At 40.7% G+C, this 247,833-nt stretch overlaps 2 protein-coding genes across 29 annotated transcripts; one reads left to right on the top strand and one right to left on the bottom strand.

Annotated features, from left to right (window-relative positions):
- Window positions 1–5,589: 5,589 nt before the first annotated feature.
- DENND6A (DENN domain containing 6A) lies at window positions 5,590–51,037 on the bottom strand. Of its 6 annotated transcripts, none has more exons than XM_048857713.2 (21): window positions 50,769–51,036; window positions 43,800–43,838; window positions 43,662–43,704; window positions 37,124–37,236; window positions 34,906–34,986; window positions 33,336–33,441; window positions 31,901–31,980; window positions 30,029–30,091; window positions 25,150–25,205; window positions 24,639–24,761; window positions 24,374–24,469; window positions 16,751–16,845; window positions 14,618–14,683; window positions 14,453–14,517; window positions 13,688–13,777; window positions 12,931–12,984; window positions 12,731–12,840; window positions 9,292–9,394; window positions 8,775–8,849; window positions 7,488–7,608; window positions 5,590–6,432 (listed from the first exon to the last, which is right to left on the bottom strand). In XM_048857713.2, the coding sequence occupies exons 1-21, from the start codon at window positions 50,946–50,948 to the stop codon at window positions 6,314–6,316; spliced, it is 1,878 nt and encodes a 625-aa protein (XP_048713670.1). In that variant the 5' UTR covers window positions 50,949–51,036; the 3' UTR covers window positions 5,590–6,313. The 6 variants fall into 6 exon arrangements, 4 of the variants coding, with proteins under 4 accessions (XP_048713670.1, XP_048713671.1, XP_048713672.1 ...); XM_048857714.2 differs by having other exon boundaries at window positions 34,906–34,983; XR_007357628.2 differs by having other exon boundaries at window positions 6,320–6,432; window positions 7,385–7,608; window positions 50,769–51,035.
- A 9,935-nt stretch (window positions 51,038–60,972) lies between these two features.
- Window positions 60,973–219,356, top strand: SLMAP (sarcolemma associated protein). Of its 23 annotated transcripts, XM_048856639.2 has the most exons (26): window positions 60,978–61,115; window positions 61,241–62,709; window positions 131,043–131,196; window positions 141,026–141,098; window positions 147,913–147,949; window positions 149,938–150,000; window positions 156,771–156,866; window positions 157,208–157,279; window positions 159,428–159,568; window positions 163,053–163,190; window positions 163,826–163,994; window positions 164,081–164,131; window positions 164,696–164,746; window positions 174,108–174,170; window positions 179,046–179,129; window positions 181,751–181,807; window positions 185,316–185,396; window positions 185,681–185,740; window positions 194,083–194,205; window positions 195,060–195,134; window positions 197,896–198,216; window positions 200,892–201,009; window positions 208,980–209,151; window positions 212,442–212,576; window positions 217,296–217,385; window positions 218,427–219,356. In XM_048856639.2, the coding sequence occupies exons 2-25, from the start codon at window positions 62,512–62,514 to the stop codon at window positions 217,377–217,379; spliced, it is 2,616 nt and encodes an 871-aa protein (XP_048712596.1). In that variant the 5' UTR covers window positions 60,978–61,115; window positions 61,241–62,511; the 3' UTR covers window positions 217,380–217,385; window positions 218,427–219,356. The 23 variants fall into 23 exon arrangements, with proteins under 23 accessions (XP_048712606.1, XP_048712595.1, XP_048712597.1 ...); XM_048856638.2 differs by lacking the exon at window positions 217,296–217,385 and having other exon boundaries at window positions 60,975–61,115; XM_048856640.2 differs by lacking the exon at window positions 217,296–217,385 and having other exon boundaries at window positions 60,976–61,115; window positions 131,043–131,190.
- Window positions 219,357–247,833: the final 28,477 nt, after the last annotated feature.

Raw genomic sequence — 247,833 nt, 5'->3', positions numbered from 1 at the left:
GCTGCCAATAGTCTCTAAGAGTCATTGAGGCAATACCACACCTGAGAGCTTTTACACTGGCTTTTTGGCACCCCAAGAACACTCCTCCAGCTGAGGTATTCCCCAGCAGCCAGGTCCATGTCTTTAGAGCTCCCTTTACATGTTGTAAAAAGACCATAACATAACAAAGACATTTACTCAGCAGGTATATGAAACACATCTGACTCTTCAGTAATGATTAAATCAAATTCAAAATGAACAAAATTTTAAAAGTAAGTTTGTATAGCACATTATTTTGTTTCTTTTTCTCTTCCTAAACTCAGCGCCGGTGTTAGGGGGTTAGCAAGCAGGGCAATCACCTCAGGCCCCACACCACAGGGCTCAGCCTTCGGCTTCAGTCCCGGATAGCAGGGCTCGGGCTTCGGCTTCAGCCCCAGGTGGCAGGGCTTGGGCTTCAGAAACATTGCAGATATGTGAGCAGGTTAAGGAGGCAGGGTAGGGAGTCCCCCTCCTTAGTTTCTGCTCTGGGTCCTAGCAAGTCTAATGTAAGCCCTGTCTATTCTGCACTTTTCCTACTGTCTTGATGAATCTCTCCCCCGCACACGTCTTTCTCCCCTGCTCCATTTTGTGTCTACATTGCTCCTCTCCTCCAGTCTCGTAATCTCTTTTCCTCTGAGCTTTTATTCTCAGACTACCCCCATGCCCACAGAGTCCTGCGATCTCCCAGACTCTTTCCCCGCCTTCAGGGTCTTGCTCCACCAGTTGCCACTTAATTGTGTTAGGTCCTCTTATCTCCAATCAGGTTCCTCCAATGTTCCTGAGTTGTTGATGCTCTTTCCACATACAAAGAGGACTACAGGGAACAGGCTCTCTCTTTCCACATTTTTCACCTTTTCCAGGTTCTCTGTGCTTTACACTCAGATTTTCTACGTTGTTTGTCCTGCCATTTTGCCAACTGCATGTGGCCGGTCCCCCACATTTTCTTCTCATGCATCTCTGCTCAACTTTACTTCGCCTGTCTCTTTGGTGACCACATTCCCACTTCTAAAGTGCAATTCCAGGACAACTATGCAGATGCTTATCCCCAACACTTCCTTGCTGAATCCCAGATGCAGCCTCGCACCTTGGGCCTTTTAAAGGTACAAGGGAGAAATCATGGGGAAACGCTTTTGTTTTTGAATCCTGAATTGCCCATGCCCTGGAACTCCCTTGCTTCCCACCTCTTCTCCCCAACCTCTGAGCAACATCACTGCCCCACCACCCTCAATTCCCTCATCTCTTTAAGCATCCTCACTTTCCCATACTCTGACCCCCTTCCCTCACCACCTGCTGCATCTGTGCTGGCCAGCCATTCTTCTGGCTGCTTTAGCTCTTGGAGAAGACTTCACTTCTAGGAATCCTTGAAACCTAAAACTCATAACTCAACTGGGAGCTCGATTTACTCACACTAGTGGCTTTCAGAGACATTTGGTGTCCTCCACCCCCCACAAGCTCATTCACTTGAGCCCATTCAGTTTTCCACTAGCTCCATACCCACACAGAAAGGCAGAGAGAGTTGGTTGGGAGAAGGTACCGGCCTGGTGGGGGGGGAAGGGGGGAAGAGAGTCACACATGCACCCACAGCAGGGTAGGGAGTTGGGTCACAGCAGAAGGGTACCCAGGCCTAAAGGGCAGAGATAGACAGATAGTGCTTCAACTGAAGTTTCACCAGTACTGAACAGACCAGAACAATTACCTCCTGTGTCTTTCATATGACACTCCTGTTAATACACTGCAAAACTACATTAGCTATGTTTAAACATTAGTTTATATATATTTAAAATTGCAGGATGAAAATCTAGAATGAAATACTGGTCTCACTGAAGTCAACGGCAAAACTTGCATGGACTTCAGTTGGGCCAGGATTTCACCCTTTACGTTTTAGAGCTCATCTTCCAGGAATTTCCTCCATTATGAAACATTTTAAAGCTACCATTTTTGAATATTTAAATAGTTTACAGCTGCCTTGTGGGGTAAAAGAATTTTGTAAAAAATCACAGATGAAATCAAGAACCTCAGTCTCCGATGACAGGCTCATATAATGGGTAACTACAGTAAATATTCCCTAATGAAAACAGTATAGGGTAGTTGCACATTTTTTACCTTTGAAGAATAATCAAGCTTTATTGAGCTTTTAAGTAGCAGCAAGAAATTACTAAATGAAGAAAGTTTATTTTAAAATTATTCTAATACATACATTTCACTTCGCAGGTTAATGCAAATATTGCCTAAGAAGGAACATGGTCCAGCAGTAGTGATTCAAGGTACTAATCGCAGACATGGCTTAAAGTTCAAATATAAAGGGCAAAAATCTAAAATCATGCTGCTCTGAATAACAAAGGTAAAATATTTTTTTTAAAGTTAAAACAATTAAAATTTGTTTAAAATTTAAAATTGTAACTAAAAAAATCTATTTTAATTTATTGCTGTGGGCTTCTGTCTGTACTGTGGGTGCTTTGGTTCAAGGTAGAGATAGTAACCAATGAAGTCCAGGTCCAGATTTCCTCAGAGTTTTACAGTACACAGATCTGAGGCTTTAGTCCATGCCTATCTCTTGTTCAAATCACTCAGTCTTTAATCTCATGAAAGCTGTATGCTCAGCTAAATTTAGGGGAGTTAAATGCCCTGCACAGTAACAAAGAAACACTAAAATTACTTCCCTTCAGACCCCAAGGCTCTCATGTTCTTGCACTAGTTGGGGTGCTCCTAGGTTCTGCAGAGAAGTCAGAGACTTGCCCATTCCCAAACAAACACTGGAATTCAAGGAAATAATCTCCATGGTCAGTTACCAAAATAAAGTGTGGGGTGGGTGGAAACTAACGTCAAAGGGAGAAGTGTCAAGCAAGCTTCTGTGTTTGTACTGGACAGTAAATATTAATCCTTTATTATTATTTTTGTGTTAAACTCGATTTCTTGACCAGAAATCCCAAAAACTTGTGTTAGCCAAAGGTGCTGGCTACACTGTTAAAGAGGGTTTTCTTTCAAATAAATGAACATCTTCGTCCTAGTAGGCCTGTACTCTATTGTCTACTGTTTTACTTAGAACATTAGCTGCCCCTAGCGCATTATCAATAATACTAAATTTTAGCTAGACCTTAGTGTGTTGTTAAATAATGGATTGTGTGTCTTTTTTACTCTAAACTCTTGACCCTTAAAGAATGTCCAGGAAGGAACCACTTGTAACCTACACAAGGCAGATGTTTTCAGCAATTAATAAGATCATCATCGAAAGAGGCTTTAAGGTTATCAGGAATTACTGTAACAGATGATTTCTATCATAATGACTTGATTATAGATATATATTGTAATTGATAAAATAGTGACTGGTTGAACAGATGTCTTTAGCTTATCTATTATGTAAATCATATACCATGAAATTTAGAAGTCTACCATCAATAGTTCATTTTCTTTCTCTTTTCTGTGAATACAGTCTATAAAGACATACCTGTTATAGATATATGTTGTAATGGACAAAACAGTGCAATTGATAAGTGATGCTCATAAATGCTCTGTAATTGTTTTACAAAATGGATAAGGGACACGTGGTATGTATGGATTAATATCCAAGTATTAAGAGCTAATTATGGTCACACATGGTCCCAATAGTGATAAACTGGTTACAAATATTACTGGATTATTGAATCAAAATAAGATCAAGCATAATAAAGGATTTTTCTTTGTTTTGAGCAGTATATAAGGGGTGAGTTTTGGGGAGTTAGTCATAAGTGAACTCAAGTACATTACCTCACTTCTCCACTCTCAGATTTGGTATACGTTTCCTTTTCTGTATTCTGCATAGTGCTGTAGTAAGTATTGTTTGATTGTTTTACTTAAATAAAACTTCAACTGAGTTAGTTATTTGACTTCATGACTTATTAAATCTGAATATACATCATCATCAATGGTCAGGGTCTCAAAATTGGTAGAAATTTGGTTGCACAGCAGAACCATACGGAACTGTTACACTCACACCTTTCTTTATCCATTGTTTTCTGATCAGACCATAGCTGCTGTCATGGTTCAAAAGCTAGTTGCACCTCTGTCTCCTTTCAGGTCTGAGTGCACGCCTGCAGGCATTAAGCCTTGTATTTTTACCTATCACAAGGTGGGATTGCACAACTCTCCCACTCTTAAACTGGGCCCTGGGGTACAGTATCCTGTATATCAACTGTTATTATCCTACAGGCCCAACTGAGTTCAGGGACCTGTGGTTCTTCCCTTAAGGAGTTTGTGACCAGTGACATATAGTGACAAAACAGCCTTAAAATCAAAGTTTTGTTTATTTTAGCAGTAAGAACAAAGCTTTTAGGGAAAAAGATTTTAAGATAGACATACATGTAGAGTGTATATCTTATCTAAAATCTTACCATCTCCTGCTGGTAACCCAGGCAGGTGTAACTTCTTTGTACATCCCCAGTGTGGATTGTGTATCTCTGTTTCCCCTAAACTGCTGCAGCCTCTCTCTTGAGGGTGCCCCTTTTAATCCTCCCAGAGTTGCTTTATTCTTTTGTATTTGTGGGCCTTTTTCTGTCCAGGTCAAAACCACTGTTATAGGTTGGCTGGAGATAGAGGCAAAATCATCAAAACTAATAGTTCTTGTATTGTCCCTTAATTGTCTTGTTTGCTGAGAGGTGACTATATTTGGCCATTCTTTTCTTTCCTGCTCGTTTTTCCAGACAGTCCCCTATTACACTAAAAGCAATACATTCATACTTTAAGCATCCCAGGAACCAGGCCAACATACAGTATTTATAAATTGTCACAGGGCACCTCCATATCTGTCACTGATGCCTCTATTTGTTAGCTTGCAGAAGGCCCAAGCAAGATTGTCTCCTCAATTCCCCCAGGCATTTTCAGAGGGCAAAAAGTAGGCAGAAGCATCTGGCATCATCTCACCTTCCTACTCTGAGGTCATTACCGTTCTTTTCTGCTCCTTAGGACTTCTTCCCTTGTCTGTCCCTCCAAAATGTCTTACCCCCCCGCCCCCATTATTTCACCACTTATTTGCTTATACTGCATCACCTTCCTTCCTTTCTCTGCTTCCCTTGTCCAGAATTTTCCCCTTCCTTTCTCATCTACTCCCCATCCCTCTGGAGTCTTCTCCCAATCACACACCATCACATGCTCCTTTTGGGGGTGGGTGTGTGTGTAAGGGTCTGTCTTCCCTGCTGTTGCAGTGAGACAAATGATGAGGGTTCCGGCAGAGGGGCAAATAAGGAACAGTCTCTGTGGGCTGCTGAACAGCTTCAACAATTCCTCAATGCAGGAGATAATTTGGACATGTGATTTGCTGAACAAGAAACCTAAATAAACATTCCAAAAAATTGACATTTATTTCCTTTTACAAAAATACATATTTTCAGTCAAGTGGTAATAGGCTGACATAATTGGTGCCAGTTTACACGGTTCTAAGATAGCATAGAGTGCTTCAGTTAAATATTTAAAGATAAAAAGAAAAGGAGTACTTGTGGCACCGTAGAGACTAACAAATTTATTTGAGCATAAGCTTTCGTGAGCTACAGCTCACTTCATCGGATGCTGCATCCGATGAAGTGAGCTGTAGCTCACGAAAGCTTATGCTCAAATAAATTGGTTAGTCTCTAAGGTGCCACAAGTACTCCTTTTCTTTTTGCGAATACAGACTAACACGGCTGCTACTCTGAAACCTGTCATATTTAAAAGATAATTTACCAGAGTAATGGCCACTTTTCAGTTTCAGGGTTAGAAATGCTAGTCATCAGTTGTGCAAAACAAATTGCAAGTTAGAGATTAATTAATGCCATAGTGGTATAATTTAAATGACAGTCTTGATACAATTTGTTAAACTACCTTCTGATCACGAATAATTTTATATAAACTGTAAGAATATTAAAATACATATTTTCTTAAAAATAACAATGTGACCGTTTATACCTAAAGACATTTTTAGAAAGATAGTATGAAATATTTATCATACAAAGGCATTTTTTCCATAGCAGGATTACAATGTCACAAGACTTCTTATTCGACTTATTCAAAGTACGTAAAGCAGAATGTTTTGATAATTGTGAACCACTTGTCATTTAAGAGTGTACAGTATGTACTGTATTTATTTGTACATCATGGCTTCATCTTATCCTGCTTGGAATAGATCCTCAAAGTCACTCTTTGCATGCAGAGCAAATGTGCACTTTTTATACCAGTCTTAGTTTTCTTGGTTTAAAGTGATCTAGTGGCAACATATTCTTGTTGCTTAATATAGAATGAAAAATGGTTATTTATGCATATTTACTGTATGCATGTATTTTAAGTAGCTTCACTGTGCTGCAACCCCTTCTGGATATAGTCTCAACAATCCATAAGATTCCTTCAGCTGAAAGTAATATAGTCTCCTCTCTCCTGCCCCATTTCCTCCTCCTAAAAAAGAATCATTTCCTGGCAGGAGAGAGAAGCACACCATAAGATTACTACTACAAAAATCCTCAACTACAGTGGATTCTGTGCCAGCTAGCACTACTGACATCTATTACAGGATGAGCAACAGTAACATTAAACTTGGTATATTTAGTAAGCAACACTGTATATTTTGTGATGAAGACTATATAGTTAAGACTGATTAATGGAAACTTAAATCCTGAATTTCAGGAGTTCAGCTTTAAAATCATTTTAATTGTTCAATGATAAAAATACAGCTAATCTGAGGTTAGCATTAATTAAGGCCTGTGAAGACAATCACCCATTATCTCACTTAAATGGACAAAGTTAAAGGAAAATATACCAGTTTCCTCTTTCTTAGGATATATTTAACAGATGCCTTCTTTTCTGTGCAGAGACAGACGTAATATAATAATTGAAAAAAAGAGTAAAAAAATAAAACAAGATTAATGGCCAATTTAATGCTTTCAATTGTCTCTGCTAATAGCAGTTCTATAAATCATAAAATTGTAAACAATGATTTACCAACAAAATTCCTCAACTATTATGTACTTCATCCAAGCCAAAAACTAACTGCCAGGCTATTGTAACATCAGATGAAAAATATCTAAAGAAAGAAGGCATTAAAAGCAATTAGATATTACCTTAAATGGGACAGTCTCTTTACAAAGCCAAGGTGAACGTTGCTTCCCCCTGAGTTAACAGGAATGTGCACAGCAGCACCAATTTAAAAAAACATTCTGCAATGCCAGCATTGCACTGTGGTCCTGCATGTTTCATAATTTCACATACCCACAGGTTTTTCATAAGAGCACTTGGTTTTAAACATAATGAACACAAATTCTTTAGTGCCATCAGGATTTAAGTGGAACCCTGTAGGTTTCTATTTTAAAAGAAAAGCTAAAAATTGTTTTTCCACTATTACTACTGTCAATTACAGGTGTTAATATACCATTCACAGCTCCATTCCATTGATCTCTGCCAGTCTCTTCTGTGAAGCTTTGAAATATGTTGTGTGTTTGTGACATAAAATCCTAATAGAAATCATGTTGTACCAGTTTTGAGCAGAATATCCTGTAAATCATCTGGAAGTGCGAGTATAATTGCATCAATGTGCATCTGTAGCTTTTCCATAGTGTCAGGTTTCATGGGTAGATGTTCTCTGTCAGCCTGGAACTACAGGAGGCACAATTAAACACTTTTTTCAATAAAAAACCTGCAAGTGAATTTAATCTTCATAAAAGAAATCAGACTAATGGATCTGAAGTCCTCCATCTAATGAACAGGTACGTGGACAGTGGGAATGCAAGCTTCCCCTCATACCACCAGCTTTTTTCAACCTTGATTTGGACAGACTTCCAGGAATCAAGGGAAGTTTGGTTTCCGGGTTCATTTAGGACTCAGTCTTGCTCCTATTGGAGTCAATGGCAAAACACCCTTTGGCTTCAATGGGAGCAGGACTGAGCCCTTAATTTTTGGCATCTCTACTTAGATTGCCAACATCAGTAAGTCTAACTGGGTGCTTTGTCCCTCAAGGCATTGAGGGTCTGAGGCTAGCCAACCCTGATTACTGAATGAGCCACAAACGAGATCAGATGATTTTCCTACAAAGAGCAGCAGGAAGCCCAGGCCACTGCAGAGCGTGAGAAAAACTCCTGCTGGAAAGATGCTGACATCAGGAGAGTTTGGAGGCTAGAGACCAGTGAGTCGGAGGCTCCAATGGGAAACCCCTAATTGGGTATGGGCTTAGAGATCAGAGCCAGAAGGCTGAGCTCCAGCTTGGAAGAGATGGGACAACATATTCGGACAGAAGAAGAGCTCTGGCTGTGACAGAAGATGCCAGAGCTAAGTATTAACTTTTGGGTTGTCCTGATGGACTTTATTTTGGGACCCTGAGGATTGTTTTGAAATGTTTCTGTTATTAAACCAGCACTAGGCAGGGGTGGTGTAAACCCAGAGAAAAGCCTGTGTGCAGTTATTTCAGGGTCCCTGAAGAGAGGGAAACAGAGGCAAGTCACTGGAGAGCAAACTCTGGCCATGAGTGGGACACTTAGGAAGCCGTGGGTCCTGTTAAAGTGAGTTTTGAGCTGTCAGCTAGGCAGAGGACTGAAACAATCAATTAAACCATCTGAGTTCTGTTCACCCACCAGCCTTTTGGTTACTGCTGAACTGGGCCATCCACATTTGAATCAGTGACCTGGATGATCACCATAAATTTTCTGAGCTATCAAAATCTTGTGAGGAACATACAGTTCAATTTGAAGTAGATGTAAAACACACAAACACACTCACGCTATAATATGAAATGACAAATTTCATCTGTACTTACTATAGTTACATACCAGTTTATTCTTTAGCTTTAAGACAAGATCCACTGTTTCTACTTCAGTATGTTTCTGACTCCAGAGAAGCAAGTCCTTTCAGATAAAAATTCATAATTCTGAAATATTTACATATATAAACACACAGTACTTTCAACAATACCATTAATTTACTTTTGAAAAACTTCTATTATATTTAGAACATTACTGCAATATACTACTTCTCACTATTTATTCATTTGTCATCTTAGAGAAACACAGGCTGGTCAATTTCATTTTCCAGCTCTCCAGCATTAGCACACACTTTAGGTTCCAAATGCTGCAGAGATTTTTTATTTTTTTCAAGTGTTTCAAACTGGAATTTAACTTTTGTTTTTGTTTTTAGTTGAAATAAATGGTTCTGACAAGTGTCTCAATCTTTTTAAAGATTACAGTTGACAGGTGGCGAGGACAGAACACTTCTGAAACATGGAGCAAAGTTTTGATATCAAAAAAAATTTTATAAATCACTAAAAGCAAAAAATCGTACTTTTCTTACCTCATTACAGAGCGCTTCTAAATGGAGGACCTCCAACTTCTGTGTCATTTCCTTCCGCCGGGTCCTGAACCAGCCATTGAAGTTTGGAGATTTCAAGAAGTGTCTTTAATAAAAGAGTGCAAACAAATTTATATTTTAAATTGCATTCTCAATTCAATTCTTTCATTTTCCCCCACCATCAAGTCTCTTACACAACTTCACAAGATTGTACAGTAGTTTTGTTGTGGGGACGAGGAGGAGGATATAAATATCAATTAGGAGGTTTTCATCTTTCAGAAAAATTATTGATTCTGCTTGCGAAGGAAAGTTATGTAGTGGAACACTGATTAAAAAGCGTCACTACAGGTTTCTGTGTCCCTTCAAAAAAAACACCAAGAAGCCTTATGCTCTGAAGTCCTTATGAAGTCTTCAGGCACAAAGATACTTGTATTTAAAGGACTTGTCATTTTATTTGAAATGTTGATTATCGAAAACAATTTGATGTCCCCTGCCATTGTGCTTTGGCTAACAGTTTCCATTCTAATGAAAAGACAGGTGATTGAGAACTAAAGGGTTTAATTAGGATTATTGTTCTTGCTAGTTCTTCATGAGTTTAGGGGTTAATATAACAGCTTCTTTGACCTTGGGATTCTTACTTCACATATGGATAGGTATAGGAGTACTGTATAGCCATCTATTCCTGTTTATACAGATTATTCTTAATGATTTATATTATGATATTACCCAAAGGCCACCATCAGGACGAGAGCCTGATTATGCTGGGTGCTGTGCAAACATATGTTAGAGAGAAAACCTGTCCTGGAGGACCTCCCATCCAAAAGATAGAAAAATGGAGATATAACATACAAGGAAAATAAACATGGAGAAGGGTTAATACATTTTGGTTAGTTCCTTTTTTTAAAAAATTAGGGTAAAGGTACAGTGAGGACTGGCCACGTCTAAATGTGCGGGAGTAGGAAAAACAGACAAAGGGAGGGGCACTGGCCACGGCTCATCTGCCTATCCATGATCCGCAAGCAGGGTTTTGGAGGCATCACAGCAGAGGTGAGTGTTAAAGGGGCATGTGAAAGAAGATAAAGGTACTAGCTGTAATGATTATAGTAGGGATTTTTAAAAAAATGTATAAGGGGTGGTGTGGCAAAGATGCTTAAGGAAAAAGTTGTCAGATGGGCAGTAAAAGCTAAGAATTTCGGCAGTGCGAAGGCAGGGGGTTGGCTTATGAATGGGTCGTAAACATTTTCCATTTTTATGTATTCATCCTCTATCATATCCCCCCTTAGTCGTCTCTTTTCCAAGCTGAAAAATCCCAGTATTAATCTCTCCTCATATGGCAGCCGTTCCATACCCCTAATCATTTTTGTTGCCCGTTTCTGAATCTTTTCAAAATTCCAATATATCTTTTTTTGAGATTGGGCGACCACATCTGCACACAGCATTCAAGATGTGGGCATACCATGGATTTATATAGAGGCAATAGGATATTTTCTGTCTTATTATCTATTCCTTTCTTAATGATTCCTAACATTCTGTTCACTTTTTTGACTGCTGCTGCACACTGAGTGGATGTTTTCAGAGAACTATCCACAATGACTCCAAGATCTCTTTCTTGAGTGGTAACAGCTAATTTAGACCTCATCATTGTATATGTATAGTTGGGATTACGTTTTCCAACGTGCATTACTTTGCATTTATCAGCACTGAATTTCATCTGCCATTTTGTTGCCAAGTCACCAAGTTTTGTGAGATCCTTTTATAGCTCTTCACAGTCTGCTTCGGACTTTACTGTCTTGAGTAGTTTTGTATCATTTGCAAATTTTGCCACCTCACTGTTTACCCCTTTTTCCAGATCATTTATGAATATGTTGAAGAGAACTGGTCCCAGATCAAACCCCTGGGGGACACCACTATTTACCTCTCTCCATTCTGAAAACTAACCATTTATTCCTATCCATTGTTTCCTATCTTTTAACCAGTTACCAATCCATGAGAGGACCTTCCTTTTTACCCCATGACAGCTTACTTTGCTTAAGAGCCTTTGGTGAGGGACCTTGTCAAAGGCTTTCTGAAAATCCAAGTACGCTTATCCACTGGATCCCCCTGTAGTATCAAAGCACTTATGATGTAAAAAAGATGGAGTGAAAGAGGTGCTTTACCGAGCACCTCTTGCTGGCCATTCCATCAGGAAAACTGTGCATCTTAACCTCCCATTTGAGAAGGTACTACAATTGCAGCCAAATTGATGGAAGAGATGTTCTGTGTACAAAATACATCCAGAATAAAAGACTGACCAGCATGAAACTACGAGATCCCACATTCAGCTATTTAGAGTTCCCTACTGAAAAGCTTTTCTTCCCATTTATCTAGTAATTTTTTAAATACTAGAATATAGTGCTCTATAACACTTTGCACTGTCATATGAAAACCATTAACAGGTGTCATAAACATACAACTAAGGGTAGCATAAAATCCCTCCTTTATCTGTAAAGGGTTAAGAAGCTCAGATAACCTGGTTGGCACCTGACCAAAGAGGAGAAGATACTTTCAAATCTGTGGGGGGAAGGTTTTTGTTTTGTGTTTCTTTGTGTTCTCTCTGGGTCAACAAGGAACCAGGACAGGGAAAATACATTTCCTAAAGCCATACCCGAACTAAGCATTTAAGATTACAAATTGTAAGTAATAGGAAGGAAATGTGTTAGATTATCTTTTGTTTTAGCTTGTGAATTTTCCCTGTGCTAAGAGGGAGGTTTATCCCTGTTTTCTGTAACTTTGAAGTTTTGCCTAGATGGGAATCCTCTATGTTTTAAATCTTATTACCCTGTAGAATTACCTTCCATCCTGATTTTACAGAGGTGTTTATTATAAAGAAAAAAAGGAAAAGAAAGTTCTGTTTAAGAATCTGATTGGTTTTTAGTGTCCTAAAAACCCAAGGGTCTGGTCTGTGCTCACCTTGTTTACCTATCTGGTTGGTAGATTCTCAAGCCTCCTCAGGAAAGGGGGTGAAGGGGCTTGGGGGAATATTTTGGGGAAATAGGAACTCCAGGTGGTCCTTTTCCTGAATCTTTGTCTAACTAACTTGGTGGTGGCAGCATACTCATCCAAGGACAGGGAAGGATTTGTGCCTTGGGGAAGTTTTTAACCTAAGCTAGTAGAAATAAACTTAGGGGGTCTTTCATGAAGGTCCCCACATCTGTACCCCAGAGTTCAGAGTGGGGAGGGAACCCTGACAACAGGTTACCCAGAGGGGCATATCTAAATGGATATTTAAAGTTTGCTAGACATTATGAATTTGTTTGATTAGACACGAAGAACTATGAAAATAAATCTGCATAATATTCAGTTATAACAACAATTAGATTTGCCCCCCAAATAAAAAGGGCATGTAACGTGTTATGCATCACTGTATTTACATACAAATTGGTGTCTTATTTTAAAAAGTGACCTGTAAAGTCCAATCCAGTCTCCCTTTAACCCAGAGGTGAGCTGTGGTCCTGCTTTCTCAAGTGTTTTCATAAATTCTTCTTGGCTGAATTGTCTCAACTGTGGTGGACTCTACAAAAGAAACCAAATTTTTGGCAGCTTACAGTATGAGTTTTCTTTAGTCACAAACATTTTCAGCTCATTTGAGGATTATTTCCTTACCTTCCATGGAGATATGCTTTTTTGCAGAGGCATCAGGCTTGCCACATAACGTTCCTGAGATGGAAGAAAAATAGTTTAAGAAAAAAAATCCTGATCTTGGAGCCACTGTATTTTTAATCAATTTGCAGTAATATGCCACTTGGTTGAAACAGGCTGCCTAGAACAGTCTTCTCAGCTATCATAACAAACTATAATAATATACATTTATATAGCTCTTCTCATCACAAAGTGATATATAAACTATGTACAGTCAACACCACTGAAATCCAGCCAGCTCTGGGATTAAAGGAGACAACTAAGCAGTTGACAGCATGTTCAACAGTGTGGGGAGAGAAAATTTATTCAAAGAATATGAAGAATTAGAGGAAGTACTCAAAGTAAAAAGAGCTATGGAATCATTAGTGTCCATTCAGAACAGACAGGATCTCTACTGCTGAGGTCTCATCTGAAAGACTACCTCACAGTATCTGCCTTTACAGATATACAGATAAATGTTCCCTGCTGGGATCTGAACCTTTGGTTTCAGGGAGTTTAAAATGCTTCAAATCTGATGCTTAGACTACTAAACCGTCATCATCTTCCTAGTGCACCTGAGAAAATTTAAAACTGCAGGACCAACTATATGTTTAAAAAATAAAGTCACAAAAGTAGTCCTGAAACTCTAGTTATTTGAAAGAAATTATGACAATAGCTTTTATAATGAAAACATATTTTTATCATAGGTGTTGGCCAACAAATATTACATATGTCATCTTACTAATGGAATGATGAAGCTTTGTGTCAGTTCCAAGAAATAACGTCTAAGAATTACACTTTGGGCTTCTGCGGGACGTTTCTGTTGTACACCCTGTAAGAAGCAACCACAGTAATAATCTATTATTCCAACATAAATCACTCAAAATTAGGAGACACACCAAAGACCAGGTTCACACTCCACTGATGTACACCTATTTAAAAGACTTAATGCATTGCTGTAGAGAAATCACTAACACTATCAATTGTGTTGAATTTTAATAATCTTAATATAGATCACAGTGATTTCTGTTTCTTTTTATGTTTTTTAAATGGTCTCTATATTTCAAATTCATCTAGGAAAAGAAACCAAAACATTAGGAGAAAAAAATATTCCGAGAATAACCTTAAACCAGGCAAAGCTAGGAAATTTTGAGTTGAGAAAACTCACACAAGAGATTTCTCGGCCAAACAGGTTTGGAAAAGCATGGACAGACATTGATTAATCAACTCTCTGGATTCTTACCCTAATTTTTTTAAATTCCACCATTCAATTTTTATTTTTATTTTTTTAAAAGCACATGACTACAACTGCTGACAGGAAGACAAACGCTCCCAGAAGACAATGTTTGAATCAGCTCAGGCAGGGAAAAGACATAAGTGTCAAAGTTCATATTTTCAGAGTTTCTTGTTTTAGTCTCTGTGAATTCTGTCTACATACTTGACAACCTTGAAGAAAAAGATCTACCAGCATACAAAATAGTTTCAATAAACAGATCTGCAAGTTTACCTTTTGTAACTGTTTTATAATTTCTTCATCTCTGTTCAAGTATGGCTTGTAAGATGTATAAACACCTGGAAGAAAAAAAGAATACAGCCAAAAAACAACTAGGGTATGCATTTTTAGTAAAGAAAATTGTAAGGATTATGTTTTTATGATGATCAAGCTTATTACCAGGTTTAGAATCCAAAGTCTTTAGGTTCTTCAGCTTTTTCACTTTTACTTGTTTTGGAACTTCACCTGCCAAAATATTTTAAAACATCACCACCTTAAAAATCTTTTCTTTGGGTGCATGCACCACAATTAATACATTGTATAATACAAAATGACACATGTATTTACAAATCCTTATTTTTATTTAGTACATTGCCTGATGACACATAAGATATCAGGTAGGTAAGCATCCCAACTAAAATATATACATGAAAATGTAATAGATAAACTAAGTCTTGCAGACTTGCCATTGAACAAAAGTGCATTAAAATAAAAAATATTAAAAATCCTCTATATTGGAGAAAATTAGAAACGGTAGCCATTTGATTCAGAATGATACACATGGTTAAAAAAAATTATTACCCCTATAGCAAGAGGATTGCGTTCTCCATTCATCTCCCTTTGATTCCTATAGGGTGCATACCTTCAGTAATAGTGCTTCACAATTTGGTCGATATAGTATTTAGGGTTGTCAACTGTACAGAAATATTATTAGGGAGAGATCCAAGGCCAGTCCATCCTCCCTAGGCGACCACTACTATTTTGTGGAAGATGTTCTCTCCCTTTCTCCTCCACACCGTGTTGGTGCTCCACGCATAGCACGTAGCAGCCTAGTGCTGCTCTGTAGAACCAAAAAATAAAGTCTGACAATGTTGCTATTAGGTTTCGGAGCTTGACACTAGATTTCTAAATGGGCCAGCTAGTGCAGTACTGTAAGTTATATATGGACACTCTTCACAGACTAACTCTTTTTCTGGGCAAAGACAGGGGAAAGTTGAAGTTTTAAAAAAAAAGTCAGGGGCAGCTGTTTCTCAGGAACTGCTTGATCAAATGATTACACATCTACACCACCAATTGTATACCTGGTCCCTGAAATGATATACTAGTTTTCAAGCTAATCTGACTGTGCACATGGATTTTGAAGAGGTCTGAAAATTTGACTTTAAACAAATCTTTTTGCTACTTTCACTATGAGGTGTCTATTCATGGCCATAGGATACTTTAAAACTCTCTATCAAAGTAATCTTTCCTCTCTCATTTCAAAAAACTTCCCTAGTTCTGGGGAAGACAGTTCCTAGGCCAATAATGACAGTTATACTCCAGAAGGTGGAATACTCCGAAATATTTTTCCATGAAGAATGGATTTCATGCTGAAATACTCTGCCTGAAGTTATTCCTGCATTCTTGGCCCAGAACAAAATAACGTATCAGAGCAAAGGAGGACTGAGTTCAGATACTTAATATCACAATCACACACACAGAGCACTTTATGATCTTATTACTGGTTGGCTGAAAATTTCTTTGTTATCCAAAAGGTAAGTGGACAGAAATTTCCATTTGTATAAAAAGAGTCATACAATTTTAAGTACTATAATGACTTAAAGAGCATATTACAAAAATCTAAGTAGTTTAAAAAAAATCACATCAGCAAATGCATCTTTTCCTAAAACAGTGGCACCATCAGCTAGTTTTATGCAGGTAGTATTCTGTGCACTTTTTAAATGACTGTTATTCTTCGGGGTTGTCCACACAGAACATTAGCATGCAGTAAACCCAGCTGTGACTACAGCACACTAGCCTGCTCAGCAGTTATGCTCTGGGTGGACACTGCTACAGTGCTTTACTGGTTTTGCCGTATGCGTCGAGGTACTCCTGTTTGAAATAGACAAGCTCTTACTGCGTTCTACTGATTCTAAAAGAAATCAACATCAGAAATTTCATGAGTGACACATTAGCAAAAGTTTAATTTCTTGGCAGAAATATGAAAACAGACTGAGTTTTTAAAGATAAAAACACAGACGCTAATAAGTATCATTACCTCCTACCTTGAAGACAGAAAAATAGAATGCTAGATGGACTTTACACTAAGTACCAGCCCTCCAATATTTTCGAGAGTTTGAGTTCATTTAACATCCTTAAATTTCATGAGAAACATGGTTAACACTGTTTTGCATAATAAACTCAATTCTGGAAACTGGCTCACAAAGCATTTAGATTGTTTATTAGAGTTCAAGACTTCACTAAAGGAAAAAATGAAAAGTCAATATTTTTTACACTTTGAAGCAGAGTTCTGTTGTAGAGCTTATGTTTTACCTGGAAGTTTAATCTCTCCTATTCGGACAATGTGTGGCCAGTGCTGGAGTGTTTTTGCAAAAAAAGGGTTTGTCACTCCTAAAATGACAGAGGGCCTAGAAAAAGAAGAAATTCTTCAATCAAGGGAGCAACAGTTTTTGCCACTGAAATTTAGATATCAAATATTATTCTAACTTGAACTTATTCTTAAGAGTGAGAAATTAATACCAACACAAAGAAATAATTAACCACATGAAAAACTTAATTTTTTTAAACAGCATTTCCCGAAGTCTCAGCTTTCAGAGGACTGCAGAACAGATACATCATAAGCTATATATACACTAGTGATGCAATTTCCCTGCAAACATACATGTACTTGTGCTAGCTTGAGTATGTGTACGCAAGCATGGGACTCACCCCCACCAGCTTATAGTGTAGATGTAGGATAATTATGAAATTAAAGAATTAACGTTACCTTAAGTTTGGTTAAGGAAATATATGTTATATATATTTGTAAAGAAAGGCCCAGACTAGCAAGTAGAAGGAAGGCCTTGAAAATAACGAGTGATAGAGGAATGAAGTAGGGAGAATGTCTGGTTCAAATCATTAATGAAATAAGGGGAAATTTCTAAAAAGAAGGCCTCTGACTGGTACAGGTGACTGCAGATGTCTTAAAATGAGCCAACATGGCCCTTCCCCAACCCACACTCCAACATTAAAACCTACGTGAACCCAGATGCAATGGGAAAACTGTTGAACAGCATGAAGGAGTCGAGGAAAGGCTTTAGGACAGAGGTCCCCAGAGCGTGGGGAGTGCCCCTGTAGAGAGGCAACGAGGGACTGCCACCCAACCCTCCCCGCCCCCAGCTCTGCTCCCGTCCCACCCCAGCCATATCCCCAGCTCCTCCCATCCCCTCACCTGGCCCTGTCTCCAGCCTTGGTGTGGCTCCACACCCAGCTGGGGGCCCAGCACCAACCCCCACCATGGCCCAGCTGCAACTCCACTCCCGGCCCTGCACCAGCCCCCAGCTTTGGCCAATGGCCGTGGCTCCATTCCTGAACCGGGGCCGAGACTGGAGCAAGGCTAAAAGTGGAGGTGCACCTGGCCACGGGCCTGGCTCCCAGCCCCCATGTAGGGAACCAGGGTGGCTCCCCTCCAAACCAGAGGGTAAAGAGCCACCCTCTGAGCCTGAGTGGGCTGGGCCAGGCCAAGCTTCCACCAATCCCCGGAAGGGGAAGGGTGGGACAGGAAGTTCAAAGGGCGGGGCCCTCTGCCCTTTGAGGAGAGCACCAGAGAGGGAGACAAACACAGGCTGCTCCCTCGCGATCCTGCTGCTGACCCAGGCAAAGCCCTGGGCAAGGAGGAGCCTGACCGGGGGGAAGGCCTGTGGCAACCAGGGCTGCTGGCCGCTGAATACCCAGAGGACCTGGAGGGGCCTGACTGCAGCCTGGGCCAGCGTGAGTCCGATACCAAGGGGGAGCGGGGGTGGCCCGCAGCGGAATACCCGGAGCTGCCCGCAGCAGAATACCCGGAGGAGATGGAGGGACCGGAGCGGCCTGCCTGAGAGAGACCGGTTAGGAAGTAGCCCAGGGGCCCAACTACACCGTGGGGTGGGTGTGTTTGGTCAGCGGGTGCGGATTGCCCCGCTGACCCAGCGGCGGGACCTTCGCCTCCTGCCACTGTCAGGGTCCTGGGCTGGAACGCAGTGGAGTTGGGTGGGCCTGCGTTCCCCTACCCCGGCGCTCTCCTGCCTGAGGGGCGCGCTACTGACTCTGGCCGGCGCTCTCCTGCCTGAGGGGTGCGCTACTGACTCTGGCCGGCACCCCTTCCTGCTAATTCCCCAATGCCCGGGAGGTGGGGCTGAGGCCTGTCATGGAGACCATTGCTCTCCATCACCCCTAGGGGCTCGGAGGACTGACCGACACCTGTCACACCCCACCTGTGGCTCTGCTCCCACCCCAACCTCGGCCCCAGTCCGCGGTCCCACCCCTGGCCCGAGTGGGAGGAGGAGGGGGTGTGTGGACAAGGGTAAGTGGGGGGTGCAACTCTCAAAAGTTTGAGGATGGTTGCCTTTAGGAAGAAAGGAGATTGTAAATCTTATCTGGATTAAGCCTGGAAATAAGAGTGAACTGTCTCAAATTGGTTGTTAACTGAAGCCAGTAATTGGCAATGATATCACTTGTTTGTTAAAGGGTATAAAAAGTAAACTCTTAAAGGGCTCATTGCTAATACCTGCCTGATGATGTTAGAGCCCACTAATACGGAGCTAAGCACCCCTGAGTTTAGCCAGTTTGTAAGTATCTTGATCAAATGCTTATAAATGTTTTCAGAGTAGCAGCCATGTTAGTCTGTATTTGCAAAAAGAAAAGGAGTACTTGTGGCACCTTAGAGACTAACAAATTACCAGTACCAGTACTGTACCAGTCAGAGGCCTTCTTTTTATAAACGTTTTGTTACTGTTGGGATGTAGTGAACTGCTTATTATTTACCTTTTTAGTCATGTTAAGAGCAATTGTATAAATATCATTTGGCCTTTGGACTTAATAAAGGAACGTATGGTTAAATTAGTATTTGATGATTTCCCATAGCAATATTAATTTCAAATATTAATAATTCTAAAAGTAGACAACCTTATTTAAAGTCTATACTGTAATAAGACAGCACTCCTGCCACGTCTCACGTTGTACCAATTCTAGGTTAAGTTCTCCTCAGTTGCACTGGTACAACCCTGGAATAACTATGCAAATCTATGGAATTTATCTGGATTTACATAGATATAACAGCAGTTTGATCTTGTGTGTAGCTAAAAGCCAAATGGCTACTTCAAGTTTTTACTATGACAAGCCGTTATTACTTTAAAACTTGTCAGTCCATGTCCTTTGTCAAATGACCTATTGCTCCTCCAGATGACCAGGAGTTTAAGAGGGGAGAAACTTATTAGATCTAGCTTAGTTCCCTGCTGATGTATGATTGTTTGCTATTAGAAAACACTGCTTTCTAAAACTAGACTGAAGAAGTCCCAGGTGTTGGGAGACCATTTCATAATTCAATGTATTTCAAGGTTGTTAATTTTTTCCCTTTTTGTTTACACTGTTGTTGTAGCCCTGTTGGTCCCAGTATATAAGAGAGAAGATAAGTGAGGTAATATCTTTTATCAGACCGACTTTTGTTGGTGAAAGAAGTTTTCAAGCTACACAGAGTTCTTCTTCACGTCTGGTAAAGGTAATTAGAGTGTCACAACTAAATACAATATGGAACAGACTGTTAAGCATAAGGAATTAACACATGAGAAAGTGGGCAACTGACTACTGCAGTCATAGGGCAAAGGTGGATTAGTGGGTTACAGATTATTGTAGTGAAACGAAACAAGTGGCTCTATTAAGTCGATTATTTTCAGTGTCTAGCCAAGTTATGAATTTAAGCTCCCAGGCTTGTCTTTTGAAGGTGTTTGTGCAGGTTTCCTTTGAGGACTAAGAGATCAGAGGTGGAGTGATCGTTCTGTGATAGGATATTTTTGTCTTTTTAATCATAATTTTTCAAATGAACTCTCACAGAAAAATGGTAAGACAAAAACACCCTATCACTCTTTTTACCCTGGATGCTGAAGTACAGCATGGAAACTGTATTGTCAGAATTCACCATCTTTAGAACAAGAGACTCTCAGAAATAAAGGCCTCTTCCAGTCTCTAAATTTTTTAATGAAAAAAATCAGAAGGATGCATTTCTCTCTTTTGCTGTTACTTTTAAACATGGGTCACTAAAGTTTAGACAAACACAACTTTGGATTCCATGTGACTGGTTATTCAGTTTGCAATCCATTTGCTAAAAATAAATGGACCACAAATATAGTGTCCAAGTTTGGATGCTTTTCCATTACTGTGTTTTCTGAGGATTTTTTTTTTTTTTTGAAAAAAAAAAAAAATTTTTTCAGCAGAACAGTCACGAGTTGCTCATGCTTTAAAGGAACCTTGTTCAGAATATGATCAGTAAATCTAATGCAAACAATCAGTGATTAAGTTGTAATATTTCAATAAAATACATATTTTGAATATAAGTATATGATCTGGTTACCAACATTTGAATATGGATCTGAAGTGCCACAATTTGGTCTAAGAGCATTTATGAAAATTCAAGATTTCAAATCCTATTTCCCAAATTCACAAATATGACTGATACATTCACACAGGTTCACTGAGAAAAGCACAAACTTTCTTAAATTTTGTCTACACATGGAAATTTAATGGAATAGCTGTTGTGAAATAAGCTGTTGTGCAATAGCTATTCCAGGATAGACCCCTTGTATGGAGGCTCTATTCCAAAATTAGTCATTTTATGTAGTAATTATTTTGAAATAAAGTGACTTTTATTCCAGAATATACCATCTCCATGAGGAACTATTCTGGAATGACTATTACAGAATAATTTGTTCTGCTGTACCTATTCTTGTCAGTTTCCCCATGCAGACAAGCCCTTACTGAAGGGGAAGGCATCTTTTCTCATTCAGGATTCAACTCTTTCACCAATCAGGTACACAGACATCCCACTGACTTCAAGTATGATCCTAAATAAGAGATGACTAACATTATACCTCAGGTTTCAGCTCTTCTTTGACTCCCTCAGGGAACTGATGGGCAGGATCCCCTGGGAGAATAACAGGAGGGGGAAAGGAGTCCAGGACAGCTGGCTGTATTTTAACGAATCCTTATTGAGGTTGCAGGAACAAACCATCCCGATGGGTAGAAAGAATAATAAATATGGCAGATGACCAGCTTGGCTTAACAGTGAAATCCTTGCTAATCTTAAACCCACACACACACAAAAAAGAAGCTTACAAGAAGTGGAAGATTGGACAAACGACCAGGGAGGAGTATAAAAATATTGCTCAGGCATGCAGGAGTGAAATCAGGAAGATCAAATAACACTTGGAGTTGCAGCTAGCAAAAGATATTAAGAGTAACAAGAAGGGTTTCTTCAGGTATGTTAGCAACAAGAAGAAAGTCAAGGAAAGTGTGGGCCCCCTACTGAATGAGGGAAGCAACCTAGTGACAGAGGATGTGGAAAAAGCAAATGTAGTCAATGCTTTTTTTGCCTCTGTCTTCACGAACAAGGTCAGCTCCCAGGCTGCTGCACTGGGTGGCCCACCATGGGGAGGAGGTGACCTGCCCTCTTTGGAGAAAGAAGTGGCTCAGGGCTATTTAGAAAAGCTGGAAGAGCACAAGTCCATGGGACCGGATGCGCTGCATCCGAGGTTGCTAAAGGAGCTGGCGGATGTGATTGCAGAGCCATTGGCCATTATCTTTGAAAATTCATGGCAATCGGGGGAGGTCCTGGAAGACCAGAAAAAGGCTAATGTAGTGCCCATCTTTAAGAAAAGGGAAGAAGGAAGATCTGGGGAACTACAGGCCAGTCAGCCTCACCTCAGTCCCTGGAAAAATCATGGAGCAGGTCCTCAAGGAATTCATTTTGAAGCACTTGGAGAGGAAAGTGATCAGGAACAGTCAGCATGGATTCACCAAGGGCAAGTCAGGCCTGAATAACTTAACTGCCTTCTATGAGGAGATAACTGGCTCTGTGGATGAGGGGAAAGCAGTGGACGTGTTATGCCTTGACTTTAGCAAAGCTTTTGATATGGTCTCCCACAGTATCCTTGCCAGGAAGTAAAAGTAGTATTGGCTGCATGAATGAACTCTAAGGTGGATAGAAAGCTGGCTAGATTGTCAGGCTTAACGGGTTGTGATCAATGGTTCCATGTCTAGTTGGCAGCCGGTATCAAACCAAGTGCCCTAAGGGTCAGTCCTGGGGCTGGTTTTGTTCAATATCTTAATAATCTGGAGGATGGTGTGGACTGCACCCTCAGCAAGTTTGCAGAGGACACTAAACTGGGAGGAGAGGTAGATACGCTGGAGGGTAGGAATAGGATACAGAGGGCCCTAAACAAATTAGAGGATGGGGCCAAAAGAAATCTGATGAGGTTCAGCAAGGACAAGTGCAGAGTCCTGCACTGAGGACAGAAGAATCCCATGCACCGCTACAGACTAGGGACTGAATGGCTAGGCAGCAGTTCTGCAGAAAAGAAATTAGGGGTTACAGTGGTCGAGAAGCTGGATATGAGTCAACAGTGGGCTCTTGTTGCCAAGAAGGCCAATGGCATTTTGGGATATATAAGTAGGGGCATTGCCAGCAGATTGAGGGATGTAATCGTTCCCCTCTATTCAACATTGGTGAGGCCTCATCTGGAGTACTGTGCCCAGTTTTGGGCCCCACACTACAAGAAGGATGTGGAAAAATTGGAAGGAGTCCAGCGGAGGGCCACAAAAATAATTAGGGAGCTGGAGCACATGATTTATGAGAAGAGGATGAGGGAACTGGGATTATTTAGTCTGCAGAAGAGAAGAATGAGGGGGATTTGGTAGCTGCTTTCAGGTACCTGAAAGGGGGTTCCAAAGAGGATGGATCTAGACTGTTCTTAATGGTAGCAGATGACAGAACAAGGGGTAATGGTCTCAAGTTGCAGTGGGGGAGGTTTAGGTTGGATATTAGGAAACACTTTTTCACTAGGAGGGTAGTGAAGCACTGGAATGGGTTACCTAGGGAGGTGGTGGAATCTTCTTCCTTTGGAGGTTTTTAAGGTCAGGCTTGACAAAACCCTGGTTGGGATGATTTAATTGGGGATTGGTCCTGCTTTGAGCAGGGGGTTGGACTAGATGACCTCCTGAGGTCCCTTCCAACCCTGATATTCTATGATTCTTTCTCTCAAATAGCAGCATTAACCAAAATTAAAATAGAATCATATAAATGAAGGGATGGAAAGGACCTCGAGAGACAGAATCAAGTATACTTAAACCATCCCTGACCAGCATTTGTCTAGCCTGTTCTTAAAAACCTGCATGATGAGGATTCCACAACCTCCCTTGTAAGCCTGTTCCAGAACTTAATTACCCTTACAGTTAGGAAGTTTCTCTTAATATCTAATCTAAATCTCTCTTGCTGCAGACTAAGCTCATTATATCTTGTCCTTCCTTCAATGGACATGAAGAACAATTGATCACCATCCTCTTTTTAACAGCCCTTAACATATCTGAAGACTGATCAGGTCCCCCCTCAGTTGTCTTTTCTCAAGACTAAGCATGCTCAGTTTTGTTTTAATTTTTTAACTCTTCTTCATAGGTTATGTTTTCTAAACCCTTTATCATATTCCTTGGTCTCCTCAGGACTCTGTCCAATCTGGACATCTTTCTTTCTTAGAGAGCAGAGCCTAAAACTGAACAAAATACTTCAGCTCAGGCCCCACCACTACAGAGCTGAGTGGAACAGATAGTCCTGTTAATAAACCCAGAAGTATATCTGCCTTTTTCACAACTGCATCACCTTAACTCATATTCAATTTGTGATCCAACATAACTGCCAGATCCTTTTCAGAAGCACTAATGCCTAGCGAGTTCATTCCCCATTTTGTATAAAATAGTTAACTATAGCCTGCTGTGTCACAACACCAAAAAAGGAGGAGTTTTCTTTCCAAAATGTCCAGAATCAAAGTCTCAAAAAATTAGATTTATTCTTTTTCGGTTTCCACTTTAAGCCATGGTTGTGGTGCAAGAATGACCTGAATATCAACTTTTACACCTGTAATCAATCTTACTTACGGGGCCTGTGTACGAGTGGTATATTCTTTGAATTCACTGTCATGTATAGTGAAGTAGGGCCTAAAATCACTGCAGTACTTCAAAGGTGAAATACAACTGTGGAACAGAAATATAGAAGGTTGAATTAAGTATATACATAAAGATACAGTATTTCACTTAAATTTACACTAATAAATGTCAAATTTCTAGAGCTTCATTAGATGGTATTCAATATTCTTCTTAAATCAATAGAACTTGAACTGTAAGGATGCTCTATCATAGTTACCTAACAAGTGCTAGAACAGTTTCTGACGATTCGGAAGGTGATGGTGCCATAACAACAACTGGTTCTCCTAATAACACTAGTTCCCAAAGCATCTGAATGTGAAAGAATACTGGACAGAAACATCTGCAAACAGATATATAGAAAGAGCATATAGACACTTTCAATATACTTATCACCAAAATGAATACAAATTCCAGTTAAAAGGACAGAACTAGATAAAGGACATTTTAAAACTATAGTAAATATTTTACCTGCTTTAAGTTATTAGAACAGTTTCCCCATAAATAAATATTCAATTATATAGACCTTGCTACTTATTGTAGTTACTTTCAACTAGTGTTAGATGTACTTTCCTTTAGTCATCTTAATGCAAAAAATGCCTTAACTATTTGCAAAGATGCTGTTAAAATTAGTTGGTTAACTAGACAGTCATGTTTTATGAAACTCTTATTGACCTGAGTGTGATTTGTGAGTATTCAATACTACTGGAAAAATAAGGCCAAATTCTTACCTGAAAAGATCCACTTCATGAACAGTAGGTAAAGCAATGGAGATTTGTGTGTCTTCCTGAAAGGCAGAAAATTAACTTTTTGGTCAGTATAAAACACATAGAAGTATGGAATAAGAGTCGCCCTGAAATGTTTACAGACAGTGGGCCAAAAATGAAAAGCAGGACATGTACTAGGTCATATCCATATTCATTATTTACCTGTGCTAAGGATGAAGTAAGGATATCCATTAAGTTTGTTGCAATTGTCAGTCTTAGCCCAGGGACAATACCAAATGTTTAAGACATTTCACCCCAAGATTTAGGAGAAAATATAAGCCAGAGGGGGGTTTATCATATCCATGGCTTCTGTGACAAAATATGGAACTTTTAGGGGTTTGTCCCCTAAACGGGGATTTTTGAGTCAGCTCCCCAATAGCCAAATGCTGAGGAAGCTGCACTCCACCTACCCTCATCCTGAAATCAATGTGAAGAAATTCGACTTATTTAAAGGAACCTTGCTCCAGAGCCTGCAGTTGCTTTTCAGTCATTTCCAGGGGAAGTTTAAGATGATGGTTTTGTCTTTTAGCCTTAAATGGTTTTTCACTTGGTAACCTCTCTATGGGTCTCAACTGTAATGGTATCAACTAAGCTGCTTGAACTAACAGCCCCCAGCCTCGAGGGTTCAACCCAGACCAGTAAGGGGTTGTGCCACCACCTGCGCAGCAACTCTGGGTGCCTTAAATGCTCCACTGCTGTGGCTCTCAGCGCCCCCGTGATGCCAACAGCCAGCATACAAGCATCCAGATCACACCCTGACTTCCACTGCCTTGTTCTTTTTGAAAAGTAACCCCACCACTCTTCCAATCCCAAATTTTCCCAAAATCCTCTGCCAATGAGACAGTCTGCTGGGACTCCCAGAATTGTGAGTTACCGTGTTACCCCTCTTAGCCTGAGCAAATGAGAGTTTTGCTACTGCTAAACTGCGTGACAATTCCCTGACACACCAGCTTGTATGCCTTGCCAGCAAAATCTTCAGGACTCTTCCTGTCCTTGCAGGTCACAATTAGTGAACAGCCATCTCCTGGAACACCCACAGAAGTAATTAAATTAATTGCTCCTTTAAAAGAGACAATACACTGCATCTCATTAATTTAACCAGGGTTTGACAAATACTCTTATTTCAATCATAACACTGACTTGTTTTATAGCAAAAATAAAACAAGTTTATTAAAAAAGAAGTCATAGGTTTAAGTCATGCCAAGTATAAGGAGTAAAGATAGCAATGGTTACAGACAGTAGTAAAAGTATGCTTTTACGAGTACATAAGAACTGCCACATTAGGTCAAACCAAAAGGTCCATCTAGCCCAGTATCCCGTCTTCCGACAGTGCCCAATGCCAGGTGCTTCATAGGGAATGAACAGAACAGGTGATCATCAAGTGATTCATCCCCTGCTGCCCAGCCTCTGGCAAACAGAGGCTAGGGACACCAACCCTGCCCATCCTGGCTAACAGCCATTGATGGACCTATCCTCCATGAACTTATCTAGTTCTTTTTTGAACCGTTATAGTCTTGGCCTTCACAACATCCTCTAGCAAAGCATTCCACAGGTTGACTGTGTAACTTAAGCAAGTGATAATCCTTGTCTAAGTATGTTTTTCACCTATATTCAGTCCCAGTCACTTCAGCTTGGAATCCCCCAAGTGATGGGTAACTCAAATGACTTTTTTGCCCCTCTTATATCAGCCCAAAGTTTCTCTCTGTTTCAAGAGCCAGGAGGGCTTCTTGCTATTCTTCCCCTTCCTGTTCTTCCCATCTCCCTGCTGATTTGTATGTAAATAGAGCTTCCATATTGCTTAATTTACACTGGAGACAGGTAGATAGCTGCCTTCCCTCCTGTCTGGGAGAAAACCTGTCTCTCCCTTTGTTTGGTTACAGACTTTAAAGCACAATATCAGTTAGCATCCATAGTTCCTCATAGTGTTATACATACACCCCAGAATGATATTAATCATCAGTGTGTTACAGGCTTTCATAGAGAAGACCTTACTCACTACACTTTGTATACTGTGTTACTATATTATAAAATCAGTTGATCAACTGCTTACCATTTGATGTTCTGACAATAAACCTTTTAAATATATTATTTGAAGAGTAAGTCCACACCAAGCTTCTCTTTCCTGCTTGCGAGTAGAGCCATGCTGTCTTCTCCCCTACTTCTTAGATTGATAGCTTTGTTTACCTTATATATAAATGTGCTTTCATTGTATCTACCTGACAACCAGGCTGGTCATACAAGCAAATACACATTTCTTTGTCTAAGGCAGACTGAGCTTATGCACTGCTTGCCAAACACATTAAGAACATAATTCTAGCACATATTTAGAACACTCTGTACATGCCCCTATATACATCACACAAGAATATTAATGATCAGTGAGTTATTAGTCTTCCAGTAATATATTATATGCCACCTTTTAGGTATCTATCATGACACAGGTGTAATGAGTATGTCAGGCCTGACAGGAGATGCTGACACAGAGTAGTGAACCACCAGTGGGCCTCTGTATCATAAACCCCTCGATCAAAAAGGGGGCCGCTGGCAGGATATTTTCTGGAAGGAGTTTTCAACCCTAGAACTTGCTGCTTGGTCTAAGGGAGCCTGCACTCGGATTGCCATCAGGACACAATTAGAAAAGGGGCGCAGAAAGAAAAGACGCTCCTGAGTTTTTAATGGAGGGGTTTAAAGTAGTAGAATTACAGATTATTTTGTTGGGAATTGAATTCACAAACTGTTAGATAAAACACTGAATATGGCTACTTGTTTATTGCAATTGCCATAAGCACCTAGAATTGAGAAAGGGTTATCTAATTTATTAATTAATAAATACCTATATTTTATATAGAGCTTATGAGCAGCAGATCGCAGAGTGCTTCACAATCTTTACAGGAGTGTTATGAGGGTAAATACGGTAAAGTAGGGAAGTATTATTAGTTCCAATTTTTACAGATAAGGAACTGAGGCACAGAGAGGCTAACTGACTTGCCCAAGGTCACACAGGAAGTCTCTGGCAGAGCAGAAAACTGAATCCAGGTCTCTCAAATCCCAGGGTAGTGCCCTAACCATTAGCCCATCCACAACAAATTCCATGATTCCTCTGTGACCTTTTACAAATTGGTGCTTACTAATCTGATTTTACCACTGTGACAAAACCACCACTCCCTTTATAAGCCACTTAAAATGAAAACAGTTTATAGGGAAAGTATCCTGACTTCTTGGTTCATGGCACTGTCACTGAGTCACAGGGTCTGGTCTATGCCCCAGCTGGTTATCAGCCTCCTAGGAGTGACTCATTCATGTGCCGGACCCCAAGGGCCCACACAGTTCCACAGGGGCAGGCCTGTGGCCTCCAAGAGTGGGCCTTCAGCACCAGCATCCCCATCTCTCACTCAAGGCTCACTGCAGCAAATCCAGCCACACCAGAGTCTTGCAGGAGGCTTGTACTGTGTCCCTTCAGAGCATCATGTTCTCAATGAGACAGTCAGCCTTTTAAAAACAAGGTAACCATTTATTCATTACCTGGCACACAGCATCGCAAGTCCTTAGGTTAGCACAGAGAAATGCAGGTTAAAGTAAAGTATAGTCCATTCTGGTTAGCCCAGAGTCCCAGCCACACTGTAGTGAACCCCTTGTTCAGGTTCTGTGTTTCTCTCAAAGTCTGACCTCCTTTGCCAGTTTCCAGGTGAGAGCCCAGACTCATTCCAGAAGCCAATCCTTTATCCCCCAACCTTACACCGCCAAGTCCTTTGTTCTCGAGCTGGGGTCTGTGCCCAGCTTCCCTGCTGAGAGTCAGGTGTCTTCTTGAATTTTTCACTGATATGGAGTTGGCCTTGGCCAGTCATTTTTTAATAACCCATTCAGGCTCCAGACAACTAGGTGACATACCTCCACCTCTCTCTCTCTAAGCCCACCCTGAGAGCAGACTTAGTCCTCCCCACCTTCAGGGGAAACTGAGGCAAACACAGGACTCACAAAAATACTACAGAAAATTCCCTTTCCATCACAGGCCCACTCTAAAATTGTTGCATAACCCATCCAGAAATGGTTTGTATAGACATTTCTCAAACTATTCAGGCAAACAATGCTTCATGGAAACATCTCTTAAGCCACCATATCACATTTAAGTAGTATGTTCTCTCAAGTACAGCTGCCTTTTTGCTAGGCCCCAGCACCACAAAATTAAATGGCCTGTGTGGCTATGCAACCCAGAGCATGAGATGTGAAATACAGTGTCAGAAGTCGTTAAGGAAAATAGACTTGTTGAACTCCTTCAGATAGGTTTCTTCAAGGTGCAAAATATACAAGAGCATAAGAAATCAGGAGACTGCAGTGAAAGGATGGTCTGCAAAGATACTGAAAGGGACGTACTAAAGCATTCCTTTGTGCTTCTCATAGGGAACATATTACACTGTGCTCCAATATCTGCATGAACTTTCAATTTGTTATCCAGATGCAAGTCAATGTGTTCAGCCTTCAGTAACCTGGGGCCTAACTGTAATCGATACTGCCTCTTTTTGTGTGACAGCATAGTACTACTGATTTTTCATCATTTATTTTAAGATTGTTTCTACATGTACCCCTTTTAGAAATCAAAAATAAATAATTTAGAATGGACAGTTCTTTAAGATCATGCTCATTAAAATTTGTACAGACAAAGAAGCCATCTCAAACTGCTTTCACTTATTCATCCAAAAAAGCAAGAAAACTGGTATGTTGGTATATCAGCATCAAAAATGCTATAATTCACACATCTAGAATACACCAAGATAGTAATAATTTAAAACCAAAAGATACATGCTCTCTTTCAGTGGTCTGTATTATAGCAATATCTGATATCTACCTGGTGTGTGAACTGTACTATGTGGGTTGTTCCAGGCTTGTCATGACATGTTGGAATCCGCACCTTAGGAGGGGGGAAAAGAAAAAAGAAGTAATTAGGTTTCCTATCCAACTAATTTACGCTTAGAATACTAAGTATGGGACATTTTAGGCAGTGCTCACAGCACTGCCTATTATTAAGGTTGCCTGACATTTCCCATTACAAGACCCTGTTTTCAGTTGCTTATAACTGCAAATTTTAACTCTTTGGGCTGAACTTTTCCATGCAGGCTGTCTACCTCAGGCTGAACTTTTTGGAAAATAATAAATAAGACGGTTCTACTTTAAAGAGTGATACTTAACTCCCCCGACAATATTGAAAATCTAGCTAGAGACCACAGCTACAAGAACTATATTAATGTTGAAGAATCCTACACAATATTACATGACTAAACATTTTTAAAAATAAGAGTATGATTGGTTTCTGTTTGTTTTACTAGAGGCAAGCTGAAAGTTCCTTTAATAGAAAAAATCCTAATGAAAACAGAGAGCTCAGAACCTGTGGCATTTTAGAAGTTAGGAAAGAAATACCCTACATAGGTTTTACACTTCTCAGTTTAAAATGGTAGTTACCAGTGAGAATTTATCTCCCAAAACCTCAGACTTCTTTCTAAATACTGGTTGAAACCAAAACCAACTGAAAAATGTTTATGTAGTTCCCGACCTCACAACCTGCAGCTGTTAGTACTGCAACCCTAAATCATATCATATTGGAAATCAGTGAGGAGTGGAGGCTCAGGAGTGCAGACTGAAACAGAGCTAGTACTTGCCTAAGCATAGTGGGGAGAAAAAAGCCATGATGCAGCTGAAAGTGTCAGCAGCAGCCTCCCACACTTTCCAAGTAACTAAATGCTAAAAAAAATAAAGCCATTATAAAAGAGCATTCTGTTTTCTTGTATCCGAGAATTAAATATTCAGAATTTAGAAAAACAGAAGATATCCCAAAATAAGGCAGATCCAATTCTTGCCAATTAGAAGTTATAATAAAAACAGAACACTGCTTTACTAGTAAGAACAGTTCTTCCAAAATTGTCTCATGCAGATCTCCATCTTTGGGAATGCACAGGCCTCTGGCCACAAGCCTGGAACCATTTGATAACAGCAACTCTGCAGTCACAAACTCTGCATGGATGAAATCTATTCAAGGCTATGAAGGAATGTGGCTCCCAAATGCTTCAGTTCCTATCCCTATCCAACCACTGCAGTTGCTATGGTTTAGTTTAGTGTGTACTAGCTTAAGCTTTTAAAATTTATTTTTAAAAAAATGTTTGTATTCAATATTAGGGGTAGGGATAGTTTTTAAGTTGCTTAATTTCTTGGACTGCCAGGACCCATATATCGACTGACTTGCAGATTTGTAAAATATTGAAAAACTACTAGGACAAGCCAGATTTTCCTCCAATTTCCATCAGTTTATCTCCACTGACTTGAATGGTCTTACATTCATATAGTGGAAAATTTAGCCCTAAATATTTTAAAGTTTTCTCCAATGTGCCAGTATATTTTGGCACATCAATGAAATCACTATGAAAACCTCTTGGAAAGTATATTCTGGAGGAAAGGTACTGAAACAGCAATTAGCTAGCTGCTGAGGACTGGAAATTTTGTTTTGGAAACATTTGTTTTGAACCTCTACGTAAAATATTAGTGATTAAAATTATAAATAAAAATATATATTTATATATATATATTTTTTTTTAAAATATGTTTTCAAAGGGCTCCAGGACATTTACTCTGAATCCTCCCAATCTTAACTAAGAAAACAAGGCAGAACACACTGAATATATATAGTAAATGGGGGAGGGGAGAACCCGGTAAAAAGCCATACATTTACCTTCATTATAATGCCCATAATAGGCAAATTTAGTGTTTTCCCTGGGACTGGTGGTGGCCAATGATCAACATCACTACAAACTGAAAAACAGAGTCAAATAGGTAAGTATACTGTATATCTAATTTATATATCCTATACTCCTAGAAATTCAAATTACTTGTACACATACTGAACAATTTAAGTCCTAAATTAACATTTGTCCCCAACAGCATCACTCTCCTGAGACCTTTTCACTTAGTCATCTATTTTGTATGCCTCACATTCTGAAGACATCTTATTGCATACCATAGACAAGGTCAATGGTGCATGTTATTCTAATATAAAGGTATTGTAAATTATTCATTTGTCCAATAAGAAGTATCACTTTGTCTTCTTTTTCTTTTATTTATATTACGGTAGCAGCCAGAGGTCACCATTAGGATCAGGACTCCATTGTATTAGGTAAGTACAACTACATACCAAGAGAGAGTAAAAGGAACACACAGTTATACAGATTAGCCCAGTTTGCTACTAAATTTTTTAAAGATAAACAATAAATATTAGTGATATGCCAATGATAAAGCCATCTGGCTAGAAAGCTTACAGGCTTTCTAGAATTTGTAGTTGTGAATACTGTTCACTAGTTCAGCAGGTGCGAGCTTTAAGCACAGAAGAAAAAGTTGTTTTTTGGTCAAAGGTTGTGATACAATACAGTAAAACCCTGCTAATATACACTTCAGTAAATTACAAATCCCCAATGAAAGTTGATTCCAAAATTGCTGTTCACTGAAGCACAAAGCAGCACGACACTGCTCAGGGCAGAACCAGCTGGGACAAAAAGGAGAACGTATCTCACACCTGGACCATTTATGGCACTTAGTGAAACTCTGAGATAGTTATGAGTCACTTATTATTGGTAGTCTCCTATTGCTGTGCCTGCTGGGAGATGAAGGCAAACCCAGACTCTTAGTGACCCCATATCAGTAGCTCCAGAAGTTCAGAGGATCCAATGGGCATAAGGAAGCCATTAAAATGCCACTGCCTCCTCCGCCTACTCTCCCTTCTCATCAGCAAAAGCTCGAGAGCTATTATACCTTTCTCTGTGACAGTGAATCCAAATTGCAAGGAGAGCAAATTACGGCGGCTGCCAACAACCTGTGTTAAGCAGGTGGGTCCCCAGACTGAGAGGACAGAGGGTCTTCAATGCGGAGCATTGTGCTACCCTTGGAAGGAGTCAGGTTCTACCATATTATAATCTTCTAGCTAATAAGTCTTCAACCCAATTTTTAAGAGTTTAACTAACAGCCCACCCAAATGGAAAATACATGCAAGCTACAATCTTTTTTTCCTATTATTAACAAGCTAGAAAATGCCATCAGTATTTAGCTCATGTGTTGCATGGAATTTCTAGAATTTTTATGAGCTTTTCCAAACCAATAGAATAGTATTAACTAACCTGCTTCCAGAAAAGGTTCATTCTTTTCAAAATATTCTGGTGCTATATGCCTAAGCACAGTGTGGAAAAGATGGATATAAGGTAGTTTGCTGATGAGAACCAAGGACTGGAATAAAGAAAGCAGCAAAATAATCCAAGATTAAATCATTTTAATTGAGTCCCTTCCAAAAGTAGTAATAGGTGTTTTTACAAGAAATCTGATCATTTTGCAACAAGTGTGTAACTACAAGTAACAACAAACAGACCTATAAATGCCAGCAGCTATCAATTTATTGTTTCAATATTAGTGTAGTTTGGCTTTGAAAAACAAATGGCATGGTGTGATTGTGTGCAATACAAAGGCTTCTGTGTTAGGCTTGCTCAGTTTGCTATAATTAAACAGGTGGCTTTAATAACAGCCTAACCTGCAGCTCAGCTAGGAAACTTAAGGACAAACAGAGTTCTTTCTGGCTTGTGCATCGTCACCAGTAATTTATACTCTGCAAGCCAAATTCTGCCCTCAGTTATACTTATGCAAGCTTCTAGTGAGAGTAAAGTTTAGCCCTACAACTGGAATTTGGTTAACAATTCTGTTGATTAGATAAAAGCCAGAATAAAATTCAGCTAATTCTGCTGTAGTTTTGTTGGATTTGAAGGGCTAACAAGAGTGAAAAGTAGTTAAAATTATTTGTCACTGAAGTACACAAACATTACTTCAGACACAGAAGATGTGTTGAGTAAGGGGTTTTAAAAAATAAACAAAAATTTGAGCATTTTTCAGAGTAGAGCCACAACAGCACTGGTTCACACGTACACACCTTTCCACCTTCCAGATATGGGAACCTATAAAAGGTCTAGATCAGAGAGGATCACCAGCTAAGAGATGTAAATATCAGAAGAAACTTAGAAAGGACTGAATTCAACAACAGAGTTGATGTTTTTCCTCCTATAAAAATGAATGCTATTTAAAGCTTGGCTAACACTATAGCTTGAAAATGTGCGATAACAGTTCCAAAGCCATTAAGCACAGTTTTCTCAGAACAATATTCTCCAACCATTTACTAACATGGTTACTTAATTTCATGAGTGTGGACAGAAATTTTATTTACAACATTTCTATAAACCACCTAGTCTGAGTTACTTTCTAGCATGGCTTCTTCACATCGTAATGTTCATCAGCTCAATATTATAAGTGTTTTCACCCTCGCAGAGTATCAGGAATCTATTTCTCTGTTCCTATAAACTAAAACATACAAAAAAAACAAACCTGCTATTGGAGTTTTTCTTCTGTTCGATAAACTACTCTTACTAAAAGGTATGGTGGATAGAATTATTTTGGAGATATACATGCAGACTATACATAATAATGACTTATGAATAATATTTATAGTGAAGAACACAATGCATGCCCTACAATTTTTTTTGCAGCTACAGTTCAATGGTAGATAAGTCATATTTCATTTCTTGAGCACCAATATGCTCACAGCTGTAAAGAAAAGCATGAGACACTGCTTCCGCCTTATTGAGCTTCAAGTCTAATGGCCTCTGGAATTGATGTTGTACATGTTTTTCTAGTAAGACATTTGATTACCTTCTGGAAGTAGCCTCTTTTTAATGTTTTGTCTCGAACTTGTCTAAAATATACATAGCCATAGTAATATGCAGGGTCCTTCTGTTAAAAAAAAAAAAATCAGTAATTTGAAAGTAAAGACAGCTCCCTATTTTTGAACATTCTATGTGTTATTTAAAACATCATGTTTTCTTACATACTCTAAATTTAATATATTTGGTAAAGTGAAAGGATACTTTGCTTCACCCTCTTTACAGGAACTAAAAATTCTACAACTGCTTGAACAGAAAAGCTCAAGATGGACTTATTGTAGCACTAGGTGGACTTATTGTTTGTTCAGTGTGCTTGCTGTTTCTATTCTCCCTGTACCCGTCCCCCTGAAATTTTCTGCAACCAGACTTAGTTTCCCCTGGAAAACACTATCAGAAAGTCTAATATAATGCTATACATTGGCTCATCAACAGTTTGGCATGGATTATCACTAAGAAAAAAAAACAACAACATGTCAATTCTGAAATTTGTTTTAAAAAAAAAAGAGAGAGAGAGAGAGAGCGCTATGCTACATAGTGTAAGGTTTAATGGTGAACTAAAGAGCTTCTACCGACCTAAGAAAAAATTGTTTAAAATTTGTCACTTGACAATATATATTATCTTAATCAACTAACAGGCATATACCATATACTTCGATTACAGTTCATATGTTACAACTGAGGCGATTTAGTCAGAGTTCACAAATTCTGTGACTTTACTGGACCTCCGTGACTTCTGGGGCTCCAGGAGGAGGCGGCGAAACTCTGCGCCCCTGTCCTACACCTGGGGCTGGCTGGAATCAGGACCCTGCAGCACCAGCCCGGCTGCTTCTGCCAGGGGTCGCAGCCGCAGCCACACGCCCCTGCTCAACTGCTTTTGCCGGGGGCAGCAGCTGGAACCGGGGCCACATGACCCTGCCCGGTGGCTAGAGCAGGGGCCATGCACCCTGCTGGCAGCTTCTCAGGTCCATGTGCCCCCCCCCCCCCCGATGCGGCTTGGCAGGGCTGCAGTCAGGGGTCCACACCCATCCTGCGGCTGCAGCCAGGTCTGGAGCAGGGTCTGTGTACCCCCCGTGGCTGCGCCTGCCGCTGCAACCACTAGAACCAAGGGTGGGGGCTCAGCCTGTCAATTCCCCCCTCCCCCACAATGGGACTCCATTCCTTGCTCCCTACCTAGCCCTCCCCATTATTTTTAGTAAAGTAAGGGACGGGTCACAAGCAATAAACAAAAATTCACGGAGCCCGTGACCTGTTTGTGACTTTTACTAAAAATAAACATGATAAAATCTTAGCCTTAGTTAAAACCTGTCTCTGACAAACAAGGAATCCTTCGTTCTAGTCTGATTGTGGACATTTTCAGTAAGTATTCAAGATGTTTTTCCTTTCCTTTTCATATTTTTACTAATTTAAATCTTGGTCTCCTGATTTTGGTTTGTACTGAAATCATATGACTATGAACTAATGTTTAAAAGCACACGTTAAAAAGTTAATCTAAAAAACATTCCCAAAGCATTAAGAAAAAGAATGCAGACTTAAAACAAACCTATTTTAGCACAAAGTATTTAAACCATTTCCATCCACCCTAAACCTAAGAATTCACAACCTTTTCCACCTATATTTATCAATCAAGGCTTGAGTTCAGGGTTCTGTATTTTCCCAGAAGTAGATGAAGATAATTAGTTTTGTAAAGGAATTCAGAAAGTGCAGCTTTGATTTAGGTGATGCCATCAATAGCTGAAAGAAAAACAGAACTCTGAATTCAGATCTTGGAAAGTAAAAAGTTCTTATTTTTCATTAAGAAACCAAATCAATTATTTATTCAGGACCAAGGATCTGATTACTTTCTAGCTTTAGTTTTCAGGGCAACCCATGGAGTGGATCTGGTTATCAGTGGAATTCCCCTGTACCACACCACTTATCTAGCCATGAATAGCATATATACAGAAAAAGCACTTAATAAAAGTGATAACTACTAGAATACTTTACAGTTCAAATACCATCTGGTAATGGCATGCAGCAAAAGAAGGAATTTGATGAATATTTCTCTTTGAAAATGTTTCTTAATCAACTTCTCTAAATTAAATTTGGTCATTATGACACCAACACCAAAAATTCAGATCAGAGTTAGGGTACCTGTGCTAAATTTTAAATGTACTTCTGAACTTTCTGTTTTTAAATTGGGATATGTTTCCTTTTAGTGTATTTCCAACCTTTAAGGAAACTGGTAAGTCTCCATCCAGCTGGTCCAGCATACAGTGCAGTGAGAGCCTCCTACCAGAAGATCGGCGAAATCTAAAACAAAACTGCGTGTCTCCAAGACAACCTATGCCAAAACAAAAACAGAAAAGAAAAAAGGAAATAATGGTATCTTGATTTCAACAGACTTTAATTGAGGGCTTGTCTACACAGGGGTGACGCATCAGAGTAACTTCAGTTTGTTTGCCTTACAGTGCTTTGAATCCACATGCAACTTTTTTTTTTAAAAAGTGAACTATTTGATGTTTTGGGCCACAGAAAATAACCCTCCTTATAATATACCTTCTCCAGCTGTTCATAACATTCAGAAAGTCTCCCTGCCATCTGCTCCCGTCCCTCGTGCAGGGTGTCTTCCCTTGCTCTCACAGATGTTGTGAACTATATGCCAAGCACTTATCACTCAAGGCACATAATGATGAAAAACATCCAGCCTTGATGGAAAGCACCATCACCTTTTTTTCAGTCTTCCAAATGCATGCTCCACTGTCATTCTGCGACTACTCAGGGTATAGTTAAATCACTCCTTTCTCTTATTCAAGTGTTCAGTAAAAGCAACATAAGCCAGGGAAGCAACGGGTATGGGTTGGTCTCCCAAAATGACAGGAGAAATCCTAACTCCTTTAGTGACCATAGTGGTTTGGGGAGCAAAAATTCCCTTGTTCATTCCAGCAAGTAGACCTGAATTTCTAAATATTTTAGCCTCATGGACCTTTCCCAACCACCATACATTAAAAATGTGATCTTCACAGTAATCAAGTAGACCTCTCAGCACCTTGGAGAAATACCCTTTCCTCTTGATACAGTCTTTGGCCTCGTATGGCAGCGGTGGCTCAAAGAATAGGAACACAGACCCCATCTATAGCCCAATGCAGTTCAGGAGCCCCATCCATACAAAGCCACATGCATTGTGATGCTGATGACCTGGCACAACAGCGCTACCTTAACAGCATTAAACATCTCCTGACAACACCAAAGTGATTAGGCTGCTGACCAGTAGCAATCAGGCGTGGCACGCTTCCACATGGCGATGGAAACATGCATCCCCAAGCTGAGGAAAGCTCTCATGTTGGTATTCTGCCACTGCAGCTCTAGGATGAGCACCGCACAGATATCTAGGAAAGCAGCATTCCACATCCGGAAGTTCGGTAGCCTCTTGGTCCTCCCAGTTCTGCATCACTATCCTTTTCCACCAGTCAGTGGTGCTCAACTGAATGAAACTGCTCCAGAAAAATGCCCTGAAAAGGTAACTGCTCCATTTTATGTCCACTTGTAGCCATACTGCTGTGGCATCCAAAGCTGTTCACAGATGCCCAGCCAAATCCATCTAACTGCACAAATGCCAATGCATGTGAATCATCCTATTCTTATTAATGACTGTTATGATTGCAGCAGTGTGCCCTCCATGTTGCCTGACAGCAGTTCAAAAGTGTTGCTGGCAAAATACAGATGAATTATGGGAAAGCAGGAGAGGAATCATGCATTTGGTTAGTTTGACCTCAAGTCCCAGAATTCCTGTAGGTTTCAGTAAGCATCCCACAATGCACTGAGAAAAATCCCAGAGCATACAGCTGAGCAGCAGAACACTGTACCATGGGATATCTGCCCAGACTGCTGTGCAGTTAATTCAACCAAACAGTGAAGCATGGATATGATCAATGAGGAAAGTACCTTAAGCCAGTATAACAAAGCAGTGTGGGCACACTTTATTTCAATACAATTAATGTGCTGCATTCAGAACTAACAAACTAAACCGATGTAAGGTACCCATGTAGACAAGCCCTGAAGGTAAGTTATCCTTAGAATTATTAACACCAAATGACTACACACATGGTCATATTGTTCAGGACTCAACAGCTATTTAATTAACAGCTTCTTTCTACTTGTAAAAAGAAAAGGAGTACTTGTGGCACCTTAGAGACTAACCAATTTATTTGAGCATGAGCTTTCGTGAGCTACAGCTCACTTCATCGGATGCATACCGTGGAAACTGCAGTAGACATTATATACACACAGAGACCATGAAACAATACCCCCTCCCACCCCACTGTCCTGCTGGTAATAGCTTATCTAAAGTGACCACTCTCCCTACAATGTGCATGATAATCAAGGTGGGCCATTTCCAGCACAAATCCAGGTTTTCTCACCCCCCCACCCCCATACACACACAAACTCACTCTCCTGCTGGTAATAGCCCATCCAAAGTGACCACTCTCTTCACAATGTGTATGATAATCAAGGTGGGTCATTTCCAGCACAAATCCAGGTTCTCTCACTCCCTCACCCCCCCCCCCAAAAAACCACACACACAAACTCACTCTCCTGCTGGTAATAGCTTATCCAAAGTGATCACTCTCCCTACAATGGCCCACCTTGATTATCATACACATTGTGAAGAGAGTGGTCACTTTGGATGGGCTATTACCAGCAGGAGAGTGAGTTTGGGGGGGGGGGGGGGCGCGGAGGGTGACAAAACCTGGATTTGTGCTGGAAATGGCCCAACTTGATGATCACTTTAGATAAGCTATTACCAGCAGGACAGTGGGGTGGGAGGGGGTATTGTTTCATGGTCTCTGTGTATATAATGTCTACTGCAGTTTCCACGGTATGCATCCGATGAAGTGAGCTGTAGCTCACGAAAGCTCATGCTCAAATAAATTGGTTAGTCTCTAAGGTGCCACAAGTACTCCTTTTCTTTTTGCAAAGACAGACTAACACGGCTGTTACTCTGAAACCTTTCTACTTGTGTAATTTAACTGAGAAGATAGGTGAATGCTCTTTCTACAACCATCTATGCAGCATCAAACACAAGACGATGGTTTGTTTTTTAACTGTAGTTACTTCAGTCTAAACTGTGCTTTTCTATTTCTCAGGCAGATTAGAACTAAAGGAAAAAAAAGCAGTTATGTCACTATTGTTTTATTAAACCAACTCTTACTTTTATGGCCATTGCAGTACATTTAGTGACTTCAATAATGTCTTAAACCGATTTCTGATCATGCTTGTTGAAAGAAAAATAGGCAAGTTAAATTAATTGGTACGGAAATGACCAAATAATAGAAATGCTGTACAAAAGTAAGAAAGTGGACAGCAGAGGTATGTTTCGCCTCCAAGTCTCACCAGCATCTGCTTCAATTATTTTGAAAGACAAAATACGAGGCAGGTCTGTATAACAAACTAAGGAAAAATAACGTTCATATTTTGCTTTGAAAATAATCTATTACCACTACAAAGTCTACTCACACTATATTCTAGAAACAAAAGAAACTTGTCTTAATACACTGCATATATCAACTGATAACAACTTCTCAACAAAATTCATTGTCTCGCAGCCTGATACATTCTATGTCATGAAAGGCCTGATAGACTGTGGCTCTTGATTCAGCAGCAAGCTAACAACCTCCTTCAAAATTTGTTCTTATGTTGTATTAAGCTTTCCTGCTCAGATTTAAAGCCTAAAAAAAGAAAATCAAATCTTCAAGTTGTATAGCTTTTGTTTTAATTGTTAACATAAACAATTTTCCAGGCTAACCTCTGGAATTGTGTTTTCTTCCGAGAAGGACTCTCATGATTTATATCTTTTTTCATCCACGACCATGATGATAGGAATGCGAAAGTAAGTCACACTATCAGTAACAAACAATGGTCTCTCTCCTCAAATTAATCCAGTTTTATACACTATACTCCTAGAATAATTTAATGTAGTCTTTCTAAAAGTACATTAGTACTATTTTTGAGTTTCAAGTTAGGTTTTATTCTTGATACATTATACTTTCCAGTATGATTTTTAAGTGTTGGATAAATTTGCAACCATTAAAATTTATAGTAATCTCAGGTGAGGGTAATACATTTCATGGTTCAGAATGTAAGCCAATTATATGCAGAACTCAGGAAGGAACTGCTCCTCTCCTGCAGGTATAAAAACAAAAAAAATATATTTTCTCACTTTTAGCCACAAGTCAATAGGCAAAAATAACTGGGAATTGGTCCTGCTTCGAGCAGGGGGTTGGACTAGATGACCTTCTAGGGTCCCTTCCAACCCTTATATTCTATGATTCTATGATTCTAATAAGGCTAAGCAAATTGTAAAAGTTACATAACAGCTAAAAAATGTTGGCAGAGCATACTACCAGCAAACCTGTTTTCCCCCAACCTTCCTCTTAAAAATTACAGAATCCGAACTTTGCAGCGGGCCCAAGTTGCTAATCACAAGTCTTCAACTCCCTTTGGAAGTTGAGAAGGGAGAGGATAAGTGAAAGAAGAGTTCAGCAAGCAGGACCACACACTAATAGAGGCAAGGATTAGAGAAACAGAAGACAGAGAGCCTAGCATTCTACTTCTAGACATGCTTTTATAATAATGAAATACAGACCTTTAACAAGTTAGAAGCAGTTAATTCTTTCAATCCAATATTCCCACCTCCTACTAACTTTAAATATTTAACCTCCGTGCCTTGGTTTCCCCATCTGTATAACCCACCAATTTCATAGTTATATTGGGAGGTTTAGTCACTGTTTGTAAAATGCTTTGAGACCATCAGGTGGAAAAAACTAGAGAAAAGCACACATTTCACAAGCTAACATTCCTAATATTTCACTTACACATAATAAACTGGGGTTCCCACAGATTACCGCAGTAGAAATAACTAGATTTTAATATTTTAAATTAGGGCTGTCAATTAATTGCAACTAACTCATGCAATTAACTAAAAAAAATAAATTGCGATTAAAAAAATTAATTGCAATTAATCACAGTTTTAATCACACTCTTAAATACCACCAATTGAAATTTATTAAATTTTTTTGATGTTTTTCTACAATTTCATATAGTATTCTGTGTTGTAACTGAAATCAAAGTGTATCTTGTTTATTACAAATATTTCCACTGTAAAAATGATAAAAGAAATACTATTTTTCAATTCACTTCATACAAGTCCTGTAGTGCAATCTGTCATGAAAGTGCAATTTTCAAATGTACATTTTTTTTTGTTACATAACTGCACTCAAAAACAAAACAATGTAAAACTTCAACGCCTACAAGTCCACTCAGTGCTACTTCTTGTTCAGCCAATTGCTAAGACAAACAAGTCTGTTTACATTTACAGGAGATAATGCTGCCAACTTCTTATTTACAATTTCATCAGAAAGGGAGAACAGGCATTTGCATGGCAAGGTCTTTACATGCCAGATATGCTAGACATTCGTAGGCCCCTTCACACTTCGGCCACCACTCCAGAGGACATGTTTCCATGTTGATGACACTTGTTAAAAAAATAATGCGTTAATTAAATTTGTGACTGAACTCCTTGGCGGAGAATTGTATGCCCCCTGTTCTATTTTACCTGCACTCTGTCACATATTTCATGTTCTAGCAGTCTCGGATGATGACCCAACACACATTGTTCATTTTAAGTTGTTCACTGCAGATTTGACAAAATGCAAAGAAGGTACCAATGTGATATTTCTAACGATAGCTACAGCACTCAACCCAAGGTTTAAGAATCTGAAGTGCCTTCCAAAATCTGAGAGGGATGAGGTGTGGAGCATGCTTTCAGTAGTCTTAAAAGAGCAACACTCTGATGCAAAAACTACAGAACCCGAACCACCAAAAAAGAAAATGAACCTTCTGCTGTTGGCATCTGACTCAGATAATGAAAATGAACATGCGTCGGTCCACACTGCTTTGGATTGTTATTGAGCAGAACCGGTCATCAGCATGGACGCATGTCCCTTGGAATGATGGTTGAAGCATGAAGGACGTATGACTCTTTAGCGCATCTGGCACATCAATATCTTGCGATGCCGACTACAACAGTGCTATGAGAACGCCTGTTCTCACTTTTAGGTGACATTGTAAACAAGAAGCAAACAGAATTATCTTCTGCAAATGTAAACAAACTTGTTTGTCTGAGCAATTGGCTGAACAAAAAAATCGGACTGAGTGGACTTGCAGGCTCTAAAATTTTAGATTTGTTTTATTTTTGAATGCAGATTTTTTTGTACATAATTCTACATTTGTAAATTAAACTTTCATGATAAAGAGATTGCTCCAGAGAACTTGTATTAAGTGAACTGAAAAACACTTTCTTTTGGTTTTATACAGTGCAAATACTTGTAATCAAAAATAAACAAAGTGAGCACTGTACACTTTGTGTTCTGTGTTGTAATTGAAATCAATATATTTGAAAATGTAGAAAACATCCAAAAATATTTAAATAAATGGTATTCTATTGTTGTTTAACAGCGCAATTAATCATGCGATTAATTTTTTTAATTGCTTGACAGCCCTATTTGAAATTAAGGTTAAACTGTGAATTTCCTGGGTTTGTAATGCTTAGGGGTGGGGGCGAGGGTGGATAATCACAACATTCCCTGTAATACAGGTTTACCCTAAATTACTGAGAAGTACAGTCAAACTTAACTCTGTCTCAGTATAGTTTGGTCTGGAAATAGAACACACACAGATTTCAGATGACAAAGTAAAGGAAGCATTTACCTGAATTGGAATCTGGAAAAGACAAATAGCAAATACTGGTTTTCTGGAAAGAAAAAACACAACAGAGTAGTTATATTATCTGAAACACACAATTTTAAAGTGACATACTGAACTATATATGTAATAGCTCTTACTCACCTCTTTATCTGTAAGTTTTGAATGCTGAGGATATATTACCTACCAAAAAAAAAGTTATTTTGTTTGAAAACAGAATGGATAACTTTAAACTGTAATAAGTTCATCTTTTAAATAGCTGCTATGATGCAGTACTCACTGACCTGTCCATGTCTATCCTAGTTTCAGTACATGGCAGTGAAATCACATTCCATAACACTATCCTTTTTCCATCTGCTAGAGTTTGACTTTCACACTCCTCAAAAATCAGTGCTCTTTCCTACTCAGATAGTCTTCATTATCACAGCTGCTAGTTATATCATAACTTGTCTTCTCAACGAGTCACTGTAAAAACCTTACTGGTGCAAAAAATGTAAGCTTACTGTCTCTCCCCCACACCTGGGGGAGGGGAAAAAAAGGTAGAAATTGACTGAATAAGGATGGTAACTAGTTAGAGTATGTTTGTTGAGAATCAGTAATTCCTCCAGGCTACATCATCCCTTAACTAGAGTTAACATAATTGCTACTGCAGCCACTTGAGGTGATAAAAAACATTAAAATTGTGTGCAGGAAGCAACTGAAGAGAGACAAAATACAGAGTTGGCTTTTGAAATAAACGCACAGCTTACTCCTCATATGCCCTTTCACCAACATCCTGTCTATTGCTTCTTTGAAAACCACCTGGAGAAATAGGGCAGGTATGTTCCAAAGTTTAAAACACTTTGGATGGAATCATGGCCCCACTGAACTCAATGGAAAGACTCCCATAAATTTAATGGAGATCAAGATTTTACCCTTTAACTTTAAACTCAAATTGTATTTACAGAGATCATAGAATCATAGAATATCAGGGTTGGAAGGGACCCCTGAAGGTCATCTAGTCCAACCTCCTGCTCGAAGCAGGACCAATTCCCAGTTAAATCATCCCAGCCAGGGCTTTGTCAAGCCTGACCTTAAAAACCTCTAAGGAAGGAGATTCTACCACCTCCCTAGGTAACGCATTCCAGTGTTTCACCACCCTCTTAGTGAAAAAGTTTTTCCTAATATCCAATCTAAACCTCCCCCACTGCAACTTGAGACCATTACTCCTCGTTCTGTCATCTGCTACCATTGAGAACAGTCTAGAGCCATCCTCTTTGGAACCCCCTTTCAGGTAGTTGAAAGCAGCTATCAAATCCCCCCTCATTCTTCTCTTCTGCAGGCTAAACAATCCCAGCTCCCTCAGCCCCTCCTCATAAGTCATGTGTTCTAGACCCCTAATCATTTTTGTTGCCCTTAACTGGACTCTCTCCAATTTATCCACATCCTTCTTGTAGTGTGGGGCCCAAAACTGGACACAGTACTCCAGATGAGGCCTCACCAATGTCGAATAGAGGGGAACAATCACGTCCCTCGATCTGCTCGCTATGCCCCTACTTATACATCCCAAAATGCCATTGGCCTTCTTGGCAACAAGGGCACACTGCTGACTCATATCCAGCTTCTCGTCCACTGTCACCCCTAGGTCCTTTTCCGCAGAACTGCGGCCTAGCCATTCGGTCCCTAGTCTGTAGCGGTGCATTGGATTCTTCCATCCTAAATGCAGGACCCTGCACTTATCCTTATTGAACCTCATCAGATTTCTTTTGGCCCAATCCTCCAATTTGTCTAGGTCCCTCTGAATCCTATCCCTCCCCTCCAGCGTATCTACCACTCCTCCCAGTTTAGTATCATCCGCAAATTTGCTGAGAGTGCAATCCACACCATCCTCCAGATCATTTATGAAGATATTGAACAAAACCGGCCCCAGGACCGACCCTTGGGGCACTCCACTTGATACCGGCTGCCAACTAGACATGGAGCCATTGATCACTACCCGTTGAGCCCGACAATCTAGCCAGCTTTCTACCCACCTTGTAGTGCATTCATCCAGCCCATACTTCCTTAATGAAGGAAGATGAGCCAAATGTTACAACAGCAAGAGGGCAAAATATTTTATATTTAGACAGATGAGTACACTGAAGATTTTTTCTTGAGGTAATTAGAAGTACCTACAAAAACTGCTTTAAAAGAATGTTAAGTTTGCAAAGACTTCCCTTTCCTTCATGGGTCATATAGAGAACAGAATTGCTTGCACGGCCCTCATCATGCTCATTACGTTTACAGGCCTGTATTAAGATAATGACTGTAATCAAATTTCATTCTTCAGGGCTTCAGCCAGTTGCCTACAACGGTCAGGAAAGAATTTCCCCTGCGATGTACAGCCATTCCCGTTTGTATTCCTCTGAAACATTATAAATCAGCACTCTGAGGTGGTTCCAAGAATCCTCTTCATAGATGTCTGGTTGGTGAGTCTTGCTCACATGCTCAGGGTCATACAGATAGTCAAATATAGGGTCAAGAAGGAGTTCTTCCCCAGGTCAGATTGGCAGGGATCTCACGGGTTTTTTGCCTTCCTCTGTAGCATGACACATGGTTCATATACTGGGAACATATCCTCAATATCTCACCTAATCAATTCCTGCTACTGTATGGGCCTCAGACTATATGGGCCTCAGACAAAGACCTTAGTCTTTCCTATTCTCTGCCCATTGGACACAGTTTAGTCTCCTGAGGACTGAAGTGCTTTGGTCTAACTAAAGACTTTGCTTTTAGGGTATCTGGGTGAAATTTAATTGCCTGTGATATACTGGAGGTCAGACTAAATGATAGGATGGTTCCTTCTGGCCTTAAGTTCTATGAAACTATGAGACAAGCTCTTAAAAATCAGGAAGTATCATAATCAAGGTCAACTTTAATTTTACAGTCCTTAAGTACATGATTGTGTACTAATTTTTCCACAAAGGAAGCTTGCCTCCATCCTAGGATGGCAGTATGAGACCTGGTTTAATAGTAAGGGTTATAAAGTCCATATCATTAATACTAGTCAGTGATAAAAGTGAAGACATGAATTCTTCATCTCCTGACACCCAGCCCAGTGTACCCTCTTCTAGGCCAAAGAATATTTTGATGAGGGAGAGCAGCAAAAGCTGCTGCTACCATTTTGTCATATCTTACAGAGTTTGTGTGGCCATTTCAGAATGATGCAGGAGGCTCAGTGAGCTTGGAGGATGTGCAACGCAGATGGATGCATCAGTAAATAAAGGGACCAGTGCTGAACAAGCTCCACTGCACATATACAAATGGCAAATTTCTGAAGCTTGTAAAGTGACAAAATCTTAATGGATTTTCAGTGACATCAGAAGATACTTCTCCAACCTAACATCAGCCTCCTGCCAAATTTCAAATTCCTAGCACCCCCTGGTTTGGAACAGCACTGTTTCAGATAAAACTACAAAACAACTTAACTTTGGCAAACCAATCCGTTTTTCCCTAACTTTGTTTTCAAAAACAGCTAAACTTGTATTGCACAATTTTTTTCCAAACATTTCTACAGAAGGCTCTAGAGAATAAGTATGAAAAAGTTCAACCAAGCAGTTAACCTTTCGGAAGAGCTCAATTCAGTTGGAAACAGTGGCTATATAATGGGAGTAATAAGCAACCTTAATATAATTGCTGCTACAAACTCCATCTTTAACAACTTAAGTCCTAAAAATCTGTTACTAAAAATCTGACAAAAACACACACACACACACACACACTATCTTCTCTTTCACACACAAGAGAATAACTTAATGCCCCACTGCAATCCAGTTTGTTTTTTTATTAAATTTTAGCACTCGAATAGTTTAGGATAGGAAGTTTATGCTGTCTCCAACTGAAAATGCAGGGGAAATATAAGTAGGATTAATGTAATTACCAACAGTGAAATATGGCCAGGATACAGGAATTTCATTCTACCTATGCAAAAAGTGCCAAATTAATCACAAATAGACTGCACCTCATTTCTCTCAGAAGGAAAACTGCCATATACCAAGTCACCAACACCACCTGTAGCAGTAGAAGTCTGGGTTTTCATTGGTCTCCCTTTCTATTACTAAATGAGCCTCATCCTTTTCAGATCCCAAACAGGGCACATCACAGACAGAAGTAGCATGGATGTTAGCAGCACAGAAATTAGGCCTTATCTACAGAGAAAATGCACCAGTTTAAACTAATATTTAAAATATCAGTTTAGTTAAACTGGTGCAACACTTAATACAGACACATTCTTATTTAGATCAGTTTACATCTGACTATAGGCAGCACAGGTAGCAACATCTCTAGTTAAGGCTGCCTGAAACTTTCCATTATAAGATTGTTTGTTGGGGGTCAGTTGCCTATACCTTTACCAAACTGTTTGGTTGGAAATTCTCCATGCTTGGTGCCTGCCTCAGACTGATTTTGGGGGGACGTGTTCAGCTAAAACAATTCAGACATTTCTCAGAATGAGACATGAGTAAAACATGTTGTTTTTTCCATATTAAATTTTTTTTTTACCACTATTATGTTGAAAAGCTTTGGTGCCTCCATGCTTTAGAAAAAATACTTGAAATCTGTCAGGAGGTGGGGGGGTCACCAAGGTGTCAGGGATGTGCCTTTTGGGGCCACCATGAAAGTCAGCCAAAATTTGGCCACATTATAATCCTCTGAAAAATCTGTTTGAATATGCTCTTAGGCAGCTTAATTCTCTGAAGATTCCATCTGTACTGAGCATGCTCCAGTACTTCACACCTAACAGATGTCAACTTGACTGTGCATGCACTATCCCAACAGAGCAACTAAGCATGGTCCATTCCAGGACTGCAGGGATGAAGGGAACACTTTCCCTGCATTTGACCCTCCTGGTGACTTGTGTAGTGCCAAGTACCAGAACTGGGGACAAATGTTCCCAATTCTCCCATTGTTCGTGCCTAGGCAGCGAGGAGGAGGAGGAGGAAACTCCCTGATTTGAAGGCAGAGGCGTGAGAAATTGGTGGGGGGAGGAATGCAACGAGGGGACAAAGGGGCAGGATCAGAGGGGAACAAAACCGAGGGGACGACAGGGTAAAGGAGCCAGGGACAGTCAAAGAACTGGGAGGGGGGAGACAAAGACAAGAACAGGGGACACAGGCAGAAGCACAGAAAGGGGCTGAGGACAGGGGAATAGCAGCAGTGGAGGAGAGAGGCTGGAGATGACAGGGACAAAAAGGTCTATAACCACTATAGATCATTGTGGAAAGTTTTGGTTTACATTACTTGCCTCATATCACATAGGAACTGTGGCAGAGGCAGGGATAGAATCTAATTTGCTATAATGGCATTCAAATGCCTTAACCATGAACACCAGAGTTTCAGCAAACCAGCGTTAAGAAAACCCCATTTAATGGTGAGAGCCTAAGCCACGATTCATAAATAAAGGCAATGCAAAGTGATTTGAAAATAGTGGGCATTGGAGACAACCAAATTTTACAAGCTATTTGAAAAGAAAAAATATATCTATAAGACAGCCTTCCTGAATACTTCGCAGACTTGCAGTTTTGTAAACACGTAAGGTACTGTATTGCTCCCTCTTTCCTTTGAAAGGGTTTCAAGACAGAAGACCAGATGTGTGTTCATTAATTCCAGTTAAGAGGAAAAAAAGTGTTCACTTTGTAACTTCCATATCTTTTGGTATCTCATATGGTTGAGAAAGTTACCTGTACTTTGTTACTCAAGGTGAAAATCTTGCTGCTGATTAAAGACAGTTTAAATGATAGAGAAGTCTTAGACCCTAAGCCTGCAAATACTTAATTTTAAAAAGAGCTTCCCACAGAAAAGTATGGGATTGCTTCTGTGGCAAAAGTTAAGCATGTGGATAAGCACTTGCCGAATATGGGCCACTGTGAGCTCTCCTCACTGCTGAGAAAAGCTAAAAGGGCAGTAAGAAAAGGAGTACTAGTGGCACCTTAGAGACTAACCAATTTATTTGAGCATAAGCTTTCGTGTAGCTCACGAAAGCCTATGCTCAAATAAATTGGTCAGTCTCTAAGGTGCCACTAGTACTCCTTTTCTTTTTGCGAATACAGACTAACATGGCTGCTACTCTGAAACCTGTAAAAGGGCAGTGTTTACTTAAGTCATGTGTTGCAAACAAATTAATTTCTTTGTTGTTAGTAATACATTATAACATTAACCGAATCAAATTTTTAACTCTAATTTACTTATCACTATTCTATTTACTTTTCTCTTGGATATAACAAAGAAACGCCATTAAGTCTGTTTCAACTTTGTTAAGAGCTGCAATGTCTGGGTTTCAGAAACTTAAGAATATATACTTACTAGTGATCTGGAGAAGATTGAGAAGATGATCTACACTCAGACTGCTACAATACAACTTTTAAACCTTTAACACCTGGATACTATGAAAATGATACTATTAGAGAAATGTGAAAAACACACTCATTTTGGATCAAGATGACAACAGTTCAGAAAAATGCACTGAGAGGTGATGGGAGTAGGCTAAACAATTATTTGAAGTTAATTAATTCTATTACTTTTCTTGGTGTTTGCCTGCTTTTTATTTTCAAATGTAGAGGAACCCAGTCAATTTAAAATCTAGTTGTTTTAAGACCATGTGTCGAAAGTAGTTCAAGATACTGCCCTTACCTCTGAGTCAAGTCTTCTGATTTCGTGCAATCAAATCTCTCTCCCTTTATTTATTTATTTATTTTTTTAATTTTCTCTGTTGCTGTGTAACACAAACAATAGGGGAAGTGCCTCACTCCGGGAACGCGATAGTGAAACTGACTCTACACAAAGTGCTGTCAAAAGCCCAAACTAAAAACACCGCAGAGCAGGGGCCCAAACGCCCCCCGCCAGTGACGCCGACCTGCAGGGTCACGCCGGACGGAGCCGGGCAGGTGCGGCGCCTTCGTGCAGAGCGAGAGAGAGGAAGAGAGTCAGTCTCGGGCGGATGGCGGCCCCCCGGCTCGGACCCTTCCCCTCCTCAATGCTAAGGGTCGGGCGAGCTTGGGCGCAGCGCGGCAGAGTCTCCCTGCGGCAAAGGAGCCAGGGTGGGATACCGCCCCCCCCCGCGACTGACGGTCAGGGCCTCTTCCCGCCCGTGTCGCTCACCTCCACGGCCTGGCCCAGCTCCAAGTCGAAACCCACCACGCACACGCAGTGCAGCCAGGCCGAGAAACGGTCCCAGGGCAGCAGCGACAGGCACCGGCCCAGCGCAGCCTCCTCCGCCTCACAGGGGCTCCGCGAGGCCGCGCTGAGGGCGCCGCTCTGGCTCTGCTCCCGCACGGCCATGGCACTAGCGCGGCTCGGCCGCGGCAGGAGCAGCCGAGCCGGCTCCAGCCCGCAAACCAACGGGGAGAGGGCGGCAGGGTAGAAAGAGAATCACGTGACACGCTGCGCGCTTCGTCGTGTTCGGGGATGGGAGCGTCCAAACTACTTCGGGGGGGAGCGGGAGAGTCTAAAGCGTCCCCAAGCGAGCGAGGAGGCGAAAGCGAAAGAAGCCGCCCGCCGCCGCGGGAGAGTTGCCGCAGCTCTTCCCGTTGTATGAGGCGAGAGGGTCCGTCCAGCCACTGGGGCTGGAGGTTCAGGGCAGGCCCTGAACTTCGACCACTGTCGCCCTACAGAGGTGGGGAGACCTGCCTGACCCCGTCCCTCTTTAACAGTCGTGATCCCACCTTTGGCCCTTTCATGGTACCTGACCCCTGGCCTCACAATTGTCACGGGGCCAGTTCCTCTGTCTTGCTGGTTGCCACAGCCCACGCTGTGCCCTCTTGCTTGTTGGCTGACACGGCTCATGCTATGTCGCTTGTCACAGAGTTTAAGGCAAGAAGGGACTGCCAGGTCCCTGTTCATCAGGACACTAGACACCACCCCTCACCTGTGCACCAAGCCCAAACAACCAGAATTAGACCCAAGTGTTACTGCCCTCAGGGGGATTCAACTAGTGTGTCACAAGTAGAGAAGAGAAGGAACTGAGGTGAAGCAACGCTTGAGAGCCCTGCAGTGGCAGGGGCTTGATTATTTGAGACATACTGTTGTTCCTGGTTAAGACATTAGACTGAGATTTAAAAGATCTGGGTCCTATTCCTGGCTCTTGCCCTTCTCTGTACAAGTCATTAGATTACTCTGTGCTCCATTCCCTATCTGTGAAATGGGGAAGTCATTAAAAGCCATTTCTGCATATATTTTGAGCTCTGTGATGTTCTCAGCACCCCCATACTAGCTGTTTTTTGCTTTAGGATGTATTTATTGGGTCATATCAATGCCACCCAAGCCACTAGAGGGTCCTTTGTATTTTCAGGCTAATATTTGTTTTCTGAGAAACAATGTTTTCTCAGGGTTTTATGTTTCTTCCCTGAAGTGATAGTTTTTTTCAACCATAATTCCAGGGTAACAAAGATTTGTCGGGGTTATTATTAAAAAGTCTTAGAGTAACAGCCGTGTTAGTCTGAAAACCTGGATTTGTGCTGGAAATGGCCCACCTTGATTATCATACACATTGTAAAGAGAGTGGTCACTTTGGATGGGCTATTACCAGCAGGAGAGTGAGTTTGTGGGGCGGAGGGGCGGGGCGGAGGGTGAGAAAACCTGGATTTGTGCTGGAAATGGCCCAACTTGATTATCATACACATTGTAAGGAGAGTGATCACTTTAGATAAGCTATTACCAGCAGGAGAGTGGGGTGGGAGGAGGTATTGTTTCATGGTCTCTGTGTATATAATGTCTTCTGCAGTTTCCACAGTATGCATCTGATGAAGTGAGCTGTAGCTCACGAAAGCTTATGCTCAAATAAATTGGTTAGTCTCTAAGGTGCCACAAGTACTCCTTTTCTTTTTATTAAAAAGTCCTTTTCCAGGTGCAGTAAGTGGGTTTTACTTTCCATTAAGGAAAGGAAAGTGTGGGGCCTTAACAGGTTGACAGTGGATCTTTAAAGGAATGAAAAAAAGCAACGAACATATTAATATTTTAAACTGTACTTTCTTTTTTGAATAAGTAACATTATTTTTTCTAAATACAATAGTTTCCTCTAATTACACTTGTACATATCATTACAGACATTTCACACATAATAGATGCCCTGCTTTTATCATTTTGCTTAGTTGTCTTGTACAGCAGATGGGACGGGACTTCCTCAGATCTATACAACTTTAGACTTCAAACCTACACTGGTTATTTCTCAGATAGCAGATACTCTCTCACCCTGTGCTGGCAGGCCATGTGCCCTTAAGCCTCAGCTTCAGTGAGGCGTGAAAGTGTGAAAGTCCACTTCTCAGCAGAGTAATGCCAAACACTGATTAGAGACTGTTGCAGCAGCAACTTCTTCTTCAGTCATTGCTAAGAGGATTTTCAGACCAGTCATGCTGGTTTTAAATTACTGTGTGGAAACCAATTAAACATAATGCAATCCGCAGTGTGGATGCAGTTATATCAGTATAAAGGTGTTTATATTAGTATAGATTGTTTCAGTAAATAGATATAGTTATAATTTCTAAACTGATATAGTTAAATTGATACAACAAAGGTATGCAGACATGCCCTAAGGACCTAAATTTTGCTGCTTTAACTATGCCAATATACTTAAAGTGGGAAAAGTCCCCTAGGGTAGATGCAGTTATACCAGTTAAACTTGTTGAGTTTCAGGAAATGGAATAAGTCATACCAGTATAAGGCATTTTTATACTGGTATAATTGCATCCACAGACACTAGGGCTTTTACTGGCATAATTATGTTGGTAAAAATTACACTCCTAACCAATAACTGTGCTAGTGAAACTTTTAAGTATAGACCAGTCCTTCGATGTACTGCATTTGTGACAGGCTTCTTGCCTTCCCCAACACATACTTATCCACACAAAGGCCAAGTACAATCTGGCCCTTTATCTGTCAACACCAACCATTAAAACAGAAAATAACCCATTAGTGAATACTTCTCTGTCACTGCAATCAACCAAAGATTAGCATTCTGGGGACGTGCTCTTTCATTATATGTTTCCAATGCATCAGCAAAGAAAGTGACAGCCTACTACAGAACATATTTGTAGGCCATACATCTGTGTTGTACAGCTCTCAGACAAAAAGCTCTTCAGGGATTCAGACTGGATCATTGCACAATTCAGAACTGATATGCTCTGCTGCTACATCATTTGCACCCATGGACACTCTGGAGGCTTGAATTACCATGCATTCAAATAATACTCGCTACTCTACTAAGTATTGCAACAGGACCATTTCAACAAATGACAGAGTGTGTGACCAAAATGTCACAATGCTGTTTCCCCTTGATTAATTAAATTTGTGAAAGCACTTCTGCTACCTAAGAAAAGATTTATTACATTTCCAATCACTGCATCATAGCAGCAAAAAGGAGACTTTTTACAATAAAGATAGTATACTTTCCACACATATTAAATATTTTCGATTGCACACATCTCTGTCCAACCCTCTAGTGAATCAAATAAGGAGTTAGGGACAGGGAAGTCAAATCTAAGGTGAAAAACAAGAGGGCATGATTTTGGAAATAAAAGGGTAATGGGTATGTCATAGTAGAAGCAAGATGGATCTACACAAATGAATCTCAAACTTCAAGACCTTGCTTATCACTTCCAAGACTCAAAAGTATTTGGCATACCGCCTTTATAATTGTCATCAACAATTTTTAGTAGATTGTTATTCTTACCCTATACCTCAAATTTACCCATATACCATGTGACTGAGGCCCACATACCACAAGTTGAAAATCAGTTCTCTAGCGAGTTTTTATTATCTAGGCTACTGTGTTAAGGTATGCTGTATGAAAGTAGGAAGAAAATAAAGGAGATCAGGGAGAGGGAGGAAGTGGTAGAAAGTGCAGCAGAATTTAGATTCATTTGAGGAAAGAGATTTAGAGACGAGAAGCAGATATAAGAACATTTTAAAGTTAGCAAGTGTAGTGAAAAAGGAGATAAGGGAGCATAGCTGTCCAATTCTCAGCCTGGGCTCTGCCAAAATCTCTTTGTCTCTTGCCCCTGGGTCTCTTATGAGCGCCCCCACTTCTGAATCCAATTACTTCTAGTCACTGGCGGCACTCCCTGGGTTCTCACACAGGTTATTGGCTGGGAGCAGCCCTCCTGGGTCCCTCACTGTATCAGGCTTGTAGTGTTAGTCTGTACCTCAAAGTGAGGGGGAGGGGTAAAGAGGAATGGAGAGAGGAAAGGCTAGCCACTGCTTCAGGCTGGGCTCCCTTTAGTACTTGAGCTCCAGAGCAGCCTCTCCTTCTGGGCAATGTCCTCGTTGTTGAAGGAGGAGAGGGAGAATGTCACCTCTGCCTTTTCCAAGTGGCACATGTTCTGCAGGTGCACGTAACTGGCACTACCTGAGTACAGGAATACTTGCTAGCCTATCACTGGGATGTGGATGTGTCCCATCACAGTGAGAAAGTTCTGATGATGAAAAGTAGAGAAGGGTGTAAGCAGAGAATTCCTGCCAAATAGCATTTTTTCTTTGAATTTTTTAGAAAGATCTTACTTAGAAAGGAAAGAGGGTTTGAGGAAGGAATCAAAGGAAGAGAAAAATCAATGGTGATTGTAGGCATTTGAGTCAATCAAGATGAAGAAATAAAGTTCGTTGTAAAGGAAGATGGCAGAATGGAATGGAGAATGCACATGTAGTGGAGAAATTCCATTAATTATCATATTTAAGTTCAATGTATATATTCAGAGGTGAAAGTAAGCCGGTACGCTCCTGTACGGCATACCGGCAAGCAGCATAGGCGAATTATATGGGCTCGCGGCTCCACTAATGTTCAGGGCTGGGTTACCCACCTGGTCCCACCTGCTCTCTCTCCCCCCCCCACCCCCACTCCGTCTCCCTAGGTCCCTGTCTCTCCCCTGCAGCACCATGCTGCCTCCCTGCATCAACTGCCGCCACAGGGTTCTAATGCCCCCTATTCAAAAGTGGCAGGGCAGGCTGCCCTTCCCGTGCCCTTCCCCCTCAGATCCTTTCATTTTCCAGTGGGACCCTCCACCAGTACAGTCGCCCTCCCTGCCCGCAGTCACCGCTCCTGCCCCATGCTGGGCAAGGGGCATCCCCATCCCCCACCCCCAGTGAGGCTACAGTGAGGGGCAGCAGCAGTGGATGAGGTGCACATGTGATGGCAGCCCCCCTGCTCACGGCACCCACCACAGGGGAGGTGAGGGAGATTCCTGGACCTGAGAGGGGCCCTAGGAGCACACGCAGTGACAGTGGTGGGGGGTGAGTGTGCTGCTGAAGGGGAGAGGAGATTCCCTCTCCCAGAGCTCGTTTCTGCCGGGGGGAAGAGGGCTGGGGGGAGTCGCGCTCCAGGCGTGGGGCAGCCTCCCTGCACCCCAAACTCATCCCCAGCCCTGCCCCACCCCAGAGCCCATACCCCCAGCCAGAGCCCTCATCCCCCCACACCCCAACCCTCTGCCCTAGCCCTGAGCCTCTCCAACACCCCAAACCCCTCATCTCCAGCCCCAGCCAGAGCCCTCATCCCCCCCGCACCCTCTGCCTCAGCCCTGAGCCCCCTCCCACACCCCTCATTCCAAGCCACACCCCAAACCCATCCCCAGCCTCACCCCTGCACCCCCTCCCATCCCCAAACCCCCCTCCCAGAACCTGCACCTCCTCCCTCCGCACCCCCTCCCATCCCCAAACTCCCTCCCAGAGTTTGCACCCTGCACCCCTTCTGCACCCCAATCCCCTGCCCCAACCCAGGGCCTGCATTCCAGACCTCCTCTCCCCCCACCCAAACTCCCTCCCAGAGACTTGGGCAGGTGGGGGGGAAGGACTCTGGGGGGGGGGGGGCAGAGCTTGGGCAGGGGCAGGTTCTGGGCACCACCAAAATTTCTACAAACCTGCCACCCCTGCTGGCAAGAGCCAGTGAGCCGTACCAGGGCAGACCGGCTTCCCCAGGTAGCAATTTAAAGGGCCTGTGGCTCCCAGCAGCAGCTGGACCCCGGGCCCTTTAAACTGACACCAGAGCCCCACTGCCAGAGCCCTGGGGTAGCAGCGGCAGGGCTCGCGTGGCGATTTAAAGGGCCCAGGGCTCCTGCTGCTGCTACCGCCCTGGGCCCTTTAAATCACCACTGTAGTCTCGCTGCCGCTACCCCAGGGCTCTGGAGACAATTTAAAGGGCCCGGGCGGTAGAGGCAGCGGGAGCCCCAGGCCCTTTAAATAGCCCCCGGAGCCTGCCGGAGTCCTAGGAGAGTGGCAGCGGGGCTCCCGGGACTACTTAAAGGGTTTGGGGCTCCCGCTGCCTCTACTACCCCGGGCCCTTTAAATAGCTGCTGGAGCTGATTTAAAGGGCCCTGGAGGGTAATGGTAGACAGAGCCCCGGGCCCTGCTGCTGGACCCCCGGGGCTCCGTCGGCAATTTAAAGGGCCCAGGGCTCTGCTGCACTAGCAGCAGCTCGAGCCCCGGCCCTTTAAATCGTCCCCAAACCCCAGGGCTCCCAACCACCTCTGTAGATGGGAGCTCAGGGAGTGATTTAAAGGGCCCGGGGATTTAAAGGCCTTGCCTCTTCCGGTAGAGGCCACACCTCTTCCGGTTGTGGCCCCGCGCCCTCCTCAAGACTCCAGAGTACTGGCGATTCGTTTAAGTTACTTTCACCCCATATATATTTATAATTTTACAGTTGTAGCTAATTTAAATATCCAGTGCTATGGTATTCTTCAGATAGCAGTCTTTTTACTTAAAAAACAAACACAGAAAAATAAATGAATAAAAATAAATGTTTTCAGTAAAAGCAGAATGAGGGAGACCACACAAAGAAAACCAGCATGTGGGTATTTTTTGAGGTGTTCAGTACCTCTCAGAAAGTGTCCCTCTCTAGGTCCAGGGTAGAAATAGGTGGATGGGTATTTTTACCCATCAGAATGTGCAGTTGTAGATTGCTTGCCAGGAATAAAGATGACTGACTGGCTGGCACATGCTCAATTTAGGCAAACCACCCTTTGCCACACGTGGCATAAAAGGCAGTAACATTTGGCAGCCATATTAGGTATTGACAAAAGTGGCCATTTTAGTGGCCATCTTAGTTAAAGTCAGGAAGCCCATAAAATTTTATGGATGACAGTCATCATAGCTAATGGCAATAAGGCCACACTGTATAACCATATTGCATGAGGGAAATGGAAAGGAGGGCACAATCACATTTCTCTTTCTAGGCAGTTGGTGTTTATGTGAGGCCAATGGAACGAAGAGGCAGTTAAGTCATATCCACACCTGCCTAGGAATTTGGCCTAAGTGTCTCAGGATAGCATGGAGTTTCTCAGGTCCTAAGGACTGCCTCAAAATCTCAGCATCTTTTGCTGCAGTGGCCCCCATGAATTCCAAATTAACTGTAACCATTCAAGGAAAAGATCTGGGTGTTATGTGCAACTCAGTGGAAAGATCTGATTATTGTGCAGTGGTGATCAAAAAGGAAAACAAATTATTTGGCTGTATAAAGAAGAGGTATTCACACTGGAAGTTGTGAGCATTTGTCTGGGGGTCATGACCACCCTGCCTTTTCAAACTGCAAAATGGGAAGGGGCTACCAGATAGATCCTAGCTAAATGGGTAGGGTGCTGCTGATATACAGGTCTTAATACGGAAAATTGGCTTGCAGTATAGAAAAGGTTCAGAACTCCTGGTATAAGAATGATATCGAAAATAATATGATAGTGCAATTATATAAACCAGTATATACCTGGAACAATGGTCAGCCAATGTCAAGTAGGACACAGCAGAAACAGAGGGGTCCAGAGACTGGCAATGAAATTAAATAGCAGCATGGACAGACTTCCATATGGAAAGAGATGAAAAGAATAGGATTTAAATTTAGAGAGGAGATGGATAAGGCCCCAATCTCTCAAATACTTAACACGTGTTTATTTTACATCAGTGGGGAGATTTTGGCAGAGCCCAGGCTGAGAATTGGACAGCTATGCTCCCTTATCTCCTTTTTTACTATTCTTGCTAACTTTAAAATGTCCTTATATCTGCTTCTCGTCTCTAAATCTCTTTCCTCAAATGAATCTAAATTCTGCTGCACTTTCTACCACTTCCTCCCTCTCCCTGATCTCCTTTATTTTCTTCCTACTTTCATACAGCATACCTTAACACAGTAGCCTAGATAATAAAAACTCGCTAGAGAACTGATTTTCAACTTGTGGTTTGTGGGCCTCAGTCACATGGTATATGGGTAAATTTGAGGTATAGAGTAAGAATAACAATCCACTAAAAATCGTTGATGACAATTATGAAGGTGGTATGCCAAATACTTTTGAGTCTTGGAAGTGATAAGCAAGGTCTTGAAGTTTGAGATTCATTTGTGTAGATCCATCTTGCTTCTACTATGACATACCCATTACCCTTTTATTTCCAAAATCATGCCCTCTTGTTTTTCACCTTAGATTTGACTTCCCTGTCCCTAACTCCTTATTTGATTCACTGTCACCTGGCTTCTACACCCTCCACTCCCCTAAGATCACTTTTCTTGCCAAGCACAAAGACCTTAGCTTTATTTTTTTTTTTTTGGGTTTGACCTTTCCGTTACTGTCAATCACCCCCTCATCTGCTTGGGCTTTTGATTCATCCAGTTCCTCCCAGCCTCACTGACTGTTCACTATGTCTTTTTCAAATGGTTGTGTATCATTCTCCTCACCTCTCTCCAATGGCATCCTTCAAAGCTATGTCGTTGGTTCTCTCTTCTTTCTATATATCCTGCCATGGAATGATCTTGTCTGCTACCATGGCTTCAATTTCTAGTTCTTTAACCATCTTCTGCTAGATTGCTTTAGAGAGGCAGCATAGCCAAGTGAATAAACCACTCAACTAGGACTTGGGAAACCTGGGTTCTCTTCTTGACTCTGTCGTGTTCCTTGCTCTGTGCCTATCTGTAAAATGGGGATAATAATGTTGACTTCCTTTCTAAAATGCTTTCAGACAGGCTTATGAAAAGCACTATATAAGAGCTAGGTGTTATTATATTGCTGATTAAGGTTATGAGTTTGGTATGGAAATTTTTAGTAAATTTCACAGCAGAGGTGTGGGGAAAAATACATAAGTCACTAAATAATGTAGGTTTTGCTACATCAACATACACAAGAATATAGCGTAGGTACTGAAAGGTGAGTCTGGAATGTGTTGGAGAAAGAGCCAACTTCACACTAATCCTGCAGCAGAGGCTCCTTTCCCATGCGACTAGGCCTCGATTTCTGCTCTGGGAAATGCAACCTGGTGCATGGGATCACATCACAGCATCACTCAGGTTTGGCTTGCCTGTGCCTATGGAAATGTGAACGAGCCAAACCTGAGTGGTGTTGTGACTTCGTGCCAGGTTTCCATGCCACTCAGTTTGATTGGGGGGCCTAATCAAATGTGTTTTTTACAGTCATTTCCAATATTTCACAGACAATTCAAATTAATGATTTCTGTGACCACCATGACCTGTGACAAAATTACAGCTGTATTTGATGACTCACCAATCTCTGTTCTCTCCTGGCCTTTCCTCTTCAATTCAGTCATGCTAATGTCTTTTCCAATCTTATTCTGTAGCCATCAGAAGCTGTGATTGCACTGAGACACTCCAAAATATAGACTTATTGCACAACATTTAGCAAGTAAGTGCTGTAGGTTTCATGTCATGGTGGTAAGAATGTAAAAGTTGAGGCTAAGGCAAGAAGATATAGAGGGAACACAGGGGGCTGTGAAGGGAACTAAATTTTTATGTGCATGAAAAGTACACTTAGGTTTGTAAGTGAAGTCCTGCCTTGGAGCTTTATTTAAACTAAGATGAAATGCAGCCCCATGAAACGGGTGAGTTTTTAGCAACTTCCCCACTGTGTGTGTGGAGAAAGGGCATTGGGGCCCTGCTCAGCCAGGCTCACTTTCAGGGGCAGCGTCTCCGAGTCCTGACTGCTCTACCTTCTAACCTTTCCTCAGTGGAACCTCCCCCTCCAGCCTTGGGGCGATGGCTTTTCCCCTCCTCCTCCTCCTCTTCCATCAGCCCCAGAGCAACAACCCCTCTTCTCCGGGAAACGCCCCTCCACCGGCTCTTCACAGAGCACAACATTCCCCTTTGCCAGCCCCTCGGGAAAGCCTCTCTCGGCCCCGCCCCACGCCACACCCTCAAAGCGCCGTCCCGGTTCCCCTCTCTTCTCCTCGCCCCCCACCCCGGAAGCGGAGCCCACAGGAGACATCGGGGTCAGGGCCGGGGAACAAAGTTCCGCCGCGGCTTCATTCGCCACAGCACGCAGGTGCGCGCGCCCCACATCGGCGCACTGCTGTGCGAGCGAGCCCGGCGCTTGCGCAGGAGAGGGTAGGCGGTCGCTGGCGTATGCTTCGGTCAGGCTCAGTTCACAGCGGCTCCTCCCTCTCCCGGGTGCCAGCCCTCCCTCCCCCCTTCCTCTCCCCGGCAGCGCGGCTGCTACACCGGGTAGGTTTCCAGTCACTATGGCGGCGGCTGCTGCTGGGAAGGTAAGAAGGGAGGGAGAGGAGCGCTCGCGTGCCCCTCTGCCGTTCGCTGGGCCGGGGAGCTCCGGGCCGGGGAGGGGGCCGCCAGGCCGGGGCTCAGCCTGATCGGGTTTGTTTTGGTTTTGCAGGTCAGAAGAAAGTTTTCGTTGTCGGCGGCCGCCTGAGAACGACACTGAGCGGGAGGCATCCGGGCCCGGCTTCCAGGCCTCCCCCGCAGCCGGAGCAGGGCCAGCCCCGCTGGGCCAGCGGAGACCCTGCTCCTCAGGAGAGAGCGGCAAACGGCATCCCGATGCGCAGCCACCTGCGGAGACCCTGAGCGGAACAGATCCCTCCCCCTTTGGCCGGGCGGCGGGAGACCTCCGGGAGATTCCTCCCTGAGACTTATTGTAGCTAGCCCCCGTGAGAGACATCCCTCCGCCCTCCTAAGGCGGCCCACCTCACTGAGACATCCACCCCTGCCCCTCGTCTGAGGGGCGATCCCTTCTTCTGTCAGCCCAACCTTCGTGAGCGCCTGCAAGTCCCCTGGCTGCCACTCCCCTCCCAGTTGAGGAGGCCCTCACCCCTTCAGTTCGTCCTGGAAGACCCTTCCTCTTAGTTTCTCCGGGGGTGGAGAAGAGTTTGAAGCCCCTCTCCACCCTTTATCAAATTCCATACCTGAGTGGCCAATTGCAACTCTAGCCTCAGGTCAGCTTTTTCTGGTGTAGGGGAAGAGAACAGTGCAGCTTTGCTACCTCTAGTCGAGGACCACCCACGCTACTTTATCTTAATGTCTGAAGAAAATGAAATGTGGACTGCCATGTGGATCAACTAAACTGACTGTCTTTTGTGGAGCGAATGCTTCATACGCATTCTCCATCTCTTGATCTGGGCTGTGAGGCTGGCTGGATGCTAAATGTTTTTTATCCCCTGGCTCCCGACCCCTAAATCTTTCCTTGCTTTCATGCTGCATTGGTCAAATTTTTGGTAAGTGCTGTTTACAGAAGAAGGAAAAAAAAGAAGGCAGTCTGAATCCCCAACACAAGTATTTGTGTGTGACTCATCTACTTGGATTTAAAGACATCTCCACCTTTGGGGAGTCTTGCTTCTCTTCTGTGAAGTCAGATGTTTGTTCCTGTTCTTCCTGATGAGCATGGATTGAAAGTTGCGCCTTCTAGATTTTTTCCAGGGTGCTGCTGATACTGTTAAAGGACATAATGGGGCTTTTTCACTGGATTATTGCCAGGATCAGTTTACACACTGCAACAATGAGTTGTTAGGCATCTCATGTATAGGTAACATTTGTCCTGCTTTAATGTAAAATTGTGGGGGAGATTAGGGATAAAAATTTTTGGAAGGCAGTCTGGATCAGGAAGAGTTTCTCTTCATCCCTGTTTGGCGTGACATCCCCAATCTGTCCTCGATGCCTTCAGCCTTGGCTATCTTCACTTGCCGCCCGAACTCTCACCCATTTCAGGAGCGTCATGTCTACCTGGATGAGCCTGTCAAAATCGGCCGTTCGGTGGCTCGCTGCCGGCCAGCTCAGAATAATGCTACTTTTGACTGTAAAGTGTTGTCCAGGAACCATGCCCTTGTCTGGTTCGACCACAAGACAGGCAAGGTAAGTCCGTTTGTGTTGGAAAGGGGGAGAATAATTAATGAAATGCTAGATTATTTTAATCAAGGGTCGGGTTTCTGCAAGTTCCTGTAAACTGCAACTGGCTTGAAGTTTCCCTCTAAATAGTCAGTATGGTCACATTTGAAGCAAGTAAGGTGTATGTTGTCATCAGGAATTCTGATTTTCAGTTAAATTGATAAAGCCCTGCTAAAGGAAAAGCTTGAGAACAGGATTTATTAAACATTATAAAAACATAAAATTGTTAGCAGAGGGAACTGGTGAATCCTGAAGAGTGCCCATGTTCATTGTTCATTCCTGTGAAAGCATGATGTCAGAAGTCTTATTCTATGTAATACAAAAACTGAAATTATAAAACCTGAAAAAGTTACTGTAAGCAAATGTTTATTTTGGAAACTACTTACCTTAAATTTAGATTGCATTTTTCTAAGAGAATTGTTGTTTTTCCTAAAGCACAGTTCATTGTGTATAAACAAATGTTTAGTCTTTCTAATATGTACAGTGTATTTTATATTCGGTAAAAGGCTTACAATTTTAGTGGTGAACATGTCATTTTGAGCAACTGTCCCAAAAACAAAGCATTATAAATGGCTAAAATCTGTTTTATATGGTATTCTATGTACTTGCATTTTTGAATGTTGGACAAAATATTTTACTCTTAACTTATGTGCAATCAGGATAACATTAGCTGCAATGATTATAATGAATGGCCTATGAAATCTGCTCTCATTGCTAGTGAGATGGAGTTAAAACATGCAGTGTGTTATCTTAACCTGGGCCTAGCCTTCTCAAATAAGGATGACGGCGGTCATAAAATGTTTAGGGGCTTTGTAATACTTGTTTTGTCCACTAGGGACTGAACTGGGTTAACCAAAGCTATTTTGCTTAAGCTGTCATGTTAAATTTCAATTGCTAACTAATAGCAAAAGCTGTGCTTTGTGCACAAGCTTCAGTCAGTCAAAAAGCAGTGTGCTTTAAAAATATGTATTAAAAATTCCCTGGCCTAGTGCTTCCTTATTTGCTGCTGTTCAGTTTTGCACTCTGATGCTTCTCTTTGGAGTACTTTTCAATAATTCAGTTAATTCTAATAGAATAGTCAGGTAACCAACTGTTGTTTAAAATTGTGACCCAGCATAAGGAACCACATGGTGCAGTAAGAGTTCTTAAATCTTCTAATAATTACTGTATGTTATTCAATACTTAGGCATGATGGGACAAGCCAAGAGTTTAATTTCTTAAGGCTGGGTTGTGTCATGACTTTGAAGTTGCTTACACATAATTATCACAAACTGCTATTTATGTGAATTAATATTTTACTGGATTTTTTTATATTCTGCATAATGCAGTATATGAAATCCATTTTGGATCCTAACATGAGTCTATAAAATTTAATGTTTTCAATTTGAGATTATATATGCGGTCTTTCCTGTTTTACGTAGTGGGTTGGACTCAGTCACCTAAAATGTCTGTTCCAATCTAGTCTAGCATTTCTGATGACATTTTTTGCATATAATGCCTTCCATCCAAGTTTCTCGGAGCTTTACAAACATAATTAAGCCTCACAACAACCTTGTAAGGTCAGTGAATATTTTTACAGATAGTTAAACTGATGCACAGAGCGACTTTGATGTTGGGCAAATCAACTAAATGGATGGCAGAACTTACAACATAGGCAACTGAATTATTTTTAATCCAGAGTTGTTAGTGTTAGACATACTAACAGAAATCAAATAAACGAGTTTTTAAATTGCTTTATTTTCTTTGCATGACTCTGGATTTGTAGTGGTTTACTTAATCTTTCATATTTAAATTACAGGTCTGGATTTGCCCAAATTGGTAGTGAATAAAAGATGTAGGGATTTGATGGTGGATGGCCTGTAACATATGAGGAGCTGGCCTTGGTTAAGTACTTCTGGACAGATGTCCACATAATAAACCCATAACTGTAACTGGTAATCTTGTTGGTAGTTTTGGCAGATACCCAGGAATGAATGGAGAATCCACTACATTTTCTTTCTTGAAGGTGGTCCTTCTGAAACAGGGTTGAAGCATGCAGGTGTAACAATGTGGGGCAACTTGAATTGTATACTTGTTGTGTGGATAAATGGGGGAGTTCAGTCTCAGGGTCTGCTTGAAGTCCTATATGAGCAATAAATTGCAACAAGTTAAGGTGGCTTTTGGGGGTGGAGGGAGAATGTAGTTTTAATGATATCACAACATGATTGCCTACACCCCAGTCCCTTACAATCTGGCCTAGCAGCTATGACTGGGCTGGTGTCCCCAAGTCAAGGACAGTCATGAGGTGGTAGTCAATGAACAAGGAATTGGAGTAATTCCTAGAGGTGGGAAGGACAGGCAGGAGTCAGGATCAGCATCAGGCTGGAGTTGGAGACTGGAGAACAGAAAGTGGGGTGAGCTCTGGAGTTAGACTTCTGGCCTACTGCATAGTTGTTTAGGCAACATTCTGGGACACCATCCAGGGTTAAAGAGTGAGAATGGGCCACTTAGAAGGCTACAGGATGCTGTCACTCTGGACCTTTTGGGTGACACTTCTTGCGGTGCCTAGTCTTCACAGTGCTCCTTGGCTTTATAGGACCTCTCGGTGGCGATGTGATTACATTAGCTATCCTAAACTCTGCAGACTTGGGTTCTAGTCCCAAGGATTCTTACAATAATAAATAAAAACATTGTAGTGAAAAGGCAGCTGAAGACAGATGCATATGGTCCTTGAATTTTCCTTTATGATCAATCACAAATATTCAGCTATATTGCTTATAATTCCTTACTCTTACAGAATCTGCAGTGCTTGCACAGTGCAAACAAAAAACACAATAATTACATAATTAAACATGCTAGTAACATTTGCACACAAACACTGAAATAACAAATGGTTAGCAGAGCCAGCCATTATAATAACCACTCTTACCCAGGAATGTCATTAGCCCACCAGTGATCTAATGTCTTTGTCATACTGATTAACGTAATATGTAATCATTTCTCAGAAGCTTGCAGATGGAACAGAATACCTTATTAAGTCGACCTTTTGTGACAGTTTAGGCAGTAATTTTAAAAATATTTTATAATGGGGAGAAATTTTCATAGAAGTGCATCGCAAGTGGCATAATGATTTGAGGTACCAATAAATTAGACTGATTTTTAAACAGGAAACCATAATTTCAATCATCAACTTTAATTTTATTTTGCATTTGTGCTTTTGCTGTTTTTATTTTAAAAAAAAGTTGATTTTCGATTGGTAACCAGTAAAACATATTGATGTGCAAGTAAATATAGTCTTCACAGCAAATTTGGTGCTTTTTGGTAACCGGGAATCTAAATTATATTTATACACATTTATTTAAGCAATTATATACCTCAATAGACGTTTATTCAGATTTTTAATTTTTAGTTATTTTAGAAATGCATCATTCATCATTTTCTAACTAAGATTAATTTTGTACTTGTATAGTGTCAAGTATCATGGGGTAGTCGTGTTAGTCTGTATCCACAAAAACAACAAGGAGTCCGGTGGCACCTTAAAGACTAACAGATTTATTTGGGCATAAGCTTTCGTGGGCTAGAACCCACACCCCATCATCTCAGGCATAGGCACTCTTACAGCAGGGTTATCTGGCTATTTGGACTCTCTCCTCAGACCCTACGCTACCAGCACTCCTAGCTATCTTTGAGACACCACTGACTTCCTGAGGAAACTACAATGCATTGGTGATCTTCCTGAAAACACCATCCTGGCCACCATGGATGTAGAAGCTCTTTATACCAATATTCCACATGAGGATGGACTACAAGCTGTCAAGAACAGTATCCCTGATGAGGCCCATGGCACATCTGGTGGCTGAGCTTTGTGACTTTGTCCTCACCCACAACCATTTCAGATTTAGAGACAACTTATACCTTTAAGTTAGTGGCACTGCTATGGGTAGCCGCATGAACCCACAGTATGCCAACATTTTTATGGCTGACTTAGAACAGCGCTTCCTCAGCTCTCGTACCCTAGCGCCCCTCCTCTACTTGCCCTACATTGATGACCCCTTCATCATATGGACCCATAGAAAAGAAGCCCTTGATGAATTCCACCATGATTTCAACAACTTCCGTCCCACTGTCAACCTCAGCCTGGACAGTCCACACAAGAGATCGATTGCCTGGACCAGTCCCCACAAGAGAGCCACTTCCTGGACACTACAAGGCAAATAAGTGATGGTCACATAAACACCACCCTTTTCCGGAAACCTACTGACTGCTGTACTTACCTACATGCCTCCAGCTTCCATCCAGGACACATCACACGATCCATTGTCTACAGCCAAGCCCTGAGGTACAACCGAATTTGCTCCAATCCCTCAGACAGAGACAAACACCTACAAGATCTTTATCAAGCATTCTTAAAACTACAATACCCACCTGGGAAAGTGAAGAAACAGATTGACAGAGCAAGATGGGTACCCAGAAATCACCAACAAGGAAAATAACAGAACGCCACTGGCCATCACATACAGCCCCCAGCTAATACCTCTCCAGCACATTATCAACTATCTACAACCTATTCTGGAAAACGATCCCTCACTCTCACAGACCTTTGGAGGCAGGCCAGTCCTCGCTTACAGACAGCTCCCCAACCTTAAGCAAATACTCACCAGCAACTACATACCACACCACAGAAACACTAACCCAGGAACCAATCCCTGTAGCAACCCTCGTTGCCTACTCTGTCCCCATATCTACTCTAGCGACGCCATCAGAGGACCCAACCACATCAGCAACACCATCAGTGGCTCATTCACCTCCACATCTACTAATGTTATATATGCCCTCATGTGCCAGCAATGCCCCTCTGCCATGTACATTGGCCAAACCGGACAGTCCCTACATAAAAGAATAAATGGACACAAATCGGACATCAGGAATGGTAACATACAAAAGCCAGTAGGAGAGCACTTCAGTTTTCCTGGACCTTCTATAACAGATTTAAAAGTAGCTATACCTGAACAAAAAAAGTCAGAAACAGACTTCAAAGAGAAACTGTAGAACTAAAATTCATTTGCAAATTTAACACCATTAATATGGGTTTTATTAGGGACTGGGAGTGGCTGGCTCATTACAAAAGCAGCTTTGCCTCTCCTGGCATTGACACCTCCTCATCTATTATTGGGAGTGGACTACATCCACCCTGATGGAATTGGCCCTGTCAGCACTAGTTCTTAACTTGTGAGGTAACTCTCTTCTCTTCATGTGTCAGTATAATAATGCCTGCAACTGTAATTTTCACTCCATGCATCCAATGAAGTGGGTTCTAGCCCACGAAAGCTTATGCCCAAATAAATCTGTTAGACTTTAAGGTGCCACTGGACTCCTTGTTGTTTTTACTTGTAATTTGTGTCAACTCTCTTCGGATGGAAATTGGCATTCAGTGAAAAGTGGACAAAAGCCAGCATTTAATTTTTTTATTAGAAAATGACTTTATGTGCTGGACACACAAGAAAAAAGTTTACCAAAACATGTTTTACATTTAAAACTGACTTACCTTTTAAAAACCATTTGTAGTTAGTGAATTGATGTCACCATGTCCTTCAGGATTTTACTACAGGGCAAATTCCTTCTCTCACCAGTTTTTATTCATAGATTGGAAGAGGGAGAACCAGCTTTCCTGCTTTTTCAATCCTAATTGGTTTCTTGGTTTGTGCTCTCTGTACCTGCAGAAGAGGTGACTGCTGGTTTAGCACTTCAGCAAGCTCTGATTCCAGGAGCTTAGTCAATGGCTTGACTTTCTTTTGAAACTTGGTGGCAAACATACTGCTTGCATATTTTTTTAATTTAATTTAAATACTGTTAATTGTGTTTAGGCCTTTAATTTAAATTTTCAATTTCAAATTAATTTAAATAGCTTTATTTTTTTAAGAAAACTTACTTTTATCCACCCTGGATACCAAGCTTATTTGAGAATGACTGGTTGCCATACTGGTTTTGAGGCTGCGACATATGCTACACTAAATCACTGTCTAAAAATGTCATGGAACTTTTTGTTGAAAGATTTCAGTACCATACGCTGTATAGTGTGCTTTACATATGTGTGAAAAAGCTCCCTGCTCAAAGAAGCTTACATCTATGTAAGACTAAAATGATACTAACAGTTAAAAAGTGATGTGTGAAAGTGGGGACAGGTTTTGTGGGAAATGAGTAATAGAAAGCCAAGTGAAAATAGGGTTTAAAGCACTGGTTCTCAAACTTTTGTACTGGCGACCCCTTTCATATAGCAAGCTTCTGAGTGCAACCCCCTCCTCCTTATAAATTAAAAACACTTTTTAAAATATATTTAACACCATTATAAATACAGGAGGCAAAGCAGGGTTTGGGGTGGAGGCTGACAGCTTATGGACACCGACCTCTCTCTTTCTCCCTCCCCCCTCCCCCATGTAATAACCTTGCGATGAGAACCCCTGGTTTAAAGGGTCACGTGTAACTAAAATCTGCACTTCTGTCTGAAAAAAATTGCTGTTAGAAGTAACACTGAAAAAAAAATTACTGTTAGAGGTTGCACTGAAGATCACTGTGACTAAAAGGGGATGGGGAAAAATCTTTTTAAAAGTTTCTTTTTGTATTTGGCAGCACTCTAAGAATAGTCAGTTTTACTGTTTTCCTTGTGTAGACAGTCATGCCCTGCTTTGCTTGTGGGCTTTTCACTCAAAGGTAGAGAGGAAAGAGAAACAAAGTTTTTAAATCATAAAAACTGGTCTCAAGCTTTTGGGGACAAGTTCTACCCGAAACTATTTCTAACTTGTTTTTTAAATATTCTATTAAAGATTGAGTCATCACTTTAAGGAGGGATTGGAAAGAGAGAGTGGGTTACTTGACACATGGGAAGTGAGAGAGAGAGAGACTAAGTCTCTCTGAAATTTTTAATAAAATAATTGTTCAGCATCCCTTTACTTCCGCTCCTAAAACATACCCATAATATATGAGCTGTTCACATGTAAAAACTTTTTAAAAAACCTATTTAATTTTAATACAGTCTCAAACCCTGAACAACTTTTGCCTTGAAAAATTGCCAGAGAACTAATACCGTAATTTTTGGGGCTGATCGATTGCAATCATGGAATATCAGTCCTGAGCTAGGAATACCAACATGTTGATTAAATTTTTTTTTTTTTTAAATTTGTGTACTTGAATGAGATTTTACAAGGGCTGTAAACCCTTATGTTTCAGGCTTAGGAAGAAAACCTCCCCTATGGACAGGTTTTTCCTATACCTGCAGGTGACAGCTATTTTTTTGCACGTTCTTTGAAGCATCTGGTACTGTTCTGATCTGGCATGGAAATTCTTGTGTTCCTAAGTCGTGCCTTTGTATAGTGCTGCTTTTTCTTAATTTTGAGTGAGCAATTATTCACAAATGGATTTAATGCAATGTAATTATTCACATATACCTGTGGGAGGTGTGTATTAATGTATTCAGAATATTTTTGCAAAAAAAAATATTGAAAATGTTGACTGCTATGCATCATATTGCCTTTGCATTCTTGAACTGGTTTTCTCATAACGGTAAATGCTTGCTGTAGGGTACGTGGGCTCTTTCAGTGTATTTGCTGCATATTCAAAGCTTCAAAAATGGCTTGAGTTAATGCTGTGAAAATGGAAAGAAAAAGCTCTGCCCCATGTAATTGACTGTAACAAGTAGTATACATATAATTTTAAAAACTGATTGTACTACAATAACACTTCAGAGTATTAAAACTGAATAATTTAAAATAGGCTTGTTTCACTATGTTTGCAGTTAACTCTGGTTTTCTGTAAGAATAACCTATGTGAAAAGGTTGTCGTTTTGGTTTCAAATCAGTTATACTTCCTGGTTAATGTGTGGTTTTTGGGTTGTTTATATTGGGATTACAAACACTACAGGTGGATGTTCATTTGCAGGAATTGTCAGCCCACTCTCATTGGGCAAAAGATGCCCACATATTGAGCTTTTCACCCAGAGCATCTCCGTCACCAGTCTTAGTGTAGGGAAAAAAAGACAGTGCTGACTGTTCCTTGCTGACAGCTCCTTTCCCTTATGCAGCTCTTCCTGTTTTCGGTGGAAGAACTTATTGTCTAAAAATGTTTCCAGCAGTGCATTTTCAGCAACTGTCGTGAACAGGTGGCCCTGTAGGAATGATAAACAAGTAATGGTGATGCAGTAACTGTTCAACTACATTAGACACTAAACTAGATTTTCTGCAGGTATTGTCAGTTTTGTACATATGTTCTGTGAATGGGCTTTCATAAGGCTGCAGAATCACTGAGGGTATGTCTGTTTTGCAATTAGGCACAGCAGCTGGCCCATGCCAGCCAACTTGGGCTTGCGGGGCTCAGGCTGTGGGACAGTTTCATTGCAGTATAGGCTTCTGGGCTTGGGCTAGAGCCCAGGCCCCAGCTCCAGTCCAGAAGTTACACTACAATGAAACAACCCTGCAGCCTGAGCCCTGTGAGTCTGAGTTGGCTCTCACAGGCCAGCTGCAGGTTTTTTATTGCAATGTAGACACACTCTTGGTGTCTGGTAGCTAATCCAAACATCTTGTACTAGGTGTTGTGGGGGAAAAAAAACCAAAACAATCTTGAGCACCAGGCAGATCTCCTGGTTTTGTAAGATCGGGCTTCTGGCCCTCATACTTGTTTATAATAACCACTTATTGAAATTTTGTGAGACACACCTCAGTAGCACTTCTCACAGGCTTTCTTCAGTTCAACTTTTTGCTTTTCCTTATTTTGCAGATTTTAGCTGTGATAGTTGACTGAACTGCATTCCAGGTGTTTATGGGTTTTTGGTGTTTTTTTTTTTATTTTTTTTTGTGGGTGTGTGTTTTTTTTGTTAAATGCACTGCATGTCAGTCACAAGTGGTCCTAGCAGTGCTATTCTCTGTTCAGCTAAGTTTTTTTTTCTGCTACTTCCTGGTGTTTTGAGGAAATTGCAGCCTTGCAGCAAAAAGTGGGAATGGCATGTAGATTATCTGTAAGGCAAGTTTTCTAAATGTCAACAATATTTTGTGGTACATGTGACTCAGTTTACATTTTAAAACTTTGTTTCTGTAAATATTAATCTTTAAGAACCAATTATTTGAGATATTTAGTGTTTTGAGTTGTGTTTTATTGCACCTGGGACCAGATATAGTGGTCTTGTTAGGGGAAAAAACTAGTAAAAGTACTCCAAATTTTTGAAGATGTTAACACATGAACATTTCGCAAGGATACATGCCTTATCACAGTGACTCTTAAGCTGTGGTTCATGGGCCAGCAGTGTGGGTGAGTGATGGGAAATCCCTTTCTGAACACATGACACAAAGCTGAAATGAGCCTCAGGGCTGTTGAGCCCTCCCCCTTACTATCATAAGCACCTCTGTTGTACAATCACATTAATACACTTGTCCAGCTCTCTGTCTCTAGCAGAAATCTCCTTCTGATTTCCAGCCTGAATTTGTTCATGCCCGGTTTATACCCATTTGTTCTTGTCAACGTTGTCCTTTAGCTTAAATGGCTTTTTCACCCTTCTTGGTGTGTGTTACCCTGATGTATTTATAGAGAGCAATCCTATCCCCTTCTGTAATCTTGTTGCTAGGTTAAACAAGTGAAGCTCTTCTAGTTTCCTCTCATACTATAGACTCTCCATTCCCCCTGATCATTCTGCTAGCTCTTTTCTGCGCCTGTTCCAGTTTGAATTCATCTTTCTGAACATGGATGAGGAGAATTGTACACAGTATTCCAAATGAGACTTTACCATTGCTTTGTGCAATGGCATTAATACTTCTCAATCTCTACTGGAAATGTCTCGCCTGATGCATCCTAGGATCACATTGGCCTCATTCACAGCTGAATCACATTGGCGGCTCATAGTTGTACAGTGATCGAGCAACACACCCAGGTCTCTCTCTTTCTCCTTTGTCATTTCCAACTGATGAGTGCCCGGCTTGTAGATGACATTTCTTCTTATTAGACTCTAAGTGCATGACTTTGCCCTTCCTACTGTAAAATTTAATCTCATTTCTGTTAGTCCAGTCTTCAAGGTCATCCAGATCTTCCTTTCTAATTTTCTGCTCCTCTGTATTGATGAGGCCTCCCAACGGTTATATCATCAGCAAATTTCATGAGCATATTTCTACTCTGTATGCCACGGTCATTAATTAAAAATATTGAATAAAATTGGTCCCAAGACCAGTTGTTGAAGAACTCCCCTACTAACCTTCCTCGAGTCTGATAGTTCATGTTTCAGCACAATTCATTGCATTCTGCCCTCTGGATAGTTCTTTATCCACAGTATCATTCTTATACAAATTCCCAACTTTGCTAATTTAAATGATAATAGTACCATGTGAAATGCTTTACTGAAGTCAAAGTATATTAGACCTACAACAGAAGCTCTGAATTATGAACACCTCGGGAATGGAGATTGTTCGTAACTTTGAAATGTTTGGAACTCTGAACGAAAGGTTATGGTGGTTGTTCTTTCAAAAGTTTACAACTGAACATTGACTTAATATAGCTTTGAAACTTTACTATGCAGAAGAAAAATGCTGCTTTCCCTTTGGTTTTTTTTAAGTAACACAGTACTATACTGTATTTCGTTCTGGGTTTTTTATGTCTCTGCAGCTTCCTGATTATGTACTTCCGGTTCCAAATGAGGGTGTGTGGTTGACTGGTCAGTTCATAACTCTGGTGTTGGTAACTCTCAGGTTCTACTGTACTTCATTACCCTTATCTAAAAATTGGTGGTTTTCTCAAAGAAGGAAATCAGGTTTGTTCAGCATGATCTACTTTGGCAAATCAGTGTTGCATTATATTCCCTTTAATTAATTAATTAATTAATTAAATTTAATTAATTTAATTAAATTCATGGACATATTCTTTCCTTCACAATTTGTTTTAAAACCTTGCATGCTACTGAGGTCAAACTAATAGGATTGTAGTTGCCCAGATCATTTTTTCCCCCCTTTCTTAAATATACGACATTAGATGTTTCTCAGCAATATGCTGCTACCTCTGAATAGATAGATGTATTAAAAATCCTTGCTACTGGACTAGAGATCTTATGTGTCAGTTCAGTCAGTATTCTGGGATGGAAATTATCGGGTCCTTCCCTTCTTTTCCCCCCCCCCCAAAACCCCCGATTTGAGCTCTTTAAGCTTTCCTTCCACTTCAGATATGTTAGTTTCCAGCAGCTGTCCTGCCTTCATGCCTATGGTCCATATCATCATCCTTAGGGACAACCGAAGCAAAGTATTCATTTAATTTTTGGGCCATACCTATATTATCTTTAACCTCCGTCACATCCACTGCATAGTGGCCCAGCCTCATCCTTCCTTATTCTCTTTTTATTTATATAATTTTAAAAAACTTGTAATTTATTTTAGTTTCCTTGGCAAGAGCTAATTCACCTTGACTTTTAGCAATTCTCACTCTGTTCCTACATTTTCTAACCTCCAATAGGTGGCTTTTTGTGCTGATGAATCTCTTTTTCCATTCCTTGAAGCACTCTAATACTCACCTGGTGAATAGCCACCTCCAAGAGGGTCTGGAGTGTTCCCCTCCTAGTTTTGTGGTTGACTGGTCAGTTCGTAACTCTGGTGTTCATAACTTTCAGGTTATACGGACCTAAAAATATCCATTTGTCATTTTAAAAAACACAATATGTGTATCGAATTTTATCACTCTTCAACTTTTTGTATGTTGTTTGTCTTACCATTTAAGCTCTTTGGGGTAAGGACTGTGCCTTTGTCAGTCTTTATAGAGAATGTAGAATAGGCGCTCCAATCCTGATTGTGAGGACTCTGGGTGCTACTTAATAGAAATATTAAATACACAACCTTGTCTTACACTTTCAAAACTACTGAGGCAGATGCAGATGGTGTACATCATCTTGTTAAGGTAATCTCCCAAAGACATAATGATTGCTAAAATTTATGCATCTTTTTGGAAAGCAATAATATCCAAATACTACTCTTCAAATATAGTGTTACTGTGATGGGTTATCTTATTTGAAACTCCTTCAAGGAACAGAAAAGATTTATAAAGGCAGAAGTCTCATCTTTTCTCTTAAGGCAGATTTAAATTGTGACTCGTTTGCCTCCTGATACTGATGTGCATTTCTTCGTAACGCAAGCTGAGATGACTAGACAAAATATGCTGTTATTATAGAATCATAGGTCTATTCTGAATGTCTTAACTGTAAAAGATCAGTGCAGTCAGTCAGTCAACTGTATTTTTGTAAAACTACCTGCTACTATTTAAGCTGCTGTAGCGCTTCAGTGTAGACACTACCTATGCTGATGGGAAGGACTCTCCGATGGATGTAGGTAATACACCTCTGTGAGAGGCGGTAGCTAGGTTGATAGAAGAATTCTTCTGATGACTTAGCACTGTCCGCAGCGGGGATTAGGTCAGCTTAATAATGCTGCTCAGGGCTGTGGATTTTTCATCAAGACGACTTAATTTTCTAGTGTAGAGAAGGCCTTATGTAACTAACTGACTTTTTTTTTCCTTTTAAACTACAGTCCTTTTCAAAAGAAGAGTAAATAAGCTCTTTGGAAAGGCAACTAGAAGTGCTGTTGACATTAGGCTTCTTCCTGCTGTATGAACTTGTGATGGATTCTTTATTTTGGTATCTGAGTTGTATATCCTCCATTTTACTGTAAAATCATTTGTATTCAGTATTTAAGATCTAATTATCTACATAATGTAATGTGAACTGTGAATAGAAACCAGTGAAAAGTTCTTAATCTCAATTGGCATTTAAACCGCCTTAAATTTCTGTACAGACATTACTGAAGCATTGTCAGATTCTGTTTGTATAAAGTGTACTTTATTAAGCACAACATATCAGTAAAGTATTTTAAAACTCTTTTGTTGAAACTGAATTAATGAACTCGCATATGCGAAGTGCAATGCTGTTTATTTTTTGAAATGTGAGAAGAATAGTATTTGGTTATGAAAGCCTGTTGTGTAGACAAAACTTTTTAAAAAAATCATTGACCATGGAAGGCATCTCTAACTAATGGTTAATTTAAAATGTCATTTCTTAGAGCTGTTTAACTCTTACTACAGTTATAGGAATTTTTCTCAGTTAAATGTGAAATGGCTTTGAGGATAAATAGTTTTGATATTTATGTTATTAAGCTTTAGAATATATATTCAGCGTGGCTTGAGGGTCTTCCATTTTTGGAACTTTTCAGGTTATTTGTTCATTAAAAGCTTAGTCACAGTCACCCCCCCCCCCTTTTTTTTTTTTTTAAGAAGTGCTGTGTCCACATTGCAACTTACCACTGCAACTGACTTCTTCGCTAGTCTTGTCAGAGAGGTCAAACGTTGAATGAAAATGGAGACAGTCACCCTAAGCACTAAAAGATTCATCCAATGCAGACTCAGACATGCTAATACGGAAGGGTAGAGAAGCTTTTTATGCTTTTTCCAAGGATATAGGACTTTAGGCCTATAGCTGTTTGCCTGGTGGGAGCGCCCCGACAGTTAGCCGGTTAAACAATATCATTTTCATCATTTAACTGGTTAACTTTTTAAAACAATATTTAAATCCTTAGTTTCTGCTAAAATGTACTTGATGGAAGAAAATGAAACATCAAATGAAAATACATGATTAGTTCTGTAAGAGTGGAAATAAGAGTACTTTCGCTTGATGGCTGTCAACCACTACTTCCTTTTTAAATACTCAAGGGGAAACTCATATTTTTTGTGTTCTTCTTCATTTGAACATTTTTTTTCCTAGACTACACATACTAGAGAGAGAGAGCATGAAAGCCAGGAATACACATCTACACCAAAAGGAGACCCATACCTTCACAATCTCTGAAGCAACAGAAGAAACTTAAATGTAAGGATAGCAAGTTGGCATTAGATACAGCCACAGTAATTGTTGAGCAGGGCATTTCACAGAAATACAAATCCTATCTGACCGTAAACCAGCTGTTTAGAATGTGGGTAGGGATCTTAGTGCTTTATGAAAGGGAGACTTAGTAGACCTGTGTTTCTATTGACTGTATTAAATCTAATGGTACAGAATTATACTGCATGTGACATAGAAACACATGTTCTCTGTTATCAATATTTCTGAACATTTGAAGGCATACTTCTTTCCCCATGTATTCATCCTAACGTTCAATTAAATTTATCTTCTAGACAGTTGATTGGAACTCTTAAAAGTATCTGTATGGTATACTGACACCCTCTGACTTCCAAATTTGAACACAAAAAGGATGAAAGTGGAAAACTCAATATTTTGTACCTGAACAAAATGTACTGCACTGATGCATTAACCAACAGCTCTCTTTCAAAACTTGAATTCTGCTCTCGGATATATATGCAACATTTTCACTGATATAAATGTAGACTTCCCATTGAAATGTGAGAGCAGAATTTTGTCATTAATATCTATTGTCACAAATTGGTGGACTTGTTTTACCCGTATGTTTGTTTCCACAAGGCTAGTCAACTGTAATATGCTCCACTCAGGGCCAGCTCTATTAATGGACTATATCACTTGGAAGTTTTTGTTAGTGCAGAATATGTTTGCCTCCCTGCTTTCTGAATAAGATAGTCCGGGGGTCGGCAACTTTTCAGAAGTGGTGTGCCGAGTCTTCATATATTCACTCTAATTTAAGGTTTCGCATGCCAGTAATACATTTTTAACATTTTAGAAGGTCTCTTTCTATAATATCTAACTAAAATATTGTTGTATGCAAAGTAAATAAGCTTTTTAAAATGTTTAAGAAGCTTCATTTAAAATTTAAATTAAAATGCAGAGCCCCCGGACTGGTGGCCAGGACCCGGGCAGTGTGAGTGCCACTGAAAATCATGTCGAATGCCACTTTTGGCACGCGTGCCATAGGTTGCCTACCCCTGAGATAGTCCAACAAGAACATAAAATATCCACATAGTGCACAGGGTGCCGTTTACCATATAAATTAAATCCAGGTTGTTGTCTACAAACCCAGGAATGGTATGAGTACTTCAAGCTGTCTTACTTCTAACACACCTTAGTATCTGCATTCATCTGAAATGTTTAAGCTCTCTTTCTCTGGAATAAGTGTGAAAGGAGAATGAAGCAGTGTATTTCAGTAACAAGCCCTTGAAATACATCTAGGTATCTGGAATACATCTAGAGTGTAGTCTGAGTGCATTTTGGAAATGCTGTCAAATGTCTTTTGAACTAGACTCTTTTTCCTAGCTCTCAGCTTCACTTCTCTTACTTTTCTGCCCTGTTAACCATGTGCAAGGGCTCGTCTACACAGGGAAATAGATCAAAATAGCTAGTTATTCCTCAATAGCTGTCTCAGAATAGCTCTATATTTGGACACTCCATTTCAGAATAAAAGTCATTTTACTGCAGAATAATTTGTGTGCTTCCAAAGTCACTCTATTCCGTAAGTGTCCACACAAGAATCTATTGCAAAATAGCTTATTCCACAATAGCTACTGGTCAGTTTCTTTATGTAGACAAGACTTAGGCTGATGAGCTGAGCCACTGGCCAGGGACAGTAAAATCATGCCCCAAAGCTATTGCTCCAGTTTGTTTCACAACTTTGTTATTGTCAAAGTTCAACACGACACAGATGCCGCACAGCTCCTTAGGGTCTTGTCTTCCAGGCTTTGCAGCCCTTACAGGCTTGCTTTCAGGGTTTCACACTCTTCCTGGCTGAGAGTTCTCCCCACAGGCAGCTGCTGATTTCTGCAAATGTCCCTTTCCCATCCTTCAGCCTGCCAGCTGCAGCTCAGAGGTCACCCTCTCAGCTGCTGTACCTAAAAGACAGGAAGTCCTATATATGACTTCCTGTACAGTACATAACTGGGAGGAAGCATGTGACCTGCAACTCCAGCTCCCAGTTTTAAAGAGCCTAAATGTTAGTACTTTGTGATTGAAGAGAAATATTTTATCAGTTTCTTGCAGAAGCATAGTCTATTTAAGGTAACTGTTTGCTGTGATTTTGCTGACATGAATGCTTGTTAGCCATGAAATATTCCTACTTCCATCTAATGATGAATGAAGTTAAAACCAACTTCAGCTATTCTGGCATAGTTTTGTGATTTATTATTCAGCCAACCAGTATCCTATGTTGTGTGTGACATAGTAAATGCTGATAAGAGGAGAAGAGTTCTGATGGACTTTTAATACAAAAGTGATTGGGCTTTTTTATTTTGCTCAGCTGACCAAATGAAGGTACTCGTCATGTATCAACTTGACTCCCTCGTCCCCCTTTCCCACCCAAACACAGCTTTATTTTGGATCATCTTGAGATGTTTGTAGTTGTACAACTAGTTGTCTTACATTCAATATAAATATGGCAGTTGTGCCACTTAAAGTTTTTCCTGGGGTGTAAAAGAGAACTGTGATTTGAAAAGCAGGCCCTATCCTATATTTTATTATTGCCACTGGAATCTTTCCAGTATTTTAAAGATGTATCTTGCATTTTATGTATTAGAGTTAGATAAGTTTATACTTGAAGGTTCTTATAGCCTGGAGATCTCAGTAACAGGAATTTTGGGGTAAGAACTTAGTTTAGCTGCTAATGTAACTGCAGAAATCGACTCTTATTTAAGACTCAAGTTTGAGTCCAAACCCTCCTTCCATCCACATGCAGATCAGTGTGATTGAGGTCAGCAAGCACTCAAGACTTGGGTCCTAGGACCCTGCTGGCAGGGTGGGTCAGAGCCTGAGTTCTTCTGTGACTTGACCAAGTCTGGTGGTGGTTCATATGGTGTAGCTGAAGCTGCAGACTGGAGTCAGAAGTCTGCATATTCTAGTATGGACATGTTTGAGACCTGGGTCTGGCAATTTTAAACCCAGATTTAGAATCCAGTGTAGACATTCAGGCACGGGCTTGGAAGCACCAGGTCTGCAAGCCTGGGTCCTACAGACTGGGGTTTACCGTCTAGTGTCGGTATATGCTGTAGTCATGGACTGGGACTCCAGGTCCCTTTGTAGCCTTTAGGTCAAGGTCCACCATCTGTATCTGGGTCTGGGACACGCCCTGGCTACCTAAGTGATATTTGTACCTCCTCATTGCTGCTGGTAGATTTTTTTACTGATATTACTGGGATTGAAGCAACTGCCAGATTTTCTCTTTGCACAGAATCAGCGTCAGAATATTATGCCACCACACTGTTTGCAGCAGTGCTACATCTACAAGCCATTTTGCAACAATATGATGATCTAATTGACTTGCAACATATCAGTGCTGTGTCTTAACCTTCAGTAACACCTGAAAAATTGTACTGTAGGTGTCTGTCTGTGAGGCAACAGTCAAGATGTCTTTTTTTTAAAACATAAATTGAAATATTTTTAATATCCACTTCAGGAATTGTAATTTACACAGTAGTTCTCTCTGATCTTCCTATTTAAAAAAAATCAGAATATTGTTACTAGTTAATACTTTGTTTCATGATGTGCTTCTGACTTATTGTCTATTTCAGAAATGCATAGTTTTAGAATCATGGGCTATGTAGAAACTAGTTGATTTCATTAGATGGGAAAGATTTTTTTTTTTCATAAAGAAGGTGCAGATTTGGTGACATGAGTGCAATGTTGTCAGAATTTCAAATAAAGCATAAAACAGTGCACTTTCTGTGACATGGCTCTTAACCATTATTTGTCCTATTATTTTTACTTGGAGTGAAGAGCTTTTTATAAGCTTATGTAGGTTTTGAATGTTTCAGTTCTAGTTTTTTAAAAAATATTTGGCAACATGTGATAGTCTTTATATTCTATATATTTCACAAATACGAATTACTCCCTTTGTTGTGGCATATTGTTCTTCCAAATTTTTTCAGCAAATCTTGCAGTCGTTTCATTGTGAACAATAGAAACTTTTTATAAAAGTTCTTGAAGTTTCTGATCCATGTATATTGTATACTGTGTGTTCGTTTACTCTTAGAGAAGTGAAAGTGCCTAGAAAACATACTTTAAAAATTCCTCAAGAGTTTTTGCTTAATGAATTATTGTATTTCGCGTTTACCAGACAGATTTTTTTTTTCCTATGGTCTGGACATGCCTGTTCGCTAGAAGATTTTTTTATCATCATCATCGGATCATTGTAGAAATAATTTTTAATAAAAATAGCATTTTCTGCTGCTTAGTGAAAGATAACAGAATTAGGACTACCTAAAGAAAAATCTTCTTACAGACATTGAAAGCTTGACTACAGTGCTAATAACACATGCACATACATGCTCTGAAGTGGCAGAACTAAAGGGAAAGATTTATGAATTTATGTATGTATGTACGTATGCATTCAATGGTTAGTTCATCTTTCAGAATGACTACCCAAGAGCGTAGGTTTTCAAACAGCATTACTCCTATTGGAGAACTTGATTCCCTGTATTATGCAGTATTTTACTAGGTGTTCTTACACTACATCAGATGACATCATGCTAAGATTCTCTTCTGTTCAGGTTGTTTATACTGAACTCCTCACTGTTTATCAGCTGAGCAATGTACAGGTCAATATCTCCATATTCAAATAAGTCAATCATTCCTTTTTAGGTAACTAAAATTACTTCAATTAGATTAAAACAACCATAGGACTTCCTCTTCTCCCCCCCCCCCCCCAAAAAAAAAAAAAAAAAAAGAGAAATCAGATTAGCACAATGAAGGGATTCTTTATTTCATTGGGGAGTTCAGTCTCTAACTCAGCTGCAACTGTCGGCCAACTTACAAGATGGGTGTGATGATATCTTTTATTTGACCAACTTCTTTTGATGAGAGACAAGTTTTCAAGCTTTGAGTCCTCTGACTGGAGCTCGGGTGCTGAGCCTAGGGAAGGAGTGGGCTTCAGAGCTCAAGCCCCAACTTCAAAGCACTGCCTACACAGCTACAGTATTTTTAGAGCACTAATACAAACCACGCAAGTCTGAGTCTGTCGATTCAGGCTGAGAGGCTTGCTGCCGCGATACTGGTTAAATCAGTTCATAAAATGTTACTGTTCTGTCCAGTGGAACAGTAGAGCGACTCCTCGCTATTGTATAGTGATTTCAAGGTAACCCCCACTCTTATAGAATACATTTCTGTTATTTAATGTCTACAGATACAATTTTTGAGGTCTAGTCTTGTCTCGAAATGTTCACATAATTTATGTTCCATACAGTTTATTATTTTTCTTGAAGACCTGAGCCAACCTTGTCTATATTTGAACCTGTAGCTTTCAAGGAAATAAAGTAATTCAAACTGGATGTTTATTTCTTTAGGCAAATCATCTCTTGAAGTCTAAAAGCCCAGATGCACTGTCTGTTAATTTTCTCACTTTCTTCATAAATCTGCATCTTGCTTCTGTTCACTCAATTTATTCTCTAAGCATCTCCCTTATTTGGATTTTATAATAGGTGTTAAAACTAGTAGACACAAAGTTCTGTTCCTCTCTGTGCAGTGCTAATCTGTTTCTTCAAACTGCAAGAGTTAATATTTGCTTTCAAAATATAAACGGCATATACTGTACAAACCCTAATTCTCCTGGCCTCTTCTGTACCATACTCTTTCCATAGGACGGATAAAACTCTAGCACAGAAAAGCTATGTGATTTGCCTTGGAGGCACCATGTAGACCAGTGGATTAGTCTTAAAAACCTGGGTTCTAATTCAGCTTTTATGCTAATTTGCAGAGTGAATTTGGGCAAGCTACTAAAGTAACTATGAACCTCAGTTTCCAAATCTGCAAAATAGGGATAATGTTTACCTGTTTCATGGGGATATAGTGAGACTTAATGAGTCTCTGTAAAATGTTGTGTAATTGCAGAGCTGTACTAAGACCAATCAGTAGTATAGGTGAGAATGAAAGTAGATCTGTTTACTCTCTTTGCTGTGCTTAATTTAGTAGGCCTATGGCTTTTGAGGAAAGAAGGGGGCAGAGTGAGGGTTTTTATATCATGTCGGGGTTTAAGGCATTTAACTATGCGTTGAACAACTTGTTAGGTGTATCAGCTCCTATTTGCACTCCTTAGTGTAACTGAACATTCTTCTGTATATACACAGGTCTAATTTTTCCAATATTTAACACTCAGAAAAGCTCCTATTACTCAGGGGCTGTTTACAAGCCAAATGTCATGTTTTGAGATATGGGCTCTATCTTGTATATTTCAAGTAAATTTTTCAGTGTAAATACACATTCCTTGTTCATTCCACTTAATACATTTAAAACTTTTTTCTTTTGAAAGAAAACTGCATTTGAGAACTTGAATTCTGTGTCTTAAAATTAAAAATGCAGTTAGGGAAACAATGAATTAAAGTCTGGCTGGGCTAGGGTGGCTTTAAACTAGCTTAAGCAAAAGGTGGGTTTCATAGCTTCATTTTGCCCCCCACCCCAACAAAAATCAACAACCCCACAATGAAATAAAAAATCTAGTAGAAGGAAACCGCTAAATTATCAAGAAAAAATAATTTTCTGAAGTGGTTGTGTATAAAATTGCTTGTGAAGTGAATAGGATGATATATAGCTGCTGCTGCAAGGGGAAACTGACTTGATTATTTATTTTGCCATATTTGTTATATCAAGGGATTTTAAAAAGCATTCCCCTTTCCAATCTTTCTGGAAAGGAAGGTAGATTTGTCCCATAAACTAAAAACATAGTCCTGAAATACAGATGGCTATAAATTATTAGTTAGGGAGGATGAAGGAGAATTTTATTTAACGGTTGACATGTATGGTATCTGACAGCCTCAAATGTCTCTGCTAATATTGTAATTTTTAGTGATGGATGTTTGGTTTTTTTTACATAGCTGAATTGAAACTCCCATTTTCATAGTCTATCTAAAATGGAGTACTTTTTTTAAAAGCTGAGAGAGTGGGAGAAGGGCAAAAGGGAGTAGAAAAAAGGTCATGCCACAAGAGAGGACAAAGGAGGTGGCGAAGGGGTCAGAAAGGGGGAATACACCTCTTACTCCCAAAACAAGAAATTCAGGTCTCAGAAGTGCTGGGAGAAGGATGAATCAAAAGGCAAAATATTTTTAAAAAATTATCCTTGGAGCATAGTGGTGGTCTAACTTTTTTTTTACCGTTTTTAATCTTCGTAACAGTGGCATACTGCCATTTTTTGATAAAACGTTGACATGAACCATGAGCAGTGAAATGTGCTGAATTTGTGTGAAAACTCAGACCGATTTGTTCTTCTTTTTATTATTTTGGATAGTTTACAACTCATGTTCTTAAGTTTGTTTCCAAGGAAGCTGGGGCTGTGGTAGTGAGTGGGAAGAAACTAACCTTCTATTGTACTTTTTCACCACTTCTTCCTTTACAGTCCCCCTCTCTCTCACTCGTTAGACATGATCTCTAATTCTAATAGCACTTCTCACTAGTAGTGTTGTTTGTGATTTGCTGATGGGACATCATGTTTCCCTGAGACAAAAAGGTGGTGATAAACTCTCCTGATGTTAGATAAGGAGGATTACAAGCACTGTATAAGATCCTGCATCCTGAAATGAACCTGTTTGCTTTAAATTTACCAAGTAAATGGTCTGAGATTTTCTGTCCCAGTTAGTCATCTGTACTATACTATGCATATATATGCAACCTATACACAATGTGGTGTGACTTAAGGTGATGGAGTGAGGCTCCTATCTTTCCCCTATTGAATGTGTTTGGGTGGTTTAAGTTCTGGTGTAGTAAGAACTCCTTCCTATCTTTTCTTAATAACTTGGCTATAATTTGTAGATCTTGTAAGCATAAAGGACTTGAGAGCATGGTGGTGCTGTCAGCAGTGACCAAGAATGGTGGAATGTAGAGAGTATGGGGGGGGGGGAAAATCAGGAGTTCAGCTTTGATCATGTAAAGTTTAAGCTGCATGTAGGTGGAGATGCAGGTTTTGACAGAGGGCAAGAAGTCAGGAGTGGAGTGATAAATTTGCAGTTCAGCTGTGTAAAGATGGTAGTTGAAACAGTGTGAGTGGATAAGAGAACTCAGAGGGCGTGAAAAAAATAAGGGAGGACAAAGGATATACAGTAGAACCTCAAAGATATGAACACCTTGGAAGTGGAGTTGGTTCATAACCCTGAAATGTTCATAACTGAACACAATGTTACGGTAGTTCTTTCAAAAGTTTACAACTGAACATTGACTTAATACAGCTTTGAAACTTCATTATGAAGAAGAAAAATGCTGCTTTAAACCATCTTAATGTAAATGAAACAAGCACAGAAACAGTTTCCTTACCTTGTCAAATCTTTTATTTTAAACTGTCCCTTTATTTTTTTAGTAGTTTACTATACAGTTACTTTACAGTACTATATTTAATTTTAAGTAATTTCTCTTGCTGCTTTTTTTTTTTTAGTGTTTTGTTGTGCATGGGGGAGGAGGGGGCGGGCTCAGGGGAAGCCAACACAAAAATCCACTGATTTAAATGTCCGTTCAAATAGCACTTTAAAAAAAATGCTGCAGCAAAACATACTGGCACTAGTCTTTATAATGACAATTTAAAAAAAAATTATCCAAACTTAACTTCTCTGCTTAAGTACTGCAGGATAAACTATGTAGACTTGAAAAAAATCTTTGCTTGAGGTTGCTAACACACTTTTTTGCTGCCAAAGTGTGTGGCTCTTGAAGCATCATTAGGTTAATTGGTGTAGCTTCAGGCTGTTGTTCAAGCCATTGAAGACAGGCAGCAAAGCACTCTTCTGCTTGTGTGTGTGGGATCTTTCCTATTTCCCCTTGTTTTTTCCTACCCCCCCCCACCCCCTTCCTCAGACATTCTTGTTAAACCCTGGATTTGTGCTGGAAATGGCCCACCTTGATTATCATACACATTGTAAGGAGAGTGATCACTTTACATACGCTATTACCAGCAGGAGAGTGGTGTGGGGGGAGAGAGAACCTTTTGTAATGGTAAACACCCATTTTTTCATGGTTTGTGTGTATAAAAACATCTTCTATACTTTCCACAGTATACATTCGAAGAAGTGAGCTGTAGCTCACGAAAGCTTATGCTCAAATAAATTGGTTCGTCTCTAAGGTGCCACAAGTACTCCTTTTTCTTTTTGGGATCTTCCTGGCATTCTCCCCCTCCTTGTCACTGTCTGGTTGTGCTGTTTCTTGTACCAGTTCAATTATCTTATGGTTGCTAAGAATAGAGGGTCCATTCTCATGTTTATCCGCTTGTAACCATTCCTTCTGTTCCTTCGTGGTGATATCCAAAAGCTGTTGCTCTTCAGAGAAATTGAGTTGATTTATTTCTACCATGGTTTTCTGAATTATCTGGTTCAGTGTTATCAATACATGGCCAAAGTGTATTCCACAAATGTTTCAAAGACTGAGAGCCAGTCTCACTTCTGGACTCAACACATATATAGACAGCATCTTGATTGTCAGCTGTTTACAAAAATCTGTGTGCGATTCAAATTGCATTGATCCCAGTAATCGCCATAAGAATTTTCACTTTTGTTGCCATTTCATGTTTTCCAGAACACTTCATTCTGGCAGAATGAGGCTGATGACGTTTGGTGGCAAAAACAAACACTGAATGCTTCCATCAATAGCATTTCAGTGGCAGGGTGAGATGGCACATTACCTTTCTGAGCTGTGTTACTGATAAAGATTTTGACGTAGGGTAGTCTTTCCCAAGTGGATCAAAGTGTTTTTAAAAAAAAACAACCCACAGTTGGAAAAAATACCTGTATCTATCCAAGCACTACACTGGCTGTAGTAAGTAGAGTTGACATAGTGATGTTTGCAAAGGAGCAAGGTTTCACACTTTTGTGAATGAACATCAGTGGGAGACTGAAATCTCCACTTTCTTTAGCAGTGGCCATCAGGGTGACCTGATCTTAACTGGATTTGAAATTCTTCACCTGTTTTTCTGATCTGTCTGCCAGAGTCTTGTTTGGAAGCAGGCGCCAGTACAGGCCCATCTCATTGCAGTTAAACATTTGGTTCCGGGTAAGTTCATGCTGCTTCAACACATGATTTGAAAGTGTTTTAAAATTCACCAGTGGCATTCAAGTCAGCTGTCAGAGACACTCGTTCTATCCCCAACTGCTGTATCCCATGCCGATTTATTTATTTTATTTTATTATTATTATTATTATTATTTTTTAAACCGACAGAGCCACCCTGTACTTGCTTTTAAAATGGTCCTCACCTTTGTCTGGATACGTTTCTCAGTAGAAAGAAAAGGAGTACTTGTAGCACCTTAGAGACTAACCAATTTATTTGAACATAAGCTTTCGTGAGCTACAGCTCACTTCATCGGATGCATACTGTGGAAAGTGTAGAAGATCAGTAGAGTAACTTTTCCTTTTTTTCCATCACACCGCTTATAGGAGTGCCTTTAGATCTCTCTTGTGCAAACCACAGGTGCATTGCCTTATCAAAATCAGCAGCAGCTTTGCATATAATATACCTACTTTTAACTGCTCCATTGTCTTTGGCTTCTTTTGGAAATTGCTTTATTTTTTCCTGGATTTTCTGAATGTCGCCGATGGTTGATTTCCTGATACCATATTCTGCTGCTATGTTGCTGAGGCAAACACCATCATCGAGGTTTTTTTTTAATATTTATGTCCATTGAAAGTATGACATGTTTGTTCTTCTCACTGCTTGTCATTTTGCTTAGTCGTACAGTACTTGAAATCACTTCAGAGGCCAGTGAAACTGCCCTCAGATATGCTTGTACTGCAAGGCCAATAACATGTTACATTAAACTTCTCAACACACTTCCTTGTGTGATCACATCTAAATACAGCATAAGAACTATGGGTAAAACTTTCAAAGGAACCAAAGAGGCTGATCACTTGGGGAAATGTTCTTCCAATACTACCCCTGTGCTCTTTTATATACTCTGCAGTCAGTGCCTTCCAGCTGTGCCTACCTTTAAGATTTAATACTGGTGGCACTGCTTGGGTTGCAAGGATCTCCGTGCCCTATTCCTGTTTCTTGCCTTTGGGCTGAGCTGGGCGGGCCCTTGGCTGCCTCTCCCCAGGTGTGCACTACCCACACTCCAGAGGCAACACGCAGCAGGGAGTGGCCACCAGCCCGCTGCCAGTGCCTCTTCCTCCCCTGCCCCTTGCACTCCCAGAGGTGCTGGCAGGACCTAGGAGTGCAGCCGCGGGCTAAGCTTGGGCCTCATCAATGGGTGTGTGGTGCAGGCTGCGGCCCTTTATAACTGAGATGCTTCTCCAGAGTGCAACGGGCTGACAGTGGCTCCAGCAGGTCACGCTCCAGACCAAGCTTCAGCTGCAAAAGCAGGAGCTCCCATCCCAGCAGCTTCCTTCCAGCATCAGCAGCTCGGGCTGTGACACAGTTTCTTTCCCAGGCTCAGTCTGAGCTTGCAAACTTGTCCCCCTTCTGACTGAAGGGGTGAGAGGTGAAAACTGGAAAGTGGTACAGACCCCAGCGCTGTTCTTGCTCTGCCCGCTTGGGCTGCGGAGGCTTAGCAACCCCCTTTGCAGCCCCCTCTCCCCCGCAAAGTGGCAGAAGTCTGCCCAGCCCTGTGCCAGTGTGAGCAAGATGGGATACTCATCAGGGTGGACTGCTCAGACCAGGGGCTCACAGCAGTGCCTGCAAACCTCCATTTCTTCACCTCCTACCTGTAAGTAGTTGCCTCGCGCATGGTGAGTGGGGGTGGGGACAGGCAGCTGGTTCTAGCCTCCTGACTGCAAGGGTGATGAGCAAGGCACCCTGTGAGGTATGTGCTCAGCTTCCCCAAGGCCAGTCGTGCACCTGGAGAGACTTCAGACAGCAAGTTCAGATCCATCTCCTTAAGGAGAGCACTGTGAAAGCCCAGACGTGCCTGCCTTTAAAATGCAACAGGCACAATACAGTACTTGCTTTTTTTGTCTCCGATGCTACCTGATTGTTTACTTCCAGTGCCACATGGTGTCCAGTTGACTGGTGAGTCTGTAACTCTGGTGGTTGTTTCTCTTGAGGTTCTACTGTAATACTTTGTGAACTCCACAGTGCAGAGTTGGACAAGAATCTTCTGAAAGTGTGACTCTAGAGGAAGAATTAGAGAGTTGGGAGGTAGAACTAGTTGACCTAGTCATGAAAACCAAGGGAAGATTAGATATTTTGAGAAGGAATATGTAATCAAAAGCAGCAGAGAAGTGAGTGAGGAAAAGGATAGAGCACAAGCTCTTGAATGTGCCTGAGAAGATGAGCAGATCTTCTGAAAGCAATTTTGGTGAATGGGGAGAAGGAAGCCAGACTACAGGAGATCCACGATGGAAGTGGAATAAAGGAGCATGAGACGTTGGTTGCAAATATCAAGTTTTGAATTTAGAGGCAAAGAAAAGAAGGGAAATGAAGTCACGAGTGTCTTTTGAAGATTGTGGGGGGCAACTCTAAGGCATGCCTTATGGGGAACTGCCCAAGAGAGAAGAAAAGGTGGAGAAGGAAGAGGGTGAAAGTGGAGGCAAGGGCGTTAGAAACCTGGTGGAGAGCAGTTGGGAGAAGTAGTCATTGATGCTGATGGGCAAGAGGAGGGATGACAGCTAAGAGAGAGGAAGATCACAACAGATGCTACTGATATTTTTCAGAAAAAATATCTACAAGATGTTTAGCAAAGTGCAGGAGGGGAAGGGATGTGGGAGATTACTGCAGATCTGTCTGGCTTCCCCTTGCTGGTGGTTTGCGAGATTGCAATGAGAAGATCCAAACACTGAATCCCCCATATGCTTTAAGCTTCTTTGGGTCTCAGTAGACTGTAGCACTGGACCTCTCTGGTACGCTGTAGTTACTGACTCTTACCTCTTCACAGAAATGGGGCTCTTTAGACCACTTGCTTAAGGTGGACTAAGTAGCCAGTGCTTAACCCTAACCCAGTAGCTTAAACACACCCTTTCCCAGTACTCTACCCAAAAGAAAAGGAGTACTAGTGGCACCTTAGAGACTAACCAATTTATTTGAGCATAAGCTTTCGTGAGCTACAGCTCACTGTAGCTCACGAAAGCTTATGCTCAAATAAATTGGTTAGTCTCTAAGGTGCCACTAGTACTCCTTTTCTTTTTGCGAATGCAGACCAACACGGCTGCTACTCTGAAATCTACCCAAAAGTGTGAGCCTTCTGGCTTACCTCAAATGGATGGGGGAAGAGGGCACATGGTAGCTGTAGCATATACTATGGGCTTCTGATTTTAGGTTTTAATCAATAAAATGCTGAAAAAACGTAGAAAAAGGGGAGAAGTTGGTGTTTATTGGATAAATACCGGAAAAATACCAGAAATGGTTACTTGTCTAAGGGCTTGTCTACACTGATAAGTAATGTGGATTATAGGGGTGTGATTTCTAAAACACTAACATATTGCCCATTAATTGGTCTGTGTAGACCCTAATGGTAAGTATTAAAGGTTCCCTAGTACACTTTAACATAATGCTGCTTGAAACAGAACTCTGTTAAAGGTCACTAGGGAACATTACAAAGATTACTCAGGACAGTATATACTAAACATTACTCATTTCAGTATCTTAAAAAAAGAGCCTCAAAGCACCCTAATATTTGGACAGTTACATAAAACTTAAATGGCTACAAAATGAACCTGGAAAAATGAAATTAATAACCCCACCCACCCAAAAAGCTATACAGGTAACACACACTTTGCACAGAAGTCTAACACATTATTACTCTTTAATTAATCACAAAAGATACAAAGTACAGATCATTTAGAAAACAACAAACAAACTAAGTGCAGTGCCCCTCATTACCTCACCCTTTTCTTAGGAGTCCTGGGCAGTCCATCTGTGTTCAGGACGGAAGGGTTCCTCTCAAGCTGCAGCCTGAGCCAAATTGTCTACGTGGCAATTAAACAGCCTGAGTCAGCTGGCAAGCCTGAGTCAGCTGGCGCAGGTCAGCCACTGGTGTCTAACTGCAGTGTAGACATACCCTTAGTTTGAGCTGGTGAAAATGGCTGAAGAGGGCTAAAAGATTAGCTCCTGTCCTCCTCTTTAAACCTTCTAGAACCTCAGGTGATCTCCTGGTCCGCCCCAAACAGGTGACCTTGTTACTAGGTGACCACTTAACTGCTAAACCAGTTCCTCTGGGCAGTGGTAAAGCTTTTGTCTAGTGACTACATTTCAGTGAACTAGCACTTAATTCAGTGACCCTCTTTTGTTAGCCCTTTGCCACTCACCTTTGGAATTCCAGTCCAACATGAAGGCAAAAAAAACCAGAAGACATCTAGCTCCCATTCAACATGGAGTTCGCAGCTTGGTAAGGATACATACTAAGAGTTGATAATCTGACACAGAATTAATAAATTAGGCAGAAAGATTCTCCAAATCATCGCAGAGCAGGGGTGTGTGCAAGGGGGGCAAGGAGGGGCATGGGCCCCCCAATCAGTGGGAGCACAGAACTCCTCCTGGGCCAGGCTGGGAGATCCAGCTGACGGGAGAGCAGGTTCTGTTGGCTGCAGGGCCGCAGTGGGAGAACTATCTCCTCCAGCTGCTGGGGGAGAGTGAGTTCCTCCGGCCTCCAGGGGATGGGAGGAGCAGCAGGGGGCACAGAAACTGCCCCTCCAAAAGCAGCCATATTTTTATTCCTGTGCACGCCCCTGTCCCATAGGGTGTCAAAGGTAGCAAATCAAATGAGGTTGTCAATGTGAACATATCCCAACATCTGCTCCGTCCACTCTGTAATGCGCTTAACGCCTTTGGAAAAAGAGAAGGACGTGTGGTCACAGGGCTACTACAGGTTTGTTCTATCATCATCCTTGCCAGATGATAGAACAAACCTGTAGTAACCCTGTGACCACACATCCTTCTCTTTTTCCAAAGGCGTTAAGCGTGTTACTGGAGTGGAGGGAGCAGATGTTGGGATATGAGCCAGATTGGAGAGTTGAAAAGAGGGGTTTTGTTGTGGGGGAGAGTGTCAAAGGATTCTGGAGTGGTGATGATCAACAACTGAGTTGGGAGTGGAGGGTACTGAGCAATATAGCTATCCTGCACTGTAATTGACCAGGTGGAGGCAAGTGGACAATGTTGAAGGAGGTGAAAAGAAAAGGAGGACGTGTGGCACCACAGAGACTAATAAATGTATTAGCGCATAAGCTTTTGTGAGCTACAGCTCACTTCATCCAATGCATACAGTGGAAAATATAGTGGGGAGATTTTATATACACAGAGAACATGAAACAATGGATGTTACCATACAGACTGTAACAAGAGTGATCAGGAAAGGGGAGCTTTGTTCAGCAGGAGAGTAGGGCGGGGACCTTTTTGAAGTGATGATCAAGGTGGGCCATTTCCAGCAGTTTACAAGAACAGTAGGAGGGGAAATAAACAAGGGGAAATAGTTTTACTTTTGTGTAATGACACATCCACTCCTAGTCTTTATTCAAGCCTAAGTTAATTGAATCCAGTTTGCAAATTAATTCCAATTCAGCAGTCTCTCGCTGGAGTCTGTTTTTGAAGTCTTTTTGTTGTAATATTGCCACTTTTAGGTCTGTAAAATCGAGTGACCAGAGAGATTGAAGTGTCCTCCAACTGGTTTTTGAATGTTATAATTCTTGACGTCTGATTTGTGTCCATTTATTCTTTTACATAGAGACGGTCCAGTTTGGCCAGTGTACATGGCAGAGGGACATTGCTGGCACATGATGGCATATATCACATTGGTAGATGTGCAGGTGAACGAGCCTCTGATAGTGTGGCTGATGCGATTAGGCCCTATGATGGTGTCCCCTGAATAGATATGTGGACACAGTAGGCAATGGGCTTCGTTGCAAGGATAGGTTCCTGGGTGAGTGGTTCTGTTGTGTGGTGTGTGGTTGCTGGTGAGTATTTGCTTCAGGTTGCGGAGCTGTCTGTAAGCAAGGACTGGCCTGTCTCCCAAGATCTGTGAGAGTGATGGGTTGTAGATCCTTGATGATGCGTTGGAGAGGTTTTAGTTGGGGGCTGAAGGTGATGGCGATTGGCGTTCTGTTATTTTCTTTGTTGGGCCTGTCCTGTCGTAGGTGACTTCTGGGTACTCTTCTGGCTCTGTCAATCTGTTTCTTCACTTCAGCAGGTGGGTATTGTAGTTGTAAGAACAGTTGATAGAGATCTTGTAGGTTTTTTTCTCTGTCTGAGGGGTTGGAGCAAATGCGGTTGTATCGTAGAGCTTGGCTACAGACAATGGATCATGTGTTGTGGTCTGGATGAAAGCCGAAGGCATGTAGGTAGGCATAGCCGTCAGTAGGTTTCCGGTATAGGGTGGTGTTTATGTGACCATCGCTTATTAGCACCGTAGTGTCCAGGAAATGGATCTCTTGTGTGGACTGGTCCAGGCTGAGATTGATGGTGGGATGGAAATTGTTGAAATCATGGTGGAATTCCTCAAGGGCTTCTTTTCCATGGGTCCAGATGATGATGATTATGATGATGATGTCCGCAACGTAGCGCAAGTAGAGTAGGGGCATTAGGGGAGGAGAGCTGAGGAAGCGTTGTTCTAAGTCCGCCATAAAAATGTTGGCATACTGTGGAGCCATGCAGGTACCCATAGCAGTGCTGCTGATTTGAAGGTATACATTGTCCCCAAATGTGAAATAGTTACGGGTGAGGACAAAGTCACAAAGTTCAGCCTCCAGGTTTGCCGTGACATCATCAGGGATACTATTCCTGACAGCTTGTAGTCCATCTTTGTGTGGAATGTTGGTGTAGAGGGCTTCTACATCCATAGTGGCTAGGAAGGTGTTTTGTTACTCTAAGGTGCCACAAGTACTCCTTTTCTTTTTACGGATACAGACTAACATGGCTGCTACTCTGAAGGAGGTGAAGTGGTGTTGAGAGGAATAATGAAGATTTTAAAAAATTAGTTATGATTGCACATTCTAGATTGCACAGCTGCTTAAACACACAAACAATCTGCACTGTCACTTCCTCATTTTAAAAACACGTCTGCCATTAAGGTTTGGTGCTTGAAGAGCAGAATTGCTTCTTGTTAGGGAGGGTCTCAAGAAAAATGGTAATCTAAGATCAAAGTTACCATATGAAGGTAATGGGATTTTTAACTGAAAAAAATGCTTAATTTACTCAGTTAGTTGTCTACATATCTTGTTTAAGAATGTATATTTCATTTCACTTTATTTTACTTGGCTTAGTTGTGTGTAAAAGTAGGGCTAATATGGGAAATAGATTTATCACTAAGAGATTCACAAGCAGCATTTGTAATATGCCTTTTTACAGAAGAACAGGAATTTTGTCAAATCAAAAAAATTATTCATGGAACTGCTTGTGCACCAGAGTAATTGATCTCCAATGAAGGATGTTAGAATTAACAGTTTTATGGTATTTCTAAAATGAAATCATGGCTAAATTCAAAAAGAAATAAGGAATGCAGATTCTTTGACTGTATTTTAATCATTTGAACGTGGACTGAATAATATATTTTGGGTCAGATTTGGACTGTCACACTCCATGGAGACTATCATGTAGTAAACTTAACCTGTTTTAAATCCCACTTTAGCAGATTAAGATACAAATCTTTACAAATTAAAAAATTGGGTTTGATAGTTGCTGCTGTTTTGCATTTTAACTACACATACAGAACTACTTCTGTTCACTTGCATACTATTCCATTTCAACTAAAAAAAAATGTATCCATGTACACTTGATGTGTTTTTTGGATTCTGTAGTTTATGCAAAAATATACCAGGCCATTTTACAGCATGGTTCAAAATAATTATTTAGGAAAAAAATGTGAGACTTTTAATGTTTGTTCTAAGTTTAAGTCATTTTTAAATTGTGTTTTGGTATGAGACATGCTTTATTATCTAAAAATAAATTGTAGTGTGTTATAATTCAGTGTGTTCTGAGCCTGTCTCCACCTTTCCATGTGTTCTGATTTGCTAACTATCTGAGCTCCAGTATTTAGTGGCAATGAAAGGTAAATGAAGTAATCGAGAAATTTCAGTTTAAATACAGTAAATAAAATTGTCTGTGCTTTAAGAAATGCTTGGAATATCCTATATGTCTCTATTAGTTATTACTAGTATTTGTATTACCATCCTGCGTAGGAGCTCTAGTCCTGGACCAGGACCCCACCATGCTAGACAGTGTACAAACACAGAATAAAAAGACAGACCTTTCCCCAAATAGCTTACAATCTGTTACTTTAGGGATACCCTTTAGATTGGTTTTTAAAACACTGAGGACAAATCTACACTACAAAATTGAGTCGACCCAAATTACATCGACATGCAGCCACCACAGTAATTAAATCGCTTTTGCATGTCCACATTGCGTTCCTTGTGTCTGTGATGCACGTCTTCACCAGGAGCACTTGTACCGATTTAACTGTCAGTGTGGGGCATTGTGGGACAGCTTCTGAAAGGCAGAAATAGTTGACGTAGATACTGCTTTGCTTACAGTGTTTTAGTATGTTTAGTATTACTTGTTTTCTAATGTTTAAGGAGCTATGTGAACCAAAAAAAACAACCAAAAAAACCCTATGCTTAAGGATGCTGCATTTATACAAATGCTTAAGGGTGCTGGAAATTTACAGTTACATGGAAGAAAAAATTGTTGCAACCTTAACATGTTAGCAGCATCTATTCTTAAAGCTATAATTAACCATAAAGGTATCTGTTAATATTTCTTATTTCTAAACAGGTTTTGTAGTTTTCCACTTTCTATGCCACTTTGAAGTGTGCTTAATCTGCAGATGCAAGAAAAAATGAATGTTGTATGTATTGTTGACAACTCTGAGTAGAAATACAACATGTATACTGCTTCTTTTTTCTAAGTACATTCATGTTCAAAATTTTAAACATTTACAAATACCAGCAAAAAGTGTTTTGTTTTGTTTTTTGTTATTTCATACCTGATACAGATGGCTGAAGTGTCTAGGAACCACTGACTTTTTATGGATTAATTATCTAGCTTTTTTGTTGTCTGTCTGGTTACTGGAATAAATCCTGTTGTCTGGATTGGTACAGGAGGAATTAACAAACCTCTCACTTATATTAAAACAAACATGCTTTTAATAGAGAGTAACTCTTATGCTATGGAACAAACTAGATTTGTTTAGAAGTATTTTGAATACTAGAATTCTGTAATATGGGCCTTGCTCATCCATTTATTACTAATGACAATAAAATGCAAATATATTTTTCAGATTAAGCATTGCTTTGAACAATTGTTTTCACCACTGGTATGTATTATGTAAAATTCTAATAGATTAATCTAAATTTAAAAAAAGATATATCACTTGTTAATCTTTTCAGGGGAAATATTAAAAGGTAGCTTGTCAGAATTCTTGGTTTATTTGATGTACTGGCAAAAACCTTCCTAAATCCACTTATTGAACAAAGGTGAATATGTATAAATTACTCAACTTTTGCTTCTAATCCAGGGTTAGGTCATCTTTTATTTTACAGTGAAAAAGATTATACTCTACCCTTCTTCCTCACTGTTGATTATCCCCAGGCATTGCAGACTCAAATATATTTCGTGTTAAGATTCCCTCTGAGTCCTTGACTCATTGGGTGCAGCTCCTACTGTGAGGGTGGGGCAAAATATTTGTAAATCACTCCCAGCAAATCGAGTTTTAAGAAGAAGAAATAGCACAGGTGGCAATGATCATTGACTCCACTTAATTCCTGCTGGAACAAGTAGTAAAATGACAAGTACCTAACCCAAGGAGTCAGTTATGTTGGGTCACAGGCCTGGTGCAGCTATACCACAAAAGCTAATGAAAACATACTGCAGTGTCTGATAACTGTTGTTTCTCTTAGATGTTTACTATAGTGTCTCTTCTTGATATTATCTCCCTTAGGAGAGTAACTCGTGAAAACTGGGCAAGAAATGTATTCTATGCTTGGTGTGTGTATTTAGAAGAAAAAAAAAACAACAACCTGGATGATGATTAGGAAAGTCCTTAAATGTTTCCTAAATTGTGGCATATTCAAAGTGTTGATGAAACTGTCTGCAAATGCTTGTACTGACAAGTGAATTTAAACTAAATGCACATGAGTAAATATTTAAGAAAAGAGAGAATTCTGCTGAAGTTGTGAAAAGCCCCTTTTTTTCTGCCAGAAAAGAGTTTTTTAGGGTTTTTCACTCTTAGAATTAGTCACCATTAGTATTTATGGGAATATTTAAAATGAAGTTTCAACTGTTAGAGCTTAATGTTTCTAGTGTTAAATGTGCAAGGAAAAACTTCAAAGGGGAAGTGAAGAGAACATCAAGGTTCCTCATATGCCTATTAGGAAACAAGTTTTAGAAAAAGTGGGGGAGGGAAATGGGTGAGGCTCTTGATAATGAATGAGGTGTGTGCTTTGTGGGTGAAATCAACTGTCACTCGCTGAAGAGAGGTGAATAAGTGGAGTTATGAACTCTAGGGAGCGTAGGCTTGCTAGAATCTAGCTACACTTAGAAGCTGGACACTATTTCTAATAACTTGGTCCTATATAAGACTAGCTAGTTGAATTTAATTTTTCAGTTTTGAATTCTAAGTATTACTCATTCTAATTGTGATATATGTAAAAGCTGCATATCAAGACTGCTAATGAGATTCATGGTTACTAAGCAGGATTCATTTATCTGACTCATGACTAAACTTGAAGAAAAACGGTAGGAAACAAGTAATGGAATGCAATGAAGTAAGAAAAACAGAATTATTTTAAAATGAAAATATTTTCAATAATTAGGTTACAGGATTTTCACTCATCTGAAAAAGTGCAGAAATTGTTGCTTGATAGTCTACAAGATCCAACTCTACTGAATTGGAAGAGCAGAATATAGAGTTGGATCCTGCAAGTAAGATGTTTCCTACACTATTGTGATATACCAATGATGATTTAGGTCCTTGTTCCAGGGCTTCCAGCGGCTGATTCATTCAGGAACAGTCTATTAATCTGTCAATCCAAAGGTAAAGATGAACAATTATGTCATTAAAAAGCTGAAAGGCAAAGACTTGAACTAGAGAAGCTCAGTATAACACTGTATCAGCAGTTTAAAGAAATTATAGAAGCACTTTACACTGTGTATATTCTTCCAGATTAATTTTAGATCCACTACTAGATGTTGTAAGTAAACAAAAAAAAAAGTGGGGGGGGGGGGGAGGAAGGTATGGTAGGATGACAGATGGTTAATCAAGGACGAGCAATGTTAAAGGTTAAATATTATAAAGGTTAGAAACATGTATACAGAAGTAAAATGTATTCTTTTTCTGTCTGAAAAAGAAATTGCAAATTAGTATGTGAGTTGGTGTAGATACCATAAAAATGCAGAGAAAAAATATGGCAAGAAGTTTTTTTTTTTTTGTCACTCAATGAAAACAAAACTTGAACTTTAGCACACTATTTAAACCTCAGTGAGAGAAATAATTCCTAATATATTCCTAAGTTACTTGTGAAAGTCCACCGGGGGCGGAGGGTGGGAAACCCACCAAAAAACCCTCAAAAACAGTTGTCCATCTTTGATTGGTTGGCTGGAAAAAAAGCATGATTGATTTCCCAGACTCATAATTACGCTTGGTAGAATGCAAGATTTTGGGTTTGATTGTCCTTTCACTTTTACAGCTGTAACTGCAGTAGAGTTCTCAAATACCAGTGGGCCAGTTAGGGTAGACACAGACATGTTTAATTTTTGGACTGATGGCTGCAACTTTAACACTTTAGACAAGGTATCAGACAGTAACTAGAGGCAACCCATCCAGGCATCAGCACAAGGAGAGGCAAGCAGAAGACAGCCTCTACAAACCTCCCTAGAAAATGAAACGCAGAGCCTCTCAATCTCTCTAAAGTATGTCCAACTCCCCTAAAGAAGCCTTATGTGAGCCTTCTTATTTAGGGACCTGCCAGGGTTGAGATCCTGGGCATGCTACTACCAAGGAATTATCAGAGTCTTCGAACATTGCTCGAGAATCCCTGCAAATCCACACTCCTTCCCCCAGTACTCCGGCAGGTGAGGGGTTTGATGCCTAACTTGCAGTGGGGGTGGATGTGCTTTCCCTCTAGTCCCATGTCTTACCTCCTTTACTAGCCACATTTTAAGAAGCGGAATTCTTCATCCTAACTGCCAGGACCTACTGCCCACCGTTCAGCTTGTGAGAATCAAATGCATAACAGTGTCAAAGACCTGTGTCACACTCCTAGCCTTGACACCAACTCTTAGCCCAATGCATAGGCGCCGACTTACCCTCTGCCCGGTGGGTGCTTGACCCTCCCCTCCCCCCCGTCCCACCCCTATTCCACCCCCTTCCCTCAAGTCCCCGTCCCTTCCTTGCCTCTTCTCTGCCTCCTCCCCCAGCATGCTGCGTCCCCACTCCTCCCCCTCCCTCCGGGAAAGTCTTAAGCGCTGCCAAACAGTTGTTGTTGGGTGGGTGGGGGCATGAAGTGCTGGGAGGGAGGAGGAGGATCAGGGACGTGGCACGCTCTGGGGCGGGAGGGAGGAGGAGGCGAGGATGCAGAAGCTTGGCCTCCGGTGGGTGCAGAGCACCCGCTAATTTTTCCCCATGGGTGCTCCAGCGCTTATGGCCCAACTGAATCTATAGATAACATTGCAGTTTCACCACAGTATGTCAGGAAGTTAGCTAACAAGTCTCACCTGTGCAGTTAACCAACACATTGTAGTTCTGCCAGCACAAACTGAGAAGTGTCTTGAAGTCCAGAATACCCAAAAAGAGTCCTTGAATCCAGAATCTGAACCATGCCATGGTACCAGTAATTCAAACCTATTAAACAGCCCCTTTCAGAAGTTGTAACAGGTGAGGAAGGATAAGATTTGAGATGATGCAAAATGAAGCGGGAGAATGAATTATTGCTTCTTTGCATGGACTCCCTGCATCTGAACAAGTGGGTTTTTTACCCATGAAAGCTTATGCCAAATAAATCTGTTAGTCTTTAAGGTGTCTGGACTCCTTGTTGTTTTTGTGGATACAGACTAACATGGCTACCCCTCTGATACTTGCTTTTTTGCAAAACCCATTATAGATAGACCAATCTTGGTGCTTGTTACAGTTGATGGAATTGTCCAATGAGGAGTTTTCTTGTAAGAGAGCCCACCTGCCTGGCCACTGTGGACTATGGCCCGTAAGCTGTGCGGTCTGTTTTCCCGAGTGCTGGCTGCAGTGGCTGGTGTTTCTTTACTGGTGTAAGCAATAGAAATATTTAGGTAGTCCTAAAGGCCCCAACCTTCGTTGGGGCTCTGTGTTGTTCTAGGTATTGTACAAAAACAGAACAAGAATGCTGTCCTTCATTTGTATCCAACTACTGTCTTATACTGAAATTTGTACTGAGTGTGAGGAGGACTTTGATCAAAACATAGTCCACATTTTACACAAGGGTCACTAAAAGCACTAAACTTATTAAAGCAGTTGAAGTACGTTTCAATAGGGAATTTACAGATTACAGGCTGACACTATAGTCAGAATTTCATTGGAAATCTGGATTGCTATGGCTAACAAGAAAGAACTGGAATCACACAAACACAAAATAAGAGGATTTGAGAAGCTATGGAAGCTTTCTGATACTTGGCCACAATGATTGGTCCCTAATAAAACATCACAAAGTGAGTCCAAACCAGGCAGAAGAGGCAGAAATGTGGCTGATGGAACATGTTTGTTCCTTTTATTCCAGCATTCCAAATTGAAAAAATGGATTTCTGTCCTATTCAGTGAAGGCGCTTGTATCCAAGATCATTGTGAGAATTGAGGAGACTTTTCTAAGTAAAATCATGGAAGACGAGCAATTTCAGAATTTTCGTAATTATTTTAAAAAGACATGCTTTCTTTTGAACAAGCTCTAACAATTCAAACATATTTTTAGCACACTGAAGCTGATTTTATCAAAATGTCATCATAGATACATGCAGCAAAAGCAAATAAGTTGGGAATTGATATCTAGTGCAAATACAAAAGTATAGGCCTAACTAGTTAATATGCCAGGAATTCAAGACATGAGGACAGAATTACTTGGACAATGAAGACTTTTCATTTCAGAAAATATGCACATATCTTTATGGCTTGAGGAATAAATATGTTTATGAAGTGATTAAATGTAGTATGTTCAATTTCATAAAACTTTTGGGGTTTTTTAAAAAAAAGTTTCCCTAAGGTGGGGACAACTGGGTTCTTCTGGATTGAGGGGGAAAAAACTTGGAATCCACCGAAGCCCAAACTTGTGAGTCATGGGTTACTGAAGTTTTAATGCTGACGTTTTACGCTGAGGAAACCCTGATGCCCAGCATCAAGGGGTTAATCCTGTATGTGTCATAGAACAGGCTTTCAGTTGAATTAAGTGCTAAAACAAAGGCTTAGGTGCTTGTCTTGTATCCTTTATCGCATACAGATTTATCTATTTATAGTAGTGCTTATGTGGAATGGGGTAACGGAGAACTATTATAAAGACCAATACTGCATGTAGCAGAGTTTTGCTGTTACTGGTCTATTTATAAATCTGTACCAAAGTTAGCAATTAGAATATATTTTAACCAATCAAAATATCTTAATTTCTGCATCATATGATGTAAGTATACCTATTATGCTCACAAATGTGAGAGCTGCTAAATGCATGTATGCATTGTGAAGTTTTGTCTACAGTTGACCTAGTTAATGCATTTTTATCAAATGCAGTCACTTTTTGCTTGAATTTTGTTTTTAATCAGGAAAGCATTACATTAAATGGAAAAATATACCTAATATTGATTACTTGAATTGATAGCACCTAGGGGCTCCAGTCTAGTTTAGGAACCCATCTCAGTAGGCACTGTACAAATGCATACTAGGAGACAGTTCCTGACCTGAAGAGCTTACAATGTAAGTTAACCAGACAAAAGGTATGAGGGAAAACTGAGGCACAGAGAAATGAAGTGACTTACCCAAGGTTTTTGAGGGTTTGTGTGTGTAGGGATGATGAGATGTCAGTGATTTATCGCTTTTGCATCTTTAATTTTTATAATATAAAAGGATTAAATAACTCGTTATAGGTATGGCTGGTAGCACCACCTCTTAAGATCTCCAGACTCTTTTCACTGTAATGCTGTGTTCAGTTCTTTATAATTTTGCCAAACTTATTTTAAAAAGTAATTGTGATTAATCCCATTGTTAAGCAATAATAGAATACCATTTATTTAAATATTTTTGAATGTTTTCTACATTTTCAAATATATTGATTTCAATTACAACCCAATACAAAGCGTACAGTGCTCACTTATATTTTTCATTACAAATATTTGCACTGTAAAAAACAGAAGAAATAGTATTTTTCAACTCACCTAATACAAGCACTGTAGCGCTATCTCTTTATCGTGAAAATTGAACTTTATAAATGTAGAGTTATGTGCAGTCAATTGCTCAAACAATTGGTTTACATTTGTAGGAGATAATGCTGCCCGCTTCTTGTTTACAATGTAACCTGAAAGTGAGAACAGGCGTTCACATGACAATGTTGTAGCTGATGTCACAATATATTTATGTTCCGGATGCACTAAAGATTCATATGTCCCTTCATGCTTCAACCACAATTCCAGAGGGCATATGTCCATGCTGCTGATGGATTCTGCTTGATAACGATCCAAAGCAGTGCGGACCAACGCGTGTTCATTTTCATCATGTGAATCAGATGCCACCAGCAAAAGATTGATTTTCTTTTTTTGGTGGTTCAGGTTCTGTAGTTTCCACATTGGAGTGTTGCTATTTTAAGAGTTCTGAAAGCATGTGCCACACCTTGTCCCTCTCAGATTTTGGAAGGCACTTCAGATTCTTAAACCTTGGGTCGAGTGTCTAGCTATCTTAAGAAATTTCACATTGGTACCTTCTTTGTATTTTGTCAAATCTGCAGTGAAAGTGTTCTTAAAACACATGCTGGATCATCATTCAAGACTACTAAAACATGAAATATATGGCAGAATGCTGGTAAAACACATAGCAGGAGACATACAATTCCCCCCTCCCCCACCAAGAGTTCAGTCAAAAATTTTAATTAACACTTTTTTTAAACGAGTGTCATCACCATGGAAGCAAGTCCTGTGGGATGGTGGCTGAAGCATGAAGGGGCATATGAATGTTTAGCATATCTGGCACGTAAATACCTTGCAACGCTAGCTACAAAAGTGCCATGCGAACACCTGTTCTCACTTTCAGGTAACATTGTAAATAAGAAGGTAGCAGCATTATCTCCCGTAAATGTAAACAAACTTGTTTGTCTTAGCGATTGGCTGAACAAGAATTAGGACTTAGTGGACTTGTGGCCTCTGAAGCTTTACAGGGTGTCGTTTTTGAGTGCAGTTATGTAATGAAAAAAATCCACATATTGTAAGTTGCACTTTCACAGTAAAGAGAGTGCACTACAGTGCTTTTATAAGGTAAATAGAGATACTTTCTTTTGTTTATCATTTATACAGTGCAAATATTTATCAAATAATATAAAGTGAGCACCATACACTTTGTATTCTGTGTTGTAATTGAAATAAATATATTTGAAAATGTAGAAAAACATCCAAAAATATTTTAGTACATTTCAGTTGGTATTCTATTGTTTAACAGTGCAATTTAAACTGCAATTAATCGTGATTACTTTTTTAAATTGTGATTAATTTTTTGAGTTACTTATGTGAGTTAACTGCAATAAATTGACAGCCCTACTTTTAACAGTTTTGGGTTGAAATTTTCTGGCTGTTTTTGGTTGAGTCCTTTGAGTAAATTTCCGTTGAAACAATTCAGCTGTTTCTGAAAATTAGGCTAGGAAAAAATATGGCGTTTTGCCCATGTTAAATTCTGTTGACCTTTTCTTTGGAGCAGGGATGTGAACTTTGGTAAGGGGGTGGCCTTTGTTGCAGAAAAGGGCCTTTTGCCATTCTTGTAAAAATCTATGTAACTTTGGTCTTTGAAAAATTGACAGGTCGCACATGCACAGTAGTAGACTTGATAGTTTTTTTGTTTTTTAAGCTGCTAAATTTCCTGAAGATTCCTTTCACACAGGGCATGCCGCAGCTATGGGCTGAGCAGAACTTTGCAGTTCCAACTCTGGGTTGCTTTGGACTGTGCTGGGTCCAGGCACCTGAACTGAGAGCAGTGACTCTTTCTATGCTGTGCTCTCAGTGGTCTACTGTTGAACCCAAGTAATGTGCAAAAGAAAGGTGCATGAATTGATTGCAGAAGGGATGAGAGCTGGATCTATGGAAGGCAGTGGGGGAGTAGATTGGGACAAGGAGCTCAGTTGGGACAAGGAGCTCAATTGAGGGGTTCAGAGAAGACCATTGCCAGCTCAGAAGGAAGAAGTATGTGTAGGGAGGCCATTTACATGTTCCTGGAATACCTGACATTCCAGCACTTCCAGGAACAGTGTAGGCTCATCCCTGCCAATGTAGCTTTGTATGCATGGTGCATGCAAGATCATTCCCACACCATACCACTCTTTTCCACACCATAACCACTCTTCTAGTCTTACCTCACACGCACCATATGTACAAGGTCATATTGGTGGGGCCAAAGCATTGGCTGTTCAAAATGGCATCCTCCATCTGATACTGGACAAAACCATGTCCAGTCCTGGACAGGGGCAAACCAGCCAAAAAGAGGACTGTCTGGTGTAAAACTCTACAAAGATGTGCTGATGGTGGGGTTATAACTGGAGGCCAAGTTGCGGGTGAGGGAGAAACAGGTTGGCTGAGAAGTTGGGATGGGGGAACTAGGTAGACAGGAATTTGGCCTTGGATGAGAAGCCTAAAGAATGGAGACTCTCACTGGCTAGGTGAGAATGGGACTGGGGCAGGGAGACTGGTAGGGAAGAGAAGACTGGGACAGGTAGGAGGCAACTGGGCAGAAGGGATTACTGTTGGGGCAAAAGTCTCTATACCCACTAATCTTCAAAGAGTGGAATGGCACCCAAGATTCCTAATTTTAGCCATTCCTCTGCTGAGAGCACATACCTATGAAATACACTGGCGAAGTGAACAGGAGTACTTGTGGCACCTTAGAGACTAACAGATTTATTAGAGCATAAGCTTTTGTGGGCCACAGCCCACTTCATCGGATGCATAGAATGGAACATATAGTAAGACACAGAGTTGGAAGTTACCATACAAACTGTGAGAGGCTAATTAGTAATCAGCAGGAGAAAAAAACTTTTGTAGTGATAATCAAGATGGCCCATTTAGACAGTTGACAAGAAGGTGTGAGGCTACTTAACTTAAAGAAATAGATTCAATATGTGTAATGACCCAGCCACTCCTAGTCTCTGTTCAAACCCAAGTTAATGGTATCTAGTTTGCATATTAATTCAAGCTCAGCAGTTTCTCGTTGGAGTCTGTTTTTGAAGCTTTTCTGTTGCAAAATTGCCACCTTTAAATCTTTTACTGAGTGGCCAGAGAGGTTGAAGTGTTCTCCTACAAGTTTTTGAATGTTATGATTCCTGATGTCAGATTTGTGTCCATTTATTCTTTTGCGTAGAGACTGTCCGGTTTGGCCAATGTACATGGCAGAGGGGCATTGCTGGCACAGGATGGCATATATCACATTGGTAGATGTGCAGGTGAACGAGCCCCTGATGGTGTGGCTAATGTGATTAGGTCCTATGATGGTGTCACTTGAATAAATATGTGGACAGACACTGGCAAAGCGTCTTCCTCTAGTGTTGGTCCATGTGGAGAATGACAAGATTGCCTGTGCAACCTTAATTTTCACCCCCATATGCATACACTGTTACATTCTTGAATTACATGATCACATACTATTTTTTCCATAGGTCCCCTGCCTCATTCAGTACATAGGGTGGCACCTGCAGGGTTGTGAAGTCAAGGAAACTGTTATCTGCAGAAAGAAAAGGAATACTTGTGGCACCTTAGAGACTAACCAATTTATTTGAGCATAAGCTTTCGTGAGCTACAGCTCACTTCATTGTAGCTCACGAAAGCTTATGCTCAAATAAATTGGTTAGTCTCTAAGGTGCCACAAGTACTCCTTTTCTTTTTGCGAATACAGACTAACACGGCTGTTACTCTGAAACCTGTTATCTGTAGGGCCCCTGCTTCATTTGTTGCTGATGTGGCAATTTCTTGCAAGATCACTGAAAAAACCTTGTTGAATTAAGTTTAAGTAGCTTTGGAGACCATTGTGTTAAAAATGCAAATTATATGTATTACCATGGCATTGTATGTAACTTCTTTATGGGGGAGATGTGACCAGTATAAATGCTGGCAAGCATTATGAGCGTCAAAGGACTAATTGAGACAAGGTGCCAGACAAGAAGAAACATGTGGAATAAACAAAGTTATGTGGGTTTCCCAGGAAATCTCTAGAGGGAGGTATATGCAAATGTACCACCTGCAGTTATGCAATAATTGAGTAGTTTGAAGCTTTGCCCTGAGGAGACCTTTGTTCACTGATCAGCGGTCACATGAGTACCAAATCAAAGGCCCAAACTGTATAAAGGAAAGAGTGAACTAATCACAAGTGTTCTTGTTCTGAGCTGAAAGCCGTTATGAACTTGTAACCACAGAAAAACCCCTTGGTGTAATGTGAAGGACTGACCACCTACCAGAGTCCTTGCTGGAGTTGAGGGTGATCTCTGGTAAGCTTTTTAGAGTACACGTAGGTTATTTTGTTGTTTTTCATTTGCTTTCTCTGTAATACTTACACCTTAAGAATAAATGTGTTTGCTTAGAAAGAGCTGTATGCTAACTTATAACTGGGCAATTACACTGTAGCCTCTGGGGAGAAAGTAAAGCACAGAGGCAAGCCTGTAATGAGGTCCACAGATCCAACCCACCATGAATGGGCTATTCATTGGGTAAAGATATGAGGCTAAAATTGGCTTTCAATGTTTCAGTTTTTTACAGGATTGTTCTATTTAGTTGTAGTGTTTTAATTTTCCTTATTAATATATTTGTCAGGATTTTCTTAGGCTGTGGAAGTGACAGTTTCTTAGAAATGGAGGTTTAGTCTGTCTCTAAGGCTGCATAGGGCAGAGACCCAGTGTCATGGATTAATGAGGTCCACAAATCCAAGAAAGGAATTTTTCAGGTAAGGCATGGATAAATTACTCAGTTCTGTGTTTGAAAAGAAGCAGAATGGTGTCCTTGTATCACATGAGGCTGATAAAGTACTTTCAAGTCAGTTAGTAACTAAAGCTCAATGCAATGCAATATAATGGTTTGTAATATCCAGGAGGTCAGACTAGATGATCTAATGGTCCCTTCTTACTTTCAACTCTGAATCTGTGAATGAGGAAGGCAAATGAATAGCTGTTCACTAAGTAACACAGCCCATTTTGTGTACAGAATGATGCAGGGGTGCTCTGGATAAGGGTGCAGAAGGGTGAACTATATGATCATGTAATTAAAGACAGTATCAGAATGCATAATACACAGAATTTGAATTAAAATTGAACAGGCAACCTTAATTCTGGCATTTCTGAACTTTTGAGTGCTTGAGTTTGCAACCTTAATGTTCTTTCAGTGTAATCTTTTTGTATAATATATAACATACCCAACAAACTTCATTCTGAAACGGGGTTGCTACACACAAGACATACTTGACAAACACTGCAAAAGCAAGAAAATGAAAAGTTAAGCCACTTAACAGCATATACCCTCTATTTTCTCCACCCACAGGCGCATACCTTACCTATAACTACATATACCACAGACAAGACACTGCAACCTCAACTCTGGGCACCTTTTTGCCCTTCTTCATGCTCCCCTTTACTGGATTATGTTCCCCTCAATATTAATAATGTGCATATTCATATAAATTTTTATTGGGAGTGGGTAGTTTGGTAAAGGATTGTGGGTAGTAGGGCTGTTAATTGGGGTGATGGAAGGCTGACCTCTGTAAGGGGGCAGAGTTACAGTTGTGATGTCTTCTGTGATGTGTGGTAGTTGTGGTGATGGTAAGGTGTGTCCCTGTGTGTGCAAGGGTTGAAGATATGTACTGCTAAATGGCTTAACAGTTGGTTTTCTTGCCTTTGTGGGTTGTTGTCAGGTGTTTTGTGCATTCATTTGCTGATTTTATTTTTAATGCTTAATTGAGAGTAAGGACTGGATGGGGGCATTGGAGTCAGACGTATAGGAGGGGTAGGAGTGCATCTGCTGAGGGAGATGGTGTATGAGCTGTGTTGTAGCGTTAAAGATGACAAAAATTTACTTCCTGATAGTGACGGTTTTCAGGGCCCCTGGCTACTATCAGTGTTTCAGGCTTGCATGGACAGTGCATAAACTTAGTTATAATGTAAGTATGGGCTAGAAACAATTCTAAATCCAACTTTTATAAAGTCCAAAGCTGCCTATTGCATCAGACTTAAGACTGACTTCTCTCTAAATTTTGAGTACATCAGTCAGCAGTGAAAAGTAGGACTGCTAAGGAAAAAATTTCAGTACAAATTCAAGGGTTTCCTAATAAAATTTTATGAAGAGAAAACAAAAACTACAGAAAGCATTCAAAGGTCACAAAAATTAAAACTGAAAATTTTCACCAGTTGGCCATTCACTTTAAGAGAAGAAACAGATTTGTGTCTAATTTCAAGCCCATCTGAGAATCCAATTGTAACTATGGAGTTACTGTCAGGTATCTCCATAGTACATATATACATACGCACAAAATTGTTGAACATTATTTAGTTGGTAAAGTCAAGGAATCAAAACTAGGAAATGTCAGACTGACTATTGCCTGTGCAACCTTAATTCTCCCCTTCGTGTGTGCAGCCTGTGCACTGATGAGATAGGAGTCCTGTTGAAAAAAATAGTGTAATCATTTAATTACGACTATCATTAATGCCTGTACCCACAAGGGAGGAGAATTAAGTTTGCACTGACTATCGTAAATCTGGTATTTTCTAACTTTTAGTTGATTGACTTTGCAATCTAAATGTTCTTTTTAACATCATTTTTATATGAAATGTAACAGGACTTTTAAAGGGAAAAAGCTAAAAAAAGCCTTCGATTTACAACTGTAACAACCCCCTCAGTCATCACCCGTAGGGTTTGAAACCTGAACGTACCGTGCACTTTGAGCTACAGGTGTTAATTACATTAGCTTGCAGCAGAAGAAGGCTGTTATTCTGGAGGGTAGCATGTATTTCTATCTAGGGCAGGTAGAGAGCCCAACCCATCTAAGCTTGGCTTGGCTTCCAGCCCTCCCATTTCACTTACCTACAACTCCCAGGTGTTCCCATTATGGTAGCAATAGTAGTATTGCTGCTGCTCTTATTTTGGTGGTCACAGGAACCCAGTTCAAACCGTATGTTTGTGTTCAGCTACTAATTTTGGTGAGCTGAAAATTTTTCCTAAGGAATGCAAATGGGAGCGGATGACTTTTTAACAGTTTAATTCAACTAAACCTGAATGGAATTTCATGGGACAAAGAAAAGATACTTCTCTAGCCTGAGGGATTTCTCCCTTCTGAATTTCAAAGGTCATCTGCAAACCGTGGAGGTACTGGAGCTTTTCAAAAATTGCATGAATCTTTTATAATGTAAATTTAGGCAACCTGAATATAGGCATCACCACCCACTCTCCCCCTATGAATATATACACATGCATATTCTGAACAAACAAAATTTTAGTTAATGTATGTATTTTCAGTAATTACATCTATAGCTGTAATTAATGAACAACCTACTGGTTGTCACTTTAACATTATTATTATTTTGGCTTTGTTCCAAGACAAGCTATTTTCCTGTAATAATAAAGAAGAAAATCAGAGTCTCCAGCTTTAAAAGTCCAAAGCTAACTAAAGCTTATTAAGACTGTGTAAATACTAATTTAATTATAGGGAGTATAAAGGATTAGCAGACTTTCTTTGATCAAAGTATAAACAGTGTCCAGTGCAACTGTTAAATTTAGGAGGCAGTGAGTAACCAACGTGTTGAAGTGTTGAAAAATACTTATAGTCAAATATACGACTTTATGGAGGTATTGTCTGAATTGTTGAGGGAAATTTTAATTTTGAGGACTCTGATATTGTGGTGTCCGGAACCATATAGTACCTAATTTTTTGTCAATTAAGCAAACATGTTAAATCACAACAGAATGAATCACCTTTAATACATATTAGTTGATACAGCACTGTCAACTATGTGTGGTAATTTTGAGTGAAAGGTTCTGCTCTTTCCTTAGCAAGTGAGAGGCACTTCATCCACATGCAGTTAATGCTTTCTTTTTTGGAAATGTATTAATCCTTACAACCAAAATATATTTTTTATCATGGCTTCATTGGGAGCCCACCTCTCTCAGAATCTCTCGGAGCCTGGGCTCCAGTCCAAGCCTAAACATCTACACTGTAGTTTTATCGCCCAGCAGCCCAAGCCCTGTGAACCAGAGTCTGCTGCAGATCTTTTATTGCAGCACAGATATACCCATAGTTACCATGTGCCTGACTTCCTCCTCACTCACAGTAGTGAAAATCATGAGTCACTACATTTGAAGTCAGTGGTGCTGCACCAGTGTAGAACAGTATAAGCGGTGGGAGAATTCGGCCCTTTGGTTCCAGGTCTAGGAGAAAAAGAATAACTAAGGCCTTGTCTACAACTGGGGATTTCAGCCATAATTCACCAGTCCTAGCTGTGTCAGGTTAGATTCAAAATAGAAAGCATCTTCGAGATTCAGAATGTGAGAAGCAATGCAATCAGAGACAGATCAGTGGACAGTTAAATGGTCAAAGGTATATTATAATTTCAGTCTTCTCACATGACTACCATCGCCACATATATAAGGTGTATATACTATATAGAATTTCATCCTTAGTCAGGTTTCAAAATATTTAGTCATGTGCTTGTCTTGAAGTACTTCATAGAATCATAGAATATCAGGGTTGGAAGGGACCTCAGGAGGTCATCTAGTCCAACCCCCTGCTCAAAGCAGGACCAATCCCCAATTAAATCATCCCAGCCAGGGCTTTGTCAAGCCTGACCTTAAAAACTTCTAAGGAAGGAGATTCTACCACCTCCCTAGGTAACGCATTCCAGTGTTTCACCACCCTCCTAGTGAAAAAGTTTTTCCTAATATCCAACCTAAACCTCCCCCACTGCAACTTGAGACCATTACTCCTTGTCCTGTCCTCTTCTACCACTGAGAATAGTCTAGAACCATCCTCTGTGGAACCACCTCTCAGGTAGTTGAAAGCAGCTATCAAATCCCCCCTCATTCTTCTCTTCTGCAGACTAAACAATCCCAGTTCCCTCAGCCTCTCCTCATAAGTCATGTGTTCCAGACCCCTAATCATTTTTGTTGCCCTTCGCTGGACTCTCTCCAATTTATCCACATCCTTCTTGTAGTGTGGGGCCCAAAACTGGACACAGTACTCCAGATGAGGCCTCACCAATGTTGAATAGAGGGGGACGATCACATCCCTCGATCTGCTCGCTATGCCCCTACTTATACATCCCAAAATGCCATTGGCCTTCTTGGCAACAAGGGCACACTGCTGACTCATATCCAGCTTCTCGTCCACTGTCACCCCTAGGTCCTTTTCCACAGAACTGCTGCCTAGCCATTCGGTCCCTAGTCTGTAGCTGTGCATTGGGGTCTTCCGTCCTAAGTGCAGGACCCTGCACTTATCCTTATTGAACCTCATCAGATTTCTTTTGGCCCAATCCTCCAATTTGTCTAGGTCCCTCTGAATCCTATCCCTGCCCTCCAGCGTATCTACCACTCTTCCTAGTTAGTATCATCCGCAAATTTGCTGAGAGTGCAATCCACACCATCCTCCAGATCATTTATGAAGATATTGAACAAAACCAGCCCCAGGACCGACCCTTGGGGCACTCCACTTGACACCGGCTGCCAACTAGACATGGAGCCATTGATCACTACCCGTTGAGCCCGACAATCTAGCCAGCTTTCTACCCACCTTATAGTGCATTCATCCAGCCCGTACTTCTTTAACTTGCTGACAAGAATACTGTGGGAGACCGTGTCAAAAGCTTTGCTAAAGTCAAGAAACAATACATCCACTGCTTTCCCTTCATCCACAGAACCAGTAATCTCATCATAGAAGGCGATTAGATTAGTCAGGCATGACCTTCCCTTGGTGAATCCATGCTGTCTGTTCCTGATCACTTTCCTCCCATGTAAGTGCTTCAGGATTGATTCCTTGAGGACCTGCTCCATGATTTTTCCGGGGACTGAGGTGAGGCTGACTGGCCTGTAGTTCCCAGGATCCTCCTTCTTCCCTTTTTTAAAGATGGGCACTACATTAGCCTTTTTCCAGTCATCTGGGACTTCCCCCGTTCGCCACGAGTTTTCAAAGATAATGGCCAATGTCTCTGCAATCACAGCCGCCAATTCCTTTAGCACTCTCTGATGCAACGCGTCCAGCCCCATGGACTTGTGCATGTCCAGCTTTTCTAAATAGTCCCTAACCACCTCTTTCTCCACAGAGGGCTGGCCATCTACTCCCCATGCTGTGATGCACAGTGCAGCAGTCTGGGAGCTGACCTTGTTCGTGAAAACAGAGGCAAAAGAAGCATTGAGTACATTAGCTTTTTCCACATCCTCTGTCCCTAAGTTGCCTCCCTCATTCAGTAAGGGGCCCACACTTTCCTTGTTGATCTCAAAGGAAGTCCCAGTATAATTCCCTTTGTCCAGGGACGCTGGGCTCCTTTTATTGCTTATTTGAAGATCAGCTGTCTTGATCAGGAGTTGGTTCATCAAATCTAACCTCCTAGCAGACTCTTTTCATCTTTGCTTTGTTGGAGTTATGGGAGGAAACGTTAAACTTCCAAATATCAAATTTATCTTCTGTGCTGGAAAATCAGTTCTACATATTTGTAGCCACACCCTTCTATGACTGAGGTCTCTTTCCAATTAATTATGTTAGTCTGTTCTATGGAATGCTGAACTTCCAGAATACTGGATGGAAAGCAGTTTCTTGAAGAAAGTGTTGTTGTTTATGGCAAATCTCCTTTCCAGTAATAATCATTTACATGGTACTATTTTTTTTAATTAGTAGGCTTAATATCAAAACACCTATATAGATGTTTAGATTTAACATAAAACTTTGCCACTATCCTCCTTTGTTTATAACCCTAATGGGGTGCTAACTCTCCCAAGAGAGTACATTTACTTTTGACTGAAGGTGCTGTATAGACTTGGATCTTATCTGCGTTAGGGAAACTTCTGAAAAAATTGCCACAGTTGCTAATACTGGCTATCCCTGCTTTCAGCATCATGACTCTTAGGCCTTACCTTCAGTGGATTTCAGCCACTGTCATAGCTGTATTGGGATTGTCCTGGCAACACAGAAAGAAAGACAAGATGCAAGCAGTGTGGTTTAATTAGGCTGCAGATTTATTAACTCACCTAGGAAATACCTGACAATAAATCATACAGTGTAGGTTATCACACTTCCTTAATTGATCCCACCTCTTTGGGGGCTGCTGTCAGCTTGTTCCTGCCCATTGCTGGGACCCCACTGGGAAAAAGGGGATTGACTCCCTCCTCTACCAGATGTTAAGAGTCCCCACCCTTTTTCTGGCTTCCTTAAGAAATGCCTTCCCCCAAGTCTACTTCCAGCTCTGGTTCAGTTTATCATGGAACGAGTACCTGCACTGGACACAAAGAGGCACTAGCAACTAGCTTGACTGCCTCCCCCCCTTTCCCCATCCTGAGGCAGGTACACAGATCTTTCCCTCCCTAATACTGGCCCAAAAATATCTGCTCCCCATTCAGATAAGAGTACCTCATTGTCTGTAGATTTAGGTTCCCGTTATGACATTTCTTGATTGCTAATTACTGGTCTTCCTCATTCAGGTATAAACTTAATCACCTCATGATTCACACAGCTTCTGCTTTTGTCAACCTGTGGAGGCTTGGCAGCTTCCTGCTGTATTCTTCACTGTAACGTTTTGGACCAAATTATGATCCGCTCCAGGAAAATTATCCTGGATCTGCTTCAAGTCCCTCGAAGATCAAGTCAACCCCTATACAAATTTCCAGAAGATTTTCATGAAGGTGGATGATGATCACATTGGTGGCTGCTTCCTGGGGCTTCCAAAGAATGTGCAAGGGGCATCAGCATGTTCCAAGAACATGCACTTCCTTCCCTGTTAACTCAGGATTGCTTTGCCACTGAGCCCCAGCTACGAACTTGAGTTGAACTGGCCCACCCACTGTTGTGCCTAGTGTACAATACTGTGTCTGTAGATCCCACACTAGCTCATGTTACCTGTTCTCTTGTTCCTGAATTTGGATATAGTAAAATTAGCTGGTCACACTACTGGACTCTGATTTTCCACCTGGGACTTCACATTTGTCCTCGACATATTTTCAGTGTTTATCTGCCTGAGCCCCTAGACAAGAGTTGGGCAGCTTTTGCTGCCCTGATCCTGAATGAGTGGAAATAGAATTCAAATGTGTGTTGCCATGATGGGGTTCCCTAACTGCAGGAGGGCAATAGATGGCACACATATCCCTATCTTGGCACCAGACCACCTTGCCAAAGAATACATAAACTGAAAGGGATACTTTTCAATGGTGTTGCAAGCAAGCTCTGGTGGCTCATAGGAGGCATTTCACCGACATCAATGTGGGATGGTCAGGAAAGGTGCATGATGTGCACATCTTTAGGAACACAGGTTTGTTCAGTCAATCAGGGACTTTCTTTCCAGGCTGCGATATAACCATTTATGTCGAAATGCCAATCATGATCTTAGGAGACCCAGTCTACCCCTTGCTTCCATGGCTCATGAAGCCATACACCGGCCATCTGGAGAGCAGTAAGAAGCGGTTCAAAAATAGGTTGAGCAAGTGCAAAATGGTGGTAAAATGTGTTTAAAAGTTTGTTGGTGAAGTTAGCTTACTAGAGTAGACCTCAGTGAAAGCAATCTCCCAATTGTTATCGCTGCCTGCTGTGTGCTGCATAATATCTGTGAGGCAAAGGGAGAGATGTTTCCACAGGAGTGGAGCTTGGAGGCGGATAGGCTGGCGGGTAATTTTGAGCAGCCAGATATCAGGGCAATAAGAGCCCAGTGAGGAGATCGGCATCTCTGGGAGGCTTTGAAAACCTGTTTCAGTAATGAGCTACAGTAATGTGTGCCATTTATCTGCACTGTGCCTTCCCTTACCATCCCTTCCATTGCGTCCGTTTCCCTGTACCTCCCCTTCTCCTCCTCCCCCGCAAAGTCCCCATGCGTGGAATAAATTTAGTATTTCATTCTCGAAATGCTGACTTTTATTACACAATCATAAAGAAACTGAAAGAACAGGAAAATAACTTAACCTTGGGCAAACAGTGGGATAAAATTTGGAGGGGAGAAACCAAGTCAACTTGTCTGTGAGAGCACAGAAGTTTTGCCCATCAAACTTCCCCATCGAATGATCCTTTTGTTCTTAGTACCCTCTCCCACTGTTGAGTGGAAGAGATACTGCACCTTCCTCCATGCCCCCTCTCCTCCTGCCTCCTGTACATTTTGGGGAGGGGGACGGGAACAGGTCAGAATTTGCAGACTATTGCACAGGGGCTTCAGAGGGAGTCTAGTCTCAAGCTGGTTTTCTTGGAAACTCAACCAGATGTCTCAACATGTCTGATTGGCCCTTTGTAATCTGCAGCATCTCATCCTGCATGGCATGCTCATGCTGCTGGGATGGTCTCTTGCTCTCCATGTCTATGTCCAGTTTTTCAGACAATGAAATCCTCCAGGCTCTGAGCTCTGAATCAGCTGTCTTGGAAACATTCATTATCTTATTGAACATGTCACCATGTGTTCTCTTTTGCCCTCTTCTAATTTGCTGTAGCCTCTCCGCTGATGTGGAGGATGTGCTGAAGGCCAAGCTTTCCACTGTACGGCATGCAAAGCACAAGGCAACCACTGTCAGTACATATCCTGGGTCTGGTACATGGTCGTTGTTTAAAAGTCACTCCCCTTATTACACTTAAGTGAAAGCCAGAACATAATCAAAATCCCTAGGTATTCAATGAACTGGTTTGCTGTTTCAGCCCTGGTGAGTATGGTCCAGCATTGGCGACAGGTCTTGTGCTGCAACTTGTGGGAATGCAGGTAGGGAGCATAGGCAGGCAGATGGACCATTCCCCCTCCCCTTAGGAACTTGGAGGTTGCTTTGAGATCAGGGACCAGCATTAAGCCTCCCAAATTGCGGGCTTTGTCCAAGGTGGCTCCAGGAGGGGGAATTGTGCACAAGAGAGAACACAGGAAGCCCCTCTCCCTTCCCCCTGCCCTTCCCTTAACTCTGCTGGTAGCAGATGCCCTGGGCTTGCAGATTCTGAGGTCAATGACCAAAACCACCAGCAAGTTGACTGTGGTTAAGGGACCCGGAAATCACCATGGGTTGGGGATCACATGCTCTATTGTTTGTAGTATGAGCACTTTTAATGAAAACTTCCACTGTCTCCCCTAAGTCACCCTGTGTGATATCAGTCTTCTGAGGGTAACAGAGGCGGCAAGGGAGCAGATGCTGCAAGCATCTGGGTACAGACCTGCTCCTTATGCTGCTATGCCAGCAGAGTTAATACTGGAGTGGCATGGGAAAGTGTCCTACTGTGGTGGAAGAAATAAGGCAGCTCTCTGCAAAGGATTGCAGAGATCTCCATGGAGGATTTCCAGGCCATCCCTGTGCACATAAACAGTCTTTTCTGGGAGGCACCTTCTGTGAAACTGGAGTGGCCACTGGGAAGCAGATACCCACTGCACCTCACTTTTTCTTCAGATTCAACATAAAATATAAGAGCATGTAACCCCTACAGTTTGAATGGAATTGCATACTCACCGGAGGTGCCTTCCCTGGCATCACGCTTGGTCACCATGCTGTCCAGCGACTGGCTGGACTGCTCTGGGGTTAAAAATAGCTCCTGGCTCTCAGGGAGAGTAGATTTCCCACTTGCCTGTCACCCATTCTCCTCCTCTTCCTTAGCCAGAATGTCTTTCTTGTTGTTTCCTGAGGTGGCCTGGGACTCAGATTCCTGAGAGGTATTCACACTGCATTTGGGGGTAGTGGTGGGGTCACCACCGAGAATCGCATGCAGCTCATTGTAGAAGCAGCATGTCTGTGGTGTAGAAGCAGCATGTCTTGTCTTGTGATGCAGAACCAGAACGACTGTTCCCTCCCTTGTCTTCTGTTACGCCTGCTGAAGTTCTTCGATTTTTCACGCAGCACTGCTGTGTGTCCCTAGTGTAGCCCTTCTCCTACATGCTCTGCGCTATCTTTTCATAATGTTTGCTTTTTTCAGCTGGATTGGAGCTGTGCCTGCACAGACTCTTCTCCCCACAGACCAATAAGATCCACCACCTCCCATGTACTCCAGGCTAGAGCGCGTTTGTGGTGTTGAATCACTATGATCAGCTGGGCTGGCAAGCTCACCACGCTGATCAAACAGGAAATGGGAATGCAAAAGTTCCCGGGGCTTTAACAGGGGATGGGCTGTTTCCTGTGTACCTAGCTGCTCTGCAACAGAGTTGAAAACCATCTCCAGAGCGGTCGCAGTGAAGCATTGTGGGACACCTCCTGGAGGCCAATTCCATCAACTTACACAATACTGTGTCTAAAGTGCCTCTCTGTCGACCTGTCAACAACGAATTAAGCACTACGCCTCTCATGGAGGTGGAGTAATTAAGTGAACATTACAGGCAAGTTAGGTCGGTGGAAGGGACCTGGGTAGTGTAGACAATACATTATTAGGTCAATATAAGGTGGCATCTATCAATCTAAATGTGTAGTGTAGACTAGGCATCAGTAGAAGCAGTACAGCATCTGGAAATGGCTTTAATGCATCTGTTCATAGCTTTCCAAACTTGTAAGCTATTCAGAGCTTTTTGTGCAACCGTGAATTGATAGCAATCACATCTCTTTCATGCTGCTGCTTTAGGAATGGTATAGATAAGCGCTGCAATTGCTCATGGAGGAAGTCTTAAAAATACGAAGGAAGGTTGAAGTAGTTGAGACAACCCCTTCTCATCCCATTCACAATCTGGAGATGTGAGGAGGGGAGAACTCGTTCTCCTCTCTGTCAGTCTGGAAGGAGGAGAGGGGCTTTGTATTTGATACTGGTAGGTGACTAAGACAAAAAATGAAACTCCTGAGTAGGATCCAGGGACACCATTCTGTTGTGGTTCTTAGCACTTTACCTTTTTCCAGACATCTTGGGTTGATGCTGGGGGCTTGGGTTCTTCCTAGATTCTTGCCCTGAACCTCACTGTTGGTGCACTCCTCATTTCTCCTGTTTTCTTCTGATTAGCAGGTCTAATCTCCTGGCTAATAGATACCTGATAAACTTTTAAAATTCTGCTGTATTCATTTGTTATGCAGCTTTTACGTTTTAAAAAAAATGGAAAAGATGATGGCTTAATTTGCTTCCTTTTGCAGGAAAGATTAGTTGAACATCTCCAGGGACATTGGGTTTGTTCAGATAATCAAAGGTTTGTAAACTATAAACGCTTTTTCTGTACAAGCTTCACATTCTGAGGATGCAGAAAAAATGGTTCATTTTAATTTTGGATAATTAGGCTCACCTTTTTCTCCTCAAATGCTTCATTCCCTTCATTTGATAAAACTGGACAAACTCCTGTAAACTGATTGATGTTTCAGGATTTCCTTAGCACGTGTAACAGTGTTTCTTCCTCCTTTACCTTCTTTGTCTATCAACTACAGAGCTTCCAGCATAGGTGCTGGAGCTACGGGTGCTGCTGCACCCCCCCCCCCATGCTTGAATGATTTCCTTCATATTATTATTCCTAGGGGAATTCTGTGCCACTGCACAATACAGAATTTTGCAGCAATTAACTTGCACACAGAATTTCCTTTCCCCAACGTAAATGGTCTGCAGTATGGCTGGCTGCCACTAGGGGCTGCTGGACCAGCAGAGCCCAGCTCTTGTATAGAAAACACTGCCTGGGGGAAGGGGTGGGATCTAAAGGGTTCCTGACAGCTGCAGTTCTCAGCATGCTCTGAGGGAAGGAGAAGGCTGCACGCAGGACACTCCGTGCAAACCTGGGACCAAGCATCAGGCTGTTTCTCCCTCTGGATCCCTGGGCTCTGTGGGGGAAAGAGGGGCAGGTGTTTTGGCTGGGGGCTCACAGCTGGGCTCTGGGGGGAGGGAGTGTGCATAGCTGGGCTCGGGGGAACCTGCGGCTGGGCTCGGGGGCGGGGGGAGAGGAGGTTCGGGTGTATTGGCTAGGGTGGGCCTGCAGCTGGACTCTGGGGGGAGGGGTTGTGAGTGTCTGGCCCCCCTCCTGGGATTGTGGTGGAGGAGGTGGCAGAGAAAGAGGAACTGGGTTGTCATAGGTGTTTCTTTAATTCTTGCCTCCTGGGGGTATTTTTGAATGTGTCTGTACTGTTAGGAACATACTTGCTGACAGGTATTTTGAAATATATTACAAAATAATTGAAACGGGTTTAATTATGTAATTTTATGTTGACAAATAAAATTTGAAGAATTTTGTGGAATTTTAAAATATTGTGCACAGAATTTTAATTTTTTTGGTGCAGCAGTTTTAATTTTTTGGTGCAGAACGCCCCCAGGAGTATTCATATACATGGTTTAGAGTTCAGTTCAATGGCTCTCAGCACTCCCACTATACAAATTGTTCCAGTGTCCCCACCTTCCAGTGTTTTTCTGTAAAATGATCAAGGGTTCCTTTTGTTAAATGTCATAGATCTTCTTCTTGTTCAGTTTTATTCAGTTCACATATGATTTTAATAATTTCAGACTTCAAATTTAAAAAGTCTCTAGGATTGATTTGGCTTAGTGCTAGTTTCTTAATTTAGAATGACGCTCTGTCAAAGCAAGGTAGAGTTCCTTTTTTTATTGTTCACTTCTGACCACTTTAGTCTTAAAAAAAAGAGTAATGTTTTTATTCATAGTCATATATTAAAATTTACTTAATGCAGAGCAAGTTAACAAAATAACTGTCAGGTTTAACCACTTCCTCTTGATCATGACTTTAAGATTAGAAAGTTATTTGCTATCTGAGAGATCTTAGAAACACTTTATTCTCTAGTACAGGAATTCTGTTGAGGGTAGCGATATTTCCCACTTAAGGGGAGAATAAATTAATTTTAAATCTTTGATACAATAGCATTCCACCTATGGAAATCAAGTTAAGGATTGAAAGAGCTATGTGGGGAAGCTTGCCTTCGTCTAGCTACCTCGCTCACTTTCTCTGTCAAAATCAGCACACGCTACAATTGAATTTTAGTATTGCCTGCTGTTCAAATAATTTTTACCTAGTGTGTTCATCACTAAAATTTGAACATATTTCACCCACCAGAACCCCTATCATTTTGTAGTTGCCCATAGTAAACAATAATACTAGCTCTACTCCATTCACTATCCAAGTCACCAGGAAGTAAATCATAAGAGAACACAGATAATGATAATGATAGCATTATATAATTTCTTATTTCTTCAAAGCATTATATTTATCCTAGGTATTTAGCCTTCAGAGCTCAGCCTGAGGTTTCTTCTTTTCCGTCTTTTAAAGCTATAGTTGGTCACAGTATATCGGCTCAGCCTCTTTAGGTGGAACTACAGAAAATGTATTTTTATATCTTTTGCATAAGGCCTTCTCCCCTACAGGAGCAGTACTGTAAAATACATATTTTGATCTCTTAAATCACATTTTGCCAATTAAACATTTTGAAGGTATTTCTTCATCAAATTCTCCCCCAAATCATTCTGAACCAAAATTAATTTACACAAAAAACTGATTGGTTATCTCAAGGCTATGTAGTGAATAACAATTTCTCAGGAATTTGGCCTGTGGTTGGATGCTTTATTAATGTAAACTAAAAGGTTTTGCAGTGTTGGGACGCTCCAACTTGAGCTTAACTAATACAATTTCAATTTAAAACGAAAACTCAGTCTTATCCATGTAAACGAGGGTTGCTTTTTGTTGGTAATTTTTTGATTTGACATATTTCACCTTACATTGTTGCTAATGACTGGGGATTCAATACCCGCCTCCTCTTCTCAGTGTCTAAAGCAGTGGTCCCCAACCTTTCTGTGGGAATAGCATATTGCTATTCCCAGAAGACTGTGGCGGGCGCTGGACACCCTGTTGCCGAACTGCCGCCGAGAAGAGCCCTGAATGATTCAAACATAAACTACTGCCTTTAATCCAATGAACATGTCTCTTCCCCCCTCCCCCCCCCCCAACTTTTTTGAAAAGTATTTTTAGGTCCAAAACAGACCTGCTTCTCCAAGATCAGCTGACAGAGTATCAAGAACTGCCCTTTTATGTCTTAATTACATTCCAGGAAATTTCTCCCACTAAATAGTGCCACCTTGTTTTCTCATTAAGCAGCATCCCTTAAGCTTCTCTTGGGTAAGCTAAATAGATAGAGCTCCTTCAGTCTTTCACTCCAAGTCAAGTTTTCCAATCTCATAGTCTTTCTCATTGCTCTCCTCTGAACTTTGTCTTAAATTTTTTGACATCTTTCTTGAATTGTGGACACTAGAACTGGACACAGTATTCCAGTAGCAATCATACCAGTGCCAAATACAGAGATTATTAACCTCTCGACTCCTACTCTATATCCCTCTGTTCATAAATTCAAGGATACGTTAACCCTTTTGGCCACAGCATCTTGCTAGGAGCTCAGGTTATGCTAATTATCTGCCATTACCCCCCAGGTCTTTTTCACAAGCAGTGCTTCCCAGGATAGTCTCCCATCCTATAAGGATGACGTGCATTTTTGGTTTTTTTTGGTATATGACTTTGCATTTGGTTATATTAAAATTCATGTTGAACCCAGCTTACCAAGTGATCCAGATAGCTGTCAGTGACCTCTTCTTTATTTTCCACACCCCAGTCCCTGTCATCTGCATACTTTATCAATAATGTCTCTTTCTTCCTGGTCATTGATAAAAATAGTGAATAGTTACTAGGCTAGAACTTGCCATGATGTAATTTCTAGTGATGTGATTTTGCCATCTTGAATAAAATGAAGTTCTAGTAAGAAGTGCTAAATCTTATAATGGTGTAAGAGTTCTGTTTTACCATTGCGTGAAAATTTGGCTTCAGAAGTGTAAAGCAAAGTCTAGTGTTTCTTTTGTGCTTGGATCAAATGCCTTCTGAGAAGTGACCTAAAACTTTTAAGTTGAAGTTGTCAAGGCTGATTCCCCACTCCGGCACTTGGAGCGCAGAAGGTGGGGTCCCGCAAGGATTCTAAAAGTTAATACTGGCCACTGCAGGCTTGTATTAAACTCCCAAGGTTACAGCTTTTCTCTGACCTTGGATGGGTAGATGCTGCCACCGCCCAAGTGCAAAAACCCCTTTGAGAACCCAGGAAGGTGCACTTAGGAATCCCTTCTGTGGGGTACCCTCAAGCCCTTTCACCCCACCCTCCGGGGAAGAGCTGAGAGAGAAAACAAAGGAAATCAGCTGTTGCCACCAACTAATTAAACAACATGTACACAAACCTCTTAAGACACAAAATCCAATCCTGTTCTTAAAAAAGAAATAAATACATTTGAAAACTTAGGCTATTGCTAGATTTAAAAAACCCACTTACAAAAATTAAGCATCAAGAATAACCACCTTGAGGTCCAGCTTAAAGGTTACAAGCAAAACAAAAGCATTTGGGGTTAGCACAGAGGAATCCACAAGCCATAAATAAATAAATTAAGAAAAAACAGAATTGCATCTTCCTAGACATTTCCTGATCTACTTATATATCTAGGGGTTTCAAGTGAGTAATTTCTAGGTATGATTCAGATGATTTTTCATATCTGGCCCCAAGCTTCTTACAGCATAGTTCCAGCCCTGTCTCTGCTTCTCCCCCGAGAACAGCAGACAGACAGACAAAGGGGAAGCTTTTCTCCAAATTTAAAATATTCTAGCCTTTTCATTGGCTCCTTTGGTTAGGTGCCCACTCCCTTCCTTTTACCCATCCAGGGAAACTTTTTAACCCTTCACAGGTAAAGAAAGTAGAGAGTAACTACTAAGAGGGATTTTATAGCTGGCTGGCTGGCTGGGTGTCCATAAAAGAGAGATCCCACCCCCCTTTTATTTATCACAGAAATAATGAAAAATAAATTGAGACAAGGGGATGGCCTTGAGGTTAAAGCACTAGGTCTGGGATTTAGAGCATTTGGAGTAATTCCTAGCTCTGGAACAGATTTTTCTTGTGTGGCCTTGGACAAATGGTTGAATCTCCTTGTGCCTCAGATTCCTGTCTGTAAAACTGAGATACTTCCTTTCTCCCAGCTTCTTGTCTTTTCTATTTAAATTGTGAGCCCTTTGGAAGCCTTTTTCCCTCTCTCTGTGTGTGTGTGTGTGTGTGTGTGTGTATATGTGTGTGTATAATATATATATATATATATATATATATATATATATATATATATATATAAAATACACACATACTAGGGTGACCAGACAACAAGTGTGAAAAATCAGGACAGGAGGTGGGGGGTAATAGAAGCCTATATAAGAAAAAGACCGAAAAATCGGGACTGTCCCTATAAAATCAGGACATCTGGTCACCCTAATATATACAATGCTTAGCTCAGTGGGCCCTCTATTCCAGTTGGGGACTTGAGGATCTATTATAATATAAAAATGTGTCAAGTATCAGAGGGGTAGCCATGTTAGTCTGGATGTGTAAAAGCGGCAAAGAGTCCTGGGACACCTTAGAGACTAACAGACGTACTGGATCATAAGCTTTCGTGGGTGAATACCCACTTTGTCGGATGCATATAGTGGAAATTTCCAGAGGCAGGTATAAATATGCAAGCAAGAATCAGGCTAGGAATAAGGAGGTTAGCTCAATCAGGGAGGATGAGGCCCTCTTCTAGCAGTTGAGGTGAGAACACCAAAGGAGGAGAAACTGCTTTTGTAGTTGGCTAGCCATTTAGTCTTTGTTTAATCCTGAGCTGATGGTGTCAAATGTGTTTTGCTCTCTGTGTTGCCATGGACGTTGCCTTTATAATTGTGTAATTTTTTTATTATTAAAGCAACTATCTAATATTTAAACATTCTTTATCTTTAAGTCTAAAGTCAGTTTAAATCGCTCTTATCTAAGAGAGTTTTCTATAATTAGTACTACATCTAATTTGGAGCTTTTGCTGAGAACTTTTCTCTGTTATCCTCTTCCTGGGTGGAATTACACCACCTCTTCTGAGGCTGTTAATCAACTTCCATAAGCTGTTTTGTTTTCTTTGTAGTTTGTTTAGAAAGGGAGAAGTTAGAATGTGAAGCGACAAACTTTAAGAATATGCTATAAAGAAAAGGAATTGAATTTGAAATTAATGCTTGTTTTGACTCTGCTTAGCGTTTGTAGCAAAAGGTTAATTTCCCCAAATTCTTATGTGAGCCACAATGACAAAATTAAGGAAGAGAGATGTTTAAAAAGTAGTAATTAGTAACTATGGTGACAAATGTCTTATTGCAGCAAGTCAGTCAACTATATATAAAGTACTTGTAAATTAGAACTCCTCCTCTAGATCTGGCTGTCTTCAAAAATATGCCTTCTACATCAAAATTAGTGACATGGATGTTAAAGGAAGTCTATTTTTGTAAAGTGTTCTCATATTTTGTGGTAAAATGTTTTATCTTTTTGGAGGGGAGGGTGAAGTATCACACGGAACTGTTCCCTTGAATATCTGATCAGTATTTGCAATTTAATGGCCGTACCTGAATGATGCAATGGATACCTGAATTTTTTGGAGATGAATTTTACTTTCTGAACTTCTGTTTATATGCAGCACTGTAGTTTTTCCAGACAAGAGTGGTGCCTAGTTGTCTCAGCAGAGGATCTTGAGCTGAAGGTGGAGCTGGGGGCTGATCTGGGCAGGGGAAGGAGCTGGGGCTAGAGGCAGAGCTGGCCTGGGGTAGAGAGGGGATGATGGCAGAGCTAGGGTCGGGGCAGAGCAGGGGCTGGAGCGGAGCTGCAGCTTTATGGCGCTCCCTTCCTGTCCCCTGTGGGGGCTGGCCCAGTCCCCGCAGCGTGCCCCCCAAATGTTCCTCCATGCCCCTTAGGGGGGCACGTTCCACAGTTTGGGGACCACTGATACTGAGGAAAAATATTCACTCAGTAAGAGGGACAACATTGTTTAGCATGCTACTGGGGAGAGGAGGACTGCCTCAGGCCATATTTTTCTCAGTGTCTCTTTAATTTTCTTACTGGATTGACAGCGATCTTATGTGCTGCTCTAATGCTGTTCAGGGTGTTTGGGAATCATTCTTCCACTGTTTGGTTGCCATTTTCCAATTCTGTTGATTTTGCCTGTTGGGTAAAGTTTACATTACCCAGCTTGAGGCAATCAGTGGGTCTCAGTGGTTTCCAGAAGAGAAACTACAGTTTGAGTTTATTCTTTTGGCTAATGAGGCATTTGAGTTTTTCAAATTACATTTGTGACACATACTAATAAGCAGTCCTGCTGGCTCATGTTTAGTCTGTTAGGTGGCGATCTGCAGGGTTTGAGTATTTTCAGTCCCATTTTCCACTCATTATGGAGAAATATAAAAACAGTAAACAGCCGTTACACAAAAATATTGGCTGTATACTAAGAGGTTAATAGTTTGACCACTCAGATATTCTTCTCAAATGTTTCAGGCTTGAGCATTACTTTTTTGTGTTTTGTAGCAGCAGCAGTTGGGCTCTTGATTTTATAGGGTAGGGCTGATTTGCAAAGGATGGTTTAAGTCAGGGTTCGGCAATTTTTGAGAAGTGGCTTGCCAAGTCTTCATTAATTTAAGGTTTTGCATGCCAGTAATAAATTTACAGGGCACCCCCGACGGAACCCCAGACTGGCTGTGGGCTGAGCAGTGCCGGTGGCCAGCACCCCAGCTGGCAGGGACCAGGAGACAGAACCCCAGACTGGCAGTGTGCTGAGCTGCCAGCCGGGTTCCCAGCCATCGGCCCCACTCAGCCTGCTGCCGGCCCGGGGTTCCCTCCATCTAGGCTGGCAGCAGGCCGGCGGCAGTTCCATCCATCCTGGCTGGCAGCAAAGTGCCACTAAAAATCAGCTTGTGTGCCGCCTTTGGCACACGTGCCATAGGTTGCCGACCCCTGGTTTAAGTTTTCCATGTGCAATAGCAAGCAGTCTTATTTGACTTGCTAATCTAAGTTTTAATGCAGTCTCTAAATGAGAAACATATTAGACCTTTGGAGTAACGATGTCATTTTCTAAGTTTGGAGAGATGGATAATGAATTCTGCACACACTTCAGTAGAGTTGGGTTCTGTGCCAACTCTTGATAGATCAGCATGTGAGGGAGGCAGAGTTGTGGCTCCTAGAGCCAGTGATAACAAAGGGTGTGTGAGATTGCAGTCCCTTTTTAATCCGTTAGCTATAAAAGGAGCCACTGAGCTGTTCTTTACTCTGCCTGGAAATTGGGGAGTTGATTTTTGTGCACTCTTTCCCTACCCAAACCCACTGTACTTTGGCATTGTGCATCAAGTGTTGATTCTGTGTGTCAGGTTTACACAATTGTGGAAAACCTAATACTATTTAGATTAATCCTCTGAAGAGAATAGCTTTATTGTATAGCAAATGTCTAAAATCATAAGCTGAGGAAAACTGTCCTACAACAAGAGAAGGGAAATGAACAATTGCCTTTCAGGAGCCAGGTAGAGAGATTCTAACAGAATGTCAACTGACAGCAAAGTTAGATCACCAGATGAGCAAAATGCTTTCTTATATCTCATGAATGTTCTCTTCACTTTGGATTTTTGCTAACTTACAGTGTGTTCTGATGGCAGAAATTTCTTGACTGGACATTAGTTTAATCACTTGAGAAATGAATTCCAGACTGAGAGTTGGGAATTCTACTTTCTTTAATTCGTTCATTACAAATTTCAGTGTCCTATGCTCTTTTCTAGTTAGCACTTCCACAGAGTTGAAGAAACTCAAAAGCTGTGGAGATAACAAGCAATCTTTTTGTAACATTCCAAGTTGGCAGGAGTACGGTTAAGGTATTCCTGGTGGAATTCTGCACCACTGCACGTACGCAGAATACATGTGACAGGTTTCAGAGGAACAGCCGTGTTAGTCTGTATTCGCAAAAAGAAAAGGAGTACTGGTGGCACCTTAGAGACTAACCAATTTATTTGAGCATGAGCTTTCGTGAGCTACAGCTCACTTCATCAGATGTATACCGTGGAAACTGCAGCAGACTTTATATACACACAGAGAATATGAAACAATACCTCCTCCCACCCCACTGTCCTGCTGGTAATAGCTTATCTAAAGTGATCAACAGGTGGGCCATTTCCAGCACAAATCCAGGTTTTCTCACCCTCCACCCTCCCACACAAATTCACTCTCCTGCTGGTGCTAGCCCATCCAAAGTGACAACTCTTTACATAATCAAGTTGGGCTATTTCCTGCATAGATCCAGGTTTTCTCACATCCCCCCCACCCCCATACATGTGGTGTCCCTCCCCCCATACACACAGATTTTTCTCTGCATAATATGGATTCTGCTGGTGAAGCACTGCACTTACATCTTTTGCCCACCAGGGGCTGCTGTGGCACAAGAAGAGAGGGCAGACAGCCAGCAAAGAGGATGCATTCCTCACAGCGGGGCCCGTGAAGAGGCACAGGATGGACAGAGCAGGACAGGCAGGGATGGGGGGGGTGTCACAGATTGAGGTTCAGAAAGGCTAGTGGGGGGGCAAACTGGGGCGTGGGCTCAGGAGCTAGTGGGGTGACAGCATTGAGCCAGGAGCTAAATGAGGGGGGGCTGCAGGGACACAGGGATGGGGGAGGGGGGCTGCATGGATTGGGGGATGGGGGCAAATAGGGGTCAGCCAGGATCTGCATGGGGGAGACCCCTCAATGTCCTAACATTCTCCATTCCCCACCCCAAAAAAATTTGTTCCATACTTTTCCCACCCACACCCAACAACCCTCCAGGTTCACTTCCATGCTCCTTCCCTCTCCCTCAGCTTCTCCATTACTCACGACTCCCCCAATCCTCTGCACCACTTCTGAGGGGTGCAGGAAATAGGTTTCTGTACTGTAGTTTAAAGGAATTACTGAGAGTCCTGTATTAATGTGCTTAGTAAGGAATCTATTTGTGTGGTGTAAAAAAAAAAAATACATTTCCTGAATTTTTTTGTTTGTTTGTTTGTATTGTTATAGACATTTGCTGACAGGTATTTTTAAATAAATTACCAAAATAATTGAAACTGGCATGGTTATATTGAGTTATTTTCACAAATAAAGTATCCAGAATTTTGCAGAAGTTTAAAATATTGTGTGCAGAATTTTTAATTTTTTTGGTACAGAATTCCACTAGGAGTATTAAAGGCTCCTTTTCCTCAGAAGTCTCCTTGATTCATCATGCATACCAAGCTTATGCTAAGCAAGCCAGTTAACAGCTGCATTATTGGTTACCAAAAAAAGTGTTTTCAATTTAGTTCTTGAAAAGAAAAATGTTAGTTTTTTAAATGTACAGTTCTTTCACTCTGCTTTTTTAGAGGTAATAACATAAGCCTCTGATTCATTTTCAGTATTAGATCTGTACAGTATTAAGGCTTCTCTTAATTACTTGCTAGACTTCTAGAAAAGTACCAGTTTATACAGTGACTTAAATCCAGAAAAAGTTTCCACTGGTTGTTAAGGTAATTCTTCAATTATACAACCTAAAAGAGTTAAGTAACCATGAGAGAGATCGAACAACAAAAAAATCATACAAACTGATGGTAGTATAATTCCTACAACTAGAAGATGATAGTTGTGTTCAGTGTTTATACCAGTCCTGGGGGTTGGGTATTAATTCCTGGAGATGGATGTGGAAAACTAAGATTTTTGATGTCATTCCCTCCCTCACATAAGGGACTAGCTATCTTTTTTTTCGGTAGTTTGTCTCCATCTATTCGAGGACATGGTCCTGAGCAGGCTCTTGTTAAAATAAAGACAGTAGCCTTGGAGGCTTAAGAGCAAAATTGATTTGTCACATGCTTCAGTGTGCTGCTTTCCTTGCAACCTATATGAGTTACCATTAGCTTAAAGGGCACAGCTACACTCGAAGCTCCAAAGCGCTGCTGTGGGAGCGCTCCCGCATCAGTGCTTTCAAGTGTGAGTGTGGTCGCACACCAGTGCTGGGAGAGAGCTCTCCCAGTGCTTCTGGTACTCCACCTCCTTGAGGGGATTAGTTTAGCTAATTAGCTGGGGCACTGTTTACACTTGTGCTTTACAGCGCTGTAACTTGCTGCACTCAGGAGGGTGTTTTTTCACACCCCTGTGTGAGAAAGTTGCAGCGCTGTAAAGTGCCAGTGTAGCCCTAGCCTAAGGCACTTGGTCCTACTTGCAACAAAATATGCCTTCTCAGTCTTCAAACACGATGACTCCAGGAAGTGTCAAACCCCATTCTGGTAGGAGGGGAATTCTGCTGTCCAGCTCCAGTTCACATCCTACAATGCTAGAAGTTCTGTGTAAACTACTGGGACAGCTTAGACTCAAAAGATGTACACGTGTTGGATACTCCCTTTAGTGAATATCAATAAGTAGGGAGCCCTGCAAAGGATAACGTCTCAAGGGAATCAGCCTTCCAGAAGCATGAGAGGGCTGAGGAGCCCCAGAGCAGACTGCCTATCTGTCAAAACCCTGAAGATCTACCCCAGAAAGGCTCCACTCTTATACAAGAGGAAAGGGAGGATGAGATAGAGGCAGGGCCGTCCCGAGGTAGGTGCGGGCCCCTGGGGCTGAAGTGACGGGTCGGGCCCGGAAGAGACTAATCCGCCGGCCAGTCGCACCAGCCCGCAGAGTGTGGAGCGGGGCAGGTTCCAGGGCGGAAGTGATGGATTTGTCTTTTCTGGGACCGATCGTGCTGGCCAATCACACCAGTCCATGGGGCCCCCTAAAGTGCAGGGCTGAGAGCGGTCGCCCTGATTCACCCTACCCAAGGGATGGCTCTGGATAGAGGACAGGCACTGGTAGGACTGAGCCTGCGCCTTAATCAAAGACCTGACTCTAGGACTTACGAGCAACTCTGTGCCCAGGGGAAGACAGGCAAAGAATAGAAGAAGCTTGAACTGTGCAAGCCCTAGTCTGCTGCTTCAGCCTTCATGAGGCTTGTGGAGCAATAGTAATCTGTGAAGATGCCATTCATACCAGCAGACCAAAATAAAACCTAAAACTGCAAAAGCATAATTATAGAAAATAGTCCCGTGTTTGAGATTAATAGCTGAAAAGTATACTCGTGTCATGCAAACTGGTCAAATTTTATACTTGTTTAATAAATGTAGTGAAATAATTTGAGGGATATGAAAATTACATAACCAGAAATTGCTCCTGAAACCACAGCATTCTAATAATGTTTCTTCATGGAGACTAATTACTAAATACTGCAATTCAAAGAATACATCTAAAGCCAGGTCTGCACTAGAAACTTTTGGTATAGTAATACCTTCTTGGGGTTTGATTTTTGGGGGGATGCCAATTTAAAAATTGCATTTCCACTTGAAAACACCACCTTGTAACACTTAAGGTTACTATAAATGTAAATATTGGAGGATTTTTTTTAGTTAAATTGTATATCTGATAACACTCTGTCATCATTCTCATGTACAGCTCTGTAAGACTAAAAATTTAAAGAATTTCATTTCAATATAAATAAGATTTTTATGGAGTAAGTTTTCTTCCCATTTTATAATCTTAAATTGTTAGTTTGTTTTGTACTTGTTTCTTTGGTTTTCTAATTGTTAATAGATTTTAGATTTTACATAGAATTTTATTCTCTTCAGAGGTTTCATACTTAGACTTTATATTTATGCTGAAATAGACAGTCGACAAGTAAAGGGGCCTTATTAACATGCTTATCATGAGAATAAAAAATCAAAAAAATGTTTTGGCTAGGCTGTACTCAACATTTGAAGTTACTTGTAAATGTACTCCTAAGTCATTTATGTGCTTTTGAAAATCCCACCCTCAGATGCCTCAATATGGCCTATCTCTAGGTCAGTATTTTTTAAATATTTGGGAGGAGTTGAGAGCTGGTCCTCTGCAGCAGTATTTCCATTCTGCATTTGGACTTGCTTCTCTCACCTTCTTGGCCCCATATCTGTTTCCTGAGTCTTCATTTTTTCCCAAGCTTTTCTTTTTACCATCAGTGCCCTGTTGTACAATCTGGCTTATTTGTATCATAGAAACACTGATTTCTTAAGGGTTAGATGTCTGAACCACTTTAAGGGTTAGATGTGTTAACTGACATGATCGTGAATTTTAAAATAGACACTGCAAAAATGCTTGTTGCTAGTCATACTTACCTGTTTAAACAAAACTAGCAACAATTGTTTGTGTCGCAGCTATGCTTGAATTTACAGTAGGGTTCGTTAACACACATTAGTGTGTGTTAAAGCACACTAAAATTCAAGTATAGACATAATGTAAAATGTGAAGTTTGCAAACAGAAGTATTTCTTATTCCTAGCTTGTGTATTAACTTGATATTCTACAGTAGAATGGAATTTGTCTGTAGCTTCCATTTAATCAAACTTTCTTCTTTCAGAAAACTTATTGCAGTGTAATTTCTTTCTTTACAGTTCTATCTTCAAGACACTAAGAGTAGTAATGGTACCTTCATAAACAGTCAGAGATTGAGTAGAGGATCTGAGGAAAGCCCACCATGTGAGATTCTGTCTGGTGACATCATCCAGTTTGGTGTAGATGTGACAGAGAACACGCGGAAAGGTAAGGGTACGGATCACCTTTTTTTAGTTTCTATTTTTAACTTCAGTTGTCAAGTATACTTATTGGGAACATTGTATTACACAGAAAACTTCAGTGGGAAAAACAAACAAATTTAAAAGTTTTAAATAGGCTGTGGTATTGTAGGGAAATCCAGGGGTTCCTGTGTGGTTTTTACCAAGGTTTTTACCCTCCAGAGAGGAGAATCCCACAGTATTGTCAAACAATAGGATGAGGATGGTGCTGGTGCAGATGGACATTTGCATCAAGTATTTCTTGATAGCATGGTCAGCAATAGTTTGAAACTGATGAGGCTCTTGCTGGCTGACTTTTTTTTTTTTTTTTTTTCCCCTCCCCCTGCTGCTATTGCTACTGGGAGCACTCTGAAATTGAGAGGGAAAGGGATAAAAAGACGATGGAAAGCTAGAGATATGCTACTGCTAACTGAGGGACTGTTAAATGAAAAAGAAATGCTTCATCCTCCAACTCGAACTCGCGCTCTCCTATAAGCATGCATACTCGAGAGAGTCCTGTATTAAGATAAAAGCTGCATCACTAAAAGCTGTTAATTGGTAGACCTGCTGTCCCTAGCCCCTTTCTTCTGCATTTATGTACAGTTTAGCTAATTTTTCTAATAGTGATTGTCATTTCTTGTTCTTTGTTAGGCTTATTCTATGTCAGGGGTGGGCAAACTTTTTGGCCCGAGGGCCACATCTGGGTATGGAAATTGTATGGCGGGCCATGAATGCTCACGAAATTGGGGGTTGTGGTGTGGGAGGGGGTGAGGGCTCTGGCTTGGGGTACGGGCTCTAGGGTGGGGCCAGAAATGAGGAGGTTCAGGGTGCAGGAGGGGGCTCTGGGCTGGGGCAGGGTGTTGGGGTGCAGGGGATGAGGGCTCTAGCTGTGGGTATGGGCTCTGGGGTAGGGCTGGAGATGAGGGGTTAGGGGTGCAGGAGGGTGCTCCGGGCTTGGACCAAGGGGTTCGGAGGGGGATCAGAGCTGGGGCAGGGAGTTGGGACACAGGAGGGGGTCGGGGTGCAAGCTCCAGGCAGCACTTACCTCAAGCTGCTCCCAGAAGCAGCGACATGTCCCCCCTCCAGCTCCTACATGAAGGCGCAGCCAGGTGGCTTGGCGCGCTGCCCCCTCAGCAGGCACTGCCCCTGCAGCTCCCATTGGCTGTGGTTCCAATGGGAGCTGTGGGGGCAGCGCGCCGAGCCGTCTGGCTGCCACTATGTATAGGAGCCGGAGGCGGGGCATGCCATTGCTTCCGGAAGCCGTGTGGAGCCACAGCACGCATGGAGTGGGGCAAGCCCCCAGCTGGAGTGCCAGAACAGGGCAAGCCCCAGACCCTGCTTCCTGGAGGGAGCTCAAGGGCCAGATGGGCCGGATGTGGCCCCGGGCCATAGTTTGCCCACCCCTGTTCTATGCATGAGCTTGTAATAGGCTTATAATACATAGCCTCAGAAATTTCTTAAGAAAATGAGTGCCCGTTAGGTGATTTACACATCAGAATTCTTGGAAAGAATCCTGCATGAATTATTTATTCAGCAACACAAAGTTTGGCAAGAGAATGTAAGTGCCTCAGTGGAGGCATAAAGTTAGTCTCTACTCTTGTACTAGAATTCTTCACTTTCTTTATAAAGATGATATTCAAAAACCTTATATTAGGAAGAAGAGAGTATTAAGATAAATTGATAGTTGAGGGAAACTACTGGATTAACTGCAGATGAGATAGGATAGATGGGATACTCAGTAGTATCCCTGAATAGCAGAAATTTTAAAGGTCATAAGGTGAATAGGATGATATTATGAATTCATGCTGTTGTTTAGTGTTTTTTGTTCTTTCCTCCTATATGTTTGTAAGTCTGTGGCTCTAGCCTTGCAGTTTATATTGGGCACTAAAATATGAAGACTAAACTTTAATAGGGAATTAAGGAATATGTTAAGTAATTGGGGAGTAATTCATCAATCATCAAGGCATCAGAAGGGTCTTATAGGGCTGTAAATTACCTTCAGAATAGGCTGGGAGTAAAGGTCATCCAAATGAACTCTGCTTTTTACTTCCATCCCAAACGTTCCTACTATATATATCTCTTGAGTTTCTTTCTGAACTAAATATTTTTAGGTTTTTTTTGTATTAAAAGAAAAAAGTAGAATGACGTTTAAGCACCATTTTGCTGAATTGAATAATTTTATCTAATAACTTACCCAACTTAAAATTTCATCAAGTGTCCTTCAGTCCTCTGCAAACTTGATTTTGATGAGGAATCAGTGTTGTGAGTAAAAAACGAAGCAACATTTATGCATTACAGACTTGCCTGGGAATTATTTTTAAATGCCATTAGATCTACAATCAATGAATGCCATATATAGTGCATTCCAGGAATATGTAGAATGCACTGTGCCATGGAGCAGGGGTCTCCAAACTTTTTGAATCGCGCACCCCCAGGGCCAGCTCTGGGGAAGCAAAAAAAAGAAAAATGCTGCCACCGGTGTGCCGCCAAAGATGGAGCAGGGAGAGCCGAGCTGCCGCCAAAGAATCAAAGGTCCAGGAGTCCTGCTGCCGCTGTGCCGGCGGCGCTCCTCCTGCCGCGCACCCCCATGGCTGGTCTTGCGCACCCCCTGGGGCGCGCACACCCCACTTTGGAGACCACTGCCATAGAGTACACTCGACTGCAAATAAACTTGGGAATGTTCTATTTTTGCAAAAAATTGCTGCTTACACTAAAAGAGCAGGTGCTAGAGTTTGGAGTATCTGGGTCCAATGAAAAGGCCGTGTGAGCTAGTTGAAGAGAACACTTTGAACTTTCATGTTGTGAAAAGAAAGGTGAGTCTCAGAGACTTGGGTCAGTATCTACAATTAAGACAAATTCTGTAAAATCTTCTGGAGAATGCACTAAGGAGATGTGTTCCAAGTATGGCAAGAGTTAAGTATTTTCATGGTTTTAAGTTCTTCCTTCAAAATACCACAGTATCTTAGACTAGGGGTCGGCAACCTATGGCATGCGTGCCAAAGACAGCACGCGAGCCGATTTTTTTTAATGGCATGCTGCTGCCTGCCGGGTCCCAGCCGCCGGCCCCACTCAGCCCGCTGTCGAACCCAGGCCGGCCGTGGGCTGAGCGGGGCCGGTGGCTGGGACTCTGGCAGGCAGCAGCATGCCATTAAAAATCCTGCCTGCCCCAGCCCTCTCTTCTCCACCCCCCCACGGGGGCAGGGTGAAAAAGCTTGGTCCTGCCGGCTGCTGCTGCAGGGCAGGCAAGCTCCCTGCTCCCCGGCAGTGCTGGGTTCCTGCCCCTCCTCCTCTCCCTCCCTGCTGCCGATCAGCTGATGGCCCTTGTGTGGGAGGGGGAGAAACGGAGCTGCAGCATGCTCGCTGCTCCGCGGAGGAGGCGGGGAAGAGGGGGTGGAATCGGGGCATATCCCCTCCAGCGCCCTGCTGTGAGCTTCTCTGGGAGCACCCCCACGACCCTAGCCCTTGCTCCCAGCCCTGACCCCTGCATCCCCTCATGACCCCAGCCCTGACTCCAGCACCCCCCCACGCATACCCAGCCCCCTATGTCCTGACTCTTGCACCCTCCACATCCCACCCCCACCCTGAGCACCAAATGGGAGCTCCTGCACAGACACCCCAATTCCCACCTGCACCCTTGCACCAAATGGGAGTTGTCCAGGTAAGCACTCCACACCTAAACCTCCTGCCCCAACCCTGAGCTCCCTCCCTCATTCTTGCTCCAGACCAGACCCTACACCCCAACCCCCAGCCTACTCCTTCACCCCCAGCCTTGTGCTCAGTGCAGAGAGAGAGGAAGAGAATGGGCTAGAGCCAGGGAGAAGGTAGTTACCCACTCTGTGTGGGCAGGGCTGGGATCCCAGACTGGCAGCGGGCTGAGTGGGGCTGGCAGCTGGGACTCTGGCTGGCAGGAGCCGGCGGACGGAACCCCAGACCGGCAGTGGGCTGAGTGGCAGTGGGCTGAGCCGCTCAGCCTGCTGCTGGTCTGGGGTCCCAGCTGCCGACCCCACTCAGCTCGCTGCCAGTCTGCGGTTCTGGCTGCCAACCCCTTGCCAGCCAGGGTCCCGGCTGCAGATCCCACTCAGCCTTCTGCTGGCCTCGGTGAATGGAACCCCAGGCTGGCAGCGGGCTGAGCGGGCCGGCAGCGTAAGATCAGCATTTTAATTTAATTTTAAATGAATCTACTTAAAGATTTTGAAAGCCTTGTTTACTTTACATACAATAGTTTAGTTCTATATTATATAGACCCGTAGAGTGAGACGTTCTAAAAAACGTTAAAATGTATTACTGGCGCGCAAAACCTTAAAGTGAATAAATGAAGACTCGACACTGCACATCTGAAAGGTTGCCGACCCCATCTTAGACTATATTGCAGTCCTGTCACTTCACAAATTTCATTTTGGTAAACCTAAGCTGTTTGAAAGATGGGTTGTTTGAAGGAAAGTTACTTAAAAGCTTCCTATGCACTGGTTACATACATAATTTTAAAAATAAGTTCATGTAACGCATACATTCTTTTATTCATTTACAATGACCAGTATATGAGGGGAGAAATTGGCATTCAGAACAGATGTCTGTCATTAATTTTGATTAACTTCCCATTTAAAATTGGGGCTGAAAACTTAACCCTGTCTTAGGCCTTAAGGAATATTTTTAAGTCAAGTGAAAAGTACATACATAGACGCAGTTGTAAATTGACAAGTTAAGTGTTTATGCTAACGTTTTTAAAGGAACACTGTCACTTGAATTTTTGAAATCGGTCTTAAAAAACATTTTTATATTATACCCTTTATATAATGTGCTCTGAAATTTTTTATCTTTTAAAATGCAATAATTTTTTTTTTGCTGATATTCATGCTACTTTCCAGTAAGGAGGAGACTGGGTCAGCCAATGATATCACAAAATGTGGTCCCTGCCCCCATTTATTGACTTGGAGAGTGAGGAAGGGTAGGGTTCCCCTGCTGCCTTCCCGTCTCCTGTTCATCCCTAGCTTTATGCAGAAGTCCACAATAAGGAGACTCTGAACATAGGAACCCCACCCATTGCATTGTTGTTACTAAAGAACATCCTCAGGCAGTTCCAGGGGAAGAAGGTACACATGAGCTCCCTTCAAAGCATGAATGAGAGTGACATCATCATGCCAGTGCACATGAGAGGAGCTACAGCTGAACAGCAGCATAATGAACTGACTATACAGAAAACACAAAGGGCTATTAAAATGCACATAGTAAACAAATGGAAACAATACTTTCTTTTGTTCATTTCTTTTAGTTTACTATAATATTATTCATAATAATAATAGGAAAAATGCAGACAAAAATGCCATATACAAATAGCGACACTCCTTTAAAACTAAATTCCATTCTGATATTTATATAGCATCTTATACAGACACTAGTCATCTTCGCCTTCTGAAAAACAATTACATGCTGATAATGTAGTGATTGTACAGGCAAAGAGTAGTAGTTGTGCTTTTGAAAACCCTTGAATATATCTAGATATCATTATAACCCATTTTTATTGTAAAGGCTATTTTGTTTGAGTAACCAGTTTTCCCAATAGAGAAGAATTCCACTTTGGTCTGGTTCATCCAAATAATTGCACATGTAAAAAGGTAATGTTGCCCCTAATGGGTTGTAGTATAAGCATTCATTCCTCAAATTCCTAGTGTTGAGCTAGAATCCCTGACATAGGCCAGAGATGAGTTCGTCCAAACTTTTTTTTTTCCTTATTGAAGAGCATAACTTTCTTAGTCAGGTTATGTTATGTTATTGGTGAGCACGTAGGCCTATTCACTTTTTCCCTACTTAGTGCGTATTTTCTCTGTTCCTCACCATCACCATTTCTCTGCATGTTGCTTTGTTTAGTGATGGCTCGCTTTCTGTTATAGAGATTATTTATATTCTTCTTAGAGTAGTGTCCCTATGGGTGCTCCACTTTAGGTGTCTGTGTGCCCCTGCACCTCTAATCGGAGATTTTTGGTAGCAGTGTCCGGTTGAGCCTGCGCGTGTGCTCTCCCTCCCTCATGGTCTGCCTTGAGGCTATTTAGCACTGCACGGGCAAACGCCCCTCTCTTCCTTCTCTACCGCCTTTGACCACCCACTTCAGCCTGGGACTTTAATCTAGTTCTCAGGGCTTGGACTAGACCTCCCTCCAAGTCCAGGGCAACTTGTTCTCTCTTACTCCCGTCCATGACGACAGCATTTGTAATTGCCATCACCTCAGCTAGGCACAAAGGAGAAATAGCGGCCCCCATCATTCATGGCCTTTGTCTTAAAACTAAATAAATAAATAAAAATAAAAAATAATAATAACTCCTCCTCCTCTAAGGCCATATCCCAAGTTTCTCCGTACTTTTTCTGCACTTTCCATATGAATCAACAGATCCATCTCCCTATTTTTTCCCAAAATCACATTGAGACAACTGGGAGACAATTGTGCATATGCTAGATATTAGAAGGACATTAGTATTCTACTTGGACAGGACTAAGGACTTCAGGAAATCCCCTAAACTCTTCATTTCATCCACAGAAAGATCCAAAAACTCTGTGATATTTCCTCAAAGACTATCCAAATGGGTCTAGTTGCATTAATTACTTAGCAAGGGCGCAACTTGCTTCCGTCCATACGCACTCCATGAGATCAGTTCCTACTTCAATTATATTCCATAGGGATACCCCTATCTCCCCAATCTATAGAGCAATGATTGGGGCTTCTGTCCATACTTTCACAGAACAGTATGCGATCACTGAAGATTCTGATAGAGGGGACACCTGTTGCAATTTGCTATCTCAAGCTTTCCCATCCTTGGTTCATGTAAGCATGTCCAGTATGAGCCAAGCAGCGCACTCAGTGCTGTGCCTGCCTGTAACATGGGGAGAGTATGCTCCAGTCAGGGTTGCTGGGCCTGCGATCGCAGAGGGGGGAAAGAGGAAAGGGCAGCGATGAGCACCCTGGGTTCCAGCCAATGCCACTGGGCCTGATCCTGTGCCGGCGGGGAGTAGGGGAGATGCTACTGGGCTCGATCGGTGGGTGGAGTGATACTTCAGGGCTCGATCCTGCGCACCGCCCCATTTTTGCACCTCTGCTGGCTCTGTGCCCTGCATGGCTGCCCCACTCGCCCCGCTCTAGCTATGGCCCTGAACTACAAAACACAAAAATTTATTATGCTTCACCTTTAAGTTTGCTCATTCATTCATTCACTGAGTAACTGAATGGAATGTTATGTGGCTATCTGTTTTTCTTTTTTGAACATGAATTGTGCAATTACATCTTCATTTTATACAGAGACATTTCAAAATCATTATTCTGCACCTGAGGAACTAGCAAATAAGTTACAAAACAAGTTAAGCAGCACTAGTTACCCTTTACTTCCACTTTCAGTGATTGTCAGAATAATGACCTAAACCCTTGATTGGTGAGCTTGTTTTATTGAAACTTAGCAAAGTTGCTGTTTCATGTATTTGGGTATCTGTTTCTGTATTTCTCCTGTGCTTTGAATGCTGTGCCACCATTTGTTTATAGACTAGACTCTACCTTCTTCTGTATACTTCTCATTTGGTAGTCTGTGAGAGTAGCTGGCTAATCAGATGGTTCAAGACTTGACGCCCTCTGCTGCTGCCACCATCCCACTGCTACTGTTTAGAACATAAGAATGGCCATACTGGCTCAGACAAATGGTTGTCTAGTCCAGTATCCTGTCTTCTGACAGCGGCCAGTGCTGGATGTTTCAGAGGGAATGAACAGACCAGGGTAATTTTGAATAATTCATTCCCTGTCTTCCAGTCCTGGCTTCTATCAGTCAGAGGTTTGGGGACATCCAAAGCATGGGGTTATGTCTCCGACCATCTTGGCTAATAGCGATTGATAGACCTATCCTCCATGAACTTATCTATTTCTTTTGGCCTTCACAACATCCCCATGCAACGAGTTCCATAGGTTGACTGTGCTTTGTGTGAAGAAGTATTTCCTTAAGTTTGCTTTAAACCTGCTGCCAATTAATTTCATTGCGTGACCCATAGTTCTTGTGTTACGTAAAGGGCTAAATAACCCTTTGTCTTCTCTTTTTTCTAAGATGAACAGTCCGAGTCTCTTTAACCTTTTTTTGTATGAAGGTTGTTCCATACCATTAATCATTTTTGTTGCCCTTCTCTGTACCTCTTTCACTTCTAATATATCTCTTTTGAGATGGGCTGACCATAACATGCAGTATTCAAGGTATAGGTGTTCCATGGATTTACATAGTGCCATTATGATATTTTCTGTCTTATATCTATTTCTTTCCTAATGATTCCAAACATTACCTTTTTTTGACTGCCACTGCACATTGAGTGGATGTTTTCAGAGAACTATCCACGATGACTTGAAGTTCTTTCTTGAGTTGTAACAGCTAATGTAGACCGTATAATTGGGTTTGTCAGGGTGGATTTGATTTAAATCAAATGGATTTAAATCATGATTTAGATCACTAGTCAGGAAGTCTCGATTTAATAATGGATTTCTACATAAAAGTGTATTCTTGTTGGTTGTTATAACCTTAATTCATATTCTTCGCAACTTGGAGATAGAGGTAGGTTTCATTTTTAGAAGGTACACAATATAAATTTATTAAGTGATTTATTTTGAAAACGTTTCAGGTTAATTTTACAGCTATATCAGAAAATGAATGATTGGTTATTTCATTTACCAAAGGTAATTGAAGCAGATATTTATGAGGTCATTGGGAGGTGAACTATCTCTAATTCAACAGGTTAATCATTAATATATGGAGCATTTTCTTGCCATCCTGTATTAGGAGGAGAACATCACCAGACAGAAATTTAAATTGTTTTATTAAACTAAAACAACAACATTATGTATTCTGGATTTTCTACTTCAGCAGCAAACATATAATATTTTAACAAAACAAGCATATGAATTTTTTAATTTAGTTAAACGTTCAAGTTGTTTAAAATCAGGTTTGATTTTGTTAAAATTGTTTTTAACTAAAATAGTTTAGTTTTTTTTTTTTTTTAATTTCAATTGACTGTCAGCCCAGGTCAACATGAAAAACTTAAACTATTGGCTTCTGCAGCTAACTCAGTTATCTTCACCTTCATTTTCCTGTTTGTTCATAATCTGGAAAAGAAAAACGAGCTTTCCTGCTTTTTGAGGTCCCAAACAATTTCTCAATTTGGAATGAATTAGTCCAAAGTAAGAAAATATTTTTTCTACACCGGCTGAAGAAGCTACTGCTGTTAAAAGTGAGATTATCACTTCAACAGTCTCTGAATCCATAGAGTAACAACTATATTTTTTGCTCAAACATGAGAATTCAAGAATAGTGCAGAAGGAAGACAGGCAGTCCTTAAGAAAGAAGTATGAAATAATTTTTTTTACCAACCTGAAGGTCCTGCATGTTCAGAAATGTTCCTTTCATCATCTTCAACGCAGCTTCCTCCTGAGAAGGAACACTTCTCATGATGTTGTTTCTTTCGGGCAACCAGGCCTTGCATTTCTTTGTTGCACTGTTTGCATTTTGCATGCATGCCTGTCTTACCGACAGGTAGAGGAACTTCATTAAAATATTCCCAAACTGGGTCTCTTACAGCCCGCTTCCATTGTAGGTTTTCCCTTCTAGTGAGAGAATGGTATGATAGATCTCAAATCAATGACGTTAGGGGTTAATGCTTAGAGACTTTCCCTTCCTTCTGTTGCTCATCCACTTCAGAGTTCCTTGATTGTAACATAGCTGCATATTTCCTTAGACCATGTTTGCACTTCCATTAAATAAATAATATCTTATTAACTGATTACTAAGACTCACAGTATTCTTATTTTTTCTCAGTTACCCATGGATGTATAGTCTCCGCAATAAAACTATTTCTACCAGATGGTATGGAAGCCAGATTACGGTCAGAGTAAGTATAATTAAGTATTTATTAATATCTACGGAAATTAGAATATTTTATGAGGTTTCTTGTTAAGTATATTCCTATTGTAATAAATAACATGTAACACATGTAGATTTATATAGGTCTATATAGGTATGTGTCGTACGTAACATATAAGATCCCTGCCCCAAAGCATTTATAATCTAATATGCACTGGTAATATAATTAAAAGGCAGCACTCACACAAGTGTGAGATTAGTGGGGTGACAAGTGGGAGAGGAGAACATTCTCTTGGTGAGGACCTTTTTATATGTGGTGGTTTATGCTCAAATTACAAATATATATGTTAAAATTGTTATAAACTGTTATTGTGAATGCTTTGCTCAGGTAGATAAAAGCATAGAGGTATGAACTTGTATCATAACTGGAAACTTTGTTAATGCCCAATTAAATTATATGAACTTGAATGGTTTTAATTTTATAGTGGTATTCAGAAAAATAAATAGAATGGAAAACTGGATTTGTAAATTGTGTTTTTGTGTCTTTACATGAAGACCTATATTTTTATGCATCTGTGAGTGTGAATGGGAGTCATTTTTATGAATTTGTTGAGGTGCCATTTAGGTTTAAAAACTGAAATCTTGGAAACTAGATTTGCCAATTTGGTAAGTATTATAGCCAATATTAGGATGGAATTTAATTAGGATAACTTTTGAGTGCAGGGAGCATTAGTTTACGAATTTTAGCACTAATTTCTTTCAAAGTCTTTTACCTTGGACGGTATTTCTCAGATGAGTACACAAGGTAATTCTTACCTAACCAACAGTTGTGTACTCTTGTGCTTATTGGTGAATAAACAATCAAAAGTTCATCAATCAAGTTTAGATAAAACAAATGTGCTAGGCACGTACTGAACATAAAATACACATGCAGGTTTGTAAGTGATTAATAAAAATCAAAAGTGTGGCTGTGACTTTTGGGGCCCCTTAGTGCCAACTGGCAGAGAGCCTACCATACTGTAACTCGCATCAGGCCTGACACACTGATTGCCCCAGCACTGTGTTGTCATAATATGTATCTAAAAGGTGTTATGTAAATTAGCATATGTAAACTGATGTCTCACTGGTCCTGAAAATCATGGCATTATGTATGTACAGATTGTGTACAAAATTGTGTGTGTGTTGGAAATATATTTTTAAAATATGTTTGGGAGTGCATAAACCCAGGCTGCCCAAGACAAAGGCATGTTGGTTTACCTGGCTTACTGGAAGAGGACAATGAAAGTACATTTACATATACAATAAACAAAGTGAACAAGCAGCAGCTTAATGCACAGATGGCAGGGACAGAGTCTGTACCCCAGGAATCCTTCCTGGCTCTTGAGACAAAGACAGTGAACTTTGGGTAATATAAGGGGAGAAAAAAGGCATTTTAGTTATCCGTGACTCCAGGAACAAAGGGAACCAACACCCTTTGATTCCGTGAACATTGGGTCCTCTGGCCTGGAGGGCTGCATATGCCAGTAAGAAAGACAATCTTTGCCTGAGCAATTTTAACTTGCTAAGATTACATTTTTGTCACTAGAATGCATGTCCCTATTTTTTGTTTTGTTTATAAGTATACCTATCTCTTTTTCTCTTGCTCAGTATCACTCAAATCTCTGTTAATAAACTTAGTTTTGCAATAAAATAAGAATAGTACAGTATTGTGTATTAAAGTGAAATGTGAATCTTCACCTGCCCTAACACGCTGATGCATGCTCTCAATTTGGAGACAGCCAACATAATTTTTTGGAGAGGGAATGGACACTACAGGCTCTGGGGAGCTTGGGAACTGGGATTCACTGACAGTTACCTGCAAGGCCAAGTTTAGACTGGTGGAGTCTTGAAGAGTTTGCTGGCAAGGTGGACAGACTGGTGTGTCAGGAAGCTGACACACAGCTTAGCAGCAGCAAAGCTCTCACTCTTGCTAAGACAGAGTGCTGACACAGAGGCCCACAGTTCTGCGATCCTGAATGGGACATCACAGGGGCCAAGCAACTATACCAAGGAACAATCTAAATCACCCAGATTTCTTAGTACAATTACTTACAATAATCAGTTATCTATTCTTTAGTATGTCTAATACATATCACTCTTTCAGTAATTCTCCAAGGAGCAAGGATGCACTTATTTTAAGCAGGCCTGCTGTTAGAATTGTTTGATATGAAAGGAACAAGTTTAAGCAGTTGTTGATATTTTGAGTTATTGGCTTTCATAGGCCGATGGGTGTGGACTTATAAATGAGAAATATGCATATAGCATTACTTAATTAAAATCCAAAATAAGGTTACTTGAGATCTGACTAGAAAGAGTGTAGACATTACAAGACAACTTCCAGATATTGTATTTCTCTTTCTATTCTTTAATATAATTTCTGTAGTGAAATCTTACTGCTTCTTCTTAGTCCTGTTAACCTGGGATAGGGAAGAATCTTTCCCACACAGCTGGTCTGAGTGTCAGTAGAATTCCTTGAGTCTGAAGCTTCTTTGTGGGATCAGTCAAATCTTCTTCTTAGTCCTGTAACCCTAGAGAAAGGAATCCCTGTGGTGTGGAATTAATAAGACTCTCAGGTCCCACACAATGACCTCAGTTTTATATACCCTGATTTTCCACGGGAGCTATCCGGGGTGGTAAACTGTTTCATCAATCCAGAGTGCCTACAATCCAAACCTACATCAGAAATGAGCACAAAGAATTATCATCTTACTTTGCAGAAAAGAGCATGCACATTTAGGAAGACTTCTCGAACAGCATGTTATGCTCTGCCTGTACCCACCAACCAACAGCCCATCTGCATTCCCAGAGTTCAGCACATTCACACATCAAGAGGTTGTGAAAACTGTAAAGAAGTCTCGACCCATGACTTGTGAATCCAACTCATAGCTTTTCTGGCTTTTGAAAAAGAGCTATGAACAGCTAGTGCCACTCCTGACCAAAATAGCAAAGGAATCCTTCAGTGAAGGAATCCTTCCTTCCTCCTTCAAAGATACAATAGTTTTACCAGAATTGTAGAAACCAACCTTGGATACATCATTTCAAGATAACTACAGCCCAGTGTCAAAATTCCCATTTCTGAGCAAGATCATAGCAAAACTAACTGAAGGCCAACTACAGTGCTGCAGAATTCCCCCAGGAATAATGTGAAGTGGTCAAACTACATGGACTCAAATTCTTGCAGTATGAATGTGGGAGTTGCAAAGTGGTTTGAAAAATGGAGAAGCACAAATAAATGGACATATATTGTGGAACTGCATAATTGCTTATTCATAGAACCATAGAATATCAGGGTTGGAAGGGACCTCAGGAGGTCATCTAGTCCAACCCCCTGCTCAAAGCTGGACCAATCCCCAACTAAATATTATTCTCAACCAGCTTTTCTCTCTCTGCTTCTTAGCCAAGCTAAGGTGATTTAAGGTGCCATTCTGGGGCTGTAGTAACTTTGGTGAATGGCCCTGGCAGTGAAAGAGGGGTTGAACCAGACTGTTTTTCCTTTAATTAAAAAAAATTACCTGCAGTTTGAAGGGGTGGTGGTTGGTAACTGGCAGCTGCAGCCTTAGATTTCAGTTTTCTGACAGTTTTCCTGTTGCTGTCCTGTAAAGTTGTTGTGACAGGAATAATGGGTCTTGGCTCCCCATAAATGGGAAATATCACCTCTTGTAATATAAATCAAATACCCTGAATACAGCACTGATGGAAGCTATGTGAAGACCCATAACAAATAAATGAAAAACATTTTAAAACAAAATTAATGGATTTCAGAATTCATACATTTTGTTTTTGTTGCAATTTACTGAAATTTTGTGGCAAATTGGAGATATGTGGTGGTTTCCAATAGGAAACGTGTCTGTGTTTCAGAAATTTTTTTTGTCAATCTGTAATTCAGCAAAACATTTCACTACAGTGAATTAGCGTTTTCTGAAGAAATTGTTTTGTTGGAAAATTTCCAACCAGCTCTACTTGTAATTGCTTCTATAATTGTTTTTCAGATGCCATGTTTTATTTTTAATTTGATTAGGTGATGAAATAAAATTATTCCTTTCATGCACAAAAGACATGCTTTTAAAATTTCTGTTTTAGCGAACTTTTTAGTATCAAGTAAAAATACATGATCCGAATTTAATCATGGTGCAAAATCACACTTGTATTTTATAAAACATAGGTTTTTGAACTTTCGTATTAAATCTTTTTATATGGTACTTCTTGGATATTTACTACTATACTGTGAATTAAACATCAAATTGAATTTCATCCTATTAAATCATTGTTTTCTAATGAATGAAAACAATGTACTTTTTTGAAACTTGGTTTAACATGCTATTCTGAAGTGATTCAATTAAGTCAGCATTACTTAGTATAGGAAATTATTTCTATTTTAGTGTGATTTGGTTTCTAAATCTCAACTTCTGTATCAGAATATGGGAATCTAAACTGTCATTACTAGTTAAAATTAGAGAGACCAGATGGGTGAGGTAATACCTTTCGTTGGACCAGCTTCTGTTGGTGAGAGAGAGGAGCTTTTGAGTTTACATAGAGCTCTTCTACAGGTCTGGGAAACTAAGGGCTTGTTTAGTATATACTACGGATATAGTGCTGCAGCGACACAGATGTGCCACTGTAGCGCTGAGTGAAGACATTACCTATGCTGATGCGAGAGCTTCTCCCGTCAGAGTGGGTATTCTACCTCCCAGAGAGGTGGAAGCTATGTTGACAGGAGAAGCCCTCCTGTCAACATCACGCTGTCTGTACCAGGAGTTTGGTCAGTGTAACTGCAACACTTGGGTGTGGATTTTACACATCCCTGAGTGACATAGTTATACTGATGTAAGTCTGTTCTGTAGACCAAGCCTGGGTCTATGCCACAGGCTTGCATCACTATAACTACACTGACAGGAGAGTGAAAAACCCATACCCCTTAGTGACTTAGTTATACTGAACTACCCCCTTCCCCCCCACCCCCCAGCACTGTGTAGCCAATATAGCTACTGCCTCTCATGGAGGTGGATTAACTACACTGACAGGAGAGTGCTCTCCTGTCAGCTTACGGTGTCTTTGTTAGTGCTGCAGGGGCAGTGCAGTTGCATTGGTGCAGCTGCGCTGATGCAGCATTTTAAGTATAAATTTGCCCTCAGAGTGGCGCTGCTAAATATGAGGTAGAACAGATTGATTAACATAAGTAGCTAACACATTTCAAGGGACCATTCAAAGTGAAGTGGCCCTTTTTCACCCTTCCAGTCTTGTGCGGGGAGAGCTGGGAGGGGTTTGTTAGTTGGTTACAGATGATTGTAATAAACCATAAATCCAGTGTCTCTAGTCAGTCCATGATTTTTAGTGTCTAGCAAAGTTATGGAATTAAGCTCCCAGGCTCTTCTTTTCAAAGTATTGTGTAGGTTTCCTTTGAGGATGAGGACTGATAAGTCAGATATCAAATGAATGCTTTGTGAAAGGTGTTCACCCGTAGATGATGTGGTGGTGTCTTTGTCTTATCGTTTTCCTGTGTGAGTTCATTCAAGAGCACAGTGATTATCTTGTTTCGCCCACATAGTTGCTATTGGGGCATTTAGTGCACTGGATGAGGTAGACCACATGTTGTGATAGACATGTATCGGACCCAGGGATCTTGAAAGGTGTGTTGTCGGGTGTTGATATATCTGTTGTTCTGGCAGGGTCTGGTGCTGCTTTGAGTAGGTGTGTCCTAGTCTGTGGGGAGCTTGCTTCTGATGATGAGCTTTGAGAGTTTGGGTGAGTTGTTTGAAGGCCAGAAGAGGAGGGCTCAGGAAAGATTTTTTTTAAAAATTTATTTATTTATTAATTAATTAAGGATGGGGACATGCCTGGGAGCTGAAATTCGTAACTTTACTAGACACTAAAAATCATGGATTGAATAGAGAGACTGGATTTATGGTTTATTACAACAATCAGTAACCCACTAAAAACTACCTTTGCCCACCTGCTCTCCCCCACTTCCTTTCCTTACCAGGCCACTTCACCTTGAATGGTCCCTTGAAATGTGTTAATTACTTATGCTAAACAATCCCTTTCACCTTGTATTAGCAGTGATGCTGAGTACCTTTCCCAGACCTGAAGAAGAGCTCTGCCTCAACTGAAAAGCTTTTCTCTTTCACCAACATAAGCAAATCCAATAAAAGATATTATCTCACCCACCTTGTGTCCCTAATATCCTGGGACCAATCAGGCTACAACAACACTGTTAAAATTCGGAAGTTATGTAAATTGCTCTTGTTGTTCAAATGTGTAATTGTACAAAAAAGTAGCTATTTCCTTGGACAAGATTAGTTCATTCAACTTTTTGTATAACATTTTCTTTCTTCATCAGTAAAGTTGTATATTAGGGTGATTTATCTAGTGCCTGTAAGTGCATGTTTTTGTGCATGTTATTCATTTCCATATGTAAGTTGCATTTGAACCTTAACAAATCTTCTTTATTTTCAAAAACATATAAAATTTTATCTAATTATATGATATAAAAATAGTGATCGAGGTTTTAGAAAGTGGCTCACTTGTTTGTTTAATTTTTAGATTAGAACTAAAAACTAAATTGGAAAAATCTACGTCAAAGTATGATTCACAAAATGGTAGTGAGCATAAGATATAAAAACAGTATTTTTAACTTCTGTGACTTTTCTCTAAGAATGAACTTAAAAATGAAGAATGTCCTAAGTTAAACATTTACAGGAATACTGATAGTTCTGTGGATTTTTGAACTGCTGTTCCGTACTTGATGTTTACTTGCATAATTCTGTTACGGAACAGATTATAAGGTGTTTTAATTCTTTTTTCAGTGTCATCCATGCTCCATTACCAAGTCCTGTTGACAAGGTAAGTCATTTGTACTCGGTCTTTAATTAAAAAGTTGAAAGAATAGGAAAAACCTAACTACTTATAGGTGTGCCTTGCATTGGACTACTTTACATGGTTTAATATTACTGTTTAAAAAAATTAAATGATATTCATTCGTTCAGTATCACAAGTATATGCATGGCAGGCTGAGTTTTTATGGTATGGGAATACTCTACTTTTTCCACTGGTGGTCGGAGTGGAAATGTTGGCAAAATAACATGAAGCACTACATGCTTAGGTAAATCAAGACTGGCAGAATTATAGAGCATCAAAGATGGTAACAAGAAGCTTGAATTTGATGAAATAGGACAGATACAATGAGAGATTCAAAAAGGGGAGTGACATGAGCAAAATGACTGGCATGAAAGATGGCTTTTGCTGCAGAATGCTCTATGGTTTGGATTGTGAGACAATGTGAGTTTTGACGAGGACTGAACGTTCTATCCCACCTCAACTACTGTGACATCTACAGTTGTAGGTTTTCAGAGTAGCAGCCATGTTAGTCTGTATCTGCAAAAAGAAAAGGAGTACTTGTGGCAACTTAGAGACCAACAAATTTATTTGAGCATAAACTTTCGTGAGCTACACAAAAGCTTATGCTCAAATTTTAGTCTCTAAGGTGCCACAGGTACTCCTTTTCTTTCTACAATTGTAAATTTTTAAAAAATAAGGCAGTGGTATCCCATACTATTTAAAAAATGGTTATGGAGCCCTTTACTCAGTGGATAAGAGATGATTAGATTAGATTAGGAACAGTGAAGTGACAAGAACAGCATTTATTGACTGTTATATTGAGTTGGTTGACCCTTTGGGGGATGCACATGTATACCTCAAGCCCCTACCTGCCCTGACCCAAGGCTATAAATAATCTGATATCTATTCCTCTGCCTGACAAACTGTCTTTATGAACCCGTTCCTTTTCTCTTTTGTCTGTGTCTGGCAGTGTTTTTTTTTTAATTATTATTATTATTCCTGTTTTAAGTATGTATTAGATATTTCCCAACAAAACAAAAGCCCCAACTTAGTTGAGATCTCTCCACCCGTTCCAAATCTGATGGCAGATCAGGTATTGAAGCAAAGGCGCATCTCTTGTTCCCATGAGTTTTCTGCTCTTGGTGGGTCTGGAGAGAGTCGAGCATGATTAGGAGAATGACTTTCTGCTGTTTTGTAGGTCTTTCTCTAAGTTGGCCCAAGCCAGACTCTAAAGCCTCCTTATGCAAGAGTCATTATCCAACAAAGCACTAGGGAAAATTTTGGGGTCCTTGGTATGTTGCAAAACATAGGTAGTAATGAAGCCTCACCCAAAATTTTTGACTGAATTGGTTTTAACTCTTCATTTGAATCAGTCCATTGTTGATTTATTTCCATGACCATTCAGCCATGCTGGGGGGACATCAGATGATATTAAGAGCAGTCAGCTACTATTTAGATAGAACTTTTCAAAAATCATACTGCAGATATGTGCCTTGCACTTTTTCTGTGTGGTGGAAGAACCTTGTGCAGACTGATGCTTTGTTTAGAATAGAATATATCACAGGTAGCATGGCCAAGTGGTTAGGGCGCTGGACTAGGAGTTGGGAGACCTGGGTTTAGTACCCAGCACTACCCCTGACCTGCTGTATGATCTTGTGCAAGTGGTTTCACTGCTGTGCATCTGTTGCCTTCCAAGCATTTGTCTGTGTGTGTTTTAATTTAGATGGTAAACTCTTCAGGGCAGTGATTTTTTTCAGTATCTGTTTGTGCAGAGCCTAGTGCAGTTGGGCCTCAGTCCTGTTTGGGGCTTGTAGGTAGTACTGTAATACAAACAATAAACAACAATACAGTAATGGTAGAATAGTAAAGGTGCTAAGAGGAAAAAGAACTGGTAGGCAGTGATCTTTCTTAAATATTTACAGATACACTTTGAATTGTCTGAATTTGATGTAGAATACCCAACATGATTTTGATAATATTTTCTTATTTCATAGGTTGCTGCTAACACTCCCAGTATGTACTCTCAGGAACTGTTTCAGCTTTCTCAGTATCTACAGGTAAAATTGGTTTTCTATGAAGACATTCCTTTTTTACTCATTAATTTGATAGTTTATGCAAATAACACAACCAAGTAGTTAATCTTTGGTTAGAATGTAAATCTTTCATGTGTATGTGTACACCTGTGTATGTTCAAAGTATGATTCAGTTAATTCTTAACTGTTAGTGTTTATAAACCGCCTTTTCTGTTGAAAACAGCATAAAATATATGGTAATTGCCCTTATATGGTATCATCATTTCTTTTATGAATATTTTTACAGATAAATTATTTGGCTTGCATAAGTATAGAATTCTATATATGCACATCCCTGCAGACTTGATAGTGGTTTCATATGCTATATGCATCTGTATAAACATAAATCTGGTACTCCCTCACTTTTCTTAGAATTGAGAATAGGTTCCAACCTTGTATTTATAATTCTTCTTTGGAATCATTTTAACTCGAAAATTATTAAAGGGCTGTCTGTGAAGCTTTTTAGTAGTATAACCAGAAAAAATTCATAGGAGAATATGAATGGGAAATACTAAAATGCATTAACATATCTGGATTTTTAAAGAAATAATTTTTTATCGATCACTTAACCTCCATTTTTTCTTTTAAATAGATTTTTATCTTTATTTTTGTTCTCCTTTCTACAAAATGTAGAATAAATGTAGGTTATGTGTAGATTGGTTGGTTGTAGGAAGAATTATAATTCCTCTGAGAGGAAGAGGTATGTTAAAGAAAATTCTAGCTTTTGGAAAAGCTGAAGGGAAAGGGATGTTGGATTAGCTTGCATGTATGGCATATTTCCTTTTGATTCTGGAACTAGGAAGTAACATTTATGTTCTGAACTGTGAATCGTGATCTGTGCGGTCGATAATAATAGCTGGATTTGTGGAACTGTGTGTATTTTTAGAAATGCTTCCCAAAGTTCCTCTAAGGCATGCAAAAGCATCTTGCTACCTTCTTGCTGTTAGTGCCAAATAGTTCTGGTAATCATAAAGCTACTCTGAGGTAAAAGGCAAATATGTGCTTTGTTGCATTCCTCTATCAAACTGATTAGATGGGAAAGTGCCAGGAGTAAGCAGAAGTGACTTTGACCTATAATTTGGACTGATATCACCTGGCTTGCAGTGCAATAGACAATCTTATTTCTAAATCTTTACATATTCTGTTTTAGGCTTCACCTAGTAAATCTTGCAGTTCTCTAAAAATAGAAAAGGTTTAGAAATGGTTTAATCTAGTAGCATGTTACGAATAAAACACTTTAGACTTACACACTTCAAGGTCAGAAGGGACCATTGTGATCATTTAGTCTGACCTGCTGCACATTGCAGGCCACAGAATTTCACCCATGCACTCATGTCATAGACCCCTAACCTCTGGCTTGAGTTACTGAAGTCCTCAAATCATGATTTAAAGACTTCAAGTTACAGAGACTCCACCATTTACTCTAATTCAAACCTGCAAGGTGTCTCTATCAATCTGACCTGGGGGAAATTCCTTCCCGACCCCACATATGTCAACCAGTTAGACTCTGAGCATGTGTGCAAGACTTAAGATCATCCGATAACATACTGCTCACTCCCCTATAAGATCATCCATCAGATTATGTAAAGATTTTTACAGAATAAGTCTTTGATCTCTGAAAATCTTGTGATTTAGATTTCTTTCTTGGGAAATAACCCTGCTTATGGCAATTAACTTTTTCAGAAAGGTAGTTGAATTGCAGATATTGGTAATTTATTTCATTTATTGATTATATTGAGCATGATCTGTGTGTACTATAAATGTGTACACACTGATATTTATATACATTTTCTTGCAGATAGCATACTTTGAGAATCTGAGACTAGAGCTTTCTTCTTGCCAGAAGTAACCTCCAAATTTCTAAAAAGAAAAGGAGTACTTGTGGCACCTTAGAGACTAACCAATTTATTTGAGCATGAGCTTTCGTGAGCTACAGCGAGCTGTAGCTCACGAAAGCTCATGCTCAAATAAATTGGTTAGTCTCTAAGGTGCCACAAGTACTCCTTTTCTTTTTGCGAATACAGACTAACACGGCTGTTCCTCTGAAACCTCCAAATTTCTGGTACTCTTCAAGATCTGATACATGTGGCTCCAAGCCTCTCTGAATAGAGAAGGGTAAACTGCACCATCTAGTGGCTTGAAGGAGAACTTTTAAAACTATTTGTTTAGAAATTAGTTTTTCACTTAAGCTTAATTAATGGAGTAGCTAACTTGTACTAGAATTGGACAAGGTGCCTACTGTAAACTTGTTTGTTCAAGACACACAAGGCTTTGTTCTCACTTACACTGATTTCACATAGGCGTAACTGATTTCAGCAGTTATTCCTTGTTTACTCTGGTGTGAGAGCCTGCTCAGGCTTTTGACTCTGTTACATAATTCATTTATTTTCTGTTTTGGTAACCATTTATAAAACCAGTACTTTTTTCTGGTGCTCAGTTAACATAATTTACGCTACTTTCCTCCTTCTGCCTTGCTAAATGTAACTAGATTTTAATGTCACTGAATTGCAGAACACCTATATTTACCTATGTTTACTTTACTGAGTAGGATGTGACATGACTGGGAATATACAAGTGAAGTTATTCACTCTGAAACTGATGGTCACCTTTACTGAGGGACCTATGGATGGGTCACAAGACAGAGCATACATAGTATCCAAATAACCCTTTTTAAAGAGGGATTGTAGAAATAAATGTTTCTTTGAAAATAACGTGTAAATCATCCCTTCTGACAATTCTCTCTACCTTCAATTACATTTCTGCCATTTTTGTTTTTAGTTTACACATGGTAATTTTGAACTGTTTGGACTGTAATCTCTTTGAAGCAGGGACTGACTTTTTTTGTTGTGTATGTACAGGGCCTATCAGAGTGGGGCCCTGTTTCCTGATTGAGCCCTTTATTTGCTAGTGAAATGCAAGTTCAAGATGGCATAATGTTCATTTAAGGGAACCAGTTCTAATAGGTACAGTAGGAGGATTACTCATATAATAATGGAAGCTCTATTTATATGATGATAGTGCCTAGAGGTCCCAGAGATGGGGACCCATTCTGCAAGGCATTGTATGTATCCGTAACAAAAACAGTGCCTGCCCCCAAAGATCTTATAATCTAATTAGATGGTAAAAGCACAGTACGGTACTTCCCATTTTACTCCTGAAAGCAGACTTCCATTTTACATATGCAAATTATACAAATATTTAAATTATACAAATATTTACTATAACTAAGAAATCCTTTATGAATTAATGAAGGACAGAATAGGTTATGAAAGTTTCAATATGGCAACATATTGTACACCTCCATTAATGTTCATAACATACTGCTTTAATTTCTTTTGAATAAAGCAAAAGTAACCGTGGCTAGAAAGTTCACTATAATATTGTTCAGTAGAAGAGTGTAGCATTGTATAAGAAGTCCAGATTTTAAAAATTATTCACATGAAAATGTGCATGGACAGTTTGTGTGGAGTTATTGTAATTGTGTGTGGAAATGACCAATTGGACATTTTAGCTGGTCCTTTGTGCATGCATGTTACTGTGTACATGTAAAAAAGCTGTGCCCACTCTATACATATAATTGAATCAATGTTTGTTTTTACATGGTATATATGGTTGTAAATTGATTCAGAGGACTGACAAAAACTTGTCCCTTAGAGGCAGTGTTTAATAAAAGGTTAAACTACACTCTGTAGATATACTTTAAAGAGTGTGTTGCCTGTTAGAGATGATCCTGATTGTACATTTCAGAGATGATCCTGACTGTACATTTCAGAGATGATCCTGATTGTACATTTCAGTGTATAAGTGTTCTGAGAGTGTTTACTCCTGGGGGAATTCTGCACCAAAAAATTTTAAAATTCTGCAAATTCTATTTGTCAAAATAACACTATATAATCACGCCAGTTTACCAAAATAATTTAATTTATTTCAGAATACCTGTCAGCAAGTATGTCTGTAATAATACAGACACACTCAAATTCCCCCCAGGAGCAGTTCCTGCTTCTCTACCCCCTCCCCCTCCCAAGCCCAGCCGTGGGGCTCCCCATGGCCCAGACACTCTTCTTCCCTCCCTCCCCCCAAGAGCCCAGCTGCAGGGCCCCTCTGGCCCAGACGCTCACACTCCCTACCCCCGAGCCCTGTCATGGGGGCTTCCCCTGGCCCAGAGGCTCCCACCCTCTTCCCTCTAGAGCCCAGGAATCCGGAGGGAGAAACAGACTGATGCTGGGTCCCGGGATTGCAGGGAGTTTGCTGCATGCTGCCTCCTTCCTTCAGGGTGCACTGGGAACTGCAGCTGCCAGGAACCCTCCAGCTTCTACTCCCTCATCCCCTGGCAGTGTCTTCTACTTGCAAGCTGGGCTCTGCTGGGTTCAGAGGCCCCTAGTAGTGGTCAGCAGCTCTGCAGCCCGTTTCTGTAAGGGGACGGGGGAAGGGGGGGGAGAGAGGGAAATTCTGCGCGCACAACATAAGTTCCTGGAAAATTCTGCATTGTGTAATGGCACAGAATTCCAGTGGCACAGAATCCAGGAGTAAGTGTTAAAAATAAGGGCCTATGTAGTATGCACAATAACAAGCTGGATCTAAATTATGTGATAAGGTTTCTATAGCTCTCTAGTGTTAAGTTCTGTAGAAAGCTGAAAATTCTGAGGCAGATGTTATATGTAAAAAGTTGAGGTTGTGAATTATGAAAATTAATGATCATGATGGTGTTACATTTATTTTAATATTAAAATACTTATGCTGCCCTTCCCTCATTTTGATATTTTCATTCTCCCACTGTTTTTTTTTTTTTAAATATTGACATAACCTCTACAATGAAGTTAGTACTATTTTGGGTTTTAGAGAAGGGCAAATAGATTTGAACAGGAAGTTTTAACAAATGGGATAATGAAAAATTGGGGCATTTGGTACCTGTAAAAGTGTGGGAGGGAGTCTGGGAGTTTGGGCTTTCAGGAAGTGGTTGAAGGTTTTGTCACTAGTGATGACATTAAATGCTGCTTCTCTTTCCTTGCACCATGTGGGCAGGTGTAGGAGTGATTTGCAGGGATGGGGAGAACTTTACTTTCTAATTTTTCACCCAGCAATTAGCTGTCCCATTGCCATAGTCCAATAACGGTCATTGCATTGAACAGTGATGGATAAGCACACCACTGACTGTTCCTGCTATAAAGTACTCATCAGTAAAATAGTTAATGTTGACATTTAAACTGTTACCATGCTTCAGTTAGCATCCAGAGATGAGTGGGGCAGGTCATACCTCAGAGCTATTGTTTCAGGCAGTTGATATTTTAAAGATAAGCTAAGGCTAGATACTTACTTTTAAATAAAAGCTGAAGTGAAAGTCCTAGTCTGGGACTGTGGCTCAGCGTACTATGTTCTGAAATAGCAGTATGCTAAGCTGTACTCAAGAACTTTTCCTGGATTGTAGCAGTGTCCACATGGGATGTTACTGTGCGGCAAGCTGGTGTTCTGTAGATTCAGCCCTGGTTTGCAGCACAGTAACTTGCCATATAGGCAAGCCCGTCGTGAACTCAAAATGATCCTTCCATCTGTGGAAAGAAAAAACATAGCCTGCCTTTTTTTTTTTAGTTTGGCATTTTCACGTAATTTAACAGAAAAGATAGTTAGAATCTCCTATATAATACTTCATATTTAAAATACTACCAGGTTCTATGAAAAACTTGCTCTTGACTTCATTATATGTATTGTCATTCTTCACACGTTGCATGCACATCAATATATGTATTATTACGCTCTTATTTTTGTCAGATGTAATTACAGATTTATTATGTATTTATTTAAATATTACTTACTGCTAAGTTAATAGTAGCTCGCAAGTAGAAGTAATATTGCCTTTTAAAAATCAGTATTTGCTGGCCTATTTTTTGATGGGGAGCAGTGAATATATCAGAGAATTTTTTGCATTGTGCCTAATTATATTTAAGAATATTTATATCTTAAAACAGTTTTATAAAAATTAGTCCATAAGGTACACTGAAAGTCTTGGAAAAACTGTTCCTTTTTGTAGTCAATTCTCCAAACAAATTTACATCAAATGCATAATGTGAACATAAGCAGTCTTTTCCTGGTGTCACCACTAAGTTAATTTTTGTTTACCATTAAACTAGCTTCTACACAGTATAAAAATTGAGTTTCTCTCTTTATTCATCTGTAGTTATAAGAAGCAAAGTGTCATGATGTCATTACTCTTCTAATATGTACAGGATGGAATGGAAGCTGATCCATGTTATTGATTAATATAATGTAACTTTTTCCTAAAGCATGTACTTTAGAATAGAATATAGTAACTTTCTGTAAAATCTAACTTTTGAAAGGTAAAATGAAGTTCTAGTCCTTTATTTCCAGCATAATCTTACAAAATCACTTTTAATAGGGCTTTATCCCCAGCCTTTACAAATAGAGAACCCACCAATAAGTTGCTATTGAGACTTCGTCAAAATATTCTTACGCTAAAGGACAGGTACATTCAGTGCATCTGGAACTGGTATGAAAAGGATGGCTTTAAGAATCTAAGCTCACTTAAACAATTACAGGAATATGTATAAATAAAAATGAATTTAAATTTGCTAATGCATTGCTATAACTTAAAATGATTGAACATATGAGTTAAAATCTTCCAATCTTCCCTGCCTCCCCCTTTTTTCAGTTTAGTAGTATTTGGTTATACATTACATTGCTTCTGTTTTTTCCAATAGTTAGTTTGAACTGACCTGCTTGCATTTATATTTTCATCGTAGGAAGCCTTACATCGGGAACAAATGTTGGAACAGAAGTTGGCCACCCTTCAGCGACTGCTTGCTGTCACACAGGAGGCTTCAGATACTAGTTGGCAGGTATCTGCAAGATTTCTCTTTAATGTACAGGCCTAAGAACTTAATATACAGTGGGCTATAAACGGTAACTTTCAATTTATTATAATAAATGAGTAAAAGTTGAAGGTTGGTTATCTCGCTTAACTGATAAGGAGACATTACTGCTAATAGACTAAGTGCACACATATGTTTATCTTAGAACTAACCAGTACTATTAATTGTTTCTAAAGTGAATGTCTCTTAAGGAAGTGGTATTTACCCTTTTCAGATATTTAATGTCTAGACTTTTCCTGTGAAATGCAAAAACCATATAAACGTTTTGTTTTATTCTGTTAGTTTAAATTTATTATATTTTCCAACAGGCTTTAATAGATGAAGACAGACTACTATCAAGGTTAGAAGTCATGGGAAACCAATTACAAGCCTGTTCAAAAGTAGGTAGTTCACTTCAGATTAATCATATAGTATTTAGGAAAGTTGAATGGCAGTGTCCTCCTGAAAGCTTTGAAAATTAAATAGTTATTGTAAAGCAAACTTTCAGTGCAGTTGGAGCACAAACTTTCAAATGGGCTCACTGAAGCTTCAGTGTGGTGGGATGCTGGCTGGCTGGTAAGGAGAAAAGTGTCCTGGCTCCTTTAAGATTGCCCCCACTGCCTTGGATTTCAAGGAATAGACAGGAAATGGGTGTTGGGGGGGCTCAGTTTCCTGGACCAAAGAGCAACCAGCAGGGACTGGCTCAGGTGAGGATGCAGATCAGCATGTCGGTTGTGTATTTGTACCCTGCTCCTCCCAGCCAAGACTCTCACCACAAAAGCAGTGCATACTCCATTCATGCATAAGATTAGGGTAGGATTGGGTTTCATATGTGCTGTTTTTTGTTGGGGCTGGGGAAAGAATTTTTCCCTGACAGATTGGCCAAAGCAGAGTGGATGTTTTGGTTTTTTTGGTTTTTGTTTTTACTGGGAGCAGGTTAAGGCATCACTGGGGTAGATAATGAGGTAAATCAAATTGTCACAATTTAACAGGTGGCAGGCGTCCAGTGAAGGTACTTGTTCAATGGAGCAGTGTGGTTCCTTGATAAACTGGAGCTGGAAGTGGACTTAGGGGAAGGCTTCCCTCAAGGAAGCAGTAAAAGGGGGTTGGCAGTCCTATCATCTGGCACAGCGGGAAGATAACCGGCCCCTTTTTACTTGCCGGCCCTTAAACCTCATATGGGAGGTGGTGGAGGTCCCAGCAACAGGCAGAGGCCAAGTAGGGAAAGGGGAAGGCTGATGGCAGGCTTACCAAAATGTTGGGAACAATTAAAAAAAGACTGATAAACTGTGAAGTGCAGGTCATTGCCAGATATTTTCCAGATAAAAATTGTGGCTTAGTTAAACCACACCCTTGTGTCTTGTCTGTTTTCCTGTGTGGCCACAACAATGGGGTTTACAAAGTTTCACACTAAAACATTTCTTTAAGCAATTTTTGACAAACCTAAATTATACAAAATGGTAATTGTAATCAAAAGTTTTCATATTACCTCTTATTCAACATTTTCTGGGACCTTGTGCATAGCCAAAAATATGCCAGGAAAAGACATTCAACCTAGCTAAAACTTAGTTTTCAGCGTTTATTACCATGAATAGTGTTATATTAGGCATATACATGTAAATATGTAGTCAAATTTTTTAGGGTTTTTTCCTACAACAATCAGTGCTCGTTGGCCTCTTCGCTCTGGATGCAAATTTTTCAAATGTAAACTTGAATAATTCTTTGCATCCAATGAAGTGAGCTGTAGCTCACGAAAGCTTATGCTCAGATAAATTGGTTAGTCTCTAAAGTGCCACTAGTACTCCTTTTCTCTTTGTGAATATGACATCTGAGATTTTAGAGACAGAATGGCAAGCATGCTTTCGATAGCTGGATTACTGTTAGGTTTCAGAGTAACAGCTGTGTTAGTCTGTATTCACAAAAAGAAAAGGAGTACTTGTGGCACCTTAGAGACTAACCAATTTATTTGAGCATAAGCTTTCGTGAGCTACAGCTCACTAAGGAGCCACAAGTACTCCTTTTCTTTTTGGATTACTGTTAGTTTGCCAGTACATTGTGTACCATTTATTTTCTTCATTGTTATCTTATGACAGCCTGGATTGTATTTAGAAAAGAGAAAAAACAAAATCCTGTAAGATAAGAACCTACATTAGACCTTCCAAGTGGGACCTCTGTCATATACTAATATGTCAAAGTTTAGGTCTGCTAAACTTGACACTGTACTGGTAGCGCACTGATAGAAATGAGTAGATTTTGTTTTAATTTTTGTTACTTTAATAATGAATTCTGGTTCTCGAGTCTGCTGCCCTAAACATTCTAGCAAATGCCTGTCTCTTACCAGTTTATACCCAGCCGTACAAAAAGCCACTGAACATATTGTTGCCCTTAAGATTTTGTTACATTTGTCAAAATTGTTCCTCTATTCTTGGCAAAGTAGATCTTTAATGGTAGTTTAATAGAGAGAACTACTGTATGTTCAACAAAACGTTAACCTACAATAGAGTAGTGTTTTGAGATATAGCTCTGCTATCTTAAACTTCTACTTACAGAGTCAAACAGAAGATAGTATACGAAAGGAATTGGTAGCATTACAGGAAGACAAACACAACTATGAGACAACAGCCAAAGAGTCCCTGAGGCGGGTCCTTCAGGAGAAAATTGAGGTGGTCAGAAAACTATCCGAAGTGGAGGTATTTAGATTTTGTTTATTTTTATAATCAATGTTGTAGCACTATTTGAATATTCCCAACTGCTAGTCCTTTACTCTATTCTAGCACCTGCACTGCACCAGTATATGTTTGTTGTATTAGTATTCTAGGAACAGTATACTGGAGAGTACTGGAGATGTGCGTTTTGCCTGTTATACAGTATTTTAAGCAACAAGGAAGAAGTTAATGCACAGTAATGAAAACAGTGGAAAGTATCATGAAATGTTATGGCACTATAATAAACTTAAGGCTTGACATATAAATACGCTTATTTTTTGTTTTGTTACTTCTCTTGACAAGTTTGCTAATTATTGCTTTTGTTATTAAATGTGCATTTCACCCCTTTCTTGGCGATGTAGTTACTAGGGGAATCTAAGCTTAGATGCTGCTTCAGATTTTTGGTAAAATAATGTAACGACAACTCGGGCTATTGCTGCGTGCACTGTGCCAGAGATTTTTCCCTTTGTGCTATCTGTTGGGCTGTCTCTAGCTCTCTCTGGAGTCATGCGTGTATTCGCTGGTATAAGGGGCCCGGCCAGCCGTGCACCATCTCAGTTCCTTCTTACCACCCATGACAGTTGCTGGAACAACCCTTTCTTGCTCTGGCAAGTTTACTTTCCGGTGATTTTAGGCCTACCTGTACCTTGATGACTGGCTGATCAAAGGTTGGTCGCAGGCTCAAGATAGCATCGGTGCACAGTCCGAACCATCTTCAGAGTGCTGGGTCTGCTGATAAATGAGCAGAAGTCAACTCTTTCCCAGTTCAGAGAATTTATTGGGGCAGTGCTCAACTCAACCCAATCCAGGGCCTTCCTGCCAGAGGCCTGCTTCCAGACCATGGCAAACCTGATATCCAAAGTCTTGACCCACCCAATCACAACAGCTCAAGTGTGCCTCAAGCTACTGGGTCACATAGTCGCTTATATGGCAGTTCAACATGCAAGGCTGCACCTCAGGCCCCTTCAGATGTGGCTAATGTCAGTATACTCCCTGAACAGACACCACTTGAACTCAGTACTTACAATCCCTCCCCCAGTCTTCACCTCTCTGGGCTGGTGAAAGAAGTCAAGGTCAGTAATGAAGGGGATGCCCTTTGTGGCTCCACAGCCTTTGATGTCTTTTAGTCTTGGATGCGTCAGATCTAGATTGAGGAGCCCACTTCAATAACCTCAGGACTCAGGGTCTCTTGTACTGGGAAAAACTCTCCCTGCTCATAAGTGTCAGGGAGCTCAGGGCGTTGCACCTGGCATATCAAGTATTCCCCAGTTCTCAGCAAGGTGGTTCAAGTCCTGACAGACAGTACAGCAGCCATGTTCTATATCAACAATCAAGGAGGGGCCCAATCCTCTGCCCTACATCAGGAAGCCCTTGGTCTATGGGACATCTGTGTTAGACACTCAATTACTCTTGAGGTGTCTCACCTCCCGGGAGCCCAGAACGTGTTGGCGGATCATCTCAGCAGGTCCTTCTCCTTTCACCACGAGTGGTTTCTTGCCCGGAGGTCATCCATGTCATCTTCCAAAGGTGGGGGCCTCCGCATGTGAACCTGTTCACTGGGCAAAACAGAAAATGCCATCAGTTCTGTTTGCTGCTTGGGCACGGTACGGGCTCCTTCTCCGACACCTTCCTGCTCTCGTGGGCAGGCCACCTATTGTACTCCTTTACAATGATTGCCTTGGTTCACAAGGTTCTCCTAAATATCAAATGGGACAAGGCAAGAGTGGTCCTGATAGCATTGGTGTGGCCATGGCAGCATTGGTTCGGCATACTTCTGGACCTCTCAGTGGCAACTCCACTCTCACTGCCACTCTGCCTGGACTTGATTTCGCAAGACCACAGCCGGTTGCTTCACCCAAATCTCGCCTCTCTGCACCTAACTGCATGGGTGCCGCATGGCTGAACCCTGAAAAACAGGCCTGCTTGGAACAGGTTGGACAAGTCTTGCTAGGTAGTATAAAGCCTTACACCAGGGCTACCTAGTTGGCCAAGTGGAAACGTTCCATTTACTGGGCCTTCGAACAGGATCTCTCTCCATCCCAATCTTCTCTTTAGTCTGTCTTGGACTGTTTGCTCCACCTAAAGCATCAGGGTCTGGCACTCTCATCTACTCCCATGGGACTTAAACTTGGTCCTTTCAAGGCTTACGGAGGGCCCCCTTCAAATCATTAGCATCATGCTCCCTACTACTTCTCTCCTGCAAGGTCAACTTCCTGGCGATCGCCTTGGCCAGAAGGGTCTCTGAGATCAAGGTCCTTATGTCAGAACCATTTTTACATGGTGTTCTTCAAGGACAAGGTCCAACTGCACCCTCATCTGGCCTTCCTGCCAAAGAAGGTGTCTCAATTCCACCACAACCAGGTCATTTTTCTACCTGTCTCCTTCCCAAAACCTCACAAAAGCTATGCGGAATGACGACTCGTACATTGGACTTTAGACAGATCCTTGCTTTTTATATTGAGAGTACTAAGCCCTTCTGCAAATCCATGCAACTCTTCATGGCAGTAGTGGAAAAGATGAGAGGCTACCTGTGTCAACCTAAAGAAGCATGTATGGATAACTGCCTGTATTTGGGCTTGCTATGAACAGGCAAATGTCCTGCCTCTAGTTACTATGACTGCTCATTCCACAAAAGTCCAGGCTTGGTCAGCAGCATTCCTTGCACAGGTACCAATCCACAACATCTGCAGAGCCATGACCTGGTTGTCTCTTCATACCTTCAGTTCATGCTGCGCCATCATCCAACAAGCCCAGGACAATGCCAGTTTTGGGAGAGCAGTGTTGCAGTCAGCATGTCCATGAACTCCGAGCCCACTTCCTGGGGAACTGCTTGTGGGTTACCTAGCATGGAATGGACATAAGCAAGCACTCAGAGGAAAAAAAAACAGTTACTAACCTTTCGTAACTGTTGTTCTTTGAGATGTGTTTCTCATGTCCATTCTATGACCCACCCTCCTACCCCTCTGTTGGAGTTACCAGCAAGAAGGAATTGAGAAGGTGCGGGGCCAGTGGCACCTCTTATATCAGTGCATAAGTGCGCAACTCCAAAGGGCGCTAGAGCTGGCCCAATGGATGCCAGTAAAGGAAAAATTTCCAGCCACAGTGCAGGTGGCATGCACGCAGCTAGTGTGGAATGGATATCCACAATACATCTCGAAGAACAGTTATGGAAGGTTAGTAACCATTTTTTCTCCAGAGCCTACTCTCATTTTTTCTTGCACACACAACTTGTTTCTCCACTTAATGTGTGGTTATTCTTATTTAAATTGAATGTTACAAAGGTGTTTTTAAATAGGTAATATTTTTGCCAACATTTGATCTATCCATTTGGCCTTTATTAACCATTTGAAGCAAAGAGGTTTTTAGATCATATTTCTTGTCATAAATTGAAATCTTCAGTATCAAACTTCAATATTCATAAACTGTCGCTATTTTTTGGTTTTCACATGCACTAATTTTTTCCTTATAGCGAAGTTTAAGTAACACTGAAGATGAATGTACTCACCTGAAAGAAATGAATGAGCGGACTCAGGAAGAATTAAGAGAATTAGCAAACAAGTACAATGGAGCTGTAAATGAAATTAAAGACCTCTCTGACAAACTGAAGGTAGGAACAGAACTTTATCTAACCTTCTGCAATTGTTAGTCCTTGCAATCTAACATTGCTAAGTAAAAACTAGTAATAACATTCTCAAGGTAACTTTTTTTTACCACCAGAGAGGGAGTGACACAGCTCTCTTTCAAGCTGGTAAATGACGATACAGACCTGTTTCATGAACCTAAGCATTTTGATTGGTGAAATGAGAAACTGAAGCAGTTCAGCTGTCCTAAAAAGTTCTTTGGACACCTATGTTGTCCACATAAAACTGAGATGTTTGTTTTTGTTTTACTATAAAATTATTGAAAATAAAATGTAGAAATTGTTCTGGGATGTTTTATCTTTTGTTATGGTTCCAAACAAGGTGTGTCTTGATGGACAGAGGCTTTTAGGACAAATTGTGGAATAAATTGCTGTGGAATTACATTAAAGAAATGGAAATACAGGAGAAAATGTATCTATATGAAATAAATAAGGTTTCCATGAACTTACTTCTGGAAACGGCTTTGTAGAAAAAGGTTACAGATGGGTATTAAACTTTCTTTATTAGAGTGGCTAAAAAGGGAGTCACATCTGAATGTTCACTCACATTCAAATTAGTGCATCGTTGTCTTATAACTTAATTTTTTCTCACATTTGATCAGGTGGCAGAAGGAAGACAAGAGGAAATCCAACAGAAGGGTCAGGCAGAGAAAAAGGAATTGCAACATAAAATAAATGAAATGGAAGAGCGAGAACAAGAGCTTCAGGCAAAAATAGAAGCTTTGCAAGCAGATAATGATTTCACCAATGAACGGCTAACTGCTTTACAAGGTCAGTCATCTAGTCAAAAAATACTTTGATTTTATCTTTTTTCTTTTAATCTGTGAAATATCTTTTTCTTGGAATTCTGTTTACAGTACGGTTAGAACACCTGCAAGAGAAAACTCTTAAAGAACACAACAGCTTAGGTAGGTGTGATATTAATGTTCTTTGCTTAAAGCTGGATTTCATCTTTAAATTTTTACCCCATTAATTATATTATAGCAATCCTTATGATCTAGATATTGCTGACGGTAAGAAAAAAGCATTTAAAATTATGCATTTGGCTGTTGTTTCCTCTTAATCACTGATCATAGTTGCATTTGACCTGTTAAAATTGAAAGTAATATCAATGTAACAAAATACCAGAAGAGGGCACTGCTATTTAAAATATTCATCAAGTTTTTCTTTTGTCCATTGCTTGCTTGTGAACTCAAATATGTTTGTGTAGGAAAATGTTGTTTTAAAAAAAATATATTTTTTTTTACTTACTTGATGGTAATTTTTGACACATTTGATCAATATGTGACAGGATCTGTCGTGCAAGAAGGTATCATTAAATTGTATCATGTGTCCTAACATAGATTATTTGGTTTGATTGTTGCTTCAATACTTAGGATAAGGAGACAGTATGGAAAGCCAATTACATTACACAGTGCTCTACATAAAATACTTCGCTTGAATCCAGAAATAATACCCTTTCTTAATCGTAGGCATACAAGTTGATGACTTCATACCTAAAATTAATGGGAGTGCAGAAAAAGGTAGTGTATCCTAAATAAAGACTAACTTTTTTCTTATAGTTGCTGTTTAAACTTGAACAAATTGTGTTTATTCTCTAAGATTTTGTTTTTAATATTTCCTGTTACTTTTTTAAAACAAAAAAATATGTAGATTGTCACCTGTTAAAAAGGCAGTCTTTTTGGTTAGACTTCAAATCTAGGTTTTGTAATGAGGCTTTTCAAAACCTAATGAGCCAAACCAGAAAGTAATAGCTTAACCTTTCTTCAGATGGACTCCCATTGAATTCAAAGGAAGTCTGCCTAAGATGTCAGGATCCTGCCACTATATTAGCAGAAATAGTTTCATTACTTTTAAAAAATCAGTGTAAACATTTTTGTACTTGCTTGCCACCCAGACATTATACTCTTCAACTAGTAAGTCAGAAGAGGTAAGTAAATAGGCCTGACTATTAGAAGCAAGTGAATGTTTTCAAACTCTACCTTGAGTGAAATGTATAAGTATATACACAGCATAAATAGTAAAAACTAAATAAGATTTTTAAAATGCAGTTTTTATCGGAGATGTTAATAAAACAGATACAGTAACCTCCTTTTTCCACAAAGGAATTTAAAATGATTTTTTATGACCTGTGTCCTTTTAAGTTAAATATACTTTTTTAAACTTTACTTTTTGGGGGTTTAATTACCTATATATTTTTAAGACTGGGGTTGCTTTTTCCTTCTGTCAAAAAGTGTGCATTATCACACCATATGTAGTAATCAACCCCAGGCTTTGACCACATACAGTGTGGTGCTCATGTGTGAGGCTAGAACTTGGCATAGAGTGCTTGAGATTATAAAATGTTGGAAAAGACTTAAGTTTTGCAATAAATAATCATAATTTAAATTTTTTGTGTCTCATGAAAATATGTACTGTAAATGGTGCTAAAATGGAAAAATATTTTTGCAATAAAGGACTTGTAAAATAACTTCGCTTGGTGAATGCTGAAGATGTTCTTTTATCTGCCACACTAAATATTGATTGGAAGCATTATTGCTTTTGATCACTAATCTTATTTAATAAACTGGCACATAGTAGTTCAGATCCAATGCTTTTAAAAAATGTTTATTCTACTTCTATAGAGTCAAAAAGGTTGTTGCTGCTAATACAGTATTTTTTTCCAAGCGGAATGAGTTCTTCTATAGGGCTTAATTTTGGGAGTTCCATTTTGCTTGCATATTAAGTATTTCATAACTTTTAGCATGCAGACTTATTTTTGTCAATATTTTTGTCTCCATCATCTTTCAAGCATGAATTCTCCCTTTACCATGCTTAACCTTGCCCCCAGTGCTATTCCAGACAGGGTTCTGAAGTTCTACCATTTCCTTCTTTTATATTTATTGACATTCTCTTTCCACTAATAGATTTCTTACTGCCGTTAACGTGCTTACTGTATTGCATGGCCTCCATGGAGATTGATGATGCTGTGAATTGTCCAGCAGAAAACACTTGTGTAGAGAGTTTGACCAATGTTTGCAGCCTTTATAAGTGCCATATGCATTTTGAAGCAAACTTTAAAATACTATACATTGATCCTTTATTAGATTTTTATATAAACGGAGGCTTCTTACGTGAGGTTTGTAGCTATTTCAGAATGTGTAAAACACACATGGGGAAAACTTAGATTGATACCTAAAGAAAGTGAAAGTGTGATTAACTTTAGTTATATGCTAAAGTCCCCTAAGTACCAGTTATCTCTCCTAACTCCATCCTGAATTCCAGACACTTAATTATGATGCATATTGTCTCTTACTCCTTAGTGCTAATGTCTTTTGTGTATGGTATTTCTCTGACCTACTGCCAAGTCACCAGATTGGCTGTAGATTATTTTTTTTACTGATGTAGCATTCTATCTTAGTGTCCAGAGTTTCAAAACTTTGGAATTTTAACCTTAGTGACATTTTAATAATTGTTTAAGAAAGCTCTTCAGATGTGGAGTTGTTTTTAATCTCTAGAAAGCGATTAAAAAAAATTTCCATAAGAAAGTGAGTTCACTTTTTTGTAAGTGAAAGAATGGTTTAAAACTGAAATGTCATGTTTTCAGTTACTGAAATTGTGACGTATCCTGTAGAAAACACTTGGGTGCACCATGACTACTTTTAATCTTCATGCTTTCCAAACCATAAGAAAATTGAGGGTTAGGATTTTTTTCAGAAAGTAATATACTACTTTGGACAAGAGTAGCTTAAAGCTAAGCTGAAATGTTTTATTTATTTTTTTAAATTGTGGACTTCCAGATTACAGATGTATGTATTTTAGAACAAAAACGTTGAAAGGAACTGTCAAATCTAGAAATTTTTCAGTCATTTCAGTTAATGCATACGCCAATTTTTGTGGTTTTACAGCCGTATTTTCATTTTGAAAATTCTCTCCCCATTGTTGTGACTGTACCGCCACCTCTAAGCACTGCAAAATAATGAGCCAAGCCCTGAAATGTAAGAGTCAAATTGGTTTTAAAATGATATTTAGATAAATAAATATATCATTGTTTTTTTTGTTGGCTGTGGGTTTTTTCAACTCTATGGGGAAGCCTTGCACTCCCAATTTGTACGTGGTCATCTGAGGTTCAAAATTTAATCTAAATACATAATCGTTCGTGTTCGCCCCGTGCATACACCCTGCACTTCTTTGTGTCCCTCTCCAAAAGGACATGTAGGGCTGTGTGGGCGAGCTGCCCTCAGTTCCTTGTCAACCACCTTGGCCTGAGATGGAGCATTAATGTGCCATACTTTCTAAGTCTATTTAGCTTAGTTACCCTTCTTTATTATTTTTTTTCTTTAGTTTTATTTAGAAATTTAGGGGGACTTTCTCTCAATCCCTTTCCCCTTTGTGGAAGGGGACATTCCCCTTCTGAATACTGTTGCCCCTGTTTCTGCCAGGCTCTCCTGGCTTCAGGCAGTGCATCTCTTGCTGGGAGGCTATCCCAATCAGTGACAGGCATTCCAATTGTATCTGGTGCTTGGGAGAGTCCCGTATCTCACAAAAGTATTCCATCTGCTCTGCTTTTAAAGACAGAGCAAGGAAAAATTGGGAGCTAAAACTGAGTCTCTTAATGATGAAGCACTCCTTCTATCCGGCCTCAGATCCAGATCAAGAGACCCCCCAGGACTTTGGTTGCTGAGTGCTCCATCAACTTTGGCATGTTCATCTTGATCTGTCCATGGAGAAGACCCATAGAAAAGGGAGTCATTCCCCACAGAAGGAGTTAATCTAAAATAGACCTTGGTCCCTGCAGAGCAAGACCATGGCAGAGACCTCTCATCCCACTCTGGGTATGGCTGAGGATCCAGATACTCTCGATACAATCCTGTGTCCAGGGCTCTAGGCTCAGCAGAGAAAAAGAACAAGCATGCCTCAGTACTGAGATCTTCAGTGCCGCACAAGCCGGTCACTGCATCGTTGAAGCCTGCCCCTCTGTGAGAATGGTACCCACAACTCATTCAGTACTGTCTACATTTAAATTGGTCACTAAGATAACCTTGGTAGTGGGAAGACACCATCATTAGTACCCTCTACTTAAACCAGAGTAGACTTGCCAGAGCAGCATAGAGCCTCCGTACTGACCACAAAACAGGGTCCTGCTCTTCAAACCCGCCTAGTACTCCATGAGTACTCCATGAGTTCAGATTCTCAAGGGGTCTAGTTTTGAGGGAACCAGAGTCTCCCTCGTTAGTCGGCACTGAAAGGTTATCAGTACCAAAACAAGCATGGTTGCTCAGGTCTGACCTTTCCCCAGTGCTGCTTGACTCTCCAACATCTTCAGAGAGTGCTCGTGTCCACCTCTTGAAAAGGAGGAATTCCCCTCTGCTTTGAATATTTCCATCCACAGTTTGCTGGCACCTCAGACAAAAGGATTTCCATCCTGACACTTTTTGACAAGAGTAGGGAGCTACACCAAAGATGGGTCTGTTTCCCCAAGTTGGTTCGAGCACCAGTGAATGGTCAGGGAGTCACAACATAAGCTCATGGACATTCTCCAAAGAACTCCCTCTACCTGAGTTGCCATGCCTCTTAAGAAGGCCCTGTTGGATCCTACTAAATCCATCCAACCCCCTACAATAATTCTGCCAATGTGTAAATGGAAATATTATGTGCTGGCTTAAAACTTTGAATTTTTGTTCTCCCATCCAACATCGAAGTCCCTGGCTGTGGAGGCAGTAAACCAATGTGGCAGACAATATAATGCAAAAGCTGCACCATATTATAAGGACCAAAAGTGCCTGGATCTATTCATCAGAAAGACCTATTTATCCATCACTCTGTATTTCGCCATGAGAGTTTCATGGTCCTAAATTGAAATCACTCAAATATGCTAAATTCACCACCTTTATTGGGCGCTTGCCGTCTGGTCAGCATGACCTGTTTCAGGCTATTATTACGAAGGTCAGTTAGCTAGAGCATCGCTACAGAACTCGTTAGATGCAGCCAATGCTGTAGCTGGATCCAAGGTCCCAAACTGCTCAAAGATCCCACTCCACTTCATTCTCAGAATTCCAGAGACCATATGAACCACCCAGGAAAAAGTCAAGGTTCCAGAGTAAGAGACCACTTGCTTCCTCTGCACCCGCTACTGAGCTGTCATTGTCAAAACTAATGCTCAGATGATAGTCTGCTCGAGAGCCTGGAAATATCCCACAACATCGAGCTGCATATATATTTTATTCACTTTCAACCCTTTGGAGGCTCTCTCCCATGCGGAAAAAAAATGGGACAAACAATCAGATCAGACTACTGCATGCTGGAGGTTATATCAGGGTTCGCTATCCATTTTACCTCCCTCCCCTATATCCAGCCCCCTTCCCCATCCCTCTTTAGGGACCCCCTCTCACAAGCATCTCTTAAAGCAAGAAGTTGATTCACTTCTGCCAATGGCTGCTGTACAAGGAACTATTCAGCACAGAGGAAAAGGGTTTTGCGCCCACTCTTTTCTGGACCCAAAGAGGAACAGAGAATCGAGATCGATTTTGAATCTAAGACAAACAACTTTGTCAAGTCACAGAAATTCAGGGTAGTGCCTCTCTCAGACATAATTCCATCACTAGAATCAGGGGATTAGTTTTTGGCCCTCAACCTTCAGGATGCCTATTTTCATATCACAGTTCACCCATGTCTCAAACTATTCCTGTGCTTTTCAGTAGAACACCTGAAGTATCGAGTGCTCCCACTTGTTCTTTCATCTGCCCCAAGTGTGTGCTCAAACGTGCAGGTGGTGGTCACAGCTGACCTCTGACATCTGGGGATAATCATTTTTCCATACCTTGATGGCTACTCAATGGCTGGTCTTACAACTCGGTTTTCAATACCACAAAGATAATGAGATCCCTGTTCTGCAAACTAGCGTTGCAGTTCAACATCAAGAAATCCCCTTTTGAGCCTGGTATTAAAAAAGAAACGTAGGGGGAAAAAAAGTACATAGGAGCCTCCTTAGACACTGTATCAGCCAGGGTTTAACTCCCCACCTCCACCCTCACCCCAACAGATTCTCGACATTGGTAAATCTCATCTCAAAGATTCATATCAGCCCACAGACATCAATAAGTTGTCTTCAAATACTCAGATACATGGCAGGTTTCCTTTGTGATGCCACTTCCCAGGCTCTGCCTTCTGTGTTTCCAGGGTTGGTTCAGGACTGTTTTTTACTCTGAACGAACACAGCTTAAACAGGTTCGTGTCAGTCCCTCATCAGGTAAGAGACTTTCAATTGGTGGACGAACCCGGATAATGTCTGACCAGAGATTTGGTTTGTTCAGCCTCCTCCCTCTATCACCATAATGGCAGATGCATCTCTGGGCTGGGGGCACACTTAAGGACCCTCACTACCCAAGGCAAAGAGTCTACCCAAGAGAGACAACTGCACATTAGGTTTCTTGAGCTGAGGGCAGTCAGGAATGCTTGTATCCACTTCCTGCCTTTAATCAAGAACAAGTCAATAAAAATCCTCATGAACAACATAGTTTGCATGTTCTGTATCAACCAACAAGAAGGGGCAAGGTCCCCCTTCCCTTTGTGATGAAGCATTAAAGCTTTGGAACTGGTATATAGCCAATTGCATTCTTATTTCAGCAACTTACTGAAACAGAACAGGTTAAGACTACCTCAGCAGGCATTTCTCACAGGACAATGAATGGGAGTTGGAACCTCTGATTTTCAGTCAAATTTTTCTGACTTAGTGGGTTCCAAAAATAGATCTTTGCCATTGTGACCAACAAGAAATGCAAACATTTTTCTCAAGAAAGGGGATTGGGTCCTTTCTCTTTGGGAGCTGCCATCCTTGTTCCATGAACAAGAAGTCTTCTATATGTTTTTCCCCCCATGCCCCTGATTCTGAATGTAAGAAACAAGATAAAGCATGACAAAGCCAGAATTGTATTAATAGACCCAGTGTGGCCCAGACAGATATGGTATCTTTATCCAATTCACCTAGCCATCGGTCAGGCAATTAGCCTTCTGCCCGCTCCTCATCTCCTTTCCTAGGATGCCAGCCTCACTCTTCATCCCAACCTGAAGATACTGTATCTCAAAGCTTGGCTCCTTGATGATTCATGGGACTAGTCAATAGGGAGGTACAACAGGTATTACTGAAGAGTAGGAAAGATTCCATGAGATACTTTTTCTCTTGTAGAGGTAAGTATCAGCCTGAGGTGTATCCAGAGAAGTGTTCCACCTGTTGATTATTCCCTCTCAATCATACCTTGATTACCTCCTAGAGCTAAAAAAGATAGGATTATCCATGAGCTCTATCAGGGTCCACTTGGTGGCTATAACAGCCTTCCATGCAGTGGTTGAGGTATTCTCAGTCTTCCCATCCTACAACTGTAAGGTTTCTGAGAGGATTGGGGAATCTTTTTTCCCCATGTTAAGTAACCTACTCTTATTTGGGAATTTGATTTAGTACTTAGATCCTTTATGGGCTCTCCCCCCTTTGAGCCAATGACTACGTCTTCCCTTGTTAATTTATCTCCTATGACAGCCTTTCTGGAGACCGTCACCTCTGCTTATAGGGTTGGAGAAATAGGGGCTCTAACAGCAGAGCCTCCATTTTACAGTATTTTTCAAGGACAAAGTTTCATTACATCCATGCCCAAAATTTTTACCCAAGGTGTCATCTGAGTTTTACCTGAACCAAGTTATCCACCTTCTGGTTATTTCGCAAATTCTAGAGAGGATGTCATTTTACACACTTCAATGCTTAGGAGGGCATTAGCCTTTTATGTGGACAGAACTAAGTAATTTAGGAAGTCACCCAGACTGTTCATATCTGTTTCAGTTAGCTCCAAAGGTTTGGAGGTTTCCACCCGGAGACTCTCTAAGTGGATTTCTGTCTGTATCACATTTGCTATAAATTTACAGACATATGGACTCTTCCTAGGGTGTTGGCCCATTCCATAAGATCTCTATCTACATCTACGGCATTGCTCAGGAATGTTTCTATTCTGGATATTTGTAAGGCTGCCACATGGATTTCCATACATACCAGTTTTCTAAATCAGATACTGCTAGTAAAAAGGTTATATTGTCTTCAGTCGTGGACTTAGTGCCGAAACCCCCTCCTCCAGCTGGAGGTACTGCTTGGTAGTCACCTGAAGTGGAGTGCCCAAAGGGACACTACTGGAAGAAGGAGGGGTTATCTCAGATTATGCAGTAACTGGAGATCTTCGAGATGTGTGTTCCTATGGGTGATCCATTATCTGTCCCCCTTCCCCTCTGCTTTGGAGTTTCCTCTGGGGGCCTCATGGTAGAGAAGGAACTGTGGGTAGTTTGCCCACACAGCCCTATATAACTTTGGAGTGGGGCACAAGGTGCATGCACAGGCCAAATAGGCACTAATACCAAAAATCTCTGATTAAAGGTGCAAGGGGTATGAGCACACCTGAAGTGGAGCACCCATAGGGGGACACATTTCAAAGAACTCCAGTTACTCACACCTTGTGCAGTAAGCTCTCCTCCTTTCCTTCTATCTATCTAGAAAAAATAGGCAGCTGCCCCACTCACATTCTCCGTCATGCTTCCCCCCATCTCCTGTCACCTACTTCTGCCCTGTATTCACTATGCCCCCATATTTCCATTCCTTTTTCTGTAATACAAAGAATAATAGAGGCCCCAGCAGAGGTCAGGCCCTCGTTCCACGAGGTGTTATTAATATGTAATAAAAGACAGACCGTGCCTGACCCAAAGAGCTTACAATCTAAAGAGTAAAGACTGTGTATGAAAAAGGAAGTATTGTTATCCCCATTTTATGTATGGAGAACTGAGCCTCGCAAGGACTGTGATTTGACCATGATTACAGAGGAAGTCTTTGGCAGAGCTGGGAATTGAACCCACTACAGGATGTTACACACAAGACCATTGTGTTTCCAAGAAATCTCATTGTGTTTTATTGTGATGAGACTCCAACCAAAAGAACCCAAGGAAAAATTACCTTTGCCAATGTAAAAAAACAAAACTCTGTGTGTGTGTGTATGTATGTATGTATGTATGTATGTATTTTCAAATTTTAGGAGGGATTACAATTAAAGAGCAAAGAAAAAAATCACTTCAGCTCCAAGAAGACTCTTTAAAATAAGTATAAAAATATTCAAATTAAGAATAAAATATGTAAAAATGTTTTTTCCCCCCTTAGTGCAAGGATTTAATCTTTTTTTGTTCAAAACTAATAATATACTAATGGTAGGAACTGCTTGTCTCTCAGTGCTGGGGGGTTTGATATTTCAGTAAACTGCAGCATAAGAAGGTGTCAAGGATTGCATCATCTTATATATTCTAAATTTATTTTTAATTTAAGTCTGTTGGTGAACACTGAGTTAAATCTTTGGTGTAACTATAGATTTGCCAGTGGAAGTAGAGTCAGGTAGGTGTGTGTGTGTGTGATTTATGACAGCTAAACTGAAACAGGTGTTCTAGTTGGTGCTAAATGTAGGAATTTTTGTAAAATGAATCAGTTACTAAATTTGTTAAATAAAGACTTTTAGAAATAGTATAATATTTCTTGAAGTACATATTTTTCATTCATTTTCATTAATAACTTCCATAAAATTTAGTATTAAAGTTTACACTTTAAAAATTGAACATACTTTTAATTGAATATGTTAAGTATACTTTCCCAATATTTTATGCAACTAGGTCTAAAAAACAATCTGTAAAATTTCTAATCTCCAAAAAATAATTCTTAACTATTTCAACAGAATATGTCTTGTCTGCTTGTATATTAGGTTGATTCATCATATTGAAATCTGAGAATAACGCCTAATTTACAAATATTTTAATGTATATTTCAGATTTTATAGTTAAATCAGTTCTAAGATGATGAGGAGATGTAAACTGAAGTGTTTCTTTCTTTACTAGAGCACTTTCTTTCAAAGAGTGGAGGGGACTGCACTTTTATTCATCAGTTCATAGAGTGCCAGAGTGAGTACAGAGCATTCATCACATTGACTTTAAAACAAAAAACCAAAATATCAAAAATGAAAAATACATTTATCAGTACTGCTTAATATTTCTGCAGTAGTGGAAATGCGCTGTAAGTATAGAATTACGGCGTTATGAACTCCAACGAAGTTGGCTCTTTACGAGTAGGAGATATCTTTGTTGCTTTTGTAAAGTGCTGAGCACATGATCTGTGTTTAACACTTTAATCTATTATTACTTTCTATCAGCGAGAGAGCATGAGTGCTACCATGTTGCCGTATGTGTGTAAGATTGACCTAATTTTGTAACATTCATGGAAAATAAGAGAAGCTGGAAGCCTGACTAACATTGCCAATTAAAATAAACATTGCAGGCTGCAGCAGACAGATAGGGATGAGGTAATGGTGCCTGTTGTCTCTTCTCTATTTAGCATTATATATGTAATTTCTGATAATTTTAAGGTTTTATAATGCAGCTTGCGCTAGGTCAAGTGTGACTGCAGGAACGAAACTATAAAAGAGACTAGTATTTTCATGTGGAAATATAAGATTTTCCAAAAAATGTAAAGAAATGGAGCATAAGTGCTTACTACTGATCTTGTAGGAAGGCAGATAATTTTTGTGCTTGAGGTGAAAAACTTGCTTTTCAGAGCGAATGGTTTTCAGGATAATTAGTAGAGAAACAGTCATGTCTGCATGGAGCAAATCTTTAAGGAAAAACTCTGTTTCTACTTAGCTTGTTCTGTGAGCTGGGACAGGAGCACGAGCTGGGGAGAACCCTGAAAGCGCTGTGAAAGCATAGCTGGAAAATAGAACTCTTTTTAATAGCATGGAGACGCCAGAAAGAACACTGCTTCCCCACACACACAGTACTGTTGTGCTAGGAAGGTTTTTACAACATTTGTTAGGTGTAACTTTAAACATTTAAGTTAAATTTATGAATTAATAGAGCAGAGAGAAGTATGCATAAACAGAAGTGAGGCAATACTTTTCTTTGACAATTGATTTTTGTAGTTATGCATGTTGACCGCTGTTGTGTTTCTTAGATTCACTGCCAAAATGTAATGAACATCGCATAGTATGAATTTATTGGTGGGTTTCTGCTTTTTAAGGTGAGGAATACAATATTATACATTTAATTTATATCAGAATACTCTTAATGCCCATTTCAGAAGACCTAAGAAAAATTATCAATAAACCAAAATACATAAAATTAAATACAGGTTAATTCCATTAAAAATGGCATGGGCTGTATCTTCCAAAACTTTAGGGACTGATCCAAAATTTCTCAAGTGGAGACTTAAAAAGAAAATTATCTTCAGTAGTTTTAAGCTTTCTGGAGATTACTTAAGGCTCCTCTTTCCAACAGAAGGCATAGTAAAAGTAAGCTTGCTGGCCTAATTGATGAAGTGAACTTCATTTTCAGTGGTATGATGTATGCATTGTTTGCTCTTTTAGCTAATTAAAATTGTATATTAGTTGACCTTTTAGCATGAGGTCTGCAAACTAAAGCGGATGAGCACTTCTATCACTATAAGGATACAAAAGTTATCATCTTGATTTAACTAAAAGATTTCAACATGCCTTTGAAGTAAGAGAGATAAGAAAATAGAAGATAAAACGTATTGAAAGAAGTGGGGAGAATTTGATAGGTGAAAACACCAAACTTCAAGAACCTGATCAAATATTAATATTTCATTCTTGCTTTAAAAAAAAATGGAGCCACTGAATGAGGAATAATATGTAAATATAAATAAACAAACTTTTTGAAAGAGTAAATTTATATTTCCTTCTAAGCAGATAAGAAAAGAAATTGGAAATTCTAAATGAGCAGTTCCCAAACTGTAATCTGGACTATCAGAATGCCAACCCTAACTGTTCAGAAATCATGAGTCAAGGCCACAAAAATCATGAGCCTGAAAACAGATACATTTTGGGTTTTGAACATTTAGGCTACACTTGTCACGCTTTCAAGCTTTTCCTTGCAACAATGAAGGCTAGAAATGGATTTTAATTAAAAATGAAGGCTGTGATCCTCCTGTATTCACAAGACTCTGGGAGCTGGGACTTTAAAATACACACCAAATATTATCACTCATGCTAAAATCACCAGAGAAAGCAACTGGGCTATGATTACAGCTAGTCCACAGAGCTAGCCACATTATACTGACTTTTCTGTTTGTTTCCAGGAGTTTTTACAGTTGTCCAGGTTTTTCTTTCCACAGGGAGAGACTGGAGATCTGTAAAAATGCCTGAAAAGGAGCTGTCAGTCTAGCTTCCTCTGCTAGTGTTTGCTGCTACAAAAGAGAAGTAGAGGAACCAGTAAGACTGGATATGCCAGGCACCAGCAGGGGAGAAAGGAATGAGACAGCTATACAGTGTGTCCAGAAGAGAAGAGGATGTTGTGGTGGCTGAGCAGCATTTCTAAGGGCACAGAGGAGGAGGGAACGATGTCTGCAGAGATAGGAAGAAAGGGGAATTATGTGGTAGCAAAGCACAAGTAGGGAGAAAGAAAAACAGAAGATGAAATGAAGAGCATCAGAAGACTGTGATTAACTCTTAAAGAGAACAAAATACTTACTGTGTTCATAGATATTGTAATCTATGTAACCAGCTACTGTCGTCGCGACAGGGATGTTATGTGATCAGTAATGGGAGTGAAGGTAGTTGGTGCCATCGCAAATTGGGGGCAGGAGTGGTGGCATATAGTTCAGAAGACACTAAGGCCTGAATTTGCTGAGGAGCCTAATGGAATTTACAGCAAAATCCCCATTCAATACAATGGAAATTAGTTACCTAGTTTCCTTGGGCTTGTTTGAAAATCCCAGCCTTAAGATTTGGGCCACACTATGAAAAGTTTTGTGAAACCCTGTTTTGAATGGTCTGGGAGGACAGTAGCTTGATATGTTTGTTAATTGCTCCTCACCTATTCCCTTCATTTCTCACTGCTTTTTGCCTTAACTGCTGGACTGCTTCACCATATTTATAAGGTGAAATCCTGGTCACTTTGAAGTCAGTGGTAAAACTCTCATTGATTTCAGTAGGGCCAGGATTTCACTTTTTCAGTCTTTTGTTAGGTCTGTAGTGATACATTGCTGTTAATGTGGGACACTTGATTATCCCAAAAGTGGTGAAAACAGTATGCAGATAAGAGGAAAGTGATGCAACGTGCAATTTTCCTCCTATTTTAAGCTTTGCCTTTTTTTTTTCTCCCATTGGTATTTTAACCTTTGCTTCTGTGCTTTTTTTTAAATAAAAGTGGGTATATTTTATGTACAACTAACTGTTCCCTTAAACTTTTAAGCAAGTTTTTTATTTTTAAAAGTGGAAATTTCTTTTAATTATTTTACTGGTTATTTCTATTTTCATAAATAAATAACATATGGGACACATTAAAGGTGACCTACAAAGGGGAAAATTGGGCTTGTGACCTTTTGCTTCTTTCTGATATATTAAATGGGCTTAAAGTTTTGTCTGCCCTTGAAGACGCTCTAATGCTTTGTCTGAATATTAATAAAATGATAAAGCTTAAAGAGTTACTTGTGAGCAATTAAGGGAAAGCATTTTTCGTCAGACTTCAAACATACGGGATAATTATTTTTTAACTCCTATGTAACTTCAGACACTGTCACTTTGGATAAAAGATGTTCTTGTTAAAGATCCAACATGTTTATTGTGAGCTGATGCACCTAAACTGTTCTGAGCTTAGAAGACTTAACATTATTATTACGAGAGTAGTAGTAATAATTACAGTGCACTATTGTGCTATATGCTGTATGAACACACAGTGCCTCAAACAATGGGGTCCTAGTCCATGATTAGGTACGATTATTGTAGTAATACAAATAATAATAATAAGACAGTCCCTGTCCCAAAGATACTAAAATATAAATTAAGAAGACAAAGGGTAATTCTAAGGTAGAAAATCAAGCAGAAAACCCTAAAAAAGCCCCCCCAAAACCCTTCAGGCCACATTCATTCATCATAAAGAAGCAAACATGCAATCTAACTTTAAAACAATTATTTGCACTTTACCTCTGAAGTACACAGTCTCAGTAAATAATTCTTAAAATAAACTACTGTACTGTATAAGCATGCCAGCTTCTCAAGGAGCAGTCATTGGAGAATATCAGTTCTGGTATGGTAATCAAAAACTTTAACAAATGCATAAACATATTCAGCCAAAAATATGGATATATCTGTTTTTTTTCAAATAGTTTACTTTGTAAGCCCCTCTCGAAAATAAGTTTCTCAAAAATATACAGACAGGAGTACTTCAGATTCTCTAACAAATCCAGTGTCTGCTAGCCTTACTCATGTTGAGTAATAACTTACTGCAGAATTGTGGAATAAGGTGCTAATCTTAAGTAAAGAAGGCCGAATTTGGTCCTATGGTTTTCTTTGCTTACTTTCTTGCTACTTCCCTATTTGGGGTTGCAGCTTTTATAGAATTCTTCCAAAACTCGTGATTGAATTCCAGGGTGTTGTACAGATTGGTCTCTCTAAGGTCCGCTAATACCCAGTCCATGTATCAAGACTTTGCTTTCCCTCTTGGTCATCTTCCACCCACAACCACTGCAAGAGCAATCATACCAGTATAGCTCTCCGGTTTCTGCTGGATATGCTCAAATCAGCATAGCCTAGTTTTCCTCAATTTGTTTTCAATTGGAGCAACCCCCACATTAGTCCCTTAAGAACCTCATTTTGTTTCCCATCACGGCATGTCTTTCCATCTGAACATCTTCATTTCTGTAGTGGAGAGCATACTGAAATCTTTTCTAATGGCTGGCCTAGTCACGGTCCCATATATTTGGATGGATCAAATTAGTTTTTTACACTGTAATTTTTAACATTATTGGTATCTTCTTGTCACAAGGAACTGGAGTCAGTTCCCTCCATTTGCACCAAAATGCTGGGCATATCGCAGGATGGCACCATAGGCACCAACCATTGATCCCAGGTATTTAAATTATTTCACACTTCTAAGCTGTCTGTCTGTGATGTCCTTTATGGTCCTGCTCCCCACACTTGTCATAGCCTCGATTTTACCAATATTCACTCTAAGTCTAGCCTGCTCAAAACTATGTTGCCACATTCCAAAGTTGGTTTGCAGGGTCTCAAAATCTCCTACATATATCACCAAGTCCTGTGTATTTATTACCATATATAAATATGGCCAAGTCAAAACAAACTTTTCCATTTGCTTTGAACTTTGTTGATACTTCATGGCATCTTGCATACTGTTGTTAAACTGTTGTACAGTATACAAATGGAAAACATCAATAGCAGCTTTTAATCAATCAGCTGTATTCATGTGTGATGTTGGGTTTACTGAAGAAGTTATGCCAAAAATCAAACTGTGGTCTGCAAAGCCTGTATTAAACTCATAAACTGTCTCCACACACATGAACACACTATGAATCACTGTGGTGGAGGAAACGTTAAAAATTAGTTTTTTTTCATCAGAATTCTTAATAAAAAACATGTAGAAAATACACTGCTGGAAGCAATTTGAGTTGGCCAGGAAAATAGACCAAGGTCAAAAAAGACCAACTTCTTTTTTTTACACTAATTGTAGACTGCTTTTAGTTTTGACCATGCATGGATTTGTGCAGAGTCCAAAATCTGCAACACATTTGCTGCCCTAAACTAGTCACACATCCATTCTAACTAATTGTTTTATGATGTGGCTGCCACTGTTAAGAATGGAGACATTCTCATCTATAAATCAGGCAGGTGAGTAGCTAATGTGGATGCAGGATTCTTATGTTCAGCTCCTTCTCCAGGGGGGCGGGCAGTCTTCCTCAGGTGCTTTTTTGCCTTGCTAGAAGAAACTGTGGCTGGTGTATATGTGAAATCCAGTCTTTTTTTTCTGACCTCAGTAGAGTTCTGTAACAACATGGAACAAGGCAAGACAAAGGATACTTCTTTTTTGCCCTGCTCCTCCCTTCCTCTTGCCCCCCCCCCCCCCCCCCAAAAGCCAGGAAAGAAGGGTTGAAAATGCTTTGGGCAGGAGATCCATTGTGCCTCCGCCCCCAACACACACACACACAATCCACCCACCATGGCTTCATACAACTGCTGTAGCTTGGTCTGAATGATTGGTGGGAGAGGAAATGAGTTGTGAATTGGGTGACTATCCTGTGCTTCAGCAACCTCTCAAAGCACTTCTTCACTGTGAATGTACTCAACAATGTGGCTCAAGATTCCATCTTGTTAACGGGCAATATCTTGGCTACTTGCATCCTTGCTTTAAGATCTTAGTCTGTTCTAGGGTGTAGATAGCTCCTCCGAACTTTCTCTTTACTCTCCAGAGTCATACTGGGGACTTAATCTTGAAAGGCCTTGGAGAAAAAAAAACTACCTCCCCACTCCGGCTTCGTATGGGAGACACTCATTTTACTTGATTCCTCATCCATCTTTTTCATGAGGCAATCTTTAGTGAAGTACAGACCAAGAACAAACTTGAGCATTGCTTTTGCAGTCAGGGATTTAAATCCAAAGCTTCTTACAGCCAGAGGAAAACTAAAGATAACCAACTCTAACCACTCTTGTCTCTCCTTACCCTGTTCAGCACTGGAGGGGTATTTTACTGTTACTTTGTATCTGGAGCAGGATTACCTCAAACTCTTGGGTGCCCATCTTTATGAGTAAACATTTTTACTATATTCAGAACAATCACTACAACTATTTCTCCCACTTGAAAAACAAAAACAAAAAACTGTATCTTTTCTGTTCCAAAAAAACCAGAACAACACAAACACACAAGCAGATCTTCCTGTAATGAGAAAGGGGAGAAGAGCTGAAGATTCCATAAATTGGTTAGGGACCTTGCTATTAGAATCTCTCATATTAATTGTGGCTTTTTTTTTTTTACACTGCCCATCACTGTATTAAGATTTCCTTGATTTTTGGGAAAACGAGGACAGTTCCCATTCGGGTCTTCCATAACAGGTTCTCTAAGGCACTTACTTAGCAGTGAGGCGCAAATAAGACTGTTACCCTGGGAGTCAAAACGTTGTGCTAAATGCCCGCTGTCCAAGCCCATTTGAATACATGCTCATCATCCCACTCTTCTTTTTGTGTAAAATGGCTCTTCTTATGGCCATCTCTGTGGGCACCTGGTCACAGGAACTAGAAGTGGAGATCTGGGGAGGCTATAAATTCAGAAACTCCACTTTCTCATAAATCTAGTTTTTCTAAGAAGCTGGTAAATGCTAATTGTTCTCAGTTTGACTTTTCAGTCAAATATAAAAAACCGCTAGAATAACTTTACAAAGTAAAATTAATCCTTCATTAATTAGCTGAAGTATTTAAGAATGGATATTATTAAATAGTAAAAGCAAATACTTAACATAATTTCTGCTGTATTCATTATGCTTTGCATTATAGCAAAGTTATAGTTAACTGCGTGATGATCTGCTTAGTTTCCCATGCCAGAATCAAATTTTTGTTTAAGCAGGGGTATGGAGTAATACTGTCCTCTTTAAATTTGGTCATGGAATGTGGACGACATAGACATGTACAAGGAAATGTTTGCTGAATATGGACTTGGATAGTAACATTTATTTTGTTTGGCAGACAAGTTCATAGACGAAGGACATCTAACCAAAGTGGAAGAAACAAAGCTTTTGAGAGGTTAGATTTCTGATTTATATAACTCATTTTGAAACATGTTTTATGTAATGGGTGTGTTTTAAAATAAGTTTCTGATTTAAACCAATAACTTAGTAATATTTTTGTTAAATATTGGAAATATAAGGTAACTTTTTAACAAGTCCACAAAGAGAGTAAATATAGTTAGTGTCCATTGATACATCACTATATAAGTATTTTAGGGGGAGAAACCAGAAGGAAACTATACTTTGAGGGATGGGGGTGTCTGGTGGACTGTTCTTGACTGACTTACCTGTGTATTTCTCATCCAAAGTTTTTTTTTTTTTTTTTAAAGGAATTTTTTGCAAATTAAAATCTCTCACTACTAAATAAATTTCAGACTGAGTTTTTTCACTGAGCAGAACCAGAAAATATTAGTTAGTCTTTGTTAACAGATAAGAGGGAAAAGGTGTGGGTTTTTGTAAATAATCTAGAAATATCCTAACAGTGTTAAAATGAACCCTAATCTTATAAACCTGCTTTTTTAAAGATAAAACATGAATGTGCAACCCTTTAAAGTTTGTCACTTTCTTGTTTCACAATCTTTTTATAAGGAAAACTAAAATACAAATATTTATTTGGGCAACTTAAGTCCCTTAATATTAATGAGCCTCATGTTGCAGAGCCAAAATCAGGAGTGCTATAGATGTTAGTAATTTATGATAGTCCCCACATTGAGCACAATATTAACAGTTTAATATTTTGTTTGTTCAGTGGATATAGTGGTAAAGTGCTGACATTTAACCATTAACGTTTTCATCCTTTTTTTTCATGAATGTTTCTTAATATATCAGAGTATTGATTTCTGCCCATTTATTAGCATAGATATTGTTACATTTAAACATATTTTGGTCGTTCAGGATTCCAACTTTGTTTTTAGAATTACTTCATCTTCTCTGTGCAACTCCATTTTAGCTTGTTGCCGAGCTTGTATAACTCTAGAAAACATGCCATGTTTGGCAAAAGAATGCATACAATAAGCCTAACTGTAATTTAACACTTGCATGCCAGTATTATCTTGCAAAATGATGAGCTATTTTTAGTATCTATTAATAGTGTAATAAGTATGGTGTCAACAAATTTTAAAATAGACTTTATTTTATTATCTCATTTATTAAAGTAACTCACTTTCACTATTGAAAGTGTGAAAAAATGGAAATGAAAGAAAAATCCCAGGAAAGAGCTTTGTGTTACCAAATTGTGGTATATAAAAATTAGGCAAGTTTTTCATCAAAGTGCAATACTTGCAGATTTTGAAAAAGTGAGCTTAGTATTCATGAAAGTAGGGGACGAATAAGTGACTTACACTAAATAGTTGTACAGTTAGCTATTGGGCCAGATTTTGATCGCAGTTACATTGTGGTAAACTCTGAGTAACTGAGATCAGAATCGGACTGCTGAATGAATTTCCTTCCTTAAGACTGCCACTGCTCCTCCTGAAAATACCCCTATTCTTTTTAATATTTGTTTTAGGCTTCTTAACCAAGGATGACCAAAAAACTACCTGAACATTTGGTGTCAACAAATTTTAAAATAGACTTTATTTTATTATCTCATGTATTAAAGTTACCCAATAATACTTAAAATGGCTATTATCTGTGTAAATTGTTTCCATCAGTGTTGAAAAAGACTCCTTAGTTTGTAATTTTGGTATTTTGTTTAGCAAAACCTGAAAAATCTAACATAACATCTATGATAAACCATAAATACATTCATAATTGAAGATTTAACAGTTCTTTAAATATAAATAATATTGAAAGTGTGAAAAGATGGAAATGAAAGAAAAATCCCAGGAACGAGCTTTGTGTTACCAAATTGTGGGATATAAAAATAGCTGCCAGAACTCATGAACCATCATTCTTCGGGGAATGTGTATGTTGATGGCTACCACCTTCTTTCTTGACTAACGTCTGTTAACAAAAAATGAGGTATCTTGTTTGTTGTTTACTTTCTGTTGTGACTCCCACAACTGGATATTCCTCTGACATAATGACCTGGTACAATCTTTTTTTACTTTGTCTGAAAGTATGAAAGGAAAAAGTGTATTCTGTTAATCTATCTGTCTCTTTCCCTTTGACTACTTGTCTGTTTCCCAGAGCAAGGACTTTAGTTTCTGTTGAATTTGTTTTTGCTTTTCAGTTCCATGGAGTCATTGTGTGACAAGAAATAGCAAGTTCACGATGTCTGATATCAAATTATGTAAAAGAAAGTTATGCCAATCCCGATAGGTTTCCCATGCACTTATTTGTCTATAACTGCATATTCTTTCTTCCCTCTTCTGCCAGATGCTTTTTTTTTTTCTTTTGGCATGTACATTAAATATCAGCAGGTGAAGACAGGATTTGTGATGACAGTGCTTCATGCTGATATGGAAGGAAAGACTCTATATTGGGAGCATTATAATAGCTGTCTATCTAAATCCCTCATTACCTGGCACTTGTGCCCGAGGAGAAGGGTCCTCCAATTTGTGGGTAGACAATAGTGCTATCCAAACAAGCCAGAGCTCAATGAGCGAGGAATAGTTTATTATATGTGTCCTCAAGCCTTGATGATGAGGGCATGATTCATAATTCTTGTCTTTCGGTCCACCACCATTGTGTCTGCGTGCATCCATCTGAGCTAAATTGAAGTTCAGAAATAAAATTAAGCTATTACAGGCATATAAAGTGAGTCTTTGGCCTTGTTGAGTCAAGCGGACTGTTGCATGGGAAAAGGATGAATTAGTTAATGAAGTCCACTACCCTTTCCGTTTTCTCTCTTTGTGAGGTCTCTAGACCTAGCCAAAAAACTGCTTTCATGGTTCCACTAAACTTCATGTAACTATCTAGTGGACAGAATATAGGAGGCTGATCCATAAGCCCTTTCAGAGGTGCTTTTGTGCAGGCATGTAGACCATTTCCTGTTAACATAACCTAAACTTAAAACTATTTTTTAAAAACTAGTTAAAATACTGATGATTCACATTACTAAGATTAATCTTTATTCATAGTTCATTTCAAATTTATATTACAACACAATGCACGTAGGCATCTATTGCTGCTGTTTTACTTATTCAAAACACTGCAAAATCAAGTTTTGTTCTCAGCAGCATTTTCTTTCCATCATGATACAATATCTGTATTGTTCTGGAAATGTTGCTGCTGTTTTTTTCTGATTTGTTCCCGGAAAGACTGAACAAAACAACCAGCTTTTACACTGGGTTCCAACTGGCAAGAGTACAACTTTAAACAAAAGCTGAGGCTATCTACGAGGCAGTTACCATCTCATGTTAGACTGTAACATTAAATATGTGATCCTACGGCTGTTTAATTCATTTTGGAGTGGGATTTTAAAGCCACAAGAAAAACCCTGGCTTTTATTAAAGCACAAGTGTAACAGTTTTCTTCAGTTCTGCACTTTAAGCAGCATCTAGCAGTAGATCTAGAATTTCTACTAAAAGCCATAGGAAACACACACACATTTTAATTGAGGTTCTCTTTGTCTCTTACAGAAAACCAAGCAAGAGCAAAAGAATCTGATTTGTCAGATACTCTTAGTCCAAGCAAGGAGAAAAGCAGTGACGACACTACAGGTAAATTTGGGTGTAAATTTCTGCAAAATGGCTTTGGTGTTGGTAAGTATGTTAAGGTTTGCTATTAGAATCTAGAACATAAGGTACACTTTATATTTCGCTCAGCCAAATCAAGTGTAATTAAAGAACAACATGAGATATAGTATTTTGCTACCTTGTAACCAGTTTGGGGTAGGGGGAGAGAGAGGACAATAAAGGTTTCTCCAGTTTGTTTGTAGAATCTGTTTGTAGAACTTGACTCTAGTCTACCTGCTGTTTTAAAGCAATTTAAATTTTTTGTTTAGATGCCCAAATGGATGAACAAGAGCTAAATGAACCTATTGCTAAAGTATCTCTTTTAAAAGGTAAACAAATTTCCATATTTTTTTAACTTTAAGATGTTGTGTGACAGACCCACATTCTGAATAATACATGTGTGTTTTATTCTAGGACTCTATATTTCTGTCAGATGAATATTTGTAGTTAAGTGAGAAGTGCTCAAGTTTAAATATTTAAATTACTTTTTTAAGGAAGTATGTTTGAAAAGAAATTGATTCATTCATCTGAAATTAATGTAGCCAACTGTTAGTGTAGAGATAAGTGACATTTTAAATTAGAGTAATCTTTTTTCCCAGTTCACACCAGTACTGTTAAAATAAATCTTCATGTATAACTTAAAGCACGAGTCAAGAAAATAATAGTTTCTCTTTGTGTTCTGTTTCTTGGTTAATAATCCGTGTATCTCTTCTGGTCATTGTTACCCAATAATGCTTAAAATGGCTATTATCTGTGTAAATTGTTTCCATCAGTGATGAAAAAGACTCCTTCGTTTATAATTTGGGTATTATTTATATTTAAAGAACTGTTAAATCTTCAATTATGAATGTATTTATTGTTCATCATAGATGTTATGTTAGATTTTTTCAGGTTTTGCTAAACAAAACAGCCTACGTTGGATATATTAGCTTTGGACATTTAAATTAGAAAATAAAATTCTTCTGCATGAGACCTTCATACTGCAGTCAGACTTAAAAATGTATTTACTATTTAACTGCAAACTTGCCATGTTCAACAAATTAATTTTTTCAAATTGATCACATGAAAAATAGTTTAAATACAAGTGATAAAATATTAATATACCATTATATTTAACATGTTGAAAGGTAAACTTTTGCTTCAATTCTGTAATTATAGATTTTTTTTCTTTTATGTTCAGCAATGACACAGTTCTTATGTTGGGTTACAAATAAAAGGAACACTACTAACTTTTTGTTTGCTCGCAAAACCTGGAAATCATACAGAAACCTGAAAGGCTAACATAAAATCTCTTCCTCAATTGTATATGTTTTCCCAGTTTTCCCAGTATATGTTTTCCCAGTTTTTTACTGGAAAAGATGAGAGGTTTTTATATCTGAAGTACTTCAGATCAATTACAAAATGTTCCGTGAAATAGCTAACCAACAAAAATATAGGTTATATAGCTTATTTTGGCAGATTAGAGCCTGGTGAAACAGTTTAAGAACTCAAGTGTTTGAAAAGTCAAGGACATACCAATGAGTTTGGTTTTGTAACTGTAATTAATGCCATTAATGGGAACGTAGAGATATTCACTGACTTCATCTGCCAGTAGATAAAATTTAATACTGTCATGTTCCATAAGTGAACATAATTACTTTAATAATTTTAGTAGTAAATTTCAATGTGTGGAATGTGTTGCTGCTTTCGAAGAAAAGCTACATGAATATTACTGGTTGTGAATTTTAACAACATGTGTTGTTGAAGTAGACAAACCTTGACGTACAAAATACGTGTGCATACTTCAGAATGTGTTAGTCTGCAGTTCTTCTTATGCAAGACAGAAAGCCAAGAAATAATTTGCAATATGTCATGTAGTAAAATAGCAAATCCCTGTTCAACCCACATTTCAAATATATATATTTCAACCAGGAACTGATTTCTAATGTTGAAATGTAATTCATTAATCCCTCTGTTTTTAATATATTAACTTTTGTCTTAAGGCCTGTGGTTGAAGAATTATAATTCAACTATGTAAATGAGTTCAAGGCTGAAATTTGTAAAACAGGGTATCAGACCATGAAAGAATTCACTTATTTAAATATCAGTTTGTCTTGTAAAATATGCATTCTGTACTGTAGGCAAAAAATGCCTTATTACAGAGGTATTACTTTTACCATTCTAAAACAATTTATTTTTTTAAGAGCAATTCTGGAAGTCAACATGATTTTAATCATGTTTTTGGTGGGGGAAAAAAAAGTAATGGTGGAAAAGAGCTGGAAGACCATCTAGTTCCCTTTCCTATAATATGCAAGTGGGTTCCTATTGATTTATTCATGAATGCTTTAGCTACCCTATATCTGCTTATGTCATGTGAGAAGAGAAGGTTTTGGCTAATCCGATCCCAGCAAAATCAAACATTAGTTCTCTCAAACGGCACTAAAACCTGAGATCCCAAATCAGTCACGTTACTTTACTTAGGCCACTCCTTCAAGCAGGTATAATTATTCACACCTGTGAATTATTTATATGTGCTGTAACATCGTTTCCACAGTTGAAAATCCAAGTAGTCGTCAATACTGAACTTCCAAATTATTTCCAGCAGGAAAGTAATTTTATTTTTTATATTTTAGTATTTTGTCTTGCCATACAAGAGAAATAATACTGCTGTTGCCCCTTCTCCAAAGTCTCCACCCCCTCCCTGCCCCTACTGGACTCCTTCCCCAAATCCCTGCCCCAGCCCCGCCTCTTCCCCACCGCCTCCCCTGAATGCGCCGGTTTCCCGTTCCTCCCCCCTCTTTCCCACAGCTTATGTTGCGAAACAGGTGTTTCGCGGTGGCAAACGCTGGGAGGAGAAGCGGGGATGGCGCGCTCAGGGGAGGAGGCATAGGTGAGCTAGGGCAGGGGGGTGGCGGGGAGCAGCTGGTGGGTGAAGAGCCCCCACCAATTTTTCCCTGTCAGTGCTCCAGCCCTGGAGCACTGACAGAGTTGGCACCTATGACCTCATTGATTTGCATGCTGAAATTGTTTATTGCTCCTTACAGTCCATTATTATGAAATATCTTTTAAATATCTTCAGCAACAAATCATTAACTTCTATTGTAATAATTTCACACACTGCCTGTAAGCCAGCAATTTTATTTAACAAACTTTTCAGAGTGCTGCATTAGACATCTCACTTCCCTCCCTACTAAAGAGGACCTTACTTGTTAGAGTAGGACTCAGTTGGCTTAGCTATGCATTAGTAGAGCCATTGGAATACAAAAGTTTTTTTTTTTTTTTTGAACTAGAAGCTGTTCCTGGGGCTTCTAGGGAAATGGGGAAGTGTCAGATGGACAACTAGTGTTTCAGTTTGTTCAGTTATTTACTTGAATGTAGAAAACAACTTCGGAAGTTACTGTAATTCATGGAACAAGAGGATGGTGATACATTTAATTCTGCTTCCATGTGTGTTTTCTATCATTAAACTTGTTCAAATTTGTTAATGCTGTTTCTATTTTATACAAGCCGAAGTGTGGAGGAAAAAATCCATAATACTTTTGTGCATTTGCCAGACTGTTTTGTTGATGAGGTAATGTATTCATCAGCCACTAATAGAGGTTTCTTGAACTTTGCCTTTTGAAGACAGGCTAAGTCTGTCAGTGGTTGATAATTTCAAACGAAAGTTGAAGAATTAAAAATAGGTGTCTGTGTTCAACAAATACAGCACCAGGAAACAATCAAGGCAGCTAGCGCTGATAGTTCTTATCACCAACTTCCTAATGTTTCTTTAGATTGCAAATGATGTATTCAGTTGTTACTTAATACAGTTGGCATACTCAGTATTTCAGGAATTTGACAAAAACTTGTGATTTTAATCTAATTTATTTGATTTCAGTTGAACAATTTTTTCAGTTGAAAGTTTTCCCCAGAGAGAGGCTCGCTATTGGATAGGGTCCTTCAAGGCCCTGGAAGTGAGCTAGGTGCCTCAAATATGAGAGCTGTGCAAATGTCTGTCTTCATGAAATTTCTTCCACAGATTCTGACTGTTATGGATGCACATGGATATGGGACAATTAAAAGGCAGAGCCTGGCCAGGGTTCTGTGTTTGTGTATGGACACTAAGACCACTTCTGTAAAGGCAACCATATAGGTGGAGTTCTTTTGGTGCCTTTTTTTTTTTCTTGCCTGCCATCGGATTTGGAAGTGTTGGTCTGATCTGGGTTTTATTTTCCCTGTAATTACTTTCTAGGGCATTAAAATATATTTAATGGCAGATTCTGACATTGGAAAGATAATTTTAAATTGTGTGGGAAATGTTTCCACAAGTTGTCCCTCACAGACCATCATAAGATATTCCTCAAATGTTTGTGACATGGCTCACAGCCTTAGGAAGAATATCCATGTTCAGACTTCTTGCCTTGAACCAGGTTGGTGGGGGAACAAATGTCTCATGCCTTGGCACAAATTATACTAACTTTTACACAGCAGTTCTAATACTGTCCATGGAGACAAAATAGAAGAAATCCTTGATATTTAAGGAAGTGATTAATTTATTCTTTCAGTGCATTGATACTTTGATATAGGGCACAAGCTTTAAGGGTTGGCATATAGAGCCAGCACTGACTTCTGTCCCCCCTGGAGTTCTGATTATCTTAGATACGTATAACATTGGGCACTTGTCTTGAAGCTATTTTTAATGTTGCCCCTTGCGCCTTTTTCTGATTTGAGTAAATAGCAAGTTAGTCTGCCTGATATCAACTGAAGACTTTCTAATCTAGTGTAATTTGTCCTCTTCCTCTAGATGTTTTGGAAGTTGGATGCCTTCTAGACTTATGATGGCGATTTATACTTCCTTTTGGATTTGCTCATACATGAATGGTTAAGGGAATGTTTTGGGGAAAACTGCTTATTTCTCACTTTTCAGAACTCTCATCCTTGCCACTCTCCAAGAGATGTCTATATAAACTAGAAAATTTGATGCCCTTTCTTTCCCTATCACACTTCACTTTGTGTCAGTGTCTGCTTTTGGGAGGGGGGTTTGTCCTATTTTTATCTTGGCCTTATTACTTCTTTTATAGGTCACAACTATTTGTGAGGTCAAGAAATATTGTTTTGATGAAGAACTTACATCTAGATAAATATTCTAAAATATTTTGTTTTTCCTTTCACTTTCTTCCCATGTGAAAGATTAACTCTTAAAGATTGAAGTGGTTTACCACTGAGCAGTCTTCAAATACTGTTTAGAACTCTCATATCACTGATAAGTTTACATGAATTCCTTCTACAAATCTTTGTGTGGCAATTAGAGGGAAAATCGTACAATATTTATTTTGGGATGATCATACTCTAGTCCCATTTAGACTTAAGAAAATATTGTGTGCTATTCTAGATGTGGAAATATACATTCCACAAATTTTAATGGAAACCCTTAATTAAAGCTCGAATGGTCAAAACATTAAGCCCAGCCTTTTAGAATTGCACTCAAAATTCCCACAAGCAAGGGAAAGAGCAGGTAGATTGTGTGTTTCAATTCTGATTAAAGTTGTTCTGAAGAACAATTTGCAAAATTATACATTTACAAACTAATTGCCACACAGTTGAGTAATCATTGATTACTATGTAGAGCTGGTTGATAACTTTTTGATAAAATTTTCTTTGTTGGAAATATTGATTCATAAAAACTGGAACTCTTTGAGATGTACTGGGCTCGAGGAAACTATGTCAAGAGAGGTTTCTCAGGTTCCTGATGGAATTTCTGGTCAAAATAAGAGCAACTGACCCCCTGAAGAGCCTGGTGACTATGGCAGTCATTTGGAATGCGGGAAAGTCAGGCTGAAGTTCTTGTTCTACCTGATTCGGAGCAGGTACTTGAACCCAGGCGTCCGACGTTCCAGGTGAGTGCCCCTAGTCACTGGGCTGTAGAGTCAATTTCTCTTTCTTTCTCTGACCCAATTAATATTTATGTATATAAAGTGGAATAGCTCAAACAGGAAAGAGATCTGAGTTCAACCCTCTGCTCAGAATCAATCTGTCCTGTTTGAGCTGTTCCATTTTGTATAAATAAATATTTGTTTGGTCCGAGGAGGGTGGGGAAGAGGAAGAAAACCCACAAGTATGGCTATTCCCTTCTCCCACTCTGTGGGCCTGTCTGATAACTTGAATAGTTTTCCAGCTCCTAAGGAACAGTGTTACTGTTAAAATGGAATCTTCAATTGATGGCAGAGAAGCTGTCCACCAGAGATCTTAGCTGAGATTTCTACTCTATCTATGGGTGGGGCACTGCTTCTTCACCATACCTGACTTGAACACAACTTGTTTTCAGTACATGAATGAAAAGGTTGACAACCTCATTAGGCAGGACAAAATGTCCAACTACATAAGCATTTGTCTCTGGGAGACTGAGAACAATACCTCTATAATAAAGAGAAACTGTGGTCAGAAACTCTGGTAGACCATAGAAGAAAATGTTTTGTTCCGTTTTTTCAGTATTCCCTTTTTGTCCTTTTTTATAATTCCACTCCGTAAAAATCTAAACGTTAAAAGTGTGTTCTTGTTTTCTTTTTAAAAAAGCTGGAATCATTACTTCCCTATCCACAAGGCAATTGCTGTGGAAATTAATTGTAGGGCTTAATTTTTATATCCTTGTAATGATCAAAAAGCTATTCTCTTACATTTCTTGTCTCTGCTGGAGATGTTGTAATGGACACCTTACCTATATTTTGAGGATATAAGAAGACACAAAATTGTGGACACAAGCAACATGAAATATATATTAATATTCAGTTTGACAAAAATCCAATTTGTTATATTTTAGGGGAGACACCTGCAACAGTGGTCAGCCACAAAGAAAGATCCATGTTCAGGATGTTAACTACCACAGCATGGAAATGTATAACGCTACTTTGGCGTTCAAGGGGAAAATCCATTAATATGTGGTTAAAGAAATTGCAAGAGGTCCAAGACATGGAGTTTATTACTGCACGAATAAGACAAGCACAAGATATTTTTCTGGAGAGATGTGATATGATAAGTACTTTGTGGTGGTGTGGTGAAATAGCTAGCTAAGAATAAGAATAAGAAAAATGATCATTTGAGACAAGCAACTAACTAGAACAGTTATTTCCTTGATCTAATATATAGCTAAATAAATAAACAAGTATAAACAAAATATAACAAAAGTATAACTTAATACTGAACTATCAGTAGTAGTTTGGACTCTCCAGCAAAAGTATCTCTGGGTCTTGATTGGGGTTTTTCTTTTGCCCAATATAAATTAATTTTAGTTCTGTATGGATTTTGGGATTGTCAGTTTATTAACCATAAGCTATGTAATACATGCTTCTTTTGTTTCTCATGTCTGATAGCTGGACTGTCGTGTTCTTCCTATTTTTCTGCAACCAGACAATTGACTTGAATTCCTTGAAGTTTCTACCTTCCATTGATTTAATATGTGTAGTTTGACTTTGTCTGTTTCCCTATAAGGGCCTTATTTCACAAACCCTTATGTGAATAACACTTACGTGAGAAATGTTAAATGTGTAAGAGTTTCAAAGATCACATCTTAATATTGCAAATTCCTTGGAGCTAGAACTGCCTCTTTCTCCTGTAGTCTACCATGTCATACTACTGGTACTCCATTATTAATAGACAATGAGAATGATATGCTGTTATTAGTTAAGGTTTTTACACGTTTGTTTATATGTTTCTCTTTTTTCTGCTACTTGAGCATTCAGTAATTTTAAGTTGAAAAAGTATTTTGTATTTATTTCAGACGAATATGAATATTTCTAGTCCATTGGCACAGATGATTTCTTTTTATTCCCTGAGGTCTTTTATTTATGCAATTTTATAAATAATACCAAAACTTTGAGATGGGGAAGAACAGATTTGACAAGTTTTATGTATTCATATGTATTTTATGTAAGCATAATTCATATGCTTACCAGTATTTGAGCTAAAAATACATCCTTAGACATGATCTCAGATTAAAGGAACTTTTAATATTTTCAAAGTAATGTCACAGTGAAGCAAGTTTTTAGGCCAAAACTTGGCTTGACTTTCAGTTGGGCCGAACATCTGCTTTTCCTGTTGACTTCAAATGGCTTGCTCAGCGCTTCTGTAAAATCAGGGTGCTTTCATGTAGGTGCCTACCTTGAGACACCTAAGTTCAGAAATGTTAGCCCAAGTATGGCATTATAAATCATGTTGTGTTTTATATACTTTCATCATTGCTGAAATGACATACTGAATTCTTTCTGCTAGCAACTTCTGAAGTTGACTTTCAAAGAAACTGTGTACGTTCTTTATACTTTATAAATTACGTTACATGCACAAAAAGAACATTTAAAATGAAATATCAGCAACATTAAGGCTTCTTGAATATAATCCTGAGATATGCCAATTCTATGCAATATTTAAAAAAAAAGTTTAAATTTCACTAAGTGTTATGTAAACTGGGATTCCTTGTATATGTTATGTTTTTTTTTGCATGTTGGATATAACTACGATTGTTTTACTTTCATTTCACTCAAGATTAAAACAAACTGCTAAATAGATTAATGTTTTTTGCTAACTTCTACCTAACCCAGTGATAACTATTGTGGCTCATGTTGCATGATTGAAGCCAAAAACATTGCCTGTCTTTATGTGGCAGTACAAATAAAGTTGCTATGCAAACTTATGCTTCAAAATAAAAATGTTCTTTTATCAGATGAATTACAGGGTGCACAATCAGAAACAGAGACTAAACAAGAAATTCAGCAGCTGCACAAGGAGCTGATTGAAGCCCAAGAGCTAGCTAGAACAAGTAAACAAAAATGCTTCGAACTTCAAGGTGAGACAGAGATAAAAAAAGATTTGAATGACTGCCCTGTAGAATCAAATTTAAGTGCAAATCTGAATAATTGTCCTTAAGTAAATATATCAGTTAACCTTAAAAGGGGCTGCTTAAACCAATTTTGTCTAATACAGTAAATATTTTGTTTTACTGCCCATATGTAGAAAAAGGTATCTTTAACCTGCCAGTGTCTCTAGCTTATAAGTAATCTTTTATGCAAAACCTAAATTTTGGGCCTAAATTGATGTGACAGTCTCCTTTTAGCAGTACCACACCTTTAAGTGAGTTAATGAAATGCAAAATTTATTTATCTGTATGTATTCTTTGATTCATCTATTTTAATTGGACAATAAAGGTAGTTAAATGAGTTCAGTGATAGCTAGATCATTTTTTAGACTCCCCATCCATACGTCCTGTTACAATCGTATCAGTGCAAATAGCAAAAGTGTTGGTTTACTTTTGCAGAAAACTATGTAATGTAGTTCAAACTCATTGTAGTCAACATTCTTTTGGGAAATCTCTACAAATTTCTTTCTATATGCTTTCCCCTCGCACACAGTACAGTTGCATTTCCAAGACAAAACGACTGGCAATATTAATTGTTTACAATCTAAGATTAATTATACTACTACCAAAAATCGTTTAAAAGTATTAACTTTTTATTAAACTACTTACATATGCATTAGCTTTGATTTGTTGAAATCTGATTATTTTAATCTTTCAAACTCCATTTTTGGGGAAATAATTTGACTTTGAGATTAACTTTTAAATTATTAAACTATACAGCTGAAGATTTTTTTAAAATTTTGAACTAATTACAACTTTAGGCACATTTCCACTTTCATTTATAGCACTACTGGAAGAAGAGAGAAAAGCCTACCGGCTGCAGGTTGAGGAGTCCACCAAGCAAATACAGTTTCTGCAAGGTATGAAATAATTGATTTTTCTCTTTACTCTTTATACGTCAGGTATAAAAGAAAATACTTCTGTCACTTTTGGTGGCATCGGGTAACTTTTATAAAAGGAAATAATTATCTATGAATCTTAGTCTAATTTCTCTTGAGTGTAGTTGAGAGTTGAACTGTATCAATTTATGCTTCTCAGTGATTCGTACACTACTGATTCATTGTATTTTCTAGGTTTTAGCAGGAAATAATCTATAGTGTGCATTTTTTCTCTTTCCCTTTCACCTTTAGATTCTCCAAAAAGGCCTGCTGTGCTACCTTACATTTGTCTTTTGACAGGCATTCTGAACTTGACAGGCATGCTTAATTCTTACCGTGATTTAGGTTTTATGCCCTGGTCAGCTTCTTCCCTTATTGGTAGAAGTTCCCTAAATAAGTTCTTCTTCTGTCCATTCCAAAGCAACTTCCAAATTCAAAATCTGAAATAATAAAAAATTTTAGTGAAACCACTGCCTATACTTTTATGAAGGAATGGCATTGCATTACTGGCTGTTTCCACCTGAGGTAAATAAGCAAACCGTGAGTTTTCCAGCCCAAAACAGATAAAGCAAAATGGAATCCAATGCTTACATCATTTTTACATTCAAACTTGTAGATCTGGAAGCAACCATCACCAAGCTAAGGAAGAACAACTTCTAATGAGAATAAAAATAGCTACAGCAAATGAGTTTACAGGTGATAATTTCAGTAATATACCACTCGCACTGAAAAGTGTATAGAGTACCGCATGTGCCTTCCGGCTAAACATATTTAGGCCTTTCCCAGGATAATGCCCTCCTGCAGAAAAATCTGAGGAATAATCTGATTGAGCTGGCTGCTCTGTTAACAGCCTAGCCGAAAACTGTCTTTCAACCAACCAAAGCAGTAGTAAAAGTGGGAAATGTGATTCTGGAGGAGGAGGAGAAATCTCAACAAGGATCCCCTCAAATTGTTTCTTTGCTATTCTTTTGTAGAGTGGGAGCCACTGGCAAAAAATAACCCTCAGTGCCTGCCCACAAACCTGGCAGACCCACACGGAGGCTGTGGGCCTCTGCTCTAACTCTTTTCTTCTGCTAGCTCCTTAGCTCCTTGCCGGTTATGCTTTACAGTGAACTCTCTCTGGTTTCACTGTCCCCAAGGACTCCTGGAACAGGGGTGGCCAACCTGATCCTGAGAAGGAGCGAGAATTTACTAATGTACATTGCCAAAGAGCCACAGTAATATGTCAGCAGCCCCCCATCAGCTCCCCCACCCCACTCCCAGTGCCTCCCAGCCACCAGCAGCCCCACTGATCAGTGCCTCAGTCTCCCTCCCCGCACCTCCTGATCAGCTGTTTCGTGGCATGCAGGAGGCTCTTGGGGAGGAGAGAGGGCAGTGCAGGCTTAGGGGAGGGGGCAGGGCCTTTGGCAGAGCCTGGGGTTGACCAGTGAGCATTTGCTGGCACATTGGAAAGTTGGTGCCTGTAGCTCCAGCCCTGGAGTTGGTGCCTATACAAGGAGCCGCATATTAACTTCTGAAGAGCCGCATGTGGCTCCGGAGCCACAGGTTGGCCACCCCTGTCCTGGAAGATGTTCTAGTATATTTTCTAGAAGATCTGCATGGGGTTAGGAAAGTGGACAGTGGTCAGACTCATCGCACCTCTGGCGCACCACTCTTCCTTGACCCACATCTGTGATGTCTGGAGAAGAGTGGGGGATGGGAAGGGGTAGTGCCACAGAAGCAGCTGAATCCCTACCTCCCCAAGAGTAGTGCTCCCTCCATCCGTGGATGGGAAGAGTAGGGAGACTGTGAGGGCCCATGTAATTAGTCCTTGTATAATGAAAGGGCTCAGATCAGATGAGGCAATGGCTTTTGTCTGTTGCCTAAATAAAAAAAGGTGTCATGGAAACTTCATTTTAATAGCTCTCCAAATTACACGCAGTGTTTCAGAAACCATTCTAACACTGCCTGGCAGCTATTGTTACAATGAAGATTACCTTACAGCATGACCATATTTTTCAAATGCTAATAGCTTTCTAAAAAAATATTCTCTGGATATGAATCTTCTCATGTTTGACCCCAGCCCAAAGGATTCTGAGACCTTTTTATTCATTAATAACTGAGACTACACTAAAATTCAAAATTTTTCAAGAAAAAATATTCCTTACTGAAGGAATATTTATTGGTCCTTTGCCAGGTTTGATGGGGGAATAAAAATTAAAAAGTTATGCTAAATTTATCAAAAAGGTTTTCATGGAAACCAGAGAGATCCCAGAATAGCCAATAGCCTGGTGGTCGGGGCATTCACCTGGGATGTGGAAGACCCTGTTTGAGTCCCTACTCCACTGAATATTTTTAGAGTGGAACAGCTCCAACAGGAGAGATGGGGAGAGACCCACCCTAGAATAACGAATAGCTTGATAGTTAGGGATGTAGACAATGGTAGAGCAGGGACTTGAACCCAGATCTCCCAGATCACCGGTGAGTACCCTAGCCACTGGGATATTGGCTATTCTGGTGTTGGAGAAGGGCTCTCTCTTACTTATTCTTACTTTGACCAGAAAATCCATCCTGGACCGGAGAAACCATTCCCATCCAAAATTTAATCCCAACTATGAAGTTAAATCTGGAACTGAGTTGCTAGAGATGTCATCATTAATCTACTTAGAGTATAGTTAAGGGAGGAGTTTTTTCCCTGTAGGTTTTCTTCAAATGTAATAAATAAACCTTAGAAAAATCTATACTTGCATACGTTATTTTCCAGCCCAGCTGCATAGGTTGCAGGAAGATATTGAGAATCTTCGTGAGGAAAAGGAGAATGAAATTTCAAGCGCTCGAAATGAATTGTTATGTGCTCAAGATGAGATTTTGCTCCTTCAGCAAGGGGCAGAAAAGGCTGCATCAGAACGAGAAACTGATATTGCTGCTTTGCAAGAAGAGCTGCAGGAGGTGCGGGCTGAACTTGAACGCTGGCGGAAAGAAGCCTCCGAATACGAAAAAGAAATTGTCAGTCTTCAAGCCAGTTTCCAGCTGCGATGTCAGCAGTGTGAGGATCAGCAGAGAGAGGAAGCTACTCGTTTACAAGGTAAGAAAGTCATGACCCATCCTGATGGGAACTGTCACAATCACTTTGATGTCTGAGTGGCAGATATTTAGAATTAAATTACTCAGGTCATTATTATTGTGTATTTTCTTTACTATCAAAATCCATAGTGTAAACAAATTTGAAATTTAACTCGAAACTTCACATGAATACACTACATAATAATTCTACACTGCTTTCTGTCACTTAAATGGGAATTTAAATTTTGTCTAATTGTTCCTATAAGATATTCGTTATAAACGTAGCTATGCTTTTCATTGAAATAAGAGTATTGTGGCACTAGCTGAAAAGCATGGCAAAGTCCACATATTATAGGAATATACATTACTACAGGAGTTGCAAAGTGTTCAGCAAACCTCTGTAGCTATAATCTTCTAGACATTTGGCTAAGAGGCCTGGAGGATCCACTGGCTTCCAGTTCACTTCTGCTGCCAGTTCAAGGAATTGATCCTTTCAGTGCAGTCTATCAGCTGTCAAGACTATTGCACTCATATTGGGCAATACAGGTTGCAAACCATGATCACGTGAGAGCAGGCAACAAGGCATTTCTCAGAGGAGGGAATCCAGCTAGGGAACAAATTCCCAAGAGAGAGAGAACTAATCTGGAGTCTGGCACATTTAGGTCACAATTCAAGATCTACCTCTTTCACAAAAACTTTACCACAATAACAAGAGTGACACAACTACTTCTCCCAACCAATCTCTCTCACTACAAGAGGATCTTATTTTTTCCAAGGAAGAGCCATAGACTCCAGAAGTTCACTAGGGATCTTGTTGTGCCAATCTGCTAACCTGCGATGTGCTCAGATACTACAATGATGGGCACCAATACAAAAACTATATAGATGATGAATGGAACTGCACCCTACAGTACTGCACTCCAGTAGCATCTTACAGTGTCAGCCCCAATTCTGGTGTGTATCTTGAACCTATGTTAGAGGAAAGAGTGATACAAACTTTCCATACTGACATCTGCATTAAGAAGTTCAAGGAGCTCAGGATACAGATTACAGTATACAGTAAGAGCAGTATAAATTATACTTGTACTGAAATTTCTTCAGTGGTATGTAGATGGAAGTTGGGACATACCCAAGATTTAGAATTCTGCATTAATTACTCTTTGTGAAGGTCTCTGAGGTATGTCTACACTGCAGTTAAAAACCTATGACTGGCCCATGCCAGCTGACTCCGGCTCGAGCTGCGAGGTTGTTTAATTGCAGTGTAGATGTCCAGGCTTGGGCTGGAGCCTGGATTCTACGGCCCTGTGAGGTGGGAGGGTCCCAGAGCTCAGGCTGCAGCCTCAACCAGAAAGTCTGCACTGCAATTCAACAGCTCCAAAGCCCAAGTCAGCCGGCATGGGCCAGCCATGGGTGCCTAATTGCAGTATAGACATACCTTAAGAGAGCTTTGCCTAATCCAGTCTCTTGTCACTGCATCCCCAAGACTCTTTCTCTACTAGTTGCATTGGTTGCTGATTTTCACAGATGTGATTTCAAGCTTCTAATGTTTGCTTTGAATGCTTTGTTACGTGGCTCTGACATGTATGGCAACTAGTAACTTCTGATTCTCCTGAACTCTACTTGTGCTAATAATTTTGTAGTTAGATGTCAGTGGCTGGAAAAGCAGATGCTTCAAATAAACTTTTCCATAACTTTTTCTGTTTTCAAATTCTAGTAATAGACATCTAAAGACTTTTTTTGGTAACTGTCTTGAATTTTTATAAGAAATAGCAGCACTAAGAAATAGTGGCTAAGCGGCAGTTCTGCAGAAAAGGACCTGGGAATTACAGTGAATGAGAAGCTGGATATGAGTCAACAGTGCACCCTTGTTGCCAAGAAGGCTAACGGCATATTGGACTGCATTAGTAGGAGCATTGCCAGCAGATCGAGGGAAGTGATTATTCCCCTCTATTTGGCACTGGTTAGGTAACATCTGGAGAATTGCGTCCAGTTTTGGGCCCCCCAGAAAGGATGTGGACAAATTGAAGAGAGTCCAGTGGAGGGCAATGAAAATGATTAGGGGGCTGGGGCACATGACTTATGAGGAGAGGCTGAGGGAACTGGGTTTGTTTAGTCTGCAGAAGAAAAGAGAGGGGGGATTTGAGAGCAGCCTTCAACTGAAGGGCGGGGTTCCAAAGAGGATGGAGCTAGGCTGTTCTCAGTCGTGGCAGATAACAGAATAAGGAGCAATGGTCTCAAGTTGCAATACAGGAGGTCTAGGTTGCATATTAGGAAACACTATTTCACTGGGAGGGTGGTGAAGCACTGGAATGGGTTACCTAGGGAGGTGGTGGAACCTCCATCCTTAGAGGTCTTTAAGGCTAGGCTTGACAAAGCCCTGGCTGGGATGATTTAGTTGGGGCTGGTCCTGCTTTGAGCAGGGGATTGGACTAGATGACCTCCTGAGGTCTCTTCCAACCCTAATTTTCTATGATTTTAATCTAAGTGTTGAAGTGTCTCAAACTATTAATAATGTTGGCTTATAGTTTGATATACGATATATACTAGTTCTGTGCCACAAAAACATTGTATAACATAATCAACTTGACAAGTTAGTTTTTACAAGTCCTCTCAGATTTTTCCTTGTTACTTTTTCAGGGCACATGAAACATTATTTCTGTGACTATTTTACTCAGAGTAACTTTACATTGTTTACAGGTGAACTTGAAAAGTTGAGAAGGGAGTGGAGTGATCTAGAAGCTGTATGCCTCTCCTTAAAGAATGAGAATACTTTGCTTGCATCTGAACTTCAGCGACAAGAGAAGGAGCTTCATAGGTAAGAGCTACTGACTCTAAAGGTTATGTTGGAGATCCCAGGGTATGGCCACTAGTTAAGTTGAGGGGATGGAAGGCCATAAGGGTCGAGGAAATCTCCCTGCTGAAGGCCAAGGACTTCTTCTCAACCACCCTTAATAGAATTCAGGCCTGGCTGGTTTGAGTAAGCTCTTTTGCTCTTAAAACAATGTTGCAGCCTCAGATAATGCCTTATACTGTAAGGTTTGCTGACGCCAAGTTAAAGATAATAGGAGAGAGACAGCTATAAGGCCAGACAGAATGTGCTGGTTGTTTAAGTTGCTAGGAATGCTTGTTAGAGGTTGCAGGAAATAAACATTGTTGTAACCCATATAAGGAAGGCAGAGTATTTGTGCAAAGTTTTAATTGGCTGATGTGTAGTGCAGTAGCATTAAGGAATATAAAAGTGTGTGTAATGACCTGCTCTGGTGTGCAGGATTTGAGATTCTGTTCTCCCTGTACCTTGTTTGCAGCTGCAAATAAACTTTTCTACTTCTCCACCCCGTTGTGATTATTGAGTGACGCACACCGTGTAACAAACCCCTGCTGTTGTTTTGCCTTTCGGCACTGGGTGCCGGCAACAGTTACAAATGGTCTTAGCTCAAAAGGTTTCTATAACAGCTAAAAAGGACTTCAAAAATTAGGGGCCAATTATGTTTTTTGTTTTGTTTTTTAAATAGCATGTACACAAGAGAACTGGAGTGTATATTATGCATTTTATTAACTTTTGATTTACAGATCATTTTGGTCAAAGAACAGTTCACGTTTACAATTAGTTACGTTTACACATTTTGTGCTCCATTCTTTAAATATTTGTATATTACTAATGAACATAGAATATGCTTCAGATGACACATCCTATTTTAAATTAAATTTTGCCACTTTAATAGGGACTTGGGAATATGCATTCTGATGTCAGTTAAACTTAGTAAAAGTTGTCTTCCTTTACTGCCCAAAAGAAAAAAAAATGTGTAAAAACTTGGATTAGAAAATGCTTAACATTTGGAGCTTGCAAATAACATTGAGATAGGATTACAGGATCCTCTATTCCAGGGGTCGGCAACCTTTGGCACCTGGCCTATCAGAGTAGAGCCACTGGCTGGCCAGGCCGGTTTGTTTATCTGGAGTGTCCGCAGGCACAGAGCCCTGCAACTCTCACTGGCCACGGTTTGCCGCTCCCAGCCAATGGGAGCTGCAGGAAGCGGCTTGGGCCGAGGGACTAGCTAGCCACTGCTTCCCACAGCTCCTGTTGGCCGGGAACGGCAAACCGCAGCCAGTGGGAACTGCAGGGCTCCGTGCCTGTGGACACTCTAGATAAACAAATGGGCCCGGCCTGCCAGCGGCTTTACCCTGATGGGCCGGGTGCCAAAGGTTGCCGACCCGTGTTCTGTTCTGTCACATCACTGATGTTCATGGTTAAGGCTACAATTTTGTCACAGAGGTTACAGAAGTCACGGAATCCATGACTTTCAAAGACCTCTGTGACTTCAGCCCCAACAGCTGGGAGCTGCAGGGTCCTGCCACCTCTTGCAGCAGCAGAGAGCTGTGAAGTACCCCCACCACCTGAGGCAGCGGGCCCCCAAGCTCCCAGCCACCCCAGGCAGGGGCGGTACCCCGCAGCTCCTGGCTGCTGTGGGGGATGGAGACTTCCCCAACCACCACTGGGGCAGGCAGGGGAACCCCCTCAGCTCCCCACTCTGGCGGCAGTAGAGGGATTCCTGCAGCTCCTTGCTGCTGGGAAGAGGGCAGGTGGACCCGGGAGCTCTCAGCCTCCATGGGTGGTGGGGGTCCCTGGGCTCCCAGCCGCCCCACAGCTGCCCAGTCCCTTCCCATTTTATCATGGATATTTTTAGTAAAAGTCAGGGACAGGTCACGGGATTCCATTAATTTTTCTTCATTGCCCGTGACTTGTCTGTGACTTTTACTAAAAATATCCATGACAAAATCTTAGCCTTAGTTATGGTAGACTTCACTGAAGCGATACTATGTTGTAAGATGTATTTCATTTACCATGTTATGGCAATTAATAAAGGTAAATCTCCCATTCTTACAACAAGTATATACTTCACAATGAAATAATAATAAAGTGTGTGTGACAGGATTATTTAGAATATGTTTTGATCTTTTTGTTCCTTCATTCTTGAGTCCTTTTACCCTACTGCTAAAGAATGCCTAAGACATCCAACTTACACAGTAGTAATTTGTCCGTTTTATCCCCTCTTCCTCCATTATCCCTTTTGTCTTCACTTTTGGAATCTTGTGTCTTGATTGTTCATCTAGAGTATAGTACTGAGACAATAACCTGTTTTTCTTCAAGTAGTATCCACATCGGTGCCCTGCTTCAGGTGCCCATGCACCTCTTGAGTCCTTGTTTGGAAACGGTCCATTAGCAGCGTCTGTTTGACCTGCCCATGTGCATTGTGCTTCCTCATACTGGACACCAAGGCTGTACAGGGGTGTGTGGGTGAACCACCTTCAGTTCCTTCTCAACCACCTCAGCCTGAGACTGAGCCTTAGCATGTCCACTTTGAGCATGTCTCAGCTGTTCTGTTTTTCTAGAGATGTTTGTTAAGATTAGTTAGTTGTTAGTAATAATTATAGTTAAAGAAAAAGTGTAAGAGATTTTTTACTCCTCTCTTTCTTCTCTGAGAGACTTATTTTTCCTACCAGTGCATATGTGGCTCAGTGGGTTTCAAACACTGCCTCTCCTGCCAAGAGGCTATACCTGTGAGCAACTGCCCCTCTAAGTGAGTCCATTGCTTTGGGCAGTCTCACATCTCCCAGAAGAGCAACTTCTGCTTTGGCCCTCAAGTCCAGGGCAAGGAAGAAGAGGGAGATTAAATTCAGATTGCTGATGATGGAATGCTCCCTTTGACCAGTTTCTGAGTTGGGTCAGGAGACTCCTCCCCCACCCATAAATCTGCTCTGAACAGATCCAGTGTCCCTTCAACCTCGGCGCAGGCTTCCCCGAAGAAGTGGAAGGCTTTGGAGGCTTGAGGGAAGCCTTCCAAAAAAGAGAAATATGAACTCTCATCCTAAGGAACCTGCTCAAAAAAAACCCAGGTCCCTTGTGACATCTACAGCCTCCAAAGCTTAGACCTCTCGACTCGATACCATTCAGTCAAGGGACTCCTCCCTCAATACCGGTGGGCCTGGAAAGTCCTGGAGCTCAAAGGAGAGGGACATCCTTGGTACCCTGTACCAGGGATGAGGAGGGCAAGCATGGGCACTCTGGACTGGCACCATCAAGCACAGCCCCACCGTTGATACCTATGCATTCAGCACTCTTGGTACCAAGCAAGCAATGGCACCAAGGCATCATTGGCATCTACATTGGTACACCCACCATCAGTGTGATATTGTCCTCTGCTACTGCATTGCTACCGAACCCCTACTCAATACCTCAGAAGTTTAGATACACAAAGGACCTTTCCGTAATGGATGAACCAGAGTCCCTGTTTCTCATGGGAATTGAGCACCTCTCAGTACCAAGACCCTGATCTCTGGACCACCGTCCTCCACTACGGCATAACTTTCCACCATTTTCTGCCGGTGCCCCTCCATTGGATAATAGTGAGGAGGATGAAGGAGACTTCCAGGTGGTCTCTTCTGTTTCCGTTCAGGGTTCTTCAGGAACCCATTCTTTGACCATCACAGGAAAGATTGCACTCATCATTAAGGTGGTGGAACCAACCCTGCATGCCACCCCCACTCCTGGGGAGCGGGGGAAGGGACCAGACTGGGACCCCTGGGCTGCTTATCAGCAGCAGTTCACAGACTACTGGTACTATCTCCTATGGTATTAGAGCTGTACAGCCCACTCCTCCCCAACCAGCTCCCCTTCCCCTGCCCTCCTTCTGCCACACACAGGAGGAGACATTTGAGAAGCAGGAGGCCAGGGCAGATAGAGGCCACCCCTCCAATACCTATTTTATCCTTGTCTCCGAGTGAGGCAGTTATGCCTATACCACCATTCCTGGCCAACCATTTTTGGCAATTTCAAGACCTCATAAGGGGGTAGTGGATGCTCTTCAAATTCCATTTGAAGAAGTCAGGGGACTCACAGCACAAACTGTTGGATATCCTGCAGTCAGCAACATCCTCCAGTGTGGTGGTACCCATTAACGAGATGCTCTGAGATCCAGCCAACAACGTGCGTCAGACACCTGCCACTGTTCACAGTTGGGACGAAGAGCCCACTTCAATGCCCTCATGACTCTGGGCAGATAGACAATTTAGGAAACCAGTCTCCAGATCAATCCTGGCTCTGAGGAACACCGCCTTCATTTCACACTCCTCATTAGGGACATATCAATCAGGGTCATGACTGACAACTTATCCTGCATGTTTTATGTCAACAAGCAGCAAGGAGCACTTGTGCATTAAAGCCATGAAATTATGCGACTCGTGTATAGGTCATCAAATCCAAATTTCAGTGGTCCACCCTCCCAGATATCCAGAACACTACAGCCTATGTCCTCATAGGACTATGAATGGGAGTTAGACTCTCAAGTTCTCCACAGCATATTGCAAAGATGGAGACTGCCAAAGGTGGATCTCTTCACCACCTGCAGGAACAAGAGGTGCCCTTTTTTCTACTTGAGAGGGGAGAAGTTTTCTTCTGTCTTGGAAGAAAGGTCGGTTGTATGCATTTTCCCCAACACTGTTGATATGAAGGGTGATTAACAAAATCAGACAGGACCAGAGTTACCCTTATAGTGCCAGTCTGGTCGAGACAAGTTTGCTACCCTTACCTGCTCCACCTTTGGGCTTGAATGGTGGTTAGATGCAACCACATCTCATTTCCTCTCACAGGATAAGGGTCGTGTGGTTCACACCATTGTAGGAGTTCTCCACCTCAGGGTATAGTTTCTTGATGGTTCATGGAGTTAGAATCCTCTCACTTTGTGGAAGTACAACAGGTGTTAATGAATAGTAGAAAGAGGTCAACCCAAACTTCTTATCTGCAGAAATAGAAGAGATTTTTCCATTGGTGGTGGTGTTGCTGCCTCCTCCTGAATTTGTGCCACTTTGTCATCCTGGATTACCTGCTGAATCTGAAGAAAGTTAGTCTGATTAAGGCCCATTTGGCTGCAATATCAGCCTTTCATCCTCCAGGAGAAGAATTCTCCATTTTTTGCTCACCTGGTATCATCTAGGTTTATTGAGAGTTTGGGGAATCTCTACCCCAGATAAAAGTCCCCACCAAGCCTGGAACCTAAACTTGGTCCTTAGTTACCTTGAGACCTCCATTTGAACCTATGGCAACCTGTTCTCTGCTCCATTTAACTAAGAAGATGGCCTTTTTAGTAGCCATCATGTCGACCTGCAGAATTGGGGAGAGGGAAGCCTTGATGGCAGATCTCCCCCTCCTTTATGGTATTCAAAGACCTAATGTTCTATTGGAGTTCCAGTTTAACCAATCCATTCATCATCCAGTGTTTTTTCTGACACCACATAGCTCTGTGTAGGAATCCTGTTTCCATGTCCTGTATTTTTAGGGCATTAGCTTTCTACTTCAATAGGACCAAACAATTTCAAAAGTCACTTAGGCTCTTCATCTGCTATGCAGATAGATCCAAAAGGTCCACAATCTCTGCTCAGAGACTATCAAGAGGGATATCTGAATGCATTATCACTTATGATGCTGCAGGCATTCATTCTCCCTCCCCCCCCCCCCAACCCAAAGGGTGATAGCACGTTTGACAGATCACAAGCAACATCTGTGGCATTTCTTAAGACTGTGCTAGTATCTGAGAGTATCTGAGACTGCTCGGAAGTCACCTGAAGTGGAGCACCTGGACACTAGTCTAAGAAGAGGTTACTCACTTTATGCAGTAACTGTGGTTCTTTGAGATGTATGTCCCTTGGGTGCTCCACTATTAACCCTCCTTCCCCTCTGCTTTGGACTGTTCTCTAGGGATGTTCTGGTGGAGAAGAAACCTGAAGGTGGGTTGCATGTGCACCCGCATATAGCCTTGGTGTCTGACATGAGGAGGTACAGGGCGCATGCATGGGCCAAACTGACATCATTAATGTAAAATCTCTGATCAGGGGCTCAAGAGGCACATGCACATCTGAAGTAGAGCACCCATAGAGAGAGACCTCTCAAAGAGCCACAGTTATTGCACAAAGTGAGTAACCTTTTCTTCTTTTAGACTTGAATTTTTACCACGTACCTACCCTTTTCTTTTAATGTTCTCAGTGCCATAGGTTCTAGTTATAGTTACCAATGGAAGTTCCCTGCAGTGGAGCATTCCAAGAAGGGACAAGTTATTGTTTTAGGCAAACTGAAGCCAAATCTTATACATGAATCTCCCTTCATTCTATTTCTGCTCCCATTTTCTCTAACTCCTGACACTTCATTTCCCCTCTTCTCTCCTACCCCACGTTTCTACTGTATCCAGTCTACCACCACCACCACCACCACACCTCCCCATTATAGTTTCCCATATAACAATATCTAGACCTGTTATATTCCCAGCAACCCTCTGTTGCCAGTTCAGGCCTCTCTAGTGGTATATTCTCACTGATGATGTGCACCAGTCTTTTTCCCCACAGGATCTTACTCCATCCTGACTAGGTAAAAATGTAGCACAGGCTAATTTTCTAAAAGTAGTCGCAGTGGTCTGTGCACGTAAATATGTGATCACTTTTGCACTTGTGTTTCTTCACAGAAAATGTTCATGCTCAGATGTGGGGACACAGATGATCTGTTTCTATTCTTAGAAGAAAGCCAGTGGTTTCTAAGAGAGTGGTTCATATTTCTATTGCTTATATTTTATAGTCACAAATTACAATTGCTTAACTTAAATACTTAGTATTTAATTATTAACGTACAGATTTTTACATTAATGAAGCACAAAACTTTATGAAATAATTAGATTTGCATGAAGACCATTATATTTTCTATTTTAGAATATTCAAGATATTTATTAATTTGTTACTGATAAGCTAGAATTGAAGTAGATATATGTACATTATGCATACTGTAACTATCTCATTGAGATGCACTGTTCTTCTGAGTTAGTTTCTACTAAAAGTATTTGTAATTATTTTCTGTGTATAAATAATAATCCAAAAATATTATTATTCTTAAAGTGCTTGCTCATATCAGTTTCAATTAGGTGTGCGCACGCCGCATGCACGGCCGTCGGAGAATTTTTACCCTAGCAACATCCGGTGGGTCAGCTGGGGAGCCCCCTGGAGTGGCGCCTTCATGGCGCTGGATATACCCCAGCCGACCCAGCGCCCCCTTACTTCCTTCTTACCGCCCATGACGGTTGTTGGAACTGTGGAGCTTGGCTTTGCTACTCTCCACTCTCCCTAGCGTTTTTCCTACATAGTTTAATAGTTGATAGTTATAGTATAGTGTTATAGTTATAGTATAGTTGTTCTTATTAGTGGGGTTGGAAGGGGTTTCCCACCTCCCTGTCTTTTGCATGGGCTCATGCCCAAGGCTCTGGGCTTTAAGCCCTAAGGCTCCTGCTCCAAGCCTATGTCAAGGGCCGACCCCTAAGACTCTTGCCTGAAGCGTCTGGGGCAGTCTCACCAAGCAGAGAACTGCAGGATCTGCAAGCGTTTTCATACCCGGACTAAGAAGGAGCAGGACTTTCGCTTAGGACAGCTCCCCATGGAGCTGTCTCTTGGCTCTCAGCCTCCAGTGGTGCGCCAAGACCTGGCACCGAGCGCTTCGCTACGCAGCGCCCCAGCTTCAGCAGTAAGAACGGCAACACAGTCAGACTCTGATAGAGACCTGCGGCACCGATGTTCCCCAGTTCCTTTGTTATATGGTGTGCTGATGCTGCTCTCCATCCCAGGGGTAGCTGCAATTTGGTAGTGCTGTATGGTATGCATATGGTTTGTAAAGTTCTTAGGGATAAAAAGTGCTTTATAAATTATGTAAATGTTTTACTTTAAAATGTGAGGCATGAATTGAATATTGTTTTGCAGTTCTCAGAGACAGAGTTTAGCGCTAACCGGTGATCTAAGTGTTCTTGAAATGACCCGAAAGGAACTTGAAAATCAAGTGGGATCTTTGAAGGAACAGCATCAACGCGATGCAGCTAGTCTAAAAACTCTACTCAGTGAAGCTGAGAATCAAGCAAAGGATGTTCAGAAAGAGGTAAAAGGAAAGACATTAATTCCTGTTATGATTGGATCCTATGACCAGCAACTGATATTTATGCTAGCTAGATGGAAATACAGTGAAAATAGCTATGACCTCAAAACTTCTGAAAATTGTTATTAGTGGTTCTGTGTCAGTGGGACTTGATGCACAAATGAGGAAATATGTGAACCTTAAAGGGAAGCTCAAATAAGATGTGTGTTTGGCAACTTTCTAAATACTTGCTTTTACTCTGTTTGTTAAGCTGTTCATGGGCAGCTTTCCCTTACGACTACCATTCAGATGGCAGATAGTCAGTCATCTTCTTGACCACAGCATTAAATTCCCAGTAACCTTTATAAACAGGTAGTAACTGTTCTGAGACAATTTGTGTATTATATTAGACGCACCCATTTTTCCTAAGCACTAGGAATTCACATCCTCTGCAAAGATGAGTGTCCTTCCTATTTAATAGAGCCTCGCTTGGATCCTCAGGACTTTTGAAGGTGATTAAGAAGTGCATATGATAAAGTTAGAACCCTTCAAATGAGGCTGCTAAAGCACACACTCTATGGGGGAAAAAAGCTGCAATAGTTAGTTCCTTTTCTCATGAACACAATTAGAAAAGCTTTATCCAGCCACTGGTGGATTTTTCATTATCCTTTTTGTAATCCTTTTCCTTGCTTTGTCATAAATTCATCACCATGATGTTATATACCATTTTCATGTTTCAGAAAAAAATGTAAATTAATGTTAACATATAACATTATAACTACAGAAATTCTATATCCATAAAGGAGCTGCTACTTTTAGCTCTTTTATGGATATAGAACTTTTAGCTTTGATGCTTAAAGCAATGGTTTCTAGCCCTCCAATGATCTGTTGTGAAGGTTACCTTGTAGCCTATAAAATAATTTGAATATCTATAGACCTTGAATGATAGGAAGAAGCTTCCCTTGACAGAGGAATGTTTGACACATTGTCTAAGCGCTTTTAATCACACTTGTGAAACAATAGAATACCAATTCAAATGTATTCAGTATGTTTTTCTACATTTTCAAATGTATTGATTTCAATTACAACACAGAATACAAAGTGTACAGGGCTCACTTTATATTTTTATTACAAATACTTGCACTGTAAAAATGATAAACAAAAAATAGTATTTTTCAATTCACCTTATACAAGTATTGTAGTGCAATCTCTTTATTGTGAAAGTGCAACTTACAAATCTACATTTGTGATGTTACATAACTGCACTCAAAAACAAAACAATGTAAACCTTTAGAGCCTACAAGTCCACTCAGTCCTACTTCTTGTGCAGCCAGTCGCTCAGACAAACAAATTCATTTACATTTACAGGAGATAATGCTGCCCGCTTCTTATTTACAATGTCACCTGAAAGTGAGAACAGGCGTTCGCATGGCACTTTTGTAGCTGGCATTGCAAGGTATTTACATGCCAGATATGCTAAACATTCATATGCCCCTTCATGCTTCAGCCACCATTCCAAAGGACATGCTTCCGTGCTGGTGATGCTCATTTAAAAAAAATGCATTCATTACATTTGTGACTGAACTCCTTGGGGGGAGAATTACATGTCTCCTGCTCTGTTTTACCCGCATTCTGCCATATACTTCATGTTATAGCAGTCTTGGATGATGACCCAGCACATATTGTTCATTTTAAGAACACTTTCACTGCAGATTTGGCAAAATACAAAAATGGTACAATGTGAGTTTTCTAAAGATAGCTACAGCACTGGATCCAAGGTTTAAGAATCTGAAGTGTCTTCCAAAATCTGAGAGGGAGGAGGTGTGGAACATGGTTTCAGAAAGGTTAAAAGAGCAGTATTCAGATGCAGAAACCAAAGAACCTGAACCACCAAAAAAGAAAATCAACTTTCTGCTGGTGGCATCTGACTCAGATGATGAAAATGAATGTGCGTCGTTCCGCACAGCTTTGGATCGTTATCAAGCAGAGCAGTCATCGGCATGAACACATGCTCTCTAGAATGGGGGTTGAAGCATGAAGGGACATATGCATCTTTAGTGAATCTGGCACGTAAATATCTTGCAACACTGGCTACAACAGTGCCATGCGAACACCTGTTCTTACTATTTATTGTCCCTCTTGATTAATGAGGGACACCGTCACATTGTGTTTGGTGTGGCACATAAGTTGAATATATTCAGGTGTGGCTGTCAGTGGAGTTCGCCACCAGCACACTGTAGTTTCACATGACATGCTATAGTGAATTCATCCATCTTGAGAACAGCATAATTCTCCCCTCCCCCCCCGATGTGAAAATATTTTTGTTTGTGTAAATGATGAACTCCAGAATTAGTGGACTATCTTAGAATGTCCTAGGCAACTTAAATCATTCTAATGAAGCATCACTGTTGATTATATCACAAACAAAGCTGGGTCTGATCTGGTTAGCAAATGTATGGGAAACCTACAAAGGAAAACTCTGAGTGTGGTAGGAAGTAGATTGAGTAGGAGAAATACTACTTTGAGTCCGTTCTGAACTCATGCCCTGTATGTCCTTAGGGGGCATACTGTGGTTGGATGTGCTATTTTTTGAATGAAATGTAAAAGAGTTACTGAAGTTGTCATTAAAGTTTGCATATCACTTTATACTAGTGTTAGGGGAGTGTAGCCTCAATTTCTAGGCTAAATTTTGATTTGTGGTGTTATATTCTGCCTTCTTAAATTCCCTATGCAGTTTCATTTGGATAATGGTGGTCCTTACTTACTTTTTTAAAACAAAGTGCGGTAGTATGCACTTTTAGTTGCTGCCTTCTATCCAAGAAGAAGGCTGCATTCTAGTCGTAGCTGACGTAATTTATGAATATAACATATGGCATTAGTAAAGATGTTGGTATCATGCAAGATAAGCCGTTATATAAATAAAACTTTGTTCTCCTTTAGTTATAGCTGCAGTAGGATGTTATGAGTCTCTTTGCTACCAAAAAGCAAATGCATACATGCAGCTAGTTCTAAGCCTTCAACACAAGGGGGAGAAATCATAGTAAAAAGGAAACTTAGAAGACTGTTTCAGTAGGAATGGAAGAAGGTTCTTTGTTGTAGTTTTTCTTTGGGATATAAGATGGTTTTAATTATCCTCCAAACAGATCTCTCATCTGCTGTTTTTATATAGAACTGCTAGTTCAGACCAAATTATCTTGAAACGTGGTTGATAAAGGAAGAGTTTTTCTGAAGCTTCATTGACTTACTTTAACAGAACTTAACATCTAATGTCCAATTTAAGATGAGTCTGTAGATGATTTTTTCTTTGCCTTTAGTATGAAAAGACACAGACTGTACTCTCAGAGCTGAAGTTGAAGTTTGAGATGACTGAGCAAGAAAAGCAATCAATCACAGATGAGCTCAAACAATGTAAAGACAACCTGAAGCTGCTACAAGAAAAAGGAAACAATGTGAGTCTGTACAAATTATGTGTGGGCCTCTGTGATGGCAAGTCTTGTGTTGATTGTGACAACATCTGAGTGTTACACAGTAAAGACCAGATTTTCAAAAGGGATGTGTACAAAAATCCACCTGCAAATGCATACCTAATCTGTGCTGCCCTACTGTCTTTGTACATGCAAGTAACCATTTAGATTCCTGTGTATTTCCATGTGCAAATATGCAGATTGAATACACAATTGCAGTAATAGTGCACATAAATTAGGTGCATAACTGCATACACTGTTTTACACATGTCCCTGTGCTTCTGCTCTCTTTAAAAATATGGACTAATGACTAGCAAACAGAGCCAGGTAAAACGTTTTCACTTCACAAAAAAATGCAAAAAATCCTCTCTGAAAATCTTCTGTACAGAAGTCAAAAGACCTGGATACAATTTTAGTAAAAATAACAGGAAAAACAGATCTTTCCCAGGATATTTTCCTTCTGTGTGATGGTCCGTTCAGTAAATGTTATCCTCTGACTGTCTCCTGGTCTTGCCTCTTAAGGACAAAGGGCCGTGATGGGCTAGTACTGCACACGTTGAGAACAGTGTTCCCTCTAATATTTCTCACCCATGTGTGGAATGAATTTTATTATGTGCACCAATATGAAGGTGGTGTGTGACACATCACCTTCATATTGGTGAACATAACAAAATTCATGTGGTGGGGGTGGGGCCAAGGGTTTGGAGTGTGGGAGGGGGCTCAGGGCTGGGGCAGAGGGTTGGGGTACAGGGTGGGAGGGCCCTGGCTGAAGGTGCAGGCTCAGGGCTGGGGCAAGGGATGAGGGGCTCAGGGCTGGGGCACAGGGGTGTGAGGGTTCCAGCTGGGGGTGCAGGTTCAGGGGTCGGGCCAGGGATAAGGGGCTCAGGGCTCGGGCATCGGGTTGTGGTGCAAGGTGTGAGGGTTCTGGCTGGGGGTGTGGACTCTGGGTTGGGGCTGGGGATAAGGGGTTTGTGGTGCAGGAGGGTGCTCAGGGGCTACAGTGGGGAGAGAGGACTCCCCCCAGCTCTCTCTCCCCATAGCAACACCTGGAATGGTGGTGAGGGGCACCTCTCCCCGGTGCAGCAGCTCTGGGGCTGCAGCTGCAGGATAGGTGCTTCTCCCCTGGCCCCAGCAGGTCTGGGCTCGGGGTGGGCTGCTGCAGCTGGGTCCAGGCAGGGAGAGGGCTGGCCGCAGTTGGCCCCATGCCGCTCCAGCCATGCTGGCCCAGTGGGTATGGGCTTCTCCAGCTGTGCCTGGCACCAGCCCTGGCCATCCTGCCCCACCCCAACCGTGGCTGGGCCCAGGCCACTCTGGCCACGCCTCGCCAGCAGGTCCAGGCACAGCAGGTTGGGGGCCAGGCTAGGTGGGGGTCAGGGAAAGGGCACCCCTGCCCCAGCCATGGCAGGTCCCCGGGCTGGTTCCTTGAGCGCCTGCGCAGAGCTAAATAGGCTGCTGCAGAGCCGCGCAGCTTAACTGGGAACTTAGGCTGGGAAGTATAGCTCAAATGCACTATGCTTTCCAGCCTCAGTAACTAGAATGGTCTTTTCTGTAGTAATTTAATTTTTAAATATATCACAGGATGGAGTGTACTGCCAGAGACAACTTTTGGTGCCTACAAAGCACAGCGACCTCTGAATGCCACTGACACTGTTAGAACTAATATAACCCCTGTAGACTTCTTAACATGCAGCAGAATTGGGAGAGGAGGAAAGAGAAGGGGAGGCCACATTCACGCTCTTCTTTTTGCTGTATGTGCTGTTCTTGGTAATCTCACACCAGTTTCTTTCCTGCTTGGAATCCTTCCCCAAATTTTTAATGACAGACCACGCTCTAGTGGTCCCTTCTGGCATTAAGCACTGTGAGTGAGAGGGAACAGGAAAAAGGGCCTGTGTCAGCAGGAAATACATTAGAGGTATGTCTGCACCGCATTGTAAACCCAGGTCTTTGGCACCCACGTTTGTGGACTAGATGTTTCCAAGCCCATGCTTGAGCATCCACACTGCATTCAAAACTTTGGTTTACAATTGCTGGACCCAGGTCTCACAACCATGTTAACACACCCATGTTGCACTATGCAGACCTTCTGACTTGGATCTATAGCTTGATCTGCGTCCAGACTGCAAACTGACAGGGCTGGGACCCAAGTCCCAGGAGGACTTGGGCTCAGACTCACCACCCGATTGGGTCCTAGAATTCGAGTCCTGAGTGCTTGCTGACTTGAGTCAGATTTTGTGTGGATGGTAGGGGGGGTTGGGCTCAAACATGAGTTTATAATGCAGTGTAGACATCCTCTGAGTGGCTGGTGGTAAGTACTAGATTCCTTACACTTAACCTTTTAAGAACCTGGACCTCAGGAAGCAAACTAAGTATGTCAGTGAAAAACTGGGAGGAAGGACTGAGGGGAAACAAGAGAATGGGGAGGCTGGAGGAGGTCAGAATAAAATGAGCAACAGCCAAGAGTGTACGGAGGAATTCCTAAGAGGAGTCTCAATTCAACACTCATGGGGTGACATTTTTAAAACTTTGAAAATTTAGTTAAGCTTGGGCATTCTCAAGAATCATCTTGCTAGGTGACTCAAAATATCCTGAAGCTTCCAAGGGCCTGGAAGTTTTTTCCAGGTACTACTAATCTCTTCTTGTGGCTGAAGCCATCATCTTTCACCTCACTCTTGGCTAAGATTTTTTGGAAGAAAGGACACCAACTGTGGAACTTCCTCCCTTTTTGGCCTGCCAAAACCTGAGTTTACAGATCTTCAATCATAGTGTAAGGGGCATGTTTTTAGTCAAGCATTGGTTTGACAGGAGGATAGCAATGAGGAAACTTTCATTATATTTCAGGGTGGTGTGGGGAGAAAATAAAAAGTTTGTCTTGTCTTTTGTGGGCAAGTACATTTAAGGTGGTGGCTGCCTTTAATGTATGTCATGCATGTTGTATGGGTGCATACAGCATACAGCTAAAATAAAATGCAGTAGACCATTCTATGTGCTATAAATGCTAGAGGAGAGAATTCCTTTACTCCATTTGCAAACTTATATTGGAAATCCACAGGATTTTTGTGTTCCTCTTTCTTTTGACGGGGTGAAGAATTAATTTTAAAAAGCAATGTTATGTTCTAAATGCATAGACCTATGGAGTTACATGTATTTGCATGTTTGTAGTTTATTGATGATTTCCTGAGACTTGAAGTGATGGATTTATCCATGTGAATGGTTCTGAGCATGTTAAGTGCTTTGATCAATTTGAAATCCTTTTGGCACTTTTTTGACACTGCATTGATTATTTCTACCACCATGCTTCTTGTGGGAAGATGTCACTTGGATTTTCAGCACAAACTACAAGAATGATACTGCATGAAAATGCCTTGATTATAATTACACATAACTTGCCCATTGGATATTGCTTTGATTAAAACAAATTTAAATTAGCATAAATTCAAGGCATGTATTGCACAGGGCAGAACACCTTCTAAATTTCATATATGTTGACCTTTATTTGAAGTTACGCTATGAAATGCCTGTATTACTTTAAAAAAATCTATTAGAAACTTATTCCATGAAGTCTGTAAACATGAGTTTCTCATATTTAGCTGACTATACAAACTCAACATGGCTTAGCACAAAAGAGCACTAAAAAGACATCTAGCATGATCTGAACTTACTCCTGAGTAGGTATGCCTACACACATATATAGCCAGAGAAACAGAAAAATCAGGTGTCTTCTAAGGATAGTTTAAAAAATAAACTTAGTTAATGAGTTAATTCTCATCACCTATATCAGTCACTCCTTTTAAATTGAATTAACCAATGCATGACACAGGATAGAGGTTATCCAGCCAAAGCTCAAAGAAAAGAGGTGTGTTAGTGTCTATTAAAACTAATTGAACAAATTTCTGTGCAATTAAAACATTGAGACGACAATGTATGTGTTATGTCGAGGGCCTGAAATTTGTCTAGAAACACAACATTGTCACAACGTGAGAGATCAAGACTTAGCCCAAATTGCTAAAAGTTGGACTTATCAGAAGCTGATGACCTGGTGGAGATTTTCATCTCCCAGGGTCCCCTGATGGATATGTACTCCATCATTGTGGTACACTTCATTGCCAATGTTGAATAATGTTGCAGTCTCATAGAAGTGTCTTGACTACAGGGTTTCCATTGTGATATAATTGTAAGTTATTCATAGGAAGAGAATTTTTTCTTGTGGGCAGGAGGCTGAAAATTGCTGAATGTGAAGAAATGGATGAAGAATCTGTAGTGCTGCTTGGACCTTCTGAATATGCAGAGTCCACTGCATAGGGATGCCTGAATGAGGTTTCATTGTGTAAAGGAAAACCCTTGCTCAGTCTCCCATCTTTTTTTTTTTTTCCCCCTTTTAAAAAGGAAGACACTAATGTGATAGTTTGACAAATCAGTCTAAGGCTCATTTGGATCTGAAATCCTAAATTCTAAGTGGTGACAAAGGGCTTCCTTAGAACATTTTTCTGCTTACTTCATCTTATTTTTAAATATCCATGTTCATTTGAGTAGAGTGGTGTACTAACTTTGTATACCGAATTAGATCATGCTGTATCGTCTTAGATGTCTTTAATACATTTCGATTAAAACAAAACTCACTCTGACTTATTTTCCCCCATCTAAATCATCTTTACCTTATTGATTTTATAGCAAAAAATGATTTTTAATATCCCTTCCCTTCTTTAGCCTTCCATATTACAACCCGTCCCAGCCGTATTCATCGGCCTAATCCTGGCTTTCCTGTATTGGTGTTACGGCCCATTGTGGTAGAGAAAGGTACAAGCACTACTGTTCAGTCAATGTATGTTTGTCCCTGTCGCCTGTTTGTGCCATTTTTGTAAAATAGTGCATGGTGAAATGCTCACGGATATTTATTTACCTGAAGCAAACCCTTCATTTAATATGCCGTAGTGGTGATGCTGTCAAGCTGAACAATCAACTAATCACTTAACATCTGTGTGGTTTCTTTGTGATATTTCTAACTATGAATTAATTCTAACCTAACGAATTTTGAATGTCTCTCTTCTAACTTGGTCTCAGTTTGTCTTTAGCAAAATGGGGCATATTTTGTGAAATACTGCAGTGATAGGGCCTGAAAGAAAACTAATTACTTAATCAAACATGGAAAATGAAGAGTTTGTCTGTTTAAATTGAAATTTGGTCCTTTTATTTCTTATTTGTGGATTTAGAATGTCCTCTCTGACTTTGAACGCTTTTTTTCACTTTTCTCACTACTGCTGTGAAAAACGTGGAAAAAGGACAAGGTGGGAATAAGAGATAGGTGGTGGGTTTGCATTCTTAACTCTAAGCTTGCACTACATTTACAATGTCTCCCAATATGTCCTGTGTAAAATACTTGTTACCCTTGACATAAAATAATAAAAGTTATCTTGATAGTATCCACTTAGCACGAATATCTCAGAGCTGGCTTAAACACACAAAGCAAAAAAGTTGGATGCTGTTATTGCATAGCATAGGCCTAGCAATACTTTTGCGCAAACAATATTAGAGCATCTTAATCCCTCAAAGGTTTAAGAGGAGATATTATCCTAGGTGTGTATTGTAACGAAGTTGGAAATACAGTAGGACTAAAGAGACTCATTGTGACATGCCATTGTGATGACACTTGGAGTTCCTTGTGGTAGGCCAAATGTGGTTTGTCCCCTTGGTGTCAGGATTTCCCAACGGTAAAGGTTCCTGGGAAACATATTAGTGATGTTTATCAACAGGTGCTCAGGACTTATCGGAACCAAGGGGTAAACTGAGTAGTGTAAACTAGAACAAATATGATATTGATTTTTTTTTTTCTCCACACAGAGACAATGGCCTTGGATGCCTCTGATGGCAGCTTTGGTTGCTGTAACAGCTGTGGTGCTGTACCCAGGCCTAACCAGAGCTTCTCCATGAGAACTGTTGTTGAATCCATTCACCGTCCTCCCTTTAGAAGCTGTCATCACTCACATACTGGGGAAAAACAGATTAATTCTCTTCCTTTTTACCTCTTAATACAACAAAGCTCTGCGCGAGAACAGTAGTAGGGTCATTTGCTTTAAACTGTATAAAATGTATCTGTCTATAAAGAGGGAATAAAATTATGACTTCATTCTACTGTGAGCAATATTTTTGCTTACAATTTCATGTAATTTTTAAATTAGTATGTTGGGATTCTAAATACTATTATGGTGGCCTAAAGTAGGCTTCTTGGTACCAAATTATTTATAATGGGTAGGTTTGTGGATATTTTACTTTAGAATCTGATTGCCAGATTTAAAAGAAAAACACATTTCTGATTTGGATACCCATGCCAAATAACCTTACAGATACTTGGAAACAGAGACAGTATGCTCAGTGCCTTTCAGTTTGAAATATTTTTTTACATTAATGTTCCATTCTTACTTGCTGTAAGTCACTGAGCTAGTGGGAACAAGACTTAAAATAACTTCTCTTTCCAGGCCTTTTGAAGGAAACAAATATTTTGCTTCAGTAAAAATTGTTCTATTAATAATTTTGGGAATAAATACAATTCATTTCCAGCCTTAAAGAGATAGATAAGACATTGGATGGCAAACACCTGCCTAGGATATTGTGTGTGCGCGCGTGTGGGAGTGTGTGCTTGTGTGTGTTCTTGAGTGAACTAAGGTATTTCTGGGAGCAAAATCTTGGTCATTTGATGGACATAGTGCAGTGATCCAATTTATATTACCTTTAGTTCGAATGTAATTTATTAAATTCATATATTTAAAGAGACATTCTTTAAAGTCTGAATATTTTCACACATATCACATTTTAGCAACTTATTTTTTCAGTCATTTAATACTTTCAAAACTGAACTGGAGAAATAATATTTGTCTATTTAGGTAAGTTTTTACTGAAAACTTCAATATGGGAGTGCTACAATGCATCTATGGGTAACTGAAAAAAATCCAAGATAAGCAAGCTATTGCCAAGTTAGTCATCTAACTGGTCATGTATGCATCAAGTTAATAAGCTGAGAGAGTTTACTTTTGGTAATTAGAAACTTTTGCATCAATGTTACATGACACACTATGCATAATATACCTTCATACAGTGGTCCCCATTAAAAAGTTTATTTCCTAGTTGAAGGGTGGCAACTGTTGTTAGTTATCGACTTTTTGATTGGGTAACCACTGTAGTTAAACAATGAATTAAGTGTTGGCTCTAGTTGTCTTGTGCAACTCAACAGTTCAGTTAAAAGTTTTATTAAGGTCCTATATAATATACTAAAAGATTGCAAAGTAAAATGAATTCATCTAATGGAAATCTAAGAATAGGAAAATAATCTCAGCGAAGATTTAATTGGCTTTAAAATATATAATGGCAATCAACAGATGTAGTTGAATATTTAAATAGAATTTTAGCATATAATTTGCCTTGTGAGGTTTGAGGGTCATTGTCCTTTAATTAAAGGTTCTATCTTAAAATATTTGGGATTTGCTAATGGGAGGATTATTAGGTTTATGGAAGAATAAGCCCACAAGTGACTTTTAGAATATAATATTGGGTCATCTAGTTAACATTTCATCTTTTTCAGTTGCAGGAAGCCACCCAATCACAAAACACTCATATGCCAGTGGTACTCGGTACCTCTTGTATATAGATTATTGCAAATATTGTTCTGAAATGCTTTACTTCAGAATTACATTTTTTAAAGTAAATAATTGTTTTAAATCTATTTTGTAAAGGTATAAAAAGTACAATAGAATTTCTCGAGTACAGATTAAACTATTTGCACTAACACACGTGATGTGCATGATTTAATAAAATAACTTTACTCTCCATATGCATGTTTGAGTTGAATCTCATTTGAAAACCGCACATCTGTGTTAAATTCATTGTGTGCGAGGGATTACTACAATGTTTGCAGCATGTTTGATAATCCAAAAGGTTTTACTTTTCATTTCACATTCACACTGGTTTAAATTTAAATCTCTCTCCTGTGCAGGTCTAGTTTTAAGCAGAAAAGGAATGGGAATGTGAGGGGTTGGGGTTTGGTGCTGTGGAAAAATCTGGAAGAGAGGTTTTTTGTTTTGGTGGTATAGCTTGGAGGGTGCCTATGATGGGGTGGAAAGCCAGGGGAAAGGTGGGAGGGTGGTTATGGATAGTGCAGAGAGCTGTGAAAGGAGTTGTTGAGGGTAGTGCAGGAGCTTGAGGCAGTCTCCCTCCTTCTCCCACTAGCTTCTCTAGTTCTGCCCTGGCCCTTTTTTTCTTCCCCACCTTGCTCCATTCACCTTCCTACCATATCTACCTCCTCCCTGGTGCTGGCCTCCAGGCAGACCTGGGGTCTGCTGAAGGAGAAGAGAGGCAGAGAGGCCACATGAAACCTGAGGATATAGTAGCTCCTGGTGGCCAGATGCAGGAACTGTAAGCAATCCTTTCCACCTTGCAGCCCGGCTAGATTTAGCATGACAGGGCTGCCAAATTTGAGTATCCTGTGAGATACCTGACCATTGAGAGCCCTCACTATTTTCACAGCACTATTTCCTTTACACAAATACAAGAAATGTGAGTTTTCAGTAGTCTTCAAAACATCAAAAGCTGACAATGTTAATCTAGCATGTCTATTTAAAATGAGAAAAAAGTACCTAACTTGGTGAATGTATGTGCATGTATGCATATTTATATTCACTTTATATACACAGACACACATAATGTGTATACTTTGCATGGATGTGTGTGTTCAGTATATGCATCTGTGTCCAGATATACAATACAGTATTTCCCATAGTACAGTGCTCTTCCATGGAACTGTTAACTTATGCATGTTTAAAAGAGGATCAAGAATAAATTAAGATGCATAGTTCACGCTCCTTTTAGGGAATACCTGGAAGATCATTGGTTAGTGTCTCGGAATTTTCTGATCTCCAGGGTATTTACAATAAAAGAGAAGGTGGATAAAAATCTTTTCCAAACACAGCCACCCGACTGAGCACAAACCTGCCTTCCTAGCTGACTGTTAGTGCATATGTTTACAAAATTATCTATATTTACATGCACATCTACAACCCTTTTTGAATTACAAGGCCTGAGAGTAACTACTAATTAATTCAGTCTGGGGATTGGATTGTTGGGATTACAACAAAAGGTTGGGGATTTTTTTTGTTAAACTAACAAATCCCTGCTGCAATGAGAGCCTGTTAGAAGGTGATGAGCACCCTCAAGTTGCATTGAAGTTAATAATATTCGAGAGTCACTCAACATCTTGCAGGATTGGTTCCAGAAAACTGTTTCATCAGTTACATAGCCCAACTGACACATTAAAAACATGTCTCCTCTAACCAGATTATATTACTCTGTTTTAACATTTTTAGTCTTCTACTGCAGTCCTTACTGATGCAAAACTTTGACTTCAGTGAGTTTTACCTGTATAAGGACTGCAAAAGTAGACCTTTGCTTCACAACCTAAAGGGGAAATATAATTAAAAGAAAATACAAGCTTTTTACCTGTACCGTGTTTCTGAATTATATTAAAGTTGACCTCTCTTCTGTAATATGGTTGTGATCATCTTGTGATCAGATCAGTGAGCTCTTTTTGAATGATTTGTCATTTTTTTTGCCAAAGGAAATTTCAGGATAACATTGGTGATAAATGAAGACTGAATTTTATGGAGAGACACAATATTTTATAGAATTATGTTGTAAAGGAAACAAGCAGTCTTATCACTGAAGAGTCAGTGCCAGATTGACTGCTGTATGGTAGCTGGAGTCAATGTAACTATCCATCTCGACAAGTAAACTTGTGAATCCCAACTTATTTTCTGTCATCTGACCAAATTTTCTAGAAGTGTCATCAGTAACAGCTTTCACTGACCTTCACATGTGCATTCTGTCTCGTTCCAGGCATGTTTAAAAAAATCTTGGGTCATCAGTGTCACTCTGACAACTACAATACCTTGTGGGAAAGTGGCATACTTTCTGTAGTAATTTTGGAGTTACGGATATACTGATATATAGGTTTGTCATTTAAAACATACATACACACACACGTATGCACACATAGTGTAAGGCTATTTATGCTTTATCTTAACTTATTTGTCTAAAACTATTTTTTCTATCTTTCTTTATATCAACTCCTCTAAGCACTTTCTCCAGCTTCAAAATCAAAGTATTTTCTTTCAGTAGTTCTTTACCTTTGTTTTCATGTAACAAAGGTGGAACTCTTAGACTTTAAGGCCAGAAGGGACCATCATAATTGTGTAGTCTGACCTTTTTGGCAGATAACTTATTTTATTGGCCATCTTTCTCTAAGATTATCCATCCCTCAGTTGCAGCTGTTTTGTCAATTAAGAGAATGCTCTTGTTGACTTTTAGGGACCTTTACCCCATTCCACACCAACCAAAACAAAAGAAGGTGTATTCTTTTGATTAAATGTAATTCAGTTTCAAGTACTTTTACCATTTTCTAGTAAAGATGGCTGGGTGTGTATTTATCATTGGGCTGTAGTTACTCTGGTATGACTTTTGATATGACTTTGATTTTGGGTGGTCCTCTTTTAGTCCAGAGAGATATGGCTGTATAGCTCTGCTCTCTTGCTTCTGGAAGCAGGAATATGCAAATTAATCTCTCCAGCCACCAACCATGGCCCTTTTAGCAGTTATACCAGTATAGTTAAACCAATATACTAGTATAACTATCCCTATGGAGACTTATTCAAAAGAATGGCTTTTTTGGTGTAGTGTAAACTCCTTATGAGGTGACATAAGCTAAACTTAAAATCAAAACAAAAAAATACCACTCTTACCAGAATAAGAGCATCCACTCAGGGAATTATACTGGTATAGCTATCAGTTTAAATTCACACTTTAGCTCATAGCAGTAAAAATTTCCTTTACATATACAAGCCTTTACATATATCTCCAAGTCTTCCTCGAGCCTGTAGAAGAATCATATTGCTTGGGACAATGACTTCTTTAGCTTCACTCTTCCCCAGGAACAGCCTGTGTTGCAGTGATCCTTCCCAGAAGCACCGTCTGGGTGGTTTGAAGCATGAGTTCACTAACATGGCATTTGGCAAGCTGACAACGGTTAGAGCCTGTGTGTATTGGTTCCACAACTAGGCCTGATGTGTTGCCACACAAAGCCAGTTCCTCTAGTTGCCCTTTCAGCCTGCACGAGCTCTTCCGGCAGCAACCCTTTCAGGATCCTGTGTTCGGGTCCATGTAGCATTATGCAGTCTGACAGAACCAGAAACTACATGGAGAGGAGAGAACACATCAGAAGGTCTGTAGGGTCAGTCAGAAGATGCAACAACTGCTTTCTCTCCCCCTCAAGCCATCTACCTCAGGATCTGTTTGTGAGACTTACTGTTCCTTGAAACCCTTACCACATCTAGTTCCTCAGACCCAGCTGACCTTCCCATACTAGTCCTCCTTTGGTTGTGCTTTCAGACAGCCCCCAGAACTCTGCAGCCCCTTTTTGTGACCCCTTTTCCTTTCTTTAATTGGAAATCAGGTCACAGCATTAATTCTTACATGTCTGCTAGGCCTAAAGTTTTTCAGTCCTTTCTAGCTATTCCTTAGGACCATCCTCCAATACCTTGACAGCTCCTGCTTTGCCTTTTAAATTTTTCCTCCCACTCAATTTTGCACAATTACTTGCAGTTTTGAGAAACTGGCCTTTTTAAAGCACTCAGTATATTACTGGTTGGGATCATATTATGTTTGCACATAAACAAAATGGTCATGATCACTTGCATCCAGCCAACCATCAGTTTTTAATTGAGTGATCAATTCATCTTTATCTGTCAGAATGAGGTCTAATATAGAATGACCCCACTTTGGCTGCAGTACCTTTTGTCTTAAAAAGTTCTCTGATTTTTAGACCTCCGAGACTGTTTTGTAGCGGGATACAATTTGCCTATTAATAAAGTTTAAATGTGTTCTTCCCTTAGTTTATTTATAATTCTACTTTATACTGTTGCATGTTTTGTACAAATAATTAAGTATCATTGTGACAGCATGACAATCGTTTCCCCCACATTCTTTGCTAGAGCAATGCTTTGGTAGTTTAGGAGGGGTGCAGATTTCCTTCTCTGAATGAAAGTTTGGCCCAATGTTAGATGGAATGCAAATATTTAGTTTAGTACCCTGGCATTAACACAGCCTGCACTTAAGTGCTTCAAATTGTTTAATAATCTCACATGCCCAGGATCTCTCTCACATCTTATTCAAAAGACATTTCCACCAGCATTATGCCCTCTAGGGTGATGCTGGAGCATTGGTTCAGTACTCACTCAGATGAAAGAGGGACACATAGTGATCACCAGCACCTCTTTCTGCAACATCAGTGCTGTTAATGAAAGTTCTCTCATTCTGGACTGGTATTTGCTTAGCTTTTGTGATCATCTAGGGATGCAGTCTGGCTCCAGTCTGTGGCAAAATAGGTTACATGAATGTACAGTTGGCCCTCCAGCTATTGCCTTTTATTTGTTTCTCCCTGAAAAAAGGAAAAACTCTAAAACTTGAACAAGGTTAAAGCATTTCAACTGTCATATAACTGACAGGCCTGTTTACTAAAGTAATAATTATGTTGAATACAGATGTATGGTTATTCTTCATGTTTATTGTTGGTAGCAGAGTCCATGCCTAGCATATATCACTCACTTCCCTCTCAAATCCCTATCTGCCAACACCGCTGCAAAATACCTTTCCTTGGGGCATGGAGGCAATAACACTTTTTAAAAATTACATAGATTCTCTTTAACATAGACAATGCAATGGGGTGGAAGAGAGTAGTGCAGCTAACTCACACTTACTGGCTCCCTATCACCTGACATTCTACTCAGGCTAGCTGTGCATAACGTTCACTAATGGGAAGACGTGTTTGTTTCTTCATCGTGTATGTATCTGTTTCTATCGTAGAATATGATTGCAATGTAAGCATAACTGGGGATTTTTCATTCAAAATATTTTTCTCTATATATACTAATTAATAGTACCTGGAGGGTGGAGGAGCAGAGGGGGGAATGGTGGTCCTTGCAGCTTCGTAATGGTTCTTCCTGCATTTGCACATTTGCCTTGGTCAGATATTACTGTGTGAGCGCTTATCTTCTTTAAATCAAACATTGCATCAATGACCTATGTTCCCTACTAATTCTAGTCTAGTTATCAAAACTTGAAATTTAGTAGTTTTAGTTGACAGAGCCTGTTCACACAATTCATTTCAAAGTTGTAACTCTTGTTTCCCCTGGTATGCTGTGATGTTTCAGTCCCTTCATCATATCCCAGCCAGCTTCTTCAATTTATTACAGTAATCTCTCTAATCAGTACTTCATGGGGCAAGTCCACTCTCATAAAACTCAAATGCAGTTCTATGAGCACATTCTTACTCCTGTGTAGAGAGAATTTTAGTAGACACTAGTGAAGCAGTGTGCTAACTATGTACAGCTTCTCTCAAATCTAAAAATGGGTGGTAGTAAACAAAGCTTGTTAAAATTTGATTCCTGCTGCTTGGCTTACGTGAAATGAAGTGGTGTCAGTTCAATCACAGTTCCTTCTTACCCTTGTTAGTAGCCACAGCAGAGGAATCAACAACTTAAAAAAAAAACAAAACCATGAAACTTTTCAAAGCCGAAATTAGATGGCTTTTTGTGAGCACTCAATAATTTTAACAGATGCATAGGGTCTTGCATCTACACAGAATACATATTTATCAGGAAAATCATGGTCATTTACTGTCCTCAGAGGGGCAGAGAGATAAACATCTGCAAGATTTAATCTGCTGTAGATTGCACTGGGATGAAAGTCAGGACTAAAATACTGGCTCACAGGCCTGTTTTAAAGACACATCAATTCTCTTAAACACCAAAACCAATACAAAGTGGTTAACTTTGTTCATTTAAGATCACCAGCTTCCAGTTTACCTGAATTAAACTCTGCTAGGTGAAGATTATTATAACATTGTAAGTTGTTTAAATATAAGACAACAGTTGGGTGTAAGACATGTACTTCCAGTATACTTTGTTCTTTCATTGGCCATACTGTAAGTAGGGCTCAGATTGAGCTAGGGTATGTCTACACTACGGAATAAGGTCGAATTTATAGAAGTCGGTTTTTTAGAAATCGGTTTTATAAATTCGAGTGTGTGTGTCCCCACAGTAAATGCTCTAAGTGCATTAAGTGCATTAACTCGGCGGAGCGCTTCCACAGTACCGAGGCAAGCGTCGACTTCCGGAGCGTTGCACTGTGGGTAGCTATCCCACAGTTCCCGCAGTCTCCGCTGCCCATTGGAATTCTGGGTTGAGATCCCAATGCCTGATGGGGCTAAAACATTGTCGCGGGTGGTTCTGGGTACATATCGTCAGCCTCCCGTTCCCTCCCTCCCCCCGTGAAAGCAAGGGCAGACAATCATTTCGCGCCTTTTTTCCTGAGTTACCTGTGCAGACGCCATACCATGGCAAGCATGGAGCCCGCTCAGGTAACCGTCACCCTATGTCTCCTGGGTGCTGGCAGACGCGGTACGGCATTGCTACACAGTAGCAGCAACCCCTTGCCTTGTGGCAGCAGACGGTACAGTACGACTGGTAGCCGTCATCGTCATGTCTGAGGTGCTCCTGGTCGCCTCTGTGAGGTCGATCAGGAGCGCCTGGGCAGACATGGGCACAGGGACTAAATTTGGAGTGACTTGACCAGGTCATTCTCTTTAGTCCTGCAGTCAGTCCTATTGAACCGTCTTATGGTGAGCGGGCAGGCGATACGGACTGCTAGCAGTCGTGCTGTACCATCTTCTGCCGAGCAGTCATGAGATGTGGATGGCATGCAGTCCGTCTGCTGCCAGCCAAAGATGTAAAAGATAGATGGAGTGGGTCAAAACAAGAAATAGACCAGATTTGTTTTGTACTCATTTGCTTCCCCCCCCTCCCCTGTCTAGGGGACTCATTCTTCTAGATCACACTGCAGTCAAGGTGCAGCGAGGTAAATCTAGCCATGTATCAATCAGAGGCCAGGCTAACCTTCTTGCTCCAATAAGGACAATAACTTAGGTGCACCATTTCTTATTGGAACCCTCTGTGAAGTCCTGCCTGAAATACTCCTTGATGTAAAGCCACCCCCTTTGTTGATTTTAGCTCCCTGAAGCCAACCCTGTAAGCGCCCCTCCCAGCGTCAGAGCAATGGCAAACAATCGGGCATCTGAGAGTGCTGTCCAGAGCAGTCACAATGGAGCGCTCTGATGGGGCTAAAACATTGTCGCGGGTGGTTCTGGGTACGTGTCGTCAGGCCCCCGTTCCCTCCCTCCCTCCGTGAAAGCAAGGGCAGACAATCATTTCGCGCCTTTTTTCCTGAGTTACCTGTGCAGACGCCATACCACAGCAAGCATGGAGCCCGCTCAGGTAACCGTCACCCTATGTCTCCTGGGTGCTGGCAGACGCGGTACGGCTTTGCTGCACAGTAGCAGCAACCCCTTGCCTTCTGGCAGCAGACGGTGCAATACGACTGGTAGTCGTCCTCATCGTGTCCGAGGTGCTCCTGGCCGCGTCGGCTGGGAGCGCCTGGGCAGACATGGGCGCAGGGACTAAATTTGGAGTGACTTGACCAGGTCATTCTCTTTAGTCCTGCAGTCAGTCCTATTGAACCATCTTATGGTGAGCAGGCAGGCGATACGGACTGCTAGCAGTCGTACTGTACCATCTTCTGCCAGGCAGGCAAGAGATGAGGATTGCTAGCAGTCGTATTGCACCATCTTCTGCCAGGCAGGCAAGAGATGGGGATGGCTAGCAGGCGTACTGTACCATCTTCTGCCAAGCAGCCATGAGATGTGGATGGCATGCAGTCCTTCTGCACCGTCTGCTGCCAGCCAAAGATGTAAAAGATAGATGGAGTGGGTCAAAACAAGAAATAGACCAGATTTGTTTTGTACTCATTTGCCTCCTCCCCTGTCTAGGGGACTCATTCCTCTAGGTCACACTGCAGTCACTCACAGAGAAGGTGCAGCGAGGTAAATCTAGCCATGTATCAATCAGAGGCCAGGCTAACCTCCTTGTTCCAATAACAACGATAACTTAGGTGCACCATTTCTTATTGGAACCCTCCGTGCAGTCCTGCCTGAAATACTCCTTGATGTACAGGCACCCCCTTTGTTGATTTTAGCTCCCTGAAGCCAACCCTGTAAGCCGTGTCGTCAGTCGCCCCTCCCTCCGTCAGAGCAACGGCAGACAATCGTTCCGCGCCTTTTTTCTGTGCGGACGCCATACCACGGCAAGCATGGAGCCCGCTCAGCTCACTTTGGCAATTAGGAGCACATTAACCACCACACGCATTATTCAGCAGTATATGCAGCACCAGAACCTGGCAACGCGATACCGGGCGAGGAGGCGACGTCAGCGCGGTCCCGTGAGTGATCAGGACATGGACACAGATTTCTCTGAAAGCATGGGCCCTGCCAATGCATGCATCATGGTGCTAATGGGGCAGGTTCATGCTGTGGAACGCCGATTCTGGGCTCGGGAAACAAGCACAGACTGGTGGGACCGCATAGTGTTGCAGGTCTGGGACGATTCCCAGTGGCTACGAAACTTTCGCATGCGTAAGGGCACTTTCATGGAACTTTGTGACTTGCTTTCCCCTGTCCTGAAGCGCATGAATACCAAGATGAGAGCAGCCCTCACAGTTGAGAAGCGAGTGGCGATAGCCCTGTGGAAGCTTGCAACGCCAGACAGCTACCGGTCAGTTGGGAATCAATTTGGAGTGGGCAAATCTACTGTGGGGGCTGCTGTGATGCAAGTAGCCCACGCAATCAAAGATCTGCTGATATCAAGGGTAGTGACCCTGGGAAATGTGCAGGTCATAGTGGATGGCTTTGCTGCAATGGGATTCCCTAACTGTGGTGGGGCTATAGATGGAACCCATATCCCTATCTTGGCACCGGAGCACCAAGCCGCCGAGTACATAAACCGCAAGGGGTACTTTTCAATAGTGCTGCAAGCTCTGGTGGATCACAAGGGACGTTTCACCAACATCAACGTGGGATGGCCGGGAAAGGTGCATGATGCTCGCATCTTCAGGAACTCTGGTCTGTTTCAAAAGCTGCAGGAAGGGACTTTATTCCCAGACCAGAAAATAACTGTTGGGGATGTTGAAATGCCTATATGTATCCTTGGGGACCCAGCCTACCCCTTAATGCCATGGCTCATGAAGCCGTACACAGGCAGCCTGGACAGTGGTCAGGAGCTGTTCAACTACAGGCTGAGCAAGTGCAGAATGGTGGTAGAATGTGCATTTGGACGTTTAAAGGCGCGCTGGCGCAGTTTATTGACTCGCTTAGACCTCAGCGAAACCAATATTCCCACTGTTATTACTGCTTGCTGTGTGCTCCACAATATCTGTGAGAGTAAGGGGGAGACGTTTATGGCGGGGTGGGAGGTTGAGGCAAATCGCCTGGCTGCTGGTTACGCGCAGCCAGACACCAGGGCGGTTAGAAGAGCACAGGAGGGCGCGGTACGCATCAGAGAAGCTTTGAAAAACAGTTTCATGACTGGCCAGGCTACGGTGTAAAAGTTCTGTTTGTTTCTCCTTGATGAACCCCCCCGCCCCTTGGTTCACTCTACTTCCCTGTAAGCTAACCACCCTCCCCTCCTCCCTTTAATCATTGCTTGCAGAGCCAATAAAGTCATTGCTGCTTCACAGTCATGCATTCGTTATTCATTCATCACACAAACAGGGGGATGACTACCAAGGTATCCCAGGAGGGGTGGTGGAGGAGGGAAGGAAAATGCCACACAGCACTTTAAGCACAGCACTTTAAAAGTTTACAACTTTAAAATTTATTGAATGACAGCCTTCTTTTTTTTGGGCAATCCTCTGTGGGGGAGTGGCTGGTTGGCCGGAGGCCTCCCCACCGTGTTCTTGGGCGTCTGGGTGTGGAGGCTATGGAACTTGGGGAGGAGGGCGGTTGGTTACAGAGGGGCTGCAGTGGCAGTCTGTGCTCCAGCTGCCTTTGCTGCAGCTCAACCATACACTGGAGCATACTGGTTTGGTCCTGCAGCAGCCTCAGCATTGAATCCTGCCTCCTCTCATCACGCTGCCGCCACCTTTGAGCTTCAGCCCTGTCTTCAGCCCGCCACTTACTCTCTTCAGCCCGCCACTTACTCTCTTCAGCCCTCCACCTCTCCTCCCGGTCATTTTGTGCTTTCCTGCACTCTGACATTATTTGCCTCCACGCATTCGTCTGTGCTCTGTCAGTGTGGGAGGACAGCATGAGCTCGGAGAACATTTCATCGCGAGTGCGTTTTTTTTTCTTTCTAAGCTTCACTAGCCTCTGGGAAGGAGAAGATCCTGTGATCATTGAAACACATGCAGCTGGTGGAGAAAAAAAAAGGGACAGCGGTATTTAAAAAGACACATTTTATAAAACAGTGGCTACACTCTTTCAGGGTAAACCTTGAAAGTTAACATTACATACATAGCACATGTGCTTTCGTTACAAGGTCGCATTTTGCCTCCTCCCACCGCGTGAACGGATTTTGGTTGAATGCCAGCAAACATACACTGCAATGCTTTGTTCTACAGTGATTCCCCAGTACGTGTTGCTGGCCTGGAGTGGTAAAGTGTCCTACCATGAAGGACGAAATAAGGCTGCCCTCCCCAGAAACCTTTTGCAAAGGCAGAACCGCAAATGCCAGGGCAAAGTAATCCTTTCACATGCTTGCTTTTAAACCATGTATAGCATTTTAAAAGGTACACTCACCAGAGGTCCCTTCTCCGCCTGCTGAGTCCAGGAGGCAGCCTTGGGTGGGTTCGGGGGGTACTGGCTCCAGGTCTAGGGTGAGAAACAGTTCCTGGCTGTCGGGAAAACCGGTTTCTCCGCTTGCTTGCTGTGAGCTATCTACAACCTCCTCCTCATCATCTTCTTCGTCCCCAAAACCTACTTCTGTATTGCCTCCATCTCCATTGAAGGAGTCAAACAACACGGCTGGGGTAGTGGTGGCTGAACCCCCTAAAATGGCATGCAGCTCATCATAGAAGCGGCATGTTTGGGGCTCTGACCCAGAGCGGCCGTTCGCCTCTCTGGTTTTCTGGTAGGCTTGCCTCAGCTCCTTCAGTTTCACGCGGCACTGCTTCGGGTCCCTGTTATGGCCTCTGTCCTTCATGCCCTGGGAGATTTTCAGAAAGGTTTTGGCATTTCGAAAACTGGAACGGAGTTCTGATAGCACGGATTCCTCTCCCCAAACAGCGATCAGATCCCGTACCTCCCGTTCAGTCCATGCTGGAGCTCTTTTGCGATTCTGGGACTCCATCATGGTCACCTCTGCTGATGAGCTCTGCATGGTCACCTGCAGCTTGCCACGCTGGCCAAACAGGAAATGAGATTCAAAAGTTCGCGGTTCTTTTCCTGTCTACCTGGCCAGTGCATCTGAGTTGAGAGCGCTGTCCAGAGCGGTCAGAATGGAGCACTCTGGGATAGCTCCCGGAGGCCAATACCATCGAATTGTGTCCACAGTACCCCAAATTCGAGCCGGCAAGGTCGATTTAAGCGCTAATCCACTTGTCAGGGGTGGAGTAAGGAAATCGATTTTAAGAGCCCTTTAAGTCGAAATAAAGGGCTTCATTGTGTGGACGGGTGCAGGTTTAAATCGATTTAACGCTGCTAAATTCGATCTAAAGTCCTAGTGTAGACCAGGGCCTAGATCAACCCCCCTACCTATCTTTTTTTATGATGGTGCCATTTTGTTCTTCAAAGTGTGGGTTTTCATTTGAGTGGGGTGACCATACATCCCATTTTTAAAGGGACAGTCCCATATATAAGCCCTCCTGCAGGTGTCCGGACTCCTGGTCCCTCAGCACAGCCCCCACTGTGTGCTGGCTGTTGGCCAGCAGGGCTCTCTCTCCCGTCCCGTTTCTTGCGAGCACAGGCTCTGCACTGTGAGCTGTGGTGACTTTTGAGGGTGGGCAGGCGCCGGGCAGTGGCTGGCTACGTGTCACCTTTGCTGCCCACCCATTGGCCCTTTACATGCTCCCCCTCTCGCTGTCCTTTCCCTGCTTTGCCCCTTCACCACCGCCAGCCCCACTGCTCCTCCATATCCCCCTAGGCGGGGCGCATCCCACTCTCAGCACTGTGTGGAGAACCAGTCCCTGGTTGAAGCGCTCAGCTCAGCAACAGCCAGGCAGGCAGGCTTCTTCCTTCCCGTACTCCCTCTCTGGCTGGGTCGGTGTCCCGGGAAAGCCCAAGACCTTCCAGCCTGGGATGCTGGCCAGGAGGAGCAAAGCCTTGAAAATGTTAAATACAAACCAATTTAAAAACAAACCAATTTAAAAAGATTCCTGCCTGCATCTTACAAGCCTGAAACACAACTCTGAGAGATGTGAACTGCCCCATTCATCTCAATGAGATTTAATTTAGCTGCCCAATGATAATTAACTATTTTGCTGCTGTCAAAGCATGTGAAAAAGTAGAGGGAGGATCATATTATGAATCTACTGCTAGTGGCATCTCATTGTGGTACCATAAGAGGATGTCGCTAGGGAGACATCTTAACCTGGACAACAGTGTCAAAAAAAGAGGAGGAGGACCCCTGATGTGTATCTAAACCCTACCAAAGTTGACTCAATTCCATAAAACCCATCCAAGCCTTACAACCAGCCAAACCTATCCCACTTGAAAGAAACCGGGTTAAGGTCTACTCTGATGGTGGTTGTTGGGCCAGGAAGCTTCTTTTTGGTTCTGTTGCTATTTGACCTGCTGGAGGCTGTCTGCAGACTCAGGCAGATGACATACCATCAATTACTCAATTCACATTTTCAAACTTTCCTTTGCAATCATGAGGCTAGAAATATTTTTTAATGAAGACTTAAGATTCTGATGCCATCATAAAAGTGGCATCTTGGGCTTTAGGTATGTGATTAATGTGGTAGGTCATAACCTGGCCTGTCAATGGGTGTATCTTTGCCCCGCTGAGAAGGAGCCAAGCATCAGGAGCCTAGCATGTGATCAAATTCTGAGAAACTGCACAATCTGCCGAGAGTAGTGTCTCATTTTCGCAATCTCAAGTGCTGGAGTTTGGCTTGTGGGCAGAGCGCAGGAGAGTTCCATTGCTACTTCTATTCCAATCTGAGCCCTGACTCTGTGTTAACTCTGGGTAAGTAGCTTAAAAATATATTTTTACTCAAATTATATATGTTCAGTTACCCAGACTAAATGTATGAATAAACTACGTGTTTTCTAGAAAAGTTGTTTTGCTATCCGTTCAATGCTATAGCTCTAACAGCCAGGTGCAGGTACCCTTTACACATAGTTATAGGGAAATCACGGCTAGTTTACAAAACGCCCATTCCACACTGGCAGAATAAAGTTACTTATTTTTTAACACTAAATATAATTTAAAATTTTAGATCTCTCATCAAATCTGAAACAATTCAAGTTTTTAATATTCAATTTGGGGGATTACTATCCCAGATGCCAGCTATCTCCAGTCTCTGCTGAGCTAGATTACTATAAAGGTGATGGGAATAGGGCAGCTGCTGCTCATCCAGCACTGCTATATCCCAGCTGGCTAGATGTCTTCTGAGTAAATAAATGCCTTTCCAATGGAAAGGAAAGATTTAACACTTTGATTCACTGGTTGCCTCCTTATTGCTGTTAAACTGGTGTAGAGCAGGAATGGCTATTTTTCACTTTCTTACATTCTGTTCTCATGTTTTCCTGCTTATTTCACAAATGCTGTCATGCTTCTTTATTTTAAGCAAGGGGATGCTACTACTGGCCGGCATAAAAATTGCAAAAACTAAATTTTGGCATGTAGTTCACAGTGAGAAATGCTGCATGTTCAGTTTTTTTGCATGGAGGAGGGTTTTCTTCTAAATCACTGCTGAAGTAGCCTATTTGTCTTAGGTACTTCTCTGGTCCCCCATTACTGCAGTATCTGAGCACCTCACAATCTCTTATGTATTTATCCTCACAGCACCCCTGTGAAAGTAGGGAAGGGCCCTTATACCCATTTTATGGTTGAGGAGCTGAGACAGAGAGTGGCTAAGTGATTTGCCCCATGTAAGGCAGAAAATTTGTGATGGAGAAGGAACTTAAACCCAGGTCTCCTAAATCCTAGGCTAGTCCCCTAACTCCAGGACCACCGTTTCTCTCTAAGAAGACTAACAAGTACCATGAAATGAAATCTACTAGATCGATAAAAATACTTAATCAACATAATCTCAGCTTTATTTGTATTTGAACATGGCACAATGTTAGACCGGTTAACTGGGATGCATTTGAAAAGCGAGAGCAGTTGCCAGTGTGTGTCAGTGTAGTACCAGGAGGAGAGAAGGTGGGTGGAGTAATGGCAGACTGAGCTCACAGCTGTAGAGGGTGAGGCAAGTATATATGACTGGACACTGCCTCCCAATATAAATATAAATATACAGGCCTGCAACTGTCTGTCAATATGGCTTATTTTATGAGGGAACAATGATAAATTGCACCTACCAAAGTCCCCCTCCTTCTAGGAGAGTCGACATCACCAAGAGGCATTTACACTGGGTCTGGGTTTACAGCTGTGTATCGGAGACCTCCTAGCTTTCAACCAACTCGCTGTAATCTGCCTCATCATCCCCTTCCTGAGCTATAGCAAATACCTCCTCCTTGTCCACTGGTCCCACAGGACCTCCTCTGGAGAGATTAAAGTATCTGGCATCATCCTAGGGCTGGTGATAGGATCCCTGCTCAATACAGCATCAAGCTCTACATAAGAGACGGGTGACTCCAGATGTCATATTCTGCTCCTTAATGTTTTGGTAAGCCTGCCTCAGTTCCTTTCCTGTTGCCTGACCTCATGCCCCAGGATTCCCCATTTCTTTTGAAACGAGTGCCCTCTCTGTGCCTGTACACTGCTTTCTTCACAGCCTGAGAAAAATCAAGATCTCCCCTGGTCTGTGCAGCAGCACAAAGAGAAGCTGGAGCTGTGCTCGTAGCATGGAGAGAGGTAGTGGGTAACAGGAACAGATGCAGCTGCAGGCTATGTGCTGGGCATATGAAATAGGAAACATATTGTACCAATAGACCTATATGGGTGGAGGACTAATATCTCTTGGAAAGGGGAATAACTATGCCAGCAAAAGTGGAGGGTTTTGTCAGTAGGACACACAATCAAGGGTGGATGCATGTGGCACCTCTGCCAACTGAAGGTGAGTTTTGCCAGTAAAACTACTAGTATAGAAAAAAAATTGTTGATCTCACCATCCCCTTACGTTGTCTTAATTCAAGGTTGTATCACTCAGGCTACACCATTGTACATGATAGTTGAGAGACTTTTTATAATATTTACTTCATTGTTCGTTACCTCATCCATAGAGCCTAGCTAAAAGTTTCCTATTATTAAAAAGATGGACAAGGATTCCTATGAAACTGAAAAGGAATCTTGTTACTCTGCCCTCTTTTTCTCACACACATTCATTCATATATACACGTGCGTGTCTATGAAAACCGATACTGACAGTTACTTGAGTAGTTTGTGCATTTTCAATAACAAAGGCAAGTAGAAAATGCTGGTGAAATGTCTCCAACAGCTCTGAAGATTCAGAGAACAAACATTTAATGTTTAATAAAAGGGAAATCAAAGTAGGTGTGACGGCCTCTTATGGTAGGAGGAGCAAGAAAGGTCAGATGCAGTAGACATTTAAAACTTTACGCAGCCTCTCTTTTGCCCTAAGTACAATGGTCATTTAAACTGTGAGTAGTCCAATGATTGCATCTTTGAGCTTTTATTAATTTCATGTTAAGAGCCCCAAGGATTGTGTACAACGTCCAAGAGGAGACAGCTCCACATTTCAGTGCATTGTGCTTACTGAGGATTTCAGTTCTTGCTGTCAATGTACATGATCAGGAGACAAAAGTAAGGTCACACCCTGGAACTTCAGTTCATAAGGTAAAAGTAATCCTTCTCTATTCCCTCCTAACAGAGCTGCTCCTGGAAGACAGAAATAAACACTAATAGTTGCTCTATGTCACTGGAGTCCGTAACAGAACACCTACAAACATGATAGGAACAAGACCTGCTACTGGATCACTACAGTTGAGTAACAATGAAAGAGACAAAATCATGCTTTATTATTGAAAGTGCCATCTATGTTTTCAGTGCTGTGCAATAGAAGATATTACTCGTGTTTCAAGGAGTTTCCAGTTTAAACATCCTGAATGGAAGGACAGCTTTTTCTGTTTCTCTGTTATCTTCATACACTGTGTTTGCAAAAATGCAGGCCACCTCCATTCTTAATGATGGGGAGTGGGGTTGGAACCATATCTGTGCTTAATAGAATGTTGATATTTTTCCATTAACATTTTTCTCATGTCAAAATATAACTCCGGTACATAAAGTTCTTTGAGAGTGTGTGCCAGGAAAAATTATATTGCTTTTAACTTGCATAGCCAATTTCCTGTGAATGAAGAGAATATTTTGAGGATGCATTTTTGGGATCAGTTTTTCTTCTTTCTCTGCTCCTATTTGCCTCTCTCATACTTCTACCTACCTGGTAAGCAAATTAAGATTTTGCCCAAGAGAAAGAAGATGAGCATCAATGACCAAAAATAAGCCACATAGCAACACTTATTAACAAATAAAATGAAACCATCGTGGTGTAATGGCCAAACTGAGTTTACAAAAGGAGCTGAGAGAGAGAGAGAGCGAACGAGCACATTTTAGGAATTATGCCCCCAGGAAATATACGATCCCTTTTGAAGCATAATTGTTTAACAAATATGATTTGTTTTCTGTTTAATTATTATTTTGAATCTGATTTAACTTCTGTAGTTCAGATTAAATTGTAATTTGTCAGCAGAAAATTATAAACTAAAAAAAAAATCAGGGCAAAAATATATGAAAATTCATACCTGCAACCCTCAGAAGACCACAATACTATGAATGTAGAGTTAGCTCTTTCTTCAAGCTCACTTTTTTTAAATCTGTGTTTGAACCCCTGCAGAATTCTTCTGTAAATCGTTCATGCATGAAACACAGTAACAGTAACTATTGTCTTATCACAGTGATTCCCTGTATTCATCACTGCAAACCCCATCCACAAAGGTATTTAGGTACAGAACCCACAGAGTTAGGTACCTAAATCCCATTTTAGGTGCCACTGTGATCCACAAAGCTGCTGTCTAGAGCTGTAGGTGCCTCAAGTCACTGGGCCTTCTGCCCCAGCTCCAAAGCAATCCATCAACCAGGGGAAGATATGCACTCCTCTGCTGAAGTTCCAGGTGGGGCCTGCTCCAGTAGGTGTACTCAGAGGCCACTTAACTCCACAAAAAACAGCTGGAGAGAGGGGGAGGACAACCTGCCATAAACCTTTAGCCCAGTGTCTAAAGCATGCACCTAGGATGTGGGAGACCATTAGTTCAAGTCCCACCTCTCTGCCTGATGAGGAGAGAGGATCAGAACAAGGATTTGCCAGCTCTCAGGTGAGTGCCCTTATTCACTGGACTATAGAAGGAGTCTTGCTCCTTGTCTGGCCTGATTACTATTTAATTAAAGTGGAACAATTTCAAAGGAGAGCTTGAAGGACACGCACATCAGACTATCCCATAGCTAAGTGGTTAGGGTGCTCACCTGAGAGGTAGCAAGCAGCTCCCTGTTCAAATCTCTTCTATTGAGGCAGAGGGGGGACTTGAACTGGTGCTCACCTCTCTCCCAGGTGAGAGCACTACCCAATGGACTGAAGATTATAAGGGTCCTCCTTTGCCTATTTTGTGTGAAATTAGGCAGCCTCTGAATATGCCGATGGGCTCAGACCCCACCTGTAACTTACGCAGAAGAGCACCTATCTTCCCCTTGTTCCTGGATTGCTTACACAGATAGGTGCCTCCTGTGGAGTGGATTTAGGTGTTTAGCTCTGGAGTGGGGCTTAAGACTCACCCCTCTTGTTATCATCTCCCATTGGTTAGCTTAGATGACTCCCTGCAGTGTGGATCACATTCCAAGGCTGCCCCCATTCATGGTGTAGGAGCCTAGGCACCTAACTCAGGCTTTATGGATCACAGTGTTTCTGTGGTTTTCTAGGTACCTAAAAGTGAGGTGTTGCAATGCTCAGTGTCAAAACACCTCCCTTACTTTTGCGGATCTGGGTCTGAGAATGTTGTTGGTGTTCAGTGAACTGATGTAAAGTTTGTACGCCTCCGGGAGAAAGGCTATTAATGTGTACTAGTAAAGATCACCATGTTGAGGCTGTGTCTGGTCTGTTTAACACCACAAATAGGAACGCCATGTCCTCCTTGTCAGTGCTGTAAAAGTAATGATGCACCAATGCATGGCTGAGATTGGTGCCTATAGTGAGCCTCTGCTATACAGGCAAAGTCATTAGACTTGGAATACATTCAGCAAACAGCTAACTCTGGATGAGTTGATAATAGCTATATTTCCTTTACATCTGGATGAGAGCTGACTTGCTCCTAAATGGCCTTCCAGGGAGGATGCAATCATACTAACACGTCATCCCTCTTCCTTGCCACCCCACTGCACAGCAACCCACCCACTCCTCTGGTACTACCTGCAGTCTTGCTGGGACAAGACTGGGTTTTCCAGTCTGGTTGAGGTAATTTACCCCAGGCCTTGCTGCCACAGACCAGACAGTGACTCTGGGAAAGGAAAACAAGGAAGGGAGATGGGAGAAAAAGGCTAAGATGTATAGTTAATGTGGGGTCAAACAGGAAACAAAAGTGGAGGCCTCAAAATAAGGGGAAGAAGAAAGGGAAACAAAGTGTAAAAGGGAAATAGGAAAGGGTTGGGTATTTGTTGTTGGAGCCTCTTTGTCCTAGCCTGTGCTATAGCACCATCTACTAAGAACCGTGGAGGCTAAGAACCCAGGGATTGATATATAGGTAGACTTGGCCCAATTCAATTGTTTTAATATAATTTTGCTGGATAATATTGAAGTTTATTTTTAAGCATTTTTTCCTTTTTATCGATTTTAAATTTTCACAATTGTGCAAAATTATGGGTTTTAAGCATTTTATTTTACCTTTATTGATTTAAGTTTTCACAAGAGTGGGAAATTAGGGGGGATCAGGCAATGGAAGGGGGTCAGACAATAATTATTTAATGACAGTAGATGAGATTCAAAAAGTTAAAAGCTTTATAAGCATTAAAAACACAAATTGTCAACATCACACGTCAAAATATACACAGTAAATATCCTTAAATCAAACTCTGATAAGTTACTTTGTCCACCTATAAATTTCAATGATTATCGATTGGAAAAAAGTTTCTTCAGTTTGTGCTCATGGTGAAATCGACGTTTACTGACATTTACCTATAAAATTCTAATCCTTCCAAGCCTAGGCTGACTCCACCACAACCGTGTGTCTGTCTGTCTGTCTCTCCTTACCTGGAAGCATGTCCTCTGCCTGCTGTATCCCTCTCTCTCTCTCTTGCCCCTTCTCTGATGGATTCAGTTGGGGGTTGCAGAGATGAAGAGGAGGAAGGGCGATCCATCTAGGAAGGAACCAGTGTCGAGAGGGACAAACACCTTAGTGTGAAACTAGGATCCATAGGGTCCTCCTCAATGGACTACATCGATAGAGTGGGTGGAGGCATGGCAGCCTGAGTCTGGCAGGGGATCCAGGCATAGAGACTACATCAAATAATGCATAGAGATGAAACTGGGAGGACACGAAGGAGGTTCGGCTCAGAACGCATGTAGGATAGAGTTTTTTATCTATCGCTAGAGAACTAATAGAGAAGAGCAACTAATCAGACCTATAGCAGAGTCGGAAAACCCAGACCTGGTGGAGAAGTGGGCAGTTTTAGATCCGTATGAGGTGAGTGCATGGGGGAGAAATAAATGAGACATTGGTGTTAAAATGCATGTAATGAATGAACAGGGATAAATGCCAATGGTACATGGAAATACCCTGCCTTAAAAAGGCCCTTTTTAGGGTATCATTGAATGTAGGACTTATGTCCATTATAAACTAGCTTCTTTTAAGTTTCAGTACAGTTACTGGCTTATGGACTATAGTAGCTCAGTGGTTTGAGCATTGGCCTGCTAAACCCAGGGTTGTGAGTTCAATCCTTGAGGGGGCCATTTGGGATCTGGGGCAAAAATTGGGGATTGGTCCTGCTTTGAGCAGGGGGTTGGACTAGATGACCTCCTGAGGTCCCTTCCAACCCGGATATTCTATGATTCTATGCAACTGCCTTCTGGAAGTGTTGCAATAGCTCACACAGCCCGTCCCAGCTGGTACAAGCTCTTTCAACATGGAGACAAAGTGGCCCCATGAGGCTATTGTCAGAGACCTTGCCTCTAACTCCCACATCTTTGGTCTATTTACCAACAAATGTTAGTAAGGAAATGAATGTAAGTTTCAAAGCTCATGTTAGAAGCAGTAGTTAGGGGGAAAGCTTAAAAATTACAAATATATTTTATGTTTATATTTTAAATTGCAGTGCATTTATACTTTATCACAAAATATCACACTTCTCAGCAAGTGATCTCGTGGTTATTTAATAAAACCCAAACAGATGCTTAAGGCAGAATAAATGGAATGAGGAAAGCAAAGAACAACAATTGTTTGGTAACCAAAATTTAGTCAAGGTGTATTGGGGAAGTAGTGGAAATGGTTTATACCAAAGTCTAAAATTACCTTTTTTTGTTGGTGCCAGAACAGAGAAGCAAAGTTAATTGCTGATCAATTCATTTGGTTAAGAAGCACTCCCCGAGGTTCCACTGAGGAATTGATTCAGAGATGTTCTGGGAAGCCTGAGGTCTTCTCAGTTAAATCCGAAGATGGTTTATGTTTGTGCCCTCATCTTCTCATAGCTCTTCATGTGGTTGCTGTTTGGATGTGGACTCTGTGATGCTTGTCACCCCTCCTAATCACCTCTCTCTTTCAAAGCTAATGCCCATTTGCTTGAGAGCAGTGACTATATAGCAACATGCCAATATAATGGGTTGCATTAATTGCATGTTTTCTTGCCGATTCACACTTGTAAACTTCTGTAGAAAACAGTCCAATTGTACACACAGTTCCTTCAATTAATTTGGTGGCTTTCCATGCACTCTCTACAGCAGTTTGCTGTAAATTGCCTTAGATATGTGTTGTACCCCTAATACTTGCCATGTGTTGCTTGCCTCGGGGAATGGTATGTAATGTACTCAGATACCAATAAATATGTTATGATGTAATGAGAACTTATTATGGCTTTAAAAAAGTGCAAAACAAAACAAAATCAATCAAACAAACAAAAAACCCAAATCCCTAATTAGGTAATAAAATGACATCATGCAAACACCTGCATAAGTGTTATTTTTTGTCCTAATTTAAGTCTTTTTAATTAGTGACGTTAACGCCGCATTGATAAAAGAACGTACATGCCATAAATCTGTTAGCAGTAATGAAAGAAGGGCCAGCTTGACAAAAAAACAAAAACGAGAAAAAACAACCAACAACAAAAAACCCAAGAGCAGCTGCTGCGGGATTGTTCAGCCGTCACTTCAACATGAAATATTTCTTATATTGTAGGAAAAATGTCACTCCCTTATATGGCTGAATTGTTCTATTTCTAACTACGTTAATTTCAACTGTGAATTATTTTGCAACAGGTGTATATTTTTGCTTTAGAAAGGTGAAAAGAATTACTCTAATTGTACTGATGGAATAAATTAATAGAAGTAGTAATAAAATATGCATTCTTAAGAGAGGGAAAACATGACTTGTGATATAAGGCAAATACATTATCCACTAGGATACACAGGAAGCAGATATTCTATTTCAAGTGTAGTGTTTTTGATACTGCAGGGTTTCTATACTTTTAACAAAAGAGAAGCATACAGTGGAATCTGCACAAGAATCTGTCCTTAAGAGATTCCCGAAATCTTCCCAAATGTACAGAGCACTTTTGTTTCACTTTCATTAAAGATGAACCCTGTCATGCAGCCAATTTTTGGTATCTCCCTTGATCTATCACTGTACATGCTTTCCTCTATTGATATGTGGACAAAGCACACTAATGCTAAATAAAAATATCGATTAAAAATGATTAATAAAAAATGAATATTAAAGGCAATAGAATTCCAGCAGAGTGCATTCTCTTTTTAATATTAAGAGCTTGATGCTTGTGAAATTTCAGGAAATTATACGTTAGGGTGCAGAATGTATTTACTTCAGCAGAGTGTTCATGAAAGCAGTCAGAGGAGACTCTTCCTCCTGTGTAGAGTTCCATCAACATCAGGAATTCCATAGAGGTGATGTGTCTAAAGTGGGAACTCCCTTTGAATTATTAGGCCATAATGTTATACATATATAAGAGTACAAAGAGGAGACTAGACAGGGCTGGATAGAGGTGGAATTCACACAGATGCAGCAGGTCTGCTGAATGCCCTCCACACCACTTGGGACTGCCGAGGGCAGGGGGAAGAAGGCCACCGAGTTACGTATGCTTTGGTGGTGGTCTCATTTAAAGTCAATGGGTCTCCAGTGGAGGGCAAGTGTCTGTGTGTCTGAGTTTCTTTGCAAGGTGGGAGCCTTACTCCCTGCCCCACAAAGCTTGCTATCTTTATGTTTGGACAAAGCCGAGCATAAATTAGTCCCATCACCAAAAAGCTTCCAGACCAATACACAGAGAAGTGCTCTCATTCTGCCTGTGGTTAGGGGAAAATTAAAGAAAAGAACATATTAACACCCATAAAAACTCTTCTGAGAAGTGACAAAAGCTGTGACCTAATCACAAGGCTGGCTCTAGGTTTTTTGCTGTCCCAGGCTCAGGTGGGGCTGGGGCTCGCAGGTGGCGCTGGAAGCGGAGGGAGTGATGTCACCTTCTCCCAGCACCTGCAGGGGCTTTACCTCCTCCCCCGCCTGGCCACACAGAGAAGCCCCAACATAAGGGGTGGCACAAGGCAGAGTAGCGGCCCGTGCGCAGATGTGGCAGCTCAGCCCTGGCTTCCCAGCAGGACTCGCCCTCTCCTCCCCAGGTAGCGGCTGGGGCCTGGCAGCTCAGCATCCCACGGCTGGGGCTTCCCCTTCCCACTGCGGCCGGGGGCGTGGCGCCCTCGCCCGGTCTAAGTGGTGCAGCTCTGAGAGCGCAACGGCCCCGAAGAAAAAGGATGGCTGGAATGCCGCCCCTGGAAATGTGCCACCCCAAGCCCGTGCTTGCTTTGCTGGTGCCTAGAGCCGGTCCTGCCTAATCACTGGCCTGAAGGTATACGTATGGCCCTGAAATTCACATTTAGCCTGGCAGGATAGAATAGCACCAATGCCAATCTTCTTATTTCTGCCAAGTCTGCAAAGCTTTTCCTTTGCCACTGTAGACTTGGAGGGTAGTCCAAGAAAACACTCACACAACTACCTCAATATTCCAATATTGTGCCGCCAATATGGAAACTTTACAGCTGAGATTTTCCAAAGATAGAGTCTTGCACATTAGTACAATGGTCCTGTGCTTAGTTCTATTGGCAGATCTAATCTCCTTGCCCTAGCTCAAGAAATGGTTCTGTCTGAGCAGCTGGTTCTAAGAAATCCCTTAACCTAGTACTCCTCCCCCCCCTCACCCTGCCCCTGGTTCTGTTGCTTTACTACTCTCTGATGTGCTAAGAAAATGGACACTCTAAAATAGTCTCCACAAATTACATGCTGGGTAAATGTTTTGGTTTCTTTAATCACAACAAGAATGAACTAACAGTGCATCGAGTCATAACACCCTTTGGGTGGTCAAAATTTTTTGCCAGCCACCCTGTATTTGGTTACAGAAATCTTCTGCTATTCTAGTATCTGAGACTGCATCTACTAGCTTAATGTGCATGTACCATGTCCAAACTTTTAGGCAAAGATAGTATCAGACCCTGTAACCCAACTAAATTTTAAAAAGAATCCTAGCAGCACCTTTCCAATCCTAGAGTCTTAAAGTCGGTTCCTAACAATGCTCCACAGTGCAGCTCACCAGAGGAGGTGCTAGAGTCCCAAAGCCACTCTAGAAACCAGGTGTCCCCTATATCAATGTGTCTTATTTCATTCTCACCAAGGCCATAATATACACATATCCAGTGCACAGCCACTGGGCCACTCTGTTGCTCTGACCATGAATTTTAAGTTGAGCAAAGCAATATGGTGTGTTTTGTTTGTTTTAATAAGTGCAGTTATAAGTAGTTAATGATCCAGACTGCACATATTTTATTACTCAATAATCCTCAATTTTAAAAATTAGCAACCCAGTCTGTTGTGCGAATGGTTTTGAGGCCACAGCTAGAGACTAAAAACCTGTGAGTATGAGCTCAGTTGTTAAGGCCTTGTCTGAAGGACCCTTACTAAGTGCATTGGATGCCAATATACTGTACTGAGCTAGCTAGCAGGTATGTGAATCATGCTACTGGACAGCAGCAGAACTGCTGAACTGTGTGTTGATCAGGCTTCACGCTGACAACAGCAGTTCTCCTTTTGCTCAAATAACAGGGACCTTTGCTTTTAGAGCAGGAGGGAGCTGAATACTATCTCTGCTATAACAAGGAGGTGCCAGTCGCCACAGCATGCAGCTCAGAAACAATTGTGAGGTTTCAAGATGGCTAGATGAATTGCTGAAAAAATTAAATAGATTTTTTTTTTGCAGGAATTTTTTATATTTGACTAAAAGGGATCCTAGTGTGGAAGAGATTGGACTCCAACTACACAACTAATTATAACTTCACGTGAATTCATAGGCACCCTTTCCATTCAAAGCTAAACATTGTCACCTGATTTGTTATATTGAGGGAGAGGTAATTTAAATGGTAACAAAAACAAACAAACAAACTGTCTTCCTTTGTATCTAAAACTAGTTTCTGTTGTAATGTTTCTGTAATGCCCTAGTCTCTGGTAAATGTAGGGTTAGCATGGGCTAGAGGGAATTAAATGGTGTCAGCGAAGCATCTAGGTCTCTAGGATCTGATGTGGTTCCCCTCTGGAGTAATGGCAACATTCACAGTGATTTCAGTGAGAGTAGCGTCAGGCCCTCAGTCTCCCAAGATGAACAACAACCAAGATTTGGTAATCTGAGCAAAGTTAATAGCACTTTTATTTTGTTCCACTGCAAGGGAAGAACAAATTTAAAAAGAGCCTTTGCACCTCACAAAGAATTGTTCCACTTTAGTGTTATGCCATTGAAATCAACAAATGCCCTTGCAGTGTCCCAGAATGTAATGAAGAGACTTTAGCAAGCTTATTTGGAAAGAATAGTGTTCTCTATTCAGCTACCATAATAGCACCGGGAGTGGCATTTGAACAGCAGTTTCAAGGGCATGGTCAATATATTGTTTGTAATGTTTTAAATTATTTTCCCTTATTCTTGCTTAAAAGAGGTGCTTGAAATGTGAAGCTCAAATTCACTTTTTCACTTTCATTTGTTTTCTTCCTTCACACATCAGGTTGTTATTGGAGGGGCTACTCAGAAGTAAAGGAATGCTTGTGTTGATTTTTTTAAAAACAGGATTTTTTAAATGCTTTGTATTTTGAAAATAAAGTCTCCACTTATAAAGTATTTCACTAACTTTGCAAACAGACATTACAGAAAGACTCCAATGTGGTCAAAATGTGGTGTTACCTATTTTGAGTGTCTTTTTAAGAGAAGTAGAATCCCAAAAGCCAGCACTTAATCTTAAAGACATGTTTCTTGGTATACTAAATCATTAACTTTCACATGAGATTAAGGCTACATGTCCCCAGTATTGCCAGCAAACAGCTCTGTTTGAACCTAGTTGTTCTAATATGATGTTCCTGAGTAATCTGGAGAAAGATTCTTTTTCTGAGCCTCATGCCAGCCCAACTATATTACAGACTAGCCCCTGCACTTTTAGAACACATCTCTCAGAAAATCAAATCCATGCTCCCAGTCTCTCCCTTCATTTTAGTGTTAGGACACTTCCTATGTAATTTTCTGCTGTACTTCTGAATATTTGCTTATCTTCAGTGCAACAAGCCAGCATTGCACTGTGCAATGTCACATGATCTGGGATAAATTAAATCCTTGAGTGAATTCTGAGAACAGTATACCTCTTCTCCCACCGAAGAAGCCAAGCCTGACTCACTTAGTTTTCTTCCTGCACTTCCAACCCTCCCATTAGGCCAGGAGCCAGCAGCAGATAGGCAGGCCATAGCAGGGGATCATACCTGGGGTTAGGACAATTTGGCAGTGGAAGAGAATAAGGAGACGGGACAGAAGCAGTGATAAGATAGGCAGGCAGTACTGTATAGGCCCAATAGGGCCCTGGTCCGTGACTAGAGCTCCTAGGCATGACAAATAAGTATAATAAGACTGCTAACCTGCTCAGGGTGACAGTGGGGGAAAATACAGTCTGGTCCTCATTAAGGCCCTGGTCTTGGAAACACTTCTACGTGTGTTTAACTTTACTACTGTGAGTAGTACCAGTGGTTTCAAAAGTTAAGCATGTGTGCAGGAGCCTAATCCAAAGCCCATTGAAATTGGAGGGAGTTTTCACACTGACTTCAATAGTGTGTAATTAGGAGGTGGTGTTCCTGATGAGATGCACATATGAATATGCTTATTTCCAGTCCCTTAGGTAAAGAGTCCTAAAAAAATGCCTTTTCATCCTTTGTCAGCTGGGCATTAAATCATTCCGTTTATTTCAGCTTACACTGCACCACTGTTTGCATAAAGTGCACTCTTAGAAAATAGATGGATACGAAACAGTTTAAACACAGTAATTTGGAAAATGTTCAGATTGTCTTGGCTGTGTTACGTATGCACACTCCAGCTGAGACCATGAATATGTGTGATATATTTATGGTCAAAAATAGCCCACATTCCCTAATACTTTTTCAGTGGAAGTCTGTGCATCGGCTTTAAATCTGTCTACATTATAGTGGAGGGGTCATTTGGATGTGAATGGGATTAGAGGTGAGCCTAAAGAAGTGATGCTTAAAATTCAAAGCAGCCCAACCTGCCCCATGATGGCTTAATCATATGACTGACTTGCTGGCAACACACCATCAGCCTAATTCCAGGGAGAGATGCTTTAAATGAGCTTCAAATGGGAAGTTTAAATTATATGCACATGAGGGAAAAGAAAATAGTGTTTAATTGAAGCACTGTCCATGTATATATGTTTTTAAGATAAACAAGGCAGACTGGAAGAATATTTTATTCTGCCCTCACTGCTGCAAAGCAAACTTTCCCACAGCATTTGACAGAGATAATCTGTACTTTAGCCATACTAGTGAATTTGTAGTGACAAGTTTTCATTTTGAATGTTTAAGAATTTCCTGAATGGTTCTCATGCAATTACTTTGATTAACAATGAGGTT

Source organism: Caretta caretta, chromosome 7 (assembly GCF_965140235.1).
Source record: "Caretta caretta isolate rCarCar2 chromosome 7, rCarCar1.hap1, whole genome shotgun sequence".
NCBI classification, from domain to species: domain Eukaryota; kingdom Metazoa; phylum Chordata; order Testudines; family Cheloniidae; genus Caretta; species Caretta caretta.
Note: the sequence above shows the minus strand (reverse complement) of the source record. Positions and strands in the feature narration are given on the sequence as shown.

Coding starts and splice junctions, on each gene's coding strand:
- DENND6A (XM_048857713.2), bottom strand. CDS start 50,948: ATGGCCGTGCGGGAGCAGAGCCAGAGCGGCGCCCTCAGCGCGGCCTCG. Junction 31,981..33,335: donor TGAACCTTTTCTGGAAGCAG/GTTAGTTAATAC, acceptor TCTGTTTTTCAG/TTTGTAGTGATGTTGATCAT. Junction 25,206..30,028: donor TAGTACAGTTCACACACCAG/GTAGATATCAGA, acceptor TCTGCCTTTCAG/GAAGACACACAAATCTCCAT.
- SLMAP (XM_048856638.2), top strand. CDS start 62,512: ATGCCTTCAGCCTTGGCTATCTTCACTTGCCGCCCGAACTCTCACCCA. Junction 141,099..147,912: donor GAAGCCAGATTACGGTCAGA/GTAAGTATAATT, acceptor TTCTTTTTTCAG/TGTCATCCATGCTCCATTAC. Junction 147,950..149,937: donor TACCAAGTCCTGTTGACAAG/GTAAGTCATTTG, acceptor CTTATTTCATAG/GTTGCTGCTAACACTCCCAG.